Here is a 288,358-nt window from a genome sequence, read left to right as displayed (position 1 = left end):
TTGCTCAGGTTTCCAGATTTTTGGGGAAAGGTGGGGGCAGCGCCTTAGGAGTATGGGTCTCTGAGTCAATGGTGGAATGTGAGGAAAGTCCAAATTTGGCTTTTCTGTCAACAGTATACAGCTCACTCATCCTTAGAAGCTAGGAGAGTATTGGGGGAACTAGAGTGCAGTATCAGTGAAGTGGAGGTAGAGCTGGTGGGGCAAGGCAATGTAGGCCTCCAGGCTAATTCAGCTGAATTACATAGGGACCTGGGCAGTTTTTTCCAGGTTAAAGCAAAGGGAGCACTTGTAAGAGCTAGGTTCTCCATGCTCAAGGAGATGGATGCTCCCAGCTCCTCCTTCTTTATTTTGGAAAGTCAGAGCGGTGAAGCCAAGGGTATGTATTGTCTATGGCTGTCTGATGGGCGGGTGACCTCTGTGGTGGGGGAGATGTGTGATCAGACTGTAGAGTTGTATAGGGCAGAACTGTGTGATCCTATGTGTGCTCAGGTTTTGTTTGCAGAACTCCCTAAGCTATCTCTGATACAGAGGGATGAAATGGACATACCCCTGTTGCACCATGAACTAGCAGAGGCAGTAAAACAGATGTCCCCCGGCCGTGCACCTGGGGAATAATTGGACTGGACTTATTTTGCGTGTTGCGTGAGTGGTAGGAGAGTTGCTGATGAGCTGCCGTCGGGCGGCTCTGACTCTCCTGCCCAAAAAAGGGGACTTGTGTGAACTTAAGAACTGGAGGCCTGTGGCATTGCTCTGTGCAGACTACAAGATATTTGCCAAGGTCCTCGCTGACGGACTGAAGTCCCATCTGGACTTTATAGTACACAAGGACCAGACAAATTGTGTACCGGGACGCTCAATCACGGACAACTTGTTCGTAATCAGGGACATGTTGGACTTGTCGAGAGGTTCTAATGTGAACTTTGAACTGGTCTCCTAAGATGTGATGTCTGTGTTTGGATTTGGGGAAAGGTTTTTGGCTTGTGTGAAGATGTTGTATGCTGGGGCGTCATGTATGGTCAAGGTGGGAGGGGGGCTCAGTAGGCCAGTCTGGGTGGCAGTTATATACACTAGCCATTTAGAATTTTTGGGGCCTGCTACGCAGGAGACTGCAGGGAGTGTGCTGGACAGGCATGGGTGTGGTGACAGGCATTGCAGTGTCGGCGTATGCAGATGATGTTTCTGTGATGATCAGGGATGGGCAGGATATGCAGGCACTAGAGACTATTCTGAAGGTGTACAACAGAGCTTCGTCAGCTAAGGTGAACTTGGGCAAGAGCAAAGCTCTTATGTGGGGCATGGAGAGATAGCCCCCCCCCCCCTCTGCTTCCAGGGGGTTTGCAGTGGGGTTGTGAAGGGCTTAACATTTTGGGGGTGTACCTGGGCTCGGAGAGGAGGGTCAGGAAGAACTGGGAGGCACTGTCACAGGCAGTGGTGTCAAGACTGGCCAGGTGGAGGTAGCTCCTGTCCCAAGTGTCATATAGAGGGAGGGTGCTGATAATCAACAACATGGCGGCATCCTCCCTGTGGCATAAACTGTCTGTCCTCAATCCCCTGCCGGTCTGGTCGCAGACTTGCAATGCAAGCTGGTGGATTTTTTTCTCACAGGGCTATCACTAGCTGAGGACGGCCGTGTTGAAAACAATTCAGATGACGTACATTTCCGTCCACGAAGGAGGCCAGGACCTGGTTGAACTGGAGAGCAGGGTGGCTGCATTCCTACTAAAGGCGGTGCAGAGACTGCTGTACCATACTGATGACGGCTGGAGAGAACCAGCACCCGCGCTGCTGAGGAGAGCTGAGTACAGCAGGTCTGTACTTTTTACTCTGCGTTGCTGAAGGCCTGGCAGCTGCTGAGGCCCACACAAGAAGGGGTAGTGCGGAACCTGGGCTGTGGGAGAAGCCTATCTTCCACAATCCAGCCCTCCTTTTGAGATCGGTTCAATCAGCCTCCCTGCAGAAGTGACTGATGGCAGTGGGTTTACTAAGGCTGGGTGACCTGCGGCTCCTGGCACAGCAAACACAACTAACATCTCTTAGGCTACTTGAGAGATTCCTGGGGAGGTCCAGGAGGCCCTGTCTGAGCCGGTAATGGGGCTGTGTCTCTCTCTCTGTCTTTTTCTTTCTCTCTTCCTCTAGTATAGCACGTATTTACTTGTTCTCTCTTCTCAGTAAACCAGAGCACTGAGATACATTCAAATGTCAGGAACACAACACAACACACACACAGAACTAGGTCAAGCTATCTGGAGCGGCCAGGGCACCGCAGGCCTACAGCGTTAAGAGTAATGTCAAGCTTTAAAAAGCCGGTTTTCTTTTATTGAAGATAGTTACAGCAGAATTGAGAGACACACGCAAACAGAAAGAGAGAGAGAGAAAGAGACAGAGAAAGGGAGAGAAAGAGACAGAGACAGAGAAAGGGAGAAAGAGACAGAGACAGAGAAAGGGAGAGAGAGAAAGAGACAGAGACAGAGAAAGGGAGAAAGAGACAGAGACAGAGAAAGGGAGAGAGAGAAAGAGACAGAGAAAGGGAGAGAGAGAAAGAGACAGAGAAAGGGAGAGAAAGAGACAGAGACAGAGAAAGGGAGAGAAAGAGACAGAGACAGAGAAAGGGAGAGAAAGAGACAGAGACAGAGAAAGGGAGAAAGAGACAGAGACAGAGAAAGGGAGAGAGAGAAAGAGACAGAGACAGAGAAAGGACAGAGAAAGAGACAGAGACAGAGAAAGGGAGAGAGAAAAGAGACAGAGAAAGGGAGAGAGAGAAAGAGAGACAGAGAAAGGGAGAGAAAGAGACAGAGACAGAGAAAGGGAGAGAAAGAGACAGAGACAGAGAAAGGGAGAGAGAGAAAGAGACAGAGAAAGGAGAGAAAGAGACAGAGACAGAGAAAGGGAGAGAGAGAAAGAGACAGAGAAAGGGAGAGAAAGAGACAGAGACAGAGAAAGGGAGAGAGAGAAAGAGACAGAGAAAGGGAGAGAAAGAGACAGAGACAGAGAAAGGGAGAGAAAGAGACAGAGACAGAGAAAGGGAGAGAGAGAAAGAGACAGAGAAAGGGAGAGAAAGAGACAGAGACAGAGAAAGGGAGAGAGAGAAAGAGACAGAGACAGAGAAAGGGAGAGAAAGAGACAGAGACAGAGAAAGGGAGAGAGAGAAAGAGACAGAGAAAGGGAGAGAAAGAGACAGAGACAGAGAAAGGGAGAGAGAGAAAGAGACAGAGAAAGGGAGAGAAAGAGACAGAGACAGAGAAAGGGAGAGAGAGAAAGAGACAGAGAAAGGGAGAGAAAGAGACAGACAGACAGTGAGAGAAGTAAGTTGGATGACCAGGTCTTACCAGGTTGTAGTAGGTCTTGCTAATGGCCGTAGTGTCAACGCCTTTTGGGGGGCTCTTGAGGGTCCCAGATTTGGGGGACACTTGTTTGTCTCAGAGGGAGAGAGAGAAATTAGTTATTTCTCTCCATCAGACACTATCCTTTTCCTTCACGTCCTTTCTGATATTCCTGGGTTATGTGATGTCCAGTAGCAAGAATAATAAGGGATACCTACCACAGCCTTTGATCTCACGGACATAGTTGCTAGGGAACCAGCCGGTCTTGCTGTTGAAGTTCCCCTCCCACCAGCCGCCCTCCTCCTGGCGTGTCACATTGATGACATCCCCCTTGTTGAAGGACAGCTCGTCCTCATTGGTTTGTTCAAAGTTGAAGCGAGCCTTGACCAATAGCTGCGTCCCGCTGCCCTCAGACATGTCCTATAGGAGAGGTAGAGAGGTGAGGAGGGAGGTAGAGAGGGGGAGGTAGGGCAGTAGAGATGGGAAGGTAGGTAGGTAGAGAGGTAGGGAGGTAGGGCAGGTAGAGAGGGGAGGTAGAGAAGGGGAGGTAGAGAGAGGGAGGTAGGGAGGCAGAGAGAGAGGTAGGGAGGTAGAGAGAGGGAGGTAGGGAGGTAGAGAGAGGGAGGTAGGGAAGCAGAGAGAGGGGGGTAGGGAGGCAGAGAGAGGGAGGTAGGTAGAGGTAGGGAGGTAGGGGAGGTAGAGAGGGGAGGTAGAGAAGGGATGTAGAGAAGGGAGGTAGAGAGGTGAGGAGGGTGGTAGAGAGGGGGAGGTAGGTAGGTTGGTAGATAAGGGGGTGTAGGGAGGTAGAGAAAGGGAGGGAGGGAGGTAGGGAGGTAGAGAAGGGGAGGTAGAGAGGTGAGGAAGGGAGGTAGGGAGGAAGAGAAGAGGAGGAAGGGAGGTAGGGAGGTAGAGAAGGGAGGTAGAGAGGTGAGAAGGGCGTAGTAGAGAGGGGGGAGGTAGGGAGATAGAGAGGGGGAGGTAGGGAATAATAAAGGATAGAGAAGGGGAGGTAGGGTCTTGCTGTTGAGAGGCCGCCCTAGGTAGGCGTAGAGAAGGGAGAGGGGTTGGTAGAGAAGGGTCGTCCTCAGGTGGTTTGTTCAAAGTTGAGGTAGGTGAGGTAGGTAGGTAGGTGCCCTCAGGTATGTCCTAGGAGGGAGAGGGGAGGTAGGGGAGGTAGGGCAGAGAGATGGGAAGGAGGTAGGTAGAGAAGGGAGGTAGGGCAGGAGGCAGGGGAGGTAGGAAGGGGAGGTAGGTAGGGAGGTGGGTAGGGAGGCAGGAGGGTGGGAGGTAGGGAGGAGGGGTAGGTAGGGAGGTAGAGAGGGGTAGGGAGGCAGGAGGTAGAGAGGGGCAGGGAGGCAGAGAGGGGGAGGTAGGTAGGCAGGTAGGGAAGGGGGGAGGTAGAGGGGGAGGTAGGAGGTGAGAAGGAGAGGTAGGAGGTGAGGTAGGTAGGTAGGTAGGTAGGTTGGTAAGAATAGGGAGGTAGGTAGGTAGAGAAGGGAGGTAGGGAGGTAGGGAGGTAGGTAGGTAGGGGTAGGAGGTGAGGGAAGGGAGGTAGGGAGGAAGAGAGGGGAGGAAGGGAGGTAGGGAGGGGAGGAGAGAGGGTAGAGAGGGGAGGTAGGTAGGGGAGAGATAGTAGGTAGGGAGGTAGAGAAGGGGGAGGTAGGGAGGTAGAGAAGGGGGTAGGAGGAGGGGAGGTAGAGAGGGTAGGAGGGGAGGTAGGTAGGTAGGTAGGTAGAGAGGGGAGGTAGGGAGGCAGAGATGGGGAGGTAGGGAGGCAGAAGGGGAGGTAGGTAGGTAGGTAGAGAAGGGGAGGAAGGGAGGCAGAGAAGGGGAGGAAGGGGAGGTAGGGGAGGTAGGTAGAGAAGGGGAGGAAGGGAGGCAGAGAGGGGAGGAAGGAGGCAGAGGGGGGGTAGGTAGGGAGGTAGGTAGGTAGAGAAGGGGAGGAAGGGAGGCAGAGAGGGGGTAGGTAGGGAGGCAGAGGGGGGGAGGTAGAGAGGGTGAGGTAGGGTGGTAGAGAGGGGGAGGAAGGGAGGCAGAGAGGGGAGGAAGGGAGGCAGAGGGGAGGTAGGTAGGGGTAGGTAGGGAGGTAGGGGTAGAGAAGGGGGAGGAAGGGAGGCAGAGAGGGGAGGTAGGGAGGCAGAGGGGGAGGTAGGTAGAGGGTGAGGTAGGGTGAGTAGAGGGGGGAGGTAGGGAGGCAGAGAGGGGAGGTAGGGAGGCAGGTAGGGGAGGTAGGTAGGCAGGTAGGTAGGTAGGGGGGAGGTTGGGCGGTAGAGAGGGGAGGTAGGGAGGCAGAGAGGGGGAGGTAGGGAGGCAGAGAGGGGGAGGTAGGGAGGCAGAGGCAGGGGGAGGTAGGGAGGCAGAGGGTGAGGTAGGGTGGTAGAGAGGGGAGAGGTAGGCAGTGGTAGAGCAGGGGGAGGTAGGGCGGTAGAGGGGGGTAGGGTGGTAGAGAGGGGGAGGTAGGGAGGCAGAGGGGGGTAGGTAGGGAGGCAGAGGTAGGGGGAGGTAGGGAGGCAGAGAGGGGGGAGGTAGGGAGGCAGAGAGGGGGAGGTAGGGAGGCAGAGAGGGGGAGGTAGGGAGGCAGAGGGTGAGGTAGGGTGGTAGAGAAGGTGAGGTAGGGCGGTAGAGAGGGGGAGGTAGGGTGGTAGAGAGGGTGAGATAGGGAGGCAGAGGGGGGAGGTGGGGTGGTAGAGAGGGTGAGGTAGGGAGGCAGAGGTAGGGTGGTAGAGAGGGTGAGGTAGGGTGGTAGAGAGGGGAGGTAGGAGGCAGAGGTAGGGTGGTAGAGAGGGGGGTGAGGTAGGGTGGTAGAGAGAGGCAGGTAGGGGGGTAGGGGGGGTAGGGAGGCAGAGGGGAGGTAGGGAGGCAGAGGGGGAGGTAGGGAGGCAGAGGGGGGAGGTAGGGAGGCAGAGAGGGGGAGGTAGGGAGGCAGAGAGGGGGGGGAGGTAGGTAGGGAGGCAGAGGGAGGGAGGTAGGGAGGCAGAGGTAGGTTGGTATAGAGGGTGAGGTAGGGTGGTAGAGAGGGGGAGGTAGGGAGGGTGGTAGGAGGCAGGGGGGGTAGGGTGGCAGAGGTAGGGGGGGAGAGTAGGGAGGCAGAGGGGGAGGTAGGGAGGGGGGGGGGGGGAGGTAGGGAGGCAGAGGGGGAGGTAGGGAGGCAGAGAGGGGGGAGGTAGGGAGGCAGAGAGGGGGAGGTAGGGAGGCAGAGGGGGGAGGTAGGGAGGCAGAGGTAGGGGTGGTAGAGAGGGTGAGGTAGGGTGGCAGAGAGAGGGGGAGGTAGGGTGGTAGAGAGGGGGGGTAGGGTGGTAGAGAGGGGGAGGTAGAGGTAGGGAGGCAGAGGGGGCAGGGGGGGTAGGTAGGGAGGCAGGGGGAGGTAGGGAGGCAGAGAGGGGGAGGTAGGGAGGCAGAGAGGGGAGGTAGGGAGGCAGAGAGGGGAGGTAGGGAGGCAGAGGGGGGAGGTAGGGAGGCAGAGGTAGGGTGGTAGAGAGGGTGAGGTAGGGTGGTAGAGAGGGGAGGTAGGGGGGTAGAGAGGGGGGGTAGGGAGGCAGAGAGGAGGTAGGGTGGTAGAGAAGGTGAGGTAGGGCGGTAGAGCGGGGGAGGTAGAGAGGGGGAGGTAGGGTGGTAGAGAGGGGGGAGGTAGGGCGGTAGAGAGGGTGAGGTAGGGCGGTAGAGCGGGGGAGTTAGGGAGGCAGAGGGGAGGTGGGGTGGTAGAGAGGGTGAGGTAGGGCGGTAGAGCGGGGGAGGTAGGGTAATACAGAGGGGGAGGTAGAGAGGGGGAGGTAGGGCGGTAGAGAGGGGGAGGTAGGGCGGTAGATAGGGGAGGTAGGGCGGTAGAGAGGCAGGCAGAGGGGGGGAGGTAGGGCGAGGTAGAGAGGGGGGAGGTAGGGTGGTAGAGGGGGGTAGAGAGGGGGGAGGTAGGGCGGTAGAGAGGGGGAGGTAGAGAGGGGGGGTAGAGAGGGGGGAGGTAGGGCGGTAGAGAGGGGGAGGTAGAGGGGAGGTAGAGAGGGGGAGGTAGAGAGGGGGAGGTAGGGCGGTAGAGAGGGGGAGGTAGAGAGGGGGGTAGAGAGGGGGGGTAGACATAGATGCACTTGGAGATACAGACATTTCAGAAGTTGTGCTTCATCACTGAGGCTGCTTTGTGTGTATCTACGTGTTTCTCACCAGGCTGCGGAACTGGTTCTGAAGCAGCTTGGAGGATCGACCCAGTGATGACTGGGAGGCCAGAGACTCAAACGACTTGATCCGATAGGCTGACGAGTGACGGGCACAGACACTGTCACTGCCCACTCCAATGTCTACAGATAAAGAATAGAGCAGTTACATAGCATTCGGAAAGTATTCAGACCCTTTGACTTTTTCCAAAATGTTGTTATGTTCTAGCCTTATTCTAAAATTGATTAAATAAAAGGTTTTCCTAATCAATCTACACACAATACCCCATAATGACAAAGCAAAAACAGGTTTTTGGACATTTTTGCTAATTTATTACAAATAAAAACTAAAATACCTTATTTACATAAGTATTCAGACCCTTTGCTATGAGACTCTCATTTGAGTTCAGGTGCATCCTGTTTCCATTGATCATCCTTGAGATGTTTCTACAACTTGATTGGAGTACACCTGTGGTAAATTCAATTGATTGGACATGATTTGGAAAGGCACACACCTGTCTATATGAGGTCCCACAATTGACAGTGCATGTCAGAGCAAAAACCAAGTCATACAGTCGAAGGAATTGTTCATAGAGCTCAGAGACAAGATTGTGTCGAGGCACAGAAAAAATGATGCAGCATTGAAGGTCACCAAGAACACACTGGCCTCCATCATTCTTAAATGGAAGAAATTTGGAACCACCAAGACTCTTCCAAGAGCTGGCCGCCCGGCCAAACTGAGCAATCGATGGAGAAGGGCCTTGGTCAGGGAGGTGACCAACAATCCGATGATCACTCTGACAGAACTCCAGAGTTCCTCTGTGGAGATGGGAGAACCTTCCAGAAGGAAAACCATCTCTGCAGCACTCCACCAATCAAGCCTTTATGATAGAGTGGCCAGACGGAAGCCCCTCCTCAGTAAAAGGCAAATGACAGCCTGCTTTGAGTTTGCCAAAAGGCACCTAAAGGACTCAGACAATGAGAAACAAGATTTTCTGGTCTGATGAAACCAACAATGGCCTGAATGCCAAGCATCATTTCTGGAGGAAACCTGGCACCATCACTATGGTGAAGCATAGTGTTGGCAGCATCATGCTGTGGAGATGTTTTTCAGTGGCAGGAACTTGGGAGACTAGTCAGGATCGAGGGAAAGATGAACGGAAGCAAAGTACAGAGAGATACTTGATGAAAACCTGCTCCAGAGCACTGCGGACCTGAGTGAGGGTGAGGCTTTACCTTCCAACAGGACAACGACCCTGAGCACACAGCCAAGAGTGGCTTCGAGACAAGCCTCTGAATGTCCTTGAGCGGCCCAGCCAGAGCCCGGACTTGAACCCGGTCGAACATGTCTGGAGAGACCTAAAAATAGCTGTGCAGCGACACTACATATCCAACCTGACAGAGCTTGAGAGGATCTGCAGAGAAGAATGGGAGGAAACTCCCCAAATACAGGTGTGCCAAGCTTGTAGCATCATACCCAAGATGACTTGTGGCTGTAATCGCTGCCAAAGGTGCTTCAACAAAGTACTGAGTAAAGGGTCTGAATATTTATGTAGATACGATTTCATTATTATTATTTTTTTTTATTTACAAAAAATTCTAAAAAACTGTTTTTGCTTTGTCATTATGGGGTATTGTGTGTAGATTGATGGGGGGGAATAATGTAATCCATTTTAGAATAAGGCTGAAATGTAACAAAATGTGGAAAAGTCAAGGGGTCTGAATACTTTCTGAAAGCACTGTATATACACACACACAATACACTGTATATATACACACACAATACACTGTATATATACACACACAATACACTGTATATATACACACACAATACACTGTATTTATATACACACAATACACTGTATTTATACACACACAATACACTGTATTTATACACACACAATACACTGTATTTATACACACACAATACACTGTATATATACACACACAATACACTGTATATATACACACACAATACACTGTATTTATATACACACAATACACTGTATTTATACACACACAATACACTGTATTTATACACACACAATACACTGTATATATACACACACAATACACTGTATATATACACACACAATACACTGTATTTATACACACACAATACACTGTATTTATACACACACAATACACTGTATTTATATACACACACAATACACTGTATATCCACACACACACACAATACACTGTATTTATACACACAATAGAATAGTTATACTGAACACACATACTCACATGGGCTGTGCACATGCACACAAACACACACTTTCTACTAACCTGCAGTCACTTTGTTGAGAGCCACCAGACTGCTGAGTATCTTGGAGAAGTTCAGTCCTAGGAGCAGATCACTGGGCTCAAACAGCTGTGGGAGATGAGAAAAAGACGGGTCAGTGTGTGTGTGTGTGTGTGTGTGTATCAGTGGAGGCTGGTGAGAGAATCTACAGGAGGACGGGCTCATTATAATGCTGGAATGGAATTCATGGAACGGAGTCAAATATGTGGTTTCCATGTGTTTGATACCGTTCCATTTATTCCATTCCAGCTATTACATTGAGCCTGTCCTCCTATAGCTCCTCCCACCAGCCGCCACTGGTGTGTGTTTGTGTGCAAGTGTGTGTGCTTGCATGTATGCACATCATTCCTGTGTGTGACACTGTGTTAGTACCAAAACTAGAATACATGGAGACATGCCAAAAAGTCATAGGGGGAAAAAATCACTAGTCAATTGGACAGCACTGGAGCTGGGTCATCACAATGCCAGCCACTGCCAATCAATACAACTCATTTTCACTAGCACAGTAGCATACAGACAGCTTCACAAACTACTGTAAACCAAGTGGCTTGTGGAAAACATCAGATGAGCAAAAATGTCCTGTGCAGCACAAGAAGAGGTAGTTGACTGGAGTAGAGTAGATCGTTTGGAGTTAATGTGCTTGTGGGGTGAATTAATGTAGTTTCATTCTCTCCCTGTAAAATGTCTGTTAATGTACGTCACTCTCTCCATCTCCCCCCCCCTTCAATCTCTCCCTCCCCACCCTTCTATCTCTCCCTCCCCCTCTCTCCATCCATCCATCTCTCCCTCCTCCCCTCCCTCCCTCCCTCCCCATCCATCTCTCCCTCCCCATCCATCTCTCCCTCCCCCTCTCTCCCTCCCCATCCATCTCTCCCTCTCCCCATCCATCTCTCCCTCCCCACCCTCTCCATCCATCTCTCCCTCCCCACCCTTCTATCTCCATCTCTCCCTCCCTCTCTCCCTCCCCTTCTATCTCTCCCTCCCCTCCCTACATCTATCTCTCCATCTCTCCCTCCCCCTCTCTCCCCATCCATCTCTCCCTCTCTGTGCAGTGGTTATTGTCGGACCACTGAGGGGGTGACTGAGATGTGGCTCCCTTTTATCTTCCGCTCTGATTCCAGACCGTCTATGCCCTGAGAGAGAGAGAGTGTGTGTGTGTGTGTGTGTGTGTGTGTGTGTGTGTGTGTGTGTGTGTGTGTGTGCATGGCCTGCACTGTGCTATTTCCAGAGTTCCAGTCCCATAGAGGTACATATTACATACAAACATTTAATGATTGTGTGAAGGTTTTGGATGTCAAATAATATGTGCAGAAAAACGTGAAAGTGACACACCTCACAATTTGCTCCAATGTGGTTTATTGACACAATGTTTCAATCATTAGGGCTTAACCAGAGCTGAGCGTACAAGGACTGGTTTCACTGTGGCCCTTCCACCCCAGCCCTGACATGATAGATGCGGTAGGTGAAATCAGGAGTGCCGCTATATGGCTTTAACTTATCCAGAATATCAGATCAGTGGCCACTCCAATGGAGGGAGGAAGGGTGCATTTCAAAAGTAATCTAAACTGTATCGATGACTACAAGGAGTGTGGAAACTCTTAGGGTCACTTCCTGTTGTCAACAGGTCAGGGGTGAAGGGTCAGCTAACTGCTGCACAGAGTGTGTGACATGGCTCCAAACAGTCTGAAGACAACAACAAAAAACACATTTACTTGAAGAAGAGTGAAGATGCAAAGTTTGGTAATGACAGTTTGTGCTGATAGTCATTCTGTTAACAAATATTGCCTCAGCACTGTGTTCGTCATGTAAATGTGTTTTTGAAAGGGTTTCTGTGGAAAATGTTAAGTAGTCATTCTGCATAGTTGTGTGGTTTGTTTAGCAATCAGTGTTTTTTGTTTGGCATACAATTTAAAGTGACAAATCTGAGTCTCAGCATCACTGTTACTGTGGAATTGCCCATAGAATAATCCCAAGAAAACAACATAAACACGCACACATACCAAACAGTATACAATCATCTGCCAAACACACACCCATCAGAAGCAGGTCGGGGCTTAAAAAGTGCTGGCAGACCAACGTGTGGGTATGTACACACGCACACACACACACACACACACACCCCTAATCTGCTGCCCAATGCAGCTAGCTATTCTGTGAGCCAGCAGTAATTTGGGGTCTGGAGAGGGTCTATGATGTCTGGCCATGTCCTACACTGTTATAATCCAGCTCCCTGTATGTTACACAAACACACGACTCGCTGTCCTCTCCTCCCTAAAGCAGCTTATAGGGAAACAGGTTTACGGTATGAGGGGATTTCAAGGTCTGTCTATCTGCACACCTGGTAAGCTTAGTTATCCCAAAAACACCCCATGACTCGGAGAGAGGGAGACGAGCAGTCCACGTCGCAGAGATTGGAATCAGTCCAAACTCAAACATTAATTTACTACACCAGTGTTTTCCAAGCCTGGTCCTGGGGATCCAAACGGGTACACATTTGAGGTTTTGCTCCAGCTCCCAGACACCTGATTGAACTAAGCAACTCATCAAGCCTTTGATGAATAGCATCATGGTGCTAGGGCAAAAACAAAACTGTGCACCACTTTGGGTCCCCCGGGCCAGGCTGGTCGAGATGTTTAGCATCTCTATTACAATGTTATTCTGTCTCAACATAAGTGTTGTCATAATGTGTTGGTGATATGCCTATTCAAATAAAGGCTTTTTCAAATCAATAACACCTACTCAGCACTAGTAGGTACTGGTACCCTGTCTATATAGCCAAGTGATGATTAATCATTGTGTATTTATTCCTTGTGTTATTAGTTTTCTTTGTGTTATTAGTTTTCTATTTTTTTCTCTCTGCATTGTTGGGAAAGGCCCAAATGAAGAATTTAACTTTTAGTCTACACTTGTTGTTTACTAAGGATGTGACGAACAACATTTGATTTGATTTATGAAATTCTTATCCAAGAAGAGAAGGCTGTGTGTTCAACATTCAACACCAAGCACAAGTATGCCATTAACAAAACCATATTCAGACCCCTTTATTCTACAGTTCTCTCTCTCTCTCTCTGTCTCTATTTCTCTCCCATCTCCTTCTCTCCTGCAGACTCTGAGGAAAGTCAATAGTGAAGATCGAACAGTGAGCTGTATTGTCCAGACTGGGTGGGTTCAATGACTCCTCTATGCACTGACACAGTACCAAACTCTCTCTCTCTCGCTCTGTGTGTCTGTGTGTGATAGCCATTGCCCTCTAACCACAGATCTAGAATCTGACTGTTCACCCTAATCATTATTCGTATTCATTATTATTATTATTTGTAGCACGCGCTCCAGCAGGTATATCTCACTGGTCACCCCCAAAGCCAATTCCTCCTTTGGTCATCTTTCCTTCCAGTTCTCTGCTGCCCATGACTGGAACTAATTGCAAAAATCTCTGAAGCTGGAGACTCACATCTCCCTCACTAGCTTTAAGCACCAGCTGTCAGAGCATTTTACAGATCACTGCACCTCATCCCCATACTGGTATTTATTTATTTAGCTCATTTGCACCCCAGTATCTCTACCTGCACATTCATCTTCTGCCGATCTACCATTCCAGTGTTTAATTGCTATATTGTAATTACTTCGCCACCATGGCATATTTATTTCCTTAACTCCCTTATCTTACCTCATTTGCACTCACTGTATATAGACTGTTTGTTTTCTCTTGTTCTACTGTATTATTGACTGTATGCTTTGTTTATTCCATGTGTAACTCTGTGTTGTTGTATGTGTCGAATTGCTACGCTTTATCTTGGCCAGGTCGCAGTTGCAAATGAGAACTTGTTCTCAACTAGCCTACCTGGTTAAATAAAGGTGAAATAAATTAAAAATTATTGTCAAAGTCTTTGATATAACAGTTGACACAGACAGCATTGGCTGCTGCTGTATGAGAAAATACCAAAATATCCCAATAAAAAGAAGACTACACCTTCTGACAACTCTGGGTGAATTCATTGACCAAGTGTAGCCTAATTCTCGCTAGCGGTTATCTGGATAACTAGCTGGTGTTCCCAAATCTGGAATGGGGGACACAAGCGCAACGTCATGCACGTAGGCTATGGGGGCTAGCGAAGAAAGACGACGACTTACATAAAGGAAAAGCATCCGTCTGATAACCTGGGCCAGACCGGTTAACAAAGTGTATACATTAACTAGCTATCTGCACTTGGAGCCTACAAGATAATGTTACATTGTTACAGTTTTAAACGACTGCACCAAATAATTGCAGCGTGACTGTTACAATGTTGCGATTGTGGATGTGCCATTTTCAGTGCAGGCGACAAACAAGGCAGCCTCACACCCGGCGATGGGTGATTGTTCTCGGCACGGAGTCCAGCCTCCTCCCACTGCCAGTAGGCCTATCCCTCCGTCCACTTCGTGGCCCCATTGTTTATTGTGTCACATTGGAAATGTGTAAGATTTTACGTAGGTTCTTTATCTTTCTTATTAAATGTTGGATGCATGTTTGGAGTGTTTGTGGGGTTATTTTATGGAGAACTTACCTCTACGCGAAACGAAGTGCAGCCTTTGAGAAACTCCTTTATGTTGCTCAAGCACTCGCCGTCGTTCTTCGGTTCTTGGTAGATCTGGGATAACAAAAATGCCTATGAGAAACACGAATTTCGATCAAAATGATTTTTTCCCCCATAGCCTAGCTACTTGGAAGTCTTATGCGCGTTTTGATTCAGAGTAGAAGCCAGCATTCCCTCTCCTTGGCTTGCTTCTACAATACAGCCACAGATTCTCTAGCAGGGAAGTAGGCATTGGATTGAGGGAAATGACGTTGGCGAATGGGAGCTGTGAGAAACAACACGGCAGCATTGAGGGGAGGACGCTAGCAACTCCTCTGAACAGAGAGGCGGGATGGATCAAATTGATCAAAACAGAAACGATATCAAAGAACGGGTGGGAAATAAATAAATAAGTGACACTAAGCACAATGCCAATGTGAATGGGTGTAACACGGCCTCTGAATCTAGAAGGAGAGATCTGACGACACACCTTTTATTACCAGTCTATAACCACATGAACTGCCCGTGAGATATACAACAATAGATACACATTGGACGCTGGTTGAGGCTGGACATATAGATACTATACCAGAGTAATTACCAGTTAAATGGCCTGTAGCCTATCAGTCTAGCCCATGCAGTTAGAATATAATAGGATATAGAACATAATAAAATAATAACTTCATTTTTCCTAGAGGGAAGACTTGCTACGTGCTACTGTTCGGTATTTTCTTAGACTACAGAACACTGAGATATCACGCTTCCTCCTCCTTTCTACTTGTGGCCAGTAGCTCATCATCAGGTGGTCACCATGGGCAGATTTCAATAGCCTACTCTATCAGACCATAAGAACAGAATCAACGGTTGGTCAGAACCCTGGTTAGATTAGGCTATAGGTGATGTTCTCCTGTAAGGTGATGGACGTGTATCTCTCTTCCAGCACTAGGCTAGTTTGTTGTCAGAGAGGCATTTAAGATTAAGAACGCCAGGGAACGCCCAAGCTGTCTGAAACCACACAGTATTTGGGGTACACAATATATAACAAGGCTAAAGTGACTGGGGGTTTTGATGTTGACAGACATACATTACAAATACCGCACTGTTGCTTTAAATGTGGAGAGGGTCTCTCTCTCTCTTATCTGTGAGCTTTTGCGGTCAATGGCGGCCCACTCTTGTGGTGTACCCTCATACATCCCCACTAGCTGGTGATCCGGATTATGTGTCAAACAGGCTACATATAAACCATAGGCTATAGGCCTATAGATCCTGTGCATTCACGTACTACCGCGTAATGCGCTTTGGATTCCAATCTCACAACGCATCTGCATCTGCTATATGTGGCCTTTTCTGTTGCCTGTCTCCAGGAAAAACGAAAATCCATAGGCTACACAATTCCCAAACCATAGAGCTCATACATTTAAGAGTTTGTTTGACAACAACACAAAATGCGTCTCGTCGTTTGTCTTGGTTTAAGAATATACAAAGGCTGCTAATAATTGCGCACAGAATAGATCGTCGTGACTCGCATCTGCCACAGCGAACGGTCTGGTCTGTCTGTCTGTTTAAACCTATCACACGCTTGAGTGTAGGCCTACTGACATATGTGCAACCATTTGTAGCTGTTTTTAGGAACAATAACCTACGCTCTCGTGACCTACAAATTAATCTCTTAATGGGCCAGCGGGCCACGAGAAGCGAGATAAACCGCTTTATGTCACGGTTCTTGCCGCATAGACGGGCCGATGAAGCTGGCGGCAAGAGGGGAAGACAAGCGGCAGTTCTGTCCTTACTTTGTCCATGGAGCCCGGGCTCAGCCGCTCCAGCAGTCTGCACAAGACCACCCCATCTTTGAGGGAGGTCTGTAAAAATGCCTCTGGATCCGATATAGTCTTTTTCGGCGACTCCAGCACGCCGAGTGTGATCAGCCAAGTGACCGTCTGCTCCGCGGAATTCATGGCCTCAGTCTCGGAGGAAAATCCAACGAAGCGGCAGGTTTTTGCGTATTTCAATAGCTACCCCTGGTACGCAATCATCTGGGGCGTTAAAACAAAAACATTATCCTTCCATACATGCGAGCTTTGTGGGGGGACTGTAACCGCGAAAGATCCCTCCTTTCTTTTCTTTATTGTCTCTACCGGGTGGATTTGGATGATGCTCGGTTTGTGAAAATTGCAGCGGGTCTGTTCCACCGGTCGTTTACTCTCTTGTGTGTGGTGTTTTTTCTCCTGCTCCAACCTGGCAAGCTGTCAGATGCAGTTCACTGTGATGCGCTCGAGCAGCAGACTGCATATGCGCATCGCTGCCGCCAGCCCAGCCACTCATCCGACAGCAGATGACATCACAGCAACAAGGACAGAAGCTAGTCCAACCAGTTGTTGGAGGGGACATTTCTGTCTGAATAGCTCGGCATGGCATTGCATAGCAGTAGCATAATCCCTTTATCACACTGTATATGTGTTTTGGAGAGGGAAGGAGAAATCAAAGTCGATAGCTTACAATGTATGTCGCCTGCAACTTGACTGATGCTTTTAGACGGGTCTTATCGTCGGTGTCTGATGTAGGAGGACTAGTTAGGCTGGATTCATATCCCAATGGAACTAACCAGCAGTATCGAAGTTGTGACCCTTTACATGGGACCATTTTGACGATTTACAAAACAATTCCCCATGAAGACTATTAATATCGGTGAATTAAGAATGGATAAATGTATTCTGAATGTCCCTTGGTACCTGTCTACTAAACTAAAGCCATTGTCAGAATCTCCTATCCCATTAGCCTAGTTGGAGAGCAGTGGTTGGACTCTCCTTTAGTTCACATATTGTCCACACGGTGGTGCTCCTTAGCCTCTCTGCGCAATTTTTTTAATTTATTTTTTTATTTAACCTTTATTTAACTCTGTCCCTCTGTCTATCTCTCTCTAACGCTCGTGACCGATCACCTACCTGGAGGAATCTGGAATCCCTGAGGGTCTCCATGGATACCGCTGGAAGCTGTCCTAGTCTGTCGATCTCTCTGGAGCACTGTGTGTGGTTAGGAGGTTGGACTCCTGAGGCCCAGGTGTTTATCATGGTGTCTAAACAGGCATTGTTGAGGGACACACCAGAGCCTCTAAGGTCCTGTCACCACCAGCCTGTTACTGTGGAGACTGCCCCAGGTCTCTCTCTCTCTATTGACATCTCTCTAACATCCTCTCTTTCTTTCCCTCCATGTCTTCTCACTCCCTATCCTCCACTTCTGTCATTTCCTCTTTGCCTATTACATTTTCCACACTGTTTTTCCATGAGCTCTCTCTAAAAAAAACGTTTTCTAATTTTTTATTGACTTTATTTACAACATTTTTTAGTTGAATTTGAACACTGTAAGTATTCCAGTGGTATAACATGTTATTAAAGCTCCTGTATGTGGACGGGAGGGAAGGGAAACAGTCAGGTCTCATGACAGTATGTATGTGTGTGTGTGTGTGTGTGTGTGTGTGTGTGTGTGTGTGTGTGTGTGTGTGTGTGTGTGTGTGTGTGTGTGTGTGTGTGTGTGTGTGTGTGTGTGTGTGTGTGTGTGTGAGAGAGAGAGACAGTAATAAGAGTGTGTGTTCATGGCCAGTTCATAAAGGACCAGCAGAATTCACATCAGGGGAGGTCTCATTAGTACTAGGGGAAACAGAAGAGAACAGAGAGAGAGAGAGAGAGAGATAGACGAAATGAGAGCTGAGAGAAGAGCTTCAGTAACATCTGGAACACCTGCTGTGGGCAGACCAGGAGGAAAGAACAGACACTCAGCAACATAAATATGAGCTACTAAGGTGTCACACACTGAAACACCATACGGCCTGTTACTAATGATCCTGTCACGGCTCAAGTATGTGTGTGTGTGAGAGAGAGTGAAAGAGAGAGTAAATGAGAGAGAGAGAGCAATAATAGTGTGTGTTCTTTATCTCCCCTCTCTTTATCTCCCCCTCTCTTTATCGCCCCTCCTTTTATTTCCCCCTCTCTTTATCTCCACTCTCTTTATCTCACCCTCTCTTTATCTCCCCTCTCTTTATCTCCCCCTCCCTTTATCTCCCCCTCCCTTTATCTCCCCTCTCTTTATCTCCCCTCCTTTATCTCCCCCTCCTTTATCTCCCCTCTCTTTATTTCCCCTCTCTTTATCTCCCCCTCTCTTTATCTCCCCCTCTCTTTATCTCCCCTCTCTTTATCTCCCCCTCTCTTTATCTCCCCCTCTCTTTATCTCCCCCTCTCTTTATCTCGCCCTCTCTTTATCTCCCCCTCTCTTTATCTCCCCTCTCTTTATCTCCCCCTCTTTTATCTCCCCATCCCTTTATCTCCCCCTCTTTATCTCCCCCTCTCTTTATCTCCCCCTCTCTTTATCTCCCCTCTCTTTATCTCCACTCTCTTTATCTCACCCTCTTTTATCTCCCCTCTCTTTATCTCCCCATCCCTTTATCTCCCCCTCTTTATCTCCCCCTCTTTATCTCCCCCTCTTTTATCTCCCCCTCTCTTTATCTCCCCCTCTTTATCTCCCCATCTCTTTATCTCCCCCTCTCTTTATCTCCCCTCTCTTTATCTCGCCCTCTCTTTATCTCCCCCTCTCTTTATCTCGCCCTCTCTTTATCTCGCCCTCTCTTTATCTCGCCCTCTCTTTATCTCCACCTCTCTTTATCTCGCCCTCTCTTTATCTCCCCCTCTCTTTATCTCCCCCTCTTTATCTCCCCCTCTCTTTATCTCCCCCTCCCGTTATCTCGCCTCTCTGGAAGAAGAAGAATATGTAAACAGCTCTTTATTGATTACTTTTACTATTTTATAACCAACTTCCACATGATTTAACATAATGCAGACAGTTGCCTGTGCTTCATTGCTACTGTGTTGGAGAGATACTAACTTAATAACTTACAGTACGAGCCTCTGATATACACACATAATAACACACACACATGTGCATACACGCACACACACACTGCCACCTCCTCCTCTTTCCCATTGTGCTATATCTCACCCAGTGAAAGGGTCTACTTGACCTCTCTGTCATCCTGCATGTTCACAGGGAACAGAGAAGCCACACCTGGACCACAATCAGACATACGCACGCATGCACACACAGACACACACACACACATACCACACCACACACACACAAACACCAGGGCCTGCCCATGGTCTGATAACCGTAAACAGGTCACCATGGGTATATTAGCAGTGCAGTCTCTGGGGGGTTCAACCAAAACTCAACCACGTTGAACCAGGAGAGGCGAGACACATCCCGGTGAAGCTAGTGGCTTCCTCCTCATTGTAGAGCAGGAGTTTCCCTTTAACCACTGGTTATAAGCAAATAGTATATGTATTTCTATACTATGTTATACTATATTACTATACTATACTACTATACTATTATACTACACTGTACTGTACTACTATAATGTATTACTATATGACTATACTTTACCAGAAACACAAATTATATGCACATATACTATATTATACACATATGTATGTTTCTTACACATATAAACACACATGTATTATTTCTGTCAATGTTTGACGTTTTTTACCAGACTGTTCAGTTCAATTCTGTATTTTTCCTAGTGTCCTAATTTCCCCAACAATGTTGAACAATGTTGAATCCCTTTGCAATTGCAGTTCGTGACACCCTTTGTAATCCAGTGGAGGCTGGTGAGGGGAGGACGGCTCATAATAATGTCTGGAATGGAGCAAATGGAATGGTGTCAAACACATGGAAACCATCTATTTGAGTTATTTGATTCCATTCCACTTATTCCACTCCATCCACTACCATGAACCCGTCCTCCCCAATTAAGGTTTCACCAACCTCCTGTGATTCTCTCGGAGTGAACATCTGAGTGAAAATACTCAAATGAATGAGAGCCGAATAAGCAAATACAGTATCTGTGTTTCTGACATAGGTTAGTTGTTATTAGTTTATAGATGTGATCAGTGGCACCTGTCTGTCTGTCTCAATGGCTGAGCAGGACAGTTTGCCATCAAAAGCAACACTTATACTGTAGAAGGAAAATAACTCAAGGAATAATGAACCACCAATAACACAAATTGCCTTACTAATGTTGTTCATTAAATTAAATTAAATAGAAACTCTGTATAATCCCTCCCGACTCCTTTCTTATTTAGACATTTGGTCTTATCAGGGCAGGGAGGCCATATTTGTCTTCCTTCGCCCTCTCCTTTTTCTCTCACTTTTTGGTTATATTCTTCAAGTAGCCTCTTATTCCACTGTGGCATGCACTGTTGCTGTGCACCTGGAAAAGGGATAGAGTGTTATAACTCTTCAACCTCTACATTCATGATTTGGCTTAGGCTATTCTTTACCAAACCAACGATTCTGCATTATCAATTTAATTATTAACATTTTTAAAATATGCACAGCCTGACCTACCTGTGCCTCTTTTTCCTTCAGAATCTTCTTCTGGGCTATCTCCGCTTCCATGTGTCGCATCTGTTTGGCCCATCCATCTTCTCTTAAGCTCCAAACAATCTCCATCGCCTGCATCTGGTCTGATAACCTGGCCTTGTCCTTGGCCCAGTCGCTCTGCTCATTTCCCCAGGCTTTCTCGGTCTGGACAATTTTCACTACCAGTCTCTGAATGGTCTCCTGGAGTGCAGTTTTCTCTGTCTCTGCCATCTTGATCTCTGCCTCTGTTGTTTTCGAGGCACACTGGAGATCCTTGATTATCTTTTGAAAGCTCTCTGCTTCATCTATTAGAGCAGATTTCTCCCTCTTCCAAAGCTTCTCCAGTTTTGACCACTGGTCTGAAAACATGGCTTTGGCCTTGTTCCAGTCTTCCTGCTCTTTTCCCCAGGCTTCCTCTGTCCTCACCTGTTTCTTCACCAGTCTTTGAATGATCTCCTGGAGGGCAGTTTTTTCTGCCTCTGCCCTCTCATTCCCTCTGGTCATCTCCTTTAGAGCATTCTCTTTGACTGCATATTTATTCTGCTCCCACTCTACGCTCATCTCCAACTCCTGAATGTTTTTTATCAAGTGCTCATGCTCAGCTCTCCTCTCTTCTTCCATCCTTTCATTCAGACGCTCAAACCTCGACTTTTTTCCAGCCGTTGGAGTAGCATCAGAAACAGCCTGCTCTGTCCTCACCTCTGTCTTGTCCAGGGGGGCGTATTTAACCCACACAACGTTAGAGACCTGTCGAGACAGACACGGTTCAGTAGTTAATAGCTTTCTGTCCTTGGTTGCAGATACTACATGTTTTTGTTGCTGCTCTCTGGGAAAATAATATACGGCAAGTTCAGACACTGTTCTGTCTATTGTCCTAACATGGTGGCATTGTCCAAAGATCAAATACTTTGTTGAGCTATATGTAATTGCACTTATTCGCCATTCTCTCATTGAAGTGACAATCAAATGACATTTTAGTAGGCCTACACTGTCCTGGTGTTTATCAATATAGTCTACCAACAAACTATTCTACAATGCATGCTGTAGTAGTTATTACTTTTACTTTGAATGTAATGAGTCATACTTAAACTTGTTCAGACTTACAGGTGGCTGTTTAGTGTCCATCACCCTGCCCTGCAAATACCATAGGTGTAGGCTATATTACAGGAATCCCTCTCACTAATGTGTATAGTCATGGCATAGATTTGCCCATAATATACTGTATTTTACAAATTCCAATCATATTTCTAAAAGTCATTTTAACCTAGCAGGAAATGAGTGTCCAGTTGTATCATCTGATGATCTTATTGGCCTATATTATAGCCTAGCGCCTTACAGCATTGTTTAGGTTAGCCTACCTGTTCTTTCTTCCTCCGAGATTTTCGCTGCATGGCTGAAAAGCAAATCAAAATATTGTTTGCAATATGGCTATGCTGAAAAAGTTTGATAGGTGGTGCGTTACACTATCCTACTGTTTGTTTTTGTCCTGGGCGTTCGCAGGCCAGGCAGTGCGCTCTGACTGCGCAATAATGGCTTTGGAGCGTTTGCAATGTGTGTCATCACTGGGTATCAGTTCGATTGATGTATGATAAGTTGTCAACTACCGTAAATTAAATGTCATTTTTTGTGTGTGTGAAAATCCAATACAGAATGGAAACAGCATTGATTCACCCAGCTTATGTCCATGATAATGCATGTTGCCAGAATTCGAATCTCTAATATTGTACCCTATATATCCGTACACAGAGCCATGTATAGTTAGGTCTAAATACATGGCACTGGTGGTACCATCCACAAAACTAGAATGGGATTTATATTTATATGATGGTACCAACATCAGAAGCTGTCACAACCTGATCAGTTTCACCTGTCCTCGTTATTGTCTCCACCTCCTCCAGGTTATTGTCTCCACCTCCTCCAGGTTATTGTCTCCACCTCCTCCAGGTTATTGTCTCCACCTCCTCCAGGTTATTGTCTCCACCTCCTCCAGGTTATTGTCTCCACCTCCTCCAGGTTATTGTCTCCACCTCCTCCAGGTTATTGTCTCCACCTCCTCCAGGTTATTGTCTCCACCTCCTCCAGGTTATTGTCTCCACCTCCTCCAGGTTATTGTCTCCACCTCCTCCAGGTTATTGTCTCCACCTCCTCCAGGTTATTGTCTCCACCTCCTCCAGGTTATTGTCTCCACCTCCTCCAGGTTATTGTCTCCACCTCAGGTTATTGTCTCCACCTCCTCCAGGTTATTGTCTCCACCTCCTCCAGGTTATTGTCTCCACCTCCTCCAGGTTATTGTCTCCACCTCCTCCAGGTTATTGTCTCCACCTCCTCCAGGTGTGGTTTGTTTTCCCCAGTGTATTTCCCGCTGTGTTTCCTGTCTCTCTGTGTCTTGTATGTTAGTCAAGTCAACCAGCGTGTTTTTCTCCATACTCCTTTTGCTATTCTCTTTTTGATAGTCTTCCTGCCTGATTTTGACCCCCTGCCTGACTCTGGACTTCTTTTCCCGCCTGCCTGATCATCCTGCCTGGCCTGACCTTGATACTGCCTGCCCTTCGGTACCTTTTGAACTCTGAACTGCCTGACTCTGGACTTCTTTTCCCGCCTGCCTGATTATCCTGCCTGGCCTGACCTTGATGCTGCCTGCCCTTCGGTACCTTTTGAACTCTGAACTGCCTGACTCTGGACTTCTTTTCCCGCCTGCCTGATCATCCTGCCTGGCCTGACCTTGATGCTGCCTGCCCTTTTCCCTGTCCACGACCACTCTCTTCCCCTATTGGATTCATAAATATTGTAAGACTCCAACCATCTGCCTCCTGTGTCTGCATCTGGGTCTCGCCTTGAGTCGTGATAGAAACACCCAAATAAAACAACGAGGTGCTCAACTGTTGGCTGAAACCACGCAATTACAGATCCGTGCGTTTTTCTCCAGGGTCTCCTCTCGCACTAGACGGTTGGGCTCAATTACAAAAACATAGCACACGTAGACTAACTACTGTATTTCACCTTTTAAAAGTTAGTAAAGCTGCTGAGATACTCAATCGCTTGATCTGCCAGATGTTGACTGGTCTATGCCCTCCACTTCTCCTGGGAGATAAAAACTTTTTTTCTCTCTCTCCTTCCTCAGTCTCATCTCTCTCCCCCCTTTCCTTGCGGACCCCCCAATACTTTTGTGAAAAATGTTCACATTTTAAAACGTAACTATCACAAGCGAAATTACATTTTCGCATGTGAAAATCGAATTTGTACTTTCAAATCTAACTCTCACATGTGAAAAACATGTGATCACATGTGCAATTAAAGTATATTTTTTAGAAGGGTTGTTAACCCATTTCCATTTAAACCCGCTCCTCCTCTCTCTCTCTCTCTCTCGCCCGCGGCATCTGGGGCAGGAACATGAGTCATATTTCATTAGAACAACACCAACTCTACACAACACAGACCCGCTGCGTCCCAGTCCAGACCCCAGCAGAGTGCATTAGCGGTAATGATAGATCGCACAGGCATTCACTGGCAGGATGCGGAGAGGGTGAAACAATAATAATTGAACAGCAAGTGACCCCCTTCACTTTTCAGAGATTGTACACTGGGTGCATGGTGAGATTGTGCGCTGCACTGTGCTTCCATTCAGATACGCGCTGGGAGGAGTATGTGCCACATTGTTTCCGTGTGTGCGTGTGGGTCATTGATGTGAGTGTGTGCAGTGTCTAGGTAGCGGCGCTCCCCGCGGATGTTTGAACTTCGTGCCTAAACCTATAACGGATGCGTCACGTCGGCTCTGTCATGCGAATCCTCCCGTACGCCAACGCACAGCGCACGCTCGCTCCCAAGACGACACCGACTCCGTGACTCTCCATTTGAGCTGGTGACGCTGCTCGCTCTCTGGCGGTAGAACAGGATGTTTGGCATTTGTACCGATTTGTGCTCGCACGGTGCGTCTTCTGTGAGATGGACCGAGGAGAGGACCAGTGACCAAACATGCCTACAGTCCTCCGCGACAAGGGCAAACTTTCCAACGTCTCTTTGTTGCTTCGATGTGCTTTCCAGGTGAGAAGAGATACATGGCTATCTATTCAGTCAAGTTCATGTGATAGTCAAGAAATACCATTTCTTATAGTTTTTTTGCTTTCTGTGTTTTACTTGAAATGTAGAATACTCTTTTGTAATAACATTTTTTGTAGGCTATTATATTTCCGTTCTCATTTCAATTTACTGTAAAGTGAAACCAAAATTAATTATATAGAATAATGTAACAAAGCTAGTTAAAGGATGTATTGCAAATACAAAACAACAATTCACATGGTTTGAAATGTTATATTGATTTGTACAGTCTATGGTTTGAATAGTCACGATGAGATGTAAAATAAGTTGAGAAGTCTTGAGGTCAGAGACAGTTAAACCCATTTCCGTCGTTTGACAGGCCAACCCACAACCTTTCGTTTTCACTTTAGATTGAAGCATACACTGTTCTAAATATAGAAACGGTAAGAGAACTATGAAGACATTTAAATACAACTGTACTACATAGACCATCACATCGGTCTATGGGCGCTGAATAGGCAACAGATGGTTGTAGAATAGTTGGTCTGTATGCTGTTTGTTTGAAGGTGTTATGATGGGTTGAGGCTGGTTGGGCCGCAGGAGACCGTGGTGTGTGTCTGGGGGATTGCGTCACCATTACTGTACCCTGCTGATGTTTTAAGAGATGTGTGAAATGCATTATGCATATTATGCACACATTCTACAGCCACACTTTCAGCACAGTGTTCAATGACAGAGGTTCACCTCTCTCTCTTTCTCTCTCTCTCTCACACACACACACACACACACACACACACACACCTCTCCATGCCAGTGCTTGATCACGCAGTCAGACAGTGGAGTGACTCATGCACACACACACACACACACACACACACACACACACACACACACACACACACACACACACACACACACACACACACACACACACACACACACACAGCAGAGAAAATAAGAACAGTCTCAACAGCCAATTATTGCAGGATATCCAAGGATATGCAGTAACAACAACCACCAGTATTTCAGCAAGAAAGATAATGAGTGGAAAGAGGGACAGTAAAATGGGGACTAGAGATAGAGAGAAGGAAGGTAGGATGGGGGAGAGAGAGAAAGGGGAGAATATGAGCATCCCTCCCATCAACAGCTGTGATTGTTTAGATATGATTCACCAACCAACATCAACCTCCCCTCAACTGTGTGTGTGTCCATTTCATACGTGCACTCCTGACTAGTGTTTTAGATCCACTGAATCATCTCTCTCTCTCTCTCTCTCTCTCTCTCTCTCTCTCTCTCTCTCTCTCTCTCTCTCTCTCTCTCTCTCTCTCTCTCTCTTGTTTACTATTTTTCTCTATCTCACTTTCTCTTTGAGACTATATGCAACATCTGGAACAGGAAATGGTAGTGGCAGGCATGTATAGCTCACAGGTGTGTGTGTGTGTGTGTGGACGTGCAACCTGTCATTGAACACAATGCTGAAAGTGTAGCCATATTATAAGCACAGATAGAAAAAGGAGCCAGATGTTTAATCAAATGTATAAATCTGATCCATCCGGTTGGAAGTTTAATTTAGTTATTTCACAGGGAATTTGCAATGCGTAGGCCCTCTGGCTACATTTACTTCAATACAAAACCTAGGAGGCTCATGGTTCTCACCCCCTTCCATAGACTTACACAGTAATTATGACCACTTCCAGAAGACATCCTCCAACCTATTAGAGCTCTTGTAGCATGAACTGACATGTTGGCCACCCAATCAAACGATCAGAGAATGGATCTAGTACTGAAAGCATCAGCTACAATTAGCTAGCACTGCAGTGCATAACATGTGATGAGTATTACACTCAAAGAGAGAGAAAGACAATCGTTGAACAGTTTATAACAAATTATGGAGAAGCAAGCTAAGTAAGTGAAAGTGAAACATGAAAAAAATACGAAATATAGCTAGAGAGAGAGCTAGCTATATTTCGTGTTTTTTTTCATGTTTCACTTTCACTTACTTAGCTAGTAAATGCAGCTAGCTAGTCTAGCCTACTCAAACACTCAGCTTAAACAGAGAGGGATGCTATGTTAGCTAGCTGGCTATTGCTATCCAATACTGGGACTCTTCCAAGTCAAGGTAAGCTTTTGGTTTTACAAATGTATTGCCACCGGGGCCCACCATTGTAACTGCTAAACTGCTTGCTGTACACTGTTGTAGCGGGTTGTCGCGTTTTTTTCTGCCTGGTCACAAACAGCTGATGTGTTGTGCACTGAAGTCCAGAAGCAAAGGGAAAAGGTGAGAGGAGGAGAGCGCGTAGGAATTCTACAACGATTAAAGGAATCATGCTGTTTGTATGTGGCTGCTATGAAAGTGAACTGTGTTTCCGTGTGATCAGGGATGTATTCATTCCGTCGGAAAAATATTTTTGGAACGGAAGCAAGCTGAATGAAACGGCGCTAAACATATCTGTATTTGTCAAATCTAAACTCTTGTTTGCAACTGTTGGACTAATGATTACACTCTATATCAGCTAGATGCAGGCAGGAGTGTTCAAGGCGGTATTGAACGTGTCAAGTCTGTCACCTTGATTACTCAAATTTCACTTGACCTGTGTGCACCTATGTTGTAAACGTTCATTCATTGGCTAGGTTGGAGCAACCTGATGGGAATAGGGAACATTTTAGTATCATGTAGTAGTCTAAATCTATCGATGTTACCAGTGGTGGTTCTAGCTTGTATGGCTCCCTGGGCGAACCCCGCTGCACCATTCTGCACTAACTGTCATTTGTACTCAGACGTTTGGAACAACACAAATAAATAATCAGAGCATTTAAAACGATATAAATATAAAAATATATACAAAAATAAGACTCATACATATCAAAAAGAAGTAACAAAGACAAATAGAAACAAATTGTAGTATATAAATACAAATAAAAAAGAGAATCAAATTATTACACTATTACCCTATTGCTAACAAAAAACACACAAATAAATCTAAATTGCACAAATCAATACACAAATAGAATAACACACTTGTAAAGAAGAGAACCTGATTTTTATACTATTGCAATTCAAACAAGAAACACACAAACTAAATTGCACAACTAATTGCATTACTAATTGCATCAGTACTGTACAAAGTTAGAGGTGCGCTATTTGATAGATTCCCCCTTGCCGGGGGCGCCGCATGCCGCCCCCGGCAAGATGCTGCCCTGGGCGGCTGCTCATGTCGCCTATGCCTAAATCCACCACTGGATGTTACAATTAACTGAGTGAATGGAATATGAATGACAGTCATCCAATATGCTGTAATAGAAATAAGAACATGCTCGTAAATTTTTTTATTGTCCTCCCTCATCTGAAACACCCCCCCCACCGCCACTGGTAGTAACATAACACATATTTAACTTCAATACTTTTGTTCAGTTTCTCTTGCACAAGGGTAAAACTGGTTCATGTGAGCTTTGCTAAATACACTGAGCAAAAATATAAACACAAGATGCAACAATTTCAAACATTTTACTGAGTTACAGTTCATATAAGGAAATTAGTCAATTGAAATACATTAATTAAGCCTTATCTATGGATTTCACATGACTGGGAATACATATATGCATCTGTTTGTCACAGATACCTTTAAAAGAAAGACAGGAGCAGTCAGTATCTGCTGTAACCACCATTTACCTCATGCAACGCCTCATGCATCTCCTTCACATAGAGTTGATCAGGCTGTTGATTGTGGCCTTGGAATGTTGTCCTACTCCTCTTCAATAGCTGTGCAAAGTTGCTGGATATTGGCGGGAACTGGAACACGCTGTTGTATACTAAAACGTGAGTTGATGGCGGTGGATGAATGGCATGACAATGGGCCTCAGGTCACGGTATCTCTGTGGATTGAAATTGCAGTCGATAAAATGCAATTGTGTTTGTTGTCCGTAGCTTATACCTGCCCATACCATATCCCCAGCGCCACCATGTGGCACTCTGTTCACAACGTTGACATCAGCAAATCGCTCGCCCACATGACGCCATACGATCTGTCTGCCATCTGCCCAGTACAGTTGAAACCATAATTCATCCTTGAAGAGCACACTTCTCCAGCTTGCCAGAGGCCATCGAAAATTAGCATTTGCTCACTGAAGTCGGTTACAACGCCGGATTGCAGTCAGTTCAAGTTCCTGGTGAGGATGACGAGCACGCCGATAAGCTTCCCTGAGACGGTTTCTGACACTTTGAGCAGAAATTCTTCGGTTGTGTAAACCCACAGTTTCATCAGCTGTCCGGGTGGCTGGTCTCAGACGATCTCGCAGGTGAAGAAGCCGGATGTGAAAGTCCTGGGCTGGCGTTTTTACACATGGTCTGCGGTTGTAAGGCCGGTTAGACATACTGTCAAATTCTCTAAAACGACATTGGAGGCAGATTATGGTAGAGAAATTAACATTCAATTCTCTGGCAACAGCTCTGGTGGACATTCCTGCAGTCAGCATGCCAATTGCATGCACCCTCAAAACTTGATACATCTGTGGCATTGTGTTATGTGAAAAAAATGCACATTCTACAGTGGCCTTTTATTGTCCCCAGCACAAGGTGCGCCTGTGTAATTATCATGCTGTTTAATCAGCTTCTTGATATGCCACACCTGTCAGGTGGATGGATTATTTTGGCAAAGGAGAAATGTTCACTAACAGGGAGGAATGTAAACACATTTGTGCACAAAATTTGAGAGAAATAAGCTTTTTGTGAGGATGGAACATTAATGGGATCTTTTATTTCAGCTCTTGAAACATGGGACAAAGACTTTACATGTTGTGTTTATATTTCTGTTCAGTATAGGTACAACGGTAGACCTGTTTTATCAGAGTAATGGATATAGCCTCTGGTGGTAACTTGGTTTGTATGGGTATATTAGGGATGAAGTGCATGTATAGACCTAGTATATATGAATTTTGAGGCTTGAGCTTAATGCCCATGAATTGACCTTGTTTATGTAATGGGGTGTAGAGATGTACCAGGCTCCTATAGGTCATGGGTTTGAACAGACATCTATTGCCCTTTCAAATCCTTTCTGATGACACGTTTGTGGTAGAAAAACGGTGAATGAGAATGGGAAAAATGTAATATACCACTGTACTATGAGTTTATCTATGAAATGATTAGAGTATAGAGGTCAGAGGTCACAGGACTAAGATATGCAATAAACAGGGTTGGAGTGTGCAGTGGATAGCTGGATACAGGTACATGTTGATGACTTGGTGGAATACAGGTCTTGGCAAAGTGGGTAACAGGGCTGAGATAGGCAAGTAACAGGGCTGAGATAGGCAAGTAACAGGGCTGAGATAGACAAGTAACAGGGCTGAGATAGGCGAGTAACAGGACAGAGATAGGCAAGTAACAGGGCTGAGATAGGCAAGTAACAGGGCTGAGGTGTTTAGGCAAAGGAACTGGAGTCAATGGGTAATACATAAGGCTAGGTAGGATATGGGTGTATCAGGACTTGGTTGCATTAATATTAGGATATTGGCATGTGGGTGTTAGGGTTAGGTTTGTGGGTAAGTGGGCTGAGGCATATAGATATTGGGGCTGGGGTGTGGGGGTCATTGGGTTTAGGTGTGTGGGTAAGTGGGCTGATGTGTATAGATATTGGGGCTGGGGTGTGTGGGTTATTGTGTTTAGGTGTGTGGGTAAGTGGGATAAGGTATATAGATATTGGGGCTGGGGTGTGTGGGTCATTGGGTTTAGATGTGTGAGTAAGTGGGCTGAGGTGTATAGATATTGGGGCTGGGGTGTGTGGGTCATTGGGTTTAGATGTGTGGGTAAGTGGGATAAGGTATATAGATATTGGGGCTGGGGTGTGTGGGTCATTGGGTTTAGATGTGTGGGTAAGTGGGATAAGGTATATAGATATTGGGGCTGGGGTGTGTGGGTCATTGGGTTTAGATGTGTGGGTAAGTGGGATAAGGTATATAGATATTGGGGCTGGGGTGTGTGGGTCATTGGGTTTAGATGTGTGGGTAAGTGGGATAAGGTATATAGATATTGGGGCTGGGGTGTGTGGGTCATTGGGTTTAGATGTGTGGGTAAGTGGGATAAGGTATATAGATATTGGGGCTGGGGTGTGTGGGTCATTGGGTTTAGATGTGTGGGTAAGTGGGATAAGGTATATAGATATTGGGGCTGGGGTGTGTGGGTCATTGGGTTTAGATGTGTGGGTAAGTGGGATAAGGTATATAGATATTGGGGCTGGGGTGTGTGGGTCATTGGGTTTAGATGTGTGGGTAAGTGGGATAAGGTATATAGATATTGGAGCTTGGGAATAGTGGTAAATACTGTATCTCTTAATTTTATTATAGGCACAGCACAGTATGTTCCCATCGGTCGTGACAGAAAATAAAACATACCGTTTCACATACTTTTCAATATTATTTTTCAAAAAGCAAAATGGGGTTAGGGGTTACTAATTGTATAAGGTGTACATAGTCGGCATATCTGAAAGAAATGTGTGAACAAATGTGTTCACACTAGGATCCGCAGAAGGCTACAGTAATGATGGTTCAATGCCCACAGAGGATCCGCAGAAGGCTACAGTAATGATGGTTCAATGCCCACAGAGGATCCGCAGAAGGCTACAGTAATGATGGTTCAATGCCCACAGAGGATCAGCAGAAGGCTACAGTAATGATGGTTCAATGCCCACAGAGGATCCGCAGAAGGCTACAGTAATGATGGTTCAATGCCCACAGAGGATCAGCAGAAGGCTACAGTAATGATGGTTCAATGCCCACAGAGGATCAGCAGAAGGCTACAGTAATGATGGTTCAATGCCCACAGAGGATCCGCAGAAGGCTATATTAATGATGGTTCAATGCCCACAGAGGATCCGCAGAAGGCTACAGTAATGATGGTTCAATGCCCACAGAGGATAAGCAGAAGGCTACAGTAATGATGGTTCAATGCCCACAGAGGATAAGCAGAAGGCTACAGTAATGATGGTTCAATGCCCACAAACACACACCATGGAACACTGCAGATTAGCAGATTACCGAACACAACAAACAGACAAGCAAGTCTCAGTGAAGAATCTTTTTGATGTAGGCTCACAAGCCCTGGTTGGGTTTCGCAACCTATATCTGTCAAGGCATTCTCATTGGTTACTGAAAGACCACCACTGTATAGACCTCCACAACACCTGTTTTATGTTACTGTGTGGATGTTGTCTGTATGACCTTTCTCAAACTGTTTTTCTGTCCTCACTCAGGTCATAGGAAGTGAGTGTAGCAGCTGTGTCTAGGATATTCTAGGGTAAGAGATGGTTGACTTTATACTCCCACCTGGCCTACGGGACCATAACTGCTGCACTGATCTACACTGCTCTGCACTAGCTAAATCAGGTGTGTAGTGCTGGAACAAATGTGTGTGTTGGTACACGTTACACTTTCTCCTGTCCTCTTAGAGGTGGTTGCCCTGAGGCTACTAGTAACAGGCCTTTGGGGGAATCTCTGTTGCTGTTGGTAGCTGAAGCTGAACAGAGTATGTCTGACTGCATCCTGCCTACTGAAATACTGTTCCAGTGTGCTGTTCATGGTCTACCTTTCCTAGCCAAAAGACTAGCACAGGAGAGAGAAATGAAGAGAAAGGATGGGGAGAAATAGAGGGAGAGCAGACAGAGAGGAAGGCGAGAGGAGAAAGAGCAGAAGAAGAGGGAGGAAGAGAGGGAGGAGGAGAGGGAGCAGAGAGAGGGGGAAAGGGAGTGGAGAGATAGCGGCACACTGCTCACCTGGGAAAGCTTGTTGTTGTGAGAGGAGGGGAGTAAGGGATGAATCAGTGTCCTTGGTTACTGAGAGGGAGGAGAGGAGAGATAATGAAGTGAAAGGAGGAGTAGAGAGAGGGAATACTTGCCTTCTGGGGTTATGGGGAAAGGGCTGTGTTTATGAAGAAGAGAGGGGAGACGAAAAGAGTGAGAGAAGTGACAACAGGTACTAGATGTGTCTACTGCATTACATGTGTGTGTGTGTGTGTGTGTGTGTGAGCGTGTGCGTGTGCGTGCGCGTGTGCGTGCGTGTGCGTGTGTGTGTGTGTGTGCGCATGTGGGTGTGCGTGTGCGTGTGTGCGTGTGTGTGTGTGTGTGTGCGTGCGTGGGTGTGTGTGTGTGTGTGTGTGCGTGCGTGTGTGTGTGTGTGTGTGTGTGTGTGTGTGCGTGCGTGTGCGCGTGTGCGTGTGTGTGTGTGTGCGCGTGCGGGTGTGTGTGTGTGCGTGTGTGTGTGTGTGTGTGTGTGTGTGTGTGTGTGTGCGTGTGTGCGTGTGTGTGTGTGTGTGTGTGTGTGTGTGTGTGTGTGTGTGCGTGTGTGCGTGTGCGTGTGTGTGTGTGTGTGTGTGCGCGTGCGGGTGTGTGTGTGTGTGTTAGACTGAATTGAATGAAAGGAGACATGCTTCTCAGAGCAGACTCTCCTTACTGTTCAATACTGAGCACTAACAGACTCTACTGTTCTATCACACATGTCCATCGGTTTCAACTCTCTCTCAATTCAATTTCAATTGAAGGGGCTTTATTGCCATGGAAAACATATGTTTACATTGCCAAAGCAAGTGAAATAGATAATAAACAAAAGTGAAATAAACAATAAAAAATGAACATTACAGAATAAAGACATTTCAAGTGTCATATTATGTCTATATACAGTGTTGTATACATTCTGATGTGCAAATAGTTAAAGTGCAAAAGGGAAAATAAATAAACATAAATATAGGTTGTATTTACAATGGTGTTTGTTCTTCACTGGTTGCCCTTTTCTTGTGGCAACAGGTCACAAATCTTGCTGCTGTGATTGCATTGTGGTATTTCACCCAGTAGATATGAGAGTTTATAAAAATTGGATTTGTTTTCAAATTCTTTGTGGGTCTATGTAATCTGAGGGAAATATGTGTCTCTAATATGGTCATATATTTGGCAGGAGGTTAGGAAGTTCAGCTCAGTTTCCACCTCATTTTGTGGGCAGTGTGCTTTTGTCTAATTGTGTTGCTGTCCTGGGGCTCTGTGGAGTCTGTTTGTGAACAGAGCCCCAGGACCAGCTTGCTCTGTAGGTGAGGGCATTGTTATGGAAGGTTTGGGAATCACTTCCTTTTCGAATTGAACGTCTCTTTTCTGGATTTTGATAATTAGCGGGTTTCCGCCTAATTCTGCTGTGCATGCATTATTTGGTGTTTTATGTTGTACACAGAGGATATTTTTGCATAATTCTGCATGCAGTCTCAATTTGATGTTTGTCCCATTTTGTGAATTCTTGGTTGATGAGTGGACCCCAGACCTCACAACCATAAAGGGCAAAGGGCAAAGTATTTTTAGCCAGATCCTAATTGGTATGTCAAATTTTATGTTCCTTTTGATGGCATAGAAGGCCCTTCTTTCCTTCTCTCTCAGATTGTTCACAGCTTTGTGGAAGTTACATGTGGTGCTGATGTTTAGGCTGAGGTATGTATAGTTTTGTGTGTGCTCTATGGCAACATTGTCAAAATGGAATGTGTGTACATGGATTTTAGACTGTTGTATGTTTTTCCCCCAACACCACTTTCTATCACTTTCTATAGCAGACCCTCATGCCAAATTGAGTCGAACGCTTTTTTGAAATCAACAAAGCGTGAGAAGACTTTGCCTTTGTTTTGGTTTGTTTGTTTGTCAATTAGGGTGTGCAGGGTGTATCCGTGGTGAAGTCTCTCTCTCTGTCACACACATACATCCACACACACACCAGTGGTGGTCGGTGCCGTTTAAGATTAGGGAGGAATTTTGTCATTTTTTAATGAGCATGGCCTTATTTCTATTACAGCAAATTGGATGACTGTAATTCACATTCCATTCACCCAGCTCAATGTAACATCGATAGATTTAGGCTATTACACGATACACACATTTTCCCTCTACCCATCATGAGGTTTCTACAATCTAGCCTACGAATGAACGTTTTTAACGTAGGTGCACAGGTCGCAAGACAAATTGGAGTAATCAAGGTGACAGACATTGAAACATTCAGTACCACCTTGCACACTCTTGCCTATATCTAGGTGATCTAGTGTGCAATCATTAGTCCAAACGTTCCATTTTGGAAACAAAACGAGAGTTTCTATTGGGCAAATTTAGGTAGGTTGATCCATTTTTTGTTCCGTTTGCTTCCATTTAATTTTTGAAGAAATTTGTTCAAAACTGTTCAACTATTCTCTTTCTCTTTCTTTGAGTACTCTACTCACAACATTTTATGCACTGCAGTGCTAGCTAGCTGTAGCTTATGTGTTCAGTACAAGATTAATTATCTAATCCTTTGATTGAGAATTATGTCAGTTCATGTTGCAAGAGCTCTGATTGGTTGGAGGACGTCCTCCCAAAGTTGTCATAATTACTGTGTAAGTCTATGGAAGGGGGTGAGAACCAAGAGCCTCCTAGGATTTGTATTGAAATCAATGTACCCAGAGGAGGCCCGGAATCTAGCTGACCTCCCGTTACACCATGGTGCTCTCCTACAGAGTGCTGCTGAGGCTACTGTAGACCGTCATTGCAAAACAGTTTGTTTTAATCAAATTATTTGGTGATGTGAATTTAGTTGTAGTTGTATCTAAAAAATTATAACTTTTTGAATGTTTCACTATTTGTATTTTTTTTAATTCACTAAGTAGGATGGTCCTCCCCTTCCTCCTCTGAGGAGCCTCCACTGACACACATACACACACACGCACACAGCCATCAGAACAGATAAGGCCTGACCTTTTCCAGAGCCTGCTTCCTGTTCAATGGCGATACAAAAGTCAGCATGGACTAGACACACTCACACGCTCACACCATGCACCACGCACACACACACACACACACACACACACACACACACACACACACACACACACACACACACACACACACACACACACACACACACACACACACACATCCCTTTCTCTGACATGTTAATAATCCATACTAAACAACTGTATTATTCTTCTTCTAACATGGCTGTGACTTGTCTTTGTCAGTCAATCTAATCATTTGTATGCGATGAGGATTGGTGCAAAGATCTCTCTCACTCTCTCTGGCTGGCTTCCTATTCAGAGCTTGGCTCATGTACTCAGATAGAGCAGATAGCAGATAACAGATAGCAGATAGGATAGTTCACTGGGCACTGTCTCATAATCACCCTGATGATTATCACCTGGATCATCAAAACCCCTGTCCTCCCTCTGGTAGACCAGTGCTTCAGGGACATCACTTGCAAACACACACACACGCAAGCAAGTACGCACGTACTTGCACACACACACACACACACACACACACACACACACACACACACACACACACACACACACACACACACACACACACACAGACACACACACACACACACACTAACAAAAGAAAGATCACAAAGACAACTACAAATATGCACAACATACACAGAAGTTGATGTACAATATACACAAAGCGGTAGGAACAAAAGACAGGTTGTCACTCAAAACACATCACAGACACAATAGAGCAGAAACCTGTTTCACACTGTGTATACGCTGTACCTTGACACCTCTGAATTCACACCGACACACACAAACACGCAGACACACACACACATAGACATACACACAGATCATGGACAATGTATCACAACCTACATCATTCACAGACACCCTACAATCTCCATCCCCATCCCTCACCCTCATGTCTTTCACAGACCCCCTACAACCCCGATCCCCATCCCTCACCCTCATGTCTTTCAATGGCTAGAGTTAGATCTGCATGTTCTTTTATTTAGGAAGGTAGTGAAATAAAAGTTGTCAATAAAATAAATAGTAAAGTACAGATACCCCAAAAACGACTTAAGTACTACTTTAAAGTATTTTTACTTAAGTACTTTACACCACTGTAAGCAGGGAAGTAGAGAGTAATCTGAGCCACTGTTTCAGAGGGAGTCATGATAAATAGCACAGCACTCCCTCTAGTGCCATTCACCTTCTATTGGCAAAAATATCCTCATTGGGCACTTAAGCCTGTACCATGAGTCAACCCCAGAAAACTCAAATTCTTATACTGTGTGTGTGTGTGTGTGTGTGTGTGTGTGTGTGTGTGTGTGTGTGTGTGTGTGTGTGTGTGTGTGTGTGTGTGTGTGTGTGTGTGTGTGTGTGTGTGTGTGTGTGTGTGTGTGCAGATGCTTGTCAGTAATGTTAGTAAAGTCTATCCAATCTCTGTGACCTCTGACCACTAACCTTCATACCCCCAGGACATGAACCACTCCTGGCAGTCCCAGCAACCCTCAGGAGGTGGCCAGGCCCAGTGCTTACTCTACAACCCTAAAGTAGGCCTATGTGTGTGTTTGTGTGTGTGTGTGTGTGGGGGGGGGTCTTTAAACTTTATCAATCTATCTCTCTCTCTCACTCTCTAGGACACAAAGCAGCACACTACTCAGCACAAACAACGTATGTATTCACAGTCTAAGGTGTGTGTATTTGTGCGTGGGTGTCTGTGTGAGTGTGTGTGTGTGTCTGTAACCTTTCAGGCTGCTCAGGAATATGTTATAAGAATGAATATATGTTTGTCAAACATGTGTGTGTGTGTGTCCTCACTCCCTCTCTCTCTGGCAGCTCGGGGGGATGACCCACCCTCACCTGGCGCCTCACAAATCGTAAGTGGGACACGAGAAATAAATTCTACCTAAGGTCACCAAACAGTGCCGGGGCTGTATTATGTAACACACACACACACACACACACACACACACACACACACACACACACACACACACACACACACACACACACACACACACACACACACACACACACACACACACACAGAGGGGGAGTAGTACTAATCTGTTGTGCAACAAACATGACGTTTTAGTTGTGCAACAAACATGACGTAAAAACACCAGGACACCAGGCCAAAGGTGACCTGACATTTCTGTTAACTTTTCCAGTAGCAGAACAAAGAGTCTCCTAGCTTATTAACCCTTTATATCCTCTTTCTCAGTCAGAGGTGGCTTGACTCTCATTACCCCCTCAAAACTAGACATTATAGCCTTTGTATACTGTACTTCATACTTCACTTTTACTTTACTTTAGAGTACCATTACTTTACTTTGGTCTTTCTCTTGACGTATGTTTTTCAAATTTTTCCCAGCATGCTCGCTGATGACTTGAAGCTCAGCAGTGACGACGATGATGCTGATAAGGTAGGGAAGCCCAGGAACATTCTACAAACCTTTTCGAAAATGTTTACAACATTTCAGAATGTCTCTCTCTCTCTCATGACCTGAGCTAAATGTTTCCTTACTTCCATCTGCCCTTTCTCTTTCCTCCCTCCTCCCCTCCACCCTTCCTCCCCTCCACCCTTCCTCCCTCCACCCTTCCTCCCCTCCACCCTTCCTCCCTCCACCCTTCCTCCCCTCCACCCTTCCTCCCTCCACCCTTCCTCCCTCCACCCTTCCTCCCTCCACCCTTCCTCCCCTCCACCCTTCCTCCCTCCACCCTTCCTCCCTCCACCCTTCCTCCCTCCACCCTTCCTCCCCTCCACCCTTCCTCCCTCCACCCTTCCTCCCTCCACCCTTCCTCCCTCCACCCTTCCTCCCCTCCACCCTTCCTCCCTCCACCCTTCCTCCCTCCACCCTTCCTCCCTCCACCCTTCCTCCCTCCACCCTTCCTCCCTCCACCCTTCCTCCCTCCACCCTTCCTCCCCTCCACCCTTCCTCCCTCCACCCTTCCTTCCTCCACCCTTCCTCCCTCCACCCTTCCTCCCCTCCACCCTTCCTCCCCCTCCACCCTCCCTCCCCTCCACCCTTCCTCCCTCCACCCTTCCTCCCCTCCACCCTTCCTCCCTCCACCCTTCCTCCCCTCCACCCTTCCTCCCTCCACCCTTCCTCCCCTCCACCCTTCCTCCCTCCACCCTTCCTCCCTCCTCCCCTCCACCCTTCCTCCCTCCACCCTTCCTCCCCTCCACCCTTCCTCCCTCCACCCTTCCTCCCTCCTCCCCTCCACCCTTCCTCCCTCCACCCTTCCTCCCCTCCACCCTTCCTCCCCTCCACCCTTCCTCCCTCCACCCTTCCTCCCTCCACCTTTCCTCCCTCCACCCTTCCTCCCCCCCCTTCCTCCCCCACCCTTCCTCCCTCCACCCTTCCTCCCTCCACCCTTCCTCCCTCCACCCTTCCTCCCTCCACCCTTCCTCCCCCTCCACCCTCCACCCTCCTCCCCTCCACCCTTTCTCCCTCCACCCTTCCTCCCTCCACCCTTCCTCCCTCCACCATTCCTTTCTGCTCCCTCCAACCCTTCTCTATGTTCATCCTACTGTACATAAAACATAAAACATAAAAGGAAGCCAAAATATTTTTTTGGGGGGGTAACTAGTAACAGGACTTTGTAACTGAGTACGTTGGCTACATCCCTTATTTGAAGTTGTATGAACAACATAGAAAGGAGAGAAGAGAAACAGTTAGTTGGAAGGGTTGGTAGGAAGACAGGGGGGAGGAGAGTGAGAGGTGCTCCCTGCAGTGAGTGCGGTTCTGGGCCAGGGCTGGAGTGAAAATTGGAAGGAGAGGAGAAGGAGAGAGAGAGAGAGAGAGAGAGAGACTGGAGAGTTGGCAATAGTTGCTCTCTGAGGGAGCTGTCTGTGCTCTCTCTGTTAGAATGGAGATGCATTTCGCACACACACACACACACACACACGTCTAAAGTGACATCCCCTTCTTGTTTCCATTTCTCCATCTGTATTCATTTGATAGAACTGGAAGCTGAAATCGTCTGGCATGCTTTTGCCATATTGTTTTCACCTGTCCAACAGCACTTCAATATGAGCAGCACAGGAGTTCCACTGCTTGCTTATTGTTGACAGATCACTCTTGTGTTGTGGATAACTGCTCCTGCACCGTAGGAAATGCAGATGAGCTTCGTGATTTACATAAATTAGCTGAAAACCCGCACTAACACATGGTTATAGTCACAGTATAACACTATAACAGTATAACAATATAACAATATAACAGTATAACAGTATAACAGTATAACAGTATAACAGTATAACAATATAACAGTATAACAGTATAACAGTATAACAATATAACAGTATAACAGTATAACAGTATAACAATATAACAATATAACAGTATAACAGTATTGCAGTATAACAGTATTGCAGTATAACAGTATAACAGTATAACAATATAACAGTATAACAATATAACAGTATAACAGTATAACAGTATAACAGTATAACAATATAACAGTATAACAGTATAACAATATAACAGTATAACAGTATAACAATATAACAGTATAACAATATAACAGTATAATAATATAACAGTATAACAATATAACAGTATAACAGTATAACAATATAACAGTATAACAGTATTGCAGTATAACAGTATAACAGTATAACAGTATAACAATATAACAGTATAACAGTATAACAATATAACAGTATAACAGTATAACAATATAACAGTATAACAATATAACAGTATAACAATATAACAGTATAACAGTATAACAGTATAACAGTATAACAATATAACAATATAACAGTATAACAGTATAACAATATAACAATATAACAGTATAACAATATAACAGTATAACAGTATAACAATATAACAGTATAACAATATAACAGTATAACAGTATAACAGTATAACAATATAACAGTATAACAGTATAACAGTATAACAATATAACAGTATAACAATATAACAGTATAACAGTATAGCAGTATTGCAGTATAACAGTATAACAGTATAACAATATAACAGTATAACAGTATAACAATATAACAGTATAACAGTATAACAGTATAACAGTATAACAATATAACAGTATAACAGTATAACAATATAACAGTATAACAGTATAACAATATAACAGTATAACAATATAACAGTATAACAATATAACAGTATAACAGTATAACAGTATAACAGTATAACAGTATAACAGTATAACAGTATAACAGTATAACAATATAACAGTATAACAGTATAACAGTATAACAGTATAACAGTATAACAATATAACAGTATAACAATATAACAGTATAACAATATAACAGTATAACAGTATAACAGTATAACAGTATAACAGTATAACAGTATAACAATATAACAGTATAACAGTATAACAGTATAACAGTATAACAGTATAACAATATAACAGTATAACAGTATAACAGTATAACAGTATAACAATATAACAGTATAACAATATAACAGTATAACAGTATAACAGTATAACAGTATAACAATATAACAGTATAACAATATAACAGTATAACAATATAACAGTATAACAATATAACAGTATAACAGTATAACAATATAACAATATAACAGTATAACAATATAACAGTATAACAGTATAACAATATAACAGTATAACAGTATAACAGTATAACAGTATAACAGTATAACAATAAACAGTATAACAGTATAACAATATAACAATATAACAGTATAACAGTATTGCAGTATAACAGTATAACAGTATAACAATATAACAGTATAACAGTATTGCAGTATAACAGTATAACAGTATAACAGTATAACAGTATAACAGTATTGCAGTATTGCAGTATAACAATATAACAGTATAACAGTATAACAATATAACAGTATTGCAGTATAGCAGTATAGCAGTATTGCAGTATAACAGTATAACAGTATAACAATATAACAGTATAACAGTATAACAATATAACAGTATAACAGTATTGCAGTATAACAGTATAACAGTATAACAATATAACAGTATAACAGTATAACAATATAACAGTATAACAGTATAACAGTATTGCAGTATAACAGTATAACAGTATAACAATATAACAGTATAACAGTATTGCAGTATTGCAGTATAACAGTATAACAGTATAACAATATAACAGTATAACAGTATTGCAGTATTGCAGTATAACAATATAACAGTATAACAGTATAACAATATAACAGTATAACAGTATTGCAGTATTGCAGTATAACAGTATAACAGTATAACAATATAACAGTATAACAGTATTGCAGTATTGCAGTATAACAATATAACAGTATAACAGTATAACAATATAACAGTATAACAGTATAACAATATAACAATATAACAGTATAACAATATAACAGTATAACAGTATTGCAGTATAACAGTATAACAGTATAACAATATAACAGTATAACAGTATTGCAGTATTGCAGTATAACAGTATAACAGTATAACAATATAACAGTATAGCAGTATTGCAGTATTGCAGTATAACAGTATAACAGTATTGCAGTATAACAATATAACAGTATAACAATATAACAGTATAACAGTATAACAGTATAACAATATAACAGTATAACAATATAACAGTATAACAGTATAACAGTATAACAGTATTGCAGTATAACAGTATAACAGTATTGCAGTATAACAGTATAACAGTATTGCAGTATAACAGTATAACAGTATAACAATATAACAGTATAACAGTATAACAGTATAACAATATAACAGTATAACAGTATAACAGTATAACAGTATTGCAGTATAACAGTATATGTAATCTAATTTTGGCAGGCTAATAGCATAACCATCGATCAAGCAACATTATGGACTAAATGTTCAACTCCTGTTGCTTTATTTTTATTTTTTGCTCAACAATACTGGTGAAATGAAGATCATGCTGTACATAATGAATGACACCAGTCTATTTGACCTCCCTTCTCTGTCATCTCTCTACTAGGGCCCTGAACAGTCAGCCCCCTGGGTTGTTAACAACAGGTACTAGATGTGTCTACTGCATTATATGTGTGTGTGTGTGTGTGTGTGTGTGTGTGTGTGTGTGTGTGTGTGTGTGTGTGTGTGTGTGTGTGTGTGTGTGTGTGTGTGTGTGTGTGTGTGTGCGTGCGTGCGTGGAAGCAATATGAAAGGTCAGGATGTGTGAAATGTGACAGCTGGAGGATTTCTCTCTCCTGGTCACTCTTGAAAACACACCCACACCCACACATACACACACACACACACACACACACACACACACACACACACACACACACACCCACACACACACCCACACCCACACATACACACACACACTGATAGTGATATATGAAGAGGGCCTACAAGCGTGAATGCCCACATATTGTTTGTGTGTGTGTGTGAGTGTGTGTGTGTGTGTGTGTGTGTTCGTGTATCTGTGTGTTTGTGTATCTGTGTGTAATCTGACCCCTCTCTGGTGTGTGTGTTGACTGACAGTCTGTCGGAGCAGCACACACACACACATGGTGGGAGGGTGAGACATTCCAGCTCAGACTCTTCAGGCTCAGACTCCTACAGTGAATTGGAGGAGGAGAGCAGTGGCCAGCGCTCCCTTAGCCCAAGCCCAGAAACACACTCCGATCCTGGGACACCCACCGACACTCAGGCCCTTGGCTGCACCAAGGAGGTAGTACCCCCACGCTCACTTTGTGTCACACTGCTGTCTGTCTGTCTCTATACCATATCTCTCTTTAGCTGCCTCTCTTTCATGGTATTTCTCAATCTCTCTCTTTTAGAGATTTTTCTCTCACCCTTTAGGCTATTATACCCTTTAGGCTATTATACCCTTTAGCCTCTTATACCCTTTAGCCTCTTATACCCTTTAGCCTCTTATACCCTTTAGCCTCTTATACCTTTTAGCCTCTTATACCCTTTAGCCTCTTATACCCTTTAGCCTCTTATACCCTTTAGGGTATTATACCCTTTAGCCTCTTATACCCTTTAGCCTCTTATACCCTTTAGCCTCTTATACCCTTTAGCCTCTTATACCATTTAGCCTCTTATACCATTTAGCCTCTTATACCCTTTAGCCTCTTATACCATTTTACTCAATTTTTTTCTCTCTGCCTCCTCTCATTTCAGATTCTCTCTCAATTCAATTCCTTTCAAAGGGCTTTATTGGCATGGGAAACATATGTTTACATTGCCAAAGCAAGTGAAATCTATCTGGGGAGGGGGAGGGGGAGGCAGGAATTAGGAATGCACGTGAGCTAGTCTAGGGAGGGGGTGAGACCAGGGGGAGGAAGCAGGGGGAGGGGAGTTTCTGTAGGAATTAGAGTCTGGGTGTCATGTCAACAAGCCCAGTCCCAAATAGGAAAGCCCACTGGAGGTGGGAGTCCCGGAGATTCAGTTTCACGCTAACATTTCATTAACGTTAGCATGACAATCTCCCACACTAATAACCAACTGCAGACTCTCTATGCTCCGCCAGCTTACACCCAACTAAGCTAAACTAAAGGTAAGGGAAGCTTTCAAATGGAATGGGTTAGCAGTTTCATTAGCACTGAGTTACAAGCATGTAAATGCACAGGGGGGTCTGTTTAGAAAGTGGTGAGAAATAGGTCTTTATTTGAGGAGCTGGTGGGGGGGATATTGTCGAAAGAGGGGGACAGCAGTTGGGGGTTTAGGTTAGCTATGCAGAGAGAGTTGAGTAGGGGAAACCTGCTTCTACTGCCTGTATGAATAGAAGGCCCTATGTGTCTGTCTCTGACCATAGCTGGATCTATTACTGTACATGTGGTATATCAGGCCCCAATAGAGGTGGTGAGGCTGAGGCGGGGGTGGCGTAAGGGAGTATATTTATTTACTGATTTCTATTGCCTTCTTGTCAAATAGCGCCAAGGCAGAACAAACTGAGAATTGACAAACTAGGTCCTGAAAATTATGCAAAGCACACTGGGAGTTTCCTTCCTCAATTGAAATACAATCCATCTCCGAGCTGAAGAGAGATCTTATCTATGGATGATCGAATTCGAACTGGGGTTTCAACCAAGCATGTTTTGGGTGGGTGGGGAGGCGGGTAGGAAAGAGTGCTTCAGAGTTCCAGGTAGAGGGAAGGAGGGAGGGAGGCAGGAGGCAGAGAGGGTACAAGAGACGCAGTGTCTTCTCTGGAAAAGGGAATGAGGGAAGGGGGGCAGTGTTTGAGTAGAGGAGTAGAGGTTTAAATAACTCTGGTCAGCTACTGGAGAGAGGGATATAGAGGGGGAGGAGAGAAACATAAAGAAAAGAGAAAGAGCAGGAAAGCAGTGAGTATATCCTCTTCTTTTTAAAACTCTCTTCTTCCCTTTCTGGGTTACTGAGTGAATTGTTAGGCAGAATAAACAGCCAGTGTGTGAGTCATTAGATAAATGGGAGGGGGCTTTAGCCTCTGTCAGAGCAGATGTGTGTGGATTCCAGTGGTAGTAGGAAATGAAGGTGGGTTGAAGAAGTAGTCCATTTAAAGGGCACTGTTCAAAGTTTGAGCTTCTTAGACTATGGTTGAACGTGAGGCCGTTTTTACAGTGTTTTCTCAATGTACTCTACATTTACAGTGTAGTTTTGACTACGGTGGTAAGAGTGAAGCCGGGACTGGGAGTGAGTGATGTGTGTTGGTAGTGTTTGTTCTATGGGTTGTGTGTTTTGGAATAGTCCAATGTGTGTCCTGGTTTGAAGGAATCTATCGTTTACTCATCAAATCGAATCCAATTTTATTAGTCACTTGCGCTGAAAACAACCTTACAGTGAAATGCTTCCTTACAAGCCCCTAACCAACTGTGCAGTTTAAAAAAATACAGATAAGAATAAGAGTAACAAGTAATTATAGAGCAGCAGTAAAAAAAATATATATATATACAAGGGGGTGCCAGTACAGAGTCAAAATAACAATATATACAGGGGGGTGCCGGTACAGAGTCAAAATAACAATATATACAGGGGGATGCCAGTACAGAGTCAAAATAACAATATATACAGGGGGATGCCAGTACAGAGTCAAACAATATATACAGGGGGATGCCAGTACAGAGTCAAACAATATATACAGGGGGATGCCAGTACAGAGTCAAAATAACAATATATACAGGGGGATGCCAGTACAGAGTCAAACAATATATACAGGGGGATGCCAGTACAGAGTCAAAATAACAATATATACAGGGGGATGCCAGTACAGAGTCAAACAATATATACAGGGGATGCCGGTATAAACAATATATACAGGGGGATGCCAGTACAGAGTCAAAATAACAATATATACAGGGGGATGCCAGTACAGAGTCAAACAATATATACAGGGGATGCCAGTACAGAGTCAAAATAACAATATATACAGGGGGATGCCAGTACAGAGTCAAACAATATATACAGGGGGATGCCAGTACAGAGTCAAACAATATATACAGGGGGATGCCAGTACAGAGTCAAAATAACAATATATACAGGGGGGTGCCGGTACAGAGTCAAAATAACAATATATACAGGGGGATGCCAGTACAGAGTCAAAATAACAATATATACAAGGGGGTGCCGGTACAGAGTCAAAATAACAATATATACAGGGGGATGCCAGTACAGAGTCAAAATAACAATATATACAGGGGGTGCCGGTACAGAGTCAAAATAACAATATATACAGGGGGATGCCAGTACAGAGTCAAAATAACAATATATACAGGGGGTGCCAGTACAGAGTCAAACAATATATACAGGGGATGCCAGTACAGAGTCAAACAATATATACAGGGGATGCCAGTACAGAGTCAAACAATATATACAATATCAAAATAACAATATATACAGGGGGATGCCAGTACAGAGTCAAAATAACAATATATACAGGGGGATGCCAGTACAGAGTCAAAAATATATACAGGGGGATGCCAGTACAGAGTCAAAATAACAATATATACAGGGGGATGCCAGTACAGAGTCAAAATAACAATATATACAGGGGGTGCCAGTACAGAGTCAAAATAACAATATATACAAACAGAGTCAAAATAACAATATATACAGGGGGATGCCAGTACAGAGTCAAAATAACAATATATACAGGGGATGCCAGTACAGAGTCAAAATAACAATATATACAGGGGGTGCCGGTACAGAGTCAAAATAACAATATATACAGGGGGATGCCAGTACAGAGTCAAAATAACAATATATACAGGGGGATGCCAGTACAGAGTCAAAATGTATATACAGGGGCACCGGTTACAGAGTCAAAATAACAATATATACAGGGGGATGCCAGTACAGAGTCAAAATAACAATATATACAGGGGGATGCCAGTACAGAGTCAAAATAACAATATATACAGGGGGGGGATGCCAGTACAGAGTCAAAATAACAATATATACAGGGGGTGCCGGGGTCAAAATAACAATATATACAGGGGGTGCCATTACAGAGTCAAAATAACAATATATACAGGGGGGTAGATGCCAGTTAGAGAGTCAAAATAACAATATATACAGGGACCAAAATAGACAGGCGCTCAAAAATAACAATATATACAGGGGGGTGCCAGGGAGAGTCAAAATAACAATATATACAGGGGGATGCCAGTACAGAGTCAAACAATATATACAGGGGGATGCCAGTACAGAGTCAAAATAACAATATATACAGGGGGTACAGCAAAATAACAATATATACAGGGGTGCACAGAGTCAAAATAACAATATATACAGGGGATGCCAGTACAGAGTCAAAATAACAATATATACAGGGGGTGCCCCTACAGAGTCAAAATAACAATATATACAGGGGGATGCCAGTACAGAGTCAAAATAACAATATATACAAGGGGGTGCCCCTACAGAGTCAAAATAACAATATATACAGGGGGATGCCAGTACAGAGTCAAAATAACAATATATACAGGGGGATGCCAGTACAGAGTCAATGTGCAGTGGCACCGGTTAATTGAGGTTGTATGTACATGTAGGTAGAGTTAATGAAAGTGTCTATGCATAGATGACAACAGAGAGTGGCAGTGGTGTGGAGAGGGGAGGGAGGTGGGGGGGTGGGGGCAATGCAAATAGTCTGGGTAGCCATTTGACCAGATGTTCAAGAGTCTTATGACTTGGGGGTAGACGCTGTTTAGAAGCTGTTTAGAATTCTCTTGGACCTAGACTTGGCGCTCCTGTACCGCTTGCCGTGTGGTAGCAGGGAGGCACCGCCTGGTATAGAGGTCCTGGATGGCAGGAAGCTTGGCCCCAGTGATGTACTGTCATGTCACTGTCACTTGCTCTTTTCCCCTTAGTCTCTCTGTCTCTCATTCCATCACTCTATCCCTCCCTCCCCCTTAGTCTCTCTCTCTGTCTCTCATTCCATCACTCTATCCCTCCCTCCCCCTTAGTCTCTCTCTCTCTCCCTCTCTCTCTCTCTCTCTCTCTCTCTCTCTCATTCCATCACTCTATCCCTCTCTCCCCCTTAGTCTCTCTCTCTCTGTGTCTCTCATTCCATCTCTCTATCCCTCCCTCCCCCTTAGTCTCTCTCTCTGTCTCACATTCCATCACTCTATCCCTCCCTCCCCATTAGTCTCTCTCTCTCTCTCTCTCTCTCTCTCTCTCATGTTGTCACTCTATCCCTCCTTCCCCCTTAGTCTCTCTCTCTCTCTGTCTCTCATTCCATCACTCTATCCCTCCCTCCCCCTTAGTCTCTCTCTCTGTGTCTCCTATTCATCCCTCTATCCCTCCCTCCCATTAGTCTCTCTCTGTCTCTCTCTCTCATTCCATCACTCTATCCCTCCCTCCCCTCAGTCTCTCTCTGTCTCTCTCTCTCATTGCATCACTCTATCCCTCCCTCCCCCTTAGTCTCTCTCTCTCTCTGTCTCTCATTCATCACTCTATCCCTCCCTCCCCTTAGTCTCTCTCTCTCTCTCATTCATCACTCTATCCCTCCCTCCCCTTAGTCTCTCTCTCTCTCTCTCTGTCTCTCATTCCATCACTCTATCCCTCCCTCCCCCTTAGTCTCTCTCTCTGTCTCTCATTCATCCTCTATCCCTCCCTCCCCTTAGTCTCTCTCTCTCTCTCTCATTCCATCACTCTATCCCTCCCTCCCCTTAGTCTCTCTCTGTCTCTCTCTCTCATTCCATCACTCTATCCCTCCCTCCCCCTTAGTCTCTCTCTCTCTCTGTGTCTCTCATTCCATCACTCTATCCCTCCCCCCTTAGTCTCTCTCTCTGTCTCTCATTCATCCCTCTATCCCTCCCTCCCTTAGTCTCTCTCTCTGTCTCTCATTCCATCACTCTATCCCTCCCTCCCCCTTAGTCTCTCTCTCTGTCTCTCTCTCTCTCACTCACTCTCTCTCTCATGTTGTCACTCTATCCCTCCCTCCCCTTGGTCTCTCTCTCTCTCTCTCTCTCTCTCTCTCTCTCTCTCGCTCATGTTGTCACTCTATCCCCCCCTAGTCTTGCTCTCTTCACAGAACAGTGGCTCCAGGTCATCTATAATTCTCTGCTAGGTAAAGCCCCGCCTTATCTCAGCTCACTGGTCACCATAGCAGCACCCACCCGTAGCACGCGCTCCAGCAGTTATATCTCACTGGTCACCCCCAAAGCCAATTCTTCCTTTGTCCGCCTTTCCTTCCAGTTTTCTGCTGCCAATGACTGGAACAAACTTCAAAAATCACTGAAGCTGGAGACTCATATCTCCCTCACTAGCTTTAAGCACCAGCTGTCAGAGCAGCTCACAGATCACTGCACCTGTACATAGCCTATCTGTAAATAGCCCATCCAACTACCTCATCCCCATACTGTATTTATTTATTTATCTTGCTCCTTGGCACCCCAGTATCTCTACCTGCACATTCATCTTCTACACATCTACCATTCCAGTGTTTAAATGCTATATTGTAAGTACTTCGCCACCATGGCCTATTTATTGCCTTACCTCCCTTATCCTACCTCATTTGCACACACTGTATATAGACTTTTTCTACTGTATTATTGATTGTATGTTTGTTTATTCCATGTGTAACTCTGTGTTGTTGTATGTGTTAAACTGCTTTGCTTTATCTTGACCAGGTCACAGTTGTAAATGAGAACTTGTTCTCAACTAGCCTACCTGGTTAAATACCTGGTATTTTTCTCGCTGATCAGGACGATTGTTGTTTTTGGCTTAACCCCAAGACCAGGCTATCTGTTTTGATTGAATATAGTCCAAGCACTTTCTGCCAGTTAATTATAGTGCAAGTTACTGTTTAAAACCAATGTGGATGTATAAAAGTCAACCTGTATCACATGATCCCTCTCCTTTGTTGAGCCTACCTGACTGTTTCTCTCCTCATCCCTCTCTCCTTAAATCTGTCATCCGTCTCCATCCTCTCATCTTCCTCTCTCTGTTTTCTCAGATATATCACCCCTCCACCACTCAGTGGCAGCTGGATAAGTGGCTGAAAAAAGTCCCCCAAAAATCCTCTTCCTGCGACCAGGATCCCAGCAATCACGACCACGCCCAGAGAGCTACAGAGCACCAGTCGCTCTCCCCAGACCCCCACAGAGCTCCATCTCCATCCAGACCCTGGGGGATCAGAGAGGACTACAGCCCTAGCCAGAGCCCTGTTCCCAGCCCGCGCTTTAACTACAGCCCCAGGCATAGCCCTCGGCCTAGCCCTGGCTACAGCCCCTGCCCCAGCCCCAGCCCCTGTTCCAGTCCTTGTCCTAGCCCCACCCCAAGACACAGCCCCATCCCTAGCCCGGTCCTCAGTGTCTGTCCAAGCCCCTTCCCAAGCCCCAGAGCCACCTGCAGCCTTAGTTCCATTCCCCAGCACCCCCCTAGGAGTCCTAGTCCTAGCCTTACTCATTCTAGCCCCCGCCGCTATTCTCAGGTTCGGAGTCCTCATCAGGAAAGCCACAGGCCTCCCACGTGGCCTAGCCTAACAACCAGCCCGAGCCATAGACCCAAAATCAGGCCCTGGACTGCCCCTGTACCCAGCACTGAGCCCAAGAGCAAGCCAAGACACAGTCCATATCCTCAGCCTCCGCCTCAGCACAGCTCCAGGCCTAAATCCACACAGACCCAGCATGTTCCCACTCCCAAGACCACAGCCAAGGCAGCCCCTGCACTGACCACTGAGCTGAGCCACAGGCACAAACACAGACCCAGGCCTAGTCCTAACTCGAGTCCCAAGCTTCATTCTCAGCCTAGCTTGAAACACGCACGCACTCTAGACCCCAAAAGCCAACACCTATCAACCTCTGGACTAAGGCCTAAGGAGAGTAGCAGACACAGCCATAATTCCAACTTCAACCCCAGACCCAGTAATGGGCCTAGTTTGACAACCAGACTCAGTACCAGTCTCAGCCCCACACCCAGGGCCAAGACCTTACCCACCACAGACCCTAGCAGAGAGACCAGCAGCAGAGTTGGTCACTGTTCCAAATCCAGCCCAAAGCCACATTCTCTGCCTAACTCCAAACCTAGTTCTGAGCCTCACGCTAAATTCAGCCCCAGCCCTAGACCCAAAGTCAAGTCCTGGGCCCCTGCTCCCCACTCAAAGCTTCCACAGAGGAAGCCCCAATCCAGGGAGAGAGAACAGGAGGTGGACAACCGGAGAGAGACCCATGCACCAAAGAGGAAGGTAGACAGGCAGACAGAGGGAAAGGGGGAACATGAGGTAGAGAGACAGACAGAAAAAAAAGGAGAGAGGCAGGGGAAGAAACAGAAGGAAAGAAAGGGGGAGAGACAGGGAGAGAGAAGACTGGCGGAGGAGCAGTTGCTTAGACGCCCCTGGGTCCAGAGCTCAGAGGAGGAAGAGGACGTAGAGGAGAGAAAGAGGAGAAGGGAGGAGAGAGAGAAGGAGAAGTGCAAGAGGAGGAGGAAGGAGCAGCAGCAGCAGAGTGGTGAATGGCAGGCGGTCCAGCCCAAGCAGAGACCTCACACCAACAGCGAGCGCCGCCACCATCCAATCGACCCACAACGCCACGGGACCAAGAAAAAGAGGAGGAGGAAGAGTGAGGAGGAGGAAGAGAGACAGTCTCAGCCGGACCCTTCCCCTCCGCCATCACCCTCCTCCCCCACTCCTGTTGTCCCACCCACGGACTCCTCCGCCTCTTCAGAGTCCGACTCGGAGCCCGATCTGCCTCCCAACGTCACCAAAGTCCCGGCCGACTCCACATCAAGCCAGCGTCCCATCCCCAGGAGAGGGTACCAGGGCCCGGGGAGGCCCGCGGATAGCAGGCCCAGAGTGATCTACCCCAGGCGCACCACCGCATCCAACCCAGGCCAGGGGCACCAAATCCAGGGAAAGCAGAAACTCTACACCCTGGTCCCGTTTGGACGTCGTGAGCTGGCCGCAGCCTCCCATCGAGGCCTGAGAAACTTGGTGGTGCAGCTAGACCTCTCCCTGCTCAACAGAGTGCCTGATACTACGACAGGCACCCCAGCCTCTCACAAACACTCTTCCTCCTCTGCCTCTTCCAAGCAGAAAGAAGCCATGAGACACCTGTGCATCCCCGAGACAGAGAGAGGAGACAGCAAGAGGAAACGCAAGGTAACACACACACTCCTTTGTTTCTCTATAGACCTCCAGTGTATACAAGATAGTTGCACTGTAGCTAGTTTACCATGGAATACTATTGTCATCCTTTACTGAGACCTGAAGTCCCTGTTACTTCACAGCTACAACAGCCTGGTGTCCGTGGTTCTGCCATAATATGCGTGTTTCCTCCCAGTCAGAGAATGGAATCCAGCACCACAGAGAGAGTAAGAGGAGCAACTCCCAGACCAACGGCCCCTCTGCCCACACAGAGTCTACAACGCACAGACGTCTAGACCCTCACTCAGACACCAGACACAACGGGTGAGACTGGAACACACACAGTCTCATACACACGTACACACATTCTCATACACACTCTCATTGACACTTATACACACAAACACAAACACACACACACACACACACAAACACACACACACACACACAAACACACATATATACACTGAGTGGATAAAAGATTAAGGACACTTGCTCTTTCCATGACATAGACTGACCAGGTGAATCCAGGTGAAAGCGACAGTATATATACACACGCTGATACATACATAAACACTGTAAGAAGTACTGACTGTGTATTTCCTGGGGTTGTATGTGTGAGCAGGTTCTTGGAGGACTATCTGGACAGTACCCCTCTCTCTGACACCCTCGACCCCACCAAGCCCCCCATCAAAACACAGAACCCAGAGCCTAAGATGGAGGTTGAGTGTTGTGTTGGGGTGTCAGGGCAGTCTCAGCCCGAGTGTGAACCATGGGGACCTCCTTTACAACGGGCAGGGGGACAGAGAGGAACCGTAACCAACCATGAACCGTGAGTGCCTGACTGAAAAATAAGGCCACTGTCAGTCTTAATGACCACATTCTACAGACCAACCTAGACCGTCAGAAGCAGTCAGTAGCTACCACATAATAATATATATGTCTGCTCTTTCCTATTGACTTCCTCCCCCTAGCCCACATCATGCTGAGTACTACATGCATGAAGCCAAGAGGATGAAGCACCGTGCAGATGCCATGGTGAGACTGGTTCAGGACTGGGTTAGGACCGGAAGGACTGTTCTAACACTGAGTTAGGGATGTTAAAAATCGCTCCGTCATTTTCTGGTTGCTAAAACTCTGATAGTTTGCCTAATTTCAGTTTATGTGATAAAATAAGCTAGTACAGTGTAAGAGAATCATTGACCATCTAATCCGCTGTGAAATAGATCTTTTTCATAAGCAAAAATATTGTTGTTTCAGGTGTTTGAAGCTGGTGTAATAAAACCGAAAGTGAAAGAAGCAAAAACAAAACTTAAGACCAGGAAGTATAGAAATAGCGCACATAGAACAGATCTACCTCTTCTTAGACTTGCTTTCAATGAGAATGATAGATCTATAACTCACATTTCTATGTGAATTTGGTCGATTTGACCACAAAGTTACATATTGCCACTTTAAGACTGTTTCAAAGACATCAGTAACATTTTTAAGATAAGTTGGCTAAAATGATAAGGACCCTTTTACAGGATTAAGTGGCTAGTGAGCTCTTCCAACTTCATTCATTTCCTATCTCTCTTACCCAGTATCTCTCTCTCTCTCTCTGTCTCAGGTGGATAAGCTGGGGAAGGCAGTGAACTATGTGGATGCTGCTCTCTCCTTCATGGAGTGTGGAAAAGCTATGGAGGAGGGACCACTGGAGGCCAAGTCTCCCTATACCATGTACGCAGAGACAGTAGAGCTTATCAGGTGAGACAAACACACACTCACACGCACACACAAACACAGACAGACACACACACACACTGTAACAGTGATCCTCTGTGGTTGTCAGGTACGCCATGAAGCTGAAGAACCACTCTGGCCCAGGGGCTAGACAGGAAGACCAACAGTTGGCCGTACTGTGGTATGTCACTAGCAACGATTGTCCAAATTGTTGAAAGGTCAAAAATAAAGTTCTGATCAATGTAAGAGCTGCATAATGGGGTAAGATAGTCAACGCGTTCTGAATTTTAAAAACCCAAGAAACATTGACTGAACCTTTGTTTTATGAGATCCATAAAATCTATGGAATCCAGACAGTTTAGGTGGCAATTTCAATTTAATGTTAAATATCAAATGTTTTCTACTTTGAATCAACCATGCGAAAAAAAAATTAAAACCACATATGGCCTATTTATGCATTTTGTGATTACATTGATGGAGTAAACTTCTGGAAATACCAACTAATTTGGGCATAATTAAAAATAATAGCATAAAATTAGGCCTACTCTCTATACAATCAGCATATTTCTATGGTAGGCCTACCAAGCCCTCACAATCTCCCAGCTTTCACCATGGTTTTCATTCATAATCATGATTGTTTTTGTCAAATCCTCAGGCATATTCAACATTAGTTTGAGAAAAGGATAGTCACCTAACCTAAATGTCCTGCTCTAGAATTTTCAAGCACAGAAATAGTTGATGTTGGTTGTTCAATTTTGGGAACGGCTTCCTTTGTGGCTGAGTTAGGCTACTTTGTAAACATTAAATCTCAACTTTTTCAAACTCTACAAAAATGAACACCCACATGTGCAACAATCCCTTTCTTGTCTTTCTTGTGATATAAATATTGTTTGTGCTTTCAATCCCTGTCAAATCAAATCAAATATTATTTGTCACATGCTTCTTAAACAACAGGTGTACACTAACAGAGAAACGTACCTTCCAAACAATGTAGAGAAAAAGAAAATAGAGAAATAATAAAAAAGTTAAGCACAATAATAAAATGTATAATAAATACATCATGAGTAACGGTAACTTGGCAATATACAGGGGGTACCAATACTGAGTTGATGTGCAGGTGTACGAGGTAAATAAGGAACATATGTACATATAACTAGGAATAAAGTGACAAATAATAAACAGTAGAAGCAGCGTATGTGATGTGTCCCAAAAGTTATTGCAAAAAGGGTCAATGCAGATAGTCCGGGTAGTTATTTGGTTAACTATTTAACTAGTTAAATGCTGTTCAGGGTCCTGTTGGTTCCAGACTTGGTGCATCGGTACTGCTTGCCGTGCGGTAGCAGAGCGAACAGTCTATGGCCTTCCTCTGACCCCACCTGATATAAATGTCCTGGATGACAGGGAACTCGGCCCCAGTGATGCCAAGCAGTTGCCATACCAGGCGGTGATGCAGCCAGTCAAGATGCTCTCAACAGTGCAGCTGTAGATGTTTTGGAGGATCTGAGGACCCATGCCAAATCTTTTCAGCCTCCTGAGTGGGAAGAGGCGTTGTCATGCCCTCTTCACCACTGTGTTGGTGTGTTTGGACCATTATCGATCCTTAGTGATGTGGACACCGAGGGATTTGAAGCTCTCTACCCGCTCCACTACAGCTCCGTCGATGTGAATGGGGGCTTACTTGGCCCTGCATTTCCTATAGTCCACAATCAGCTATTTTGTCTTGCTGACGTTGAGGGAGAGGATGTTGTCCTGGCATCACACTGCCATGTCTCGAACCTGCTCCCTGTAGGCTGTCTCATTGTTGTCTGTGATCAGGCCTACCACCGTTGTGTCGCCTGAAAACTTAATGACGGTTTTGGAGTCGTGCGAGGCCACGCAGTCATGGGTGAACAGGGAGTATAGGAGGGGACTAAGTATACACTCCTGAGGTGCCCCGTGTTGAGGGTCAGTGTGATGAATGTGTTGTTGCCTACCCTCACCACCTGGGGAGGCCCGTCAGGAGAGGGAGGTGTTCAGTCCCAGGAACCTTAGCTTAGTGATGAGCTTTGAGGGCACTATGGTATTGAATGCTGAGCTGTAGTCAATTAACAGCATTCTCACATAAGTGTTCCTTTTGTCCAAGTGGGAAAGGGTGATGTGGAGAGCAATAAGGGTTGCGTCATCTGTGGATCTGTTGGGGCAGTATGCAAATTGGAGTGGGTCCAGGGTGTTTGGGATGATGGTGTTGATGTGAGCCATTACCAGCCTTTCAAAGAATTTCATGGCTACAGATGTGAGTGCTATGGGGCGATAGTAATTTAGACAGGTTAGCTAGGTGTTCTTGGGAACAGGGACTATGGTGGTCTGCTTGAACATGTAGGTATTACAGACTGGGTCAGGGAGAGGTTAAAAATATCAGTGAATACACTTTCCAGCAGGTCTGCGCATGTTCTGAGTATGCGTCCTTTTAATCTGTCTGGCCCTGCGGCCTTGTGAATGTTAACCTGTTTAAACATCTTACTCACATTGGCTACGGAGAGCGTGATAACACAGTTGTCCTGAACAGCTGGTGCTCTCACACATGGTTCAGTGTTGCTTGCCTCAAAGTGAGCCTACAAGGCATTTAGCTCGTATCACTGGGCAGCTCGTGGCTGAGTTTCCCTTTGTAATCCGTGATAGTTTGCAAGCCTTGCCACATCCGACAACCATCAGAGCCGGTGTAGTAGGATTCGATAATAGTCCTGTATTGATGCTTTGCCTGTTTGATGGTTCCTCAGAGGGCGTCCAAGCGTCAGCGTTGAATAGATTCAGACAAAAAACCGACTATGTGCCATTGTTGACATTTTGAAGGGGTCTTGCTGGTTTGAGCCAGCATAATGCATGTTTGCACAATCATAACATCAACAGGGAAATGCTTTTTGTACAAAAGGGAAATGCTTTTAGTTTTTTTCTATTGTGTTATTGACTGTACGTTTGTTTATTCCATGTGTAACTCTGTGTTGTTTGTGTTGCACTGCTTTGCTTTATCTTGGCCAAGTCGCAGTTGTAAATGAGAACTTGTTCTCAACTGCCTACCTGGTTAAATAAAGGTGAAAAAACAAAAAAACAAGCTTTTCTTTTTAAATAAATCGGTCCAGCAACTAATCGGTCCAGAAAATAATCACCTATAGGATGTGGATTATGTATTTATTTACTGGGCATTTCTCTCTCTCTTTCTGTGTGTGTGTGTGTTCCCTAGTTTCCGGTGCCTTGCTCTCCTATACTGGCAGATGTTTCGTCTAAAGAAGGATCACGCCCTGAAGTATTCCAAGGCTCTATTGGACTACTTTAAGGTACAGACCTCACCAGCAGCTATTTTAACTGCTGGATTTAGTGTGATGCAATTAAAAGCAGACATGTTAGATTAGATTGGCTAGATTGTAAATGTGTTTTATCTGTCATCCCAGAGTTCTCCAAAAGTGCCTACTACTCCCCCAATCTGGAGCGACTCGGGAAAGTAAGAAAGACTCCCTCTCTGTCTCTCTTATCCCCTCTCCCCCTCGCTCTCTTTCTCCATCACTCCAATGTATTTGTGAACGTAGTACTATGTTGATTTGACTCTCCTTAGCGAAGTATCATTGTGTTTTTCTCATTGACAGGGGCACAGGGGGACCTCCCTCGTCCCTCTCCCCCAGCCCCTCAGCCCTCACCCTGGGCTCTCACACTGGCAGCTCCCCCTCCTCCCTCATCAGCATTCCCCAACGTATCCACCAGATGGCAGCAAACCACCTCAACATCACCAACAGTGTCCTCTACAGCTATGAGTACTGGGAGGTAGCAGATAGCCTTGCCAGAGACAACAAGGGTAGGAGAGGCTACCTCTTTATTAGCAAATGAATAACTGGACTGAAATTACCTCTTTGGTTTTTTTTAGAGAGAGAGAGAGAGAGTGAGAGAGTGAGAGAGAGATCAGTTTGTTGAGACTAGGTTTCAGTGTTTTATTAGATGTGATCTAACCCCCCACTTTCTCTCTCTCTCTCTCTCTCTCTCTTTCCAGAGTTTTTTAACTACTTGAACACCCTGTCGGGGCCGTTGACTCTCCACAGTAGTATTGCTCATGCAGTCCAGTACACCAGACAGGCTCTACAGTGGATACGCATCAGTGCCAATGTGGGTTAGTGGAGGGAGGGGCGAGACCATAGAGAATGATAGAGAAAGCATCCCTATATAGTTCCCATTATGGGGTCTGTGAGCGCACCGGCAGCGCCATCTCCATTTTTAAGTAGTCAATTTTATTCTTCACAATTGGCTGATCCCTCCTGATGAGCTGGTTGGACATGACTCCAACAGGAAGTTGACTGTCACCCAGTTGACCGCATTAAAATGGTGGAAGCCCTAAATGCTGCTCCCATGCTAACATGGCCTTTTGGCCACTGGAGGCCTCTGTCATTCTTTATGGGTGAGACCCAACAACCTGGCTTTTAAGGGAAGGGGGGAGAGAGAGAGAGAGAGAGAGACAAGTGATTAGAAATGGACGATTCCCCATGTATTCTACGTTTTAAGGATTAGTACTTCAATTAATACTTCAATTCTCAGCATGTATCATAAATTATGGATTGGATGTATACACAGTAGCGCCTTTCCTGGTGCTCAAAGAGCTTCACTTCGTATGGGGGGAAGGTGTTGTTAATCCTACACACAGGCAAAGGAACTGTTTTAGTATATCTTTTACTCTTCCTCTTGGGATTCACTGTGCAGATCTTTAAAGTTCCACATGGATTCAATGCCTTCAAACTCGCTGCTTTACCAAACGTGCCACATATGTAATCACAAAACACACACAGAAACTGTCTTAAAAAGGAAACGGAAGAGAAACATCATACAGTGCACCTGTGAGGACTTTGATTTCTCTACCGTACAAAAGGACAACAGACATATGACCTGGACTACATCTCCCATGGGCCTTACCAGGACAAATGGTTTCATTAGGGGAAAGGTGAAGTTGGGATTTTGAGTTTTATTTTGGACTGTCAGACCCCTCATCCTAAAATGTAGACCAAGTTACTGCTAGCTTTTCTGTATGACCACACTGTGAGATGGCTCTTTTAAGAACATTTAGAGATGCCTTTCACTTTTTGATGTCTTTTTATGTGCAATAGGTGTGTCAGATTATTTGTTTTGAACAAAAATACCAAAACAATGGGATTTGGTTTTGTTGCCAAGTGGATGGGCCAGCATTCATGTTCCTGTCTATGCAAAATGATTATTTATAATATGGTGTAATGTAATTATCAAAAGTTCCATACCGAATTGTATTTCATAAATGTCTTTGATATTGCAATTTGTATGCATCTCCATGTTTGTTGAAGCAAAGTTGGTATATGACCTCCTGAAGTCTAACAAGGATTTATCCCCAAATAGAACATGTTTAATGACACCTAGTAATCGCTCAGATATTTCCTAAATTCTATTAGTGTCCCCACTCAACTTTCAATATTTAGATGAATGTGTGTGTCTGTGTGAGTGTGTGTGTGTGTATTCCAGTTAAATGTATTTGTGATCAGACTGTGCTTCTCTCCTTCATCTCTCCGTCTGACTGACTCCCTACCCACTGGGCACACACTGGTTGAATCAACATTGTTTCCATGTCATTTCTACGAAATGACTTTGAACCAACATGGAATAGATGTTAAACTGACGTTTGTGCCCAGTGGGTAGCCTCTCTTTCTTTCTGCTCCCTCCCTCTCCCCCATCTTTCTGTCTTTCTTTCTCTGAGTAGGTTGTCTGATAGAGCTAGTTCTTTTTTCGACATCACTTATTACCCTGATGCCCTTTGCACCAATAGGAAGACTGTTATGGCAAGCCTCAGCATCCGCTGTCTGGAACCATAGCAACAACTCGGAATAGCCAATGAGACTGGGGAGGATGTAGCCTAGCCTACATCTGTCCGCGTGACAGGTGCAACGCAATGAGACCCTGAGAGGGATTTTTTAAAAGCATCAGACAGTCTATATTTAGATTTGGCTGATGAAACATGACAGTGGAACAAACCTGAAATATCACATGTGCTTTGACTTCATGCATCGGATTTCCCGGACTGCGCTTCTGTGGGGTTAACGGGTTTATACATTAAATAACGAATGGGCATTGCACCCGATGACGTGCGTGGGATCAAATTGCCATCCATTCAGTGAGATCACTGGAGCAGAGATTGTTAATTGAACTTATTTTGAGATGTTTAGATGTTGCTGTTGACATCTGCATAATATTGGATATACTAAAATATTAAGGCCAATCATCATAGGCCCACTAATGTTCAGCGGCTGATAACATATATTGCTACACGGTTACAACAGAGACTTTCGAGATAACGGTTTACCCGGTATCAGTAGGCCTACACTGGACTGAACTGAAGTAGCAATAGCTCCACCGCGTTTCGGTATTCTCCGCATGTATGTCGCCCGTGCGTCATTTTGTGAAGTCTGTGCGCGTGCTGGAATAATAGCGCCATCTGCTGCCCGTTTGGCTAGGGTTTCTGAGGACACTGGCTGGTGGCCAGTCTGCATCAAAGCACGAGACAAAAGATTTAAAAGTATTCTTTCTCTGTCGCACTATCTGTCACACACTCGGCCTAGTCTACACGCAGCCCTATATTTCGACTCTGTGACTCTAGTCCTCTTCTTGGCTGCCTGCATGGATTTTTTTTGCCCGAGAGCCATGGCTACCATATATTATATGCAGATTGTGTATTGCGTTTTTCAGTTTTCAAATCAAATTGTATTTGTCACATGCGCCGAATACAACAGGTGTAGGTAGACCTTACAGTGAAATACTTACTTACAAGCCCTTAACCATTGTCCACTGTCATAACCAACAACGCAGTTCAGTAAATATAATTAATAAAATCTTAACTAAATAAATGAAAGTAAAAAAAATACAATAAAAAGTAACACAATAAAATAACAAAAACGAGGCTATATACAGGGGGTACCGAGTCAATGTGCGAGGGTACAGGTTAGTCGAGGTAATTTGTGTTTGTTTAGGGGGCCAGTATGCTGGATGCAGTAACAGTCAAAAGACCAGTCAGAGATCTGTATATAATGACGAGTGCTCGTGTCTCCGCCTTAACAATGGGAGTCGGTGTCCCAAAGGCGGGAAAGCAGGCAGGTCCAAAATAAACCCATACAAACGCATTAGGCTTATTTCTGTCATGTTTGACACTTCGTCTCTGGCCAAGTCAATGAGGACGTGCCATATACATTAAAACCAGGGACGTGCGTGCGTGAGATAGTAGCCCACAACATACCTTCGTCCCTAATCTCTTTGACCCAATTCCATTTCAATTTTCAGACCCTTCTCCAGTTTAAGTGGCGCAATAACTACTTCTTTATGCGGCGGAGGCCGATGAGGTTTTAAAGGCTAGGGAAAATTGGCAATGAAATGGAACGTGGCCTTTCATAGCGCTGCGTCAAGTGTAGTGTTGTTGACTCGCCACGGGGTGGCACGATAACCACAGTCAGCGGCAATGGGAGCTGTCACTAACCCGACAGGGAGGACGGTTTAAGGCGCTAAACAGTGAGGGGAGGAGCCAGGGAGTTGAGAGAGGGAGAGAAGGGAGGCAGAGAGAAAAAGCAGACGGGCTGCTGAAAATGGAGAGCACACGGAGAAAGGTGATCGGAGATTATTCAAGAGCATGTCAAAATAGGAAGACCACAACAGTTACACTAAACTCAAAATAGGGAATAACTCCACCGCATAGACCCTTTTAGAAGAAGGATCCAGCCTGCGAGAGCAACATTTAGCTGTTTGATTTCAGCACAAGATCAAGTCAGTAGAAGAGAAGGTGAGTATAGCAAAGCGACTTCCGCTTGTACAATGGGAACAGTACAGTGTGGACACACTCGTGCACCTACTGTGTATTCATTGTTGCACAATTATGTAACATCATTTCGACATAAGCAACGTGTCCTCCCTCACTGCACACAGAATCTGTGCACAGTCTGAAATTATACTCTGTAGCGCTGCGACACGATTCATTCGGTTACATTTGTTATTTACCAGCTAACTCTGCAGCTGGCTTGATTTGCATAATATCTGTCTTTCAGCTTGCCTTTTTTGACAGTCTTCATTCGAGAGTAACGTGGCTAGTTGAGCTTTTTTAGGTCTGTGGTAGTCAAAATCACATGGGACCACACTAGCTGACAGACATGACGAAGCAAGCAATACATTTCCCACACAGAATCAGGCGTGGATCTAGCTAACAAGCTTAGCTACACACATAGTGGACGTGATTGGGGTCAGCTGTCTTTTTCATTTAGGAAATCGTCAACGCTAGTCCGTATGCATAGCTATAACTAGCTTAAAGTAAAAAATCAATCTTAAAGTAAAATCATGCCCATTCGCGTGTCCAGGCAGTGCTCGCCATGCAGGTCGACCACAAATCTTTGTTTGTGTTCTGCTCGAGGAGGGAGGGAGCAGGGAGGGGGGCTAGCTAGACCTGTAGCCAACTCCAGCAAGCATGACTCCTGCAACCTGCTTACATTAGAATGTTCAGTCCAGTAAGTAGTCAGCGAGGAGAGCAGTGGTGGCACTGTACGAAGCATGCTCCAAAACAGCCCTCGTACAAAAAGAGGCTGCAGTTAGACTGGTGTCTGCTGCTCTGCTCTTTGTACTCATTTTAATGGTCTTTGTAATGGAAATCAGTAATAATTGCTTTACATTGTCTGTCCCCTCCCACTCCAGCATCTCTCTCATATCTAACTGTCTATGCCTCTGATGAATTCTTGGTACCAGCCCTTGAAGTTGACTTAAGATGGACTCCTTCTTGGCGGCAGGAACCAATTTGGCCCTTTTGTACCACAATACTTTGGAGCCAGGTTACACAGTGACACCTGCAGTCCACCAGCTGTGGGCCATTTGTGTTTCTGTGGGGACTCATTTGAGCGTGGCACAGCAGGACAGACGGTCTGGCAGGTGTCCAGCCCATAGAGAATGATAGAGCCCTCTAGTGGTCAAAAGGCTGTATTAGCATGGGCAGCACCATTATTGTAATGTAGTCAACTGGGTGGGACTTACAACTTTATTAGCTGATCCCTCCTGGTGACCCTGTTGGAGTCATGTCATTAGGCACGATCAGACAATCTTGAAGAAGAAAATGTACTACTTCAAAATGGAACTTCCATGGCACTGTCCAAGCCATCACAAACACTATAATGGCACAGATACAGAGATGAGTCCTCTATCTATGTCTATGGTCCAGCCATCCCCGCTGCTTATATGCTGCTGCAGAGTTAATACAGCGGGAGGCCTTTTAGAACTGTTCTGGAGACAGGTGTATTTTTAGCTCATAATGTTAAAGGTCATAACAGCGCCAGATAAAGCTGATCTTAACCCAGCAAATATTGTAGGGCTGGAATAAAAAGACAGACAGGCGTAGGATAGTCAATCTTTCTCAGATGCTTTGTCTGATTGATTACCTGTCCATGGATGGGATGTAGGCTTAGACTTAACCCCATATCTCCACCTCTTCCTTACTGCTTTCTTCTCCGTATAGGTTATCTGCCGATGTCATTTTCTGTCCCCCCCCTCCGTCATCCTTTTTTATGTGCCTTTGTCCATAACATTTCTACCCAAGGCTACATCCATCCTTTTTTCCCCATTCGGCTTCCTTCATTTTCTCTTTCTTGGGAGAATTTCAATTGCATACTCCTTGCGTCCTCTCGCCTCCTTCTCAAAAAACCCATTGGAGGAGAAGGGCAAAGGGTTGGGACCTCTGGGTTTTCTCATCCAGTGGCTTTTGAGAAGGTGAGGATGCGAGGAGTATGCAATTGAGATTCTCCCGATGTTTGATGTCACCTCCCTTTGAACTGACCTGAGTGTGTTCTTCCTGCTCATGCTCATTTGCATGATTGGAGCACCTGGCCCTGGCAGGATATAAGTCAGACGCTGCAATCATGGCAGCCAGCTACAGGTGATGAGCAGATTGGGAACACAGACAATCAGTGTCAAACCTGACTGTGTCTGCCTATTCATTCAACAGATGTGCCTTTCTCTGCTTTTGGGTTTCTTAATGGCGGGCGTTCAGGCTCCCTTTCTCAGGGCCTATATTAGGACTAATAAGCTTACTGGGCCACTCCCTCCGGTTGAGACATGGATCACAGACTGAGGCTAGGGTCCGTGCTAAAGGGAGAGTACACTCCAAAATCTGAAGTTGTTGATCTCTCCTTGAGCTAGGAAACACCCTCCTCATGTCAAGTTGGACAACGGTCTGATGGATTGAGCTCAGAAAGCCCAATAGGAGGGGGTTTGAAGATAAATCTGTTTTCAGATGAGCACTACAATGCTCAAGGCCAGAATTGAAAGGTCCAGACGGATAATTAAAATAATGTAATAAAAAATAGAGGATGAGGATGGTTTCATCATAATCACACCATCTGAGATGGAGGCACCCACAGGATATAGGGTGGGAGAACTCAAGTGTGAGAAAAATAAAATGTTCTAGAGTGTTTTGAGGGACAAAATGACAGACCAAGGAAGGTCAAATTTATATGGTAAGTAAGCATTGGTCAATGTAGAAGAAAAAGAAACGCACACCTATTTAGGAGAGGTGCTGGCTAGCGGAGTAGAATACGTGAAAATAAAGGAGAGCCGCACACTAAGAGCTCAGATGCAAAAATGTAATATCCAACGTTTCAATCAAAGTAAGCATTGGTCACCACACTTTCCCACACACACTGTTGTACTGTTCTTCTAGGGTGGGGCCTGATGTAAATCTCCCTGTATCGATCACTAATTGCAATACAAGCCTAATTAGTGTACTGAAGTTGGCTGGTCGATCACCTAAACACCTGATAACAAAGAGTGTGTGTGGGTTCTCTTACACGGACTGACTCACCGTCATAGATATGGCTACCTAAAACAGACTATTTTTCCCTGTCTCATCCTCTCCCAGGTGTTTCTCAGTATGAGTCGAGATGGGCGGAGGAAGAGGGACAGGGATGACAACGGTTGGGCCTCCAGGGTGAGTAACTTCCTGTTTCCGTTGCCATGGAGACCCATGAGCGTGGCATTATCCGTTACATTGGCTCACTTTAGCTCAGTGGGATAATATGGTACTGCTAGTGCATAATGAATCGTGCAAACAACTTAGGTTGATTACCTGTGTGATTATGTATACTTATGACTGCTGATGAGAAAGGAGAGGCTAAGAATTTTGTAGTAATGCTCTGTATATGTCATGCATGATAAGCCGACCCAGGTTTTCCTCCTTAATTTGGCACTTCATTGACTTCGCCTGGAGCCCTATTGCATGTGTGACTATCAGACTGCAGTGAGAATATCAGGGTTTCTTGTTAGAACAAATTCTAAAATGTGTGTGTGTACCGGCAGCATGTAGCCTAGCGGTTAAGAGCGTTGGGCTAGCAACCGACCAGGTGAAAAATCTGTCTGTGCCCTTGAGCAAGGCACTTCACCTTAATTGTTCCTGTAAGTTGCTCTAGATATGAGCATCTGCTAAATGACTTTAAATGTAAAATGTGTGTGTAGGGTGGCTACATGGCTGCTAAGGTGTCCAAGCTGGATGAGCAGTTTAAGATGGACGCCCCCAGAGAGAAACAGAAAGATGGAGTCTGCTCTAGCATCTTCACTGGGGTGGCCATATATGTCAACGGGTACACAGGTGAGACACATGGCCATTAAGGCATCAGCATGGTCTGGCTAGGTGACCCGAACGAGTGCGCTCGCATACTCCCTTAAAAGACCTTTGCTTGACAAATGAGACAAAGCGGCAAAAGTACTGTTTGTCCATCTTGAGATGCTGTAGCAAGCATACACTTCCTCAAAAGAGTCCAAATTAATCTAAGATAAATCAAGAAATCTGTAATTTATTTTGATGTTTTTGCAGAGCTCTTAGTCACACAATTTTACATCTAACGAAGATGTTTGGTGCAGTATTTCTCAAGTGGAAAAATAGGCCTCGTTTTCATGCACATCTTATTGATTGACAACAAACACTGAATTGAAGAATCCCTTCGGTTGACCAATCGCCGTCAAAGGGGCGTAGACTTGGCTACCGACTTCAGCTTGCCTCGATCATCTTCTGTGTGCACCAACTGCTGGAAAAAAAACCTTCCCGAAGATCAAATTGAACAAAAACGTCACAAAATGCCATCCTAATATATACCCGAACTGTTCCTAACTGTCTGGGATGTTCCCATGCCCTCGCCTTTACACCATACCCACCCTTCTCCCATTGATTCTATCCTTATCCCTTCTATGGATACTAAATACTGTCCTTAATGCTTTAATGGAGCTCGTAACCCATTTATACTTTCTAAGCAATTTGACTTTGATTGCAATTATTTCTCTAGAAAGACTGGGCGGGTGTGTAACTGCAATGTATGGACTTTGTGCGCGTGGACCGTACAATAGACAGGGGTTCAGTTGTTAGGTAAGCCATAGAAGGCTTTGTTGGGATTGCTGTGCGGTCGACACGTTCTACCTCTTTATTCTACTTTCCCACACTGCCTCCCTTCTCTCCTTCTATCTCTATCTTTCATTTATTTTCTCTTTCCCCCTCTTATCTCCACTTTTCCATTTTTACCCCATTTCTTCTCTCATTCCTCTTTCCACCTTTCACTCTTTCCCCTCATTTAGCTTTTGTATTTGTCTTCTATCTCCTCTTTCTTTTCACCTACAGGAAATCTAAATTGGATATGTAAATGATTTCTAAGAATATCACAGGGGAGTACATGGAAATAATCTCCTCTCTCTACCTACTCATTCAAGGGTTTCTCTTTATTTTGACTATTTTCTACATGGTAGAGTAATAGAGAAGACATCAAAACTATGTAATCATGTAGTAACCCAAACAGTTGTGTGATTGTGGAAGCCAGGTCATCTGATGCAACACTCCATCACTCTCCTTGGTCAAATAGCCCTTACACAGCCTGAAGGTCTGTTGGGTCATTGTCCTGTTGAAAAACAAATGATAGTCTCACTAAGTGCAAACCAGATGGGATGGCGTATCACTGCAGAATGCTGTGGTAGTCATCCTTATTAAGTGTGCCTTGAATTCTAAATAAATCACTGACAGTGTCACCATCAAAGCACCATCACACAATCTCCCTCCATGCTTCACGGTTGGAACCACACATGCGGAGATCATCTGTTCACCTACTCTGCGTCTCACAAAGACACGGTGGTTGGAACCAAAAATCTCAAACTTGGACTCATCAGACCAAAGGACAGATTTCCACTGGTCTAATGTCCATTGCTCGTGTTTATAAGCCCAAGCAAGTCTCTTCTTATTGGTGTCCTTTAGTAGTGTTTTCTTTGCAGCAATTTGACCATGAAGGCCTGATTCACGTAGTATGTCGATGTGTCTGTTACTTGAACTCAGTGAAGCATTTATTTGGGCTGCAATTTCTGAGGCTGGTAACATCTCTTTCAAATCTTATTGGTCACATACACGTGTTTAGCAGATGTTATTGCGGGTGTAGCGAAATCCAACAGTGCAGTAATATCTAACAATTTCACAACAATGCACACAGCTAAGTAAAGGAATGGAATTAATAATATATGGACGAGCGATGTCAGAGGGGCATAGACTAAGATACAGTAGAATAGAATACAGTATATACATGACATGAGTAATATTAAAGTGACTAGTGTTCCATTAATAAAGTGGCCAGTGATTTCAAGTCTATGTCTATAGGGCAGCGTCAGGATGTCCAGGGTCCAGTTACACAAGGCAGGATTCAGACCCAGGGCCTCAAGCTTAATGATGAGCTTGGAGGGTACTATGTTGTTGAATGCTGAGCTATAGTCCATGAACAGCATTCTTATGTAGGTATTCCTCTTGTCCAGATGGGACAGGGCAGTGTGCTATGTGATGGCGATTGCATCGTCTGTGGATCTATTAGGACGATAAGCAAATTGAAATGGGTCTAGGTTGACAAGTAAGGTGGAGGTGACATGATCCTTGACTAGTCTCGCAAAGCACTTCATGATGACAGAAGTGAGTTCTATGGGGCGATAGTCATTTAGTTCAGTTATCTTTGCCTTCTTAGGTGCAGGAACAATGGTGGCCATCTTGAAGCATGTGGGGACAGCAGACTGCAGCAGAGAACTCTGGGTCTTCCTTTCCTGTGGCGGTCCTCATGAGGGCCAGTTTCATGATATAGCGCTAGGTGGTTTTTGCGACTGCACTTGAAGAAACTTTGAAAGTTCTTGAAATTTTGATGATTGACTGACCTTAAAGTAATGATAGACTATCTTTTCTCTTTGCTTATTTAAGCTGTTCTTGCCATAATATGGACTTATCCCTATTTGGTAAAAGACCATCTTCTGATTGGCTCAAACGCATTAAGAAGGAAAGAAATTCAACAAATGTACTTTAGGCAAGGCACACCTGTTAATTGAAATGCATTCCAGGTGACTACCTCGAAGCTGGTTGAGAGAATGCCAAGAGTGTGCAAAGCTGTCATCAAGGCAAAGGGTGGCTACTTTGAAGAATCTCAAATACAAAATATATTTTTATTTAACTTTTTTTTGGGGGGGGGGTGAATACATAATTCCATATGTGTTATTTGTAGTTTTGATGTCTTCACTATTATTCTACAATGTAGAAAATGGTACAAATAAAGAAAAACCCTTGAATGAGTAGGTATTTCCAAACTTTTGACTGGTACTGTGTGTGTGTGTGCTTTACCCTGATCTTTGATGTCTGTTCCTGCTTTTCCTCTCTGGCTTTTGTCTGTGTGTGTGAGCATAGGATTATGAAGAGTAGAATGTGGATATCAGCGCCAGTCCAATTCTTCTATGTATTATTTCTATACCTAGACCCCAGTGCGGACGAGCTGCGCAGGCTGATGATGCTGCATGGGGGTCAGTTTCACATGTACTACTCCCGCTCCAAGACAACCCACATAATCACCACCAACCTGCCCAACAGCAAGATACAGGAGCTGAGGGACCAGAAGGTGGTCCGGCCGGAGTGGATCACTGACAGGTGGGTGTAGAGTTGTGTGTTGTGTAAATAATCTTAAGTATAGTGTTTAAACCTTCCTCTTTCCCACCTTCAGTATCAAGGCTGGCCATCTCCTGTCCTACCTGCAGTACCAGCTCTATGCCAAGCAGAAAGGCCTGAGCTTCCCCAGTGTGTGTGTTCGCCAGGGCCAGGAGGCTGCAGGACTCAGCCACGGGCAAACCCAACCCAGCCACAGCCTCCCTGTACCCAGCCTCAATAACCTCATACCTGTCCTCAGCAACCCATCCCCCAGCCTTGGGAAGCCCCTATCCAGCCACAGTCATCTACACATAGACAATCTCCTACCCCAGCCCAACCAGTGTAACCCGCTAGCTGGTGACCTCAACCCCCAGCCCAGCCACTCGCTCCCCCTCCCCAGTCACCTTAACCCCCAGCCCAGACACTTTAGCCCAGGACACTGCTTTCTCAGCCCCTACTCCTCCAATCATCTCTACTCTGACCCAGGACACATCCCCCACCACCCACCCAGCCAAGGGCAGGCCAAGCCAGGCTGCATCCAGCCTCTTGCTCCAGCCGACACCCACTTACAGACCCCCGGTCCCATCCCAGCTCACCCCAGCCATGAGCACTCTAAACCTGGGCACGCACAACCTCAGTCCAGTCTCTCCTTCTCCAACCACCTCCAGCACAGCTACCGGGATCTGGACTTCAGACTGTGAGTGTGTTTTGTGTGTGTTGATATATGTATATTGGTGCTGGCATAATAACATACAAAACTAGGGTGCACATAAAGAACATTGGTTCCAAGTTGTGATTCTAAATTCCCACTTCTCTCTCTGTCCTATAGAAATGGATCATTACTGGCCTATGACAAAATGAGGACCGCCCAAATAAACTGGGTGCAAGAGGGGGGCGGTGAGGACCCCTGTCCTGTCAGACCCACCAGAGGGGCAACGGACCCCCCTCTGACCAATGGTCACACCCACCCTGTGAATGGTGCCTTAAAGCCTCTGGATCTCTCCCCCAAGCCCACACTACCCACAGACACACCCCTGAACCCTGACAGGAAGTCCACGGGGGGGTCTGTGTCCCTGCATCCTGCCAGCCCCCTATCCAACTCCCCTTTGAAATCTGACCCCCAAACTTCTCCACAGCCCCCCAGGAACCCAACTCCTCCCCCTGTGTCTCACCACAGACACCACGAACAACTGGCCAATGAACAGCGACCCAAACCTCCGCCGCCCACCTATCAGGAGGCGACGGCTGCCTTGGCGTCCCGCCCCCTTGTTCTCCCACCGCCGAAGCCCCGTCAATCAGATTCCCCTCCTGAGAAACCCCTCCCCCTTGATAACCCAAACCTCTCCACTTCCCCTGTCCGTCTGAATGGCAGTCACCACAATGCCTTTACACCTAACCCCGCCCCTCTTGAAACCAACAACTTATCAGCTATTCCCTCAAATCCCGCCCCTCCAGACAGTGACCACCAATCAGTACTGGCGAAGACCGGGGGGATCATCTCAGAGTTCTACTCCCACTCTCGTCTACATCACATCTCCACGTGGAGGAGTGAGTTCTCTGAGTATGTCAACACGCTGCAGAGCAGGAGGAGGGCCACAGGGGGCGCCACATTCCCCGGGAGAGACAGGCTCAAACGCCAGAGGAGAGAGGGTAAGGAAGAGGAGTGTGTGTGATTGGATTAGGTGGTCTCTGTCTGATGGCATGTGAATTCTAATTACTCAGTCCAGTCATGTCTCTCTCTCAAATGTCAGTGGAAACATTCTGCATGTTGTTAATGTCGTCAGGGTTTAATGGAAGGGTGAGTCTGAGTGTGACGTGTTTTTTGGACCTTATTACAGGAGTAGCTGTGTGTACATTTACTTCTGTCGGTAAATGTGTGTGTGTGTTTCTTATTCTGTGTATGTTACAAGTCTGTCTCTCTTCTGATTTGTCTGTCTGTGTGTTTGTTGTTCAGGTTCGTCAGCTGCTCCTGGCCCTCAGTCCTGTATCCTGCATGTGGACATGGACTGTTTCTTTGTCTCTGTGGGGATCAGATACAGGCCCGACCTCAAAGGCATGCACGCTCTCACACACACACACACACACACACACACACACAGGGCCGTGACGGTCATGGAATTTTGGGTGACAGTTATTGGTCAGCCAAATGACCACAGTCACCGCAATAACTGTTTGAACAGCACAAAACATACATACATACAGTTTAAGTCCGAAGTTTACATACACTTAGGTTGGAGTCATTAAAACTCATTTTTCAACCATAGTTTTGGCAAGTCGGTTAGGACATCTACTTTGTGCATGACACAAGTAATTTTTCCAACAATTGTTTACAGACAGATTCTTTCACTTATAATTCACTGTATCACAATTCCAGTGGGTCAGAAGTTTACATACACTAAGTTGACTGTGCCTTTAAACAGCTTGGAAAATTCCAGAAAATGATGTCATAGCCTATCAGAAGCTTCTAAAGCTAATTGACATCATTTGAGTCCATTGGAGGTGTACCTGTGGATGTATTTCAAGGCCTACCTTCAAACTCAGTGCCTCTTTGCTTGACATCATGGGAAAATCAAAAGAAATCAGCCAAGACTTCAGAAAAAAAGTTGTAGACTGGTCTGTAGATAAGTCTGGTTCATCCTTAGGAGCAATTTCCAAATGCCTGAAGGTACCACGTTCCTCTGTACAAACAATAGTATGCAGGTATAAACACCATGGGACCACGCAGCCGTCATACCGCTCAGGAAGGAGACGCGTTCTGTCTCCTAGAGATGAACGTACTTTGGTGCGAAAAGTGCAAATCAATCCCAGAACAGCAGCAAAGGACCTTGTGAAGATGCTGGAGGAAACGGGTACAAAAGTATCCATATAGTCCTATATCGACATAACCTGAAAGGCCGCTCAGCAAGGAAGAAGCCACTGCTCCAAAACTGCCATAATAAAGCCAGGCTACGGTTTGCAACTGCACATGGGGACAAAGATCATACTTATTGGAGGAATGTCCTCTGGTCTGATGAACCAAATAGAACTGTTTGGCCATATTGACCATCATTATGTTTGGAGGAAAAAGGGGGAGGCTTGCAAGCCGAAGAACACCATCCCAACCGTGAAGCACGGGGGTGGCAGCATCATGCTGTGGGGGTGCTTTTCTGCAGGAGGGACTGGTGCACTTCACAAAATAAATGGCATCATGAGGGTGGAAAATTATGTGGATATATTGAAGCAACATCTCAAGACATCAGTCAGGAAGTTAAAGCTTGGTCGCAAATGGGTCTTCCAAATGGACAATGACCCCGAGCAAACTTCCAAAGTTGTGGCAAAATGGCTTAAGGACAACAAAGTCAAGGTATTGGAGTGGCCAACTCAATCCCATAGAAAATGTGTGGGCGAGCAAGGAGGCCTACAAACCTGACTTAGTTACATCAGCTCTGTCAGGAGGAATGGGCCAAGTTCACCCAACTTTTTGTGGGAAGCTTGTGGAAGGCTACCCAAAACGTTTGACCCAAGTTAAACAATTTAAAGGCAATGTTACCAAATACTAATTGAGTGTATGTAAACTTCTGACCCACTGGGAATGTGATGAAAAAAACAAGTGGTGATCCTAACTGACCTAAAACAGGGAATTCTTACTAGGATTAAATGTCAGGAATTGTGAAAGCTGAGTTGTTAAATGTATTTGGCTATGGTGTATGTAAACTGTGTGTATTTATATAAATCACACACATACACTACCGTTCAAAGGTTTGGCGTCACTTAGACATGTTTTTGTTTTCTATGAAAACATACATGAAATGAGTTGCAAAATGATTAGGAAATATAGTCAAGACGTTGACAAGGTTATAAATCATTTTTAATTGAAATAATAATTGTCCTTCAAACTTTGCTTTCATCAAAGAATCCTCCATTTGCAGCAATTACAGCCTTGCAGACCTTTGGCATTCTAGTTGTCAAGGTAATCTGAAGAGATTTCACCCCATGCTTCCTGAAGCACCTCCCACAAGTTGCATTGGCTTGATGGGCACTTCTTACGTACCATACGGTCAAGCTGCTCCCACAACAGCTCAATAGGGTTGTGATCCGGTGACTGTGCTGTCCACTCCATCATAGACAGAATACCAGCTGACTGCTTCTTCCCTAAATAGTTCTTGCATAGTTTGGAGCTGTGCTTTGGGTCATTTTCCTGTTGTAGGAGGAAATTGGCTCCAATTAAGCGCCGTCCACAGGGTAGGGCATTGCAAAATGGAGTGATAGCCTTCCTTCTTCAAGATCCCTTCTACCCTGTACACATCTCAAAATTTACCACCACCAAAGCACCCCCAGAACATCACATTGCCTCCACCATGCTTGACATTGGTGTCAAACACTCCTTCAGCATCTTTTCATTTGATCTGCATCTCACAAATGTTCTTCTTTGTGATCCGAACACCTCAAACTTAGATTTGTCCATAACACTGTTTTCCAATCTTCCTCTGTCCAGTGTTTTTTTTTTTGTTGCCAGTCTGAGATTACTATTTAATGAAGCTGGTAGTTGAGGACTTGTGAGGCGTCTGTTTCTCAAGCTAAACACTCTAATGTACTCTTGCTCAGTTGTGCACCGGGGCCTCCCACTATTTATATTCTGGTTAGAGCTAGTTAGCACCGTTCTGTGAAGAGAGTAGTACACCGCAGTGTATGAGATCTCCAGTTTCTTGGCAATTTCTCACATGGAATAGCCTCAATTTCTCAGAACAATAATAGACTGACGAGTTTCAGAAGAAAGGCCTTTGTTTCTGGTCATTTTGAGCCTGTAATCGAACCCACAAATGCTGATGCTTTTCTAATGATCAATTAGCCTTTTAAAATGATAAACTTGGATTAGATAACCATATGTACATACTACCTCAATCAGCCTGACTAAACGGTGTCTGTATGTAGCCTCGCTACTTTTATAGCCCTGCTACTGTATATAGCCTGTCTTTTTACTGTTGTTTTATTTCTTTACTTACCTATTGTTCACCTAATACCTTTTTAGCACTATTGGTTAGAGCCTGTAGGCATTTCACTGTGAGGTCTACCTACACCTGTTGTATTCGGTGCACGTGACATAAACTTTGATTTGATAGCTAATACAACGTGCCATTGGAACACAGGAGTGATAGTTGCTGATAATGGGCCTCTGTACGCCTATGTAGCTATTCCATAAAAAAATCTGCCATTTCCAGCTACAATAGTCATTTACAACATTAACAATGTCTATGCTGTATTTATGATCAATTTGTCATTTTAAATGGCTAAAAATGTGTTTTTCTTTCAAAAACAAGGACATTTCTAAGTGACTCCAAACTTTTGAATGGTGGTGTTTTCACCCAACAGACTGCTTTCCCGCATCTCTGGCGCCATTTATATTAAGCGAGCCTACCTGAAGATAGATCTATCCGACACACCTCATTCCAGGGTTTTTCTTTATTTTTACTGTTTTCTACATTGTAGAATAATAGTGAAGACATCTAAAACTATGAAATAATACATGGAATCATGTAGTAACCAAAAAAGTGCCTTGATGACAGCTTTGCACACTTTTAGCAAAGGGTGGATACTGAAGAATCTAAAAAATCAAATATGCTTAACTTTTTTTTTTGGTTACTACATGATTCCATATGTTTTGATGAAGAGAAAAAAAGTATTCAGACCCTTTGACCCATTTTTTTCTTAAGGGTTATGACAGTTGTGTTATTTTCATGATGACCTTCATGCATAACCGTCAGTTATACAGTAAATGTACCAGTCCCACACCTACAGGCGCACACACATTCTCATGTATTTGTATGCCTCAAATCTAGTCCTTAACTGGCCAGTGCCCACTAACCGCCCACCTCCTCTCCTCCCCCCTCAGGGAAGCCAGTAGCTGTGACCAGTAACCGTGGTCCAGGCAGAGTGGCCCAGAGGCCTGGTGTTGACCGCCAGCTAGAGCTGCAGTACTATCAGAGGAAATACTCCCATGCAGGTGTCTCGGAGAGGAAGGATGGGGACCTGGAGGAAATGACCTCGGCCGAGAGTCACGTCTCCCACGGCAATGGTGTGGACCCGGACACAACTTGCCTCTCTATGGCTGAGATTGCCTCCTGTAGCTACGAGGCCAGGTAACTCTCTATCTCTCTACATACTCACTCAGGGTTGGGCTCAAATGCCTCGTTGAATTTGAATTGGCGTAGTAAACATGATACACCATTGTTTGAATTAAAGGAAATATAATTTAATTCTGTGAAATTCAAATTCTTCTATATTAGGTGTAGTCTATACGAATGAACATCTTGTACATAAAACATCAATCATGTAATTATATACATGCATGTAAAATAATGTTGAAACAATTGATTTTCAGGACAAACTTTTTTTTAAATGAATGATCAAGGAAAAAACCTGTGCTAATATTCTACATTTATATGAAATTATTTTAATTTAGTTCAATATGGGGAAAATGCTACATTTCCCAGAATGCATTAGTTTAACCCTCAAATGGACCCTTAACCCTCAAATTGTCAAAAAGAAGCCTAACAAATGAAATGGTTGGTGGAAATATAATTGGCTGTTCTAAGCACTAAGTTTAAAATAGTATATTAACATTGTTTCCAGAGAAAAGGGATATTTTCTTTGGTATCTGGAAGTGTGCCTATCTTATGTCCTCTGTGCATTCTTGATGGGTCAGAAGTGCTTTCCAACGAGGCTAGGTTCCATACATACCCTCTACCCTTTAGTAATCTGGTCTCCTTTTTTATTTTCTTTCTGTCAGGCAGGCAGGAGTGAGGAATGGGATGTTTTTTGGCCAGGCCAAACAGCTGTGTCCTTCCCTGCAGTCTGTCCCTTATGACTTCCAGGCTTACAAGGAGGTGGCACTGGCTATGTACGAGACCCTCGCCAGGTACGGATGTAGGGAGGATCTGTAAATCCCATCTAATTTTCTCTCTCACCTCCCACTGTTAGTCATGACCTCTGACCATTCTGATTTCCCCCCCCGTAGTTATACTCACAACATTGAAGCTCTGAGTTGTGACGAGGCGTTGGTGGATTGCTCTGCCCTGCTGGCTGAGTTGGGTGCTACACCTGAAGAGCTGGCCAGCGCCATCCGGACAGATGTCAGGGAGAGGACTGGGTGCACTGCCTCTGTGGGCATGGGTGAGTGGTGCCACGCCTTCCTCTACCACCCCTTGGTAATGTTCTGTAGGCACAACGGGAGGAAACATTTTCAAACGGAGCGGGCACTACTACCTAGGTTGTTTATTATGCACCAAATGGCAGAAAACAGACTGAAATAGTCCCTCACTGTTATCTGGGCTTGTCCAATAACAAATGCTCCTTTTCATTTTCCACTTTAAAATGTTTTGCTACAGTGTGCTTGTGCTCTACTGAACGTGACCCTGAACTTCTAGGGGAGCAAGGGGAGTTGACTGCCATTGTTAAGCATAGTTTCCCTCCCACTCAGTCACACTTGTGACCTGTCACCTCTGACTTCTCCAGGGTCCAACATCCTGCTGGCGAGGATGGCGACCCGGAAGGCCAAGCCGGACGGACAGTACCTCCTGAGGTCAGAGGAAGTGGACGACTTCATCAGGGACCACAGGGTCACTAGCCTGCCAGGTGAGGACACTACAGCACCACCTGGTGGACACTGCAACTGATCATCTTTCTGGTGGTGCGTTTCACCACCTCTACCCATCCCTCTTCCCCTCACCAATCTCAGGTGTGGGCCGTTCTATGGGCGCAAAGCTGGCGTCTCTGGGTGTGAGGTCGTGTGGGGACCTGCAGCAGGTGTCTCTACAGCAACTGCAGAAGGAGTTTGGCCCTCGCACCGGGCAGACCCTCTTCAGGTTCTGCCGAGGTCTCGACGACCGGCCCGTACGCAGCGAGAAGGAAAGGAAGTCTGTCTCGGCCGAGATGAACTACAACATCCGCTTCACACAGGTAAGGACCAGATTTGGTTTAAAGTGGTTAGAGCTTGTTTGATTTGGTCCGCTCTACACAGGTCATAACTGGTTTATGCTGGTCAGAACCAAGGCTTATTCAAGGAGGCAGAACACTCGTTCAGAATGGAATATTTTGTGTAGAACCGATGTTCATCAACAGCTCAAGGTGCTTTTCTGTTACTCCATTCTGTCGTTCTCTGAATTCTCCATATTCTCTCTCACCAGGTGGACGAGGCGGAGTCGTTCCTGACCAACCTGTCCATGGAGGTACAGAAGCGTCTTCAGGGGGCGGGGCTCAGGGGTCGCAGACTGACCCTAAAGGTCATGGTGCGTAAGGTGGGGGCCCCGGTGGAGCCATCCAAATATGGTGGTCACGGCATCTGTGACAATCTGGCCAGGTGAGAGAGCAATGGACAGGGTTACACACTGAGGGGACATAATTCACTCTGCTCTTTCCTTATCCATTTCTGTCCTTCTCTCTCCCTCTGTCCCCTCTCTCAGGTCAGTGACCCTGGCCCAGTCGACAGACAGTGGTCAGCTGATAGCCAGTGAGGTCATCAAGCTGTTCCACTCAATGAGGCTGGAGGTGCAGGACCTGAGGGGGGTGGGCCTTCAGGTGCAGCTCCTTGATGGGGCTCACTCAGCCCCCTATGACCCCTCCGGCCCTAAAACACGCTCCATCAGAGACATGCTTTTGGCCCAGCGGCCCCCCGCCCAACACAACCACACAGGTGTGTGTGTGTGTGTGAGATCTTGTTAGTGATTATCTCAAGAAGCCATACATCAACCTCTGCTCTCTCTCTTCAGATTTGCTTGCTGATGCTCCTGTTGCTGACTCAACCACCAATCAGGGGAAGAGTTCCTCTGCCAGAGTCCCACCCCCCTTCTCCACTCTCCGCCCTCCTTCGCCTGCTGATCCAATCCCAGGGACAAGTAAAGAAGAGCCGCTGCCCTCTACACGCACACCTAACCATGTTCGGACACGCCTCAACCTCAGCATCGAGGTCCCCTCTCCTTCACAGGTTCTCCACCCCTAGTTCACCAGTACATTGCTGTCATTGAAAATCCATTGGGTTGACTATGTTTTTGATGCATCGTTTTCGGCAGTTTGAAAGCGCCCTTACGTGTGTGTGTCTGTGTGTCAGGTGGACAGGTCAGTGTTGGACGCCTTGCCTGCAGAATTGAGAGAACAGGTGGAGCGCTCCTGGACCCACAGAGAGAAAGAGAGATCCCACAACGGGTCACACCACCGCCCCTCTAGCCCTCACCCCTCATCCCTTCTTTCTTCCCCCTCCTCTCCTCCTACCCCCGCTGCCCTTCCTGTAGGAACACTGGTGCTTCAGATCCCCAACCAGCCTGGACAGCCTGGCTCCACGGGCATCATACTGGAACTGCCTGACTTTTCCCAGGTACACACACAAACATTCTCATAAATGCCAATAGCCCCATTACACACACACACACACACACACACACACAAATATTCTGTCTCTCTGTAGGTTGACCCGGAGGTGTTTGCAGCGCTACCCAGAGAGCTCCAGGAGGAACTGCGTTCAGCGTACAGCCGCAGAGAGACCGCCCAGGCCCAAGGGATCATCATGGGTAAGACCAGAGATGTAGAGCAGAATACAGTATGTTCATACAATACACTGGAAAGAACCGTAGACGTTCCACTAATGATCAAATTCAACCCTCTTTGCATTACCCCCTTATTTCTCCATCTCCTTTCCTTGCCTCCTTTGTTCTCCCTCCTCTCTCTCAACCCCTCTTTCTCTGTAGCAGAGCAGAGGAACCCCCTGTTGCAGCTGAAGCAGGTTGGAGTGGGTCGGGTGAAGAGGCGCTACAAGAAGAAGAACACCAACTCCAGCCCCATTAAGAAAGGCCCCTCCCCTCTAAAGAAGCCCCACCCACCAGGAAACAGCCCTGCCAAAGCCCTACAGCACCCGCTCAGACCGAGGGACCTATCCAACGGCCTCAAGGTGAGCCCCTAGACACTTATCCAAGGTCAGTTAGAATTTTTTTCTGAATGGATTTGTACTGATGCTTTATGATTTGCCTGAACTGACCCCCAACCAGCTGGAGAATGGACCTTCCACATCCTCCCTAAAGCAGGATGTCCCAGAGACTCTGTCTAAGTTCACCCCTCGCCCTGAACCAACCCTGGCTGGAGCCTGTGATTTCACGGACATCCGAACACTACTCAGAGAATGGGTCACTACCATATCAGGTACAGAAGGGGGAGTGGGTCGGTCAGTATCATCTCAGGTACAGAAGGGGGAGTGGGTCGGTCAGTACCCTCTCTGGGAATAATGGGACGTTTGCTGTCATACAGTAGTAGTTGTGCTTTTGACTGTTTGTTAATGATGTGGTTGTGTGAAAATCCAGGTCTTTGTCCTTTCCCCCCGTCCTCAGAACCCATGGAGGAGGACATTCTGCAGGTGGTCAAGTACTGCACTGATCTGATCGAGGACAAAGACCTGGAGAAACTTGACCTGGTCATCAAGTACATGAAGAGGTACGGTCCACTCATGGTTTAACTCTCCCCTCTACTCAGTTTGACAGTCACGGACCACTGGGCCAAGGCTGGTACTTTTCAGTTTTCTCCTCTGTTCCCATTAATTTATTTTCACGTATCCTATGTAATTGCAGGTTGATGCAGCAGTCTGTGGAGTCTGTGTGGAGCATGGCCTTTGACTTCATCCTGGACAACGTGCAGGTGGTGGTACAGCAGACCTACGGCAGCACTCTGAAGATCACATAGGAGAGGACACGGCAGGCTCTAGCCAAGTCTCAAATCACACCTTATTCCCCACATAGTGCACTGGTCAAAAGTAGTGCACTAGTAATGTGGGGGATAGGATGCCATTTGAGATCCAGTTTTGCTCCTCCACACACTCTGCATCAGTGTTCTGTTTGTTGTACCACTGTTACATCATCAAACTATTACATCATAATCCTGACGGGAGGAGCTGTGTTCTCTTCTTGTGACATCACAGTGAAAGTTCTGTGACATCAGCTCAGCAAGCCCCATAGAATGAGTAATGATAGGATCTATATGACAAGCTCTCTTTCACTGACCTGCGTTCTATTTCGACTTCATTATGACACGCGTCAGCAGAACACAGCACAGGAATCGGCTGCACTACACTTCAGCAGCCTGAATATCAACTTGGCCCGACACGCACAGTCCAACCTTCCATGAGCCGGGGGGGGCAGGAACACTCCTCCTGTAGCCCATGTTGGTCAGGACCCACTGAATCTCATGAGTGATGGCTGACTCTGCCATTAGGTGTGTGAATATGCCAAATATCACAGTCTGATGGTGGCCATGGAATCTCCTTGCCTTCTCGACGGTCTACTCTGCCCCCCCCTATTCTGTGACATCCAGGGTTTGGAGGCAGAAAGAAGGGAACCATAGACATCTACTTTTCCTGGCTCTGTTTCTTTTCTCTCTGCTTATCACCAGTCGTTCTGTTACTCTAAGCTCTGCCACCATAGCCTCAGAAGTATCTGCAAACTGACATGGTAGCAAAAAGATGCAAAAACATCCTGTTTGGGAGATTGTTTTTAAAAAGCAAGCAATTTTTTTTTGTACCTTTCCTCTGCAAAAAAAAAGTGCCAAAACTTGTTATGGCATGTAAATTGTGTTTTCAACACCTCTTGTTAAGTTTCAAAAGAAAAAAACTTTCTATATAGACATTCTTATGTTTTCTCTTGTATTGGTTACAAGTAGTGTGTTATTAACTGTTGTTAGTTCTCTCCTTTTGCTCTTTCATTGTGTGTGTTTGTGACGGGATGGAAACCAACATTTGGCCGAAGCACTTATGTAACTTTTTTTATGCAACCTCTATAGGTTGACACAGAATTGCAATGGTGTGAAGTGGCTTCCTCTCCTTCAACTACACTGATGAGAAAATCTAGGAGAAGGCAATACTATATCGCTTTGGATAGCTACTATGTGACGTGAGGAGGGGAAGCCATTTTAGGCTGTTGTGAGGCACCCACTCTCCTTATGAGCTGCCAATACTCTGTGACATCAAATGAAATAATACTTGCTTATGCCCTCACAACAATGTCACACCTTTTTGTGACGTTGCAGAATTAAATGTTCTCTTATTGTGACATCGCGGGATACAAATGTTCAAGAGAGCACACATTTGTTGCAAAAAAAGAACTGACAGTTTTCTCTCATTGTGACATCAGCAGAGTGGATGACATGGTGGTTTTGAAATGGTTTCTACTGTACCTGATCCATGATCATATAACGGTGAGTATGCTGGGGAAATGAATGTAGTTCTAAACACAGGAGACAGACAGACAACCCTTTGATTCTGAGTTTATTTCCTTAGAATGTGTATGCTGTGGTCTGAGTGACTGTATAATGCTCACTTTTCCTCTCATCTGCCCTAACTCTACAAAAGGGAAGGGCCAGAAGGAATTATCTCATTGGTCAGTGTACCTGTCTATCACGACTGACCCGTGCCTGAAGACCTGAAGCTGTGACATCATTTGTATGTTTTCTAAGAACTTGATAATAAACTTGGAACTTGTAAAATTCTTGATTTTAATTTGGTGTGTGTTTTGGAGTTGGTGTTATGATCCTTCTGAAAAGGATGATGAAACAAGCTAAAAGTAAATGTGTCGTCCCCAGAAATGATGCAGCGCTCCCCTTGGGCCAATCAGTGTAATTTTGTAAATGACAGTTCTATGGCAAGACTCATTCAACCAAGTTTTGTCAAAATCTGGTCAGTGGTGTCTGAGATTGCGTGGGTTATCCAGACTCCTATCCCTGAGCATGTGTGCCAAATTTCATCACTCGAGTCAAACCGATCAAGAGATATAAATGTGCACGTTATAGCGCCACCATGAGGTTGATATGAATGTCCTTGCAAATGTTGAGTCTTGACAATGTTTGCTACATGTGTACCAAGTTTTGTTACAATATGGATATCCTTGACTAATTTATATGCATTACACATGGCTATCAGTGGAGCCTTGTCTGGCAGTGAAACAGTTAATTCAGCCTCATTTACTGCCTTTAAAAAAAAAAGCTGATATGGCTGACTTGCTTAATTTCTATTGACAATTGAGATGTACAAACTATGGCATAAGTGAATGACGAGCGGATAAGAGGCAATCCGTATTTTCGATTAAGACAATGAACGAGCTCGGATGGACATAGTCTAACTATTTGTTCAGCACTTTTGAAATGTACAGCGACAGAATTCAGAACATGGCCAGTTCTTCCAGTATTCTCCCTGTACACCAAGTCGGAACCGTAGGATAAATGAGGAATATAAGCAGAAAATGAAGCTCTTACAATATTCGATGATGACATTTTTCTAAAACAGGTGTATCTTTGGCTATGCCGGATTAACTGATATGACATGCTATTATATAAAATCATTTCTCTTTAATTCATATTACCTGATTCATCTAATCAGGTGAATGTAATTAACTAGAAAGTCGGGGCACCACGAAATAATGTTTATAGAGCTGTTATCTTCTAAAAAAACTCTTAAAGACCTAGTAATCTTTCACATCAATAGCAGTCCATATTTAATCATCACCTTGTTTAGTCTCAACCAAGAATTTACAACTTTCAGATATCTTCACGAACCCTGGCTAACAAGTTGAATCGGCAATACAAATTTGGTTTAATTTATTTACTAAATACCTGAATAATCACACAGAATTACATATACATAATTTGTAATCAATATATGATAAATTCTATGTCATAAAGGAAAACGTCCTTAGCGGACGGAACAGATATGACAGCTCGTTACACAAAGAAATGGGGTGGGGTTTTGAATGAAAGAGCGGGAAGACTGAGGAACAAAGGGAGAAACTATGTATCTATTGGGCTGTAGGCAGCTACTCTATCGTAAATACAGAATCTTATGCATTCTAAATAACCGCCCATTTGGAAAAGGAAAATGCAACCCTGCCCCCCCAAATGGTTGTCCTTTGAAGAATGTCTGGAGGTAGAATGGATACTTGGTAGTACCGTCGCCGTGTGGCAGAATAGATACTCAGTCCGCCCTCTCATAGCCCATGTCTATAGTTGCTGCGCTAACGCGACGGCTAGGAGGTATCACTTCTTTAGTGTATAAGAGTTCAAAGTGTTTTTATTTTTTTACCCCTAATTTCATAGTATCCAATTGTTAGTAGCTACTATCTTGTCTCTTCGCTACAACTCCCGTACGGGCTCGGGAGAGACGAAGGTTGAAAGTCATGCGTCCTCCGATACACAACCCAACCAAGCCACACTGCTTCTTAACACAGCACGCATCCAACCCAGAAGCCAGCCGCACCAATGTGTCGGAGGAAACACCTGGCAACCTTGGTTAGCGCACACTGCGCCCGGCCTGCCACAGGAGTCGCTTGTGCGCGATGAGACAAGGATACCAGCCAAACCCTCCCTAACCCGGACTACGCTAATTGTGCGTCGCCCCACAGACCTCCCGGTTACGACAGAGCCTGGGCGCGAACCCAGAGTCTCTGGTGACACAGCTGGCGCTGCAGTACAGTGCCCTTAACCACTGCGCCACCCGGGAGGCCCTAAGAGTTCAAAGTTGCCATACTTTGCAATATTCTGACTGGTATAGTCAAAATTCATTCTTCCGGCGTGTATCCTTTCGTCACCTTCACATTGAAATTCAATGCCAATTTCGTTAGGTTCTTGATGAGGTTGGCTTAGTTCTGTAGGTGGTCTTTGTCCTTTCAACGTCGGGATGGTAAGTCCTCACGTCCTTGGAACAGAAAGTTACATTTTCATAAATGGGTTTATATAGTGGTGAAAGAAGGGAGTGTTTCATAGTTTTACAACCCATGTCTGTTCACTTGGGCGGGGCCTCTGGGTGAGCAGAGTGGTGTTCTGACAAACCGTTCTCTCTAAAAATGTAATATTTAAACATTTAAGTTGCACAACAATTCCATGTGAATCTGATAACTAGAATGTGTAAATTTTCCAAGATACCGTTTATGTCGTCCTATCATCAGTAATCATGTCTCAGACGCCAACTGAACTGACATCATATTCATTAAGTCCCAACTCATATTTTAAACTGGTTGGATTACCGAAATATGGTTCCGATTCCCATCTTTTGATGTCACCAGACTCTCTCTCAATGTTAACAAAGGAATGTTCAATAGTCACATCAGTAGAGTAGAGAGAGGGAAAAAGGGGAAAGTTATTTATGGGGGTCATAAACCTCCCCCCTCAGGCCAACGTCATGACACAGTCTATAGGCTACATGTGCACCAACAAGTGCAGATGTTCCGTCTGCTGTCCGTGACCGTTTATTAGGGTGAGGAACATGGGCTACTAACAGCTTACTACACAACATACACTTAGTTTTACTTTCTTAGCTACAGTATACAGTCGTGCAAAAAAGTATTTAGTCAGCCACGAATTGTGCAAGTTCTCTCACTTAAAAAGATGAGGCCTGTAATTTTCATCATAGCTACACTTCAACTATGACAGACAAAATGAGGAAAGAAAATCCAGAAAATCACATTGTAGGATTTTTAATTCATTAATTTGCAAATTATGGTGGAAAATAAGTATTTGGTCACCTACAAACAAGAAAGATTTCTGGCTCTCACAGACCTGTAACTTCTTCTTTAAGAGGCTCCTCTGTCCTCCACTCGTTACCTCTTCTCATTTTGTCTGTCATCATTGAAGTGTACCTATGATGAAAATTACAGGCCTCTCATCTTTTTAAGTGGGAGAACTTGCACAATTCGTGGCTGACTAAATACTTTTTTGCCCCACTGTACATATCTCCCTGGTGTATAACATAATTTATGCAGCAGCATACAATACATTATTGAATCGCCTTGTTGTGCTGTACTCACTGCAGTGGTCGGCTGAGGCGGACAGGGCTTTTGGTCACCTGAAGGCTCTGTTTACGTCGGCTTCCGTGCTGCCTCATCTGGATCCCTCTTTGATGTTCATAGTGGAGGTGGACGCGTAAGAGGCTGGGATAGGAGCCGTGCTCTCTGGTTTTACTCTGTCCCACAGACCAGGTTCCCAGAACGCTAAGGCAGACGCACTATCCCGGATGTATGACACAGAGGAGCGGTCCATGGATCACACTTCCATACTTCCGGCCTCTTGCCTGGTGGCAAAGGTGGTGTGGGATCTGGACAAGGACATCGAGCGGGCGTTACGCACAGAGCCCACTCTCCCCCAGTGTCCAGCTGGGCGCCTGTACTTCCAGTCTGCTGTCCGCGACCGTTTGATCTATTGGGCCCACACGTCACCCCCCTCTGGTCAACCTGGCATCGGTCAGACGGTGCGTTGCCTTAGTGGGAAGTACTGGTGGTCCACCTTGGCAAAGGACGTGAGGATTTATGTTTCCTCCTGCTTGGTGTGCGCCCAGTGCAAGGCTCCCAGGCACCTGCCCAGAGGGAAGTTACAACCCCTACCCGTTCCACAATGGCCGTGGTCACACCTGTCGGTGGACTTCCTGACGGATCTTCCTCCCTCACAGGGCAACACCACGATCCTGGTCGTTGTGGATTGGTTTTCTAAGTCCTGCCGTCTCCTCCCTTTGCCCGGTCTCCCTACGGCCCTACAGACTGCGGAGGCCCTGTTCACTCACGTCTTCCGGCACTACGGGGTGCCTGAGGACATAATCTCTGATCTGGGTCCCCAGTTCACGTCCAGGGTCTGGAGAGTGTTCATGGAACGTCTGTGGGTCTCGGTCAGCCTCACCTCAGGTTTTCATCCCGAGAGTAATGGGTAGGTGAAGAGAGTAAACCAGGATGTGGGTAGGTTTCTATTCACTACACTCTGCTCTCCTGCACCTGACTTCGCCTCCCATACACACCTTTGACAGATAAGGAACCGAGATCTGCACCATTTAAGTCAACTTAAAGTGAAAATAGGTTATACCATAAACTCTGAGCTAGTTGTTATCCGGCTTTTGAAATTCAACAGAAAATTCTGTTCAAGACCAAAACAAGGATTCTTGTAGTAACAGAGACTAAAGAAAACCTTTAGTGTAATCAGGAACTATTCTGAGAAATAAAATACAAAATAATAATTTTAATAAAAGGATACCTACTATTTTAAGTGAATATGAAATCTGAAAAATGTTTTACATATACATGTTCCTAAGACCTTTTTCACTTGGAAATAAGTATGAATAACTAAATAGAACAATACTGGTGTAAAGTCAGAGCAGACCTGTATGCCCTTTAAAACAGTATCTTAGTTCGCAAGTTTGTTAACAAAATAGGCCTTCTGGTCTGGTCATACATAAACAAACTATTGAGGTACCTGAGTATTCTGAAAAATTGTCACCTGATGCTTGTTAGGTAATGTTAATCAATACAAGGAAAATGAGAATACCATGGCCGAAACCATAAAATCTGTTCCTTCTGGTGAGATTCTAGGGAGGAATATGGATTACCGAACCGTTGATGAAGCCTCGTCCTCTGACAAAGTAAGCAGCCTTTTCCTCATTTTGTGCTGTCTTGATTTTTGGCCACAACTTGTTCCTTCTTTGTATGTCCTCCGGGCTGAGATGCTCAGCGAAATGCAGACCATGGCTCTGAAGGAAGGCGTTCTTCCTAGCAGCTTTCCAGACAGCATCGCTGTAGAGTCTGGCAGTGAAGAGGATGATAATACCCCTTGGTCTTGAATCGTTTTGCTGTTACTTCTTGCCGAGGCGATGCACAATGTCGATGGTATCACCAACTTTGTTCTTCTCTGCAGGCATAACTTCTTGGCAGATGCAGATAGCCTCTCCTCGCACATCTTCATTCTCCACCTCTGGCAAGCCGTAGAGTCTCAGGTTCCATCTTGTGTATTGTTCCAGATCAGTGAGACGTCTATGGTAGACATTGTTATTCTTTTCCACACCTTTCGCAACTTCTGCCACTCTCATTTTCACATCCTTGATTTCACCACATGCAAACTCCACAGTATTTTTCAAGCCTTCGATAACCATGGTGTTCGCTCCTACCATTTTCTCAATGGCGTCAGACCTGGTGTTGATGAGTAAAGAGAGGGTAGCCACGATGTCAGAGTGCGCGGAGTAACCGGTAAAGAGGGGAATTCGTCATCTTCAACAGCATTCGAAAGCATGATATTATCCATAGGCCAAGCATAGTTATGGCAGTTATGGGGATATCTTTGTGGGCTATACTCAGCCTTGTCTCAGGATGGTAAGTTGGTGGTTGAAGATATCCCTCTAGTGGTGTGGGGGCTGTGCTTTGGCAAAGTGGGTGGGGTTATATCCTGCCTGTTTGGCCCTGTCCGTGAGTATTGTTGGACGGGGCCAGTGTCTCCCGACCCCTCCTGCCTCAGCCTCCAGTATGCTGCAATACTTTGTGCTGGGGGGCTACGGTCAGTCTGTTATATCTGGAGTATTTATCCTGTCTTATCCGGTGTCCTGTGTGAATTTAAGTATGCTCTCTAATTCTCTCTTTTCTCTCGCTTTCTTTCTGTCGTGGAAATTTCCTCTATTTACCAAATCATGGGAGCAAACCACAACACAAGTCAGAGTTAGTTATCAAAGTCCATCTTTAATTATATGAGCTCTATCACAACCCTGTGACTCTCAGATCAATTCAGTGTCTATCAATGAATTCTCTGAGAGCCCCACTACATTGCAACGGAGATCCTTTAATGGCAAAGAACACACATAGTCAGACAGCATAGACATAATAAATCCTTCAGCTTTGTCTTCTTACTCAAACCCAGAACCATAAACCAATCCTCCATATCAACAGGCATATATCAAATTGTCATTTAGATACAACCAATTCTAAATACAACCAATCCTGGACAAGCTCACAGGGAGCATAGAATGATTCCAGACACTGCCATCCTCCTCTCCCCGATGGGAAAAGTAGGGAGTGACTGGCACACAGACACAGTGGAGCAAAAGATATGTTTACACATGATGACACCTTGACCTCTCCCCTCTCTGCGGCCCATGCAACTTAGTCTTGACATAGAACAGATAACTGCCAATGGCCACCACTATAGTACAACAAAATACATTCTTATGAGAAATAACTGATGAATATAATATGATGAATATAAAACATCTTATCTATGTTACCCACCAATTCTGATTATTCCCCAACATTTCTCTCTGCCTCAGGACTATCTGGCATGATGACATCTCGCTGCCCCCACTCCACCTGGCCGTGCTGTTGCTCCTCCAGTTTCAACTGTTCTGCCTGCGGCTATGGAACCCTGACCTGTTCACCGGACGTGCTACCTGTCCCAGACCTGCTGTTTTCAACTCTCTAGAGACAGCAGGAGCGGTAGAGATACTCTGAATGATCGGCTATGAAAAGCCAACTGACATTTACTCCTGACCTGTTGCACCCTCTACAATCCCTGTGATTATTATTATTTGACCTGCTGGTCATCTATGAACATTTGAACATCTTGGCCATGTTCTGTTATAATCTCCACCCGGCACAGCCAGAAGGGGACTGGCCACCCCTCAGAGCCTGGTTCCTCTCTAGGTTTCTTCCTAGGGAGTTTTTCCTAGCCACCGTGCTTCTACACCTGCATTGCTTGCTGTTTGGGGTTTTAGGCTGTGTTTCTCTACAGCACTTTGTGACATCAGCTGATGTAAGGGCTTTATAAATAAATTTGATTGATTGATTGACAAGGAGCAAATTGATTGCACATGCCCATTAGGCCAGTTATGCCATCCTACTGAAAGGCCTATGGCTGCATTGGTGATGCATGACATTATGATAAACTGCAAAATGGGCTCACATGGCAGATATGCTGAGAGAGTGACAATCAAATAAAACAGATTGGCGAGTTCACAAATAGACAAAAATTCATTTTCATTTGAGAAAACAACACAGAAACATTAGAGACAGATCCTCTTCACACCTTTTTAAAATATATTTATTTTAGTACTTTTCTCCCTTTTCTCCCCAATTTTGTAATATCCAATTGGGAGTTACAGTCTTGTCCCATCGCTGCAACTCTGGTAATGACTCAGGAAAGGCGAAGGTTGAGAGCCATGAGTCCTCCGAAACATGACTCTGCAAGCTGAACTGCTTCTTGACACACTGCTCGCTTAACCCAGAAGCCAGCCACACCAATGTGTCAGAGGAAACACTACAAATGGCGACCGAAGTCAGCTTGCAGGTGCCAGGTCCGCCACAAGGAGTCGAGTTGAGGTTAAAGAACTGCTCTCACACTTTAGGGAAAGGGCTTGTGAAGAAAAATCTTATTGCAAGAACTGGGAGCTCTTTAAATTTGAGGTGTCCAAATACCTTAGAAAATATGGTAGTAATCTTGCTAAGACCAGAAGGGCTGAAAAGGAAAAGCTGATCATTAAGATAACTTGCCTTTCTCAGAGGTCCCTAGCCGGCCTCTCGGGGGAGGAGAAGATGGAACTGAAAGAGTTACAAAATAAACTGGATAAGATTAATAAGATTAATATAGATTAATAGCAGAAGGAGCCTTTATTAGATCTAGGAAAAAAATGGATTGAGGAGGGAGAACAGAATTCATCCTATTTCTTTAGACTTGAAAAATTTCACTCTAAAAATAACACTATCCATAAGTTAAACATTGATGGTGTTATTACAGATGACCAAAAATGAATTACGAAATACTGTAGCACATTTGACAGAAGATTATATAGCTCTACGTACTGTCAGGAATCCACAGATAGTTAAAAAACAAGTAGCTCCCTTCCTATTTGAAGTATTTTTAGAGAGTATTAAAAACAATGTTCCCCCTCCCACAATGAGTCAGGGGTTAATAACACTGATACCTACGCCTAAAAAATAAGTGCTGCTCATCAATAACTGGCATCCAATTTGTCTTCTTAATGACTATAAGATATTAGCCAATATTACTACTTGCAAGTCCTGGATGCAATCATTGATGAAATACAGTCTGGCTTTATGAGGAACAGACATATTTATAACAATATCAGACTAGTATTAGACATACTTGACTACTCAGGCCTAATAACTGAGGATAGCTTCAAATTTTTTAAAGATTTTTATAAAGCATTTGACACAGTAGAGCATCAGTTTCTCTTCCACTCCCTTGAGAGACTTGGCTTTGGGAATTTTTTCTGTAAGGCTATTAAGACTCTCTATGCAAATGGTAACAGCTCTATCAAATTGAAATATGGCACCTCACCTAGATTTGAGTTAAAGAGAGGAATTAGGCAAGGTTGTCCTATCTCTCCGTACCTGTTTTTATTAATCACCAAACGTCTTGCAAATTCTTTAAATAATAGTCCTGTACAAGGTATTTCCATAGCTGGTAAAGAAATTATTATAAGCCAGCTGGCTGACGATACTACACTTTTTCTGAAAGACGCTAACCAAATTTGCATATCGATCAATGTGATACAATCCTTTTCCAAAGCGTCTGGTCTATATCTTAACATTAATAAATGTGAACTCATGGCTGTCAAAGATTGTGTGACACCTTCATATTATGGTATTCCAGTAAAAGAAGATCATACATATTTATGCATAACCATTACAAAGGATCAGAAGTCTAGAGGCTTACTAAATATTAACCTTCATATTAAAAAAACCCAGAAGAAGCTAAATCAATGGCTACAGAGGGACTTATCTTTAAAAAGGTAGAGTCCTAATAACCAAGGCTGAAGGTATCTCTAGACTAACCATATGGCGCCTTATCTTTATATCTTGACAGTAAAATAAGCAAGGAGATAGACCAGATGCTTTTCAACTTTCTCTGGAGAAACCATACCCATTACATTAGGAAAACTGTTGTAATGAACACTTATGAGAATAGTGGGCTGAATTTTCTGGACTTTACTACCTTAAATAATACTTTTAAGATCAATTGGATAAAACAATTCCTAAGAAGATCCACTTCTATTTGGAATTTTATTATTCATCATGTCTTCTCTACTTTTGGTGGCCTTAACTTCATATTGTTTTGCAATTATAATATTGACAAAGTTCCAGTGAAACTTTCTGCTTTTCATCGGCAGGTTCTTGTCATGGTCCTTAATTTATAAACACAATTTTTCTCCACACAGATATTATATACGGAATAATCAGGATATATTGTATAAAAATAGTTATTTGTTTTTAGAATATTGGTTCTGAAATAATATCCTATTGGTGAGCCAACTGGTAAATGCAGAGGGTATTTTACTCAGTTATAAGGAATTCTTACCACTTTACAAGGTACCTGTAACTAGAGGTCGACCGATTAATCGGAATGGCCGATTAATTGGGGTGGACTTCAAGTTTTCATAATAATCGGAAATCGGTATTATTGGGCACCGATTTGCCCCCCAATTTTTTTTACACCTTTATTTAATCTTTATTTAACTAGGTAAGTCACTTAAGAACACATTCTTATTTTCAATGACGGCCTAGGAACCGTGGGTTAACTGCCTTATTCAGGGGCAGAACGACAGATTTTCACCTTGTCAGCTCGGGGAACCAATCTTGCAACCTTACAGTTAACTAGTCCAACGCAATAACGACCTGCCTCTCTCTCGTTGCACTCCACAAGGAGACTGACTGCCTGTTACGTGAATGCAGCAAGTCAAGGTAAATTGCTAGCTAGCATTAAACTTATCTTATAAAAAACAATCAATCAATCATAATCACTAGTTAACTACACATGGTTGATGATATTACTAGATATTACAACTATCTGACTGAGAAGTGGTAGGCAGAAGTAGGCGCATAAACATTAATTCAAACAGCACTTTCGTGCGTTTTGCCAGCAGCTCTTAGTGTGCTTCAAGCATTGCGCTGTTTATGACTTCAAGCCTATCAACTCCGGAGATGAGGCTCGTGTAACCGAAGTGAAATGGCTAGCTAGTTAGCGCGCGCTAATTGTCGTTTTGTTGCTGGTTCGAGCCCAGGGAGGAGCGAGGAGAGGGACGGAAGCTATACTGTTACACTGGCAATACTAAAGTGCCTATAAGAACATCCAATAGTCAAAGGTTAATGAAATACAAATGGTATAGAGGGAAATAGTCCTATAATTCCTATAATAACTACAACCTAAAACCTCTTACCTTGGAATATTGAGGACTCATGTTAAAAGGAACCACCAGCTTTCATATGTTCTCATGTTCTGAGCAAGGAACTTAAACGTTAGCTTTTTTACATGGCACATATTGCACTTTTTCTTTCTTCTCCAACACTTTGTTTTTGCATTATTTAAACCAAATTGAACATGTTTCATTATTTACTTGAGGCTAAATTGATTTTATTGATGTACTATATTAAGTTAAAATAAGTGTTCATTCAGTATTGTTGTAATTGTCATTATTACAAATTAATGAATTAATCGTCAGATTAATCGGATATCAAATAATCAGTATCGGTATAGGCGTTGAAAAATCATAATCGGTCGACCTCTACCTGTAACACCTAAAGATTTTGCAATTGTTTTAGATGCCATTCCCTCAGGTGTTGTTCTATTATTCAGGAACTGTGTCAAGACCAGACCCTCAGAGCCTACCTTCCATTAACCCTGTTGACCCATCAGTAAGGAAAGATTTGTTTCTCTTTTGGTCCATTCAACAACAGAGCGATACGAACCTTGTTTCATCAGGATGTTGTATCTACTATACCTTATTGCCTTATTGGAATGGATTTATTGATAATATCTGTTGGAAAAAAGGTTGGATGTTGCCACACACATACCTACTTGTTAACAAAATTAAGGAAGATTCCTTTAAAATTATTCATAAATATTATTCTGCCCACCACTATATGAAGAAGTTTAAGGAAAACATAAACTCAAATTCCTCCTTTTGTAATGTCCACCCAGAAACAGTGTTGCATCTTTTTTGGCATTGTATTCATGTAAGCAAACTGTGGCAAGACATCAGTAGATTTATAATTGAACACTTTTATGAAGGTCTTACACCTTTGTGGAGAGATGAACTGCTTGGATTCTTTACCTACGATAGAAATAAGCTGAAACATTTTTATGTAATTCATTTCATTATTCTTTTGGCCAAATTTCACATTCACAAATGAAATTTACAAACAAAAAAACAATTTTCTTTGTAAATAAATGTAACTGTATTTTAAGACAATTAAATATTCTACTAACAAAAAAGCTGTTAGAATTATAAGTGTATTCATGTCCCTTAAGGTCTTTGTGTAATGTGATATTGTACCCCCTAGCTCAATTGTCCATTGTATAGAATCTATACTTGTGTTCCCTCATGTACTCTCTGTATTAATTTGTTGTAAATTTAAAAAATGTTTTTAAAAAGTTCTCACCTCTGGTGGTGTTATGCATGGCTTCAAAAGAGAGCAATTCCTCCCTGTGTGAAACTCCGCGGTAATCCCACACACAAAAATGGCCGTATTTGTTGTCAGTTGCTTAATAATCACATGCCAAAGAGAAAAACTATACATTTCTTGCGGAGTCCTTCAATTTCTTTCGATATCTTGTGCCATGCCAGTTATCCGCTCTGTGACGATTCTTCGAGACAAACTGACACTTTGGAACAATTGAACTTTGTCTGGTGTTAGCAACTATTTTACAAATTTTCCCCATCCAAACTAAGTTTCGTAAATGCGGCTTGTTGGTCACCCAAACCCCGCTGAATAGCAATTACTTTATCCACACGAAGTTATCCTTGCAACTCATTCAGTTTAGCATGTTTCGAGCTGTAATGACTCTCCAAATTGGTCTTTCTCATTACTGCATGTGCATCCCCACAAACTAGGAATACACTTCGACGGATCTACGTTTCTTTCATTTACTGTAGCAATTTTTCTGACGTACAGGCAGGTGCTCGGTGAAGACGAGCTGTCTAGCGCTACCAAACATTTTATTTTTCTTGGAAAAATTACGTCTAATAGCTTTTTTTTAATATATAAAAAAAATGTATTCATGAATTGGCTCGGGGGCCTGATCAAACGGTATTGTAGGTCGGACCTCCCCACCCCTGGCCTACACACAGTGGCCTGCTGTTGCTAGCCAGCTAACCAATAATACATCGTTTTTTCACATTTTGAAAATGTATTTAATTACTAGAATAGGTTCACGCCTACGCCAACGAAGCGGCCAACCTGTAGGGAAGAGTTGTCAAGCTTCTGCTGGTCGAAACGTATGGTTACTTTCCCTTTCTTGGGCCCAGGGATGATAGTGGACATCTTATAGCGAGCACTTTCTTATAATAACCAAAACTGTTTGGTCTTTACACAATAAAATACAATAAAATAAGGAATGCGACTAAGGTACTACTTATCAATGATGTTTAAAGTGCAACGAGCCTTTATTTATTTACCTGTGACGTAAAGCCACGGTAATACTGCGTAGTCTTTGCGCGCGCTGCAGTCTCTGCAGAAAGTGGATCCTGCCTTTTTGTACGGACCGCTTTTGGTAAGTAGGCTTGCCAGTTTGTTAGTGTGGTAATATTGATAAAGTCATGTGCAAATAATACATTCAGTAGGCCCTATTAAAATAATATTAATATAAGAGGTTTTGATCTTATCATGGGACGTATGGGTGAAGTCTTGGTCGTTTTTGACAGCTCGCTAGCTAATTTAGCGTTCTCTGACTGGCCGCGCAGTTGTTAGTCTAGTTTCGATTACAACCAAGAATGTTTTTAAGAGTCCAGCACAATGAAAAAACTATCTTGGTTGCATCGAAGCTATTGTTAGCCTAGCAGCTCTACCTGCGGCAGGTCAGGCTTGATGGCGCCAGCTAGGCTAAAACGACGCCAGTGATTGTACCTTTGTTCATTGTAGGACACTTTCTATTTCTCAACTTTGTCTGAAATATGATGCGATTAATAGTATGCTACAGTAATTTAGCTAGTTAACAAACATAACGTTAGCTAGCTAGCTGACATAGCTTGAACTAGGACTTTAACTTAAGTAACGTTAACTAACCACTATAGCGAGAAAGCTAACAGACAATGGTAATTTGTTAGTGGTGGGTCAGTAATCAAATGACAACTTTCTAAATATTTTTAAGACTAGCTAGTTAGCTAACTTTTTAAATGGGAAAACTTTAGCTGGTTAGCTAGCTATTTTCATCTATTGAAAACATCCAGGCACAAATATCTTTGATCAAGGTGTTTCGTTACCATGGTCACCAGCAAAGATTTGTTTAACTAAACCAAGATATGATATGACAGATATGTCGTTTCCAATGGGAACAAATGAGTCATAGTGGGCAGAGCCAAGCACGAACTAAGGAAGTCCTATTGGCCTGTTCAAGCATAGGTCTTCGAATTTCAGTTAGCCTACACTGTGAAGTGCGCGTGTGCATTAACTAATTTCGTCTTTGCACTCCTTGTAAATAAAGCGATTTTGGCAAAACAGTCTACAAAACTTAGTATAATCTGTTTATAACAGGTTCTAGTTTTGGAAACAAACGTTTAATAAAGAGAAAATTAATCTCCTCCGACTGCCCGGCCATTGGGCTTCCTCTCGCTACCATATTTGGTAGTGTTTGGAAACGCCAAGTGGATGCTTCACATTTATACATCAGGTGAAATATCTGTCTCATTGTTCTATCTGTGGTATTAGTTTGCCATAATCGTTGGGCCAACCATATAAATTAAATCTCTGAAATGCAATCATTCTCATTCTAGTCTTCCCCATCCCTTCAGGAATATAGAGTGAGTGTCAGAAGTTTCATAAGGCTCTTCATCATGGCGAGTCAGTCGATGGAGATCATGGCCAAGGCGCTGGAGCAGCAGGTGCTGCAGTCAGCCAGGATGGTGGAGGAGCAGCTGGATGCAGAGCTGGGGAAGCTGGAGCGCATGGATGACGATGAGATGGAAAAGCTGAAGGAGAGGAGGATGGAGGCCCTCAAGAAATCCCAGAAACAAAAGCAGGTAGGAGGGAAAGACAGAGTGGTCACATTGGCTGAGCCATATGGTGGATGCCAAACAAGCATTTTATTTAGTCCATCCAGTTATTTCATACCAGTAACACTCATCATGGCATGTTTGTTCTCTGTCCCCTCAGGAGTGGCTGGGTAAAGGTCACGGGGAGTACAAGGAGATTCCCAGTGAGAAAGACTTCTTCCCTGAGGTGAAGGAGAGCAATCGAGTGGTCTGCCATTTCTACAGAGACTCCACCTTCAGGTTTGCAACACAGCAATGTTTTCTTCTCTACCTGTTTTTCTCCTGCCATTACAGGCCTAAAACCTACTGCTGTTTTATTGCTGCAAATTAATTGAGATCCAGGGTGAGCTTGTCCTCCTAAATCCTAAGAAAAGGATTAGAAAGAGGTTTATTGCCCAAGAAATCTTTATTGCAGCTTCTACCAGGAGCTAACCCTGCTGTCTCCTCTCCCCTGCATTCTAAAGATGCAAGATCCTGGATAAGCACCTTAGCGTCCTGGCCAAGAAGCACCTGGAGACCAAGTTCATCAAGCTGAATGTGGACAAGGCTCCATTCCTGACAGATAGGCTGCGGATCAAGGTGATTCCCACGCTGGCGCTGGTAAAGGATGGGAAGACCAAGGACTACATAGTGGGTTTCACAGACCTAGGAAACACAGACGAGTTCCCCACAGAGGTGCTGGAGTGGAGACTGGGCTGCTCTGACATCATCAACTACAGGTACACAGACAGGAGTGATTTCCTGAAGATAATCACACCTCTAGATAGAAAGATGATCTGTCTAGGTATTTCCTGTTAGGCATTTGAGGCCATTGGTTCATTTGCAAAAGGAATAAAAAAGCCTTACTAGTTCATGCACAAACACAGGCTGATTAGACATTAAGTTCTACTTAGTTCAGATCAAGTCTCGTAACACCCCTCCCTACATTTTGTCTTCTCCCCAGTGGTAACCTCATGGAGCCCCCCACCCTGACACAGAAATCTGGTTCGAAGTTCATCAAAGTGGAGAAGAAGACCATCAGGGGAGAGGACACAACTCAGACTCTGAAGACGACTAGAAGACCCTGTCAGCCATCAACTTCCGTCTCTCTCGCTGGGCTACTAACCGGCAGAACCATCTCTTCCTGTTTTGTTCCTTTCCCATGTTTATCATTTTCCTATTTATCCCAGTCTTCCATGGTTTGTTTTGTGTGTGTGTGTGGACTTAATCATATGAGTTCATATTTAATTACATTCAAGTGCTTTTTGGTTGTCTATTTCCAACCTGCAAAGAAAAGGATACCTATCTGAGCCAGTGAACTTTCTGCCCTGACTGACTCATTGATTCCAAATGAAGTCTAGAACTGGAAACCCTCAGACCTGATGCTGTTACCATTTAACATTATAAAGAATCATCCTTGCTAACACTATGGCTAGCTAAATTAACATCGATCCATGTCATTTGTCGACACGATTTGTGGGGGAAAATTTCAATCCAGCTTTTCATGAGCAACAGCCAAGGTCAGGTGCATTCCACAGCCACCTCCTTAGTGTCATCAATGTGATTGGTAGCACAGGTTTGAGTTTTTCTATAAAAATGGGCTTGATCTTAAAATAAGCTGATCATCACTGGCACATTATTTTCCTCTGACTTCCTCGATTGCATGGATGTATTTTATACACATTAACATGTTAATGTTATGTTTTTATTTGAAATATAATACAAAGGGGTGAGCTAAAGAAGTGTTTCTCAGTCCAGGTCTAGAATGAACACAGGTACAGGGATTTCACTAATATAGTAATTTGAATCAGAGCTGATTTCTGGTAGGCCAGACTGTAAAACCATTCATTTGTGTTCTATACAGATTGGATAGGTGAAAGCATGGGATCCACTGCACAGCCAATCCAGTCATGTCAGTGATTACTTTGAGGAAGGGAGAATGCATTTTCAGTATTCAAACAGAACCAATGACAAAATGGCTTGGGTATAGAGTAGTGCTGGCTATGACTCGATGGCTTTGGACTCTACAGGTTTGAGGAGGCGTCGTACGATCAGCTCTCCTTTGCTGTTCAGGTAGGTGTCGGCCATGTCTTCCTCAGCAGGGAGACCATGGGGAAGCTTCAGTGGCTGGATCCTGAACAGAGAGAAAGATGGAGAGATGAGATGGAAAAGTGGTCAAAGTTCATCTGTATTGAATTACAGCAGATTTCAGTGGTCAGTTGTCCGGATCAACTAACCATGCACTCAATTGATAAACAGTAGCATACACTTGACAGGAATATAGCCCTGCGCTAACAAAGTAATAACAGGTCTTGCAAACCTGAGCAGCCTTACCTCACAAGATGCTTGATGAATTTCAGCTGGTTGTTGACTGAAGGGATGTTCTTGTGAATTACAGGTACATACGCCTGAGGAGAGGAGCAAAGAACAATTACAGTGCAACCAAGTTAGCAATTAGAATCATTATTATAACTTTATATTACTGCAAGAGCAAGCACAACACACAACTGAACTCAATACAAATACGCTCTGCTAGAGGAAAGGCTAGGGGTGGGCAACTTTCAATTAGTCGAATCAGGTGTGTTACAGTTTGGCTGGAGCAAAATCTTGCGCCTACACCCACGCAGGGTAAGATTGCCACACACTAGGCTATCCCTCGGATGTGAGGTTATTAATCCAAGCTGATAGGAGCCCCACCTTCTGCAAGCAGAGTCCTTCCACTAGCTTCTTCTCCCAGTAGGGCCGGCGCATGGTGCTCTTGACCCGCGTCACCACGTGCAGCTTATGGGGCTGCTCCTGGTTTCCACCATACTTCTCATGCTCTTGAGACCGCTCATCCAGAATCTGTAGACATAGAAAGACAGATTAACTACAGATTCAAAGGTTGGTTTAAAAATGTAATTTCCATGATCATTGCCATTAGGATATAACACAAGTGTTATAATATAATAAATGGGTGCTTAGAGGTCAACCGATTCAGATTTTACATCGCAGATACCGATTATTGGAGGACCCCCCCCAAAAAACGATGCCGAGTTTTATACACTGCTCAAAAAAAATAAAGGGAACACTTAAACAACACAATGTAACTCCAAGTCAATCGCACTTCTGTGAAATCAAACTGTCCACTTAGGAAGCAACACTGATTGACAATAAATTTCACATGCTGTTGTGCAAATGGAATAGACAACAGGTGGAAATTATAGGCAATTAGCAAGACACCCCCAATAAAGGAGTGGTTCTGCAGGTGGTGACCACAGACCAATTCTCAGTTCCTATGCTTCCTGGCTGATGTTTTGGTCACTTTTGAATGCTGGCGGTGCTTTCACTCTAGTGGTAGCATGAGACGGAGTCTACAACCCACACAAGTGGCTCGGGTAGTGCAGCTCATCCAGGATGGAACATCAATGCGAGCTATGGCAAGAAGGTTTGCTGTGTCTGTCAGCGTAGTGTCCAGAGCATGGAGGCGCTACCAGGAGACAGGCCAGTACATCAGGAGACGTGGAGGAGGGCAACAACCCAGCGGCAGGACCGCTACCTCCGCCTTTGTGCAAGGAGGAGCACTGCCAGAGCCCTGCAAAATGACCTCCAGCAGTCCACAAATGTGCATGTGTCTGCTCAAACGGTCAGAAACAGACTCCATGAGGGTGGTATGAGGGCCCAACGTTCACAGGTGGGGGTTGTGCTTACAGCCCAGCACCGTGCAGGATGTTTGGCATTTGCCAGAGAACACCAAGATTGGCAAATTCGCCACTGGCGCCCTGTGCTCTTCACAGATGAAAGCAGGTTCACACTGAGCACATGTGACAGAGTCTGGAGACGCCATGGAGAACGTTCTGCTGCCTGCAACATCCTCCAGCATGACCGGTTTGGCGGTGAGTCAGTCATGGTGTGGGGTGGCATTTCTTTGGGGGCCGCACAGCCTTCCATGTGCCTGCCAGAGGTAGCCTGACTGCCATTAGGTACAGAGATGAGATCCTCAGATCCCTTGTGAGACCATATGCTGGTGCGGTTGGCCCTGGGTTCCTCCTAATGCAAGACAATGCTAGACCTCATGTGGCTGGAGTGTGTCAGCAGTTCCTGAAAGAGGAAGGCATTGATGCTATGGACTGGCCCGCCAGTTCCCCAGACCTGAATCCAATTGAGCACATCTGGGACATCATGTCTCGTTCCATCCACCAACGCCACGTTGCACCACAGACTGTCCAGGAGTTGGCGGATGCTTTAGTCCAGGTCTGGGAGGAGATCCCTCAGGAGACCATCCGCCACCTCATCAGGAGCATGCCCAGGCATTGTAGGGAGATCATACAGGCACAGAGGCCACACACACTACTGAGCCTCATTTTGACTTGTTTTAAGGACATTACATCAAAGTTGGATCAGCCGGTAGAGTGGTTTTCCACTTTAATTTTGAGTGTGACTCCAAATCCAGACCTCCATGGGTTGATAAATTTGATTTCCATTGATAATTTGTGTGTGATTTTGTTGTCAGCACATTCAACTATGTAAAGAAAAAAGTATTTAATAAGAATATTTCATTCACTCAGATCTAGGATGTGTTATTTTAGTTTTCCCTTTATTTCTTTGAGCAGTGTGTGTGTGTGTGTGTGTGTGTGTATATATGTATGTATATATATATATATGTATATATATATTTGTAATAATGACAATTACAAAAATAATGAATTAACACTTTAATTTGAACTTAATACATAAATAAAAATCTATTTAGTCTCAAATAATGACATGTTCAATTTGGTTTAAATAATGCAAAAACAAAGTGTTGGAGAAGAAAGTAAAAGTGCAATATTTACCATGTAAAAAAGCTAACGTTTCAGTTCCTTGCTCAGAACATGAGAACATATGAAATCTGGTGGTTCCTTTTAACATGAGTCTTCCATATTCCCAGGTAAGAAGATTTACGTTGTAGTTATTATAGGCATGATAGGACTATTTCTCTCTATACCATTTGTATTTCATATACCTTTGACTATTGGATGTTCTTATAGGCATTATAGTGTTGCCAGCCTAATATCGGGAGTTGATAGCCTTGAAGTCATAAACAGCGCAATGCTTGAAGCACAGCGAAAAGCTGCTGGCAAATGCAGGAAGTGCCGTTTGAATGAATGCTTACGAGCCTGCTGCTGCCTACCAAATCTCAGACTGCTCTATCAAATATCAAATCATAGACTTAATATAATAACACACAGAAATATGAGCCTTTGGTCATTAATATGGTCGAATCCGGAAACTATCCTCTCGAAAACAAAACATTTATTCTTTCAGTGAAATATGGAACCGTTCCGTATTTTATCTAAAGGGTGGCATCCCTAGGTCTAAATACTGCTGTTAGATTGCACAACCTTCAATGTTATGTCATAATTATGTACAATTCTGTCAAATTATTTACTCTATTTACTCTGCTGGCACAGAATGCAAGAGAAGTGACACAATCACTCTAGTTAAAATAAATTAATGTTAGCAGGCAATATTAACTAAATATGCAGGTTTAAAAATATATACTTGTGTATTGATTTTATTAAGAAAGGCATTGATGTTTATAGTTAGGTACACATTGGTGCAACAGTGCTTTTTTCGCAAATGCACTTGTTAAATCATCACCCATTTAGTGAAGTAGGCTGTGATTCAATGATAAATTAACAGGCACCGCATCGATTATATGCAACGCAGGACAAGCTAGATAAACTAGTAATATCATCAACCATGTGTAGTTAACTAGTGATTATGTTAAGATTGTTTGTTTGTTTTTTATAAGATAAGATTTAATGCTAGCTAGCAACTTACGCGAGTGAAGCAAGGAGCCAAGGTAACAGGCAGTCAGCCTGCCACGCAATCTCCTCGTTGAGTGCAATGTAATCGGCTTAATCGGTGTCCAAAAATGCCGATTACCAATTGTTTTGAAATCTTGAAATCGGCCCTAATTAATCAGCCATTCCGATTAATTGGTCGACCTCTAGTGCTTATATTTGTCCTGTTTCACACATGCACACGTGTGTAACCTTAGTATAAAGTGTGTGGTGTGAAATGGACATGCATATCACTCCCCCTGAAACACCCTCGGAGAGTGGGATAATGGCCAGGGATCAGCCATTGACGATGACACTGGAGCAATTAGGGTTAAGGACATATGTAAGAAACTTTTGAGTTGAGGTATTCATTGCATTTAGATTGTATGGGCCTGCCCTTGATGAAAGTCTGCAGCACCCTACCTCTTGTGGGATCCGTGCTTTGGTGAACTTGCTTCGGAATGAAATTAACCAAGGCAGGGGCGTAGTTTCTGTTAAAGCCTGCAAGAATGCACAGACACATAATCAAATATGCAAGGCGTGAAGAGAATAAGAAAAACCAAAAACAATGTAATGTTATTCTAACTATGGAGGAACACACAGTCGGATGATCCTACAAAATGTGTTGTTCTAACAACCAGTTATCTGACTGATAGCTTAAATTTGAGTTACAACTGTCTGTCAGGAAGATAGTCTGCCTTTAATAATTTAGACTCCTTACCTGAATTGGGGAAGGTATGTGAAGACCACGACATAGCATAGCCATATTTACTTGTTGGTTGACAAGTCTGTAGCAAGGAAGTCAAGGTTATAATGCAAAAACCGTCAAATGCGAATTCGACAAGGAAATTGTGATTTTACCGAGATATAAAGTGTCGTTACTATAAGGTCAATATATATATTTTAATTATATTTTCAACAAACATCAAAATACAGCTGAATAAACGCAAACTGAATTGCTAGACTGTTTCAGCACTTACGACACTCACCGGAAGCCGTCAGTATAGCAGTCACTTACTAACGTTGCCGTGCTACTTCAAAACTTGGTCATTTCGTTCCTGCATGGCTTTTAATTTGTTTCAATTAACTTTGTGAAAAACGTAGATTTTTTTAACAATGTGATATTGTATGATTAACTATATGGTTTGACAACATTTTTTACATGTGTATTTCAGAATTAATTCATTTATATTTAATTTAGGCATTTTCACTTCCGTGGATATGTTGCTCAGGGGAATTATTATTCATGCGTACCTTTATATAGGCCAGCAAACAAACAAACATCAGGAAGTTAGTGGCATGAGAGGATGATTTTGATCAGATTGACGTTTGAATTAATGGAATAAAATCTCGTCATCCGATGTATATATAATCTAAGCATGAGGAGTTTAAGAAGGGTCTACTGATGCATTGTATTGCCTCTGAAGATGTGCCAAAGAAGACTTGATACCTCAAGCTGACTCAGACGAATTTAATATTCCTGTCGCTGAGCTGTGAACGGACGAAGCATGTGCATACTCCTTTGCCGTCTATGGCATACTCTAACCAGGTGAATTACAAATATCCACAACTTGACACATTGAACTCAAAATCTCAGTCCATTTTTACCAGATAGTGAACCATGACGCAAGTCCCTGGTATGGAGACCTCTGCCATCTCCGTCCTGAAACGAGCCGTGGAACTGGACCAGAGCTCGCGCTTCCAGGAGTCGCTCGTGTGCTACCAGGAGGGGATCCAGCTACTGATGGACGTGCTGAAAGGTAACACACACACACTGTCACAGTCACAGGGGTATGAGGGTGACATCTGTTTTACTGATCTACTCATCTGTTCACAGCTGTAAAAGATGACTCGAAGAAAGTCCACTACAGACAGAAGATAAAGAGCTACATGGACCGAGCAGAACAGATCAAAGTCCATGTCAACCAACTAAAAGAAGGTAATGGATCTCAGAGAACGGATGTCACTTTCCCAAAGGAATCATTCCTGCACCTTACTGCTGCCTTCCTCTTATTCCTCCTTCCAGGGATGAGCATTAATTACAAACTAGACTAAAGACCAATGTATTAAAATACATGTATTTTGTAGTTGAAAATACAAAAATAAATTTGCAAGTAGCCAGCTGAACATCAACAACATTCTCAGTAACGGTGACACAAACGTCTTACTTGCTATGACTGTGATATGTTGTTGTTTATTTACCTTAGTTGGATGCACTGTCACTGGATAAGAGTGTGCTAAATTACCAAAATGTATGTGAAAGTGAACAACTGCAAAGCACACTGGGTATTGTCATTGACCATTTTACGGAGCCTAGCTCATTAGAGTAATACTGAGCATGCTTTGCAATTGTTCATTTTTACATGTACATTTAGTTTATTTAGCAGACAATCGTATCACACCATAGTGCCATCAGACTTTTTGTTTCCAATGTAGGGTGAAAGGGGGCCACAAAATTGTGAACCGCTGTAAAGAAATGGTGTAGAAAAGTGTTTTGTTATTTTGAAAATACAAATTGCAGCTTTTGAAAGGATCTTGTTACAAAATGCATTGGAGTGTAGTTTAGCATACAAAATACTCAGAAGCAATTCATATACTTGGCAAAAATCTAAACGCAACCTTGCAACAATTTCAAAGATTTTACTGAGTTACAGTTCATATAAGGAAATCAGTCAATTAAAATAAATTCATTAGGTCATAAATCTACGTTTTTCACGTGACTGGTAATACAGATATGCATCTGTTGTTCACATATACCTTAAAAGAAAAGGTGGGGCATGTATCAGAAAACCAGTCAGTATCTGGTGTGACTACCTTTTGCCTCATGCAGCCCGACATCTCCTTCGCATAGAGTTGATCAGGCTGTTGATTGTGTCCTGTGGAATGTTGTCCCACTCCTCTTCAATGGCTGTGCAAAGTTGTCGGATATTGGCGGGAACTGGAACACGCTTATCGATCCAGAGCATCCCAAACATTCTCAATGGGTGACATGTCTGATGAATATGCAGGCCATGGAAGGAAGAACATGGACATTTTCAACTTCCAGGAATGGTGTACAGATCCTTGCGACATGGGGCCCGGCATTATCATGCGAGGTGAATGGTGGGAAAGATGAGTGGCACGACAATGGGCCTCAAGATGTCGTCACGGTATCTCTCTGCATTCAAGCTGCCATCGATAAAATGCATTTGTGTTTGTTATCCATAGCTTATGCATGTCCATACCATGAACCCACTGCCACCATGGGGCACTCAGCAAACCACTCACACACACACACAACGCCATACACGTGGGCTGCGGTTGTGAGGCCGATTGGATGTACTACCAAACTCTCTAAAATGACATTGGAGGCAGCTTATGGTAGAGAAATGAACATTCAATTATTTGGCAATAGCTCTGGTGGATATTCCTGCAGTCAGCATGCTAATTGCACGCTGCCTCAAACTTGAGACATTTTTGGGATTGTGTTGTGTTGCAAAACTGCACATTTTAGAGTGGCTTTTTATTGTCCCAGCACAGGGTGCACCCATGTAATGATCATACTGTTTAATCAGCTTCTTGAAATGCCACACCTGTTCAGGTGATGTATTATCTTGGCAAAAGAGAAATGCTCACTAACAGGGATGTAAACAAATTTGTGCACACAATTTGAGAGTGAATGGAACATTTCAGAGGTCTTATTTCAGGTCATGAAACATGGGACTAACACTTAAAATGTTGCATTTATATTTTTGTTCAGTGTATTTCAAATGCATGTAACATAAATACTGCCTATCTCTGCCTCTTTCCCTCCTTATCCCTCCCTCTCTCAACTCCTCTCCCACTCAGAGGGGAAGTACCATGAGCAGATCAGGATAGCAGATGATGCTACAGGCTATAGTTACGAGGTTCTGTTCAGGCCTTACGTCACCGAGGGGGTGACTGAGGTCTGGGTGGAGGACCCTTACATCCGACATATTCACCAGGTAATTTACCCGTACACTATCAAACACATTCACCAAATGATATACTGCAGAAAGGTACTATTACCTCTGGGTGTTCTGCTCCCTCAAAAGCTGGTTTGTCTATTAGTATGATAGTGGAATCTGCCTTGGATGCCATTGCCATGCTGGTTTAGTCATGAGATCTTGACTTTGACCCTTCTGCCCTCTTAGCTGTATAACTTCCTGAGGTTCTGTGAGATGCTACTGAAGGCCAGCTGTAAGGTGAAGAGGATTCACCTCCTGACCTCTCAGGAAGAGGTAACTAACTGTAGGCTAGTGGCAAGGCCCACAAAATGTTGAGATACCCCTACCTGAGGTGTAACAAAACACAGCCATGTTTTTCTATATCTCTCAGGTGTTCCATATATGAAATGGATGTTTGTATAAAAATATGTTCCTTGCAAAAGTGGTTAAATTAATAGATATTGTGACAAACCCCCTTAACTCAAACAGTGCAGAATAATGCCTGGCTGGAGGGGGAGTGGGCCACAAGCTCCTGTACCCCAATATTGCAAGTTCTGATGTTGCTCAAATTTGGAATACAAATTGTCAATTGTATCCCCTACATACAGAAACCCACAACATTAGGATATCTTAAAGCATTTTGAAAATGTAGATCTGTAAACACACATGCGATAGGCAGAAATATTAACTATGAATATTTATGATGAACACTTTTTGGTCTCTGTTCAATAGACAACTTTCCAAGCCAAATAAATGTGCACTCATTCAGTGCTGTATGGTCCTGCCTGATGAAAATGCACACAGTTACACGTTTAATTGATGTTGTGGCTATTGTAATTGGCTCTAAGGAAAACATGTGGACACAGACATTGAAATATATATATATATTTATTCTCCAAGGTTTCTTAAAGGTTTTTAAAAAAATCTTTTGCCCCTATTCTTGCAACTAAGTCAGGGGGCCATCACAGATTATCTTTATATTTTGTAAATTAGACATTTTTTCAGAATTGTGTACAACACTCATGTCTATAAAGATGGTTGTGAATCAATTTGATGCTGAATCCAATATGGCCAACATGATTACACTCAATCACCTTTGCCTGCATACAAGTAGCCCTTGTTCATTTTGTACTGTGTTATTCTGTCTTTTAAAATGGTTTCATAAGGCTCTTGGTATATCTAGGACTATGAGTGTCACTGCCATGCCTCTGTTGATTTGAATAGCCAAAGCCAACTCATTTTTAAACGTGTTCATGTTTTAATCTCATTCAAACACTTACAACATATCAACATTGGGCAATTCCACAAAAACAATAACAAGCCTTTTACGACACAAGCACACCGTAGCGTTACAGGAACGCAACCATAATACAACAGTCAGCTACTCTAGTATTGTATATGTACAACCCTCTTTCCCCAACTAAAACTAAGTGTGCAATGTTGATTCAGTCATTGAGGTGACCAGGATGTGAGTGTCCTTACAGGGTGAGGAGACAAAGTAGCCAGTGGTGGTTGTTGTTTTGGGGTCTGACCAGCTTGCACAGCTAACTGGTCATTCTAGACATGCTGCAGCGACAAGGCCAGTATCCTTCCTGTATGACTGGCGTGGTATTGGAGCTGTGGGGTGATCAGTTTCCATTTCTACAGTTCGGTATAGGCAGTCTGCAGATGCAGCTTGCATACCAAAGAGACCCATTGACTAATTGGAATGTTATCCCAGCCTGAATGCTGCTGGGGTAACTCCAGTAGTGGAATGATTGGTTGTCTGGTTGTGAAGGGGAGTCTGTGAAAGGGCTGTCACAAACAGACTTGCCTTTAGACCTTTCCAACACATAATTGACCTGTGGGCAGAGTTGTTTATGTTGAATGTGCTAAAAAGTCATTCAGGTCACGTCCTACATATTTTTTATATATTAATTTGGAAGTCAGTTAGGATGATAATTTGGCTAACATCAACTGTTGGTGGTTGGCATTGATTATGGACTGGGGCAAGCACCAGCAGGAGAGGTGGAGAGTGACCTCAGGTTATGGTAGAGGTTATTTAGTATAGCGAGGTCATAGACTATAACTAAGAAGTGTTCGTTGTGAGGGACGTAGCACAGATCCACACACGCATGCATTTGAAGATGATCCCTGGGCTTTGATGGACAGTAAACGGGTTGCAGAGGAGGTGGAGCAGATCAAGCATGGAGCACAAAGCCACTATTTCACAGTCAATCCCCAGCCACCATAAACGATCACATACAGCAAGTTTTACCATTCTAAGGTGCCTTTTGTTTGGCATATGTTCATTGCCCACTGGCTCCAGATCATCTATAAGTCTTTCCTAGGTAAAGCCCTTCCTTATCTCAGCTCACTGGTCACTATAGCAGCACCCACCCGTAGCACGCGCTTCAGTAGGTATATTTCACTGGTCATCCCCAAAGCCAATTCTTCCTTTGGCTGCCTTTCCTTCCAGTTCTCTGCTGCCAATGACTGGAACTAATTGCAAAAATCACTGAAGCTGGAGACCCGATCTCCCTCACTAACTTTAAGCACCAGCTGTTAAAGCAGGTCACAGATCACTGCATCTGCTCATCTAAATAGCCGATCCAACTACCTCATCCCCATACTGTTATTTATTTTTTTGCTCCTTTGCACCCCAGTATCTCTACTTGCACATTCATCTTCTGCACATCTATCACTTCAGTGTTTAATTGCTAAATTGTAATTATTTTGCGACCATGGCCTATTTATTGCCTTTACTTCCCTTATCTTACCTAATTTGCACACTGTATATATATACTTTTTTTCTCTATTGTGTTATTGACTGTTTATTCCATGTGTAACTCTGTGTTGTTGTTTGTCGCACTGCTTTGCTTTATCTTGGCCAGGTCACAGTTGTAAATGAGAACTTGTTCTCAGCTAGCCTACCTGGTTAAATAAAGGTGAAATTAAATAAATAAATAAAATTGCCAAACATTACTTCACCGTTTCCCAGACCAGTGCATGAGTCACCCCAGCATGAAAGCTCATTCTTTACATGCAAGTCCAGTTCAGGTGTCACATGGTTGGCAGCAAAATAGTTACATATGAAGGCATTGCACACCAGCCATTTCCAGGTGGCATTTTGGCTGTTGAATGGCCTCCTGACAGTCCAGTTCCATGGTGTCTCTGTCTCTAGTAACTGCCTGAGGGGAGGACTGATGGTGGAGTAGGCTTATCCAGGAGAGTTCTAGGAGATTCAGGTTGGCATTGATATTGGAGAGGTGCAATTCATATGACATGTGAAGGCCCACTAAGTTGATGGCATTTCTAGTCATTGAGTGTCAGGCTGTTGGTTCATGGTGGTGAACAGCTTATCTTATGCTCTTGTCATGTGTGGTTTCATCCTCCCCGTACACCATAAATGTCACCAAGTCCAAGTAACTCCAGGGCAGACAGCCATGATGGTGGACATGATTTTCTGGAAGAAGCAATGTGGCAGCTCAACCCGAACAGGATAAGAGTGCACCGGAGCATCCCAATTTGCATCACAAATGCAGTGAGCCGGTGGACGGTCATGTTGGTTGGATGCAGGCGGAAATATTGGACTAGCAATGAATCAAAGCTCACTTCTAAATGATAAGGAGATGACTTAAGAGCCCAACCCTGGAAGGGCAAGTTCTACCACAGCGGTGGCAAATTGTAGAGCATGGCAGAAGGTGTCAGAATCCAACCCTGGACTCTATTTCCTTTATTTGGAGCCTCCCAGTTCCCTCATTGATCCTCAAAGAGGCGTGTGACTTGGAATACTTGGTGTTGCCATGCCAAGCAGTCTGTTGACTTTTTTATATACCCAGACAAAGGTGTTTGAGTGTATATGGTGGGCATATTGGATTCCTAACATAGTTGAAGTACACAAAAATAGTCAGGTCAAATCTGAAAAATGTCTAATTTAAAAGTTTGTTCAGGTCCATCGATGTGTCTGCTTGGGGGGGAATATATACGGCTGTGATTATAATCAAAGATAATTCCCTTGGTAGATAATGAGGTCCACATTTGATTGTGAGGAATTCTAAGTCATGTGAACAGAAGGACTTGAGTTCCTGTATGTTGTTGTGATCACACCACATCTCGTTAATCATAAGGCATACGCCCCCGCATATGGTGGTTTAATCACCTGCCCTGTGCAACTGGGTACTGGACTTCCTGACGGGCCACCCCCAGATGGTGAGGGTAGGTAACAACATCTCCACCCCGCTGATCCTCAACACTGTGTTCTGAGCCCTCTCCTGTACTCCCTGTTCACCCACGACTGCGTGGCCATGCACGCCTCCAACTCAATCATCAAGTTTGCGGACGACACTACAGTGGTAGGCTTGACTACCAACAACTACGAGATGGCCTACAGGGAGGAGGTGAGGGCCCTCGGAGTGTAGTGTCAGGAAAATAACCTCACACTCAATGTCAACAAAAAAAAGGAGATGATTGTGGACTTCAGGAAACAGCAGAGGGAGCACATCGATGGGACAGTAGTGGAGAGGGTAGTAAGTTTTAAGTTCCTTGGCGTACACATCACGGACAAACTGAATTGGTCCACCCACACAGACAGTGTCGTGAAGAAGGCGCAGCAGTGCATCTTCAACCTCAGGAGGCTGAAGAAATTCGGCTTGGCACCAAAAGCACTCACAAACTTCTACAGATGCACAATCGAGAGCATCCTGTTGGGCTGTACCACCGCCTGGTACGGCAACAGCTCCGCCCACAACCGTAAGGCTCTCTAGAGGGTAGTGAGGTCTGCACAACGCACCACCGGGGGCAAACTACCTGCCCTCCAGGACACCTACACCAGCCGATGTCACAGGAAGGCCATAAAGATCATCAAGGACAACAACCACCCGAGCCACTGCCTGTTCACCCCGCTATCATCCAGAAGGCGAGGTCAGTACAGGTGCATCAAAGCAGGTGAAAAACAGCTTCATCTCAAGGCCATCAGACTGTTAAACAGCCACCACTAACATTGAGTGGCTGCTGCCGATACTGACACAACTCCAGACACTTTAATAATGGGAATTGATGGAAATTGATGTAAAATATATCACTAGCCACTTTAAACAATGCTACTTAATATAATGTTTACATACCCTACATTACTCATCTCATATGTATATGTATATAATGTACTCTATATCATCTACTGCATCTTTATGTAATACATGTATCACTAGCCACTTTAAACTATGCCACTTTGTTTACATGCCCTACATTACTCATCTCATATGTATATACTGTACTCGATACCATCTACTGCATCTTGCCTATGCCGTTCTGTACCATCACTCATTCATATATCTTTATGTACATATTCTTTATCCCTTTACACTTGTGTGTGTGTGTATAAGGTAGTAGTTTTGGATTTGTTAGGTTAGATTACTCGTTGGTTATTACTGCATTGTCGGAACTAGAAGCACAAGCATTTCGCTACACTCGCATTAACATCTGCTAACCATGTGTATGTGACAAATAAATTAGATTTGATTTGATTTAATGGTAATGTTGCAGTCATGTTGGATTTTGAGTCAAATCTAGAGCCCCCCCTAACATAATTGCAGGAATAGGAGCTAAACATATCAAATCCATAGAGAAACACATTTTTTTGCAATATCAGCACTTGCAATATTGGGGTACAGGAGCTTATGTGGCCCACTCCCCCTCCAGCCAGGCATTATTCTGCACTGTTTGAGTTAAGAGGGTGTGTCACAATATCTATGAATTTAACCACTTTTTCAGTCAAATATTTTTATAAAACCATCCAAAAACATGGTTGTACTTTGTTATACAGTACCTCAGGTTGGGGTATGTCAAAAACAGAATCCCTTTTAGAGGATTGGCCACTAGTCTACTAACTAAGTCTTCTCTGTTCCACCCCTCTAAAACATTTAGAATACATTTCAAAGAAAGAGATGAGCTGAGAATGAATCAAGGAATCTAAGATTTTCTCTAGGCAAGAAGGTTTAGAAATAGGCCAATCATTTATTTAGGTCACAAGGGTCACCACTTTTGTGAAGGGGGAGTACATGGGCCGCCTTCCAAACCTTGGGGATAGTAACAGCTATAATCGTCAGGTTAAAAATATGGGTTCATGATTCAGCAATCGGGGGTCAGAGAGCTGCAGCAAAAATGGATCAAGCAAATCAGCTCCAGATTTATTTATTTTTTTACATTAATTTTAAGCAAGGCATCTAGCACATCACAGATAGTAAAATGTTGAAATGAAAACAAAGATTCACTAGAAGTTGATGGGTTAACCGTCAAGTCAGCTAATGGCTGGCAGAGGGAAGAGCAGGCAATTGACAGACCAGGGTCAAATACACCACCGTTTCTCTCAAATAAAAAGCACCTGAATGAGCTCAGATAACGCAGAAGATCGAATCCTTGCTTTTCTATCTTTTGACTCTGAATTGTTTAAAAGGGACATGTTTATCTGCCAGAGGAATAAATATGGAATATACATTTTCTAGAGCCAACTCCGGGTCAGGAATACAGGAGACGGCTGCTAAATCAGAGTGGAACACGTCATGTAGAAACCCTTGAGCAGAACTTTTAAAAATGTATCTTCTTAATTAAACAAGGATTACTATTGTTTTGCTGTTTCGTATCTCTAATACATACTATGGGACAATGATCACTGAGATCGTATGCAAGTACTCCACTAGACCAATATTTATGGGGGTTATTAGTAAGAATTAAATACATCAATGAAGAGTTAAAAGGGTTTTTCACATTTTATCCGTGTGGGTTTTGAGATCAACTGTGTCAGGTTCAAATCAATGCATATACTCTTAAATTGATCTGAGGCCGGGGATAGACAATCCAGATTAAAATCCCTTAAAATGACCAACTCTGAGGACAGAAAATATGTTAAACACTCAGATATAGTACCAATAACATCGATATCATTATCAATCAATGCCACAACTGAGTATTTGTATTGCAGAAGTTTGAACTCGTAGTAAGAGGTCTATAGCTTAGTTGCTCCATTTATTGTACAGTTATAAACCTACTCAAAATGCCAAGCTACTTACTGTATCTCGTGTGTTGTTTCCCTAATCCACCTGTCTGTGTGTGTTGCAGGGGGACAATTCTTCTCAGCAGGCCAGTGCTCTGTCAGAGCTCAAACAGAGTCTACAGAGCCAGGATGTGTGTCTGGACCTCCAGTACTCCACTTTTCACGACAGGGAGATCAGGTACACCATCAATTTCAATCAATCCATTTCCACACCCAGAATGCATCAGTGGCATCAGCTAGCATCAGTGGCTTAGGTTAAATGAGGTCTTTAATGCACCATATGGCGCATGCACATTAGAGTCTTTGATTTATGTAGGTTTTATAAGCATGATGATGATGATGATCCCCTAAGGTTTGACAACGGCTGGATCATCAAGATAGGAAGAGGACTGGATTACTTCAAGAAACCAAAGGCAAGACTTATTATATTTCTCCCCTCTATGTTCAGTCTTAACTTTATATTGTCAAAAATATAGAACCAACAGAATAATAATCCGGTAGTATTTATTCAATGTTTTTTCTCTCCCCCAGGGTCGTTTCTCCATCGGCTACTGTGACTATGACCTGAGGCAGTGCCAGGAGACCACAGTGGATGTCTTTCACAGCAAACACACTAAGACATTATAACACCTTTGGAACTGGAGTCTATGGCTACACCAATATGCACAGTAGTATACCACTTAGAACGCATGTCCAATACTTGCTCTATTGTAAGTTAAAAACAAGTGTGGATAGGCCTATTGGAACAGAGGGGCTCTCAATCTAAATGTCTCCCCCTCTGTCCAGTGTGTGTGTGTGTGTACCTGTATAATACATACCAAGTGCCTTTTTTAAGTCTACATGATCTATCATGTAGTTTGGTCTGACTGGGTTGTTTTTTGGGGGGCTCCTAATTCTTATTATGTGTATCTGAGGACATTGGATCTGAATGATTGTTTGGTCGTTTCTGAATCTTTTCTTGACCTGTTTTTTTTAATTAAACTTGCATATTCATTAAAAGTGTACATAACATTTATAATTCTCAGAATGTCTGGAAACTGATTTTCATTTCATTTTGTGAAAGTAAAGTACCAGTCAAAAGTTTGGACACAGCGTGAAGGAAAAGCAGCCAACAGGTGCTCAGCATGTGTGCAAACTCCTTCAAGACTGTTTGAAAAGCATTCCAGGTGAAGCTGGTTGAAGGAATGCCAAGAGTGTGCAAGGCTGTCATCAAGGCAAAGGGTGGCAACTTTGTAGAATCTCAAATGTAAAATATATTTTGATTTGTTTAACACTTTCTTTGGTTACTGCATGATGATTCCATATGTGTTATTTCATATTTTTGATGTCTTCACTATTATTTTACAATGGAGAAAATAGTTACAAGGAAAACCTCTGAATGAATACCTGTGTCCAAACTTTTGACTGGTACTGTACATGGCGCCATCTAGTGGACATTGAAGTTCGTCCACCTTACAATAACCCTAGAATTGTAAAAAATATTATAACGATATGACATTTTAGACTAGAGGGAAGCCAAAATATAATCCCTGGGTGTTAACCTATGATAACGTAATATAATTAATTATTTATCATTTTTCCTGTGCTTAGACTGGTGGATTTGACGAGTTTATAATTTTTTGGTCGATCTGATTTGACGTTGTTTGCAGTAGACTAAGGGTTAGTCCTGTTAGGATTGGAGAATAGTAAACGTTGGACGGAGGACAGCAGTGGTCGCTCGCAAGCAGTACTAGTATGCTATTATGCTATAGCCTCGAAGTGTAGGTCGTGAACTGACAGTGACACAGCTGTGAGCCCCCATCCAGGCACCACTAATAGTATGACATTTGGGTTAATTCATCTTCAACACCAGCCACGTCCGTACAGTAAGTATGATAACAACTTTTTGGTTGCCATAATATATAAATGCAAATAGGTTTTAAAAAAAACATACTGTATATCACAAACTGAATTACTTTATCCCATTCAAATAGGGTACCGAGTAGTCCTCTACGGATAAATTACCTTCTCGTGTTTCCTGAGCTTGATATTACCTACCATATGGCCAACATTCATCAAGGTGAACTGAACTGACGGAACAGTCTAGACATTGGTCTCCATTTCCAAATGCTCTATTTAAAATGTGAAGGTATAATGAGCAATGACAATAATTTGAGTTCTAGTACAAATAAACTACATGGATCATTACTAAATGTAATACATTTCATATGTACAGTGAATAAGGAAAGTATTCAGGCCCCTTGACTTTTTCCACATTTTGTTACATTTCAGCCTTATTCTTAAATTGATTAAAATGTCCCCCCCCTCATAAATCTACACACTATCCCAAAATGAAGCAAAAACAACTTTTTAGACATTTTTGTGTATTAGAATGTATTCAAATAAAAAAACGGAAATATCTTATTTACATGCCGTACCAGTCAAAAGTTGGGACACACCTACTCATTCAAGAGTTTTTCTTTATGACAAGGCGGTTGGAACCAACACTCTCAAATTTGGACTCATCAGACCAAAGGACAGATTTCCACCAGTCTAATGTCCATTGCTCGTGTTTCTTGGCCCAAGCAAGTCTCTTCTTCTTATTGGTGTCCTTTAGTAGTGGTTTCTTTGCAGCAATTCGACCATGAAGGCCTGATTCACGCAGTCTCCTCTGAACAGTTGATATGTGTCGAGATGTGTCTGTTACTTGAACTCTGAAGCATTTATTTGGGCTGCAATTTCTGAGGCTGTTAACTAATGAACGTATCCTCTGCAGCAGAGGTAACTATGGGTCTTCCTTTTCTGTGGCGGTCCTCACGAGAGCCAGTTTCATCGTAGTGCTTGAGGGTTTTTTCGACTGCAGTGGACGAAACTTTCAAAGTTCTTGAAATTTTCCTAATTGATTGACCTTCACGTCTTAAAGATTTGCCTCTTTAAAAAATGTTTTGCATAAAATGACATACCCATGGAACAGGACAGCATCTGGAGATGAAAACATAACAATGCTGACACGTTAATGCTCCGTTCATCTTTCCCTCGAACCTGACTAGTCTCCTGCTGCAGTGATGGTTGTCCTTCTGGAAGGTTATCCCATCTCCATAGAGGAACTCGGGAGCTCTGTCAGAGTGACCATCACCTCCCTGAGTAAGGCCCTTCTCCCCCGACACAATCCTGTCTCGGGGCTCTACAGACAATTCCTTCGAACTCATGGTTTGGTTTTTGCTCTGACATGCACTGTCAACTGTGGGACCTTATATAGACAGATGTGCGCCTTTCCAAATCATGTCCAGTCATTTGAATTTACCACAGGTGCACTCTAGTCAAGTTGTAGAAACGTCTCAAGGATGATCAATGGAAACAGGATCCATCTGAGCTCAGTTTCGAGTCTCATAGCAGGGTCTGAATACCTAAATTAACACGTTATATTAAAACATTTTATACACTGCCTTTCAAAAGTTTGGGGTCACCTAGAATTTTCCTTGTTTTTGAAAGAAAAGCCTATTTTTTGTCCATTAAAGTAACATCAAATTGATCTGAAATACAGTGTAGACATTGTTAATGTTGTAAATGACTATTGTAGTTGGAAACAGATGCTTTTTAATGTAATATCTACACAGGCATACAGAGGCCCATTATCAGAAACTGTCACTCCTGTGTTTCAATGGCACGTTGTTGTAGCTCATCCAAGTTTATCATTTTAAAAGGCTAATTGAATATTTAAAAAACCCTTTGCAATTATGTTAGCACAGCTGAAAACTGTTGTGCTAATTAAAGAAAAAGAAGCAATAAAATTGGCCTCCTTCATACTAGTTGACTATATGGAGCATCAGCATTTGTGGGTTCGAAATGGCTAGAAACAAAGTCCTTTCTTCTGAAACTCGTCAGTCTATTCTTGTCCTGAGAAATTAAGGCTATTCTCAACGTCAACAGTGAAGAGGCGACTCCGGGATGCTGGCTTTCTAGGCGGAGTTGCAAAGTAAAAGCCATATCTCAGACTGGCCAATAAAAAGAAAAGATTAAGTACACAGCGTTGTACGAGATCTTCAGTTTCTTGGCAATTTCTCGCATGGAATAGCCTTCATTTCTCAGAACAAGAATAGACTGACGAGTTTCAGAAGAAAGTTATTTGTTTCTGGCCATTTTGAGCCTGTAATCAAACCTACAAATGCTGATGCTCCAGATACTCAACTAGTCTCAAGAAGGCCAGTTTTATTGCTTCTTTAATCAAACAACAGTTTTCAGCTGTGCTAACATAATTGCAAAAGGTTTTTTAAATATTCAATTAGCCTTTTAAAATGATAAACTTGGATTAGCTAACACAACATGCCATTGGAACACAGGAGTGATGGTTGCTGATTATGGGCCTCTGTACACCTATTTAGATATTCCATAAAAAAATCTGCCGTTTCCAGCTACAGTAGTCATTTACAACATTAACAATGTCTACACTGTATTTCTGATCAATTTGATGTTATTTTAATGGACAATTTTTTTTTCTTTTCTTTCAAAAACAAGGACATTTCAAGGTGACCCCAAACTTTTGAATGACAGTATGGGGTATTGTGTAGATTGATGAGGATTTTTTTTTACTTAATCTAATTTAGAATAAGGCTGTAACGTAACAAAATGTTGAAAAATGGGAAGGGTCTGAATACTTTCTGAATGCACTGACTGAGTAGTTTCACAGCTGATGTTTAATTTGAAAATATTTGTTTCAATGAAACATTCGCATGAGTTCCTGCAGAAAATGGATTAAAATCTATAACCAACCTTAATCTCGATATGCGTGGTACTCATCAAGGTTCTGCAATGAAGGAAAATATAATCCCATGGAAAACACCACAAATCTTTGAGTGACAGATGAGATTCGTCTTTGACTCTGATGGGGGCAGAGTTGGGATGTAGTGAACTACATGTAGTTCAACTAGTTTAACTACATTTTGCAGTCATTTGGTGTTAGTTGAACTACACTGAACAAAAATATAAACGCAACCTGCAACAATTTCAAAGATTTACAGTTCATATAAGGAAATCAGTTAATAGAAATAAATTAATTGGGCCCTAGTCTATGAATTTCACATGACTGGAAATACAGATATGCATTTGTTTGTCACAGATACCTTTAAAAGAAAATGTATGGGCGTGGATCAGAAAACCTGTCAGTATCTGGTGTAACCACCATTTGCCTCATGCAGCACAACATCTCCTTCGCAGTTCATCAGGCTGTTGATTTATGTCCTGTGGAATGTTGTCCCACTCCTCTTCAATGGCTGTGTGAAGTTGCTGGATATTGGCGGGAACTGGAAGACAATGTTGTACAATTAGATCCAGAGCATCCCAAACATGCTCAATAGGTGACATTTCTGATGAGTATACAGGCCATGGAAGAACTGGGACATTTTCAGCTTCCAGGAATTGTGTGCAGATCCTGGCCATGCAGACTGTCTTCCATCTGCCCGGTACAGTTGAATGCCGGATTCATCCATGAAGAGCACACTTCTCCAGGGTGCCAGTGGCCATCAAAGGTGAGCACTTGCTCACCTATGTCGGTTACAACGCCAAACGGCAGTCAGGTCAAGACCCTGGTGAGGATGACGAGCACGCAGATGAACTTCCCTGAGATGGTTTCTGACAGTTTGTGCAGACATTATTTGGTTGTGCAAACCCACAGTTTCTCAGCTGTCCGGATGGCTCATCTCAGATCATCCCACAGGTGAAGAAGCCGGATGTGGAGGTCCTGGGCTGGCTTGGTTACACTTGGTCTGCTGTTGTGAGGCCGGTTGGACGTACTACCAAATTCTCTAAAACAACGTTATGGTAGAGAAATTAACATTCAATTATCTGGCAACAGCTCTGGTGGACATTCCTGCAGTCAGCATGCCAATTACATACTCCCTCAAACTTGAGACAACTGTGGCATTGTGTTGTTTGACAAAACTGAGTGCCATATAATTGTCCCCAGCACAAGGTGCACCTGTGTAATGATCAGGCTGTTTAATCATCTTCTTGACATGTCACACCTGTCAGGTGGATGGATTATACTGGCAAAGGAGAACTGCTCATTAACAGGGATGTACGCAAATTGGTGCACAAAATTTGAGAGAAATAAGCTTTTTGTGTGTATGGAAAAATTATTTTATTTCAGCTCATGAAACATGGGACCTGTTCTATTCTGGAAAGAGCCAAGATCTTAAGAGGAACGTACATCTTTCTCAACGACACGATCCTGAATCTGTGCGCCATAAGAGGAAAGAACTTATCCCAGCCATGAAAGCTTGATGACATTTGTTACATCTGCTATGACTGGCTCATTGTATATACTACACATTCTATCCACAAATGTCAATACATCCCATCACACACGCACATACAGTACCAGTCAAATGCTTGGACACACCTACTCATTCCAGGGTTTTTCTTTATTTTTGACTATTTACTACATTGTAGAATAATAGCGAAGACATCAACACTGTGAAATAACACATTTGGCATCATGTAGTAACCAAAACAGTGTTAAACAAATCTAAATATGTTTATATTTGATATTCTTCAAAGTAGCCACCCTTTGCCTTGATGACAGCTTTGCATTCTCTCAACCAGCTTCAAGAGGTGTTCACCTGGAATGCATTTCAATTAACAGGTGTGCCTTGTTAAAATGTCATTTGTGGAATTTCTTTCCTTCATAATGTGTTTGAGCCAATCATTTGTGTTGTGACAAGGTAGGGTTGGTATACAGAAGATAGCCCTATTTGGTAAAAGACCAAGTCCATATTATGGCAAGAACAACTCAAATAAGCAAAGGGAAATGACAGTCCATCATTACTTTAAGACATGAAGGTCAGTCAATCCGGAGAATTTCAAGAACATTGAAAGTTACTTCAAGTGCAGTCGCAAAAACCATCAAGCGCTATGATGGAACTGGCTCTCATGAGGACCGCCACAGGAAAAGAAGACCCATAGTTACCTCTGCTGTAGAGGATAAATTCATGAGAGTTATTTGGGTTGCACCTCAGATTGCAGGCCAAATAAATGCTTTACAGAGTTCAAGTAACTCACACATCTCAACATCAACTGTTCAGAGGAGACTGCGTGAATCAGGCCTTCGTGGTCTAATTGCTGTAAAGAAACCACAACTAAAGGACACCAATAATAAGAAGAGACTTGCTTGGGCCAAGAAACACAAGCAATGAACATTAGACCAGTGGAAATCTGTCCTTTGGTCTGATGAGTCCAAATTTGAGATTTTAGGGTTCCAACCATGTCTTTGTGAGACGCAGAGTAGGTGAATGAATGATCTCCGCATGTGCGGTTCCCACCATGAAACAAGGAGGAGGTGTGATGGTGTGGAAGTGCTTTGCTGGTGACACTGTCTGTAATTTATTTAGAGTTCAAGGCACACTTAACCAGCATGGCAACCACAGCATTCTGCAGCAATACGCCATCCCATTTGGTTTGCCTTTAGTGGGACTATCATTTGTTTTTCAACAGGACAATGACACAACACACCTCCAGGCTGTGTAAGGGCTATTTGACCAAAAAGGAGAGTGATGGAGTGCTGCATTAGATGACCTGGCCTCCACAATCACCCAACCTCAACCCAATTGAGATTGTTTGGGATGAGTTGGACCGCAGAGTGAAGGAAAAGTAGCCAGCAAGTGCTCAGCATATATGGGAACTCCTTCAAGACTGTTGGAAAAGCATTACTCATGAAGCTGGTTGAGAGAAAGCCAAGAGTGTGCAAATCTGTCATCAAGGCAAAGAGTGGATACTTTGAAAGAATCTCAAATATAGAATATATTTTGATTTGTTGAACACTTTTTTGGTTGCTACATGATTCCATATGTGTTATTTCATAGTTTAGTTGTCTTCACTATTATTCTACAATGTAGAAAATAGTCAAATAAAGAAAAACCCTTGAATGAGTAGGTGTGTCTTTTGACTGGTATTGTATATATACTCTCCGGACTCTGACATTGCTCATCGTAATACATTTATATTTTTCTTAATTCCATTCTTTTACTTTTAGATTTGTGTGAATTGTGCATTGTTAGCTACAGTTGAAGTCGGAAGTTTACACACACTTAGGTTGGAGTCATTAAAACTAGTTTTTCAACCACTCCACAAATTTCTTGTTAACAAACTGTAGTTTTGGCAAGTCAGTAAGGACATCTACTTTGTGCATGACACAAGTCATTTTTACAACAATTGTTTACAGACAGATTATTTCACGTATAATACATTGTATCACAATTCCAGTGGGTCAGAAGTTTACAGACACTAAGTTGACTGTGCCTTTAAACAGCTTGGAAAATTCCAGAAAATGATGTCATGGCGTTAGAAGCTTCTGACAGGCAATTTATTATATATATTTTTTAACCTTTATTTAACTAGGCAAGTCAGTTAATAACAAATTCTTATTTTCAATGACAGCCTATGTATAAACAATAGTACACAAGTATAAACACCATGTGACCACACGGCCGCTCAGGAAGGAGACACGTTCTGTCTCCTAGAGATGAATGTACTTTGGTGCGAAAAGTGCAAATCAATCCCAGAACAACAGCAAAGGTCCTGGTGAAGATGCTGGAGGAAACAGGTACAAAAGTATCTATATCTGTCACGCCCTGACCTTAGAGAGCCTTTTTTATGTCTCTTTTTGGTTTGGTCAGGGTGTGATTTGGTTGGGCATTCTATGTCCTTTATTTCTATGATTATGATGTGTTTCTATGTGTTGGCTGGGTATGGTTCTCAATCAGGGACAGCTGTCTATCATTGTCTCTGATTGGGAATCATACTTAGGTAGCCCTTTTCCCCTACTTTTAGTGTGAGTAGTTAACTTTGTTTGTGGCACTTAGCCCTGTAAGCTTCACGGTTGTTTCTTTAGTTTGTTGTTAAGTTGGTGACATTTTAAAATAAAAAACTAAAATGTACGCTCACCACGCTGCACTTTGGTCCACTTATTCCTTCCAGGAAGATGGCCGTGACAGAACTACCCACCACCAAAAGATCAAGCAGCGTGCGCCAACCCGGGAGGACGAGCTGGACCGGGGAGGAGAGAATGGCAGGGGACAAGACCCTGTCACGGAAGCCCGAGACGCAGCTCCCAAAATGTTTTTTGGGGGGGCACACGGGGAGATTGGCGGAGTTGGAGTTTAGACCTGAGCCAACTCCCCGTGTTTACCGTGGGGAGCATGTGACTGGTCAGGCACCGTGTTATGGGGTGATGCGTAGGGTGTTTCGAGTGAGCATTCACAGGCCGGTGTGCTCTGTGCCAGGATCCCGCATTTGCCAGGTGGAAGTGGGCATCCAGCCAGAACGGGTTGTGCAGGCTCTGCGCTCGAGATCTCCAGTGCGCCTTCACGGCCCAGTGTATCCGATGCCCGCCCCATGCACCAGGCCTCCTGTATGTCTTCCCAGCCTGGTGAGTCCTGTGCCTGCTCCCAGAGCCAGGCCTCCTGTGTGTTTCTCCAGTCCAGTCATGATCCATGGCAAGAAGCCTTCACTGATGATCCATGGCAAGAAGCCTTCACTGATGATCCATGGCACGAAGCCTCCAGCGACGGCCTCCAGTCTGGAGCCTCCAGCGACGGCCTCCAGTCCGGAGCCTCCAGCGATGGCCTCCAGTCGGGAGCTTCCAACGGGGGTGCCCAGTCCGAGGTCCGCAGCGAGGGTCCCCAGTTCGGGGCCCGCAGAGAGGGTCCCCAGTCCGGCTGTGACAATATCCACAGTAAACCAAGTCCGACATAACATACATATGTTATATGCTATACCGACATAACATGAAAGGCCACTCAGCAAGGAAGAAGAACCACCATAAAATAGCCAGACCAAGGTTTGCAACTGCACGTGGGGGCAAAGATTGTACTTTTTGGAGAAATGTCCTCTGGTCTGATGAAACAAAAATAGAACTGTTTGGCCATAATGACCATCGTTATGTTTGGAGGAGAAAGGGGGAGGCTTGCAAGCCGAAGACCATCCCAACCGTGAAGCATGGGGGTGGCAGCATCATGTTGTGGGGGTGCTTTGCTTCATCAGGGACTGGTGCACTTCACAAAATAGATGGCATCAAGCTTGGTTGCAAATGGCTCTTCCAAATGGACAATGACCCCGAGCATACTTCCAAAGTGGTGGCAAAATGGCTTAAGGACAACAAAGTCAAGGTATTGGAGTGGCCATCACAAAGCCCTGACCTCAATCCTATAGAAAATGTGTGGGCAGAACTGAAAAAGCGTGTGCGAGCAAGGAGGCCTACAAACCAGATTCAGTTACACCAGCTCTGTCAGGAGGAATGGGCCAAAATTCACCCAACTTATTGTGGGAAGCTTGTGGAAGGCTACCCGTAACGTTTGACCCAAGTGAAACAATTTAAAGGCAATGCTACTGAATACTAATTGAGTATATGTAAACTTCTGACCCACTGGGAAAGTGATGAAAGAAATTAAATCTGAAATAAATTATTCTCTCTACTATTATTCTGACATTTCGCATTCTTAAAATAAAGTGGTGATCCTAACTGACCTAAGACAGGGAATGTTTACTAGGATTAAATGTCAGGAATTGTGATAAACTGAGTATAAATGTATTTGGCTAAGGTGTATGTAAACTTCCGACTAGGAACTAGGAACACAAACATTTTCGCTACACCCGCAATAACATCTGGTAAATATGTTTATGCTAATATTTTGGGGGATTTGATTTTGATTGGATTGATGTGCTATCAGGTGAATGCATAACATGTTTATCTCGCAATACCATAAGCAAGTGAAGATTAGTCTAGTGCTGTAGGTTGGTTATCTCTGAATGCAGTAGGTAATCATTGTCATGTCCGTCAGTTCAGTTCAGTTTTCATGGCCCTGGTGTGATATGGTGCTATCTAGTTGTGTTGCGTGGCCGACTTTGAATCATTCTCAAATTCATTAGAGAATATTTTTTTGATTCTGAAAACCAAATCTGGAGTCAATCTGGTTAACGGTTCTTGAAGAGAAGATTTTAAAGTATTTTTATCGTTAGCATATGTGCTAAAGTGCATCTATAGGTACAGTGCGGACATATTTGAATGCAGCAACTATTTATTCTCAAAACCATTAAAGAATGCTGAAATGAGTCTAAATACAAAATCTGTAGTGAATCTGACGTATGGTTCATGAGGAGAAGATTATTTCAGATGATTATGAGCAGTAGCATTACATATGCAAAGAATAAGTTGCTAATAGCTTGTTTTTTGAGATATCAATACCAAATTCAGTGTGGTTAATCTTATGGACATCCATGATAGTGTTGACAAGTGCCAAGTTGATAGGCCACTGTAGAGTGGATTTACAGTGGTATAAATAGACAGGTAGAATTAGATTTTTGATTTGTCAATAACTCAGCCAACTGACCAATCCCTTATATTGTCTTAAACTAAATTAAGACATGTGCCCACATTCCAAATTTGTTACACTGTTATTTTCTCAAACTCTTTAGAGACTATTGTGATGTGTCCAAACTTGGAGTGAATCGGACTTTTTAGTCCATGAGAAGAAGTTTGTTATGATCATTTTAAGCGTCAGCTTTACATATTCAAAATAGTGAATGCTTAACAGTTTCCTTATTTTTTAAGATATCAATGCCAAACGTAACATGGTTCATCGTGGTAATGTCGTTGATGGCCCTAACATGTTTCAAGTTGATAAGCCATTGTGGAGAGGATTTACAAAGGATTTCAATGTACACGTAAATTAAACTAAGTTAAGAGATGTACCATGGGACTACTGTACATACTGAATTTTATCGTTAGCATATGAGTTTAAATGTATTTGGCTAAGGTGTATGTAAACTTCCGACTTCAACTGTACATACAACGTTTCAAGTCTCAAGGTCAAACAGTGTGTCGGATATGAGGGTTTAAGTGAGACACCTTGTAACAGTGCCACCTATATGCCAATTGGTGCCATTATCTTTTACTACATTTTTTACTCATGGCCTCAAGTTTCTGTGTGCCAAATTAGAAAAACATAGGGCTGAGGGACCATAGGACTGAGGGAACATAGGGCTGAGGGACCATAGGGCTGAGGGACCATAGGGCTGAGGGACCATAGGGCTGAGGGAACATAGGGCTAAGGGAACATGGGGCTGAGGGAACATAGGGCTGAGGGTACATAGGTTGGGAAACATAGGGCTGAGCCCCTCTTCTCTCCTCCCAACACAGTGGCTTGGCCACAACACTGATATGGACTGTGCTTACACTAACTGTAAATAACTAAACTGTTTTATCACGTCTGAAAGATCATGCATGCAAAAGCTCTGAGCGATTGACGCGTGGACATGCAAATCCCCAGCGCCTCTATGTATTGTCCTAGCTATGACAACAGTTCCAGTAGGTTAAATCTCCTACAGTCTCAATTGGAGTTCATTTTAAATTGACGCACCTGTAGAAGTTAAGTCAATAACCCTTGGCAAATGAAGTGGAAAAATATGGGCTCCAGGTGTTGATGACGCTAGCCCAAGGAGGGAACTTTAAACTCAGCTGAAAGCTTCTCATTGTTAACTGTTAACAGCGCAGGGCTTCCCCTGAAGCCTTCAACAACACACTTGTTGTTTACATTTGTAAATACACACACACACACACTCTATCTTTCTTCAAATCACACCCCTGTGTCTGTCTATGGTTGGCCCAGCCCACCCCAGTGCATTGTGGTCTTGTGGTGGTAATGTGTAAATGTACTATTTCCAACTGCAGCTTTATTTTTTTCTCTCTCTCCTCATTTCTGGGCCTAAAATCAGGTTAGTGTTTCATAAGGAGCTTAGCGCAGTGGGCCACAGTGTGCTACTAATGTAATAGTCTCTGGCTTCTCTCTTGCTCTCTCGGTCTCTCTCTCTCTCTCTCCTTCATTCTCTCTCTCTCATTCTCTCTCTCTCCGCTCTGCCCTCTTGTCTCCCTGTCTGCATATGCTGCCCCTGGCATAGCTTGACCTTCTCTGTCCCTGCCTTTCTCTCTGTCCTTATTCTCTCTCTGTCTCTCTCTCTCTTTTACTTGCTCTCTCCTTTCACTCCATCCTTATTCTCACTCTCCCTCCCTCTATCTGCAGGTGTGGAGGACCGCAGCCTGAGGCTTTAAAAAAGGACAAAGCCTCTGCTGAGAGTGAGAACACAACGCTGTTGGAGAGAGTAGAGGAGAGAAGGAAGAGGAGGAGAGAGGGAGGGATAGCTACAGTGCAGTAAGGGAGTCTGGTAGAACTGGGTAAGTAAACACAGGAATGTTAGTCCCTGGGGAGATTTGGTTTAACAATGTAGCATTCTTTCAAGGATAAGTACTTTTAGATAGAGATGCATTATTAAATGCACTTATATTTGAGAATGGGCTTATGCTGCCCCAGCAAATTGACTTTGGCTTACCGTGTCTAATTGCCAAGGTACAGCATGTGTACAGTGTACAGTATGTAGTACATGATGTACATCACGTGTTCAAATATTAGCCTATATTCTTGTGTGGGTGTGTGTACGACTGTGCGTGAGTCTCTGTGTGCTTGTATGATCAATGCATCTCAGCTAAGTTTTGTGTCGCTGGGTCTGGGACGTTGAAAGTTGGTGATTCGTCTACTGTTGTGGAATTGTGGGGCTGTGAAATCCTAGTGATCTCTATGCAATGTCAATAATCCTGCAGATTATCTTTATTTTCTGGTGCTGCTTTCCTTGGGCTCATTAGACGGCTCTCTGAGGATCTGTATGGTTTCTTTTGACCGTATTCCTCAGGGGCCTTGTGGTATAGCGAGTTGTTCCACTTTTGAATCAAACTCCATTTTACACAGTGCATGCAGGCAGCAGCTGTTACATTGGCGGTCTGTGAAAATATTGAATATCAACCTATTCTCTAAAGCATATGAAGTGTTATCTTTGGGACATAGCCTCCCCTATAGCCTCTCCTTTGACTATGAAACAGTAGTGTTTTTCAACTCGACCCATAGATCCACTGAGCTCATGAAGACTCCCTGAGTCTCAATGGGGACTCAGCAGCAGTTTGAACTTTGCATGTCGCACCATAGCTTCATGCTGTCTGTCTTATCAGCCTCTGGCCATCAACCAGCAGCTCACACTGTGTAGACTTCAGTACTTCACTAGAGAGCCAGGTTATAGGCCTCTAATACCAACAGAGAGGGTGTGTTACCTGGGTCATCACAGAGTGTACTGCACTGACACATGTGTGTCTGTCTGCGTGTGTGTGTGTGTGTGTGCACCTGTGTGTGTTAACTTAATAGATTTTTCCATTCCCGTCTATTAGAGTTCCATTAACCATGTGTCCATCTGCTATACGTTATAAACAGTGATTCATCCAGGTTTGGAGAAGTAGAGTGTGTTCTCTCTCACCCCACCTTCCTGACTAGCTGAAGGTAAAGTCTAAGTGCCAATAAACCTTTGCGCTCAGGTGGAGTGAGAGATAGTGTCCTGTTTGGGTGTGTTTTATCAGACTCATACATGTGCAGCATAGAAGCGTGTTCGCAGAGACCATGGCCAGAGAGTACCGAGTCTGAGAATTCACTTCATGGTAGAAAGGACATTCTGTATGTCACAACATCTCTGTGTCGCTCTTTCTTCTCTGACTGCTGGCTTCTCTGGCTATCTCTGCTTCCATTTGTTGGTCTGTCTGTCTCTCTGTTTCCTTGTTGTCTCTATTGATCCCTGTCTCTCTCTCTATATATATTCCTCCTGCAGTTGTTGAAAGGAAAGAGCGATGGAGTCTTTTGCAGGAGATGCGGAGGGCAGCGCTAATGAGCTTACAGGAGGTGAGGCACTGGAAAACAAAAATCAAATCAAATTTTATTTGTCACATACACATGGTTAGCAGATGTTAATGCGAGTGTAGCGAAATGCTTGTTCTTCTAGTTCCGACAATGCAGTAATAACCAACAAGTAATCTAGCTAACAATTCCAAAACTACTACCTTATAGACACAAGTGTAAGGGGATAAAGAATATGTACATAAAGATATATGAGTGAGTGATGGTACAGAGCGGCATAGGCAAGATACAGTAGATGGTATCGAGTGCAGTATATACATATGAGATGAGTATGTAAACAAAGTGGCATAGTTAAAGTGGCTAGTGATACATGTATTACATAAAGATGCAGTAGATGATATAGAGTACAGTATATACGTATACATATGAGATGAATAATGTAGGGTATGTAAACATTATATTAGGTAGCATTGTTTAAAGTGGCTAGTGATATATTTTACATCATTTCCCATCAATTCCCATTATTAAAGTGGCTGGAGTTGAGTCAGTGTGTTGGCAGCAGCCACTCAATGTTAGTGGTGGCTGTTTAACAGTCTGATGGCCTTGAGATAGAAGCTGTTTTTCAGTCTCTCGGTCCCCGCTTTGATGCACCTGTACTGACCTCGCCTTCTGGATGATAGCGGGGTGAACAGGCAGTGGCTCGGGTGGGTGTTGTCCTTGATGATCTTTATGGCCTTCCTGTGACATCAGGTGGTGTAGGTGTCCTGGAGGGCAGGTAGTTTGCCCCCGGTGATGTGTTGTGCAGACCTCACTACCCTCTGGAGAGCCTTACGGTTGTGGGCGGAGCAGTTGCCATACCAGGCGGTGATACAGCCCGACAGGATGCTCTCGATTGTGCATCTGTAGTTTGTGACTGCTTTTGGTGCCAAGACGAATTTCTTCAGCCTCCTGAGGTTGAAGAGGCACTGCTGCGCCTTCTTCACGACGCTGTCTGTGTGGGTGGACCAATTCAGTTTGTCCGCGATGTGTACGCCAAGGAACTTAAAACTTACTACCCTCTCCACTACTGTCCCATCGATGTGCTCCCTCTGCTGTTTCCTGAAGTCCACAATCAGCTCATTTGTTTTGTTGACATTGAGTGTGAGGTTATTTTCCTGACACCACACTCCGAGGGCCCTCACCTCCTCCCTGTAGGCCGTCTCGTCGTTGTTGGTAATCAAGTAGTCCGCAAACTTGATGATTGAGTTGGAGGCGTGCGTGGCCACGCAGTCGTGGGTGAACAGGGAGTACAGGAGAGGGCTCAGAACGCACCCTTGTGGGGCCCCAGTGTTGAGGATCAGTGGGGTGGAAATGTTGTTGCCTACCCTCACCACCTGGGGGCGGCCCGTCAGGAAGACCAGTACCCAGTTGCACAGGGCGGGGTCGAGACCCAGGGTCTCGAGCTTGATGACGAGCTTGGAGGGCACTATGGTGTTAAATGCCGAGCTGTAGTCGATGAACAGCATTCTCACATAGGTATTCCTCTTGTCCAGATGGGTTAGGGCAGTGTGCAGTGTGGTTGAGATTGCATCGTCTGTGGACCTATTTGGGCGGTAAGCAAATTGGAGTGGGTCTAGGGTGTCAGGTAGGGTGGAGGTGATATGGTCCTTGACTAGTCTCTCAAAGCACTTCATGATGACAGAAGTGAGTGCTACGGGGCGGTAGTCGTTTAGCTCAGTTACCTTAGCTTTCTTGGGAACAGGAACAATGGTGGCCCTCTTGAAGCATGTGGGAACAACAGACTGGGATAGCGATTGATTGAATATGTCCGTAAACACACCAGCCAGCTGGTCTGCGCATGCTCTGAGGGCGCGGCTGGGGATGCCGTCTGGGCCTGCAGCCTTGCGAGGGTTGACACGTTTAAATGTTTTCCTCACGTCGGCTGCAGTGAAGGAGAGTCCGCATGTTTTAGTTGCGGGCCGTGTCAGTGGCACTGTATTGTCCTCAAAGCGGGCAAAAAAGTTATTTAGTCTGCCTGGGAGCAAGACATCCTGGTCCGTGACTGGGATAATGTTCAGAAAGCATGTAAAAGCTCAGTTAGTGTACATGTGTATCTATCTCTGTTATAAACATAAATTAGAGTGGGTTAGACTGAGTATGTGTGTAGGAGTGTGAGTAGAGTGTGTCTAACTAGGCACATGTTAGTGTGTGTGAGAGTGTGTCTGTATCTGTTACGTTATCTGTATTGGAGTGGGCGAGTCAGAGTGTGTGTCTGCATGAGTGTAGACAGTGTGTCTGTATCTGTAGCGGTTAAAGCATGGATGAGTATCAATAAGAATGCATTTGTATGCGTGCATCATGACCAAGGCCTGTATCCTCCAGGAAAGAGGAAGTCCAAGCTGAAGACCCTGAAGACACGTCTGTTTGGGAGATCCAAGAGAGAGACCCAACTTAGCCAGTCTGCTGGTGATGTCACTGAGGCGGAGGGGCTGGGCTCAGCTGAGCATCTGTAAGTGTGTGGGTGTGTGTGTGTGTGTGTGTGTGTGTGTGTGTGTGTGTGTGTGTGTGTGTGCGTGTGTGTGTGTGTGTGTGTGTGTGTGTGTGTGTGTGTGTGTGTGTGTGTGTGTGTGTGTGTGTGTGTGTGTGTGTGTGCGTGTGTGCGTGCGTATGTGTGTGTATATTTACAAATGTATGATTGGTTCCATGACATTCATATTCCCTCCTCCCTCTGTCCTCTACCAGGTGTTCAGGCGTGTTGGGATCACGGGCGTTGTCACATGACAGTATCTTCTTGGCCGACCAGGATCTGTCTAGTCCGGAGCAGCCCAGGGTTCTATCCCAGGATAACGTCCAAGGCAGGATCAAAGAACTCCAGGTGAGTCTTCATTCCGTGGTGTACTCTGGATCTAGAAACATGCATGTGCATTCAAAGGCCCAACCCCCATTCAAAAGGAATCCCACACCTCATGAACCCTCGTCTTTCTGTGTAAATCAGGAATTGACATCAATGGGTTACCAAGCAGATCTCAAGGTAGGTTTCTATATTATTTCTGATTGGCCAGATGAAGCTCCAGCAGCAGAACATGCGTCTAGGCCCGTCCCCAATAGTCCTGCCAATCAAACGTCCAGAGGACCTGGGGGGCAGCTCAGAGGACGATGGTCTGCCCCACAGCCCTCCCGAAATCTCCATGGGCGACCACAGACACCCCCGGGGGGCATCTTACAAGGTGAGACTTTGTGCACCGCATCCTCAGGTCCTGTCTCCATACTCTCTCCAACCTCCACCCTCAACCTCCTCCTCCATAAAACCTCCATTTTCTCTCAATGAGTCGGTATGTAACTGTATGTTTGCATTCCAGCAGTGCCAATAGTTGAACTTTGCATTCCTCATCAGCCATTGTGTGTCAAACAAACCCTTCCCCATTCCTCCACAGTTCCCTGCCCCTCCCAGGCACCATAGCTCTCTGAGTTTAGCAGGAACAGGAAGTGAGGAGGAAGAGCAGGTAATACCGATTCCTGTTTGCGGGTCAGTCACTATATCACTTGATATCAACTATGAGTCGTTATAAATCCAAATCTTTATTCTGTTTTCTTTGTTCATAGGCCACCTCCCAACCCTTGTCCCATCCCCTCTCTCCCATGCTCAAACCTCCTCTTACCAGCTTCGTGCACCCCACCCCATCTGCCCCCCTCTCTGCCTTCCCCCTGCCTCTCCTGCCTTGGATTTCAGCACCCCAGCCCAGTTCACCCCCTCCCTGGATAACTCTGCCGCCCGCCACCGTATGTCCATCAAGCCCAGGAACCAGAGGGCCAGTGCCAAGAACAAAAGGCTGACCATGGTGAGTTCTGCCTGGGCATACCAACTACACATGGGGCCCTTGCCTCTGGAACTCACACAGAGGAAGGCTTAGGAAAGATCAAAATACTGGATACACTATTGCTCGATGATCTGTCTGTCTCTCTGTCTTGCTCGTTCTCTCTCTCTCTCTCTCTCTCTCTCTCTCTTTCAGACTGAATCGAGACCACGCTCAGAGAGTCTTAACAACTTTGACCGGCCCTTGACAGAGGAGGAAGAAGAGGGGCCTGCTATTACTGGGGGTAAAACACGTTTACGTTCTCACTCTACCCAGATCCAAAAGTTGGAGCAAGGGGGGTTGACCACCCCCACTGCACCCCCAGAGCTGACACCCCTTAAGTCTGGTCCCACAGAGGCTGAGGGGTGCCCAAAAACCTCCACCTCCACCCCAACCCTCCCCTGCAAGCCCTCTCCACAAGACCAGCCGCATTCTGGGGTTGCTCTGAGACCAGTGGAAATTGTGCCAGGCAAACAGCCACAGTCCTCCTCTGTGACCACAGTACAGGACCTGAGATACACTCCACAACAGCAGACCCTGAAACTGTCCCTGGGAGACCCCAAGCCCTCAGCCCCATCCCAAACCAAGAGGGACATCCGGAGCAAGAGTGGTGTGAAAGATTCAACCCCCAGCACCGAGGTTAGCACCAAAGAAAACCCAGTCCCGGCCGCCCAGCCTGCAGTTAGCCTGGCCTCAGTGGTGGATCTCAGAACATCCTCTCTGAGGTGGAAGCCAGAGGCTGTGGCTGCTGGTCAGAGTACCACAGAGCCACCTGCTGGGCCGGAGAACGCAGGTCAGGCAGAGCCAAGGCCAGTCTCTGGATCCTTCCGCTTCTCCATCAACTCTGCCAGGGAGCGGGAGAGACCCAGGATGGGAAGTGGTGGTTTCTTGGGAGTGGTGGAGCAGGCTGGGGCTGGGGTGAAGAGGGAGGGGAGGGAGAAGGGGACAGAGGTGAAGTTGATCTCCTCAAATGCCAGCCAGAGGGGGCAGGAGCAGCATGGGGGCAGGCAAGAGGGAGCCAAGCCCAAAGAAGAGGAGTTGACTGCCTGCGATATCGGGGAGAAAGTCTTGGAAGGGGAGGAGGTGGAGGAGGTGGAGGAGGAGAGCAGGGAGGGAGTGGAGGAGGCAGTGGAAGCAAAGGAGGAGGCACAGGAAGAGGAGGAAGAGGGGAAATTGGCATTTGGCGTTAAGCTTCGCTCCACCTATCTCTCTCTGAAGGTCCAGGCAGAGTCAGCCACCAGCCAATCAGATCTCAAGATTAACCGTCAAAGTCAGGAGGTGGGTGCTCTCCCTCTTACCCCTTACACCCTTTACTCAAAACCCACCGGGCTTGAGGGACTACAGGACACCCCGCCAACCAACTCAATGCCCAAAAAGCTCCATACAAACACCTGGGATGCCCCAACAACACTGTCTTCACCCAGGGGGAGAGCCGGCTCCCTCAGAGAAGCAGGTGAGACTCCCTCTCTGAAAAGGTGGAATATTCAGCCATGTGGGTAAATAATGAACATAATATACAATATTATTATCATGCATTTACTGGATAGGGATGTCAGTGCTGGACTTTGTCCCCAAGCTACACTTCTACAGAATATATAATCTCTATGTTATCAAGGGAGTTAACCAATGAAGGAGATATGCTACACTAGAATAAAAATGGCAGGTTACACCAGAATGATAAAGACTTATTCCTCTGAGGGAACATTGTGCTTGTTGTAACACCATGACAGTACTATGTGTCATCATGTGAATGTGTCTAACCCCATGTCTACAGTAACCTCAGCCCAGCCTACCCCCTCACCTCTCACTAAAGAGGCCCAAACCACCTCAGCTATCCATAAGGTGATCCAAACCACCCCTGTCCCAGCCATGGAAGCCCACACTACCTCCTCAGCCACTCAGGACCCCACGACTGGCCCCCAGGCGCCCCCCAAGGCTACCGTATCCTGGATGAGCATGGCATGGGGGAAGACCAGGGGCCTCCAGCAGCTCTTCACCAGCAGTCTACCCAGAGAGTTCACTGGCATGCAGTCCCCAACTCAACCGCAATGTCAGACCACAACACAACCACAGACGTCGTCACTGGCTCAGATCATGACACAAACTCAGAGACAGAATTCAACACAACCACAGACACAGACGACGATGCCACTACAGGCTCAGACCGCAGCACAACCACAATCACAGACCCCAATGCAACCCCTGACTGCTAAACTACTGCAGTCACATAATTCAGCACAACAACCACAGACAGCAGCACAAACACCCACACAGACCACAAAACAACAGCAGACTGACAAAACACCACAGACACAGAACACAACACAACCACAGACAGTGACTCAACCATCAACACAGATCACAAAACCATCAACACATGTGTCAAACCAAACCAACACTTGGGCAGCACAACCAACCACCGCCTCTCAACCGCTAGCACAATCTACCCTAAGTTCTGTGTCTCGGGTGACCTCACCGTCCAACCTACGAGCAACCCAGCACACCCTGCGCTCCACTCCACAGACCCAAGCCACACTACGATCTGCCCCAATAGGTGCCACTTCCACTCAGCCCCTGGCCTCGTCTTCCCTCTCTTCAAGCCCAAGCTCCACACCCAGCCAGTCCCCCTGGATCACACGAGGTCACAACCCTACCCCTCAGCCCAAACCAGCCTTAGCCCCAACAACAAACCCAGCCCCAGTCCAAGCTACAGTCCCAGCACTAGGGAGAGGTGACAGGACCCTTGTCCTCCAGGGGAAGAGTGAGGAGGCGGCTGTGCCAACAGAGAAGTGGGTGGACCGGGACAGGCCAGGGACTGTGGGAGGGAGGGCAGCCTTTCTGGAGAAACGGGCGGAGTGGACCCCTCCTGCTGGGAGCAAGGTAACCACTTCATTCACACATCATCTGAGAACAGAGGTGTCAATCAAACAGTTTAATTTCACTCTCACTCTCCTCCCCCATACAGGTGGAGCTCAGGAGAACGAGGACCCCACCTGAGTCTCAGCCCACAGCTGAATCTGCTGCTCCTTCCAAAACGCCACCCACTCACAGAAACACTAAAGTTGCTAAACTTGATGGGAGGCCAGGTACAGAGATGTTAATTAAATATGACAGGTTGAAAAAACTACTGAATTATATGTTATAGTTATAACATTTTTATAAATGTTGCTACGGTTGTGCATAGTTAAGATCTTATTAATTTCTATTGTCATTACCGTCTCTATGTCTTCCTCTCTCAGAATCAAGCCCAACCAAAGTGGCAGGCAGGCATGCAGACAGAGAGCACAAATGGCTGAGAAAGAACATGGCAACGTCGTCATCTCCTTCATCATCACCTTCGTCATCATCATCCCCCCTGCAGACCATCTCTGACAGTGGGGGGCAGCCATCTTGGATGGAACTGGCCAAGAGGAAGTCAATGGCCTGGAATGACAAGACCATGGACTGATAGAATGAGAAAGAAAGAAAGAAAGATACAGAGAGAGATAGGGGGAGTTCCTTATTTAAATGCACTTATTGTTAGTTGCTATAGGCAAGAGTGTCTGCTAAAATGGCTCAATTGCAAGTTGTGAGAGTGGTAGAGACAGAGCAAGACAGAGGGAGAGAAACAGCAACAACAGTAGTGATGGGAATGTAGCGCGAGTGAAGGACAAAGTGAGATGTTGAGTTCATTGAAGTGGAATTGAATTGACCTTGGAAGCAAAAGCTATAGGTAAGCTGTAAAATCGGCTTCCCTTGAATGTACAGGCTTGCTTTGTTTGTGACATTTTTTTGTATTGTATGTTTGCGTATGGGATGACTATGATGTAGAATGGTTCACTATCTCTGAATTCTTTTTCTGTCTCTCTTGGTTTTGATCCAAACATATTTTTGTCCCAAACTCTGGGCTTATGTTAGAGATGGGGAAAATATTATTGATATATTGTTAGAATAATATTTGAATTTTATCTCAGAAATAAATAATGTATAAGATATTTATGAAAGTAATACATGCTTATGTATTTGACTATGATGCCCCAGTGTTGTTCTAACTATTTATCTCTAATTGTTTTGGATGAATAATAAAAATACAAATGTTTTCTGTCATTTTATTTTTGCTGACCACACTAACAGAGCAGTTAAAGTATTTCATTTCAAAACTATTTGGGGTATATTCAAAGCAAATATACATCTTTAGAAAGCACCACTGAAATATTAATGCACAGAAATATAAAAATTGCCAAAACAAATTTAAAGCAGCATGTATGACTCTTGTTCAATGTCTATTGCAAAATACCATAGAGGAGTAGGAAAGTAATAGTTCTGGCCTGAGAACATTTCTCAATATAGAAAGGAGGGCAACGTTCACCCTATAATTCCTTGGCGTACCAGAGGGTGGCGCTGTGGCAATTCTCGTCTACCAATTGTGTAACTTGTGGCTCCGCCCAATCCTCGCCTTATGTTATGAAAACACCACAGATACACGTGAGTCAGTAAACACACACATAGACAGAAGGACGAACTCAAGGAAAGTAGATATCCAGCAGTTTGATGAAGTCACATCATCTTTCCCTGGCATTATTTGCCGCGCTGCTGTGCCTTTGTGAGAGCTACACTCTCAGAAACTCAGTATCTTGGGCTGTCGCCTCCAACGATGTCGTGGTGGAGGGAGAGCTGGACGCCGTTTCCGAGGAGGAGGTCGTCCCCGCTTTGCTAGTGGACAACAGCGGGCTTTGGAAACCGGCATACCCGCCCTCTGTGTTACGAAATGGTGCGGAGAAGCCCAAAGAAACCGTCAAATCGAAAAAGGAGGATGCAGCGCCCGTGTCATCTGCGTCCAGGGTGTTCTCCTATCGGATGGAGGAGGTGAAAGCGCCCGCCAGTGCCCCCTCACCTCCCCCACATCAGGAGACGGCGAGAACCGCCAGATACATGGCCCACTACAGCGACTGGGGACATCTCGCCACCATTTCCACTCAAGACAAGGTACAGTAAAGCTTTTAGACTTACTTAAGGTGCCCTCTCCTCAGCATTGCAATTGCTCTGTGAAGCACATTAGCACTCAATGTACTATTAAGCCTTGTTTTCAGACCAGAGCCAGGTAGTCTGAAGCCTGTATGTATGTACCTGTATATAACAACTTTATTTTGTATCCTCAGATTAAGGGCCTTCCTTTCGGGAATATTTTCTCGGTCAGTGATGGCCCAATGGACAACAGTACAGGAGTTGTCTACTTCTACGTCACTCTGATGGACAACTCTGTAGCAGACCTGAGAAGCTACCCATTTGCCTCTCTCACCTTTTCAGAGGCAGAGGGAGACTTTTGCAGGTAGGACTGCGTGTCACCCACCTCCCCACCCAGTGCTCGGTTGAAGTGGCATATTTCAAGTCTTGCTGTGTGTGACGGTTCCCACATTGTGCTCTGTTCCCACAGGCAGCAGGTGTATGATCCTGAAGACCCACGCTGTGCCAGACTGACCCTGACAGGCAAGATGGTGGAAGTGGGCCCAGAGGAGGTGGAGTTTGCCCAGGAGGCCATGTTCTCTAGGTGTGTGTGCATGTTTATCACTCGTCCTCCCTGAACATGTTCTGTGTGTGTTTGGCTGTCCAAATGTCTCTCACCAGTAATGAAGTCAGGGACTACACATAGCCTGCTTGTTTAGTGTGTGTATAATGCTGTCTTTTGTCCTCTCCCTCCAGACACCCTGTGATGCGGAAATGGCCAGTGGGACACAACTGGTTCTTTATGAAGCTAGAGCTCAAACAGGTCTGGCTCCAGGATTGGGTTGGAGGGGTGTCACTCATCCCCCTGGAAGACTACTACAAAGCCACACCCTACTGAGAGGAACTTCATCCACATTTTATATTAATTTACTGCACAGTGCCAAATATGACACACGTGTACCAATACAAGACGGTGTGTTAGCATCTCTAGGTGCCACAACAGCTGTCCTCAGACCATATTCATCACCACTCAAACACATAACAGAATGGGAGGATCTAAAAGCTCTAGTTCTGGAATATTTTTGAAGAGAAATGGGGAGTGGGGATTTTCAGTTCTAGATCTTCTCTAGGCTGAGTGTGAGTGGTCTAACCATGGTGCATGTAGAGGTAACAACTACATTTAAGATGTCCCCCATATCAACCAGTTTGCACTAACTGATTAAAGTGCTTCCACAGTTCAAGGGAAAGCTTCTACAGAATGTGAATATAAAGACAAGTAGATATAGATTGTTCCTATTTATGTAAAGATGTTGTTGAATGTACAGAATGGTTTATTTGCTTTGAAAATGTTTTTCCAATGCTACCACCAAGCTTTTTCACAATCTTCTGTTCAACAGCTAGAAAATGACAAATCAACAATCCACTTAAAGTAGACTCCTCTGGTGGACAATAGATCTTGACGTTGATATTGAATGTTGTTGAGTGCCGCATACTGTCAAGTCACATTTCTATTTTGTGCTGAGTTTGAAGAAAACATCTTTTAAAATGTACATGTCAATGACATTGTGCATGATCTAAAGCAGAAGTTTAATGATACATTGTTATAGATTGTAAAACTGTACATGCAATGTTGGGATCATTAATACAAATGATTTGGTCAAATAATTGAAATGTCCTCCCAATCTTTCACTCGCTGTATCTTTGAAGCATTATGTGTATTGGTGCTTGTGTTTTCTACCAGTAAAGCTGACAGTGTTCTATTTTTTAAAAATCATTAGGTCACTTAATTTAGGTATGCTCTGCATAATTATGCAATGCTTAAGATGCATATTTCTCTAGCAGCTGTAGAATGATCGTATGAACGCACGGTGGCGTTCTTTAGACATAAACAAAAATGATAGGCCGCAAAATAAATGCTCGACCCATCAGTCCTAAAGTAGTGCTTCATATATTTAGTTATAAAAAAAGGTAGCAGATTTTTTGACAAACGGTATATTTTCTAATTTTGATGCTGAAGAGAGGCGTGTGTTTTACTCGCGCATCCCATAAATGCTGCGCAAGTTCGCGGTGTGTTGATGCTCGGCAACAACCGGCGTCTTGAGTGGGCGGCGCCTCGTGCCTTGGCAGACCGCTGGCGTTGCCTGACAGAATGGTTTGCAGATAAAGGAGTTTTCCCCCCAATCAATGATTATTCGTGACAAAACACGAATTTGGTCAACTTCGAGAATACACATATTTCAGACTGTAACTGTGTACCACAGGGTAAGTGTAGCAAACGTCGTTTTTAATTGTTATACTGCCATTTAGCTATCTATCACGTAGCTAACGCTAGGTAATCATTTCATGTTCAAGAAGCGTCAATAGTGTAACCAGCGTCTTATCAGACAGGTACCGTAGTTAGCTATGTATTAGCCTGCCAGCCGCTATTGTAGGTGTAACTAAGTCAGTGTCTTAATGAATCTATTTAACCTTATCTTGGATAAGAGCTCCTTCTAAATGACTCAAATGTAAATACGATACTAGTTAAGGTCTGTAGAGAAGCACAGCCACCACATATTGGTCTGGTTCCTAGAAAAGACTGGCCTTAACTCTTACCCTCTAGCTTCTAAATGTGCCAGCTACAGTAACGCGATAGTTATGTTTTTTTTCTCCAGTGTTTGCTGCTTAACTTTAAGTAGAAAATAACGATATCTAGATTAATGCAGATGTTCTCTTCGTGTCAAACCAGTTGATTCTGCTTACTCTTGCCATCCCCAGAATCATCAGAGTGCAGAAGTTCAAGGAGGCGTACCGTCAACACTAAGGTTCAGGATCTTTAATCTTCCGTTTCTCCATCATTTTGTGCAGTGACTGCCACTGAGTGGAGGTGAATAAGCATACCGCCCGACCATGCTCACATCACGGGGAGATTCAGATTGTAGAACGCGCAGAAGCCTCGGTGTAGGAAGGGTTGCCTCGTGACTGGCCACCCTCGAGCGAGAGGGAAAGAGATCGACAAGTCACTGCGACAGACCGGGAACGATTAGGAAAGACAAAATCCACCTTTAAAGCCAGCCCAATTTCTCAAAGCAAAGTTCCTTTCCTACCCGAGGCGAGTTACTGTATGTACGCACCTCTGCCTGGATTGAAAACCCTGAAGGCAGTGAGTGAGGCACGCCGGCCCCGGGGTCCCCGCGCTTCATTGAGAGAATCGCTGAAATGAGATGAGGCTCAGAAATGGAACGGTTGCCACTGCTATCATTTTCTTCACGTCGTTTCTCAGCCTGTCTTGGTACACAGCCTGGCAGAATGGCAAAGGTAAGCAAGCGAACCCTGTTGTGTTAACTAGCCACTAGCTGTTACCACTGGATTACTGTAAATCAATAACTGACAGCTGACTAACCTAGCTAGCTAACGTTTTTGACAGCTGTTTGACTGGTAGATGGAAAGCAGGCTGGCTAGCTACCAACACATTTTATAACCGAACTTACTGTAGTGACGGATAGATAGACGAACAGACAGGCACTTCATATGAGGTTCTTGTTGGCTGTATAATACTTTAGCATCTTCAAAACTAGGGCTGGGCGATATGGCCAGCATATCACGGTATTTAAAAAATAAAAATAAAACATTTTTAGATGGTTTGAGGATATTTTATGTTTTTGAATAATTATTTATACATTTACAAATAGTGCGTGATTTGGTCATGTACAGTATGTGGACACATGCTTGTGGAACATCTCATTCCAAGATCACAAGCATTTAATATGGACTTTGTCCCCCCCTTTGCTGCTATAACAGCATCCACTCTTCTGGGAATGTTTTTCACTCAATTTTTATGTATTTAAAAAAAAATATTTCACCTTTCATTAAACCTGGTAGGCCAATTGAGAACAGGTTCTCATTTAAACCTGCGACCTGGCCAAGAGAAAGCAAAGCAGTGAGACAAAAACAACAGTTACACATGGAATAAACAAACCTACAGTCAATAACACAATAGAAAAAAATCTATGTACAGTGTGTGCAAATGTAGTACGATTAGGAAGGCAATAAATAGGCCATAGAGGTGAAATAATTACAACATAACATTAACACTGGAGTGATGTGCAAAAGAGCATAAGATAACATGGGGATGAGGTAGTTGGGTGTGCTATTTACAGATTGTCTGTGTACAGTGATCGGTAAGCTGCTCGGACAGCTGATGCTTAAAGTTAGAGAGGGAGTCATAAGGCTTCAGTGATCATTTTTTTTGCAATTCTTTCCAGTCATTGGCAGCAGAGGAAAGGAAGGAAAGGCGGCCAAAGTAGGTGTTGGCTTTGGGGATGACCAGTGAAATATACCTGCTGGAGCGCTTTCTACGGGTGGGTGTTGTTATGGTGACCAGTGAGCTAAGGCGGGGCTTTACCTAGCAGAGACTTGTAGATGACCTAGATCCAGTGGGTTTGGCGACGAATATGTTGTGAGGGCCAGCCAACGAGAGCATACAGGTTGCAGTGGTGTATAGTATATGGGGCTATGGTGACAAAAAAGATGGCACTGTGATAGACTACATCCAATTTGCTGAGTAGAGTGTTGGAGGCTATTTTGTAAATTACATCACCGAAGTCAAGGATCGGTAGGATGAGTGAAGGAGGCTTTGTTGTGAAATGTTGTTGTGAAATAGGAATAGGAAGCCGATTTTAGATTTAATTTAGGATTGGAGATGCTTATTGTGAGTCTGGAAGGAGAGTTTACAGTCTAACCAGACACCTAGGTATTTGTAGTTATCCACATATTCTAATTCCAAACCGTCCAGGGTAGCGATGCTTGTCGGGCAGGCAGGTGCGGGCAGCAATCGGTTGAAGAACATGCGTTTAGTTTTACTAGCGTTTAAAAGCAGTTGGAGGCAACGGAAGGAGTATTGTATGGCATTGAAGCTTGTTTGGAGGTTTGTTAAGTGTCCAAAGAAGGGCTAGATGTATACAGAATGGTGTTGTCTGCGTAGAGGTGGATCAGAATCTCCAGCAGCAAGAGCGACGACACTGAGGTTGGACAACGATGTTGGGCGATCAGGAAAGCTTATGTGGCCTACTGCTAAGCCATTGCTGCTTTAGATGTTGCCACTTTACAATAACAGTTCTTACAGTTGGCAGGATAGAAATTTGACAGACTTATTGGAAAGGTGGCATCCTATGACTGCGCCAAGTCATTGAGCTCTTCAGTAAGGCCTTTCTACTGCCAGTGTTTGTCTATGGAGATTGCGTGGCTGTGTGCTCGATATATATTTTTCAACTTTATTTGTATATGTGTATAATATATATCACACACACAGTGGGGCAAAAAAGTATTTAGTCAGCCACCAATTGTGCATGTTCTCCCACTTAAAAAGATGAGAGGCCTGTAATGTTCATCATAGGTACACTTCAACTATGACCTATGACCGACAAAATGAGAAAAAAAAATCCAGAAAATCACGTAGGATTTTTAATGAATTTATTTGCAAATTATAGTGGAAAATAAGTATTTGGTCAATAACAAAAGTTTATCTCAATACTTTGTTATATACCCTTTGTTGGCAATGACAGAGGTCAAATGTTTTCACAAGGTTTTCACACACTGTTGCTGGTATTTTGGCCCATTCCTCCATGCAGATCTCCTCTAGAGCAGTGATGTTTTGGGACTGTTGCTGGGCAACATGGACTTTCAACTCCCTCCAAAGAGTTTCTATGGGGTTGAGATCTGGAGACTGGCTAGGCCACTCCAGGACCTTGAAATGCTTCTTACGAAGCCACTCCTTCATTGCCCGGGCGGTGTGTTTGGGATCATTGTCATGCTGAAAGACCCAGCCACGTTTCATCTTCAATGCCCTTGCTGATATAAGCAGGTTTTCACTCAAAATCTCACGATACATGGCCCCATTCATTCTTTCCTTTACACGGATCAGTCGTCCTGGTCCCTTTGCAGAAAAACAGCCCCAAAGCATGACGTTTCCACCCCCATGCTTCACAGTAGGTATGGTGTTCTTTGGATGCAACTCAGCATTCTTTGTCCTCCTAACACAACGAGTTGAGTTTTTACCAAAAAGTTATATTTTGGTTTCATCTGACCATATGACATTCTCCCAATCTTCTTCTGGATCATCCAAATGCTCTCTAGCAAACTTCAGACGGGCCTGGACATGTACTGGCTTAAGCAGGGGGACACGTCTGGCATTGCAGGATTTGAGTCCCTGGCGGCGTAGTGTGTTACTGATGGTAGGCTTTGTTACTTTGGTCCCAGCTCTCTGCAGGTCATTCACTAGGTCCCCCCGTGTGGTTCTGAGATTTTTGCTCACTGTTCTTGTGATCATTTTGACCCCACGGGGTAATCTTGCGTGGAGCCGCAGATCGAGGGAGATTATCAGTGGTCTTGTATGTCTTCCATTTCCTAATAATTGCTCCCACAGTTTATTTCTTCAAACCAAGCTGCTTACCTATTGCAGATTCAGTCTTCCCAGCCTGGTGCAGGTCTACAATTTTGTTTCTGGTGTCCTTTGACAGCTCTTTGGTCTTGGCCATAGTGGAGTTTGGAGTGTGACTGTTTGAGGTTGTGGACAGGTGTCTTTTATACTGATAACAAGTTCAAACAGGTGCCATTACAGGTAACGAGTGGAGGACAGAGGAGCCTCTTAAAGAAGTTACAGGTCTGTGAGAGCCAGAAACCTTGCTTGTTTGTAGGTGACCAAATACTTATTTTCCGCCATAATTTGCAAATCAATTCATTAAGAATCCTTCAATGTGATTTTCTGGATTTGTTTTCTCATTTTGTCTGTCATAGTTGAAGTGTACCTATGATGAAAATTACAGGCCTCTGTCATCTTTTTAAGCAGGAGAACTTGCACAATTGGTGGCTGACTAAATACTTTTTTGCCTCACTGTGTGTATATACACTGCTCAAAAAAATAAAGGGAACACTAAAATAACCATCCTAGATCTGAATGAAATATTCTTATTAAATACTTCTTTCTTTACATAGTTGAATGTGCTGACAACAATCACACAAATTATCAATGGAAATCAAATTTTTCAACCCATGGAGGTCTGGATTTGGAGTCACACACAAAATTAAAGTGGAAAACCACTCTACAGGCTGATCCAACTTTGATGTAATGTCCTTAAAACAAGTCAAAATGAGGCTCCGTAGTGTGTGTGGCCTCCACGTGCCTGTATGACCTCCCTACAACGCCTGGGCATGCTCCTGATGAGGTGGCGGATGGTCTCCTGAGGGATCTCCTCCCAGACCTGGACTAAAGCATCCGCCAACTCCTGGACTGTCTGTGGTGTAACGTGGCGTTGGTGGATGGAGCGAGACGTGCTCAATTGGATTCAGGTCTGGGGAACGGGCGGGCCAGTCCATAGCATCAATGCCTTCCTCTTGCAGGAACTGCTGACACACTCCAGCCACATGAGGTCTTGCATTAGGAGGAACCCAGGGCCAACCACACAAGCATATGGTCTGAGGATCTCATCTCGGTACCTAATGGCAGTCAGGCTACCTCTGGCGAGCACATGGATTGCTGTGCGGCCCCCCCAAAGAAATTCCACACCATGACTGACCCACCGCCAAACCGGTCATGCTGGAGGATGTTGCAGGCAGCCGAACGTTCTCCACGGCGTCTCCAGACTCTGTCACGTCTGTCACAGGTGCTCAGTGTGAACCTGCTTTCATCTGTGAAGAGCACAGGGCGCCAGTGGCGAATTTGCCAATCTTGGTGTTCTCTGGCAAATGCCAAACATCCTGCACGGTGCTGGGCTGTAAGCACAACCCCCACCTGTGGACGTCGGGCCCTCATACCACCCTCATGGAGTCCGTTTCTGACCGTTTGAGCAGACACATGCACATTTGTGGCCTGCTGGAGGTCATTTTGCAGGGCTCTGGCAGTGCTCCTCGTGCTCCTCCTTGCACAAAGGCGGCGGTAGCGGTCCTGCTGCTGGGTTGTTGCCCTTCTACGGCCTCCTCCACGTCTCCTGATGTACTGGCCTGTCTCCTGGTAGCGCCTCCATGCTCTGGACACTACGCTGACACACAGCAAACCTTCTTGCCATATCTCGCATTGATGAGCTGCAGTACCCGAGCCACTTGTGTGGGTTGTAGACTCCGTCTCATGCTACCACTAGAGTGAAAGCACCGCCAGCATTCAAAAGTGACCAAAACATCAGCCAGGAAGCATAGGAACGCCTATTTCCACCTGTTGTCTATTCCATTTGCACAACAGCATGTGAAATGTGTTGTCAATCAGTGTTGCTTCTTAAGTGGACAGTTTGATTTCACAGAAGTGTGATTGACTTTGAGTTACATTGTTGTTTAAGTGTTCCCTTTTATTTTTTTGAGCAGTGTATTTGTAATAATGACAATTACAACAATACTGAATGAACAATGAACACTTTATTTTAACTTAATATAATACATCAGTAAAATCAATTTAGGTTCAAATAATGAAACGTGTTCAATTTGGTTTAAATAATGCAAAAACAGTGTTGGAGAAAGTAAAAGTGCAATATTTGCCATGTAAAAAAGCAAACATTTAAGTTCCTTGCTCAGAACATGAGAGCATGTTAGTTCGCAACGACTCAGGCGGCCCAAACTGTTGCATATACCCTGGCTCTGCATGCAATGAACGCAAGAGAAATGACACAATTTCCCTAGTGTAATATTGCCTGCTAACATGAATTTCTTAACTAAATATGCAGGTTTAAAAAATATATACATCTGTGTATTGATTTTAAGAAAGGCATTGATATTTATGGTTAGGTACATTCGTGCAACGATTGTTTTTTCTCTCACAAATGCCCTTTTGTTAAATCATCCCCCGTTTGGCGAAGTTGGTTGTCTTTGTTAGGAAGAAATGTTCATCTGAGTTCGCAACGAGCCAGGTGGCCCAAACTGCTGCATATACCCTGACTCTGTTGCACAGAACGCAAGAGAAGTGACACAATTTCCCTAGTTAAAAGAAATTAATGTTAGCAGGAAATAAACTAAATATTCAGGTTTAAAAAATATATACTTGTGTATTGATTTTAAGACAGGTGTTTATGGTTAGGTACACATTGGTGCACCGACAGTGTTTTTTTTTTTGTGAATGCGCTTGTTTAATCACCCGTTTTGCGAAGTAGGCTGTGATTCGATGATAAATTAACAGGCACCGCATCGATTATATGCAACGCAGGACACGCTAGATAAACTAGTAATATCAACCATGTGTAGTTAACTAGTGATTATGTGAAGATTGTTTTTTACAAGATAAGTTTAATGCTAGCTAGAAACTTACCTTGCTCCTTGCTGCACTCTTGTAACAGGTAGTCAGCCTGCCACGCAGTCTCCTCGTGGAGTGCAATGTAATCGGTGTCCAAAAATGCTGATTACCGATTTATGAAAACTTGAAATCAGCCCTAATTAATCTGTCGACCTCTAATAGTGGGTGTTTTACATTACAATTAATAAATTATGTCAGGAAAGTGTTATTGTGTCAGGGTAGAAACTGAAGTGTTCTCTAGGGGACTCTATAATCTTTGGCTACATTTACTGTTTTTGTTCTTTGCTACTTCATGTAGCTAACACATTCATGCTTCCCGTATTCTGTTGCATAAACATGCTGATTTCGGTCTACAACATCACTGGTTTTATCAGGCTTTATAGCTAGTTACATTTGCGCTGACTCAGTAAATTCCATTAGCTACTTAGCTAGCTAGCTAACTAGCAATTAGCTTTGGCGTCTAACAAGATTTAGGCCCAATATGCTAAGAGAAGACAAACTAGCCATTTTTTGCAGATGTAAGAAACAAACTAGTGTAATTTATAGAAAGCTAGTGGATTTATATTAAGAAGTAAATTGGGCATAATTGTCTTCATTGTTTGTGCTGCATTGACCATATAGACTGAGCACAAGTGTCTCATTGTCAAGCAACAGCGGTCCTTGAGTGACGGGACGGGGCTACGTCTGTGTGGAAAGCGGCATGGAGAGAGCGAGAGAGGGATGACTAACGTAGCGGAGTGAACAATAAAAATTGACGTTACACACGGCATATCACATTTAACAAATCGAACTTTAAAATACCATTTTAAAGAAGGTAAAGTGAAACCGGTCCTTGCACCAATACCGGTATATTGTACAATACGGTATACCACCCAGCCCTATTCAAAACTGGATATTGACACAGATGGCTATGTAACAGGTTCCTCTTTGTGGAAGGGCTATAGATAGTATCGGGATGGTTGCCATCACAGGGGGACATGGCTATCCATAAAAATGATCGCATCTGGCTGGCTGTGTGAGAATAGCAGGTTATTCAAGCCAGATACAGCAAAGCTATGAAAATCCACAGCCATTGAGGTTTGCATGCAAGCTAGCATGCTGAGGACAAGATCAATGCTCATGCATTTTGACAGATCATCATTCAGCAGTCAATTATTTCCTGGTTTGACTCGTCTATTTATTGATTTAGAAGCAATTTTACATGCTCCGCCATGACTGCTTGCTGTTCATTAAAAGTCCTAGTATGTTAAGATGCCAGCTACGTCTTCTGTTTCCCCCCTCCTTTCTCTTTTGCTTCACTCTCTTTTCGCAAATAACGAAAGCAATGTGATTCATAGGTGTGTTCCTTCCAACTAAATGCTTCTGTGGTTACTCTTCACAAAACTGTTACAGAAGCACACGCACGCCAAGGCCTCAGTGATTTAGGTTTTTTATAAGCTCAATGGTATCATAGCTACCAGCTCTCGAGGGAATCAAGTGCCTTTACTGCCTTAGCTAGGTTAGGCCAGCATAGTGTTTCATCGCTTGGATCAAAATGAAGGACAAATTGGGTGTGTAGTGTACCAACGCAAGGATGTAGGCTAGTACATAAGAATCCTTTAGTATAAGTTAGGATTGTACATCATAAAGCATCACTCCTCTTTTCATGCTTCTGTTGGTACCACCCAAACTGTTTGAGTTAAGCTTGTATGGAGAGGGCAGGCTTTTCCAAATCACGTGTATGAGAGGTGTGGCTCATTGTGAAACCAAATACTGTTTGTTTTGGAAATGGGTTGTTCCATTTGATTTCAATCACCTTTTGACTGTACCCCTTTTTAGATTTGAACAATTTTAAAGCTTTCAAACAGTTAAACTATTTGATAATTTATTGAAGAAACTACATTTTCACACTACATGACCGAAAGTATGTGGACACCTGCTCGTCAACCATCTCATTCCAAAATCATGGGGATTATTTTGGAGTGCCCCCCCCTTAACAGCCTCCACTACAGCCTCCATCCTTCTGGGATGGCTTTTCACTAGATGTTGAAACATTGCTTTGGGGACTTGGGTGATTAGGCCTGGCTCGCAGTCAGGGTTCCAATTCATCCCAAAGGTGTTCGATGGGGTTGAGGTCATGGCTCTGTGCAGGCCAGTCAAGTTCTTCCACGCCCTGATCTCAACAAAACATGTATTTCTGTATGGACCTCGCTTTGCGCATGGAGGCATTGTCATACTGAAACGGGGAAGGGCCTTCCCCAAACTGTTGCCACAAAGTTGGAAGCACAGAATCACCTACAATGTCATTTATATGCTGTAGCTGGAAATAAGGGGCCAAACCATGAAAAAAAAATCCCCAGACCATTATTACTTGTCCACCAGACTTTACAGTTGGCACTAAGCATTGGGGCAGATAGCTTCTTCCTTGCATCTGGTAAACCCAGATTTGTCCGTTGGCCTGCCAGATGGTGAAGCGTGATTCATCGCTCCAGAGTGCAATGGCGGCAAGCTTCACACCACTCCAGCCGACGCTTGGCATTGCGCATGGTGATCTTAGGCTTGTGTGCTGCTGCTCAGTCATGGAAACCCATTTCAGACGAACAGTTCTTGTGCTGACGTTGCTTCCAGAGGCACTTTTCCAGAGAAAAGAAAATGTAGCTTTTTTTAAAGCAAACATTCCCGCAATTCTACAGATTTTGCATGGGGCAGAGATTTTTTTTGTTGCTGTTTAAAGCCAATTTCCTGCAATTCTATGCCTTCCATGTCGTGTGTTTATGATACCAGGTGTCGAAGCCCGAAACATGTACAAAAAATATATATTACACACATGGTACCAGTCAAAATTTGACACCTACTCAGAAACTATGAAATCAAACACAATCATTTAGTAACCAAAACCGTGTTAAACAAATCAAAATAGTTACCCTTTGTCTTGACAGCTTTGCACACTCTTGGCATTCTCTCAACCAGCTTCACCTGGAATGCTTTTCCAACAGTCTTAAAGGAGTTTCCACATTTTGTGGGGTTACTACATGATTCCATATGTGTTTTAGATATCTTCACTATTATTCTAGTGTGTGTGTGCGCATAAATGTTTTTTTTTTTTCTGGGACCTGCGCTCTGTATTGATCCTGTTCTGGGTACAGATCTGGTCCATGGTCCTTCAGTTGACTATGGAGAATCTAAAGTGTTTGTTGTGTCCGCCATCAGTTGACACTGCATACTCTTGAATACAGGGTGGGTGTCTTTTCAATCATAGAAATAGAATTAGACCACTGCAATTTAGCTGGTACCAGGGTTGGGCGGTATCCAGATTTTCATATGGTCATACCGTCCCTCTCTCAACCCCTGATTTACAGTATTACGGGCTTAGCACGTAAGGTGGTGCCAAAACATGCAAAAAAAACACCCTTTGGGCTTCTATTACCAGTATGCTAACAAAATAAGCACACGTAATAGCCGCCATGGAAATTTGCTAACGATTGCAAACCGTTTTATTTTTAGCAAAGAAAGGCAGTACATTTCATAAAGTTGTGCGTGTAGACACTACTGTTCAAACGTTTGGGGTCACTTAGAAATGTCCTTGTTTTTGAATGGAAAGCACTTTTTTTGTCTTATTTTTTTAAAATAACATCAAATTGATCAAATGCAGTGTGGACAATATTGTAGTTGGAAATGGCAGATATATAAAAAAAAAAAAAAGGAATATCTACATAGGTGTCCAGAGGCCCATTATCAGCAACCATCACTCCTGTGTTCCAATGGCACGTTGTGTTAGCTAATCCAAGTTCATAATTTTAAGACTAATTGATCATTAGAAAACTCTTTTGAAATTATGCTAGCACAGCTGAAAACTTTTGTGCTTTTTCCCCGAACAAGAAGAGACTGCCGAGTTTCAGAAGAAAGTTCTTCATTTCTCTCCATTTTGAGCCAGTAATCAAACCCACAAATGCTGATTCTCCAGATACTCAACCAGTCTAAAGGCCAGTTTTATTGCTGCTTTAATCAGAACAGTTTTCAGCTGTGCTAACATAATTGCAAAAGGGTTTTCTAATGATTAATTAGCTAATCCTAGTTTATCATTTTAAAAGGATAACACAACATGCCATTGGAACACAGGAGTGATGGTTGCTGATAATGGGCCTCTGGACGCCTATGTAGATATTCCATTAAAAATCAGCCGTTTCCAGCTACAATAGTCATTTACAACATTGACAATGTCTACTCTGTATTTCTGATCAATTGGATATTTTAATGGGAAAAAAACAGCTTTTCAAAAACAAGGACATTTCCAAGTGTCCCCAAACTCTTAAGGTAGTGTGTGTATATAGGTAGGAGCTACCAAATGTCATTTTTGGTGAGTTTGAACATGTATAACGTGACCCCTGTCAATAAACAGTTGGACTCACCTATTCCTGCTTTCTCCAGTTGTGCTCTTTACATACACGTGACTGGCTCATCTGTTCTGGGGAACTACGGTAAGCTTCATAATGTGACCGGTGAATTAAAAAAAAAATATATTTTTTATTTTTTTACCTTTTTATTTAACCAGGTAGGCAAGTTGAGAACAAGTTCTCATTTACAATTGCGACCTGGCCAAGATAAAGCAAAGCAGTTCGACAGATACAACGACAGAGTTACACATGGAGTAAAACAAACATACAGTCAATAATACAGTATAAACAAGTCTATATACAATGTGAGCAAATGAGGTGAGAAGGGAGGTAAAGGCAAAAAAAGGCCATGGTGGCAAAGTAAATACAATATAGCAAGTAAAACACTGGAATGGTATAGTTTTGCAATGGAAGAATGTGCAAAGTAGAAATAAAAATAATGGGGTGCAAAGGAGCTAAATAAAAATTAAATACAGTTGGGAAAGAGGTAGTTGTTTGGGCTAAATTATAGGTGGGCTATGTACAGGTGCAGTAATCTGTGAGCTGCTCTGACAGTTGGTGCTTAAAGCTAGTGAGGGAGATAAGTGTTTCCAGTTTCAGAGATTTTTGTAGTTCGTTCCAGTCATTGGCAGCAGAGAACTGGAAGGAGAGGCGGCCAAAGAAAGAATTGGTTTTGGGGGTGACTAGAGAGATATACCTGCTGGAGCGTGTGCTACAGGTGGGTGTTGCTAGGTGACCAGTGAGCTGAGATAAGGGGAGACTTTACCTAGCAAAGACTTATAGATGACATGGAGCCAGTGGGTTTGGCAACGAGTATGAAGCGAGGGCCAGCCAACGAGAGCGTACAGGTCGCAATGGTGGGTAGTATATGGGGCTTTGGTGATAAAACGGATTGCACTGTGATAGACTGCATCCAATTTGTTGAGTAGGGTATTGGAGGCTATTTTGTAAATGACATCGCCAAAGTCGAGGACTGGTAGGATGGTCAGTTTTACAAGGGTATGTTTGGCAGCATGAGTGAAGGATGCTTTGTTGCGAAATAGGAAGCCAATTCTAGATTTAACTTTGGATTGGAGATGTTTGATATGGGTCTGGAAGGAGAGTTTACAGTCTAACCAGACACCTAAGTATTTGTAGTTGTCCACGTATTCTAAGTCAGAGCCGTCCAGAGTAGTGATGTTGGACAGGCGGTTAGGTGCAGGTAGCGATCGGTTGAAGAGCATGCATTTAGTTGTACTTGTATTTAAGAGCAATTGGAGGCCACGGAAGGAGAGTTGAATTGAAGAACACAGTCTGCTTTATCTTAACATATTGCACCAGTTGACTGCAGGTATTTACTTAGAAAGGAGCTGCACAATATAATAGTTATGACGGTATTGGCTAAACCATTCGATGGCTATTTCCAAATACCCCGGTATACCGCCGAAGCCCAGCTGGTATGTCACTGAAATGTTCAATTGCATTGAAATGAACTTCCAATTATTACCACCACGATGGCTGCTGGTTTACCCACTTTCAAATTTCTATTTAAGTAGGAATATCTATAATTTTATATTTCAATAGGTTTCAAATACTGTCAAACCTCTAATTTAAAACAGATATTCACATTCAATTCAACATTGTGTGGACTCAACCATCTTTGATACCATTTGAAAGTTTACAATTATCCAAAACGAGACACCCAGCCTGTATTCAAGAGTATGCGGTGTCTCAACCAATAGCGGGCATAACACAAACACATCAAATTATGTCAAATAGGGTCTAAGCTACAATATATTTGAAAATAAAAAAAAGCTTGCGTTTACGCGGCAGGGTGGGGGAATGCAAACAGCAGGTCTGGAACAAGGTAGCACGTCCGGTGAACAGGTCAGGGTTCTATAGCCGCAGGCAGAACAGCAGAAACTGGATTAGCAGCATGACCAGGTGGACTGGGACATACACGCGTTATCAGGCCAGATAGTCCTGGGGCATGGTCTTAAGGCTCAGATCGCCTGGGAGAGAGAGATGGGAAAATTTAGAGGTCGCCTACCTAAGATCACATAGGACACCAGATAAGACAGGCGAATTACACCAACTAGGACAGGCTGATCCTAGTCCCACGGCACATGGGCTATTGCAGCATAGATACTGGAGACTGAGACGGGTGGTTTCGGGTAACACTCTGGTCCTGTCCAAAGTTACTCCCGGACAGGGCCAACCAATCAGGATATAGCCCTACCCACTTTTCCAAAGCACAGGCCCCACACTACCAAAGGGATAAAGACTACGAACTTACTACCCAGAGACGAGGCCAAGTATAGTCCATGAATATATCCACCACTGTACAAGCCTGAGGAGGTGCAAAACCGGACAGACGGGAAGATAACATCATTGACTCAACACACTCAAGTCATGTATATTGGGGGGGGAAAGCCTGCTACACATGGGAGAGTGTGAGCAAGCCCATGACTAAGCCCCTGTAATGGGATCAGAGGCAGAGAATCCCAGTGGGGAGAGGGGAGCATGTTGCAACCATTGTCATGGTAACCTGACAGCTGCATGTTCTAAATTCCTCAATTTTAAAGGGTAGGGAGCATGTTTTTATTCCAAGTAACAACAGTGTGGTCAAAAAGACTTAGGTAACCAGATCGTTACTGAAACTACAAACACTGATGTTTTTAAACATATTTATTCATTCATTTCCAGGTATCTTCCGAACTATCCACTATTTCTACTTTATGCTACTGCGTTTGTATGCTAGCTCAAGCTGTCTAACATTAGCCACACCTCATGCTCCTCAGACTTTGTGCCTATGTTATCTAGTGTGAATCCTGGGATGCTCTGTGGCCTTCTTGCTGTGTGCTCAAAATAAAATTATACCACCTTGCTCTAATTGTGTAACGGTGGTCCCTCATTTGCTCCTTTTTGTTTTGTCAACTTTTCGGATTGTTCTCTGAAGTAGGCTTGGAGTTTTGTAACTTTACCCACCTTGACTTCCACCTATAATGACAAAGCGAAAACTAAACATTTTTAGCTAGTGTGTGTGTGTGTGCAAATATTTTTTTAAATAAAATGTAAGTATTCAGACCCTTTGCTATGAGACTTGAAATTGAGCTCAGGTGCATCCTGTTTCCCATTGATCATCCTTGATGTTTCTACAACTTAATTTGAATCCACCTGTGGTAAATATATTGCTTTGGAAAGGCACATCTGTCTATATAAGGTCCCACAGTTGACAGTGCATGTTTGAGCAAAAACCAAGCCGAGCTATGGAATTGTCCGTAGAGCTCCGAGACAGAAGTGTGTCAAGGTACAGATCTGGGGAAGGGTACCAAAAAAGATCTGCATCATTGAAGGTCCCCAAGAATACAGTGGCCTCCATAAATCTTAAATGGATTAAGTTTGGAACCACCAAGACTCTTCCTAGAGCTGGCTGCCCGGCCAAACTGAGAAATTGGGGGAGAAGCGCCTTGGTCAAGGAGGTGACCAAGAACCAGATGGTCACTCTGACAGAGTTCCTCTGTGGAGATGGGAGGAACTTCCAGAACAATCCTCTTTGCAGATTGGCCAGACTAAAGCCACTCCTCAAAAGGCACACGACAGCCCACTTGGAGTTTGCCGAAAGGCACCTAAAGGACTCTGACCATGAGAAACAAGATTCTCTGGTCCGATTGAATTCTTTGGCCTGAATGCCAAGCGTCACGTCTACCGGAAACCTGGCACCATCCCTACGGTGAAGCATGGTGGTGGCAGCATCATGCTGTGGGGATGTTTTTCAGGGATTGGGAGACTAGTCAAGATCGAGGAAAAGATGAACAGAGCAAAGTATAGAGATCCTTGACGAAAACCTTCTCAGAACCTCGGACTGGGAAGGTGAACCTTCACCCCAATAGGACAACAACCCTAAGCAGACAACCAAGACGACACAGGAGTCCCTGAATATTCTTGAGTGAATCAGCCAGAGCCCGGACTTGAACCCGATTTGAACGTCTTTGGAGAGACCTGAAAATAGCTGTGCAGCAACGCTCCCCATCCAACCTGACAGAGCTTGAGGATCTGCAGAGAAGAATGGGACAAACTCTCCAAAAATCGGGATCATACCCAAGAAGACTGCTAAAGGTGTTTCAACAAAGTACTTAGTAAAGGGTCTCGAATACGTAAATGTGATTTATTTAAAATAAAAAAACAATTTGTAATACATTTTATAGAAACCTGTTTTTTGCTTTGTATTTATGGGGTATTGTGTGAGGTTGAGGGGGGGAAACTATTTTAATACATTTTAGAATAAGGCCGTAACCCAGCAAAGTGGAAAAAGTCAAGTGATCTGAATACTTCCCGAAGGCACTGTAGCTATTGGATTTTTCCATTACTTATCCCCGATTTTGGTTTAATTTGAAGTTATTTCTGTTGCATTTTACAATTTCGGGAATAGGCTGGCTTGTCGGGTGCTCCATTTTATTACACCACCCCATTTTCCCACATGAATTCAGCGTTCTGATCAGGAACAAAAACAATTGAAAAGTGAGGTGTGACTTTGCATTGGGACTTGATGCGTATGCTAATCCATATCTTACCTTAATGCCTACCAGACCTTCCACTGCTTTAATTTCTTCACATTCACAACAGGAAGTTAGCAGCTTGCCATAGCCTACTTGTAAATTATGTTTTTTCCTTTTACTGTGAATAAAAAGTTTGCTTCTCAAAACATTGTCAGATATGTTCTGGTAATTATGAGCTGACTAGACAAATCCATTATTTGTTTTATATAGGTACTAAGAAACATTTTAAGACTAATCAAATGTATATTAAGAAAAAAATATTAAATGGCAGTGTGCTACACTGCATTCCCCCAGGCTAAATGCCAAAACATTTGTGATGATGGACAAGAACAGCTCAAGAACAGAACTACATACATTTTAAATAGTGAGAATAAATGTAGCTCATTTCTGTGAAGCTTTGTGATTGCCAAGGACAAGTTTGATGTCAGACAACAATAGAATGTAAATGAAAGACATTAAGGTGAAAGGCACCGTTTATACTGAGGGGTTGGCAGGACTTCTAAATGCATTACCACAATCATGACTAGGTCGGTTGGCAGGACTTCTAAATGCATTACCACAATCATGACTAGGTCGGTTGGCAGGACTTCTAAATGCATTACCACAATCATGACTAGGTCGGTTGGCAGGACTTCTAAATGCATTACCACAATCATGACTAGGTCGGTTGGCAGGACTTCTAAATGCATTACCACAATCATGACTAGGTCGGTTGGCAGGACTTCTAAATGCATTACCACAATCATGACTAGGTTGGTTGGTTGGTTGGACTTCTAAATACATTACCACAATCATGACTAGGTCGGTTGGACTTCTAAATACATTACCACAATCATGACTAGGTTGGTTGGTTGGACTTCTAAATACATTACCACAATCATGGCTAGGTTGGTTGGTTGGACTTCTAAATACATTACCACAATCATGACTAGGTTGGTTGGTTGGACTTCTAAATACATTACCACAATCATGACTAGGTTGGTTGGTTGGACTTCTAAATACATTACCACAATCATGGCTAGGTTGGTTGGTGGGACTTCTAAATACATTACCACAATCATGGCTAGGTTGGTTGGTGGAAATAAAAGTACAAGGCTTTGTTGCCAGCATTACCGTTCAAATATTAAGAAAAGGCAGGAAAGTTGGCGGCATGGTAAAATGCCATGGTATTAAAGTTATAATTTACTTTCTTACCATTTCTACCATAGGCAAATAGGTCTAAAAGGTTTTTTTTTTAAATCAAAAGGTGTGCCAAAAAGTGAAAATGTCCTAATGTCAACGTGCTGTGCTCACATTATGAGAATATACAACCCACACATGATGTGCTGTAGCTTATGTTATGACGTGTCACTAAATATAGACATTTTCTAACAGCAGGAAATTAATTTAACACGGTCTGTCTGACTTATCGTGATCACAGTGAGTTGGTGTCTGAGGTATTACGAATTGTGTAGGTGTTTTGTTGGTATGATACATAGAAGTAGAATGAGACTAGTGTGTGGTATGCTAGTGTGTTTCCTTTTTCTGGAATGTTTTCAGTCCTACAAGAGAAAGTCTCTACCGGGCATTGATTCAGTGGGTTAAGAGCAGAGAACGGGCAAACGTTGATTTCCATGTAAAATGCCATCTTTGAGGAAGAGGTTTGTGAATTGACTTGACTAGAGGGCAACCAATTCTTAATTGTAATGGCCGATTTTTAATTAGGGCCAATTTTCATAACAATCGGTATTTTTGGACACTGATTTGCCTTTTTTTAAATTTTATATCTATCTATCTAAACACCTTTTTTTATTTAACTATGCAAGGCAGTTAAGAACACATTCTTATTTTCAATGACAACCCAATGTTTGTAGGCAAACTGCCTTGTTCAGGGGCAGAACTACAGATTTTTACCTTGTCAGCTCGGGATTCGTTTTTGCAACCTTCCGCTTACAAGTCCAACGCTCTAACCACCTGCCTTACATTGCACTCCACGAGGAGCCTGCATGGCAGGCTTGACTACCTGTTACGCGAGGGTAGCAAGAAGGTAAGTTGCTAGCTAGCATTAAACTTTGTTTTTTATAAAGATAAATCTTAACATAATCACTAGTTAACTACACATGTTTGATATTACTAGTTTATCTAGCGTGTCCTGCGTTGCATATAATCGATGTGGTGCCTGTTAATTTCTCATCGAATCACAGCCTACTTTGACAAACAGGTGATTTAACAAGCGCATTTGCGAAAAAAGCACTCGTTGCACCAATGTGTACCTAACCATAAACATCAATGCCTTTCTTTAAAATCAATACACAAGGATATATTTTTTAAACCTGCATATTTAGTTAATATTGCCTGCTAACATTAATTTCTTATAACTAGGGAAATTGTGTCACTTCTCTTGTGTTCCGTGCAAGGAGTCAAGGTAAATGGGGCAGTTTGGGCCGCCTGGCTCATTGCGAACTGTGAAGGCCGTAATTAATTTGCCAGAATTGTACATCATTATAACATTGAAGGTTGTGCAATGTAACATCAATATTTAGACTTAGGGATGCCACCCGTTAGATAAAATACGGAACGGTTCTGTATTTCACTGAAAGAATAAATGTTTTATTTTCAAAATGATAGTTTCCCGGATTTGACCATCTTAATGACCCAAGGCTTGTATTTCTGTGTATTTTATTATATTGTAATTAAGTCTGATTTCATAGAGCAGTCTGACTGAGCGATGGTAGGCAGCAGCAGGCTCGTAAGCATTTATTCAAACAGCGCTTTCGTGCGTTTTGCCAGCAGCTCTTCGTAATTCTTCAAGCATTGCACTGTTAGGCTTGAAGTCAATCAACTCCCGCGATTAGGCTGGTGTAACCGATGTGAAATGGTTAGCGGGGTGCACGCTAATAGCGTTTCAAACGTCACTCGCTCTGAGACTTGGAGTGGTTGTTCCCCTTGCTCTGCATGGGTAACGCTGCTTCGAGGGTGGCTGTTGTCGTTGTGTTCCTTGTTCGAGCCCAGGTAGGAGCGAGGAGAGGGACGGAAGCTATACTGTTACTGGCAATACTAAAGTGCCTATAAGAACATCCAATAGTCAAAGGTGTATATGAAATACAAATGGTATAGAGAGAGAGAGTCCTATAACTACAACCTAAAACCTCTTACCTTGGAATATTGAAGACTCATGTTAAGGAACCACCAGCTTTCATATGTTCTCATGTTCTGAGCAAGGAACTTAAACGTTAGCTTTTTTACATGGCACATATTGCACTTTTTTTTTTTCTTCAACACTTTGTTTTTGCATTATTTAAACCAAATTGAACATGTTTCATTATTATTTGAGGCTAAATTGATTTCATTGGTGTATTATATTAAGTTAAAATAAGTGTTCATTCAGTATTGTTGTAATTGTCATTATTAAAATTTTTTAAAAATAGCCGAATTAAAAAAAATCTATCTGCTTTTTTTTTGGTCCTCCAATAATCCGTCTCGGCGTTAGTCATAATCGGTCGACTTCTACTGTTGACACAAGCTCTGGGGTTCAGACCCTCCCTTCAGTAGAAACTTCACTGTTGTTCAGTCTTTACTCTGTAATGTTACACGGTGCTGTTCTGAAATATTGAAGGGATTCCACACAAATATACTGAAATAAGAAATCCTCACAAATGTTTAGACATCCTGGAACAGGCCTCAATCAGGCACTGCATTTTTTATTTAAGTATTTGGTTGTCGTCGTAGTTAATGAGGAATGATTATAAAACTGCATTACTGCACGCATTCTAGCACTCATGCACCGAACCTCATGCTTGGGTTTACTGTTTGTCTGCTTTTCAGAAGGAGGAACACAGACGTGCATAAACGTCTCCCCAAATGTCAGCCAGCGGGACGTTGAAGAGCAGCGTTGTGGCACAAAGCTTTGCATTCATAAACACTCGCTGGCTGCTCCCGCTGGCCCAACAGTCAGAATCCATAGCTAAGCTGTGCTGTGCTTTGGATCAGTGTGTCTTGTGTATCTCACATTCAGACCAGTGAGGGCAGTTGCTTTGATACTACAGTAGTGTTCCTCATCCTGCCCAGCACCACTCCCTGGAATTTTATTTATTTTACCTTTTATTTAACTAGGCAAGTCAGTTAAGAACTAAATCTTATTTTCAATGATGGCCTAGGAACAGTGGGTTAACTGCCTTGTTTAGGGGAAGAACGACAGATTTTCACCTTATCAGCTCGGGGATTCGATCTGGCAACCTTTCGGTTACTAGTCCAATGCTCTAACTACTAGGCTACCTGCCGCCCCAATGTTGCTGACCTGTACCTGAGATGGGTCACTGACATCATTTAGTTTCAAGTTATTTTCAAATGCTAGATTTAATGGAAGTGGAAAGTCCTCCAAGGTGGAAGAACCATAGCGTGGCTGTCCCTGGTATGCGTAAGGTTAGCAGACCTAAAATGAACTCCTGCCAAATGCGGGTAGGATGTCTATTTCACCAGCCATGTTGGCAGGTGGCAGGGCTCCACAGTGTGACAATTTCACTCGTGTTGTGAATAATGGTTACATATGATCACATTTATAGTAAAATAAATGCTGCAGTAAATATTTTCAAAGTATTTCTGCCGTTTTTGTTTCATAGCTGGTAAATTAATTTCACAGTCAAAGAACTACAAATCCCATATTACCCTATTCCACTTGCGCTGCAACACTGCCTGGCTGGAGGTTGTGAGCTCATGAAGCGCTGCGCACAGACAAACTTGGTCTAATTTACTTGAAATGAGACTTTGTCCTTGTGTTGATTGGCTCTATACTAAACGGAACATGTAAAGTTTCAGTACCATGTTTGATGAGCTGAAATAAAAGATCCCAGAAATGTTCCATAAGCACAAAAAAACGTATTTCTCGCAAATGTTGTGCACAAATTTGTTTACATCCTTGTTAGTGAGCTTTTCTCCTTTGCCAAGATAATCCATCCACCTGACAGGTATGGCATATCAAGAAGCTGATTTAAACAGCACGATAATTACACAGGTGCACCTTGTGCTGTGGACAATAAAAGGCAACTCCTAATTGGTGTATTTTAACACCAATATACCCATCCATTAAAAAAATGATTTTAATATGTCAATCTAGCAAACCAGGCAACTAAAACCAGGCAACTAAAACCAACTTTATAAATGACTAGGTTCAAAGATAGGTAACATTAGACTATAACTGACTATGCAAATGGCACTGAGATACATATTACATTAGTACACAGATCATACACTTAACGCTAGCTAGCTAACAGTACGCTTTAACTTGGATGAGCGCTTCTCTCCCTCTGTCATTGTTGCCCTTGGTTTTAAGATGTAATCCGGAGACAGGTGTTTTATACAACAGCCTTCTGTGTTCTCTTTTCGACTCACTCATATTTGCAATCAAACGCCAGCATTTTCTCCTTATCCTTAGCTATCATATACTCTGCTTCCACCAGGCATTCCACTGATTTCAAGACTCGGTCCTCCAGAAAGTGGAGAGCAAGAATTGTGGAGTTCATGATATCTTTAAGAAAGAGCAGCATTAGAAATGATTACCTACACATACTGAGCAGCTCATGTTAGACAGAAGCATGCTACATGGCAGACCAATCTGAACTCATCTCTCGGCATGTCTAGCCCATCCATTATCTCAGCCAATCATGGCTAGCGGGAAGGTTCCTGTATTTTTCCGTTTTTCTAAACCAACTAGACTCATACTTTTTATTTTATTTTACCCCCCTTTTTCTCCCCAATTTCGTGGTATCCAATTGTTGTAGTAGTAGCTACTATCTTGTCTCATCGCTACAACTCCCGTACGGGCTCGGGAGAGACGAAGGTTGAAAGTCATGCGTCCTCCGATACACAACCCAACCAAGCCACACTGCTTCTTAACACAGCGCCATCCAACCCGGAAGCCAGCCGCACCAATGTGTTGCGGAAACACCGTGCACCTGGCAACCTTGGTTAGCGCGCACTGCGCCCGGCCCGCCACGGGAGTGGCTGGTGCGCGATGAGACAAGGATTTCCTTACCGGCCAAACCCTCCCTAACCCGGACGACGCTAGGCCAATTGTGCGTCGCCCCACGGACCTCCCGGTCGCGCCCGGTTACGACAGAGCCTGGGCGCGAACCCAGAGCCTAGACTCATACTTTTTAACAATTGTATTCGTATTTGCAGGTGGCATACAAGTTTGTTATTAAGGCACATGAAAGTTCACATTCCAGAAGGCATTTCTGCCCCCAAAAATTGGATTGAATTTTGTTTACGTTCAAATTCCTCTCCTGCGACGAAGTGATGTATGACACATGCTTAGTTTCTTGAAACGAGTCACATTTTATGGCGTAAAGGGTAGATACACGGAGTATCCAAGTAAGCCTAAAGAGCTTGTTTTACGATGCATCCCTTCTCCTTTTACTCCCACACCCTTTCCTGTCTTTGAACACAAGGTTTATAGAGACTATCTTTTTTCTCTGCTGAATCTTGGCCTCTTTTGCTAGTCTTTGACTCCATCCCCCTCAAGGTCTGTTTCCATCGCTCTATCTTCATCTCAAGGCCTCCTATCTAGTGTCTTTCATCCCCCCCCCCCTCTCTCTCACTCAGGGTCCTACTTTCTGTAATTTCCGTTTCAGTGTGGGTGTTCAGTCAGCCACAGGCAATGAGTCACTCTGAAAGTGAAGTGTTTGAATGGTCAGTGTTAGTGCATGCAGAGAACACTGTGGGAATGGTGTGGATAGACCTCGACGATAACTGTCGGTATGCGTGGCTTTAGGCCTATGTTTCTTGGATTTTTTTGGGGGGGGACTGTTTTGTGTGTAAGCATTTTGGCGACTGATTTTGTGTGTCGGTAATTGCAATGAGAATTGGCTGTCTAAGTAGTCAAGCAGCCTACTGGATGACCCTCAAGAATGTGCACTTCTCAGTGCAAGATCTCTGAATGTAGGACTGTAAGATCTCTGACAGAAGGACTTCTCAGCAGTTTGCTGCTCTATTGATTGGTCTCTTATTGTGTAGGAAGAGACCTTGACAATGGTGGTCAGTACAGAACTGAGTGCAGGTCTGAGTGCTGATATCTGGGGACTGTGCTTAATTGGCTGGGAGACAGGAGGCTGTTGTGAAGACCTTTGTCCTTCAGTAAAAGTGCCAGGAAGGGAAATGTCACTATTAGGCTAATCAACACATTTGAGGATAAAAAGGAATCTGGTTGAAATAAATCCCCTCCCTCCTCCCGCTCTGCTTTTCTACCTCCATTCTCTCTTCTTCCTGGTCTCTCTCTCGCCGTCTGTGGGCATGTTTCTCTTAGCAGCGCTGCTCTGCCGTTTTTTTTCGTCAGTTCATTGCAAACACAATGGTCCCAAAATAGCTGGAGAAAGGCGTGGTTATGGCAAACGAATGCTACTGACTCAGGAGATGGTGGGGGGAGCCAGGAATTGTGCTGCCCGTACCCTTGGAAAGAGGCAGAGACAGAATGAGAGAGAGCCTGTGTATCTCTCTTTGTACTTTTGTGGTCTGTTTGGGTTTGTGTGTGTGTGGTGTATTTTCTGACTGAGGGAGAGGGACTCTTGCCAGAAACTTCTAAGGTGGACCAAATGGAGAGGAAGCAGGAGAGCGAGACAGTGAGGAGAAGGGCCCAGATTTAAGGAGAGAGAGGGAGAGAAGCATTGCGAGTGGGAAGAGTGCTGACCGGAACCTTGGCCCTGAGACACTGAAGTGTTTTGCCTTGCTCTTTAGGATGAGTGTACACACACACCAGGTTCTTTCTGGATCAATAAGAGGCTTAAGTGGTGGGCCGGCCCATCGGTGCAGCTTGATACATTTTTGGGGGCATCATTTTAGAGGTGTGGATTTTTTTTTTTGGGGGGGATATTTAAGTAAATTTCCTGCAATTCTACAAATTTCTCCATGGAGCTGAGAGAAAATGTTGCAGTTTTAAAACAAATTTCCTGCAGTTCTTTGCATTTTGCCATGGCTGACACAATGTTATTTTGCTTAAACATAATAACAATCAATACTGCTAAATTCATTTTCAATTCTCCCTGATTAGGGCCAGCACAACCATTTCTTTAGCTCTAGGCAAGATCAACATATGCTGCCCCTTTGTCATGCATAGCATGGCAGAGCAGAACGTGCGTGACAGTTAATAAAGATTTGGAATGGATTGATAGACTAGAATGTCTATCATAAGCAATTGGTGCATTTCAGTTGAACTTACTTATTCAGTAGCACCTGGGTTGGCAACTAGTCACATCGGAGAGTTACAATGTTACAACCGCTATGCAGCCAACTGCCTATAGTAAGAAACAGTTGTAACTAATTATAAGCCACGTATAGCCACAACACCACGATTGTTCAAGTGTCAATAATCCGATTTGATTGACATAATTTAATATTCCAGTAGAACTGTAAAAAGAGTGCGATATCATCAGCTGACAATAGGGGAAAGTCCTTGTGGCGGCACGGAGAGACGACTGACAGGAGGGAATAGACCCCACTGGGACAGTCATGGGGTAGCTTCCCATTTCTGTAGTTTTCCATGCTTCGCAGTAAGTTGGAAACACCCGCTTTAGCTACAGAAAGTCAACATACGAGAATACCCTAGAGTCTGCGAGAGCGGGGGCGGAAGATGACTCATCGGCTGACAACATGGTAACGACTGGACCGGAAACGACTACGAGTAATGAGAGCACAGCACAAGAGAACACCACAGCAACTGTAACAAGTTCTGCTGCAACAGCGGGCCACAAACCGATGCAGGTATGCGTCTGTGGTTGGAGGAAAGTTGCATCACACCATGGGTTGAGGATCCACCAGGGGAAGAAGGGGTGTTTGGGTAAAGAGAGACAGAGGCCTCGCATTAATTACTTTCTGCGAAAGCGATCAAATCAGTCGAATGAAGCACAGCAACTGGACGCAAACCATAGTTTGCAGTGCATCAGTACCACTGTCATGGAGGACGTAAACTCAAGCACCGAAGTAACAACTGAGGTGGAACCAACAACAGGAGTGGAACTCACCGAGCCTCCCAGACCTGCAGTCGAGAGGAGACTACCAGGGCACAGACCGTATGTGAAGTGGCCTGGCGCCAGTGACAAGAAGTTGTGGGAAACAGTGAATACTGACATTACCTTGACCCTCGAAACTTTGAGGCACAGTGGAGAAGAAATTGGAGAGGATGGGGGACATTATCTATGAGTACGGGACAGAAAGATTTGGAGTGGAAGAGGCAAAAGGCGGGAGAAAGGTTCCAACCCCACCAGTTTCCAGGAGGCAACAAGAAATCAAGCGCCTCGTTCAAAAAGGCGACAGCTTAAGAAAGTGGAAGAAGGCCTCGGAAGTGGAAAAGGAGGACATAGAGGCCCTTCAGGCTGATATCAAAACCCAGTTGGCATCCCTCCGTAGAGCAGAGAACCTACGGAAACGCAGAAGGAAGAAAGAACAAACTAGAACTCGATTCTATATAGATCCCTTCAAGTTCCTTAAGTCTCTTCACGAAGGAAAAAAGTGGAGCTCTAAAAACAACAAAGACCTAGAGGAGCACCTGAGAACAACAAACTTTGACTCAAAGCGACATGAACATCTGGCCATCCCATCAGATATCCCACCCATTGAACCCCCGGATCATCATATTGAGACCAGCCCTCTGACATGGAAAGAGGTGGAAAACACAGTTCGACGGGCAAGAACAGCATCAGCCCCGGGGCCAAATGGAGTCCCGTACAAAGTGTATAAGAACGCACCAGACGTCCCGAGGTTCCTCTGGAGGCTTATGAGAACAGCTTGTCAAAATAAGAGAATACCCAAAGTGTGGCGTAGGGCAGGCGGGGTCCTGATCCCTAAGGAGAAGGATGCAGTGAACATCAGCCAATTCCGCCCAATCTCCTTACTGAATGTCGAGGGTAAAATCTTCTTTAGGGTCATTGCCCAGAGGATGGCCGAGTACCTGCAAAGGAATGCGTACGTCGATACATCTGTACAGAAGGCAGGAATATCAGGGTTCTCTGGCTGCTTGGAACATTCCAGCATGATCTGGCACCAGATCCAAATGGCCAAGGTGGGAGAAAAGGGACCTCCATGTAGTCTTTCTCGACCTCGCCAATGCATTTGGCTCTGTGCCCCATGAACTCCTGTGGTCTGCCTTCAGATTTTTGCACATACCGGACACCATCACAACCCTGGTGAAGTCGTACTTCCAAGATCTGCAGTTCTGCTTCACCACCTCATGGCAGTGCCTGAATGTAGGTATAATGGCGGGATGTACCATTTCTCCGTTGGCATTCATAATGGCAATGGAGGTTATCATTAGATCCTCAAAATGGGTTGCTGGTGGACAGCGAGTCGATTCTGGTTTCCGCCTCCCTCCCACTCAGAGCCTACATGGACGACATTACAACATTGACCACCACTGTCCCATGCACCAGGAGACTGCTCAGAAAACTTGAGGAGAACATCAGCTGGGCCCGTATGAAGATTAAACCATCCAAGTCACGCAGCATCTCGATTGTGAAGGGAGTACTCTCTGACCTGAAATTCTTCATCGGAGATGACCAAATCCCAACAGTGTCTGAGCAGCCGGTAAAAAGCCTTGGAAGGTGGTATGATGCAAGCCTGAAGGACAAAGACCAGGTGCAACAGCTGCGCAAAGACATCAGTAGTAGCCTACAGTACATCGACAACACCCAGCTACCTGGAAAGTTAAAGGCCTGGTGTCTGCAGTTTGGTCTCCTACCCCGGGTGTTGTGGCCCTTAGCAGTGTATGAGGTTCCAATCTCAACAGTGGAGAAGATGGAAAGAGGACTCACAGGCTACTTAAAGAAGTGGCTCGGAGTTCCACGATGCCTTACCACCATAGGCCTCTATGGAGATGGTGTCCTCAAGCTGCCCCTCACCAGTCTAACAGAGGAATTCAAGTGTTCAAAAACCAGGCTCCAGATGACACTGAATGAATCTCGAGACCCAGTGGTGAGCAACAACGCGCCGACCTTGGCAACTGGGTGCAAATGGAGGCCAAGAAAAGCAGTCCAGGAGGCAACAGCAGCCCTCAGACATGCTGACATTGTGGGTCATGTTCAGCAAGGGAGAGGAGGCCTTGGGCTAACTAGCCGTGCTGCTTGGAGTAAGGCCACTGCACCAGAGCGGCGGAAGATGGTAGTGCAGGAAGTACGCCATCAGGAGGAGGCTGCAAGGTGGGCCAAGGCAGTCTCTCTTTCCAAACAGGGACAGTGGACTCGATGGGACAGTGTGGAGAAAAGGAAGATCAGCTGGAAGGATCTGTGGGCCATGGAAGCGAGGCGGTTGAGCTTTTCCATCAGAGCAACATATGACGTCCTTCCAACTCCAGTTAATCTTCAATGGTATGGTGAAGATCCGGACTGTGCCCTCTGTTCCATGCCAGCCAACCTCAAGCACATTCTCACAGGGTGTAAAACAAGCCTCACCTAAGGACGCTACACTTGGCATCACAACCAAGTCCTTAAAAACCTTGCGTCCGCCCTGGAGGACAAGCGAGCTGCCACCAACTCCCTACCACCCCCAGCAGCATCACACCCCTTACAGACAAACTTTGTCCGCGAAGGGGCTAAACCACCGAAGAGCGGCTCGACACCATTAGAGCGAGACCAGCTGCGCTTGGCCCACGACTGGAAAATGCTAGCTGACATTGGCCGGCAACTTGTGTTTCCTCCGGAGATCGCAACCACCACCCTAAGACCTGACATGGTGCTCTGGTCCCGTTCGCTCAAGAAGGTCTTCATCATTGAGCTCACAGTACCCTGGGTGGACTCAGTAGATGAGGCTTATGAGCGAAAGCATCTGCGCTATGCCGATCTAGCTGCCAAAGCACGGCATCATGGCTGGAACACAGAAGTCCGACCAGTGGAGGTGGGCTGCAGAGGTTTTGTGGCAACATCTACAACCAGACTGCTTAGAGACCTTGGAATTAAGGGCCAGAGCCAGCGTTCGGCAATCAAATCTGTATCGGAGGCGGCAGAAGGCAGCAGTCAGTGGCTCTGGATGAAGAGGAAAGACCCCAGCTGGGCCCCGAAGTGAGAGGGCCAGGAGGTATGCGGTCAACAATGCTTGACTCAGGGAGGAGGACGCCCCTGCCATGCATAGTCCCATGGGATGTTGGCTATCATCAACAAGGCAACTCCTATGACTAATTGGGAATGGGACGCAAGCGTAGGATTGATCACCCTGTCGCTGGCCGCCTTTGGGGAGGGTGTATAGTGTGAAAGGCCGAAACACCCTAGGAACCAAAGGTACACTACTGACGATGCGCTCCCCAAATTTCACCAGGCTCACTGTTCATTAACTCTTGGAAGTGCTTGCACAAAGGATAGTAACATCTCATCCTGTGTTCTTGGAATCTGAGCTTTGGAAACGTGTTTTGAAAAATGCATGGCGGGCCTCGTTTTGCTGGAGGATTGTAAAAGAAGCTTAGGCCCTATTCCTGCTACGAGATAGGAAGTAGAGTCTGAGGAGCGGGGTGGTGAAAAATTCTACTTTTCAATTCACTTTAGGTCCTTGCCTTACCTTTCGCTGTGGCTGACAACATGGCATTCTTGATCAGCAGTAAGCACAAACTGTTCAATGACAAACCTTCTGAAACATATGACACTATTGAATAACGCAACCAAACCATATTACTCTTGAATAATGCAACAAATCACATGCATGTATGTGCAGACAATTAAAGGGTTTATTTTCTGTCTATGCTCATTACATTTTAGCTTCAAGACAAAAGCACAGTTTGTTGCTATAACAGCATAGCTGTGTTCGAATACCCAAACTAACATACTACGTAGTGTATATACTATTAGGTCATTTTAGTGTATTGTAAACAACACAGTTGAGCGTGTCTACTGGAAGTTGATGTTGACGCTATGTGTTCCCTTTAATTTTTTTGAGCTGTGTGTGTGTATGTATATATGTGTGTATGTATATATGTGTGTATGTATATATGTGTGTGTGTATATATATATGTGTGTGTGTATATATGTATGTATATATGTGTATATATGTGTATATATATATATACATATGTGTATATATATATATATATATGTGTATATATATGTATATATGTGTATATATATGTATATATATGTATATATATGTATATATATGTATATATATATATATATGTATATATATGTGTGTGTGTGTGTGTGTGTGTATATACAGTGCCTTGCGAAAGTATTCGGCCCCCTTGAACTTTGCGACCTTTTGTCACATTTCAGGCTTCAAACATAAAGATATAAAACTGTATTTTTTTTGTGAAGAATCAACAACAAGTGGGACACAATCATGAAGTGGAACGACATTTATTGGATATTTCAAACTTTTTTAACAAATCAAAAACTGAAAAATTGGGCGTGCAAAATTATTCAGCCCCCTTAAGTTAATACTTTGTCCCACCTGACCAACATCCAGTGAAAGCGAATTGTAAATATAATTGTAAATATTTAACATTCTTGAAAATACACATGCAATATGTCAAAATAAAGCTTAACTTCTTGCTAATCCAGCCACGGTCAGATTTCAAAAGGCTTTATGGCGAAAGCAAACCATGTGATTATCTGGGGACAGCGCCCCATCAAACAAACACAGACAATCATATTTCATCCCGCGACACAACTCAGAAATAACGATATAATTCATGCCTGACCTTTGAAGAGCTTCTTCTGTTGGCACTCATATGTCCCATAAACATCACAAATGGTCCTTTTTGTTAGATTAATTCTGTCGTTATCTCCAAAATGTACATTTATTTGGCGCGTTTGATCCAGAAAAACACCAGTTCCAACTCTCGCAACATGAATTCAAAATATCTAATAAGTTACCTATAATCTTTGTCCAAACATTTCAAACAACTTTAGGTATTTTTTTACATCAATAACCGATCAAATTTAAGACAGGATAAACAAAGTGGAGCGAACTTTCAGGTCGTGCGCCCCAACCACAACAGTACACTCAACCCTCATTCTGAACAGCCCTACTTCAAAACATCAACCAATTTCTAAAGACTGTTGACATCCAGTGGAAGCGATAGGAACTGCAAGCCAAGTGCCTTAGAAATCTAGATCCACATAGAAAACCCATTGTAAAGTGACCTCAAAAAAACAAACAAAAACAAAAAATCCTGGACTTTGGGGTTTGTCCTCGGGGTTTCACCTGCCAAATAAGTTCTGTTATACTCAGACCTCAATTGAAACAGTTTTAGAAACTTCAGTGTCTTCTATCCAAATCTACTAATTTGCATTTCCTAACTTCTGGGCCTGAGGAGAAGGCAGTATACTTTGGACACACTTTTCATCCGGATGTGAAAATAACGCCCCCTAGCCTAGATGGTACTTTAAAAATTTTTTTTTTTTAACCATATGACCTGATTCTTTTTCATAATCTATTCCCATCATAGCCCATATGAAACATTTTTTGCTGATTTATTACTATGTCATAGGCTACAACTATGTTCTGGAGTTAAGTTAGCCTACTACCAGATAAAGAGAAACTCTATGCCCCAGGAACAATTTCTCTCCCCCCCCCCGCTTCGTAGTTTTAGGAGGCTCAGTGCAGCCGGCAGCTACTGCGACAATTTAAGAATGTAATTTCAGAATGTCTTAGACATTTTAGCAAATCTCTATAGATTACTTTTAGCTGGGTCCACTAGCTAACCAAACCTTTTTTAACCTACTTCCTACAAAAAAACTAAAGCTGGAATTGGGGGCTGTATATACCCCACCAGGTGCTGTAGCAGAGAGAACAGTCTGACTAGGGCTGCTGGAGTCTTTGACAATTTTTAGGGCCTTCCTCTGACACCGCCTGGTATGGATGGCAGGAAGCTTGGCCCCGGTGATGTACTGGGCATGCGCACTACCCTCTGTAGTGCCTTGCGGTCGGAGGCCGAGCAGTTGCCATACCAGGCAGTGATGCAACCAGTCATGCTCTCGATGGTGCAGCTGTAGAAATCTTTGAGGACCCATGCCAAATCTTTTCAGTCTCCTGAGTGGGAATAGGCTTTGTTGTGCCTTCATGACTGACTTGATGTGTATTGGACCATTATAGTTTGTTGTTGATGTGGACACCAAGGAACTTGAAGCTTTCAACCTGCTCCTCTACAGCCCTGTCGATGAGAATGGGGGCGTGCTCGACCCTCCTTTTCCTGTAGTCCACAATAATCTCCTTAGTCTTGGTTACGTTGAGGGATAGGTTGTCATTCTGGCACCACACTGCCAGGTCTCTGACCTCATCCCTATAGGTTGTCTCATCGTCGTTGTTGGTGATAAGTTTGCCGATGACAAGTGGAAGGCCTCAATGATGGCGTTGGAGTCGTGCCTGGCTATGCAGTCATGAGTGAACAGGGTTGTCGGGAACAGCTGATGCTCTCATAAATGCTTCAGCGTTGCTTGTCTCAAAGCGAGCATAGAAGTAATTTAGCTCGTTGGGGTATGTACGTACAGTCACTGTGGGGACGAAGCCAGTGACTGATGTGGTGTACTCCTCAATGCCATCGGAAGAATCCCGGAACATATTCCAGTCTCTGCTAGAAAAACATTCCTGTAGCTTAGCATCGTGTCATCTGACCACTTTATTGGCTGAGTCACTGGTGCTTCCTGCTTTAATGTTAGCTTGTCGACGTACCAACCTGAAGATCATTGACGTCATGATTTTTCAGTTGACTTGAAAGCACCATAAGTCAGTCAAGTGAACTATCCCTTGTTATAACATCTTTGGTCTGACAGAAGCTGAAGTGACAACCAGAATGCATTGTATGATATCAGCAAACATGGTGCCACACACAGCTGTTAAATAGCTTGGCATTAGCTCATCATAATCATTACAACACTCAGTGTTTTGCACACGTGTCCTGTGTCCACTGCAATCTATGCAAGAATCAGAATGCATGTTTTGTCACCAGTACTTGAAAAGGTGAATAAAACCAGTAAATACATTATGATCCACACATACGTGTGTGCTACAGCAGAAACGACTACACTATATACAGAAAATAAGCCACTTACTTTTGAAAGGAATGCACATGTGTTCAAGTCCAATTTGTAAGGAAAACAACCCTGAAGGCAATGCGGGCGCCAGGCAGAAAATGTGCTGGGGGGAAACTTTTGTGCACGGCCTGTTCTGCCTAGAGATGCGCAATGTCTTCACACTTGATCTGGGGAAACACTGGGGAAGTGCTTAGGCTCTCATTGAAGAGAAGTTTTCCATCTCCAGTAAAGCCTCAAACGTAAATTGTCTGCAACGGTGAAATGGGCAACTTATGTGAATTTAACGAGAAGGTGGAACACACCTCAATTCAAACTGTTAGAAAATATTTTGAAATTGAGAAGTTTAAAACAGCCTATAGATAATTAGCAGGCAGTGTGCCTTGGTTTGAGGGCAGCACAGGTAACTATCCTGTTGCATAACAATCATATTTTGGAAAAGTGAGAGCATCCTGACATCACGTGCATGAGAACTCACACAGGGGTGACGGTTAGAGATATTTTTGGAACTTGTGCATGAAAAGGTTAATCAAGGTGAACAGTATTATTGCACACAGTCCATACAACTTATTATTTGACTTGTTAAGCAAGTTTTTACTCCTGAACTTATTTAGGCTTGCCATAACGAAGGGGTTGAATACATATTGACTGAAGACATTTCAGCATTTCAGCTTTTTTTTAAATATATAATTCCATTTTGACGTGTGTGTGTGTAGACCAGTGACACTTTCTATTCAATCCATTATGAAATTCATGCTGTAACACAACAAAATGTAGAGAAAGTCAAGGGGTGTGAATACTTTCTGAAGGCACTGTACTTTATATCTGGTTTAAGTCATTTTAAGTTTAGACAGTGTTTTTCCATCCCAAATGTGTTCATTTTTATACACACTGGTCTCAACTCTTGATAAACAAGAACAAGTGTCCACAGTCCCTCAGCCTCACTAACGCTCCATTTTCTCATGATCTTCCTCTTCCCAGGTCATCTGCTCTTCATTCATCCCTCCCGTTCCCGTTTGCCTCTGCATTCCTCACTAACGGGACAATTGTCAGTTTTAGGCTTTTTCTTGTCTCCTATTGACTACATGGGCAGCATTGGACACACACACACCACCACTTTCCTTTAATGCAGCTGCCTGACTGAACAGTGGACATGTTTCCTACTGCTCTCTTTCTGTGTCTTTATTTAGCCTGTCTCTGATCTTACACAATCAGCAATATGGAACTACCATGCTTCACAGTGATGCAGTAATTTCCTCTCACTCATGGTCATGCCTGGGTGATGTTCATTTTATAGTACACAAGTCCATTGGCTGGTGTAGCATTTGTTTGTGGATGAAGGGAGATGTAAGATGGTGACAGAGAGCAGGGTGAGAAGTGTAGAAGGAGCAGGGACAGATGGCGGGATACTGAGTGTTTGTGTGTGCGCCAGCCTTGAAAGGGCAAAGGATTTTGGCATGGTGACACGAGAGGGCATTACTGGCACACGCCAACCATGTCACATCTGTGGGGGGGGATTAGAGTGAGAGATGGAGTGAGTGCGAAGTAGAGCTGGGACAATATACCGAAAAATGCCTAAATAACGGTTCCGCAGATGTCTTTGTTCGAAAACCATTATTCTGTCAACAGTAATAGCCTATGCATTATGTTGATTCCTGCTATAAAATGATCTGCTTGTCTTCATCTCGCTGTTGGCTGCTGTGTGAGCGAGCGAGCCACTCACTTACTCTTCCCACTGTGTGCACGGAGGAGGGGGAGAGATTCTGAGAAGCGTAACCATTTGACCTTTGCTTAATGTTTTCAAAACAACTACTGCAAAAGATGGGCATGTGAGAGTAGGGCTCACAATATGGGCAAAATGTGTCAGTATTTTTTTTGTTGTTGACTATTTTATGTTTTTGAATAATGGTTCTGAATTTGCTTTGAGTAGTGCGTGATTGTTTAAACTGTTCAATTCAACCCAAACATTTTTTTCTGAATATTCTGCACTCATTTGAGATCATTTCTACACTGCCACATAAATTCACTCTGGCTATCTACTCTGATTTCAGAGCACTCTTGTCTGAGTGTACCAGAGCGCACAACCTGGTTGGATATGACCGGTGTCAGTAAACGTCGGTAAAAAAACATAATTAAATTATAACATCACAGTTAGTCACCAATGCTCTATATAACAGTTCCTATTTAAGGGGAAAACCGGAGGGACGTGGTAAGCAGTTGGAGTACGTGGTAAGTAAAATGGTTTGTGAGTTCTCTCATTTGTCTGGAAGTAGCTAGCCAACGTTAGCCAGTTAGCTTGGATGCTTGACTGCCCTTGTTAGGTCAGAACACTCAGATCAACCCTACTCCTCGGCCAGAGCGTCCAGTGTGTGTTCTGAACACTCAGATCAACCCTACTCCTCGGCCAGAGCGTCCAGTGTGTGTTCTGAACACTCAGATCAACCCTACTCCTCGGCCAGAGCGTCCAGTGTGTGCTCTAAACGCTCAGATCAACCCTACTCCTCGGCCAGAGCGTCCAGTGTGTGCTCTAAACGCTCAGATCAACCCTACTCCTCGTCCAGTGTGTGCTCTAAACGCTCCGAGAGCAGAATGCTTCGAATTTACGCACTCCAGAGTGACTACAAACACATCCTTGGGTGAACTATTGTCATGGAAATAGAATGTTAATTCTACACTTAGAATATAAATATATAGTGGGCACTTAACTTCTTGGTGCACCCATCCCGTTAGCGGGATCATTTTCATCAACATCCGCTGAATTGAAGAGCGCCAAATTCAAATTAAATTACTAAAAATATTTAATTTTCATGAAATCATAAGTGCAATATAGCAAAACACAGCTTAGCTTGTTGTTAACCCACCTGACGTGTCAGGTTTCAAAAAAGCTTTTCGGCGAAAGCATACCAAGCGTTCATGTAAGGACATCTCTCTCAGCAGACAAAACATTACAAACAGTTAGCAACAAAGTAGATTGGTCACGAAAGTCAGAAAAGCAATAAAATTAATCGCTTACCTTTGATGATCTTCGGATGTTTGCACTCACGAGACTCCCAGTTACACAATAAATGTTCCCTTCGTTCCATAAAGATTATTTTTATATCCAAAATACCTCCATTTGGTTGGCGCGTTATGTTCAGGAATACACAGGCTTGAGTGGTCACGACGGGGCAGATGAAAATTCCAAATAGTATCCGTAAAGTTCGTAGAAACATTTCAAACGTTTTTTTATAATCAATCCTCAGGTTGTTTTTACAATATATAATCGATAATATTTCAACCGGACAGTAGCTTCTTCAATAGGAGAGGGAGAGAAAATGTCTACTCCACTCTGTTGGCGCATGCAAAACGCTGCTGGCCCCCAGCCATCCACTGACGCGATCTGATCTTTCTTGCTCATTTTTCAGAATAAAGGCCTGAAACTATTTCTAAAGACTGTTCACACCATGTGGAAGCCATAGGAAAAGGAATCTGGTTGATATCCCTTTAAATGGAGGTAAGGCATGCAATAGAACAGGGAGCTTTCAAAATGGAAGCCACTTCCGGGTTGGATTTTCCTCAGGTTTTTGCCTACAATATCAATTCTGTTATACTCACAGACAATATTTTGACAGTTTTGGAAACTTTAGAGTGTTTTCTATCCTAATCTGACAATTATATGCATATTCTGGGCCTGAGAAATAGGCAGTTTCAATTGGGTACATTTTTCATCCAAACATCAAAATACTGCCCCCTACACTCAACAAGTTAAGTGTTCAACATTTTTATTTTATTTCACCTGACATGACAACAAATCAAAATGCAAGGGAGAAGTTATTGTGACGGGTTAGGAACCAAAGTAAGGGTGTGTTTTCTAGGGGACCCTATAATCTTTAGCTACGTTAAATTTATCTTCAAGTAGCCAACATATTCATGCTTTGCCTATTCCTATTTTGATTTAGAAGATAGCATGTTTGTGGAAAGATGATTTAGGCCGACACCAGCACTGGTTTCAGGCTGTATTAGCTAGATAAGTTTGCTCTGACTCAGTACATCTATTAGATAGCAAGTTTTAGCGAAATCATGTTAAGAAAATACAAAATAGCTAGTGTAAATATAGTCGCTAGTGGATTTATATTAAGAAGCGAAGTGGAAACAGCATCGTAGTCATCAACATTGCTGCTTGTGCTGCATTGACCATGTAGACTGAACACAAGTCCCTCGTGTTAAAGCAACAATTTGCGGTCCTTGAGTGACGGGACGGGGCTACGTCTGTGTGGAAAGCGGCATGGAGAGAGCGAGAGAGGGATGACTAACGTAGCGGAGTGAACAATAAAAATTGACGTTACACACGGCATATCACATTTAACAAATCGAACATTAAAATACCGGTAAGGGTAAAGTAGAAACCCAAATCGGTCCATGCATCAATACCGGTAGATTGTAAAATACGGTATTACCATCCAGTCCAAGGTGAGAGAGATTTAGGGCTGTGGTTTAAGCTCTGTCAGGAGTCTTGTTCTTGGAGGCTGAAACAGTAGAAGTGTGTGTGGTGGGGAGGTGGTTTCTCTTCGGCAGCGTGTATAGGCTGTATCCCTTATAGCGTCACCAGATCAGCCCGCACTGGATCGACACACCACTACACTCGGGAACACGATCAGAGATCAATAACCACAACTACTGCAGTGTGTGTGACCTGTGTCTTCTGCAATGGCAACCTGTTCATGCTGTGTGTTTTAACCTCAGAGGGATTGACTCGTGCTGTCGGTCAGTTGATTTAGCTTTCACCTCCACATCAGATGAGATGGAGACATTCCATTGTATTAACCTGGGAATAAGTGGCTTTGACACTATGATTTGACTGCTCTTCTCTGTTCTGTGTTCAGCATTCTCTCTCTAGATTTCTGTCTCTCCCTCTTGGAACGGCTGACCTACTTTAAGAAAGTAGCTTAGAAACGTGTTGCCGTGCTCCAGGCAGAAAGATCACAGCCGCAAGGCATTGTGGCATGGCAAGGAGGTTGTAGGTGCACCTCCAACTGGGAGACAGTCACTCAGACGCACGCCACGTCAACTGCTTTCCACTTCACACATTCTCCATTTTTACTCTATAATGGGTATGAGCCACCAAACAAAGCACTAATGGATGTCTTGATTGATTTTTTTTTTATTTCTCAACATGTTGTATGGGAACTCCTATCCATATACAGGGTGTTGCTGTGAAATGGTTTGAGAAAATCAATTGACCTGATGAACTTTGGTGAGATGCCTGGTTCTCAAGATGAAGGACACTTAGAGAGAGAGGTAGTGAGAACAGTTCAGCGTCAAGTTAACTCAGCCACCCACATAAATACTGTCACACACACGAAAACTGCACAAGTACCTCATCAGCACTCATGAACACACCGTCAGCAGCATGAATCAGTGAGGGGTATGGAGGTCTGACACACACACACACACACACACGAGGTCAGTGTCACAGTAGGAAGTAGGTGCGGACAAAGTCATCAACGGCATTTTAGGAGTGTGTGGTTCATGTTGCTAGTAGCCTATGTGTGGTAGTGATTTTGACTGCACATCATAAAGCCTGTTTTATTTGGGGAGTTTTCTTCACTGTCAACAGAGGTGTAGGGGTGTGTTATTGATCCTATCAGAGACTGAATAACTCCAGGAGACTGAGTGACTTGATCCTGTGTTAGAGTGGTGTGTTCTCTCATTGTGTGCTCCTTCTCAGAACCGGCAGTTTCTTCAGCATTTCCTCCTTAGTGATGCCACTTACTGTTGATCCTGGGTGTTCCCCTGCACATGCTTCCTCTCTGGGGTTAAAGGGGGACAACCGGGGAAGGAGGGAGAACGAGGGTTGGGGAGTGAGTTTGGGTTTGAGACACATCAAACGGCACTTTTGCACTTTCACACGCATACATATGTGACCTGTTTCAGGAAACTAGGCGTATGTCGCAAGACTTCACAGGAGACGTTTTGAACATAAGCATTTAAAAAATTAAAAAATAAGAGTTTTGTGGCAGAAATGCTTTCTTGACATGTGAACTTTCGTGTGCCTTAATAACAAACTATATAAATGCACACTTGTGTATGCACGCAAACAAAGACCGTGTGTAACAGGCTGGTTTCTCAGTAAAACCCAGGCATGAGCACTGCATCACTAACCTCAAACAGCAGAGGTTAATTTCAGTAAAATTACCCCCCCTCAATTTCCTCCTTTCTGACCACAACCTCTCCTCAATCTTCTCATTCCTCGCACCAGTCCAGATAACAATACCAAGAACAGGGTTTCTCATAACACTCAGTATTTCCTAGATATGACACCACTGTCTACTACCACAGCACTAAGGGGGACGTATACTGCCCCCACAGTTTGTAAAGATTCTTACAACACTTAATGCTCTATTTTGTATTCGAAGTTGTTGCATGACTATTAGCCTACGCTGGGACACAGTGAGATTAATGTTGGAATAAAGAGCAGGATAACTAATCCTTCCCCCCTCTATCTCCCCCCCCTCTCTGTCCCTATAGAGAAGTTGGTAGCGTACCAGAGGGAGTTCCATGCCCTGAAAGAGCGCCTCCGTGTGGCCGAGCACCGGACCCTGCAGCGCTCCTCAGAGCTCAACAACATCCTGGAGCAGTTCAGACGGGCCATCGCTGAGACCAACGGCAGCAAGGACGCTCTCATCAACTTCTCAGGTACACACACACACACACCCAATATATTTTACTATCGTTGTGGGGATCTAAAATTGATTTCCATTAGGAATCCTATTTTCCCTAACCCTAAACCTAACCCCTAAGCTTAAAATAGCCTTTGTCCTCGTGGGGATGGGAATTTTCCTTGTTTTAGTATCCTTGTGGGGACTTGGGATTTCCGATTCCCACAAAGATAGTAATACAAGCACACAATACACACAGGATGGATCTCCATTCACTAGTTTCAGGTCACTGATCACAATATACTCCCACATAAAGAAACATGCAAGCTGAATCTCCCCCCTTTTCCTAATTGGGAACTCAGGTTGAGTAGACTGGATCATTCAGTTCTCCTCTTTCCCCTCACTCTGGCTGTGGTCCATCTCCATCCTACCCAGCCCTTTAGTAATGCTGGACTAGAAGTAAAATGACCATGAAGCTCTAACTCCCCCCACCACCACCACCACCAACTGTTCTACCAGTTGTAACTTTATGATTCTCAACCATTCTACCAACTCTGATTCCTTCTTGTATTGTTATGGCAGATGAGACACAGAAGTTGCTGAAGGAGCTGGCCAGTAGGAAGCCCCTTCAGGTGCCGAACATCTACCACCATATGCCTCACCTGCTCAACAATGAGGGCAGTCTGCACCCCGCTGTCCAGGTGGGCATGGGCCGCACTGGAGGTGAGACATACACACACATACATTTGCTCGCTCACATACAGTACCAGTCAAAAGTTTGGAGACCTACTCATTCAAGAGTTTTTCTTTATTTTTACTATTTTTCTACATTGTTGAATAATAGTGAAGACATCAAAACTATGAAATAACACATGGAATCATGTAGTAACCAAAAAAGTGTTAAACAAATCAAAAATATATTTTAGATTTTTCAAAGTAGCCACCCTTTGCCTTGATGACAGCTTTGCATTCTGTCAACCAGCTTCATGGGGTAGTCACCTGGAATGCTTTTCCAACAGTCTTGAAGGAGTTCCCACATATGCTGGACACTTGTTGGCTGCTTTTCCTTCACTCTGCGTTCCAACTCATACCAAGCCATCTCAATTGTGTTGAGGTCGGTGTGATTGTGGAAGCCAGGTCATCTGATGCAGCAGTCCATCACTCTCCTTCTTGGTCAAATAGCCCTTACACAGCCTGGAGGTGTGTTGGGTTATTGTCCTGTTGAAAGACAAATGATAAGCCATCCCATCTGCTTAGTAGGACAATCGCTGCAGAATGCTCTGGTTGCCATGCTGGTTAAGAGTGCCTTGAATTCTAAATAAATCAGTGTCACCAGAAAAGCACCATCACACCACCACCTCCATGCTTCATGGTGGGAACCAAAAATAAAAAATTTGGACTCATCAGAGAGGACAGATTTCCACTGGTCTAATGTCCATTGCTCGTGTTTCTTGTCCCAAGCAAGTCTCTTCTTATTATTGGTGTCCTTTAGTTGTGGTTTCTTTGCAGCAATTCGACCATGAAGGCCTGATTCACGCAGTCTCCTCTGAACAGTTGATGTTGATGTGTCTTCCTTTCCTGTGGCGGTCCTCATGAGAGCCGGTTTCATCATAGCACTTTTTTTTTTGCGACTGCACATGAACTTTAAAAGTTCTTGACATTTTCCTGATCAAATGACCATGTCTTAAAGTATTGATGGACTGTCGTTTCTCTTAGCTTATTTGAGCGTTTCTTGCAATAATATGTACTTAGCTCGATTTGGACAAATACAATTATCTTCGCCTCAAGTCCTCAACTGGCAGCTTCATTGAATACTCCACGCAAAACACCAGTCTCGACGTCAACAGTGAATAGGCGACTCTTGGATGCTGGCCTTCTGGCAGAGTTGCAAAGAAAAAGCCATATCTCAGACTGGCCAATAAAAATTAAGATGGGCAAAAGAACAAACACTGGCCAGAAGAACTCTGCCTAGACAGCCAGCATCCCGGAGTCGTCTCTTCACTGTTGACGTTGAGACTGGTGTTTTTTTGTGTGGGTACTATTTAAAGAAGCTGCCAGTTGAGGACTTGTGAGGCATCTGTTTTTCAAACTAGACACACTAATGTACTTGTCCTCTTGCTCGGTTGTGCACCGGGGCCTCCCACTCTTTCTATTCTGGCTAGAGCCAGTTTGCGCTGTTCTGTGAAGGGAGTAGTACACAGCGTTGTATTAGATCTTAAGTTTCTTAGCAAATTCTCACATGGAATAGCCTTTATTTCTCCGAACAAGAATAGACTGACGAGGAGTTTCAGAATAATTTTATTTGTTTCTGTTCATTTTGAGCCTGTAATCAAACCCGCAAATGCTGATGCTCCAGATACTCAAATAGTCTCAAGAAGGCCAGTTTTATTGCTTCTTTATTAGGAACAACAGTTTTCAGCTGTGCTAACATAATTGCAAAAGGGTTTTCTAATGATCAATTAGCCATTTTAAAGGATAAACTTAGATTAGCTAACACAACATGCCATGTCATACTGTATGGAAACTTGTTGCTCTGCTGCTCTCCTGACAAATCAAGTTTCATTGGTCACATGCACGTATTTAGCAGATGTTGTTGCGGGTGTAGTGAAATGCTTGTCTTCCTAGCTCCGACAGTGCAGTAGTATCTAACAATTCAGTTAGTATCTACCAAGTGAACAATAACTTGGTTTCGGGTCAAGAGCGCCCTACCTGCCCTCCTCTCTCAATCTCCCCCCTCTCAGTAAGTCTATTTAATTTTCTATCCTCCCTCACTTTCTGTTTTCTTCCTCAATTTCTCTCTTTGTGAGGGTGTGGGACATTAAGGTTATTTATAGCAGTGCAAATTGGGACATCAGAATGCAGAGAGTGAAATGGAGAGAGGAATTAAATGACGAAGATCTGAGAATGGGAGTAGGAGTGATTCTCTCCAGCCTGTCTTTTAGGCATGACTCATAGGGAACATCTATTCATATGTGTTCAGGTGTTATTTAGGTAAATTTGTCTATTGTTTTGTATAATTGTGTGGGAATGAGTGATTGCCATGTAGCGGCCCGCGGGTGGTTTTATTTTGTCACCGAAGTTTTCTTAGCTCCGAAAATTACATTTTTCAGGCCCCCTGACCATCCGCTTAAGAAAAAAATTATCCCACGGCTGAATCTAGTTGATGACCCCTTGTCTAGGATCTAAACTCAAACGCATCACTCCTCTATGTCTACCAGGCCTTACTATACACCCATGGACACACTGGACCCCCCTCCCCCATATTCTGTCTCAGTGCAGATGTCAGCTCACCAATCACCATTTACTTCTGTCAGAGGAGGCCCAGATGGATGTGATGATCAGGGTTCTGTTCTGAGAGATAATGGGGGGGGTTTTTGAGTGATGGCATGAGAAGTAAAGAAAGAACTGGAGGGATGGTTTGTTCCCCCCTCATTGTCCCTTTAGCTTCCCTTTACACTTGTTCACCATCTTCTCTCGTTCTCCCTCCTTTTCTCTCGCTCTCTCTGCCTCGCGTTCTTTTCTTGGTCTCTTTTCCTCTCCCTCCCACTCTCTCTCCTTTCATACTCAACCTACTTTCCTGGTCCAGTTTGTGTCTGTGCTGTTCTCTGCTGTGTGGGGCGACAAAGCAAAACGTGGATTGATTCGCTGCACAGATCAGTCCACCACTCTTTCATCTCCGTCTCTCTGTGTATTGTCTTCCCCAACCGTTCCCCCTTATTTTCCTGTTTGTCCTAGAGCTGCTTTCCATATTAGCCCCATAGTAGAGATGAAACACCCACACACTGTAGGCACGTGAGGCTTTGTACCATAGTGCTACAGTCACTCTTTGTGTTACTCCCGGTTCTCATTCTCACTCCTGGTGCAAATGGGTAGTGTTTTGGGGAGAAAGAATGTTTTCCTTTTTTTCTGACCCACAATTTGAATATTTGGAAGGCGAACATCCCACGCTCTCCAGTCTAAAATAAGAAAGTGGGAGCGAGGGAGGGAGTACATTTTATGTGGTCCTCAGTGAGAATGAAGAGCGGCGTGCTATCGAGTACAACACACACACACACACACACACACACACACACACACACACACACACACCCCTGTTTCCCAGCGAAGGGATCCCTGGGCCTATTGTGTCTGTGTGATACAAATGGAGTAATATGTCTGTAATACAGTCTTCCATTCCAGTATGGTTTTCAGTGAATCTCCCCATCTAAGGTACAGAACCGTCTCTTCCCCATTTAGGACACATACAATAGGACTGATAGCCAGGAGAATAACAATCTGCTGTCTCACCCATCTCCCTTGCCCTCTCTATTTCCTTAGTTGAACTTCTGCCCTCCATGAACTGAAAATGATTGTTTTCTTGTAATACAATGTGACTTAGGCGTTACCACATTTAACACGTCCTGTTCTCTGCCTGTGTTTCTTCCTCTATGGTCTGACCCTGTTCTTACCCTGGGCCTCTCATCTCTGCCTAGTCTCCATGGTGATGGGTATTCCTACCGTAAAGCGGAAAGTGAAGTCGTACCTGGCCGAGACTCTGCACTCGCTCATCGACAAGCTATCACCTGAGGAGAAACTCGACTGTGTCATCATCGTCTTCGTTGGAGAGGTGTGGGGAAACGCATTCTCACACTCGCAACTCACTATATATATATATATATATATATATATATATATTACTGCTCAAAAAAATTAAGGGAACACTAAAATAACACATCCTAGATCTGAATGAAATTCTTATTAAATACTTTTTTCTTTACATAGTTGAATGTGTTGACAACAAAATCACACAAATGATCAATGGAAATCAAATGTATCAACCCATGGAGGTCTGGATTTGGAATCACACTCAAAATTAAAGTGGAAAACCACACTACAGGCTGATCCAACTTTGATGTAATGTCCTTAAAACAAGTCAAAATGAGGCTCAGTAGTGTGTGTGTGTGGCCTCCACGTGTCTGTATGACCTCCCTACAACGCCTGGGCATGCTCCTGATGAGGTGGTGGATGGTCTCCTGAGGGATCTCCTCCCAGACCTGGACTAAAGCATCCGCCAACTCCTGGACAGTCTGTGGTGCAACGTGGCGTTGGTGGATGGAGCGAGACATGATGTGTTCAATTGGATTCAGGTCTGGAGAACGGGCGGGCCAGTCCATAGCATCAATGCCTTCCTCTTGCAGGAACTGCTGACACACTCCAGCCACATGGGGTCTAGCATTGTCTTGCATTAGGAGGAACCCAGGGCCAACTGCACCAGCATATGGTCTCACAAGGGGTCTGAGGATCTCATCTCGGTACCTAATGGCAGTCAGGCTACCTCTGGCGAGCACATGGAGGGCTGTGCGGCCCCCCAAAGAAATGCTGACCCACCTCCAAACCAGTCATGCTGGAGGATGTTGCAGGCAGCAGAACGTTCTCCACGGCGTCTCCATACTGTCACGTCTGTCACATGCTCAGTGTGAACTTGCTTTCATTTTGTGAAGAGCACAGGGCGCCAGTGGCGAATTTGCCAATCTTGGTGTTCTCTGGCAAATGCCAAACATCCTGCACGGTGTTGGGTTGTAAGCACAACCCCCACCTGTGGACATCGGGCCCTCATACCACCCTCATGGAGTCTGTTTCTGACCGTTTGAGCAGACACATGCACATTTGTGGCCTGCTGGAGGTCATTTTGCAGGGCTCTGGCAGTGCTCCTCCTTGCACAAAGGCGGAGGTAGCGGTCCTGCTGCTGGGTTGTTGCCCTCCACGTCTCCTGATTTACTGGCCTGTCTCCTGGTAGCGCCTCCATGCTCTGGACACTACGCTGACAGACACAGCAAACCTTCTTGCTACAGCTCGCATTGATGTCCCATCCTGGATGAGCTGCAGTACCCGAGCCACTTGTGTGGGTTGTAGACTCCGTCTCATGCTACCACTAGAGTGAAAGCACCGCCAGCATTCAAAAGTGACCAAAACATCAGCCAGGAAGCATAGGAACTGAGAAGTGGTGTGTGTGTGGTCCCCACCTGCAGAACCACTCCTTTATTGGGGGTGTCTTGCTAATTGCCTATAATTTCCACCCATTGTCTATTTCATTTGCACAACCGCATGTGAAATGTATTGTCAATCAGTGTTGCTTCCTAAGTGGACAGTTTGATTTCACAGAAGTGTGATTGACTTGGAGTTACATTGTGTTTAAGTGTTCCCTTTATTTTTTTGAGCTGTGTGTGTGTGTGTGTGTGTGTGTGTGTGTGTGTGTGTGTGTATTATATTATTATTATTAGTCCATGACATGTAATTTTTCCAACAATTGTTTACAGACAGATTATATCACTTATAATTCACTGTATATATACACTAAGTTGACTGCCTATATACAGCTTGGAAAATTCCCGAAAATGTTGTCATGGCTTTAGAAGATTCTGGTAGGCTAATTGACAGAATTTGAGTCAATTGGAGGTATACCTGTGGATGTATCAGTGCCTCTTTGCTTGACATCATGGTAAAATCTAAATAAATCAGCCCAGACCTCCAGAAAATAAATTGTAGACCTCCACAAGTCTGGTTCATCCTTGGGAGCAATTTCCAAATGTCTTAAGGTACCACGTTCATCTGTACAAACAATAGTACATAAGTATAAACACCATGGGATCACGCAGCCTTCATACCGCTCAGGAAGGAGACACGTTCTGTCTCCCAGAGATGAATGTACTTTGATGCAAAAAGTGCAACTCAATCCCAGAACAGCATCAAAAGGACATTGTGAAGATGCTGGAGGAAACTGGTACAAAAGTATAAATATCCACAGTAAAACGAGTCCTATATCGACATAACCTGAAAGGCAGCTCAGCAAGGAAGAAGCCACTGCTCCAAAACCGCCATTAAAAAAGCCAGACTATGGTTTAAAACTACACATGGGGACAAAGATCATACTTTTTCTGAGAGATGTCCACTGGTCTGATGAAACAAAAATAGAATGTTTTGGCCATAATGACCATTGTTATGTTTGGAGGAAAAAAGGGGGAGGCTTGCAAGCCAAAGAATACCATCCCAACCGCGAAGCACAGGGGTGGCAGCATCATGTTGTGGGGGTGCTTTGCTGCAGGAGGGACTTGTGCACTTCACAAAATAGATGGCATCATGAGGATGGAAAATTATGTGAATATATTGAAGCAACATCTCAAGACTTCAGTCATAACGTTAAAGCTTGGTTGCAAATGGGTCTTCTAAATGGACAATGACCCCAAGCATACTTCCAAAGTTGTGGCAAAATGGCTTAAGGACAACAAAGTCAAGGTATTAGAGTGGCCATCGCAAAGCCCTGACCTCAATCCTATAGAAATTTGTGGGCAGAACTGAAAAAGTGTGTGTGAGCAAAGAGGCCTACAAATCTGACTCGGTTACACAAGCTCTGTCAGGAGGAATGGGCCAAAATTCACCCAACTTATTGTGGGAAGCTTGTGGAAGGCTACCTGCAACGTTTGACCCAAGTTAAACAATTTTAAAGGCAATGCTATCAAATACACTCAGTATGTTATAACTTCTGACCCATTGGGAATGTGATTAAAGAAATCTCAAATTAATCATTCTCTCTTCTATTATTCTGACATTTCACATTCTTAAAATAAAGTGGTGATCCTAACTGACCTAAGACAGGGAATTTTTACTATGATTAAAATGTCAGGAATTGTGATAAACTCAGTTTAAATGTATGTTAACTTTTGACTTCAACTGTGTGTGTGTGTGTATAGAAACACGCACTGTGATATGCAAATTAATATTATATTCGGTCTTTGCAGATGGACACGGAATACGTCCATAGCGTGGTTACTGGACTGGAGAAAGAGTGAGTGACATCACTTCCTGTCCTTAAGCTTCCTGTCTTTGTGATGTTTCCTGTCTGATAAACCCCCTGGCGGTTTAGCGAGAACAGAAGTAGAATGACAACATGTGCATGTGTCTATCCCAGGTTTTCTACAGAGTTCAGTTCAGGTCTGTTGGAGCTGATCTCTCCTCCTGCCAGCTACTACCCAGATCTCAAAGAACTCAAGGAGACTTTTGGAGACTCCAGAGAGCGGGTCAGGTAAGAAAACACACAAAGTAAAACTATCAACATTTGATTCTGTAAAGAATCCAAGGAAGTTAATCTTCAATTGGTGACAAACGTTGGCAAACGGTCAAATAACAGCCACACACCGTCACGCCTGGACCTCTCCAGCCGATCTCCACTGCTCACACCCCAAAATTGATTTGTTCTGGGTATTTGTCGTTGATGTGTCACATCCGGTGGGCATTACCATTGACAATACGGTGAGAAGGAGAGAGGAGAGTGGGAGGAGCTGTAAGGGGTGGGCCAGGTGCTCAGTATTCCACAGGCATCTCTCAAAGTGAGCTCAAGGTCAACTGCACCCCTCTTATCTCCTTCCCTTCCCCCCACCCTCTTACATTGACTGTGCTGTGGAAACCTCTTGTCTCCATCTCTCTCTTGTCGCTCTCTCTGCCGCGCGGCTCCCTCTCGCATGTGTGGGGGTTGATGGAGAGCTGATGTTTGAGGGTAAACCACGTTTGAAATTGGTCTGATGTGTGCTTGTTGTGTGCTGCCCTTTGTTAGCTCTTGATTATATTTTTGCTGGCTCATTGAATATTTCTGAGAAGCTCACTGGAATCCCTGCTGCTGAGGTGGAATGAAGAACAATGCAACTCATTAGCGTGTGTGGGTGAGTGCTCGCCCACGTGTGTGTTTATATGCGCTTATGCTGGTCCCAACACCGTTCGTCGGGCAGTGATGTGCACACCTGCTCCCTCCAGCCACCAGTTATTTAGTAACCGGGTATGAGGAAATGATTCATCATTGTGTGTTTGTGTTGTAGATGGCGGACCAAGCAGAATCTGGACTATTCCTTCCTCATGATGTATGCTGTGAGCAAAGGAGTCTACTATGTCCAGGTGTGTACGTCCTTGGAACAGACACACATTCTGCCCCTACTAAACCTGCGTTCCCATGGCAACCTGTTGGAATGTGCCCGGCAGGAGCGGTATTTGTCTGGGGCAGAGCTGTAGTACACCTTGTACCAACATACTTCAGCATCATAGGGTTTGTTACCACGGAAACACTGGTAAGCCGGTAGTTTGGAACAAGGTGTGCCCAATTTGGACGTGTTCTTTACATTACACGAGGCCATTTGCTAGTCTGTGTTGGTATAAGATGAACATACTGTGTCTGAGAGTTGGGCAGCCCTTTTCTCCTCTGAGTGAATATAAAGATCAGACATACTGTACAGGTTGTTGTACATCTTCTATCATACCACCTGCTACTCCCTTTGACATACATACATACACTGAGTGTACAAAACATGAACAGCATCTTTCTAATATTTTGCCCTCAGAACAGCCTCAATTCGTCGGGGCATGGACTCTACAAGCTGTCGAAGCGTTCCACAGGTATGCTGGCCCAGGTTGACTCCAATGCTGTCCACATTTGCGTCAAGTTGGCTGGATGTCCTTTGGGAGGTGGACCATTCTTGATAGAAACAGGAAACTGTTGAGTGGGAAAAAGCCAGCAGTGTTGCAGTTCTTGATACACTCGAACTGGTGCGCCTGGCACCTACTACCATACCCCATTGGAAAGGCACTTAAATATTTTGTCTTGCCCATTCACCCTCGGAATGGCACACAGACCATCCATGTCTCAAGAGTTAAAAATCGTTCTTTAACTCGTCTCCTCCCCTTCATCTACACTGATTTGAAGTGGATTTAACAAGTGACATCAATAAGGGATCATAGTATTCACCTGGTCAGTCTGTCATGGAAAGGTGTTCCTAATGTTTTGTACACTCAGTGTATAATGAATTAACACATTGGATCGCATCCTCTATTAACCCCTTCTGTCGTTCTTTCTGTCCTTCTGTTTTGGTTGTTTTCATCTTCCGTCCTGTGTTCACCACTCGGGAGGAGTGGGCAGAGGTACTGAATGCTGTCATTGACAGTGTAGTTCAGTCTATTGTAGGCCGTAGACATCATACAGTGCCTATAGAAAGTAGCTTAGTGAGAGACTTGTGGTGTTCCGTGTTTGTGATTAGTAGATGACGAGATGTGATGGCCAAACCCCTGCTCACCAGTCCCCCCTTCTCTCTCCCTCCAGTTGGAGGATGACATTGTGGCCAAGCCCAACTACTTTGCCACCATGAAGAACTTTGCCTTGCAGCTCTCCTCCGAGGACTGGATGATCCTCGAGTTCTCCCAGCTCGGCTTCATCGGTAACGCACGCGCGCACACACAAACTCTGGGCATTTAGCAACCCTCTAACAAGCTATTAGTCAGCAATTAATGGTCCTTAACTAATGGTCACCGGGGCTTAACGAGGAATCCTTGACCCTTAACGAACAATGACTGTCAGATAAAATGAAAGAAAGTCAACAAACATCAGGAGACTTTTGGAGTATAAAAAAACAGAGCATGGTTTGAATAGCCAGCCCACTGGTTTTCCTTCTCTCTCCCTCCCCTCTTTTTCACCTTCCTTTCCCTTGATCCTCATTCCCCATACCCCCCTCTCCTTGTTTCACTCTCTCCTCTTTCCACTCTCCCTCCCCATCTACCTCTCCTTCTCTCAGGTAAGATGTTCCAGGCTCCAGATCTCAATCTGATCGTAGAGTTTATCTTCATGTTCTATAAGGAGAAGCCCATTGATTGGCTACTGGACCACATCCTCTGGGTCAAAGTGTGTAACCCGGAGAAAGACTCAGTACGTACACACCCTGTTTGGTTGTTTGTGTGTGTGTGTGTGGGATCTTCATCAACTCTCTTGACTCTCTCCATCTACCCTTTCTCCCTACAGAAGCACTGTGAGCGGCAGAAGTCGAGTCTGCGTGTGCGGTTCAGGCCTTCTCTCTTTCAACATGTGGGGCTACACTCCTCTCTGGCTGGAAAGATCCAGAAACTCACTGTGGGTCATAAACCTTTATCACCCTCCCTCTAGATCACTCACCCTGCATAAGTCTTTGATCAAATTTCCTGTACCATATTTCCTAAATACCCCCAATCACTACCTTGATATGTCCTAAGCCGACCAACTCACGGCCATTATACTAGGCCATGCTGACTCTTTCTCCCCCCACCCCCCGGTATGACCACTTCCTGTCGTCCCTGCTGGTGTCTCACTTCCTCTTCCTGTTTAGGATAAGGACTTCCTGAAACCCTTGCTCCATAAAATCCACGTGAACCCGCCTGCTGAGGTGTCCACGTCTCTCAAGGTACATCACCTTTAAAACACAACTTTCTATCTTGGCCTTATGAGTTGAAAGATGTATATTGTTCTTTTTTTACGCATGTTTTCATTATTGGCTTTTTATTTCAATAAGGTAGTATGCCCGGTATTGAGTGTTTTGAAATGCGTTTTAAAAGTTTGCTTTGTATAATTATTTGAGAAGTTTACTGAAAGGTTTTGAGTGCATTTAGCTAATGTTGTGCTGTGTAGGTGTACCAGGGCCACACGCTGGACAAGACCTACCTAGGAGAAGACTTCTTCTGGGCCATCAACCCTACTGCTGGAGACTACGTCCTCTTCAAGTTCGACAGGCCCGTCAGCATAGAGAGGTGAGTAAGGGAGTTTGTGTGCACGCACGCTTTGTGTGTGTGCACACACAAGAGGGAAAAGGGAGGTCGTGTCACACACTCTTCCACAAGCTTTAGCGTGCCTGTCTCTCTGGGGCTCAGTGTGCTAATGAGTGTTCTAAAATAAGAATTCCCAGGACTGCCTCCTAGGAGAGGGAGAGAGATTCACGGAAAGAAAGAGCGGAATGGTTTGGGGGGGGAGAAAGGAAGGGCTAAGAAAGGGATGTGGAAGAAGGGGCTATAGGTGAGGGGATGTGGAAGAAGGGGCTATAGGTGAGGGGATGGGGAAGAAGGGGCTATAGGTGAGGGATGGGGAAGAAGGGGCTATAGGTGAGGGGATGGGAAGAAGGGGCTATAGGTGAGGGGATGGGGAAGAAGGGGCTAGGTGAGGGGATGGGGAAGAAGGGGCTAGGTGAGGGGATGGGGAAGAAGGGGCTAGGTGAGGGGATGGGGAAGAAGGGGCTAGGTGAGAAGAGGCTATAGAGGTGTTAGAAGTCAGGGAGCTTCAGAGGGACAGGAGGAGAGACCACTCATCAGTTTCATGTGCAGTGTTTCTGTTCATAGCAGTCGGTGACCTCTCTCCAGTGTTGGGGTCTGGGCTTGATTTGCACCTGTTAGCCATGTGATGTGTGACAAGATTCATTAACAGCTTAAGTGGAGGGTGGGTGAATGTGCTCGTGTGCCATTGCTGCCTCAGGCTTAGTTTAGACTTGTCAGATGTCGTTCTAAAAGCACAGCACATTGTGTTACAGGACAGTGCTGCGTGTAAGGAAGGTGTGGGTATGCGTATTCATGAGTGTGCCATGGGACGTGAATATGCATTAATAGGTGTTGTGTGATTGGCAGGTTCCTGTTCCGCAGTGGGAACCAGGAACACCCTGGGGACAGGATAGAGAACACCACCGTAGAGATACTGCCCTTCTTGGTAAGTCGACAACATTCAGATGACAGTATGCAATGATGTGTAAACAGAGGCAGGGCACTTGTCTGATTTGGTTTATTGACCGATCACTCAATGTGTATTGATTTGGTTATTGACACGGTCATGAGCATTGCCTGCTCCAATCGATATCAGTGCAGGAGGCGGGAGATGAGCACAGTGTGTAGTTTTCTGTATGTTAGCGTTAACAAGGCTCTCTACTTAGTGTATGCAGAACCTTACACAAATAATCCCAAAATGTCTGTCTGAAGGAAACTGGACCAAAGACCAAAGAGAAGTACAAGCGAACTGAAGACCGCTACTACAAAATCGGTGAGTGGACCTGCACCAACCCTCCTGTCCTGTTATCTTTCTCTACTCAGAACGCACCCTGATCACATTACCCACTCGCATTCTTCCTGCCACAGACTGATCAACAATGTACAAACTCAATCCCAGCTCTTATTCTCTCTCTCTCTCGCGCACTCTCTCTCGCGCTCTCTAGGTCAGTTTGAGAAGGGTGTGGCAGAGGGGGCTGTAGACGCCTCCTTCAACCCGGTGGTGGCGCTGCGTCTCTCTGTCATCAAAGACTCTGCTGTCTGGGCCATCCTCAGCGAGGTCAGCCAATCACACAGCGTCATCTGTCTTTTAATCTTTTATCAAATGTATCTATTGTTCTATGTACCCAGGTGTGTGACATGTCTGTGTTCCTGTGTCTCTTTGTAGATCCACATAAAAAAGCTACCAGGCTGACATAAGGCAGGGGGCCACAATCCAGGCCCCCGGCCCCGGGGTGCTCGCAGACGCGCCTAACACTTGCTGACCAGGGGCCCTCTGGCAACCAGCAGTGACATCCTCAGAGCTCACCAGAGCCACTTCTCTCAGGGCTTCTGTCTGAGGACACTCTCATTCAATCTGTCTCTTGCTCACTTGCTCTCTCTCACTTGCTCTCACTCTTGCTCTCCTTCTCTATCTTTTTGCGTAAATGTGAATACTACTGTACAAAAGAGACATTTAAAGTATCAGAAGGAATTGGGTGTGTCCTGCAGAATTCCGTTCCCAGCTCTGACAGTTGAGGTAACTGTGTGTTACACAGAGGGCTTGTGACTCGGAGAGACTGACCTGAGGGGCTGATGTCACCCAAACACTGGTGCAAAGAAGGTGCTCACTGCTCCATGTGCTCTCAACCAACTCTGGTCTGGTCAGCTGGGGAATTGCACTCACTGGAGCCACAGAGCCCCCTGCTGGTGACTGAAGGAAGTGTATTAGCCTCATGGACCTGTTGCTTTTTGTTGTGTTCTTGCTAAACAGCAAGTAATAGACCAAGTAAGGTGTCAGTCATCTTATGGTGGTGGATAACTGCCTTTATCCCTTTCTCCTCAGCTCTTCTTTTGAGGGAATGATGGCAAACAAAGCGGAAAACAAAATGTGGTTCCCGTATCTTTAAAGTGATAGGTCTGCCAGACTATCTCTTGATGAAGAATGCTCTGGGTAAAAGTAACCTGTAGGTGCAGATCTAGGGTCAACCTACCTGTCCCGGTCCCAACCCTAGTCATTCTAGGGCAAAAACCTACATTACCTAAGAGCTGTGTCTGGGACAGTTTATTCCTATTCATTATTAAATTAATAATCTTGGTGACTGAAGGAAACCATATTTATCGTTCTACTTCGTTTGACAGGAAGCCAGGCTAAAAGATGTCCTTTTAGTGGTAAACCAATCAGACTTTGGCCTTGACTTCGCTTACCTGAAGGGATATTTCTATATTGATGATATTATTACTACTATGACAATGATCTATGAAGGTGAATTAATTTATTTGAAATAAATCCTTAATTTGTACAAGAGGTTAAAAGTCAGAATTTGTATTTTTTATTCTGTGAAGAGTTTATACTATGGTAGTTGATATGTGCCTGCACCTGCTCTTTTTGTTCCGAAAATGAATCATTGTTTTCACAGTGCAGATTGGTGTTCCATGTTCTCTTGTCTGCTGGTTGGTTCAGATAGAGGTTGGCTCCAACTGCTGGTCCAGAGTCTGTTTTTGGATGACCTTTCCTAGACAGTCAAAGTTAAAATGAGAGATGTCAGAACAGTCCTTGAAGCTAGAACCCTTAATTGAAACATTATGTTGAACCTGCTTCTGTTTTGGTAAAAAATAATAAGAATAAAAGGCAGAGATTGGCCTGAAGAAATGTAACCACTCTCAAATTCACAGTGGACTGACCATCCAATATATCAAAATGATAGATTTAACCAAGGCTATACAGTGTTTGTTTACTAACATTGGAGTAAAACCAGCTTATTTGGGTTCTGAGGGGGTACAACTGTTGAACCAAGTTCATGAGGTTATATTATTCACGAATCAATGGGTGTGTATTTATAATTCCAAAAATGGATGTAGCAAGTTTAAGCCAGAGATGCTGACCGAGGCTTGTGCTAGATCAGACCCAAGTGCCTTTAAAATCCTGCTCATCTGAGATGAAGCAGAACTTCCTGAATGGCTCTGTTCCAAACCCTTCACCCTACATAGGGGGGTGTTGACTCGCCCTTGGAGGTTTGAAATGATATAGGTCCTTACAAGAATACATGATACTTGCTTGACAGATGGCTACACAGGGGTAGTGGTTCCACCATTTATTTTATTTTTTACCTTTTATTTAACTAGTTAAGAACAAATTCTTATTTTTAATGACGGCCTAAGAACAGTGGGTTAACTGCCTTGTTCAGGGGCAGAATGACAGATTTGTACCTTGTCAGCTCGGGGATTTGAACTTGCAACCTTTCGGTTACTAGTCCAACACTCTAACCACTAGGCTACGCTGCCGCCCTGCACCATAAATCACCACCAATTGTACAGTGTGCCCCATGTTTACCGTCAGCAATGGGGAATATATTTTTGGGGACATTATTACATTTTATTTTCTGTAAATTGGGAAGGAATCTCTGTAAACTGACGATCAAATGCTATTTAGAAAGTTGCACTGAATTTGTTTAATGTTCTATCCTTTTCTTTTGGTGTGCTCTCATTTACCATCTCCAATGGATGTCATTTCACACTTCTGACATCCTAACCCATTAGAACCCAGTTCTAACCCATGTGATGCCTGAATCTGTCCAATCTGAGACTGCTGGTAGTTAGTTGTTGGACAGGATGTCGACTGCTGTACTTTTTCTGTGCCGTCTTGTTGCAGAGGGCTGCATGCAGACAGCCAGGCTCCACTTGGAGTGGTGCCTTATTCACTCTGTAGATATACAGAAAAGCAACTTGCATTGTCTAAATGCCCTACATGCTCTTTGCTTCATTTCAGGATAGGTCAAAACTGGTTTCCATGAGATGTTTATATAGTAAGATTTTATGAAGGATTTTTTTTACCAGAAATCCATCCACGTTTGAGAAGATAGTGATCGGTTTATTTGGGGGTGCTATTTTACATTTCAGATGTGCATGCACACACGCGTGCAATTCTAAATAGCCCCCTAGCCCCAACCCCTCAGCACTTAATGTTGATCTAGAAGGGTTGGACAGCTATAAGGAACAAATCCCATCTACACTATAAGAGAGCAGGGTGGTGCTATTGCTAATTCCTACCAATCATTTTTTTTGTGTCCTTGCTAGGATACAGACTAGGGGTCGATAGAGCCCCACAGTGGAGGTGTCATACTACCCATAAAACCTAGCTGTCAAACAGGGAAATAGTTCCAATCGTTTTCCCACCTTAATTCTCCCCATAGGGGATTCTAGAAACACTTAAAGGGTTGTGTTTCGTGGAGGCTTACCCTGGTGTGACATTTTGATAGCCATGTAAATTCCTCTCGTCCAATGTGATTTCTTTTTTTCAATGTATTTAGGCTCGATTTACTTTGAAATTTGAAAATAATAATTATCGTCAAAACAGACATCACACAAAACTACAAATCCCTGCAAGCTCCTGCATGTCATCTCTAGCTGATACCCTTTGCTAAGAGGTGTTGTGTAAATGTAAAACTTGCACAAGACTGTTCAGAGTTGTCCATTTAAAGAAATTAATCAAATTTATTCATTACTACATTTAGCTAACATTAGTTAATCCAGAGAGCCTTACCTTTTGACTCGAGTCTCTTCCAGATCATGGCATTTGTAACTCTTTATGTTGGCCACATTAGCAGCTAATTAGCGTTTCAATTTTGGGGGTAAACATACAAGCAAATATATTGATATGTCACCTTGTCCTAGAGATATTTACACTGTTATCAACATGTAATGTCAGGGTAAGCCTACACCAAACACAGCCCTTAGTGTTTCTAAAATCTCCTATGGGGAAAAATGATTGGAGCAATTACCATGTTTGACCGCTAGGTTTTATGGCTATTATGACTCATACTGTGGTACTCTATTGGGATTTGGGCAAAACTTTCAAAAGCTGGACACCTTGTGCCAGGTTTGCTTGTTTGTAAATGTTTGTTATTGATGGTGTGTGTGATTTGATTGGTCAACCAACCCCCTTTGCATGGAGCTGGCCCTTCCCCTGAGCCCCCTGGTCAAACCAGATCCTTGCTCACACCTGGGGCTCATGTAAAGAGTGCAACATTCTAAAACCTTCAGATATAAATGTATTATTTAGATCTGATACTCTAGAACTGCGAATCGTGCCAGATCTATACATTACTTTGCCAGAGCTTTGCAGATAAATGTATTTGCGACTTCCTGTATAAACTCGTGCCATTCATGTGGAGGATGGCTGGGGCAGAGGGGAAAGCAAACTGTGGGTGTGCCTCAGTTTAAATTGGGTTCCTTTCATCTTTGTATTTTGCCCTTCATCCACGCTTATTGAAGACTGTATATAAAAGCAATATGGAGGATGCCTGCCTAGACCCTAGGAGTGGATGAAGGATAGACTATTGAGACAGCCAGGCTCTCCCACCCCTGCCTGTCTCCACCTACCCCCCCATCAGTCCATGTGCCTTCATGTACATTAGTATGTCTGCCTCTGCTTTTGACATGGATGTACATTCTCATCGTTTTAAATAAATCAAATTTGTTGAAACAATTCATGCCCATCTGTTTTCTGCCTTGGTTTCATTTTTTTCAAGTAACATAGGAGAATGACTCATCACCATCAGCCACACATCCATGTGGAACTAACCAACCAGCCAGTATCGAATCAGATTGCATCATGTTGGAGACTCAAAGTTGCTATATTTGAGTTCTCCTTGCATTCGTACTCATTTTGATGTTTTGTGAGCCTTAAGTGGCCCCTAGCAGTAGACTTGAAAAAGTACATTACAATCGCTAACTTTTTTTTATACAGGAACTAAACACTCCCAGCATGCATATAGTTCACTTCCGCATTCCCAGGATACTTTGCGAATCAAAGATGGTGGCTTGCATAACAACGATCGTGTCAAATTGTATTTTCTTATACATTTCTTGCGTAATTGATCCAAAAGCTGTCTTAAACGCATGTCTCCAACACGACTGCGTTATAAAGGTAACGTTACCGTTAGGCTTTCCTAACTGAGGACCTGGCTGCTGGGTAATGTTGACAGTTTAATTTGTATACCATCCTTTATTTTAACGCGTAGGCCTACCATTAATTGTGTTGGTTGGCTAAGCCACACTTCCATTGCAAAGTGCACAGCTTTCTGCACCAGCCTGAATAATTCTAGTTATGTAGGGTGTCAAATCCGATCCAAAAGTCGAACGAGCACTAGATGGGGCGCGCGAGCTAGATTAAATATTGCTCGAGAAGAAATGTGGTCGAGCGAGCAGAGGACGGGTTCAGGGAGCGTAGACCGGTGTGGTGCGCACATATTACAGTTGAGAGTTTACGAGTGAGTGAGCAGAACTTCATTCCCGTACGTATTAAATTAAATCGAGTTTTTTTTTTTTGATAACCTGAAGAAATATTTTCTACATATCGAGATTCAGAAATTACTGCACTCACAAATACGGGGGACTACCAACTAATTTTATGCCTTAATTAAACAACTCTGCACATATGTATCGCTCCACCTTCCTCAATCTCCATTGTCATACTTTTGTTTACCTTTTTACCAATGTCTATGGATTGTACAAGGATTTTAATTTGGGAGTTAATGGTATGGCACCACACTCAAGTCATGTATGCTTAAACATACTTGTATGCTCATTTATTTGTTTCTTAAAGTGACAATCAGCAGTTAAAACAAAGCGTTCTTGCACCTGTTTAGTAAAAAGCTGAGGGATGGGGCTGGGGACATGTAACCGCTCTCAAATTCATAGACCGTGTTATGGATGCAAGGACTGACCATCCGCCGCCTCCTTAAACCCCCATAAGAGATGACCCAAAGTTCCTTGCCTAAGACCTCCAATGAGTTTTGAAAAGGAAGTGAAGAGTTGAGCAAAGATACATTGGGACAGGGCTTATGTCAAATGATACAGTAAGTGCAAACAGAATAAATGTAAATCTTTGTTCTACTTTGTGCTCTTTCCTCAGATTGCTCTGGCTTGCTGATAACATCTGCTCTGATGAGACTCCCTGTGCAATTTGACTCTATTACTGACTATTCAATAAAACGTCCATTGTCAACTATAAATAATTTTAGATTCTGTAATTGATCGATAATAGTAGTTCTCAATCAGACAATTACTATTTTAAATCTGTTTTCCTCAGTGCAATGTTTGGAGAATGCATGGTGTTTTTGTTCTCAGCCCTCCTTTGAATGCTGTGTGTACAGATTCTGTTCTAAATGACCGAGTCCATCCTCACCACCTCCATCACTGCAACGGATTGTCTGGTCTGCTGAGAGGGTCATTGGTTGTCCTGCACGAATCGAAGGCAAAGAAGTATGCTGGGAAGTTCATTGCCGACCCCTTTCACCCCCTCTTCCAAATATTCCCCTCTGGCAAAACCTCCTGCCACAGAACAGTTTCTTCCCCTTTGTCATTGGCCCTCACCAACCTTCCACCTGGTCCTCTCATCCATGGACTTTGCACCTTACACTCCTATTATATGCATCATTTAGCATATGTTTACATTTTAGCCATTTAGCTGACACTCACATCCAGAGCGACATACAGGTAGCAAATAGGGTAAAGTGCCTCGCCAAAGTGCACATCGACAGATTTTTCACAGTCTGCTCGAGATTTGAACCAGCGACCTGGAAGAACAGCCCAATGCTCTTAACCTGTAGGCTACCTGCAGTTTAAAGTGTACATACTGTATGTGGATATTTTCTTTTTGTTTGTATATTCTGTTTGTGGCAGCACCATTTCAGTAAAGTTCCTGAACATGCAAATGTATTTGTTGAATAAAGCTGATTCAGTTTACATTGTATTATTTGTGATTGGTTATGCTCTGGATGAGAGGTAGAAGATTCCCCTTTTGTATTTTCAAATACTTTAAAAAAAAAATAAGAATGTGCTGTGCGTGTCCTTTGTTAGGCTTAATACCCCAAATATTGGCTCCTGCCTGCAATTAGTCGACTCGTTTCATGGTGTCAGAAGAGCTGACCGCTTTTCGTTTTGCTGGCTAATAAGTAATTAGCCAGCAATAATAAGCAATAATAAGTTTAGCAAGTACATTCCACTCAACGTGGAATGAGTGAGTGAATGGTGGGGAGGTTTTGAGGGGTGTGTCCGTTGATAGAGCAAGGTATAGTGTACCTATTATTTCCCAATTAATTTGGTTATCAAGCTGCTGGGTATTCGGGTTGAGCACTAAGTGCCGAACTACAGTATCTAGCTAAACAGACGGATTTGCAGTGTATCGCAAACAGAAGGCTCGTAATAGCCAATCACAACGCTGGACTGGCCAATGGTAGGAATTTGTTACTTCGTCCATCACACCAGTGAAAGTGGCCAATCTAAAGTGTCTAGACTGTAAGCCCGCCCAACTATTAGACTGAAATCCAAACCAAAGGTCAGGGTTGCGCGTTCGCGGTTTTCCTGAGAACTGGGTTACTTTGAATACGATGCCGCGGGTGAAAATTTATTGCTGGAGGTTTTTTGTGCTACTTTTAAATTGCACCGCGCCGCCATTCCATTTCTCTTTGAAAACAAATCTATATATTTCACTGTTACCTGCTGCTGCTGCTGACTATCAGGCAGTGAGCAGGCTGTGACTGAGTGAGTGAATGAATGGTGGAGAGGGCTTGACGGGTGTGTGCGTGTTGAGAGAGTGCTGCAGCAAGGTATAGTGTACCTATTATAATTTATTTCCTAATTAATTTGATTATCAAGCTGCTGGGTTCCTCAAGTCGTTCGGCACTTATTACTCAACCCGGCTATCTAGCTAAACAGAAGGCTCGTAATAGCCAATCACAACACAATGGCAGAAATGTAGCTAGTTCGTCCATCACGTCAATGAAAGTGGCCAATCTAGGGTTTCTAGACACGCACCCGCCTATAAACCCGCCCTTGCCATGTTCGTAGTTTTCTTGTGAATTGGGATACTTTGAAAAATGTATTGGTTGCGGGTGCAGGTTTTTGGGCTACTTTTAAATTGCACCGCGGCCGCAATGGCATTCTCTTTAAAAACACATATATTTCAGATACCTGCTGCTGCTAACTACCAGGCAGTGAGCAGGCTGTTACTGAGTGAGTGAATGAATGGTGAGTTGAGAGACAACTGCAGATATCATGGAAACAGAGCAGCGCGCACGTCGTGATTACGTTTTACCAGTTGAAAGTAGGCTATTTAGATTGGTCATTATGGAGACACCCTTTTTCCATAAAGCATGGCCAATATACCACTGCTAAGGGCTATGTCCTAAGACAGCCCTTAGCCTTATTGTTTCATCATAGCAGTCAAAACAAGTCAAATTATCTGGAGTGTTTAATAAGGGCGATTTATCTTTTCTCTTGTGACATATTCTTAAACTCGCAAGAATTATAATTTTGATGGAAACCAGAATGTTGCTTCTTAGCCTATGCTGTTAAAAAGTACGTTGATATTCCTTAATTCGCCCGATAAAATTCTCGGGGGAAAAAATATTGGATTGATGTGGCAACCCTGCTCTTGCTGCGAAAAAAAAAAACATTTTTGAGTGAGTTTTGTCATTGGGTTATACATTTCTGCCAGACATGGCAACCCTGCCAAAGGTGACAAGACTTGAGAGATAACAATTTGATCAATTGAGAGCGAAAACTTGACAATGACAAGTGGCTATTTCTGGTTTTAAAATGTTAGGCCCCCCCACCCAAAATATACTCGTTTAATTCACGTTTATTTTCTTATAGTTCAATATTGTTTGTTGTTGATATGTGACAATGATGTTCTGCTTACTTAAAGTCTCAAGTTTAATTTGCACTCTTGACAGTCCTGTGCACTCGCGGTACCCGTCCTCTGCTGGCTTGACCATTTTCTTCTCTCTCGACTCAAGTGTTTGCTCATGCAATGACGCTACATCTTGCACGCCCGCGCCATTTAGTGCTCGTTCGTCTTTTGGATCGATTTTGACGCCATAGTTATGCCACGTTTAAGACAACTGGAAACTCGGAAATCTCCGACTTACGAGTGTTCAAAACAACTGGGAACTTGTGAAAAATCGATTTGAACAGACATTCAACTCGGAATTTTAACTGGGAACTCGGGTCTCTTTCTGGAGCACTGACTTTCCGACCTGGAGATCACTGATGTCATGATTTGACGTCGTATTTTTGAGTTCCCAGTTGTTTTGAACGTGTCATTAGTAGTAGTAGTGGGTAGGCTTTATGTATTCATGCATATATGTTGTGTGGTCAATGTAAACGGTGAGAATGATCAAAAACACAACACCAGTCTTGGTAAAAAAAAAATAAGTATTTAGCTAACCCTGTGTTGTCTGTTTCTGCAGGGGGGAGATGTCAGTGTCTGAAGGAGGGCCACTGTTGTGCATTGCAGACTTCTTTCTTGAAGTGCAAGAGATCTGTGGTGAGATCATCAGTGACAGCAATGACATTAATTCAACACTTAATCCTTATGTATCGAACTGACTAGTTTCTGATCTACCTCGATTTTTTACTTAACACTTATTTTTCTTAAAACTGTATTGTTGGTTAAGGGCTTGTAAGTAAGCATTTCACCATAAGGTCTACAGCTGTTGTATTCGGCGCATGTGACAAATACGATTTCATTTGAGATAACAGGTCTAGATTCCGGGGCAGGAAAGGCTATTAATGGACCAACGTTGGAAATCTCTGGAACAATGACAGCACTGAAATTATTAATTGTAAATAGTAGCTTAACTAACTTAAAAGGGTCAGTATGGGGATTGTAATTTATTATGCTAACTTCACCTGAGAACGTGATTGAGGTTGTTCTGTAGAGAAGATAGTCACTGGTGTAAAGTACTTAAGTAAAAATACTTTAAAATACTACTTGTTGTTTTTTGGGGGTATCTGTACTTTACTTTTGATATTTTTGGCAACTTTTACTCTGCTACATTCCTAATGAAAAGAATATACTTTTTACACCATACATTTTCCCTGACACCCAAAGTACTTGTTACATTTTGACAGGAAAATTGTCAAATTCACACTTATCAAGAGAACATCCCTACTGCCTCTGATCTGGTGGACTCACTAAACAGAAATGCTTTGTTTATAAATTGTCTGAGTGTGCCTCTGGCTATCAGTCAATACAAAATAAAATACAAACCATGCCTAGTTAAATAAAGGTAAAATGATTCATATTTGTTACTTTTGATACTTAAGTACATTTTTTTTTTTTACTTCCATTTACTTTTGTACTTAAGTATATTTAAAACCAAATAGACTTTTGCTCAAGTAGTATTTTACTGAGTCACTTTCACTTTTACTTGAGTCATTTTCTATTGAGGTATCTTTACTTTTACTCAAGTATGACATTTGAGTACTTTTCCACCACTGGATATAGTGATCAAAGAATATTTAGTAGACTTTTGTCCTCCTGCCATGATGGGTAGAAACTAAAGTGTTGCTGTGAATAGGCCTACCACAATTACAACTAAAGACATTTGCATATGTGCGGGAGAACTCTATGCTGGGCTGTACTTCTGCTTCCATGTTCTGCAATGAGCAAATTTCAAGAAACTCTATAAAGCAGAGGTGTATTCATTACGGAAAATGTTTACCGTTTAAGAACCAAATGGAAACAACGAAACGGGGAGGGACCTACCTGCATTTGTCTAATTGAAACTCTCCTAAACGGTTTCTGTTGTGAAATGTTTTGCAATAGAATTGGCGTAATCATTATACCCAGGACTGTCCATCCCCTTGACTGCTCTGAAGATAGATTTCTAAATTGTGCATCTGTTTTGAACAACTGGGTGTAATAAATGTATCAATAAAACGGATTAAGTGTTGCGAATGTGCTTGTGACATAATGGAGTGTTTAATGCACACGACTGCTGGTATGAGTTGTAATTCAATCGATTTATTTAAAAATGTTTATATAAATGACAAGGCATGATTATTGACATCAGCGTGAGCTGACAATACAGTAAAAGGGAAAAGAGTTGCACAACTGAATGCATTTAACTGAAATGTGTCTTCCACATCTAACCCAACCCCTCAATCAGAGAGGTGTTGAGGGCTGCCTTGACGTCCACGGTCTTGGGGTGACTGGATGAGGTTGGAGTTGTCACTTTTCCCTGGTTACGGTCCCATAGAGCGTTCTCGTAGTTGTTTGTTTACTTCTACAGTCTAGTGGTTAGCTGTAGCAGACCTAGAGATTACTTCAGAGCGTCCATCATCATCTGCTCAAACCTCACCATGTTCACCTTCTTCATGACGAAGGCCTTGTGAGTCTTCTTCAGCATGCCCAGTGTGTCCAGGATCATCATGCCACGCGTGTGTGTGCCCGTCAGCTCCACGCTCACCGCCATGTGGTCGCTCTCGGTGACAAAGGTGTTGTCGATGGCTGCCGCCATGGCGAAGGAGTCACATGACACAAAGCCCATGCCGTCAACCATCTCCGCCTGGAAGCGCTCGCTGTTCGACTCTTCCATACTGTGGCGGAAGATCCGGGCCATAAAGCGAGCCTTCTCTGACTCCTGGGCCAGCCAGGCATCACACCACGACTGTCAGGTGGAACCAGAATAGGAAAACAACATCAATCATAATGTGGAAGGTAGTGTTTTATCATTTATTGATTACATGAAATGAATGTTACCCAGGGCAGCTTGCTGTAGCAGGTGAACTCCCAGCTGGCTATGTAAGTGGGACACAGGAAGTCATTCAGTACGATGTAAGCTGCTTCCGGGTCAGCAGCGAAGTTAAACTCTGCACACACTGTGGTGTTTCCTCTGGCTGAAGACAGGTACCACATTATTAAAACCTATGGCAATCGACCCATTTATCTATTTACCATTAGTATACTAGATAAGTTGATCTTCTGAAGCAAATAAATCATAGCCCTTACACTCTGTGTTGCCTCCCATGATGTAAAGGCCTTTAAGTTTGCTGGGGAAGGATGGCTCCATTCTTACAGCCAGAGCTAGGTTGGTGAGGGGAGCTGTGGCCACCAGAGATACCTGGGAGAAACAGCTGCATTTACAACAGGGACACACACACATATTGAGTAGCCTGCGTCTACTGCTCTCTCACCTCTCCAGGGTTTTCATTGACTATCCGGATCAGTGCAGATACCGCTCCTTCCATCTGCAGCATGTCCAGCCCCGGAGCGTTTGGGTCTGGAGCATCCCCCAGCCCGTCCTGGCCATGGAAGTTTCCCGCACTGATCACATTCCCCAGGATAGGCTTGGCAGCACCACGGAATACCGGGATCTAGAACACAGAACAGAGGTCAGAACCCTGAATGCAATAGTTTCAAATTGCAACATTTATAGTATTCCCTCTACACTTTCACTTGCTATGAATTCAAGAGCCCAGCTTATGTAAGTGGGCATCCCAAAACACGGAGTCAAAAACTAGTCTGGGTGCCAATCTGTTTCTTAAACCAACTACTTTGCTTATGCCATGGCAACGTTTGATGTAAACTCCAGCCTCTCCACAATGATGCTCTGTCTATGTGCTACTGCTGTAAACAGAACATTATGTCAAATCAGATCTCAGTTTCCAGAGCTCTAGAATTGGGTAGAGCTCCACAGTCATGTGTCTGAGACAGAGGTCAACAGACTATCATCGCATCCTTCCCCATCATGTGATCTCTTCCCCTCTGTGTAAGGGTATCCATACATTAGTCTATACACCGAATGTACAGAACATTAGGAACACCTTCCTACATTTGAGTTTGCCCCCAGAACAGCCTCATTTCATAGGGGCATGGACTCTACAAGGTGTGGAAAGCATTCCACAGGGATGCTGGCCCATGTTGACTCCAATGCTTCCCACAGTTGTGTCAAGTTAGCTGGATGTCCTTAGGGTGGTGGATCTTTCTTGATACACACAGCAAACTGTTGAGCGTGAAAAACCCAGCAACATTGTAGTTCTTGACACAAACCGGTGCGCCTGGCATCTACTACCATACCCCGTTCAAAGGCACTTAAATGTTTTGTTTTGCCCATTCACCCTCTGAACGACACACATAGACAATTCATGTCTCAATTGTATCAAGTCTTAAAAGTATTTTTTTTAACTCGTCTCCTCTCCTTCATCTACACTGATTGAAGTGAATTTAACAAGTGACATCAATAAGGGATCATAGCTTTCACCTGGATTCACATGGTCAGTCTCATGGAAAGAGCAGATGTTCCTATTTACCGTTAAATGCACTTTCTATATTTCGTGACAATATAAGCACATTCCCTGTATCCCACTGGGTGCTTGTTTACTTCAACAAATATGTCAAGACAATTTTAGCTAAATAAACGATATAATCTAATTGAAAGGGACTAACATTGTCTACCAAAGATTAACAGCACTATACCTCCAGTCTGTTGCAGACTTGGAGCACCCGCAGCGTGTTCTTGCACACGTTCTCCACATTGGTGTTGCCATGGACACAGGTGATGCCCAGGACATCTACATAAGGGGTGGACAGTGCCATCATGATAGCCTGAGCATCATCCACCCCACAGTCCACATCCACCAGCAGCTTCTTACTACTCATACTGGAGCCTGAGACACAGAACACAAGGAAAGATCAAATAACCTAGCCACTATGATACATTAACACAGAGACAGATCAAAAATTATAACCTAACCACTATGATACATTAACACAGGAACAGAAATATTGGATTCAATCTTAGAATTGGTACACAGAAAACTTCTAAACTAAAACACCCATTAATATTCAATTTGCAGTCTGATCCAAGCTTTCAATAACTAGCCTAGTCATGTTTTTTTTTTTTTTTTTTTTTTTTACTAAAAAGGTAACTGAGGTACTGTCATCCATACACTGATTTATTTATTCTTTCAAGTTGAACAACCTCTCACCCAATGAGATACCAGAGTCAGACCATGCACGTGATAATGGAACAAACACAAATGTTCCTTATTACATGCATGGTCTGACTCTGCTGTCTCGGTGTGTTCTGATCAGGCTGTGTTCTAGGCTCCAGTATGAGTCCATTAACCTCTATGAGCTTTTTGCCTGTCTCACAAGCAGGTTAGCACTGCAGAGTGGTCACTAGCTGGCACAGCCACAGTCTAACTTTAACAACACTGCTAACCCTGACCTTAAATTAAGACCAAAAAGCACATTTTTGTTTTCATTCATTTTTACTTTACAGCTGGCTTATCTATGGGGAAATCGCTCAGTTCTGCCTCCAGGACAAGACTCATGGCAATAAAAGCAAACCTGCATCTCACAATCTCTCTCAGCAGTGTCTCAATATGTTCACACCTGTCCAGGTATTGTGAGATCTGATCATCTGCAGTTATTGTTGCACAATTGCAATAAAGAGACCATCGACCGTACCTATATTGTTCAGTGGCCTGGGATTTAGAATTACAATGAAGTCGGACAGCATATTCACACAGGACCCACCGACATGACATGTAGTACATGTCATCTTAGAATAGAGGTACAGCCTACCTGTAGTTGAATAGAATAGGACTGGGCTGTGTCGGTGTGGACAGGCTGCTACTCCTCTTGGCCTGGCTAACAAGTGACCGTCACATGCAACTGGGAACCTTTGAGCGGCCAGGAGGGTTGTGAAAGAGAGGGAGGAGTGAAGTCAGTGACTATAAACTAGAGGAGAACTTGTCTAATAAATCAGACTGAGATACCAATTGTTGGTATACAGTTAAACAAGCCACTGCAAAAACTTGGAAAGTTTCCTTACAGGACAGAATGTTTAATGAAATTACATTTCAACTTACTCTACCGGTTGTCTGAGCGCTCGGTCCTTCAGTGGGATGAATTTTCAGACAAAATATCCCCAGGATAAAAATTATGTAACCACTGGTAGTGTATCACCTGGCACATGGGCAAAACCATGTAAACACCTGCAAGACTTCGGCATGCATCGGAAGCATGCGCTTCTGTCTTGTGCAAGTGCCTTAGGTCATGAGCAAACAAATCTTGATTGCTACAGACAGAGACTTGTGTTTTGAAGTCGGTTTATTAATACTTTCTGGTGGATATTTTGTCTAAAGTTTTGACCCACTGAAGGATCAACTCCACGGACAATCTTCAGTTCAAATATAATTGTATTCAACATTCCTTGACAGACAAGGGATGTTTATATATTTTTTCTGTGTAAATCGAATGTGTTGCCACAATCGGGACTGAAGAAGAACAAGACTGAATGAATGATCATGCAGATGAATGGCTTAAATTCCTGTATGATTAGCAGTCTGCTACAGTATAGAGTTTTGTGTAAACACATCAATATTATTTAAAGCTGCAATATGTAACTTTTTAGGCAACTGAACAAATTCACATAGAAATGATAGTTATAGGTATGTCATTCTCATCGGAAGCAAGTCTAAGAAGCGGTAAAACTGTTCTGAGCTATTTTCAATGCTTGGCTTTAAAAAGCAACAAATCCCTTTGAAAACGCCCTGCGATATTGATAGGAGTCAGTTATTCTAGTGTCAAAATTGACTATAAAGTGTCAATTGGATAATTTTGGTAATAAAGTCTGTCTGTCTAAAACGGAGTTTGGAACTTCACTGCGTCACAAAGGGTAAATGCAGGTTGGGTTTTGATTTGTCCATTTTCCCACCAACATGGGGTGAACAGCTGTGGTGATTTCTCTATCCAATAGCATAGCGAGACGGCTGTTACACAAGCACTTTTTTTTAAACTTGAGAATCGGCCAGGAAACACCTCCAAGGCTGACATCTCATTTTTCAAATGAGCAACAGAAAAACACATATGCCAAACGCGTGTTCAGTGGTCTTGAAGTTTTTGCGTCTTTTCAGTTTTGTTTTGTACACCAGCTTCAAACAGCGGAAAATACAATATTTTGATTTATTTGTCACATAAACGGAAATTAGGCAAACTCTTAGAATTTTAGCAACTAGGGAATAGTGGTGCGACTTCTGTATATGCACCTTGAAAGAGAGCACACGGTGTAACCTTATAACAACAGTGGTGCTATCGAACCTGTCAAAGGCAATACAACTCCGCACATGGCAGCGAGTCTGAATGCACAAATCTTTCGCTGAATGTAAACAGACTCTGAATTTGGGGAATATTTATGGAACCATTTGGGTCTTTGCATGTCAAAAAAAATACACGATTTGACGTGTCAAATAACACTATTTCACGTGTCAAATAAGCATGTTGACTATGCGTTCCATAGTTGACCAATCAGGACCTGAATATGACTCCGTCATAATAATTTAACGCGTTTATAAAAAAAATTACGTAGTTATTACACATTGATTACACTATCACTAGTATTTCATATGTAAAACGATTCATTGATACGCATGCAATGATGCTGGTAAAGTTGTCTCGCGCACTTTCAGTGCTGGTCATAAAAGAAAGCTAGCTCATGGATGCAAACAATGTTCTTCCCCAAAACAGAGCAAAACGACAATCTGTTTAAGTAATTATAGTTAACTAACTATACAGCTACAGTGGGTAGAACAAGTATTTGATACACTGCCGATTTTGCAGGTTTTCCTACTTACAAAGCATGTAGAGGTCTGTAATTTTTTATTATAGGTACACTTCAACTGTGAGAGACGGAATCTAAAACAAAAATCCATAAAATCACATTGTATGATTTTTAAGTAATTAATTTGCATTTTATTGTATGACATAAGTATTTAACACATCAGAAAAGCAGAACTTAATATTTGGTACAGAAACCTTTGTTTGCAATTACAGAGATCATATGTTTCCTGTAGTTCTTGACTAGGTTTGCACACACTGCAGCAGGGATTTTGGCCCACTCCTCCATACAGACCTTCTCCAGATCCTTCAGGTTTCAGGGCTGTCGCTGGGCAATACAGACTTTCAGCTCCTTCCAAAGATGTTCTATTGGGTTCAGGTCTGGGGACTGGCTAGGCCACTCCAGGACCTTGAGATGCTTCTTACGGAGCCACTTCTTAGTTGCCCTGGCTGTGTGTTTTGGGCCGTTGTCATGCTGGAAGACCCAGCCACGACTCATCTTCAATGCTCTTACTGAGGGAAGGAGGTTGTTAGCCAAGATCTCGTGATACATGGCCCCATCCATCCTCCCCTCAATACGGTGCAGTCGTCCTGTCCCCTTTGCAGAAAAGCATCCCCAAAGAATGATGTGTCCACCTCCATGCTTCACGGTTGGGATGGTGTTCTTGAGGTTGTACTCATCCTTCTTCTTCCTCCAAACACGGCGAGTGGAGTTTAGACCAAAAAGCTCTATTTTTGTCTCATCAGACCACATAACCTTCTCCCATTCCTCCTCTGGATCATCCAGATGGTCATTGGCAAACTTCAGACGGGCCTGGACATGCGCTGGCTTGAGCAGGGGGACCTTGCGTGCGCTGCAGGATTTTAATCCATGACGGCGTAGTGTGTTACTAATGGTTTTCTTTGAGACAGTGGTCCCAGCTCTCTTCAGGTCATTGACCAGGTCCTGCCGTGTAGTTCTGGGCTGATCCCTCACCGTCCTCATGATCATTGATGCCCCACAAGGTGAGATTTGCATGGAGCCCCAGACCGAGGGTGATTGACCGTCATCTTGAACTTCTTCCATTTTCTAATAATTGCGCCAACAGTTGTTGCCTTCTGACCAAGCTGCTTGCCTATTGTCCTGTAGCCCATCCCAGCCTTGTGCAGGTCTACCAGTTTATCGCTGATGTCCTTACACAGCTCTCTGGTCTTGGCCATTGTGGAGAGGTTGGAGTCTGTTTGATTGAGTGTGTGGACATGTGTCTTTTATACAGGTAACGAGTTCAAACAGGTGCAGTTAATACAGGTAATGAGTGGAGAACAGGAGGACTTCTTAAAGAAAAACTAACAGGTCTGTGAGAGCCGGAATTCTTACTGGTTGGTAGGTGATCAAATACTTATGTCATGCAATAAAATGCAAATTAATTACTTAAAAATCATACAATGTGATTTTCTGGATTTTTGTTTTAGATTCCGTCTCACACAGTTGAAGTGTACCAATGATAAAAATTACAGACCTCTACATGCTTTGTAAGTAGGAAAACCTGCAAAATCGACAGTGTATCAAATACTTGTTCTCCCCACTGTATGTGTCATCATCTAAAATAACCCTCATTTATAAAACAGTTCTCATTTGATTAATGGTTGTCGGACCCATTTATGTGGAGCTAGCCACAATAGTGAACTTTGCAGTTAGCCTTCAAAATAAAAGTATGTGACAGCAATACAAATTAATACAAATAGAATTATGCCATAACTGAATAGATCATGCTAAACGAGGTTGAAATGTTGTTATATAAAATCAACAAAATACAATCATTTGTTCATTTGACACAAAGCTGTTGAAATCAAACTGGATGTATTGGACTTTAGAATTGCATTGGGGGCATACTTATTTCACTGTACAGCCTTACCTATGGATTGCGGATCAATGACATAGGGTATCAGTCTACTCAGTGACACCCAGAGAAACATCTGAAACAACTGTGAATTGAGCCACATTTATTATCAACCCATGTGTATTGAACACCATTCAAGAGGATAAACAATACTGCGTGGATGTTTTGGAGTCTGATAACTGAGGAGGATGTTGGGAAAACTATATTGGGTATTGAGTAGACTGATACCCCATTTCATTGAACCCCAATCCTTAGGTAAAGCTGTACAGTGCAATATGAATGTCAATGCACACAATAGGCTGACTGGAGAGGTGAATTCAGTCAGTTCTGCGATAAGAGCTACAACACTAACATTTGCATAAACTCTTCACAGTTGTGTTCTGAGGGTGTCACCGAGTAGAATGGTAACCCATTTCATTGCTTCACATTCCAACCTTGTTTAACATCATCTAGTCTAAATATGGCATAATTCCACCAATTATAACCTGCGTCACTTTCAAAAAGGTAATTTTAATTTGAAGGCAAACTGCAAATTCCACTGTAGTGCCAAATCCTTATTGTGGCTAGCTTCACAACACATAACCCAGTGCGGTCGAGCCTCACTAGCCAGATGAGGCTAGCTGGCTGCTAAAAACGTTAGCTTTGGGCAACAGGGTTAAGTAGCTGGCTAGCTAATTATTTTAATGAACTGAATTTCAATAGGCGAACAACAAGTGGCTACCTAGTTAATACTTACTCACAAGGATTCCTAAATCATTGTTAAGGATAATTAAAATGACTGCAGTTTCTACTGGTCATTGTTTTCAGGCTGGTTGTATTGGTACTAGCTAGGTACCAAGCTAAAACTAGCTACCCCAGAAGTTGCGGTCGAAAAAATAATGCCTCATTACCATCGCGTTATTGTAAACACATCGGTTGTGGCCAGTGTGTGCTTGAAACAGACTTTTAGGTACAGCTTTGACAGTGCTACTGATTGATAGTGGTGGCGCTTGGTTTATACGTGCAAATTCATCACGCACAGCATTCTAATAGAATTGTGTTATTTGACGTGTCAAATTAAAAGTTTATTTTGACACGTAAAGACCCAAACGGCGTTCCATACATATTAGCTACGGGAACACAACATTTGGGAGTCTGTGTATTGGTTGAACGAATAAAGTCTCACGATGTTGTGTCCCAAAGTTATGGCATAAGCTCTATCCATAGGCCTCGCTTTAAATTAATATTCGCAATGTTTTAATTTTAAAAAATGTATATGCACCTGCTTTCCGCTAACCTCCGTGTATGTCTACGGTAAAGATGAACAACCTCCAATGCGCTTTCAACATTGAATCTCGATAATCTTGCCGCAGTCATAGACCTTTCTCTCGTTTCCGGGTTGGGCCATCCGTGCGCTGCATCCCAATATGGCGGCTGGAGCGGTATTGCCAACTATTTTTTATTTTTTATATTTTTTATTATTAACAACAAATCAATACATAGAGTACATGAGGGGACACACGTATAGATTATATACAATGGAAATTGAGCTAGGGGGTACAATATCACATTACACAAAGACCTTAAGGGACATGAATACACTTATAATTCTAACAGCTTTTTTGTTAGTAGAATATTTAATTGTCTTAAAAATCCAGTTCAATTTCTTTTTGTAGGGTAAGAAAATTTGTTTTTTTTGTTTGTAAATTTACATTTGTGAATGTGAAATTTGGCCAAAAGAATAATGAAATGAATTACATAAAAATGTTTCAGCTTATTTCTATCGTAGGTAAAGAATCCAAGCAGTTCATCTCTCCACAATAGTGTAAGACCTTCATAAAAGTGTTCAATTATAAATCTACTGATGTCTTGCCACAGTTTTCTTACATGAATACAATGCCAAAAAAAGATGCAACACTGTTTCTGGGTGGTCATTACAAAAGGAGCAATTTGAGTTGATGTTTTCCTTAAACTTCTTCATATAGTGGTTGGCAGGATAATATTTATGAATCATTTTAAAGGAAACTACCTTAATTTTGTTAACAAGTTGGTATGTGTGTTGCAACCTCCAAACTTTCTTCCAACAGATATTATCAATAAATCCATTCCAATAAGGCAATAAGGTATAGTAGATACAACATCCTGATGAAACAAGGTTCGTATCGCTCTGTTGTTGAATGGACCAAAAGAGAAACAAATCTTTCCTACTGATGGGTCAACAGGGTTAATGGAAGGTAGGCTCTGAGGGTCTGGTCTTGACACAGTTCCTGAATAATAGAGCAACACCTGAGGGAATGGCATCTAAAACATTTGCAAAATCTTTAGGTGTTACAGAGACCTTGTAAAGTGATAAGAATTCCTTATAACTGAGTAAAAGACCCTCTGCATTTACCAGTTGGCTCACCAATAGGATATTATTTCAGAACCAATATTCTAAAAACAAATAAGTATTTTTATACAATATATCCCGATTATTCCATATATAATATTTGTGTGGAGAAAAATTGTGTTTATAAATTAAGGACCATGACAAGAAAACCTGCCGATGAAAAGCAGAAAGTTTCACTGGAACTTTGTCAATATTATAATTGCAAAACAACATGAAGTAAAGGCCACCAAAAGTAGAGAAGACACGATGAGTTGTCTCCAGTTAATCTTAAAAGTATTATTTAAGGTAGTAAAATCCAGAAAACTCAGCCCACCATTCTCATAAGTGTTCATTACAACAGTTTTCCTAATGTAATGGGTACAGTTTCATCACAGAAAGTTGAAAAGCATCTGGTCTATCTCCTTGCTTATTTTACTGTCAAGATATAAAGATAGAGCGCCATATGTTAGTCTAGAGATACCTTCGGACTTGGTTATTAGGACTCTACCTTTTAAAGATAAGTCCCTCTGTAGCCATTGATTTAGCTTCTTCTGGGGTTTTTTAATAAGAGGGTGCACATTTAGTAAGCCTCTAGACTTCTGATCCTTTGTAATGGTTATGCATAAATATGTAAGTTCTTCTTTTACTGGAATACCATAATATGAAGGTGTCACACAATCTTTGACAGCCATGAGTTCACATTTATTAATGTTAAGATATAGACCAGACGCTTTGGAAAATAATTGTATCACATTGATCGATATGGGAATTTGGTTAGCGTCTTTCAGAAAAAGTGTAGTATCATCAGCCAGCTGGCTTGTAATAATTTCTTTACCAGCTATGGAGATGCCTTGTACAGGACTATTATTTAAAGAATTTGCAAGAAGTTGGGTGATTAGTAAAAACAGGTACGGAGAGATAGGACAACCTTGCCTAATTCCTCTCTTTAACTCAAATCTAGGTGATAGTAATGACTGTAAACTTGTTTTTTTTCACAATCTTTCTGAAGTTTGGTACGGAGCTCGGTAAAAAAGCGTCTGTTCAAGCCGCCACCTTGGCACATCTTGCCAACTAATTTTCAGGGTAAGTTGCTAGAGGCAGGTTGAATTTTTGCTAAAAGTTGCTAAATGACATTGTGATGTCATTGCGTGATAACGTAAAACTGCGTCATTACGTAGAATACACATTAACGTTACTCAAATTGACTGGCCATCTCAGCAAAAATATGATTTGACATTTGTTCTGGTACAGACTCCCACTCTTTTCTGTTCTTCTGGCTGTACAATTTTGATTGAGACATGTTGATTGATGTTGTAAGTTCTGTTCAAGATCAAACATTCGTGACCAACTATATTCATTGGGTTTGGCTCGTTTTACCCCTACTCCTGCTGCTGCAGTCAGCCAACAATGATTTGCCAACAATGATTTGCAATTTACTGAAATTGCTGCTGGCCTGCTGCTGCCTGTGCACGAGCTGAGCACCTGCTGCTGATGTTACTCACAACGCATTTTTGCAGCCAGGCACGTGTGTCGTGACTGAGTGTGTGAAAGAGAAAATCTTTTGTTTGTGTCATTTAGAGGAAAAATGCGTGCATTTTAGCATTTGAGTCACCTTTCAAAAGTTGCTAAAAGTTCCAAATACATTTTTAAAAGTAGCCAAATTTGTTGCTAGGTGCTCTCTGAAAAGTTGTTCAATCTAGCAACACAATTGCTAAATTGGCATCACTGGACTGGAGTATGGGCGAGTGGGTTTGTGGAACGGAGTAGGTGTGTCGAAAGGAAATGTGTGTGTGTGAAAGTGCTCTACTATAGTTTAGCCGATTTTGTCTTGAAAGGATGGTCTGGGGGCTGGAACATGATTACAAATCATTTGCATGCTGCAAATTGCCCGAACAGATATAATGTTTGACTAAAACAATCATTTCAAACCTGGCTTACATTTGTATATGATCACACGTGTCTCTCTATCATGCGTGGGAATACTTTTACACAAATAATAGTACATTTTCAGTTATAAAACTGACAATTGTTTATTTTTTTAATTAAAAGTATTGCTGATGGGTGTACAGTTGCTTCATGCATTGTGTGCATATGTTTACTGTGAATGTCACCCTAATATTGGCTACTAGGTATCCCCACATACTGAACATACTGTATCAAGGTGACATCTAGATGGTTATCAATATTAGTTATTTCTGGTGTTTTCTCATGATAGTGAAAAAAATGGCAGGCACATAGATATAAGACCAGTGCACTGGTTGACTTGTCATGCAGCCCAATCAGCCATGCAAAAACCCTTTGGGTGAATGGTTGAGCATTCTTGAGTGTGTGATGTCATACAGATGCTCTAGAGAGCCATCTAAAGAGCCATCTGTGTTCTTATGCTGCATTCAAAACAACTGGGAACTCGGAAATTGCAAACTTCAGTGCGTTCACGAGAACTAGGAAAACAAGCTCCGACTGAGATTTTTTGGGGGAAACCCAGCTTCAGCTTGATCCCCAAATGAATTGGGAAATAAACGAAAGCACCAGCTAGCTACGAATCTATTTTAGTTTCACTATCCGATCATTCAAAAAATGAGCCCACTAATTGTTATATTTACCTTTCCACAAACGATCTGGTACGTGTTGCTTGATATGAGCAAGTTAACCCAAATGTATCAAAGAATATGTCATGAGTCCATGAGTAGTTAATGGCTGCTGCCTGGCCAGTGAACTAGCTAGCTACATTTCAGTAATTAGCTATCCTCCTAAACGCAGTGATCAGTGGACAAACTGTAATTGAAGAGTTGAATATATTTGTCTGAAAATGAACTAGTCGCCAGTTGTTGTTGCCCATGGTGTAATGTCTAACCAGTTGGCTAATGTAGCTTGTGTGCTCCAGCAAGAAAAACCCAAATTCTCACTCAAACAGAAGGTAGAACTAACAAAGTGTCACACCCTGATCTGTTTCACCTGTCCTTGTGATTGTCTCCACCCCCTCCAGGTGTCGCTTGCTTCCCCAGTGTATTTATCCCTGTGTTTCCTGTCTCTCTGCGCCAGTTTTGTCTTTTATGTCCAAGTCAACCAGCATGTATTTCCCATGCGCCTGCCTTTTCTATTTGCTAGTCCTCCTGGTTTGTAAAAGTCACCCACCAGGAGCACCAACTACATTTGTCCAAGAAGAGGCAAACAAAATAAAATCCACACCAAACTTAAAGACAGGAAGCAAACTAAAATGAAAACAGGTGAGACCAGATAAATGATTCTTATTTAATTAAAAAATAAATCAAACCGAGAGAGTCAACTAAAGGTGTTTTCCCTCCATCTCTCAAGCCAACTGGAGCACTGGGCCAGCCAATATCACCTGGGCCAGCACAAGTGAAACAAAGTAACTTCAATCTCACAACATGATCAATTTAACTGTGTCGCCCAGTTGCGGCCCACTATTTGGAAGCGAACCACTCTATTTCGTCCCTATGTTATATCGGCATCAAACATGTCACCCTCCCTAGGAGAGGGGGTGACCGTGACAATTTATTGTTAAAACAAGAGCCTGTCTGGATCTTTAGATGAAAGACCCTTGCTCCTTTCAGTCTCAAAGTAGACTTTGATCTGAAGCCATTCTTGTGATTATTGTGATTTTGCTGCTCATTGTAAATGTTTGTAGGCCTATGTAGCCAAATTGTATCTATGAATGTATGTTATCCATTCATGTTTTTTATATGTTCTATTTATATCTGTAAATTAACCAATGATATCAAGCCACACCCGAGTGGCGCAGCGGTCTAAGGCACTGCATCTCAGTGCTAGAGGCGTCACTACAGACCCTGATTCAATTCCAGGCTGTATCACAACCTGCCGTGATTGGCAGTCCCATAGGGCGGCTCACAATTGGCCCAGTGTCGTCCGGGTTAGGGTTTGGCTGGGGTAGGCCGTCATTGTAAATAAGAATTTGTTTTTAACTGACTTGCCTAGTTAAATAAATGAAACACCGGGCCATGATTACAGACACCTGTGTGTTCTTATAAACTAGTGACCCCCAGTGTTTGTCATTATACCCTGATGAAGACAGCTTGTCTGTTGAAACGTTGGTTATTAAATTATTGCATCCGAGCTCCCAGAGTGTGCGGCTCTCCTTTTCCTTTCCAAGTGTTCTACTCCGCTAGCCAACACTTCAGCTAAACAAGTGTGCGTGTCTTTCGCGTCCAGTCTACTGGGTCTCAACATTTAAATACAAGACAGAACAGACACCTTTTTTTGGTAAATATACAGTACTAATTCCAGGGTTTATCTTTATTTTTCCCTATCTTCTACCCCTGTAGTATAATAATGAAGACATCAAAACTATGAAATAACACATATAGAATCATGTAGTAACCAAAACAGTGTTGAACAAATCAAAATATATTTTATATTTTTGTGATTCTTCAAAGTAGCCACTCTTTACCTTGATGACAGCTTTGTACACTCTTAGCATTCTCTCAATCAGCTTCATGAGGTAGTACCTGGAATGCATTTCAATTAACAGGTGTTCCTTTGTTAATTTGTGGAATTTAATTTAATTTAACTTAATGCGTTTGAGCCAATCAGTTGTGTTGTGACAAGGTAGGGTTGTATACAGAAGATAGCCCTATTTGGAAAAATACTGTCAGTGATTTATTTAGAATTCAAGGCACACTTGACCAGCATGGCTACCACAGCCTTCTGCAGTGATACACCATCCCGTCTGGTTTGTGCTTAGTGGGACTATCATTCATTTTTCAACAGGACAATGACCCAACACACCTCCAGGCTGTGTAAGGGCTATTTGACCAAGAAAGGGGGTGATGGAGTGCTGCATCAGATGACCTGGCCTCCACAATCACCCAACCTAAATCCAATTGAGATGGTTTGGGATGAGTTGGAAGGAAAAGCAGGCAACAAGTGCTCAGCATATGTGGGAACTCCTTCAAGACTGTTGGAAAAGCATTCCCTGGAATGAGTAGGTGTGTCCAAACGTTTGACCGGTACTGTATATATGGAAGGAAATTTAACCTCCAGCGAGAGCCAGCATGCTAGCAAGCCAGTTACATTTCCAGCAGTAGCTATCCTTCTAAATGCGATGGTCACCGGATAAACTTTGATGTGAACATTTTTGGCTGAAAACGAATTAGTAGCCAGATGTTGTTGCCCATTGTGGAATCATATCTAATACTCTGGTTCATGAAGGCTATGTCCCCATGAGCTCCCGAGTCTAGCTAACGTTAGCTAGCATCGCAAATTATAATTTTTATAGCTAGCTGAGTTGTTTTATAAGAAAATGGCTGATATGAATCAAACACTGTAGCTAGCTAGCAAGGCCTCCTGGGTGACAATGCCACTGCTAGACCCGGGAGCTTTATTAGGGATAGTTTCCCTAGGACATTTTGCAAATGCATTTGTGGTACAATTTCCATTTAGCATTTCTGGCACAAATCCCATTCAAGTCATGGGACCACTATAAGACATTTTCCCCCATAATCGTCAAAACACCTATAAGTGACTTATTGGAGCTTCACAATCAATTTTAGATTGTTTCAGATTATTTGGACATGATACGCGAATAATGCTAATATCGGTCTCATGACTTGAATGGCATATATGCGACAAATGCTAAAACGTTAGCATGTGGAAACAGTGCCAGGTAAACTAACCAAATCATCGATTGCTGTCATACCTTGTCCATAGACTGCTTACAGGGTAAGGAAACCAATGTGTCATTTTGTAATTTGGGTTAACTATCCCTTTAAAGAGGCCTTTTCAAGACAGTTTAGAACTGTGTGTGCGTGTGCATGCGTGCAGACAGACAGACATAGACAGACAGACGATAGAGACCCGAGGGATACTTTACAAGTGTCACACAGGAATTGGTGAAACAGTTTAATGCTCTCATTTTAACAGCTCAAGTTACTGAGGAGAGTTTATGAAAGCACATTTTACAGCAAAGCCTGTACCTATACAGATGCTCCTACTTGAAAGTGTGTGGTTCAATAACATTCATTACATACAAAGACAAAAAAAAAAGTAAAATTAAATGAGTAAAATTCTGGCAGCATTTTGGCTACTTTTTTCAGCAATTGTCAGTGCTTCAGCATCAAGGATATTTAGCGAAATAACGTTTAAACAAATGTTTTGAATGTCTCTGTAATGGAGAATAAAATCTATAGGTAGACATGGAAACAGAAGCCAGTGAAAGGTTCACAGTACAATTTTAACACAAAACACTGTCCATTTTAAACAGGCTTCTATGCAGTGTACAAGTCCCTTATTTCCAAAAGTACAATAATAACGTGATGATTCTCTATCTACATGCATTCAGACACCTCCTTTTCGCTCCGTTGGTTGTAACATGAACAAGCCGGAGTTGTGTTTTGGTCCTGTCGTGAAGTCAACCAGGAGCTCTTCTAATAAGAGACAAAATGAACTCACAGAGAACAGCTGCAGACATACAATAGAGCAGGAACTTTCTTTATGTCTTGATTTGGACAATATATTCCTTTTCAGTTTAATAAAATCTACACGCATGTGAGCACAGAATTTAGTTGTGTTGTTTTTGGATTAAGTTTGCTGTGTGTAAAATCTATCCATGCTTGCATCTTATATGGTGGAGCATTGTACCATGCACTCAATGACAAAATAATATAATAATATATAATAATATATACTTTAAGCAAACATGTAGTGGCAAGTGAAAGATGAACCTTGACCATTGTAACTGTATATGCCTCTCAGTGGACTACCAAGCCTTGCATACACAATATCTTTGCTGTAAAACTAAAACACAGGATACTGGCCCTCTACTTTACACGAACCCTGTCCATTAGATGTATTACCAAATAGAAAAGGGATAATAAAATAACATTAGATGGAATAGTCTTCATACATCAGAGATACAAGTATGTCTTTGTCTGATCTCTGTATATCATCAGTTCCCTGTGCTTGTTGTAGGAGTGGAGTGTGAGAGCAAGTAAGGTCTTGATGCACTGCATACAAAGGTTTTGTTCTTTTTAAATGTACTTGAGTTGAATTTTCTCTTTAAAGTTCCATGAGAGACAGTGGTTAGAACACAGGCCTTATGATAAGAGCTCACATTTTGGTTGAATGCATTCAGTTGTGCAACTGACGAGGTATCCCCTTCCACTTTTCCTTTCTAAATAAAAACTAAAACAATTTGAAAAGCTGTTCTTAAGTTGTTGTTGTATGTGTAGTGGTTGTCATGACATAACGGAGTGAGTCTAATCGCAAAAGAGAGTGAATTGCTATCAAACAATCTACCATAGATAACATTAAATCATCAACAGGGATGCAGCACTATATATAGGGGGTAGTTGCTTTTGTGATGTTGTTTTGCTTTTATGTTGTTGTTGATTTTATTTAGTCCATTTCCCCTTCTATTGGCTACTTTAAGAGATGGGCAGCTAGTCTGTCCAATCAGGTCTCTACTTTTCCATAGGTGCCCTCAGGTGGGCGGTACTGTTTTGGAAAGGCCTTCAGCTGGAGGGAGTTGAAGGCGTATTTACGACATCCTACATTCTTCATGGTGTTCTCTCGTCTGCAGCCCTCACTATTGGGAGGAGGAGATGAGAAGAGAGAGGAAGGGAGGGTAAAGTAGAGGAGAGAGAAGGAAAGGAGAGAAGGAAAGGGGAAGAGGAGGAGAGAGGAGGGGAGGGGAGGGGAGGAGAGAAGAGAAAAGGAGAGTAGAAAAGAGGGAGTGATTGGTTAAAAGGTAAAAGGAGATGAGTTAGAGGGTATATGAAAATATTAAGTTATTATAAACATTGACATAATTCTTCCTTTCCTCAAATTTGACATGATAAACGCTACATCTTGTCTCGTTTTGTTCAGGCAGTTGTGTGGCCAGCTGACCTGCGCATGCAGTCGAGGGCCTGGGAAAAGACCTGTGGGGCCAGTCCGTGCTCCTGCTGGAGGATGAGACACTGCTCCAGGGTTAGAGACATGGCTGTACGGTCTTTAGCACTCTTACAGCTGGTAAAACGCACTCCGTTCAGACGCCGACAAGCCTGGGGAGGGAGAGACAGGGAGAGAGAGAGAGAGAGAGAGAAAGAAGAGGGGGGCAGAGGAAAACGGGTGAGGAGAGGAACATAGAGAGTAGAGGAAGGAATGGGGAAGTATAGAGTGTCAGGCAGACGCGATAGAAGTGTATTGTGGAGAGAGAGAAAGAGAAGAAGGAGAGAATGTCTCTACCTCCGCTGCCTGCCACAGGATCTCTACGTTCTTGCTCTTCCTGGCGTTGATGTTCTGACTCAGCAGCTTTAGCAGCTCAGGCAGGCTGGTCTGACTACGGATACAAGGGAGGCCTGGAGAGAGAGAGGAGAGAGGAGTATCATTGCACTGAAGTACATTTTAAGAACCAGGTTGTTTACCATTTTATTAGGGGTTGAGGTTAAGATGAGGCTGTGTGACTCACAGTCCTCAGGTAGGACCTCTTTAAACTGGTCATAGTATGAGCTGAGTCGAGCCATATTCTCCATGTTAATCCCCTCCTGGAGAGACGTGTCTCCAAACCTATAGACATATAGATGGACAGACAGACAGATTGGATTTTTTTTCAGGGGGAATTGTACTGCTCATTAAGCAAAGCTACAACACATCAGAATTTCTTACAGTCTATAGGGAGTAGACCTAATGTTCTCACAGTCTCCATCATTGGCATCGTTGAGGACCATAGCCATAGGACCATTACCATAGCGTTTTTTACAATCAGTTTGTAGTGGCAAATCTAATAAACACACTTCGAAAACACACAATAACCAGATGCTCGTGATTATTCGAGGTAACCATCATCACTTATATGGTATTACCACAAATGTCAGCTGGCTGCTGTTGCCATGGTAACACACCTCCTGACTACCCTCTCTCTTCCATTGCGCTGCTGTCCTCTCCTACCTCCATCTCTCCTCTTATCCCGTATCTCCTTCAATCCACTTATAACCTCTCCCACTCTTCTTTCCTCCGCTTTCCTCATCTCTCCTCTTCTCTCCTCTCTCGTTTACTCACTTCTCGGCTAGCGTCTGTTGTTCATTGATTCCCACATTGAAGAGAACAGGCTGAACCCTCAGCAGCATTCCATTCTGGATTTCCCGCGGCAACGCATCAAACATCGCTGCTGGTAACGGAACCCTGACGTTGAAGCCGTCCCGGTTCCCGGTGATGACAGGCAACATATCTGGGCCGAAGACCGAGGTTGCCTGGGTAACCTTAAAAGTGACGTTTCGCAGGTCCATCACACCAACACTCATGTCCTCCAACATGGCCAGCTCCTCCCCTTTAAGATTGCAGAGAGTAACGGGTAAGAGTAGGTTTCAGTTGTCTATTTGAAAATCTAAATAAAGTATAGAAAATGAGTAGGTTTCAAATCAACATATTTGTGTGTGTATTCTAAGACATAAACACAAGAATACACACACACACACACAGTCAGCAGGTTACCGTAGGTGCTAAGCAGGCCCTCATACTGGACTAGCAGGCCGATGATGTGGAGCTGCCTGAGGAAGCCATCGTCATGGAGACAGTTCCTCAGCTTGATGATGAAACCACAGATCAGAGCTGACAGCTACAAAAGGGGAAACACCATTACAACTATTCATCATCTATATAATCACCAATACAACTACTCATCATCTATATAATCACCAATACAACTACTCATCATCTATATAATCACCAATACAACTATTCATCATCTATATAATCACCAATACAACTATTCATCATCAATACAACTATTCATCATCAATACAACTATTCATCATCTATATAATCATCAATACAACTATTCATCATCTATATAATCACCAATACAACTATTCATCATCAATACAACTATTAATGTCCGATGTAGAACATCATTCATACTAATATAATTGTGTGTGTGTGTGCACACGTATCTCTGTACATGTGTGTGAACGCATCTTTGTGTGCATCTGTGTGTGTGTGTGTGTGTGTGTGTGTGTGTGTGTGCACACGTATCTGTGTACATGTGTGTGAACGTGTGTGTCTTTGTGTGCATTTGTGTGCATCTGTGTGTGTGTGTGTGTGTGTGTGTGTGTGTGTGTGTGTGTGTGTGTGTGTGTGTGTGTGTGTGTGTGTCTGTGTGTGTGTAAACCCACCGTCTGGCAGAAGACCACATCTCTCCTGTACTGTAGCGTGAGGTTCATGGCAATGGTGGGAGCACTGTCCTGCATTAGGAGGAACACCATGGACTTCTTAGCCTTGTCACTCATCAGAGACACACACTCTGACAGGGTGGTCAGGAGGGGGTACAAGGCCTCACTCCATTCACCTGGTAGAGAAAGGAGAGAGGTTATACAGTATATCTATACACACGCACAAACACACACACACACACACATTATTGTTCTTACCTGGGGAGGGCTTTTCCTTTTCTACATCTGGGCTGCTGTCTGAAGGGGAGATAATAATAACATATTTATTTTAAAGACAGAGTGATGTGTGCATTTGTGAATGCATGTCTGCTAGTTAAAGAATAATACAGAACAATATTACAATATGGAGGAGTCAAACTGGACATGAACCTACAGTGCTGTTGTCTTTCATGGTTTGACTGACATGTGATGGTCAGATTAGGGAATGATGACAATGAGGATGATGATGATTGAGGAAGAGAAGAAGGAGATGAAGATGATGATTCTGGGTGTATCCAGAAGGCTTCTCTGTTTCCATGGATACCTCAAGGGATTCACACACATTCCCTTTTATCCCCTGACCCAATCAACCAATCAACCAATTAAATAATACATTAATCAACCACTCAACCAGTCAACCAATTAAACAATACATTAATCAACCAATCAATCAATCAATTGATCAATCAATCAACCAACTAAACAATACATTAATCAACCAATCAACCAACTAAACAATACATTCATCAACCAGTCAATAAATTAAACACTACATTAATCAACCAATCAACCAGTCAATCAATTAAACAATACATTTAAAAAAAACAATTAACCAATCAATCAGTTTACCTATTTTACTTTAACAGCTGCCTCATTTAATTTCAGTGCTTGCGTGTTTACCTTTCTTAGTAGTGGCATTGGTCTGCTGCTGAACGTCCAGGAACACATCCTCACTGCTGCTGTCACTCTGCATCCTGTCTTTGGCCAGCAGTCTATCCACCCTCTGGATCACACAGTCCAGACTCTTATCCACATTCAACCATACCTTCTCCTGAAGGGGGGTTGAGAGCGACAGAAAGCGAGAAGGATGAAAGATTAAATATGAAATACACTTTCTATATAAATTCTATACAATATTGTTGTTATTCTCAATTCTTAAACAAAATATATCAATGTCATCCTACCCAGTTCTCCTCGTGCCAGTCAGCCTGTAGGGAGGAGCGCTTGTCTCTCCCCCCCTCTCCTTCCTGGTATACGGAGTGGCGAGGGGAGATGGAGTGGCGAGAGGGGGAGGTAGAGTGGCGAGAGGGGGAGGTAGAGTGGTGAGAGGGGGAGGTAGTGTGGCGAGAGGGAGAGCGGGATGGAGAGGGTGAAGGAGTGAGGGATGAGGGGGAGGGGGTGCCCTTCTGGGAAATGCATTCTGGACGGGCAGCAGAGAGGGCCAGGATGGCAGAGGACAGCAGCTTAGAGTCACAAACTGTCACCAACTGACAAGTCTGGAGAGGGGGAGAGAGATGGAGGAGAGACAGGGAGAGGATGAGAGAGATGGAAGAGTGACAGGGAGAGGGGAGAGATTGAAGAGAGACAGGGAGAGGAGGAGACAAGGGATATATAATAGTGTGTATTAATACAGTGAAATACATATTGATTGTATAGATAGATACATGTTTCAATGCTTCTCTCCCCTCTGTCTCCCCTCTCCCTCCTTCTCCCTCCCTGCCTGCCTCCCTCTCTACCCCTCTCATACCTTCTCAGAGAGGATGGCGAGGGTTCTCTCCAGAGCGTTTGCTGAGCGTTCCTTGGCAGCGCGGGACAAACGTTCGGTGTAGTAGCACACCTGGGTCTTCAAGGTGTTGATCTGACCAATCAGCTCCTTTGCTCTTACCACATCCTGAGGCAGGTAGGTCACCGGCTTAGAGCCAGACCCAGCACTGCTGGTAGGTGTGTGTTTATATGTGTGTGTGTGTGTGTGAGAGAGGGAGAGGGAGAGAAAGAAAGAGAGAGAGAGATAGAGAGAATGAGAGAGAGAGATCAGGGTGAAAATGTGCTGGTTTAAAACGATGTAATACAGAACACAAACAAACACATCCATTGATACTGCACACATAAACGGAGCAGGTGACAGATCTCACCATTCCTCCTCATATGCGCTGATCAGAAAGCAAGCAAAAAGGAGACATTTCAATCAAGGTTAGAAATCTAAATGAATGATAACAATTAAATCATGAACTGATGTATCTATAGCAGGGTTTCCCAATTGACAGCCCCAATTGATTTTATTTGTCTTCCCAAGTTTTCTAAGCAAATTAATATTAATACACATTTTCGGTGTTGGACATAAAAGACTGTAAAATCACAAGAAAATCAGCTCAGTTATTTTAATTTAGGAAATCTCTTCCCAAATATTCCCATGCATAAATAAAGAGTCATATGTGATCATATTTAAAAAATGTTTTTGTCAAATACTATATTTGTTTGAGCTTTTTGTGGTGAATTTGCAGTGTATAAATGATTCAAAATGCTGTTCCGGTCCCCCAACCATATGCTCAAGAAAATATGGTCTCACTGTTTTCTAGCCTCCTCAAACTTGTGGATGAGTTTCCGAAGACCACAGTGCTTAAAGCCTTGGTGGTGGGCTGCTGGGGCACCTATAGTCACTACGTCATAGGTCCTGTCTGGGAGAGGAGAGGAAGGGAGATGGAGAGGGAGATGGAGGGAGGAAGAGGGAGGAGGGAGAGGAGAGATGGGAGAGAGGGGGGAGGAGGGAGAGGAGAGGAAGTTGAAGGGGTAGAGAGCACTTTTAGACAGATATAAACATGCTTGCTGTGGAGAATTACATTGAACCAGATGGATATAATGATGGATATAAAGGACATAGAGACTGACAGATATATGACTGGCCACTCCCTCATAGCCTGGTTCCTCTCTAGGTTTCTTCCTAGGTTTAGGCCTTTCTAGGGAGTTTTTCCTAGCCACCGTGCTTCTACACCTGCATTGCTTGCTGTTTGGGGTTTTAGGCTGGGTTTCTGTACAGCACTTTGAGATATCAGCTGATGTATGAAGGGCTATGTAAATACATTTGATTTTAAATTTGATTTGATATAAGGTTCCCTACCATAGAGACTGATAGATATATAAGGTTCCCCACCATAGAGATTTATAGATATAACAGGTCCCCTACCATAGAGTCTGATAGATATGACAGGTCCCCTACCATAGAGACTGATAGATATGACAGGTCCCCTACCATAGAGTCTGATAGATATAACAGGTCCCTACCATAGAGACTGATAGATATAACAGGTCCCCTACCATAGCCAGACTCTCCTTGTACTCTCATCCTCTGGACGTGCAGGTTAGTGGGGATGAACTCCAGCTTCTTCTCTGCTTTTAGAGTACTGGACTTAAAGGAGGGACCTGGAAGAGGAGTAGGATGGATATGTTATGATGATGCTAACTATTGTACTTTTGCATGTTGCTGATGGTCTCTTTCTGTATGTTTCTGACGCATTAGTGATATTAAATATTATATTATAGTGCTAACAGTGCTAATGTAGCAGGTTTCTGATATATCTGTAGTGACATGTTGTAGCATGTCATTGCATAGCCCTATAAATTGTACCCGAAATTCATTATATTTTAAATAAACTTTAGCATTTGGACATTGTCTTTTTTATTTATGTTATGAATATGTTAGATGACCAAATGTAAAAGTTCATATAAAATACTATGAATTTGGCATGCCATTTATAGGGCTAATCATTGCAGTCAGTGGCGACCCGTCATTCAGGGCAGGTTGGGCAAAGGCAGCTCCAAAATGCAGGTGTTTCAGCCTATCTCAGTGCTTTCTGTAGTGGTGGGGCAAGCCAGCAGAAAATACGGAGTGTTGCACCGTGATTGGCTCAGTTTTCTGTCACTCATGGGGAAACTACATCACCGCCAAGTCAAGGGGAGAGCTAGAATATTCTAGCCCCTTGGGTGATGCCATAGAGTTACATTAGAAGTGCCTATCCAAGAAGGCATAGGGTCAATGGCCACAGATAAAATGACGTCAAATCACTTCATATATACAATAGCTTTGATTGGGCTGATCATGTTAACATCATACTTTCAGAATCTTAGCTAGCAGTCATCATCATGAATCAAGTCAATCTGCTGGCAAATCCTTTTTAATCCTTGTCATATGAAGATAAATAATGAAGATAAAATGTATCAGTGCTCATCGGCCATTGGACATAAACATTACACAACAAGTTGGAAATCGCAAATTCAACAATGAGTGGTTTGGAAGGAATCAGTGACAGTGGCTAACTGCAAAAATTGCAAAGCAATCACTAGCCTGCTATTCAGTGGAGTGGCTGTGTGGTCCCAAATCTGGGATTAAGGGTCTCTTTTCCAAGTGTAAAATGATAAACATTCAACATTGGCCATGCTGTCAATGAAGCATGATTTGTGCTGCGCTCAAAACAACTGTTATCTCGTACTGCGAAAATGTGACTTCAGTGAGTTCAAGACAACTGGGAAGTTGGAAATAAACAAGCTCTGACTGAGAAAATACATTTTAAATTCGGAATTGTAAATCCGGCCTCTTTCTAGAGCTATGACCTGAAGATCAATGACGTCATCATGTTTTTTTTTTCAACCTTGTTTTTTTTCTCCAGTTCCCAGTTGTTTTGAAAGCACCATAAATCCAGAGAATGCCAGACTTTGATGACAACATTTTCCCACGAAGGACCTCTGCACCACCTTCCTGTTCAAGTGAGCACATCACAAGGTGAGTCCAAAAATGTATTGTACTGTATTCTACTGCATAAATTATGTAATATACCAGGGAGATATGTATACTGTAGCTAATAAAGTAATACAAAGTGTATGTTGTGTAGTAAACTGTTAGTAGCCCATGTGCCTCACCCTAATAATTTCCTATATTTACGCCTCTTAATTTCACCTACTGTTCTGACTTGGTGGTGCATATGCAGCCTATAACCTGTTTTAGAGAAATGTAATCATCGAATATTGTAAGAGCTTTCATTGTCTGCTAAAATGCCCCCTTTATTTATCCTACAGTTCTGACTTGTTGTACAGGGAGAATAATGTAAGAACAGCCCATGTTTTGAATTCTGTTGGTGTACATTTCAAAAGTGCTGAACAAATAGTTATATTGACTACGTCCGTCCTATCTCGCTCATTAATGTCTTAATCGAAATAAGGGATTGCCTCTTATCCGCTTGTGCTATAATTTGTACATCTTAATTGTCATTAAAAACCACATTTGTCAGCCATATCAGCTATGTTTTTTAAAAGGCAGTAAATGAGGCTAAATTAACTGTTTCACTGAGACAAGGCTACCCCCAAGATTTACATGCTAAAATCGCCACTGATTGCGGTGTTGTTAACACTTATACTAACAACACTGATATTAGTAATATGTTTTAAAATGTTTAGGTGCAGTCTAGCAGGATTGGTATGTATTCTGGTATGTTGGTGTAATGTTCTATAAAGTATGGCGCTAACCTTTATATTCGTGTAGGTCGCCGATGGTCTCCTGGTAGGTGAGGATGATGGTCTGGTACTGAGCAATAATCTCCCTCCTCAGGTTTTCCCAACATGGAGACAGCTCCCCCAACTCCTCCAGTTCACACACCCTACACACACACACACACACACACACATACAAAGTAGTACACTGCAAAAGTAAAAAGACTCAAAACACCATTATTGTGTAATGAAACCATATAAAGTAGTGCACCTAACCTGAGATCTGGTGTTTGGAGGGTGTTTGAATGTAGACCCAATGTAAGTGTTCTGATACACAGAAATAGTTTTAAAACAATATTGTCACGCCCTGACCTTAGTATTCTTTGTTTTCTTTATTATTTTGGTTAGGTCAGGGTGTGACAAGGGTGATTTATGTGTTTTCCTCTTGTCTAGGGGTTTTGTATGTTTATGGGGGTGTTCACTAGTCTCGATGTTATGTATGTCTATGGTTGCCTAGATTGGTTCTCAATTAGAGGCAGCTGTTTATCGTTGTCTCTGATTGGAAACCATATTTAGGCAGCCATATTCCTTAAGTGTGGGTTATTGTCTATGCCTAGTTGCCTGTGTCTGCACTATTATATTATAGTGTCGCGTTCGTTTTGTTGTTTTTGTAAGTTTGTTTAGTGTTTTCTTCATAAAATAAGTATGTACACACATGCGCCTTGGTCTCCTCCATATAACGAACGTGACAAATATAAGTACAGTCGTGACCAAAAGTTTTGAGAATGACACAAATATACATTTTCACAAAGTCTGCTGCCTCAGTGTCTTTAGATATTTTTGTCAGATGTGACTATGGAATACTGAAATATAATTACAAGCATTTCATAAGTGTCAAAGGCTTTTATTGACAATTGCATTAAGTTGATGCAAAGAGTCAATATTTGCAGTATTGACCCTTCTTTTTCAAGACCTCTGCAATCCGCCCTGGCATGCTGTCAATTAACTTCTGGGCCACAGCCTGACTGATGGCAGCCCATTATTGCATAATCGATGCTTGGAGTTTGTCAGAATTTGTGGGTTTTTGTTTGTCCACCCGCCTCTTGAGGATTCACCACAAGTTCTCAATGGGATTAAGGTCTGAAGAGTTTCCTGGCCATGGACCTAAAATATTGATGTTTTGTTCCCCAAGCCACTCAGTTATAACTTTTGCCCTATGGCAAGGTGCTCCATCATGCTAGAAAAGGCATTGTTTGTCACCAAACTGTTCCTGGATGGTTGGGAATTGCTCTCGGAGGATGTGTTGGTACCATTCGTTATTCATGGCTGTGTTCTCAGGCAAAATTGTGAGTGAGCCCACTCCCCTGGCTAAGAAGCAACCCCACACATGAATGGTCTCAGGATGCTTTACTTTTGGCATGACACAGGACTGACTGATGGTAGCGCTCACCTTGTCTTCTCTGGACAAGCTTTTTCCGGATGCCCCAAACAATCGGAAAGTTGGATTCATCAGAGGAAATAACTTTACCCCAGTCCTCATTAGTCCAATCCCTGTACCTTTTGCAAAATATCAGTCTGTCACTTATGTTTTTCCTGGAGAGAAGTGGCTTCTTTGCTGCCCTTCTTGACACCAGGCCATCCTACAAAAGTCTTTGCCTCACTGTGCGTGCAGCTGCACTCACACCTGCCTGCTGCCATTCCTGAGCAAGCTCTGTACTGGTGGTGCCCCGATCCCGCAGCTGAATCAACTTTAGGAGACGGTCTTGGCGCTTGCTGGACTTTCTTGGGCGCCCTGAAGCCTTCTTCACAACAATTGAACCGATCTCCTTGAAGTTCTTGTGGATCTGATAAATGGTTGATTTAGGTGCAATCTTACTGGCAGCAATATCCTTGCCTGTGAAGCCCTTTTTGTGCAAAGCAATGATGGCGGCACGTGTTTTCCTGCAGGTAACCATGGTAGACAGAGGAAGAACAATGATTCCAAGCACCACCTCCTTTTGAAGCTTCCAGTCTGTTAGTCTATTCTAACTCAATCAGCATGACAGAGTGATCTCCAGCCTTGTCCACGTCAACACTCACACCTGTGTTAACGAGAGAATCACTGACATGATGTCAGCTGGTCCTTTTGTGGCAGGGCTGAAATGCAGTGGAAATGTTTTGGGGGGAATCAGTTAATTTGCATGGCAAAGAGGGACTTTGCAAATAATTGCAATTCTTCTGATCACTCTTCATAACATTCTGGAGTATATGCAAATTGCCATCATACAAACTGAGGCAGCAGACTTTGTGAAATTTTACATTTGTTTCATTCTCAAAGCTTTTAGCCATGACTGTCCTCTCAAAAACCCAAAGTGGTTCTTCAATCTGAATATTGGTGTTTTTAAGAGAATGTTGTGAAAACCCTTTTTGGGGTTTCAGTGCATGTCAAAGGGAGCATCAAAACACTAAATGAACATGTACAGTACCAGTCAAATGTTTCAACACACCTACTGATTCAAGGGTTTTTCTTTATTTTACTATTTTCTATATTGTATAATAATAGTGAAGACATCAAAACTATGACATAACACACATGTAATATCCCAAAAAAGTGTTAAACAAATCAAAATATATTTTATATTTGAGATTCTTCAAAGTAGCCACCCGTTGCCTTGATGACAGCTTTGCACACTCTTGGCATTCTCTCAACCAGCTTCATGAGGTAGTCACACGGAATGCATTTCAATTAACAGGTGTGCCTTGTTAAAAGTTAATTTGTGGAATTTCTTTCCTTTTTAATGAATGTGAGCCAATCAGTTGTGCTGTGATAAGGTAGGAGTGGTATACAGAATATTGCCCTGATTGGTAAAAGACAGAGTCCATATTATGGCAAGAACAGCTCAAACAAGCAAAGAGAAATGACAGCACATCATTACTTTAAGCCATGAAGGTCAGTCAATATGGAACATTTCAAGAACTTTGTTTCTTCAAGTGCAGTAGCAAAAACCATGAAGCGCTATGATGAAACTGGCTCTCATGAGGACCGCCACAGGAAAGGAAGACGCAGAGTTACCGCTGCTGCAGAGGGTAAGTTCATTAGTTAACTGCACCTCAGATTGCAGCCCAAATAAATGCTTCACAGAGTTCAAGTAAGAGATTTCACATCTCAACATCAACTGATCAGAGAAGACTAAAGGACACCAATAAGAAGAAGAGACTTGTTTGGGCCAAGAAACAACAGTGGAAATCTGTATTTTGGTCTGATGAGTCCAAATTTTTGGTTCCAACCGCTGTGTCTTTGTGAGACTTAGTGTAGATGAACGGATGATCTCTGCATGTGTGGTTCCCACCGTGAAGCATGGAGGAGGAAGTGTTATGGTGTAGGGTTGCTTTGCTGGTGATACTGTCAGTGATTTATTTAGAATTCAAGGGACACTTAACCAGCATGGCTACCACAGCATTCTGCAGCGATACACCATCCCATCTGGTTTGCGCTTGTTTTTCATTTGTTTTCCAAGAGGACAATGACCCAAAACACACCTCCAGCCTGTGTAAGGGCTATTTGACCAAGGAGAGTGACGGAGTGCTGCATTGGATGACCTGGCCTCCACAATCATCCGACCTCAACTCAATTGAGATGGTTTGGGATGAGTGGGATGGCAGAGTGAAGGAAAAGCCGCCAAAAAGTGCTCAGCATATGTGGGAACTCCTTCAAAACTGTTGGAAAAGCCTTCCTCATGAAACTGGTTGAGAGAATGCCAAGAGTGTGCAAAGCTGTCAACAATGCAAAGGGGGGCTAATTTGAAGAATCTCAAATCTCCAATATATTTTGATTTGTTGATTTGTTTTGGGTTACTACATGATTCCATATGTGTTATTCCATAGTTTTTACAATGTAGAAAATAGTAAAAATAAAGAAAAACCCTTGAATGAGTAGGTGTGTCCAAACTTTTGACTGGTACTCTATATGCTCCCAGTCCCTGGTAAGGTGTTGTTAAACGCTTTATTAAGTGGTGTAATAATAATGTAAAAATGGAGCTGGAGGGGATGGCTGCAGTTTTACGGGCTCCTAACTACTTTGCTATTTTGTTTGTTTTTCCGCATTGTTTGTAACTTATTTTGTACATATAGTTGCTGCTACCGTCTGTTATGACCGAAAAGAGCTTCTGGACATCAGAACAGCAATTACTCACCATCCAACTGGAGGAAGATTTTTTCTTTAATGAGTCAGACGGAAAGAATATACTGCTTTCCGGAGAACAGGCCCAAATCCCCGTTATTAGCGTGAAGGAAAGGCAGAGATACCAAGGAAAAGGGTCGGGGTGCCTTGTTAGGATTCGTAGGCGAGTGAGTAATTCGCCATTACCATCTGTTCTATTGGCCAACCTGCAATCACTGGAAAACAAACTCGATGATCTACGGTCGAGACTATCCTACCAACGGGACATTAAACAGTGTAATATCTTGTGTTTCACAGAGTCGTGGCTGAACAATGACATGATAATATAGAGCTGGCTGAGTTTTCCGCGCATTGGGAGAACAGAGAAGCTACATCTGGTAAGACGAGGGGCTGTGGTGTGTATTTGTCAATAACTACTAGTGGGCGATGTCTAATATTAAAGAAGTCTCTAGGTATTGCTTGTCTGCGGTAGAGTACCTCATGATAAGCTGTAGACCACACTATCTACCAAGAGAGTCTCATCTATATTATTCGTAGCCATCATTTACCACCACAAACCGATGCTGGCACTGAGACCACACTCAACGAGCTATATAAGGCCATATGCAAACAAGAACATTCTCATCCAGCAGCGGCGCTCCTAGTGGCCGGGGACTGGAATACTGGAAACTTAAATCCATTTTACCACATTTCTACCAGCATGTCACATGTGCAAACAGAGGGGAAAAAAACCTCGTCCCCACAGTGACCATATGTACATATCCCAACCAGAAGCCATGGATTACAGGCAACATCTGCACCAAGCTAAAGGCATATTCCAGGCATTATCTTTCAGGAGCGGGACACTAATCCGGACGCTTATATGAAATCCCGCTATGCCCTCAATCGAACCATCAAACAGGCAAAGCTCCAATACAGGACTAAGATTGAATCCTACTACACCGGCTCTGACGCTCGTCGGATGTGGCAGAGCTTGCAAACTATTACGGATTACAAAGGGAAACACAGCCGCAAGCTGCCCAGTTCACGCAAGCCTACCAGACGAGCTAAATGCCTTCTATGCTCGCTTCGAGGCAAGCAACACTGAAGCACGCATGAGAGCACCAGCTGTTCCAGACAACTGTGTGATCACGCCTTACATAGCCGATGTGAGCAAGAACTTTAAACTGGTCAACATTCATAAATCCAGAGCATGCGCAGACCCACTCAGAGCATGTGCAGACCCACTGGCAAGTGTTTTCACCGACATTTTCAACCTCTCTCTGACCGAGTCTGTAATACCTACATGTTTCAAGCAGACCACCATAGTCCCTGTGCCCAAGAATTTGAAGGTAATCTGCCTAAATGACTACCGCCCAGGAGCACTCACGTTGGTAGCCATGAAGTTATTTGAAAGTTCATATAGGTTCATGGCTCACATCAACACCATCATCCAAGAAATCTTAGACCCGCTCCAATTTGCATACCGCCCCAACATATCCACAGTTGACGCAATCTCAGTCACACTCTACACTGCCCTTTCCCACCTGGACAAAAGGAACTCCTATGTTAGAATGCTGTTCATTGACTACAGCTCAGCATTCAACACCATAGTGCCCACAAAGCTCATCACTAAGCTAAGGACCTGGGACTAAACACCTCCCTCTACAACTGGATCCTGGACTTCCTGATGGGCCATCCAGGTGATGAGGGTAGGTAACAACACACCTGCCACGCTGATCCTCAACACAGGGGCCCCTCAGGTGTGCATGCTTAGTCCCCTCCTGTACTCCCTGTTCACCCACGACTCCAACACCATCATTAATTCAGTTTGCTGATGACACAACAGTGGTAGGCCTGATCACCGACAATGATGAGACACCCTATAGGGAGGAGGTCAGAGACCTGGCAGTGTTGTGCCAGGACAAAAACCTCTCCCAAAATGTGAGCAAGACAAAGGAGCTGATCGTGGACAACAGGGAAAGGAGGGCCGAACACACCCCAATTCACATCGAGGGGGCTGTAGTGGAGCGGGTAAAGAGTTTCAAGTTCCTTGGTGTCCACATCACCAACAAAATATCCTGGTCCAAACTCACCAGGACAGTCGTGAAGAGGGCATGACAACAGCTTTTCCCCCTCAGGAAACTGAAACGATTTGGCATGGGTCCTCAGATCCTCAAAAGGTTATACAGCTGCACCATCGAGAGCATCCTGACCGTTTGCGTCCCATCTGGTTTCACCATCTGGCTCGCCATCCGACCGTAAGGCGCTACAGAGGGTAGTGTGTATGGCCCAATACATCACTGGGGCCAAGCTTCCTGCCATCCAGGACCTATATACTAGGTGGTGTCAGAGGAAGCCCCAAAAAATTGTCAAAGAATCCAGTCACCTAAGTCATAGACAGTTCTCTCCCCTTCTTTTTACACTGCTGCTACTCGCTGTTTATTATCTATGCATAGTCACTTTACAAATTACCTCGACTAACCTGTACCCCCACACATTGGCTCGGTTCGGTAATCCCTGTATATAGCCTTGTTATTGTTATGTAATTTTATTGTGTTACTTTTTATTTTATTTTGGACTTTAGTTTATTTTGTAAATTCTATTTATTGAACTGCATTGTTGGTTAGGGGCTTGTAAGTAAGCATTTAAGGTTCTATTCTGTTCTATTTGGCGCAAGTGACAAATAACATTTAATTTGATTTGATTTGTTACACACGTCATGTAATGCTTAAAAACCTCTCAGGATGATATGTTTCAATAATCCAGCAGAGTTAATGTTTCGTCTCCTTCACCTTGGTGGCAGCTCAGTTGCAATTAGTTTTAGTGTTACAAAGCACTTCATTTTAACAGTGTATAGCAGCGTACCTGACAGCGTCCTCCTCCAGCAGTAGTTTGACAAACTGCCGAGGGATGTGTAGAGAGAGGACAGTCTCAGCCATCTGCTCCAGGATACGTAGGTGGTTCCCATCCGTGGTGGGGAAACGGTACATACGAGACATGGTGCCCCCAAACACTGACAACACAGCAAAACACTAGTCAATACATCAATTAATCATTCAAATCATAATTTATTAAATGCATTTATTTGATTTAACCCTTATTTTACCAGGTAAATTGACTGAGAACACATTCCCATTTACAGCAACAACTTGGGGAATAGTTACAGGGGAGAGGAATGAGCCAATTGGAAGCTGGGGATTAGGTGGCCATGATGGTATGAGGGCCAGATTGGGAATATAGCCAGGACACCAGGGTTAACACCCCTACTCTTACAATAAGTGCCATGGGATCTTTAGTGACCACAGAGAGTCAGGACACCCATTTAACATCCCATCCGAAAGACAGTACCTTACACAGGGCAATGTCCCCAATCACTGCCCTGGAACATTGGGATCTTTTTTTTTAGATCAGAGGAAAGAGTGCCTCCTACTGGCCCTCCAATACCACTTCCAGCAGCATTTGATCTACCATCCAGTGACCGACCAGGACCAACCCTGCTTAACTTCAAATGCAAGCCAGCAGTGGGATACAGTGTGTCAGTCAGTCATAATTCCTAAATCTGTAAACTCTCTGTATTGTTAGATTCTGGGTTAAACTTGGAACATTGTTATACTAGAGACATGATACATCAGAAGTAATACTATAGTATCTGATGAGTGATAGAGACTGGTTTTGACATCAGAAGTTAAATGGTTATCTGTAGGAGCCAGATGGCTTTGGAATGTGCTGGGTAGAGGGGAGGCAGTTAAGGAAGTGCTATAGGTGATATGGGTGGAGAACTTTGGATTAGGCATCAAGGGGGTTGAGGTCAGGTCAGGTCACCTTAAGGGAGAAGGAATGGTTTATTACCCCATCACTTCATCTTCCTGTCGAACCATAACAGATGTAAGGGTTGGAGAGTAGGAGGAGTGCATCTAAATTGGAGTATATATACTTGTGTTGGTGGAAACATGTTTTGTCTGAATGCAGCTGTATTGATCTTCTGGGAAGAATTAAACTTGGTTAAGCTTTCATAATGTCCGTAGAGTTATTTACTCTGAGAATTAGAACCTAAGAGTATGCTATGAATAGAGAAGGACATACATGCTATCTCATTTAAACACACACTTAAAGGGTAATTTCAACACTTTCATCCAAATGTTCATTATCTCCAGCACAATACCAGTGTCTACATATGTGAAACAGCACATTTCTATGTTTTATAGAATATAAATAGTTAAAAAGTTCTACCCGATGACATCATCAAAAGTTAAAACATTTGAAAAACAATCATTTTTAACACTGAGAATCATGGTGACGTGGGAATCAACTCAAATCAAATTTGATTTGTTACACGTACTGAATACAACTGGTGTAGACTTTAATGTGAAATGCTTGCTTACAAGCCCTTCACAACGATGCAGAGTCTTAAAATATAAATAAAATAGTAACACAGAGAAATAAAATAAAATACACAAGAATGGCACTACATACAGGAAGTATCAGTACCAGATCAATGTGCAGAGGTACAAGGTATTTGAGATAGATATGTAAATGAAAGCAAGCTAAAGTTACTAGGCATCAGGATATATAATAATAATAATAGTAAAATAAAGAACAGTAGCAGCAGCAAATGAGTGTAAATGTGTGTGTGTGTGAGTGTAATGTGTATGTACAGTGTCGTGAAAAAGTATTTGCCCCTTTCTAATTTGTTCTATTTTTGCATATTTAGGATACTGAATGTTATCAGATCTTCAACCGAAACCTAATATTAGATAAAGGGAACCTGAATGAAAAGATACACAACAATTACATACTTATTTAATTTACTTCATTAACAAAGTTATATAACATCCAATGCCCCTGTGTGAAAAAGTAATTGCCCCCCGCCAGTGATGTGCTGGACCCTCTGAACCACCCTCTGTAGAGCTTTGAGATCAACGGCGGTGCATTTGCCATGCCAAGCGGTGATGCAGCCAGTCAAATCAAATCAAACCAAATCCAATCAAATTTTATTTGTCACATACACATGGTTAGCAGATGTTAATGCGAGTGTAGCGAAATGCTTGTGCTTCTAGTTCCGACAATGCAGTAATAACCAACAAGTAATCTAGCTAACAATTCCAAAACTACTACCTTATAGACACAAGTGTAAGGGGATAAAGAATATGTACATAAAGATATATGAATGAGTGACGGTACAGAGCGGCATAGGCAAGATACAGTAGATGGTATTGAGTGCAGTATATACATATGAGATGAGTATGTAAACAAAGTGGCATAGTTAAAGTGGCTAGTGATACATGTATTACATAAAGATGCAGTAGATGATATAGAGTACAGTATATACATATGAGATGAATAATGTAGGGTATGTAAACATTATATTAGGTAGCATTGTTTAAAGTGGCTAGTGATATATTTTACATCATTTCCCATCAATTCCCATTATTAAAGTGGCTGGAGTTGAGTCAGTGTGTTGGCAGCAGCCACTCAATGTTAGTGGTGGCTGTTTAACAGTCTGATGGCCTTGAGATAGAAGCTGTTTTTCAGTCTCTCGGTCCCAGCATTGATGCACCTGTATGACCTCGCCTTCTGGATGATAGCGGGGTGAACAGGCAGTGGCTCGCAGTCAAGATGCTCTTGATGGTGCAGCTGTAGGACTTTTTAAGGATCTGAGGGCTCATGCCCAATCTTTTCAGCCTCCTGAGGGGGAAGAGGTGCTGCCGTGCCCGCTTCACGGCTGTGGGGGGTGTATGTGGACCATGTTAAGTCCTTAGTGATGTGGACGCCAAGGAAAGCTCTCGACACACTCCACAACAGCCCCGTTGATGTGGATGGCGATGTGCTCTCCCCTCTTTCTCCTATAGTCCACGATCAGTTCCTTGGTCTTACTGACGTTGAGGGAGAGGTTGTTGTCCTGGCACCACACTGCTAAGTCTCTGACCTCCTCCCTGTAGGCTGACTCATCGTTGTCGGTGATCAGGCCTACCACCGCCATATCGGCAGCAAACTTGATGATGGTGTTGTAGTCAGGCGTGGCCACGCAGTCGTGGGTGAACAGGGAGTACGGGATGGGACTGAGCACACACACCTGAGGGGCCCTGTGTTGAAGGCTGGGCTCGTGGTCAGGAAGTCCAGGATCTAGTTGCAGTCCCTAGTTTTGTGATGAGCTTGGAGGGGACTATGGTGTTGAAAGCTGAGCTGTAGTTCATTAACAGTATTCTCACATAGTTATTTCCCCTCTTGTCCAGGTGGGAGAGGGCAGTGTGAAGTGCAATAGAGCCTGCATCATCTGTGGTTCTGTTGGAGCGGTATGCAAATTGGAGTGGGTCTAGGGTTTCTGGGATGATGGTGTTGATGTGTATCATGACCAGCCTTTCAAAGCGCTTCATAATTACAGATGTGAGTGCTAAACGGCAATAGTCATTTAGACAGGTTATCTTGGAGCTCTTGGGAACAGGGACAATGGTGATCAGTTTAAAATATGTTGGGATTACAGACTGGCATGAGGATAGATTGAACACGTCTGTGAAAATGTCTCAATCAAGAAAATACCCTCCCTCTGGCTAGAAACTCCTTCCCCGATTTGAAAATTGCATTTTTTTAATTACATTTTTAAATTTGAATCCTACCCTGTGATGTCACAGAGAAGCATTTTTTTAGGACCTTTTTAACCACAGATTATAGAAATGTGCTGTTTTCACATACACTGTTTTGGTGCTGGAGATAATTCATATGAGGTTGAAAAGTGGCGGAATTGCCCTTTCAGACCAACACACACTTGCCAATAGAGAAACACACGCTGACACACACTGGAACACACACTCACCAGCCTTCAGCAGTGTGTCTTTGCACAGAGACGCAGACTTGGCCCTGATGTTCACGGACTCAGTCAGGCTATCATCCACTGGAAGAACCATCTGAGAAACACAAAAGGAACAGACATCTTCATTGTATGATTCATCCTGGATGCCCTTCACTTGAACAGTAACCTGAACCGACTGGCTGAATTTCTACCATGTGGATTTAATCTTTCTCCTTGTCCTTCTTGGTCACTGACCAAACAAGTGAAAGCAGTTTGGTTGTCCCTAGCTTGCCCCGGGCAGTGATCTGAACACAGACAGGTAAGCCAGGAAAGGGGGAAAAGTGCAAAAAATAATCCTACAAACATTTAACAAAGTAGGTCTACAATACATACTCTGTGGTCCATCTTCAAACAAATCAGATAATATGGGTATTACTAAGTTTTGACCTTACGGTCTTCCTTCCTCAGTAAGATCCAGACCAGGCCACTCACCCTGCCATTGATGGTGTCCTGCCGGGCGACAGGGGCTCTCTGCTCCCTCCTCTCCTCTATCTGCCAGGCGATGATGGTGATGTTGCCCATGCGCTCGTTCTCCGCTGACCTGGGGACAGACAGTAATAGGTGTCTCTACAGTACTTAGGCTCTTATGCCCATACCCGGCCCTACTATTTAACAATAGCTGAGGATGTATGTGGAGGTTGTGTGAGTGTATATGTGTGTGTGTTACCTGAGGGTTAGGTGGAGTCTGTGGTGTTTGTCCTGCAGCAGCTCCTTCACCGGGAACATGGCTGACCCCAACAGGTACATCTGGGAGTGGAGTGTTTGATTAGTTTGGGGTTGAAGAGTTAGGAAGGTTGTGAGGTTTTGGGCAGTTGACTCTAGTGGGGGAGTTGGAGTAGTTTTTGAGGGTGAAATTTCGTACCGTGCCCTGGGAGCGGTCCTTGACGTCGTACACAGATAGCTTAACCTGGGTCTGCTGAGTGATCAGAGAGTCCTGGAAGAATGCTATACTGCTCAGATAGATAGGATTACTAGTACCCTAGAGAGAGAGAGAGAGAGAGAGAGAGAGAGAGAGAGAGAGAGAGAGAGAGAGAGAGAGAGAGAGAGAGAGAGAGAGAGAGAGAGAGAGAGAGAGAGAGAGAGAGAGAGAGAGAGAGAGAGAGAGAGAGAGAGAGAGAGAGAGAGAGAGAGAGAGAGAGAGAGAGAGAGAGAGAGAGAGAGAGAGAGAGAGAGAGAGAGAGAGAGAGAGAGAGAGAGAGAGAGAGAGAGAGAGAGAGAGAGAGAGAGAGAGAGAGAGAGAGAGAGAGTAAGACCAGCAAGACCACTCCTTCACTAAAGCATCATTATCAGTAAAAAAAAGATTGTACTTTCAATGACTGTGATATGTGGTTGTTTATCCACCTTAGTTGAATTCACTGACTGTAAGTCACTCTGGATAAGAGTCTGCTTAATGACCAAAATGTCAATGTAAAAATTAACAATTGCAAAGCACACTGGGAATTATCATTGGCCTTTTTGGGGGGGCAGAGCTCATTATAATAATATCCAGCATGCTTTACAAGTGTTCATTTTACATTTACATTTACATACAGGTCATTTAGCCAGCACTCTTATCACACCTTAGTGCCATCAGCCTTCTGATACCAATGCATGGTTAAAGGGGGCCACAAAATTGTGAACCACTATAAAGAATGGTATAGAAAAGTTACACAATACATTAGAATGTAGTTCATAAGTAATTCAATACTGCCCATCTGTGGGTGTGGTTCTACCTCTATGATCTCTGTCTGAGCATGTTTGGTCCAGAAGGCCTGGGGAGGAGTGGTACAGCTGACCGCCACAAAGCTGGTCGGTTTACGGTCCAATGCTGGGGTGATCAGCTCACTGCACGCTGGGGGTACAACAGGGAAGTGAACATTAAAGGAAAAATCTGTCATCTCAATCCTGGCCCTAAAATAGGGATGGGGCTGGGGAAATGTAATTGGTTACCTTTCTCAAATTCATAGTCAGAGTAATACAAGTAATTTTTTTGTGTTATTATAAGTAAGACTGTTGTAATAAACTAATAAGGCATTTATAAGCTTTATTCTTCAAGAATCAATGGGTACTGTTTAGGGTTTCCATTTGACCGGCAACATTTTAATTGACCGGACATTTAAAACATTTACCGGATCCATATGCATTGGGTGCGTAACCTGATTAGGGCGTCCTCCCACAGTGCTCAGAATGACATAAATCAAATTTAGAATATGGTAATTCATATTAACCGAACATGCAAGTTGAGGATGCAACGATGTGCGGCCCTTCTTACCGAATTCTTATGTGCACTTTGAAAATGTTAGACTAAAATCAAATCAAACTTTATTTGTCACATGCGCCGAATACAACAAGTGTAGGCCTTACCATGAAATGCTTACTTACAAGCCCTTAACCAATAGTGCAGTTCAAGAAGAGTTAAGAAAATATTTCCCAAATAGACTAAAGTAAAAAATAATAATAATAAAAAGTAACAAAAATTAGTAACAATAATGAGGCTATATATAGCGGGTACCAGTACTGAGTCAGTGTGCGGGGTACAGGTTAGTAATTTGTACATGTAGGCAGGGGTGAAGTGACTTTGTATAGATAATAAACAGTCAGTAGCAGCAGTGTAAAAAGGGAGGGGGGGTCAAAGTAAATAGTCCGGTGGCGATTTTATTAATTGTTCAGCAGTCTTATGGCTTGGGGGTAGAAGCTGTTGGTCCTAGACTTGGCGTTCCGGTACCGCTTGCCGTGCGGTAGCAGAGAAAACAGTCTAAAACTTGGGTGACTGGAGTCTCTGACAAAATGATGGGCTTTCCTCTGACACCACCTATTATTTTGGTCCTGGATGGCAGTAAACTTGGCCCCAGTGATGTACTGGGCCGTACGCACTACCCTCTGAAGTTGCCATACCAGGTGGTGATGCAACCGGTCAGGATGCTGTCGATGGTGCAGCTGTAGAACCTTTTGAGGACCTGGGGACCAATGCCAAATCTATTCAGTCTCCTGAGGGGGAAAAGGTTTTGTTGTGCCCTCTTCACAACTGATTGGTATGTTTGGACCATGATAGTTCATTGGTGATGAACCACAGTCCACAATCAGCTCCTTTGTCTTGATCACATTAAAATACACCTCTGCTGTCTTCAACCAGGATCTCAACGATCACTGCCTCATTGCCTGCGTGCGTAATAAGTCCACGGTCAAACGACCATCCCTCATCAATATCACGCTCCCTACAACATTTCAATGAGCAAGCCTTTCTAATCGACCTGGCCCGGGTATCCTGAAAGGATATTGACCTCATCCCATCAGTAGAGGATGCCTGGCTGCTCTTTAAAAATGATTTCCTCGCCATCTTAAATAAGCATGCCCCGTTCAACAAATGTAGAACTAAGAACAGATATAGCCCTTGGTTCACCCCAGACTTGACTGCCCTTGACCAGCACAAAAACATCCTGTGGCGTTCTGCATTACCATCGAATACCATCGAATAACTTTTCAAAGTCCATGGAGAAAAGAGCACCTCCTCCCAGCTGCCCACTGCACTGAGGCTAGGAAACACTGTCACCACCGATAAATCTACGATAATTGATCATTTCAATAAGCATTTTTCTACGGCTGGCCAGGCTACCCAGACCTTGTCCTACAGCTCAGCACCCCCTGAAGCAACTTGCTCCCCCACTTCTCCTTCACCCAAATCCAGACAGCTGATGTTCTGAAAGAGCTGCAAAATCTAGATCCCTACAAATCAGCTGGGCTAGACAGTCTAGACCCTCTCTTTCTAAAATGATCAGCCTAAATGATTGCAACCCCTATTACTAGCCTGTTCAACCTCTCTTCTGTATGGTCTGAGATCCCCAAAGATTGGAAAGCTGCTGCGGTCATCCCCCTCTTCAAAGGGGGAGACACTCTAGAACCAAACTGTTATAGACCTACAGTATATCCATCCCGCCCTGCCTTTCTAAAATCTTCGAAAGCCAAGTTAACAAACAGATCAACGACCATTTCAAATCCCACCGTACCTTCTCCACTATGCTATCTGGTTTCCGAGCTGGTCATGGGTGCACCTCAGCCACGCTCACGGTCCTAAACGATATAATAACTGCCATCGATAAAAGACAGTACTGTGCAGCCGTCCTCATCGACCTGGCCAAGGCTTTTGACTCTGTCAATCACTGCATTCTTATCGGCAGACTCAATAGCCTTGGTTTCTGAAAAGACTGCCTCGCCTGGTTCACCAACTAATTCTCAGATACAGTTCAGTGTGTCAAATCGGAGGGCCTGTTGTCCGAACCTCTGGCATTTACTATGGGGGTGCCACAAGGTTCAATTCTCGGACCGACTCTTTCTCTGTATACATCAATGATGTCGCTCTTGCTGCTTGTGATTCTCTGATCCACCTCTACGCAGACGACACCATTCTGTATACATCTGGCCCTTCTTTGGACATTGTGTTAACAAACCTCCAAACAAACTTCAATGCCATACAACACTTCCGTGGCCTCCAACTGCTCTTAAATTCTAGTAAAACTAAATACATGCTCTTCAACCAATTGCTGCCCGCACCCGCCCGCCCGACTAGCATTACTACTCTGAATGGTTCTGACTTAGAATATGTGGACAACTACAAATACCTAGGTGTCTGGTTAGACTGTAAACTCTCCTTCCAGACTCACATTAAGCTTCTAGAATCCAAAATTATATCTAGAATCGCAAAATTTCGCAACAAAGCCTCCTTCACTCATGCTGCCAAACATACCCACGTAAAACTAACTATCCTACCAATCATTGACTTTGGCGATGTCATTTACAAAATAGCCTCCAACACTCCACTCACAATCTTAATCGTACGTCATTAATTTTACTTTCTAGTGATTGCACGTTAGCAAGAAGAACGAATGGCAGTGGAAGTTTACTCGCTCTCCTACAGATTCTCAGAAGGCAGCCCGATCTGAGGCCCCTTTTCCTGCGTCATTTCTTCAAGCAAAAAAATAAGTTACACAAAACTCAAAAAACTAACAAAATAGCACAATTGGTTGGGAGAATGTAAAACCTCAGCCATGTTCTTCGGCGCCACACTTACTTTCCCTCAGGCAACAACACGTGTGACGATCAGCAAAATCACTAGCCTTTGTCAATCTACTATAGTAGAAACGTTTAGGCTACTTATTCTATTGATCAGCTTGTCGAGAAATATATTGTTTATTCCAAACTCTGGGACAGATCCAAAATTCATACAACCAGTTGGCCTAGCAAAAGTCTGATGTAACAGATGAGAACGTTTAGCTTAAAATGTTGATAAACTATTCTTTTTTCACAATATAATAATATTTCACAGCAATGCGCACAAGGCAGTAGGCTACGTGCGGGTGTTCGTTCCATAATGCAATTAGCAGCCAAACACTGTTGTCAAAAGGGCACTGCACATTCGAGAGGTTTCATGTGACAGAGCTGCAAATATCAGTTACAAATTTAGAAAGAGAGGAGATCTAAATGGCTACTTTGAAGAAAGTTAAGACATGCCTCGTAATATGTATTAAAACATTCAGGCCTCTTTCTAGAGCGCCGACTTTCCTACCTGAAGATCACTGACATCACGATTTGACCTTGTATTTTTCAGACTTTACAGTTGTCTTGAAAGCACCAGAAGATGTTGCAGCAGCATTTCTTGCGCTGTCTGACAGTGTGTGATAAATAAGATAGCCTACATAACAAATATACTGTACACGCGGCAATTTAATTCCATTAAATCATGCAAATGAACCTATAGTCCGATAAGCATGACCAGTCAAATGTATTTCTGTCGACTGGTATTTCCATCAATGAATAGGCTAAAAAGCATAATTTCGTAATGGGACGCTGACAATTGACCAGCAGCAATTTTATTGATGGACTTTTCAATATTTTTAACTGGACAAAAAGCCGGCTATTAACTGCTAACAGAAACCCTGGTACTGTTATAAATATCAAAGACAATTGAACCAGAGTGAGAAGGACTTCAGCAACATCACTCACCCAGGCTGAACTCCAGTACTGGCTCATCTGGGTCCTGACTGTTACCTACAAGAACACAACATATTATTATATATTTTTTACAACTACAGCGACAAACAAGGCAAGTTTATACACATACTTATGTTCAGTGGGCAAACATACAGGAATACTGTTACTACGGTAACTATGGTAACATGGCCCTTACCTGCCAGAGTCAGCCCCATTATCTCAGCTGAGAGGTCAAAGGTGTTAGCCCGGTACACGGACCATGGCCGGTGACGCGGGCTAGCCTTCCCCTTCCCCGACATCATGGCTGGGGGTTAAGGGTCAGGGGGTAAGGGAGGTTGGAGAACGGGATTTTGGGTAAAGAGTAGAGGGGTGGAGGGGGTTAAGAACAAATACCACACGTCCTTCTCACACACACACACTCTCTGCAGATCAGATCCCTATGTGTGTTTTGGAAGGATCCTTTCCTGTGGGATTATCTCTTCAGTCTCTGGACTCTTAGTGTGGAGCTGGAGGGAGAGAGAGAGAGAATGACAACAAAGGTATTAGCCACGTCAACATAGAAAGTGAATAGATGGAGTGGACACACACTTCACCTGATCTTTATTTGACATCTACATTACCCTTCTCAGTTGAATTAAGCAGGTATTGTTATGCTGGTGATGCACATACACTGTAGCTAAGGAGTGTCATGAATAGAACAATGGCAATGAAACCCAGCTGCATCTCCTATGTGCAATTCTAGTCAATTCTACATCTACATATGTCAGGTCCATAATTGTTGGCACTCTTGATAAAGATTAACAAAAAAGACAGTATAAAATAAGCTATGTTGCATGCTCCAAAATGGGTTTATTATATTATTTTATACTAACAAAATTGCTCAGAGAACAAGTAATTAAAAAAACATCTAGGGCTCCAGGACCAGTGGAAGAAAAATAGCCCATAACATAAAATATCCACAACCATATTTTACTGTAGGTATGAGGTACTTTTCTACATACAGTTGAAGTCGGAAATGTACATACATTTAGGTTGGAGTCATTAAAACTCGTTTTTCAACTACAACCATACATTTCTTGTTAATTAAAAACTTCTTATGGCTGCAGGGGCAGTATTGAGTAGCTTGGATGAAAGGTGCCCAGAGGTGCCCAGAGTAAACTGCCTGCTCCTCAGTTCCAGTTGCTAATATATGCATATTATTATTGGATAGAAAACACTCTGAACTTTCTAAAACTGTTTGAATGATGTCTGTGAGTATAACAGAACACATTTGGCAGTCAAAAACCTGAGAAGAAATCCAAACAGGAAGTGGGAAATCTGAGGTTAGTCGATTTTCAAAACAGCCCATATTGAATACACAATTGGATATTGGTTATGTTGCACTTCCTAAGGCTTCCATTAGATGTCAACCGTCTTTAGAAACTTGTTTGGGGATTCTACTGTGAAGTGGGACCGAATGAGAGAGGAATGAGTCAGAGGTCTGCCAGCAGTCACGCGCTGGTCACACGCATTTCACATGAGAGGTAGCTGCGTTCCTTTGCTTTTCTGAAGACAAAGGAATTCTCTGGTTGGAATATTATTGAAGTTTTATGTTAAAAACATCCTAAAGATTGATTCCATACATCGTTTGACAGGGAGTGACTGGTGCACTTCACAAAATAGAGGAAAATTATGTGGATATATTGAAGCAACATCTCAAGACATCAGTCAGGAAGTTAAAGCTTGGTCCCAAATGGACAATGACCCCAAGCATACTTCCAAAGATGTGGCAAAATGGCTTAAGGACAACAAAGTCAAGGTATTGCAGTGGCTCTCACAAAGCCCTGACCTCAATCCCATAGAACATTTGTGGGCAGAACTGAAAAAGCATGTGCGAGCAAGGAGGCCTACAAACCTGACGCAGTTACACCAGCTCTGTCAGGAAGAATGGGACAAAATTCACCCAACTTATTGTGGAAAGCTTGTGGAAGGCTACATGCAACGTTTGACCCAAGTTAAACAATTTAAAGGCAATGCTACCAAATACTAATTGAGTGTATGTAAACTTCTGACCCACTGGGAATGTGATGAAAGAAATAAAAGCTGAATTAAATCATTCTCTCTACTATTATTCTGACATTTCACATTCTTAAAATAAAGTAGTGATCCTAACTGACAAAAGACATAGCATTTTTACTAGGATTAAATGACAGGAATTGTGAAAAACTGAGTTTAAATGTATTTGGCTAAGGTGTATGTAAACTTCCAACTTCAACTGTATGCTTCCGTTTTTCAACGCCAAACTCACCATTGGTGTGCGTGGCCAAAGAGCTATATTTTCATGACATCTGACCATAGTGTTGGTTCCAATCCAAGTGCCAATGCCGTTTATCAAACTCCACACATACCAGTGGTGGATTTAGCATTGAAAAACGGAAGCATATGCAGAAAAATATCTCAAAGCTACGATAAAATATGGTGGTGCATCTTTGATGTTATGGGGCTATTTTGCTTCCACTGGTCCTGTTGCCCTTGTTAAGGTAAACAGCATCATTTCAACTTCACTCAGTATGAGGACATTTTAGCCAAAAACCTGGTTGCCTCTGCCAGGAGGCTGACACTTGGCCGCAAGTGGATCTTTCAGCAAGACAATAACCCCACGCATTAATCAAAATCCACAAATAAATGCTTAATTGTCTACAAAATGGCATTTTGCAATGGCATTTCAGTCACAGGACTTGAACCCCATTGAAAACCTGTGGTTTGAATTGAAGGGGAAACCATAAGAGCAGACAAAGGATATCAAGGATCTGGGAAGATTCTGTACGGAGGTAAAGTATAAGATCCCTCACGTCATGTTTTCCAATCTCATAAAATATTTTAGAAAAAGGCTGTGTCATTATCCTCAGAAGGTGACGGTGCTAGAGTATTGAAAACTGGGGTGCTAATCATTTTGACCCTTATCTTTTTTATTACTTGTTTAACACAATCTTGTTCTCTGAGCAATTGTATTAGTATAAAATAATATCATATCCCAATTTTTTGAGCATACAATATAGCTCACTATTTGTATAATTTATTTATACAAATACTGAGTTATACGCTGAGTGTACAAAACATTAGGAACACCTGCTCTTTCCATGACATAGACTGACCAGGTGAATCCAGGTGAAAGCTATGATCCCTTATTGACGTCACTTATTAAATCCACTTCAATCAGTGTAGATAAAGGGGAGGAGACAGGTTAAAGAAAGATCTTCAAGCCTTGAGACATGGATTGTGTATGTGTGACATTCAGAGGGTAAATGGGCAAGACAAAACCTTTAAGAGCATTTGAACGGGGTATGGTAGTACTGTAGGTGCCAGGCGCACTGGTTTGAGTGTGTCAAGTGTCGCAACACTGCTGGGTTTTTCACGCCCAACAGTTTACCGTGTTTGTCAAGAATAGTCCACCACCCAAAGGACATCCAGCCAACTTGACACAACTGTGGGAAGCACTGGAGTCAACATTGGACAGCATCCCTATGGAACGCTTTCGACATCTTGTAAAGTTCATGCCCGACGAATTGAGGCTGTTCTGAGGGCTATAAAAAGTATTTTTTGCTAATCTTTATCAATGGTGCCAATAATTATGGACCTGACTGTACTTGCCTTTATGTAGTCTTACATTTATACTTTAAAGTTGACTTTCCATTCCAGTCTCAGTTGGTGCTCCTCTATAATTCTTGATTCCTAACAACACATTGAAATATTCAACAGCTCGGAGACAGGGATGAAAACCAAGAAAACTTCCCCTTTCATGAACTGATGGGAGAGTTGAGTGTGATCCAGAAAACTCCAAACTCCAGAGCCTGGGGGGACAGCGAATGTGTGTGAAGTGCTAGGAATCTTTCGATATTCCAAAAGGAAAGCATTTGACAACAGTGAGTGAAAGGTAGAAGTGATGGATAATCTGTGCACAGTGGCGACTGATTTCTATTCAAATCAAAGGGCTTTATTGGCATGGGAAACATGTTAACATTAAAAAGCAAGTGGAATAAATAATAAACAAGTAATAAATAATCCGAAAATAACAGTAATCATTACTCACATTTTTTTTTTTGATATTTCAAATGTTATTTTACGGCTATGTAAGGTGTTGTAACAATGTGAAAATTGTTGTAGTACAAAAGGGAAAATAAATAGACAGATAAATATAGTTTATATTCACAATGGTGTTTGTGCTTCACTGGTTGCCCATTTCTTGAAGCAACAGGTCACAAATATTGCTGCTGTGATGGCACACTGTGGTATTTCACCCAGTAGATATGGGAGTTGATCAAAATGTGATTTGTTTTAGATTTCTTTATGGATCTGTGTAATCTGAGGGAAATATGTGTCTCTAATATGGTCATACATTTCGAAGGAGGTTAGGAAGTGTAGCTCAGTTTCCACCTCATTTTGTGGGCAATGTGCACATATCCTGTCTTCTCTTGAGAGCCAGGTCTGCACATAGTCAAAGCTTTCCTTAATATTGGGTCAGTCACAGTGGTCAGGTATTCTGCCACTGTGTACTCTCTGTTTAGGGCCAAGTCACATTCCAGTTTGCTTTGTTTTTGGTTAATTCTTTCCAATGTGTCAAGTAATGATCTTTTTGTTTTCTCATGATTTGGTTGGGTCTAATTGCGTTGCTGTCAGGGGCTCTGTAGGGTCTGTTTGTGTTTGTGCACAGAGCCCCAGGACCAGCTTCCCGAGTCGATTATTCTCTAGGTTCATCTCTCTGTAGGTGATTGCTTTGTTATGGAAGGTTTGGGAATCACTTCCTTTTAAGTGTTTGAAGAATTTAACAGCTCTTTTCTGAATAATTAGTGGGTATTGTCCTAATTTTGCTCTGCGTGCATTATTTGGTGTTTGGTATTATTCTGTTATTTCTGTACTGTTTTAGTGTTTCACCATAGTGAAGGCTCAGGTTTTCTTGGTTGGATGGGTTTCTCAATTCTCTTTCCTAGGTTTTTGCTTTCTTCATCAAACCAAGTTGTCTAAAATGGATTTAATTTGTTGTTGCAAATTGTTTTTTGGAAGGTTTCTACACCACCCTGCTTCCATCTACAGCATTTTTTAATAGTGGGCAGCTATTTCGGCTTTGCATGATTCAGTATTGCACTGTTCAGTAGACTGAGATTTTGCTGGGATCTGATAGGGGTGTCAGTGTGCTGACTGAGAATGCTCTGAGAGACTCTGGGTTGAGGTCATTGATAAAGTAATCTACAGTGTTACTGCCAAGGGATGAGCTGTAGGTGTACCTACCGTAGTAGTCCCCTCGAAGCCTACCATTGACTATGTACAGACACAGTGTGCGACTGTCTGCAAAAAGTGCTAACATATGTAGTGGGGAGAGGCTGAGTTAGGGGGAAAGCAAATCAACACTTCATCTTTTGTGTCAAAGAACTACTGGTGCTTGTCTAATTCTCATTATTTTGCCCAGCAATAGTTTACAGACAAAGATAGCACACACGACGCACAACTGCATGCATGCACGAACGCTCACACACACTTTTCGCCCAAATCAGCCTCTCCCCACAGCATATGTTAGTATTTTTTTGTGGGATCTCCACTGAATAAGATAAATCTGCCTTCAGTTTTGGAATAACCTAAAGAACTCCCTGCGTCTTGATTCCATTGTGCCGCTGGGCTGTACAAATGTATTGTGATGGGGGGGGGGGTGTTCATGTTGAATTTGGCATCCTTGAAAATGAGACCCTGGTCTCAATGGGCTCCCACGATGAAATAAAAGTCAAATAAAATAAATAACACACACATCCCAGTTTGCATGGTCCTAGCCAGGGAGAACACCTGCTACACACAGCATGAAAAGCAGGCCAAGCACCCAGAATCCTTTGCTTCATTGCTCCTTCCTCCCTCTTGGCATTAGCCCTGTTTCAAAAATAGGATGGTTCCTGGAGGTAATAACAGATCATCTGACCCGGATAGATGAAAGAAAGTGGACACTGCTTTCACTTCTTGTTAACCATCAGATCAGTGAGTACTTCAAGGAAGGAAGGTGTCTTTTTTAAGTATCGGAAGAATGAAATCCCTACCAGAAATACAACACTTATGTCTATACTGAGTTGAGCTTGCCAGTTCCTTATTCTACACTTACATGGTATCTATAAGGAGCTCTGTTTTTATGTATAAATATGTGTATTAATGACCGTTCTCTCACCTCTAATCAAGTGTGCATATTTGCATCCAATATGAATTTTGTCACAGAGATGCTTACTGCTGCAGCAGCTACACCTAGACAACTGAATGAAAACAGGAAACAGGAAACTCACTCTGTCGCCTTGCCTAAGTGTCAAAAACAAACGTACAACCATGTCCTCCTGGTCACAGACCAGGGGGGGGGGAACTGTGACACACTCTCTCTCTCTCTCCCCCTTTGTTGTTTTCAGGGCAGAAGAGCCCTCACAAGGCCTTCATTTAATTTGCTCATTGCATAACCCTGTACAATCACATCAGTTTAAAAACAACTCTGTTTCCTTCTCTCTGCTCTCTCTCGATCCCTTTCTTACAAAATGATCTCCCACACTCTCACCTCTCTTCTCTGCAGTATTGTTAACAGCTGATCAATGCGGTTCTGTTACACAACACACACACCACTTCTGATTTCAGCAAGACAGAAGAGGCAGAACGGAGTGGTGGAGGAATAGGAACCATAAACTGACAAGTAGAAGATTTTTACAGACAGGGGGAAGGCATTTTGATGACAACACTGAGTGACAACTGTCACTTGAGTCAGAATCACGGAGCACAGCCACGGAGGTGCTGTCTTGCTTAGCCATGAGGTTTTAAAGTATGGTGACACAAGCAATATGACTAACCTGGTCTACTTCTTATTGATATGCAGAGACACAGCAACACATCAAGGATGTGATATATTTTAGGTAGAGGGTAAATTCCAAAATCCACTGCTCAACAACTTTATTTTTATTTTTATTTAACTAGGCAAGTCAGTTAAGAGCAAATTCTTATTTACAGGAACAGTGGGTTATCTGCCTTGTTCAAAGACAGAATGACAGATTTTTACTTTGTCAGCTCGGGGATTCAATCTTGCAACCTTTCGGTTACTAGTCCAATGCTCTAACCATTAGGCCACCTGCCACCCCAACTTAACAGCTTTTCTTTTTCTAGAATAGAGGCAGCAGATGATAAAATAATGAAAAGATAATATAACATAATAAAAGAAGTGAACATGAAAAAGATGAGATGAGAGACAGAGAGTGAAGATAAAAAGAGAAAGGAAAGAGTAGAAAAGAGAAAGTAGTGAGAAGTACTTCTGAGAACTAATCTAACCTGAAAGGATTTTGAGCTCGCCTTGAGAGCAAACGTTTTCCGTTCCTGTGGCATGTCTGACATGCTTGACATTTCCTCTTACAGAAACTCCCGCACGCACACACACACACACGCACACACACACACACACACACACACACAGGTGAGCACACACACACACACACACACACACACACACACACACACACACACACACACACACACACACACACACACACACACACACACACACACACACACACACACACACACACACACACACACACACACACACACACACACACACACACGTTCCTTCCCATCTGTCTTCCGGATCTGTTTATTGTCGGGTAAATAATTTTTCAGTACTGGGACAAAAGGGCACAGGAACTCAAGCTGAGCCTTTGTGTGTAAGGGTAGGTGGATGGGTATGTGTGTGTGTGCACATGCAGCTATTTGTTTGTGACTGTGTATGATACTTGAATAGAGACCCTCATGTGTGTGCCTGTGCATCCATCCAGAGGGCTTCTGTGTATGCAAGTCTATTTAGCATACACACACACATTCCTATTCATGAAAACATAGGCAGTCACAGAGAAGCGCACATTCACCATCATACAGACATAAAGACTACTACCCTCCCAGAAAGGCTGCTCGTTTACCCATTCAATCACTGCCAGGGTAATCTGGCAACTCCGTAAGAAACCAGACAGTGGGCAATTAGCACCACTAGAAGTCTGGTAATGGGCACTGGTATCATTAGGCTATATGAGTCATTGTCAGTGGGAACAGGCTTTAACACATTGTAATCCTCATAGCCTGGGCCCCTGGGGCTCTGGGAGAAGGACTGTGTGATGCCCCGTCTTTCTGGATCTGAGGCACAGCCATGGGGAGCCAATCAGACATCAGACATCCATCACAAATCATGATGATGGTGATGACTTGTAGTTCATTATCAGTGGATGTGGCCCAGCAGGATGGATCAAACCCCACAACACTGGTGTTGCATCAAGCACCCTGCTCCAGGAGACGGAAACATCAGAACCGTGGATATCTGACCCAACGCATCACTGGGGGCACACTGCATTCCTTCCAGGACATCTACAGCACCAGGTGTCACAGGACCACCAAGAAGATCATCAAGGAACTCAGCCACCCGAGGCACGGCTTGTTCACCCCGCTACCATCTAGAAAGTGGAGACATCACAGGTGCTTTAAAGCTGGAACTGAGAGACTGATAGAAGCTGTTTATCTCCAGGCCATCAGACTGTTAAACAGTCATTACTAGCCAGCCTCCACCCAGTACCCTGCCCTGAACCTTAGACACTGTCACTAGCCTGCCGGTACTCTACCCTGCACCTTAGAGACTGCTGCCATATGTACATAGAGTCATTGAGCATTAGTCACTGTAGACCCCTTTCCTGCAGTCAAATGACCTAGTGGCCTAATGGGTGGAATGTTATTAATATTTTTCATAATTTCATAATTAATTAATAAACATTATTTGAAAAAAATCGCTGAAAATCCGGTGTTTCTATGTCAAACGATTTTGTTATATTTCAGTCTCCTATGACGTATATAAAGTGTAAATATTGGGATGCAAACTCAAAATGTAATACATTTCAACGTAAATTTGATCGGACATGGTACAGGTGTCTTGTTTTTTTAAAGCCCATAACCATGCGTGTGAGGTGTATACTTTTGTTTCAAAGTAGATTTGTTTAAGACGACCAAGAAACACCTTGTGTGACCCTGATTTAGCCCACTGTAGTAAAAGGTTAATAATGTTTACATAATGTTTTACCCACTTTATATGTACAGTATATACTGTATTCTAGTCATGACTCATCCTATATAACAAACTATAGTTTTGGCAAGTCAGTTAGGACATCTACTTTGTGCATGACACAAGTAATTTTTCTAACAATTGTTTACAGACAGATTATTTCACTTATCATTCACTGTATCACAATTCCAGTGGGTTAGAAATGTACATACACTAAGTTGACTGTGCCTTTAAACAGCTTGGAAAATTCCAGAAAATTATGTTGTGGCTTTAGAAGCTTCTGATAGGCTAATTGACATAATTTGAGTCAATTGGAGGTTTACCTGTGGATGTATTTCAAGGCCTACCTTCAAACTCAGTGCCTCTTTGCTTGACATCATGGGAAAATCAAAAGAAATCAGCCAAGACCTCAGAAAAAAAAGTTGTAGACCTCCACAAGTCTGGTTCAAAAGCCTGAAGGTACAATGTTGGGAGCAATTTCCAAATGCCTGAAGGTACCATGTTCATCTGGACAAACAATAGTATGCAAGTATAAACACCATGGGACCATGCAGCCGTCATACTGCTCAGGAAGGAGACGCGTTCTGTCTCCTAGAGTGTAGCTCCCTCCAGTAACCATGAGCACAACCGTTCCTTGATTTTAACTGGCGGTTTTATTCTGTAGTTTTAGTCAGAATGATCACCTTCCGTGAGAACTATAAAGTAAATGAAAATACAGTTAAGCACACTCTTACAACCTTCTTGTCTTACGAGTGACTTATTAGCTTGGTATAACTCTGAAGTGCTTACATACATAAACAGTTTAGCCGGAGCTGTAACAGTGCCAGATTAAACACATGAATAAAGGAAAAATACCTCATTGGCTGCTTATTACAGAAGGGAGGAAATCAAACCTCACACTTATTATTCCTGACATGAATTCACACTTCATCCTTAATTATTATAGCGTTACCATCCTAAGATACACACTTCATCCTTAATTATTATAACGTTACCATCCTAACATACACACTTCATCTTTAATTATTATAACGTTACCATCCTAACATACACACTTCATCCTTAATTATTATAACGTTACCATCCTAACATACACACTTCATCTTTAATTAATATAACGTTACCATCCTAACATACACACTTCATCTTTAATTATTATAACGTTACCATCCTAACATACACACTTCATCTTTAATTATTATAACGTTACCATCCTAACATACACACTTCATCCTTAATTATTATAATGTTACCATCCTAACATACACACTTCATCCTTAATTATTATAACGTTACCATCCTAACATACACACTTCATCTTTAATTATTATAACGTTACCATCCTAACATACACACTTCATCCTTAATTATTATAACGTTACCATCCTAACATACACACTTCATCCTTAGTTATTATAACGTTACCATCCTAACATACACACCTCAACCTTTACGAACTACACCCGATGACATGAAAACTTAGCTAACACAGCGCGGGATTGTCTTCACTCCAAAGGTGTGTTGCTACGATAATGATCCCCGTTACAACAGTTATTAGCCACGTACTTCCGCTTGTCTTATCATTTCCCCCGCATAGCGAACACGTAAACAATTTTTTTTTAAACAACGACATAGACTTACAGGTTAATTGTCAGTTACATAGAGATGAACGTACTTTGGTGCGAAAAGTGCAAATCAATCCCAGAACAACAGCAAAGGACCTTGTGAAGATGCTGGAGGAAACAGGTACAAAAGTATCTATTTCCACAGTAAAATGAGTCCTATATCGACATAACCTGAAAGGCCACACAGCAAGGAAGAAGCTACGGCTCCAAAACCGCCATTAAAAAGCCAGACGACGGTTTGAAACTGCACATGGGGACAAAGATCGTACTTTTTGGAGAAATGTCCTCTGGTCTGATGAAACAAAGAACGGTTTGGCCATAATGACCATCAATATGTTTGGTGGGAAAAGGATGAGGCTTGCAAGCCGAAGAACACCATCCCAACCGTGAAGCATGGGGGTGGCAGCATCATGTTGTGGGGGTGCTTTGCTGCAGGAGCGACTGGTGCACTTCTCAAACTAGATGGCATCACGAGGGAGGGAAAATTATGTGGATATATTGAAGCAACATCTCAAGACATCAGTCAGGAAGTTAAATCTTGGTCGCAAATGGGTCTTCCAAATGGACAATGACCAAAAGCATACTTCCAAAGTTGTGGCAAAATGGCAACAAAGTCAAGGTATTGGAATGGCCATCACAAAGCCCTGACCTCAATCCCATAGAAAATTTGGGCAGAACTGAAAAAACGTGTGCAAGCAAGGAGGCCTACAAACCTGACTCAGATACACCAGCTCTGTCAGGAGGAATGGGCCAAAATTCACCCAACTTATTGTGGGAAGCTTGTGGAAGGCTACATGCAACATTTGACCCAAGTTAAACAATTTAAAGGCAACGCTACCAAATACTAATAGAGTGTATGCAAACCTCTGACCCACTGGGAATGTGATGAAAGAAATAAAAGCTGAAATCATTCTTTCTACTATTATTCTGACATTTCACATTCTTAAAATAAAGTGGTGATCCTAACTGACCTAAGACAGGATATTTTTACTAGGATTAAATGTCAGGAATGGTGAAAAAATGTATTTGGCTAAGGTGTATGTAAACGTCCGACTTCAACTATATATGGTTATATTCCAGATTCTGGACCGGATGCTAATTTCCTGCAATTCTATCCATTTTGCCATACGGTTTTGCACTGCGTATTTATATACTGGATTTTTGACATAGCCCACTCAAATGCATTGACTGTTGTACATATCATTCTTAGTATATCTTGTGTAAATGAATCTGGTGTTTATACATATAGATTGCATTTGAATTACTGCCACAGTGCTATTTGGTTGTTAATTGTATTAGACATTTCTTGATTCATTTTATTTTGTATTTTATTTTTGCGTACTGTTTGACATTTACTGCATTGTTAGGAGCTAGTAACATAAATCTGCTAAACTGTGTACGCGACCAATAAAGTTTGATTTGAACTTTGATTTTGATCTTCCAGAGATCCATCACAGATCAGACATCCACAGTCTGCGGGGTCCTGTCAAGAGAAGGGATAGCTTTATGGGCTTGAGGATGGGGGAATTTGGTAGATGAGTGGTTTTGGGAGTTTGAAGGGGAGGCTCCTCCTTCTTGGGCAGGGAGGATGAGAGAGGGGATTTTGCATTGTAATGAAAGGTGGTGTGGGGAAAGGTATCCTGTTTTTTGCAGAGAGAAAGTGGTAAGAGAAATTGGTCTTGCCTGTCATAAGGTGAGTGGGGTGGGGGTTGAGAGAGAGGTAAGTAGCTGGTCCTATGGGGTTTGGGGTACTTCAATTCTGTGATGGAGAGGCTGAAAGAAGGGGTCAGGGTTGAGAGGAGGCCAGCTCAAAGTCAGCTGCTCAGACAGCTCAGACACCCCTCTCCAGGGATGCATGGAAGGTGAGGACAGTGACCCAGTTAGGAGGACCTGGCTCTGGCTGTGTGGTACACCAGACATCCTGCAGAGACTGTCAGTACTGTCTGGACTGGAGCATCTCTCATCCTCATCTATTCCCCTTCCTTCTTCCTTCTTTCCTCTCCACCTCCACTTTTCCTCTCCCCCTTCCTCTCCCCTGCCTACCATTGTCCATCTCTTCTGTGGTTTTCTCTCTCTCTGTCTCACTCTATTCTCTGCTCCCCAGTCTATTTTTCTCTCATCTCATCCTCTCTCCCCTCTTTATTGCTCTATTTCCATATCCTCTTGTCTCGTCCTTTCACCTCTCTTCTGTTGCTCTCTCCTTCCATACAGGATCTATTGATCCAATCAGAATATGGGTTTAGCTGACCTTGCTCTGCACTGTTAGGAGCATAGAAATAAGAATGAAGGTCCAACCCTGGCAAATGACTGGTTAACTCATTGGTACACTCGCAATGGTTGCCTGGTATTGGGATGCAATCATTTCCATGGTGTTTTGGAATGTTCTATCAACTGATGATGGATTGCCATGGTAATGCAGAATGTTCATTCAAATGACGCTAACTGCTGTGGCTCATGGAATGGAATGTATTTTTTGTAATGTCAGTTGAGTTTACTCAACAAATCATTACACAGATTGAAGGGTACACTTCCTGATTTTACTTCCTGGCATGGGTACACTCAAAATGGCTTCATGCCACCACTGACTTGAATGGAGATGCCCTTTCTATTCATTCTTATTTCTAAGACTCTGGATCTGTCTGAAAGTACACACTATTACCTATTCAGTAGTACACTACCAGAGCCCTAAGTGTCTGACCGATGTGGTTGTAGTGAGCAGAATGGAAATATATCATTTGACATGTGGAATCTCTAGCTGGCACACATGTAGGAGCATAGATACAGAATCCTGACAGAACTGATATATTGTCTATGTGTTGGAGAATGTACTGTAGGTGGTGGTAACTCTAATCGCATCGCGCCGACAGAAACAAACATCTTTCTGGTAAGAAGAGGGGCGGGGGCGTATGCCTTATGACTAACGTGACATGGTGTGATGAAAGAAACATACAGGAACTCAAATCCTTCTGTTCACCTGATTTAGAATTCCTCACAATCAAATGTAGACCGCATTATCTACCAAGAGAATTCTCTTCGATTATAATCACAGCCGTATATATCCCCCCCCAAGCAGACACATCGATGGCTCTGAACAAACTTTATTTAACTCTCTGCAAACTGGAAACGATTTATCCGGAGGCTGCATTCATTGTAGCTGGGGATTTTAACAAGGCTAATCTGAAAACAAGACTCCCTAAATTTTATCAGCATATCGATTGCGCAACCAGGGATGGAAAGACCTTGGATCATTGTTACTCTAACTTCCGCGACGCATATAAGGCCCTGCCCCGCACCCCCTTTCGGAAAAGCTGACCACGACTCCATTTTGTTGATCCCTGCCTACAGACAGAAACTAAAACAAGAGGCTCCCACGCTGAGGTCTGTCCAACGCTGGTCCGACCAAGCTGACTCCACACTCCAAGACTGCTTCCATCACGTGGACTGGGACATGTTTCGTATTGCGTCAGATAACAATATTGACGAATACGCTGATTCGGTGTGCGAGTTCATTAGAACGTGCGTTGAAGATGTCGTTCCCATAGCAACGATTAAAACATTCCCTAACCAGAAACCGTGGATTGATGGCAGCATTCGTGTGAAACTGAAAGCGCGAACCACTGCTTTTAATCAGGGCAAGGTGTCTGGTAACATGACTGAATACAAACAGTGCAGCTATTCCCTCCGCAAGGCTATCAAACAAGCTAAGCGTCAGTACAGAGACAAAGTAGAATCTCAATTCAACGGCTCAGACACAAGAGGCATGTGGCAGGGTCTACAGTCAATCACGGACTACAGGAAGAAATCCAGCCCAGTCACGGACCAGGATGTCTTGCTCCCAGGCAGACTAAATAACTTTTTTGCCCGCTTTGAGGACAATACAGTGCCACTGACACGGCCTGCAATGAAAACATGCGGTCTCTCCTTCACTGCAGCCGAGGTGAGTAAGACATTTAAACGTGTTAACCCTCGCAAGGCTGCAGGCCCAGACGGCATCCCCAGCCGCGCCCTCAGAGCATGCGCAGACCAGCTAGCCGGTGTGTTTACGGACATATTCAATCAATCCCTATACCAGTCTGCTGTTCCCACATGCTTCAAGAGGGCCACCATTGTTCCTGTTCCCAAGAAAGCTAAGGTAACTGAGCTAAACGACTACCGCCCGTAGCACTCACATCCGTCATCATGAAGTGCTTTGAGAGACTAGTCAAGGACCATATCACCTCCACCCTACCTGACATCCTAGACCCACTCCAATTTGCTTACCGCGCAAATAGGTCCACAGACGATGCAATCTCAACCACACTGCACACTGCCCTAACCCATCTGGACAAGAGGAATACCTATGTGAGAATGCTGTTCATCGACTACAGCTCGGCATTCAACACCATAGTACCCTCCAAGCTCGTCATCAAGCTCGAGACCCTGGGTCTCGACCCCGCCCTGTGCAACTGGGTACTGGACTTGAGGGTAGGCAACAACATCTCCTCCCCGCTGATCCTCAACACTGGGGCCCCACAAGGGTGCGTTCTGAGCCCTCTCCTGTACTCCCTGTTCACCCACGACTGCGTGGCCACGCACGCCTCCAACTCAATCATCAAGTTTGCGGACGACACAACAGTGGTAGGCTTGATTACCAACAACGACGAGACGGCCTACAGGGAGGAGGTGAGGGCCCTCGGAGTGTGGTGTCAGGAAAATAACCTCACATTCAACGTCAACAAAACTAAGGAGATGATTGTGGACTTCAGGAAACAGCAGAGGGAACACCCCCCTATCCACATCGATGGAACAGTAGTGGAGAGGGTAGCAAGTTTTAAGTTCCTCGGCATACACATCACAGACAAACTGAATTGGTCCACTCACACAGACAGCATCGTGATGAAGGAGCAGCAGCGCCTCTTCAACCTCAGGAGGCTGAAGAAATTCGGCTTGTCACCAAAAGCACTCACAAACTTCTAGATGCACAATCGAGAGCATCCTGTCGGGCTGTATCACCGCCTGGTACGGCAACTGCTCCGCCCTCAACCGTAAGGCTCTCCAGAGGGTAGTGAGGTCTGCACAACGCATCACCGGGGGCAAACTACCTGCCCTCCAGGACACCTACACCACCCGATGTTACAGGAAGGCCATAAAGATCATCAAGGACATCAACCACCCGAGCCACTGCCTGTTCACCCCGCTATCATCCAGAAGGCGAGGTCAGTACAGGTGCATCAAAGCTGGGACCGAGAGACTGAAAAACAGCTTCTATCTCAAGGCCATCAGACTGTTAAACAGCCACCACTAACATTGAGTGGCTGCTGCCAACACACTGACAATGACACTGACTCAACTCCAGCCACTTTAATAATGGGAATTGATGGGAAATGATGTAAATATATAAACAATGCTACCTTATATAATGTTACTTCCCTACATTATTCATCTCATATGCATACGTATATACTGTACTCTATATCATCGACTGCATCCTTATGTAATACATGTATCACTAGCCACTTTAACTATGCCACTTTGTTTACATACTCATCTCATATGTATATACTGTACTCGATATCAGCTACTGTATCTTGCCTATGCTGCTCTGTACCATCACTCATTCATATATCCTTATGTACATATTCTTTATCCCCTTACACTGTGTATAAGACAGTAGTTTTGGAATTGTTAGTTAGATTACTTGTTGGTTATTACTGCATTGTCGGAACTAGAAGCACAAGCATTTCGCTACACTCGCATTAACATCTGCTAACCATGTGTATGTGACAAATAAAATTTGATTGGATTTGATTTGATTTGATCTGACTCTGATCTCCCAGGCCTAACCAATCAATCCCTCTCATTGATCAGGTAAAAGCTGAGGTTTAATATCAAACAACCCAGTACATCCTTTAGCCATAGAGGAGATAAATCTTTGTGTAAATCCCAATCTAAACAGATGACTCTCCTATCCTTTCCTTCATCTGCACTGTGAAGGTGTCTGCACTGTGAAGGTGTTCTTAAATCAGTGTTGATAAAGACAGAGATATTAAGAGAGGAGGTCACTTGAGACCATTGAGATACACCCCTGATGGCGGCTTTGAGACGCAGAGCACACTCAGGGGACTCAGTCTCAGAGGTAAACCAGACACATAATGAGGAAGGAACCCAGGACAAAGAAGCTCTTGTTACACCTGGACAACAAGGTTGTTCTTCCACACTGTCAGACAGCATGAGAAAGTGACCTTTATTAATATTAATGAGGAGGAGGAAGATGAAGAAGCAAGACCTTGATCTTCATAATTATGCTGTTCTGAGTCAGACTCTCTCTCGAACGTGCACACACACACACACACACACACACACACACACACACACACACACACACACACACACACACACACACACACACACACACACACACACACACACACACACACACACACACACACACACACACACACACACACACACTACTGGTCATGGAGCTTTTAATCATGTTGAAGCTATACATTCTTGCTTCATGGACTGCTTTACTGACACTTGAGGGTCTATGATAAAGACTTGAGAGAGATAGCCTTGCTATCAATGGTTTTAATCAGTCTGCGTTCATCACACACATGCACACACATAGCTGTCTTGTCATAATAAATAAACTGCTAATGATTAAACAGATCAAAGCTAATCCTCTCCAGAACATAATGATTTTGAACATCTCGTTCATGCAGTCACTTAGCCCACAGTTAAATACAACCACACGCAATACCACTCACTGCCTTTGCTGTAGACCTAAGTGATGCTGCTCTTTGTAAGACTGATCCGGGCGTCAACAAACCACCCGCAGTTTGTCTAGGACTGTACTATAGGCTGTATGATGCAGACATAAAGAAATTAGGCTACATACACCATTGGATAAGTATAGTACCTGAATCAATCATACTGTTATGTGTATTCTATTGCACTAGGCCTACACCAGTCTCAATGAGTGTTATTTCCTCTGATGCTCCGACAATAACAAATATTGTGTCATGGTGAAATCTGCTATTCTGAAGCTCATTCAAAGGTAACTCGTTGTTGGTAGTGCTTATTGAATGAGCAGTTCCGTTATTCAGAAATATGCAGCAACCGGATGGTCATGTCATGCAAACAGACCTTTTTTATTTGACATCACAGAATAGCGATTGTGGGCTGTCAATATATAGCCTAATACATTTCAGCGATAAACGCATACGTATTTAAATATACTTACTTTATGAGGCGGGTAACGGGTAACCATCCCTGTATTGAAACGGTAAGTGTGCAGTTTATCTGATAGCCTAGTGATGCTCATCTCGGTTCCTCCTTGAGTCGACCGAGTCTGCAGTGGTACAGGATTTGCCCTACCCCATGCTCCGAGTGACACATTTTTACGTAATAACCCTGCTGCGAGGCCCGCCCATCCATTCTAGTGGGGCTTTTGCGCGCTCCATCTGCAGTCTCGTGCTACATAAATTGTGGCGATGTTGAACTGAAATAGTAATTGTGATTCCACATTTGTGCCACATTTGCTTTAGGCCTGAATTATATTAAATATTGTGCTTATTCGTTTATATTGTATTGTTCTTCAGGCAATATAATGTTTGTGTCATCATCCCAAATCAACTGCATTATACTTAAAAACATGTCCAACTTCAACCAGTAAAATGGCTCTTTGGCTAGCTTTTCCTACAGCCTATATCAATGAGCGATAGCATTCCAGCTAACAACTGCTGCATCTAAAATAGTTATGTTGCAAAGATCACAACCAAATATAATCTTAGCGAATGTTCAAGCAAGAACCAACACACCATTGCAAGTAAACGAGAACCCCCAAAAGTTATTTTGTTTAGAAGTAATAAAAAGGTACATCTAGGCAGATGGGTGCAGATGGCGTTTGGCTTTCTTATGCCTTGATCACACTGATAGTTTTATTACGCAAAATGGCACACAGGACCATCTGGATGTGGGCAACAAAGGTTCAACATTCACCTGATGCTACCATTTCTGTCAAGTCGTCTACACATAAAGTTTGATGCATACGTTCGATAAATCCAAGGTATGCACCACACCGAACGCACTGCAACTGCCTCTGCAACGCAATGCTGCAAAGCAAACGCAGCGTTCCATTGGAAATACATGTAGTTCTGGTGTACCAAAACGCAAAAACAATATAGGTGTGATCGAGGCGTTACTACCACCAAGAGTCGTGCCAGTGTGTCTCCTAACTTCATGTATACAAGGCTTCCTCCAAAAAATTACCAATAATGTATGTTCATTTCTGTGTTTCATAAATTCCTTCAATTTGCAAGAGGCTGAATGTATCTAAAGTGAGAATCTATCTGATGCTGTTTGGTCAAATAGAGTATGACATTGTTGCCGCCCATAGCATTGAATGTAAGGAAAGCCAGAGAGCATTTGGCCTCCCTTAATATTTTTTAATTTTTTATAGCCAATCAGTGTTGAGCTCAACTGAGTGAGCACAACTGTGAATGGTCCTGGCACATCAAAAGGAAGTGTCAAGGGAAGCCAGTTTGGATTTGGCTTCACACCAATCACACATCAAAAGCTAAATGTAATTTGCAAAAAAAACTTGACTTGTTCCATCTCGTTGTGTTGTCCTCCGGTTGCTAGCTAGCCATGAATGGAGATAGAGATTTAGACTTGTGGTTTTACTTAATTATCCATATTGGTCAATGATTATAACGGTGATTCTGATCCAACTATAAATGTATACATTGTGCCCCTGGCCTGAGAGCATGGAAGCTCAGTGTAGCTAATTAGATGTAATAGGCTCGTGTTAACTAGCTGGCCTGGTGCATCGTTGCCCATGACAGGAAGTTATCTTAGCTAGCAAGCATTTTAGTAGGGTGAGTCAACATGTTTTTCTACTTATACACAACAACCACACACATCAGTACCATGGACAGCCACATCATATTTAGCTTACATTGATTGGACTAAATAGTTATGGGTATATTTTAGTTGTCACTGTTTTAGACTAATCATAGGTGATTTGAACATGTTAAAATGCTGTTGGAATATTGGAGGCAGCTCCTGTTTTCTTTTTGACTTGCAGTAACTCCCCGTGGTTCTAAATTAAAAGGTTGTTAGTCTGAAAATGTCAGAAACATTAACTTGCTTGACCATGCTGTAGGTCATTTGTTACATGCAATGTGCTTTGTGGACTTCACCAGACAGGTGTTGCTCTCCGGGTTTGTGATGAAACCAAGGTGTGTCGTCTTATTGTCTCGGCCTTAGACCCATATATCATGGTGGTGTTGGTAGAGATGGAACAGTGTTCATAGTCTTATGCTGCGTTCATGACAAGTGGGAATTCGAAAAATACTAATTATAAACCGGGAGCAACAAGTTGAGTGCATTCAGTTGCTTTAACCTCATTAAGAATGCAGATCAGCTAATGGCAAACAAGCAGTGTCAACTACAAACTAAAAGTACAGCTATTATGCTTGTAATCAAGTTTGTGTTAAAAAAAACTAATAAATAATGTGTTCTTGTTGTATTTAACTGCTGAAAACGCTGTTATCAAGGTAATTTCCTTAGTAGGATATGTCAGAGTTCAACATGTGGGAGCACAGGGATGATAGACGAGTTTCTCACTAGTAATTACAAGTTGGAGGGGCGTTCGTGTTGATTTTCCTCAGTCGTATCGAGATGCCAATAGTAACAGAGCTAAAACCACCTTGTAGGAGAAAGAAATCTCACATAAACTTGAACATTCAGTCATCCATCATCAAATAAAACATTTAGTAAAACTGAAGTTATGGAACTGTCGTTGGCATTCACCGAGCACATTCACAAGTTTAGATATACTAGAATTGGATTTATCTATCATTCAATAAAATAATTTTGTCTTCATAACATTCATTAGCATTTGGGTCATTGTAATGGCAACCCCATTCAAAATAAGAGGAAAACATCATATCAAAATAATAATTCAAATGTTTTATTTGATTGATAATTAAGCCCACTTTCTGATAAATCAATTCATCTGAATAAAATCAATATGGACTATGGGGTTTAAAATTAAAAGCAAAAAATATATACAAACGTCCATTGAAAATGTCCTGATACCTTAGTTCGACAGGATCCTGTTGAAAAGCAGTGCAATGAGGGTAAACAGTGGTTAAAAAAGAAGTAGGCTGAAGTTACCAACAGACACTTTTTGAAAAATAATTGTATTCCCCCCCACATGGGTTAGAATTTAGGAAATGTAAGCTTATCCTAGATTTGTGGCTGTGGACTACCCTTACTCAAGCTCAATTCAGTGCTTGACCCTTTTCCCCAAAGTGTGTACTCATTCACTCCCCCACAATGGATTTAAAGGTATTGGATTGGTATGGACATTTTCACACCAATCTAATTATTTTCAACCCTCAAGGGAGGGTGAATGAGTACACACTGCAGTGAGAAGGGAAAGAAAATGGAATTCGGCTCCAGAGAGGTAAGAGAAGGTTCTTCACCTGCAGCCCACACTCATAGGGTAGGTCAGAAACAGAGCATTTTGGGAAATGAAGTGCATTTTCAGGACAAAGAAACCTCAAGGCATTCCTAGACTATTTGTAGTGGTTATAAAGGAAGAGCAGGAGTACATTATATTTATATTTTGTGTTTTTTAATGTTATTATTGTCTCTCACAAGAGACATATAAAAATGTGACTATTCCTAGGCTTTATTAACACGGCTGTATGTGCCATTGACATGATGACCTATGCTAGTCTATTTGAGCATTGACCCCCTCACTCCTTTTACAGAGGGCTGCTGGCCTAGGTGTTTGTTCACGGTTAAACCTGTTTGGTGTACTGAAGGACGGGAACAGCAATGCTGATGATGACCCGGTTCCTTTCAGGGTGCTGTGATGTCATCACTTTGAGACCAAACCAACAGAACGGCAGAGCGGAGATGTGGCTCCGTTGTCAACAGCTACAAAACAAACAACGAAACACCCCGCTGACATGTCAACAACAAACCCCAACAGTTCTGTATCAGTTCTCTCTCCAGTGCTGTCTTTAGACCAGACATCTCCTGAGGATGGTAGTTTTGCATCGGTGCTCTTTCTCTCTCTCTCATTCATTCACTCTCACTCTCTGTGTGTTTTATCAAGTTTGGCCTCTTTCCTCTTGCATCTCCCGTCCCATTTGGGAACTCTTACCAGCAGCAGGGCGACGGCCGCTAACGCCAGCCCCACCCCCAGACTCGGTGGCCCGCAGGGACTAAACTCCTGGGCCAGCCCCGAAAGCAGGGGGGCGAGCACCCGACCCACCGCAGTCACCGACTGCCCTGCCCCGATTAGTGTGCCACTGGCGTGAGCTCCCCCTTTCTGCAACTCAAGGTCTGTGATGCAGGTGCGTCCGATGGTCGTGGAGATGGCGAAGAAAGTGGAACTTAAAAACACGTGCCAGACACTCGGCGCCATGGCATAGAGCAGGATCAGGCAACACGTGAGGACCGTAGAGTGTAGCAACAGTGCCGGCATGTCGTTACCGTACAGTTTGGTGACGGGCCCCACCAAGCAGCCGGCCAAGGCCCCCAGGGTAGAGCTGTAGCTAATTAGATAACCTGTGGCTTTGGGCTTCAGCATGAAGCGCTCCTCCATGGCCAGAGAGAAGTTGCTGTAGTAAAGCATAATGGCGATGGCCATGAGCAGACGCACCAGGAACAGGTCCCACATGTCTGAGGAGGCCACCGTGCGGATCTTGGAGCCCACTGAGGAGAGCTGACGCCAGGCAGGTTGGAGCAGTGACACCTCCCCCCAGTCTAGGTCCCAGCTCCAGACCCTCTGGTTTGTTTCTGGAGCCCCCGATCCTGTGACTACTGGCCCCGACGCTGTAGTGTGGTTGTTGCTGTTGCCATGGGATGAGTTTTGCTGTGTCGAGGTGACGTGGTTGTCGTTGACGTGGCAGCTGGCTTTACTAGCGCTGCTGTTGTAGTTAGCATTGGCCCGTGGGGTTAGTGCATCGCTCCAGGGAAGCAGCCAAACCAGACCTGGATGGAACACGATAAACACAAGGTTAGAAAGCACATAGACTGGCTACGCATTTGCTGTATGATAATATATGGGGGGGCAGAGACACTACAGACGCATCAAAGCTGGGACTGAGAGACTGAAAAACAGCTTCTATCTCCAGGCCATCAGACTATTGAACAGCCAGTTGGTGCGCACACACAAAACACACACACAAGCTATCACACACCTCATGCACATGAGTTCTCCTGCACTCACATACACTCACTAACACACACACTCCCATACTAACAACACACGCACAATCACACACAGCCAACACTGCTGTCCCACACTGCTGTCCCACAGCCAACACTGCTGTCCCACAGCCAACACTGCTGTCCCACAGTGCTGTCCCACAGCCAACACTGCTGTCCCACAGCCAACACTGCTGTCCCACAGCCAACACTGCTGTCCCACAGCCAACACTGCTGTCCCACAGCCAACACTGCTGTCCCACAGCCAACACTGTCCCACAGCCAACACTGCTGTCCCACAGCCAACACTGCTGTCCCACAGCCAACACTGCTGTCCCACAGCCAACACTGCTGTCCCACAGCCAACATTGCTGTCCCATGTTATAGAGACATTAAACACTGGACACTTCCCGTTTCTTTTATACAGTTTTACACACAAGCTCATTCTAATGCAAAAATCACTGAAGCTGGAGACTTATATCTCCCTCTCTAACTTTAAGCATCAGCGGTCAGAGCAGCTTACCGGTCACTGTACCTGTACACAGCCAATCTGTAAATAGCCCACCCAACTACCTCATCCCCACATTGCTATTTATCCTCGTGCTCTTTTGCACCCCAGTATCTCTACCCCAGTATCTCTATATCATCTGCATATTTATCACTCCAGTGTTAGTGCTAAATTGTAATCATTTCGCCTCTATGGCCTATTTATTGCCTTACCTCCCAATTCTCTACTTTTACACACACTGTACATAGATTTTTTTCTATTGTGTTATTGACTGTATGTTTGTTTATGTGTAACTCTGTGTTGTTGTTTTTGTCGCACTGCTTTGCTTTATCTTTGCCAGGTCGCAGTTGTAAATGAGAACTTGTTCTCAACTGGCCTACCTTGTGAAATATAAATATATATATATATATATATTTTTTTTTAACATCTACTACTCTACATTGCATTTTAGTTAACCTGTTTGTACACACCATATTTATTTATTTATATACTGGATTCTTGACATAGCTCATTCTAATATATCTACTGCAGTACATATCATTCTTAGTATATCTTGTGTAAATTAATCCGATGTATATACGTATAGATTGCATTTGGATTACCGATACAGTGCTATTTTGGTTGTTAATTGGATTCGTTACGATATTTCTTGTTTTATTTTTTTTAACTTGTGTACTTGTTTGACATTTTACTGCATTGTTAGGAGGTAGTAACACAAGCATTCAGCTGCACTCACTATAACATCTGCTAAACTGTGCACGTGACCAATAAACTTTGATTTTATTTTCACTATATTGCTTGCACCTATCCCATTCTTTCACATTCACAAAGTGCTTAGAATTAAGGTGTGATGTAGAATTGGTGGGAATTTGTGAAAACCAACATAATTGCCTTACACCCCCTTTGCCTGCTCTCCTGCTCATCCCCTTTCTCCTTGCCCCTCCCTCCCTACATCTCCCCTCTCCCCATCCACCTGTGTTGAGGAGGAAGATTGCGGCACAGGTGAAGGAGGAGGTGTAGAAGCCCCCCTCGTGCTCTGTAAGGTATCCCCCCACCACGGGTCCCAAGATGAAGCCCACGCTGGAGGCAGCATTGAAGTGTCCCATCACCAGGGGGCGCTCTGCCTCAGACACAAGGTCAGACAGCAGGGCCCGGCAGATAGACAGGGAGTGCTTGAACAGCCCTGGAGGACAGAGAGAGAGGGAAAGGACACGACGCAGATAAAAAAATACTGAACAAAAATATAAACGCAACATGTAAAGTGTGGGATCCCAGAAATGTCCCATATACACAAAATTCTTATTTCTCTCAAATTGTGTGTACAAATTTGTTTACTTCCCTGTTAGTGAGCATTTCTCGTTTGCCAATTTAATCTATCCACCTGACAGGTGTGGCATCAAGAAACTGATTAAACAGCACGGTCATTACACAAATGAACCTTGTGCTGGTGACAATAAATGGCCACTCTAAAATGTGCCGTTTTGTCACACAACACAATGCCACAGATGTCTCCAAGTTTTGAGGGAGTGTACAATTGGCATGCTGACTACAGGAATGTCTACCAGAGCTGTTGCCAGATAATTTTATGTTAATTTCTCTACCATAAGCTGCCTCCAACATTGTTTTAAGAGAATTTGGCAGTACGTCCAACCGGCCACACAACCGCAGACCACATGTTAACACGCCATCTCAGGAATTCCACATCCAGCTTCTTTAACAGCGGGATCGTATAAGACCAGCCACCTGGACAGCTGTTGAAACTGTGGGTTTGCACAACCAAATAATGTATTGCACAAACTGTCAGAAACCGTCTCAGGGAATAGTTTATCCCTGAGATAGCTCTTCTGCTTTCTTGTCGTCCTCACCAGGGTCTTGACCAGACTGCAGTTTGGCGTCGTAGCCGACTTCAGTGGGGAAATTCTCACCTTTAATGGCCACAGGCACACTGGAGAAGTGTGCTCTTCACGGATGAATCTGGGTTGCAACTGTACCGGGCAGATGGTAGACAGTGAGTAGTATGGTGTTGTGTGGGCGAGTTGTTTGCGGATGTCAACGTTGTGAACAGAGTGGCAGTGGTGGCAGTGGGGTTTTGATATGCGTAGGTATTAGCTACATACAATGAACACAATTGCATTTTATCGATGGCAATTTGAATGCACAGAGATACGGTGACGAGATCCTGAGGCCCATTGTTGTGCCTTTTCATCTGCCACCATCCCCTTGTGTTTCAGCATGATGATGCACGGCCCCATGTCATAAGGATCTGTACACAATTCCTGGAAGCTGAAACTGCCCCAGTTCTTCCATGTCCTGCATACTCACCAGACACATCAACCATTGAGGATGTTTGGGATGCTCTGGACCTACGTGTACAACAGCGTGTTTCCGCCAATATCCAGTAACTTCGCATAGCCATTGAAGAGGAGTGGGACAACATTCCACAGGACACAATCAACAGCCTGATCAACTCTATGCGAATGAGATGTGTCGCGCTGCATGAGGCAAATGGTGGTCACACCAGATACTGACTGGTTTTCTGATACAAGCCCCACCTTTTTTTAAAGGTATCTGTGAACAACAGATGCATATCTGTATTCCCAGTCATGTAAAATCAATAGATTAAGGCCAAATTTATTTATTTCAATTTACTGATTTCCTTATATGAACTGTACCTCAGTAAAATCTTTGAAATTGTTGCAGGTTGCATTTCTATTCTTGTTATATTTGTGTGTAACAGAATGTTACTGATTAATTATGTCTTTAATGTATGTATTTATGTACGTAGTGGACATCACGGTGCAAATTGACCCTTTGTGGAACATCAATGTATTTTCTTGTTTTAACATTACATGTGATTAAGATTCACATAAAAGGTAGAGCTCTTTCAAGGCCCAAGCCTCTGAAGCAGGACGTTTCCCCCCTAGACAGACTCACCCACAGGGATCCTAGCCAGGACAAACAGGCCGATGCTGGTGGACATCCCCAGCAGGCCGTAGCCCAGAGCACTCAGCAGCAGACACGTCAGCATAGAGTACCGCCTCCCCACCACGTCACTCCAGCTGCCCTGTCAATCACAACCGCCATCATCACATCACGGGAAGTGGCATATAGGAAAGAGTAGTATTTTCTCACATAATAACACAAGGCATTAAACATCTCCACAATGTTGCTGGATACAGTGTTCATCTCAATGGTTAGCACTGGCTTTCTTTCCTTCAAAGCCCCAGGTAGACGAGGAAAGGAATCCACTTAAAACTATTGAGATGCAGCCTGGCTGCCCAACAAACACCATATGTATGAGATAATGAGAGCCCGCCCCTCTCTCTGAGGTCGTAACACGAGGACATGAGTGTGAGAGGTCAGGTGACCCCAAACAGAGGAATTCCACAGCCTGGTCCTCTTGGCCAAGCAACCCAGGCGCCTCCACTCAGTCTCTCACTACACTGATATATGAATGACACACACACACACACTTCTATGCACAGCTAGAAATACACACACACGTAGGTGGGCCTACACATGCAAACACATAACACAAAACTTGACTAGATAGTGTGCCTGTAGAAATGGACACACGCACACAATGACACTATAATGAAATCAGGGTAAATTGAATTTGCTGTGCTCTGGATATGGCCTGTGAGGATTACCATAGAGACCTTGCTGTTCCCTCTTCCCCCCATCACACTACCCCTCCCTGCCTGTCTGTTCACTGGGACCACAAATGACTCCTTCTCCTCCTTTAATTTGTCTCATGACCCCTGAGATTTAAACCAATTTCAGGAGACCATGGGGGAGGAGGAGTGCCTTATACAACTCAACTATGAGAATCTCGATCTCTCTTCAGAGAAGGCCTCACTCAGTGTACAGTAACAAGTCAACCTTGTTAAGAGACATGGATTCAGAGGAATGTGTGGATGTTAATTGAGTGTTAATGGTTAGGGCATGGTGGAGCATCCAGCTCCAGTCCACTGCTGGCGTACCATCAGAACCTCAGATGTTGACAAATGACACAAACACCATGTCGGGAGAGGTCTTATGGTAGGGTTGTGTGTGTGTGTTTGTGTGTGTGTGTGTGCAAGCATTACACTGGTATAGCACAAGGCATGCAGTACTACAACACAAATACTTGTCTTCAGAACACCAAGAGAATACTTACTACTATAGTGCTAGAGAAGAGTTGTAAGATCCCATATGTGGAGCCTGAAACATTAATCAATGCATTAGGTACAGATTATGGCACATGAAGGACATTTATGATTACAGCTAGTCTACAAATGCATGCCGCGTTGCAGAAACTATCAGACCCTGTGACCTCAATCAGCGCCCACAGCGATATGAAGTTATGAAATTAGACACATGATTAAGCATATCAGCTGGTGATTTCAAACAGTTACGCTACACGCCATTCCTTAATCTGTCGTCCTTCGATGCCTGATGTCCTCAGAGGTCTTCTTCATTTTGTTCCATACAATATTTGGCAATATTTAATGAATTAAAATTAATTTTACAATGTATTGGTTTGCCTGCTCCTGCTAAATTATACCACCACGTCTGATGTACTGTATGAAAACATCTTACAAACTTTGGCGCTGATGTGAACTCTTCCATATTTAATGTATTACATCATCATCATCATCATCCCACCTACCTACTAAGCCTGCCACGGTGGGGCTGGCCCCCAGCGCCTTGACATGGTGACTCAGCAGGGGAATGATCATGCTCACCCCAAACAGGTCCTGGTGAGGAGAGAGAGAAGAAGAAAAAAATTATTATGAATGACACCAAAGACTTGAGTGACTGCAGTAGGTGTACATTCAGTTTAAACCCTGTTGAGCTACAGTAACTGCTTTGTCATAGACAATAAATAGACACGTAACCAAACAATGACCAAAAACAAAAATCCAGGAAGCAGTTGAATGATGTGTATCATGATCAGAGGTTGACCTATCAATAGCCAATGAAAACACAGTCACATTAAGGGTTAATGTGACCGGTCTGACAAATCACCCTTTCTAATATTCAGCATGCATCAACGTTAGTGCATGTGTGTGTGCCCTTGCTTTAAAATGTTCTAACTGTTTATAAAGGGTGGGGTTCACAAACGCTGCAACTTATATTCAGCAGGGTAATGAGGAATTAGAGATTCAGTTGTTTTGTCTGTGGAACTGATTTATTCAAAAGGACAATGACTGAATCAAACATAGTGAAGCAACTGCATGACAAACCCCCAGTGTTGTTGGAGATAGTTTCTTCTCTGTGGATGGGCTGGTATCTCCACGGCTGCTCTGTGGCTGGAGTTAGAGAGATCAGCTAGAGACCTAGGGTATACCAGTTTTTTCTAGCCTGATGTTTAGTGAGTGTGCAACAGAGAGAGAGTTCAGGGCCTGAGGAGAGAAATAGACACTCTCCGAACCTGTTTATCTGCATTTATGAGGCCATCTCCAGAGAGGCTCTTGCCAGAGACTTGATTGAAGTCACACTGTAGCTCCTGCTGTCTCACAGCCCCACCCATTAAACTAACTGTTTGATTCTCCTCAGTTCAACTCTACTTCTGTATTCAAACTGGGCACAAACATACGGTGTGTGTGCGTGTGTGCCCTTGAGCAAGGCACTTAACCCTAATTGCTCTGGATAAGAGCATCTGCTAGATGACTAAAATGTTAAATAAATAAATAGTGTGAGAGAGAGAGCGTTCACAGGGGAATATTCTTTGGGTGAGAATGTTCATGAGATGTTCTGCAGCATTCACTTCCATTCCTTTTATCTGGATAGCATTACACACAGAAAACGTTTAGCATTCCCCAATAGAATGTCTTCAAAATGATCTGTGTCACTCCAGTTCTGTGAGTTTACATTATGCTAAGTGTGTGTCCAGTCCAAAATCCACATCAGATTAAATAAACATTACAATCAATCTAATCCTGTACAACAGGATATTTATGTTTATCCTACTGAGTTTTACAGAGTCAGTGTGATGTTCTTGTGAACATCCTGAGCATCTCAGAATAACAAGTCCTTCTGAGGCGAACTCAGATTTCCAAGGACTGGATTCTGCTGGACAGGTTGTTTTGACAGTGCTATGATAGGGCTCAACCCGCCTCTTCTAAATAGCTGGATCAGCATTTGAGTGACTGGAGAACGATCGAGTAGGCTGTTTGATACATCTGATGTATTTTGTGGTAGCCTGCAGGTCAGGTTCTCAAATGTCATGATGGAGCAAGGAGCCGCCTAAACCAGAATACTATTTTACATAGTCTAAAGCCCCTAATGTCATGATGTAGCCTCTGTACAATTGACTACAGCCAACAGATCAATAAACTGATGTCATCGCCAATCATTTGCCTCAACCGTAAGGTTGTGTCCAAAGTGACTGCTGTTCTATAACCTTTTAGGAAAGAAATGAAAGAATGACAGCAATACAAAACGTTCTCAAATGTAGCCACATGTTCATCAAAGGTTATGTTGCACTTACCATGAACCCCACCACATAGACACATTGTATAATCCGCTTTCGTCTCCTTGGTATCTGATTTAATATGCTACATTTCGCGTTATTCATTCTCCCGCAATGACAGCTCACCGATTGTCAATGCGGAAGCGCTCACTGGCTGTTACAATGCCGATCAACCATAACGAAGACAGTACAGTATGAAGATAGGCTACAACTGCTTCTCCAATAGAAATCCATGATCACAATTGTAGGCGATGTCATGGTGACGTTGGCTACCTAAACTCATGCGTAGAAACACGTCATCGGGTCTAACGGTCGTCTCCTGCAGAACTGCGCATGTGCACGCCATCAAAAAAACGGCACCTCTTCGATATAAAGTAGTTTTTGAAGACATTTAAAAGCTATACGTTTGTCACTTTCACGAGATTGAAGTCATAACATATTAAACTACTTAATATATTGCCTTGAATCTAGGTTGTGCAATTAGAATTCGAGAAGATGAACAACTAAGGAATATGTTTTCACTTCTCTCATTGACTTCTCAACCCCAAACCTCGGCGTAGTCTGTTTGGTCTGTTCCGCAAGAGTTCCTGGAAGTCTCGCGATGATGCGCCTATGGGTGTAGAAACTCTGTGGCCATAACAAAGAACACCCCCCGGCCCGTGCGATAATCGCTCTCTTCAGGGATGTTCTTGTTCGATTCAACTTCCCGAGAACCTCAAGTCATTCTGTTGATGAATTGCCAATATTTTCATATTCGACAGAAAATAGCCTACATTTAATCAATGTGGATTAAAAAAATGTTTGAGCTGCTGAGGTCTCATCTCTTCCCATTTGGCGCAACGAGAGCTCTACCAGATGGTATCGACCTGACGTCAGACAAGGCCAAGCGCTGTATTTTAATATAGTTGTCAGTCACAAGGGCACCATACAGCTCTGATGGGAACAAGACACTCAGCCTAGAATATAATATAAAATCATATATACAATATAATAGAAAGTATCTATTGTTATATTCTGGACTCTTTGTTATTCTGCATACATTCAGTCTCACTTGGTATCACTGCACAAACCTGCTTGCAATGATTAAGTCTTACTTAAATAGGTAGTGTGATAAATAAAGTTATGTGCCTGACAGCCAAGGGACATGGCATGTACTGGACAGCAATCTTCCAGGTGAAGCCAGGTGTTTTACTTACAGCATGGTGGTCACTGTCTTGCAGTCAACTTGAATATATACAAATAGATCCAGAATACTAAGAAAAGGCTGGAATAAACATGTCTATCAAATATTATTTTCAGTGTACTACAGGAATTTACCATTGAGTTGCACTTGCTGAGAATGACATGTTCTGACTGTGCAATGTTGGCACAAAGCCACATTGTCACAGGTAGAAAGATTGTTCTTAAAATGCAATAACACTGTAGCATACAATAAAGGCATGTCTGTGATTGGGTAAGTGGTAAAAGTAGGAACATTTTACGGTTGCTATTACTCCACCTACTGGACTCGGCTGGAACATTAAATGCTGCCCCTTCTTACTATGCATTCCACTTTTCTAGCATCTGTTTCATCGAAGATATGGACTTACAGACTTATCACTGGCCTATTTCACACTGTCATAGCAGGTAGATGAAGGCATTCTCATCCTCATTCTCATCTTCATTCAGGCCCAGGGACCCAGAGGTTGAGTTCTCCAGGGGAGAATCTTAGTTGCATTTCCTTGATTCCCCGCATCCTCTGACTCCTCTTTCCTCGCCTCCTCAATACCCATTGGATGAAAAGGTCCGAGGGATTTTGAAAAGGAGACGAGATGACGCACAAATCAAGGAAATGCAATGGAGATTTTCCCAAGGTATCAGGTTAGCTGATCTGATCTGATCTGATCACACACACACACACACACACACGCACACACACACGGTGCCCTGTGGGAAAGCTAAGTCAGCCTCTGTTTATAGACAGTATGTCTAGTGGAATTTTGTTTACCCATGGTGTGTAGCAGGACTGAAGGGGTGTGGAGTGTGGATATCAGGTTGCTCCTGTGTACACTGTGTTGAACAGCTGAGACACTGATAGTTCCCAAATAACTACACACACACACACACTAAACATGCAGAGGAGACACACAGCAGACTATCTAATGTATGGTGCATACACAAATACAAGCTCTGTACAAACTATCAGTCTCAGTCGGCTTACATGATGGGAAGTGCTTTAAAGACCAACATAAATGTAATCTGTTGCCTGAGATCGCCAATGCGCTCTCTGTCTGTGTTTAATAAAGTAATAGTATGATACAATAAACTAACAGTATGATGTAATAAAGTAACAGTATGATGTAATAAAGTAACAATATGATGTATAGTGCTGGCAATTAACTGAAATCTCAGTTATTGTTTGGTTTTTAAACAACTAATTGACCAACATCGGTTCAATTATTTGAATTCCATTTCATTCGTTTATTTCTGTGAGCTCAATGCGCTCATTTCACAGTTTCTTTAGAGCTAGATCAGATCCAGCCATAACTTTGCTATGTAGTAGGGAGTTGTAGTTTCCAACAGGCCAATATTCTGCATTGTTTAGCGCATAAAATGTTGTAATTAACTACAATGACCATAACCCATTGTGCATCTACTTGTCTGGTCTGTATTTCTTTTTCGTCTGCCAAACCGTCAGCGTCATTGCGCAAAAAATAGTATGCAATATCATCTGGATATGTATGCACAAAGTTCCTCATCCTTTTGCTACCTTCTGCTACCATTTCTGTCAAGCCGTCTACGTTTGACGCATACGTTCGATAAATCCATCATATGTACCACACCGAACGTACTGCAACTGCCTCTGCAACGCAATGCTGCAAGGCAAACGCAGCATTTCATTGGAAATTAATGTAATTCTTGTGTACCAAAATGCAAACAGCTGTTGGTGTGTTTGAAGTGATATGTGTTGAGCAGAATGCGTGATGTAAGGGGATATAGAGCAGCTGTTGCTTCGCAAGGTATCTCTACCTGAAAATACATGATCTTAGTGATTGATAGTCGGCATTCAGTGGCAGGTAGCCTAGTGGTTATTTAAGAGCGTTGGACCAGTAACCAAAAAGTTGTTTGTTCCCGAGATGACTAGGTGAAAAATCAGTTTATGTGCCCTTGAGCAAGACACTAAACCCTAGTCACTCTGGACAAGTGTGTCTGCTAAATGACTTAACATGTAATTAATTACAAGTGTGCCTTATTTATTTTGAAGAACTAACAAATAGTGATTTTGTCAGACAGCATAGGCAGTAGCGCTATAAAGATGAGATGATGACTCGGAATTAAATAATCAAGTAATCAAATAATACAGTATTCAATTTAAATAATCGTAACCCGTGATTATTTTTTAATAATGGAACCAAAACCGAATCCCGACATCAAAAAGCACTAGTCACTTAGCACTAATGATGTAAAAAGTAACAGTATGATGTGCTGTTATCTCCATCTCTCTGGAGAGTGACTGTTAATGGAATTTATATGTTTAAATTAATGATTAGAATATTCCACCCAGAAACCATATAATTGTATGAAATTGATTAGAATAATAAAATTATGATTAATGATGTGTGTAGTTTTAGTCAGTAAAAGTATCATTAATGATGTGTGTAGTTTTGTCAGAATTTGGGTAAAACAATATATCTGTACAATATGTCTTTATAGTATCTTAAACACAGATTATATGAGCAAAATTCGCTGCCGACCTTGGCTAGGGGCCACTGAGAGATATGGGAGAGGGCAGGGAGTACTTCTCACGGCCTCCCTAATCTTTCTGGAGGACATGGAGTGCTTCTCACGGTCTCCATAATCTTTGTCGACTGGGTAATGATACAGTATGTGTTTAGGATACCTACTGTTCGTGTGTATGTATGTGCGTATGATATCTACTGTTCGTGTGTATGTATGTGCGTATGATATCTACTGTTCGTGTGTATGTATGTGCGTATGATATCTACTGTTCTGTGTATGTATGTGCGTATGATATCTACTGTTCGTGTGTATGTATGTGCGTATGATATCTACTGTTCGTGTGTATGTATGTGCGTATGATATCTACTGTTCGTGTGTATGTATGTGCGTATGATATCTACTGTTCGTGTGTATGTATGTGCGTATGATATCTACTGTTCGTGTGTATGTATGTGCGTATGATATCTACTGTTTGCGGAAGTATGTTCGCCGCAATAAAATGGACGTCTTTGTAATTGTGGACTTCAGAACGTTCTCGTGAATAAACTGCACTAACCTTTTGCATAAGCTGAGTCTTTGACTAATTATTATTAAACCCATGGTGTTACAAACCTCGGGATTGGTCAAAGCTATTGATTGATTGTTATTTTCATTGGGATTGAAAATTCTCCTGACAGTGACACAGAGGGATCAAAGAGACCCACTGGAAATCTCTCAGCTTATTAGACCATGGCTCTCACAATAACAAACAACGTTAGGCTTGCTTGCTTTATTCCTTTTGTGCTTCTGTGCAAAGTGCTTATTTGTTATTTGTCTGCCCCTGAACTATGTGTTTTTCAGCCAGGTCACCTGTGATACAAGTTAGTATTTTTTTTAACATTTAACATTTTTTTATTAACAAATATCAACAAACAAAAGAGGAATAGAGGAATAGAGGAATAGTCACATGCAAGCATACATACAAACTATGTACATTGCCAGAAATCCTAAACAAACAAATCATATTCATTAATAATACAAGTTTTAATTGCCTTTTTGTTTTTCATTTTGTTAAAGTAGTGCCATAAAGTGTAAATTCATTTATAGAGTGAAAAAAGTCAGTTTTTGAATGGGATCATTAGCATTTGTGAATATTACATTTACCTAGTATTATTAGCAGTTTAATTAAATATACTTAATCTATGTCAGAATTTCTGAAATAAATCATTATATCAAAACCATTTAATAGTACATCCGGTCATATTTTTTTAGTAACAAAATTCTGTATGTCAATCACAAAATATTCTACTATAAATCCAGGCAAAAAACAAATGCAAAATGGTCTCCTTCTCCATTCCACAGAAATCACATTTATAGTCAATATTCAGCTTGAATCTTTCCAAAACATGTTTCACAGGATAAATTCTATGTAACATTTTAAATGAAACTTCCTTTACCTTGTTACTGATATAATATTTGTTAGCAATTTTCCATGCTTTCCCCCATTGTATATCACCATAGATATTTGGCCAAAATAATCTTGCTGAGGGAATTGTAGTATCACAAACAATATTCCTAATCTGTTTATTACTACATTTATATTTGACGTTAATATTGCCAATTAATATATTTTCATGTAAATCTATGTTACTTACATCAACCACAGAGGAATTTAAAAGAGATACAACACCCCTTGGAATCGCATCAAAACAATTGCATATTCTTTTGGGGTTATTGGAATTTTAAATTTATCAAGAAATTCCCCATATGAGAGTAGATATCCATCCTCATTCAGTAACTGACCAACCAAAATAATTGTATTCTCAAACCAGTTACTAAAAAAAAGAGACTTATTTTTAAATCGTCTATTTTGTTGTTCCATGGAAAGTATCTGTGAGGAGAAAAATTGTGTTAATATGCTAACATCCAAGCTAAAATTGCCTGCTTATGGAATTTGGCCAATTTTACTGGGATTTTATCAACATCAAAATTATATCGAAGCAAAAATTCGAAACCACCAACAGAGTCAAATATATACTTAGGGAATACATTCCAAATACTGTTCTGGTTCTTAATATACTTCAGAATCCAATTTATTTCAAAAGTATTATTTAGAGTATTGAAATCTAAAACCTCAAGACCTGCTTGTTCTTGGGTATTAGTGAGAATATCTTTCCGTAGATTGTGAGGCTTATATCTCAGCAACCAGAGGTTCAATTTATTCTTTGTTTTCTCAATAATGGGGTTAAAGTTTAATTCACTCCTTTGTTTTTCATCCATGCATATAACAATCCCAAGATAAGTAACCTTATCTTTAACTGGGATACCACATACTTCCTGTAAAACACAGTCCTTGAGTGGAAATAAGACTGACTTATTGATATTCATTTTTAAACCCGAAACTAAGGAAAAGTCTTCAATACAGTCGGGAATGACATCGAAACCGGCCACTAGGGGCAACAGTGAGCGCTGTTACCTTTTTAAGTAGGTTTCACTTTAGCTAGGACACTGTGGACACGGATGGTGGATGGCTGTAAGTATGTAAGCATGTACTTCTGATTTCAAAGGTTGCAATTTCAAATCCAGTAATATAGCTTTTTTTCCCATAAATATATTTTATACCTATACCTTATGCATTAACTCTGAATGGTTATGGTAAGGGTTAAGTAACCCTTACCATAACCATTCAGAGTTAATGCATAAGCTTAATAATTTGTAGTTAATGCCTGAACTTAACCCTAACCTTTAAACTTTGGAATTAATTCCTGAACTTAACCTGTAAAAACTTCGACATTTGAAACTACTTTGAAATTTGACGTTTGAGAAACATGGATGAACGTCTAATTCTGACATGAGACTGAGAGAGCTAGTTGGTGGTTTTTCCCCCAATTACTCTCAAAGGGGTAATGGGGGATAAAAATATTTGTTTATAGATGTAGGATCTTCATTTGAGCCAGTTTCATACAGCAGGAAAATATTCCGGCAGCAACAAGAAATGTGAATTATTATGTGAATTATAATTCATGGACCTTGTTTGTAGGGATTGATACATTTTTCATTAGGGCAAATCAAGTCTGACATTTTAAAGTGGAAATTACAAACTTTAGAAGCCTTTTAAAACCTAGAATATGCTACAAGTTTGCATTTCCTGCTGTGCAGGAAAACTCTCAGCAACAAGAGTGATTACAGTTTTTTCCAACTGCTTACACAAGTTTTAAAAATGTCTCCTTTTTTTCAAATCTCTACACACAATTCCCAAAACTGCACACACAAAATGCAAAATGCCTCACATTTCCTTCAAATTGTAACACGGCATTCAAAATGACATAAACACATGTCAGAATGAAGCATTTGCATCAAATGGCCAATACTGCTTTCATAATAGTACATTTTTGGATATACCATGTAAACACTGTTGTTCTAAATCTAAAGCTCTTTGGTCTTTCATAGGCTTATATCTACATTTCAATACAATGTTCTACAGTGAAAGTAATCTGCTGAGAGGGGTAACAAGTACACTGTAAACACCAATGCAATGTAGAAACAGAAAATATTTATTAGGCCAAACATTACTATTGTATACAGTAGCATACAACAAAACCATAAACATATGTAAACCAAAAGTATATTCTTTAGAATATGAAGCCAACCTCATCCACATAAAATAAATTCATGGCGAATTACATGGGCATCCAGCTCCAATACTCTCTGCAACAGACAAAATGATATACAGATGAGTAAATATGGTATGTCTGAAGTACTGGAAGTAGTGTTGCATACATACCTCTACAAAGTCATGTCGCATATTCTTGACTCTGTCAGAGTTTCTCTCAAATGGCACCTTGTAAAGTTGTTTCGTCACTCGGTGCCGTTGGAGGATGCGTTGTATGGTCGACAGGCTTACAGCATTGATTTAGTTAAATATGGTGTCATTATTCAAGATATGCCCTCTTATCTCTCGAATCCTAATTGCATTGTTGGCCAAAACAATATTTATAATTGCAGTCTCTTGTACATCTGTAAACAAGTGTCCTCGTCCTCCATGATGTCTTTGCCTTTCCACTCTGTACAGAATTCAAACACAGTATGTGTTCAGCATAGGAGCTGTAAACAATGTACAAAAAAAAAATGTAGACCAGCATGATAACCAACCTCATTCAATGCAGTGCAGTAAATGGATGGCTTAGAGTTACAAATGTTTATGCAATACTATGCAGTCATACGTATTTTACAGTACATTACTGTAATGCTAAAATAGTCATTAGATTGTTGCATACCTGTTCACATTTCTGAAGGTTTGAATTATGGACGCCACTGTAAATCGACTCAAATTGGGCTGGACTCTCAGTCCAGCCTATCTCATGGTCAAACCGTGGTTGATCACATGATCAACAAGTGTTGCCCTAATCTCATCAGAGATGGCTCTCATCCTTCTTTGCCTTTGCCTTTGCCCTCGTCCTCTTCCTCTTCTTCCTCTTCCTCTCCCTCCTACTCCTCTTGCTCTCTGTCCATTGTTGGCATCCATTGTTCAAAACAGGTAATCTGACCTTTGACCTATTTATAGGCCTATACTACAGTAAAGCAGTGATTGGTTAGTGATCAGTTAAGCTATTAGTGTTTGTACATGTGAGGAGTGTGTGTGTGTGACCTGGTGAATAAGTGTAGCATTTTGATTGGTTGTGTTTGGAAAAGGAAAGCAAGTCACTTCCTGTTAGATTTTTGTGTTTTAGGTAGAGAATTGTGTGTAGTGTTTTGAAAAATGTGTTTTATGCAATTGACAACTGAGTCAAAGGCTGAGAAATAGCTTATGGTTTTGGATATTTGGTGTGTAGTTTAGCACTTTGAGTGAGAGGTTTAAAAAATCATGTGACATGAAAAGATTTTGTGTGTAAGCAGTTGGAAAAAACTGTAAATTAAGATCCCACATCTGCATTCCGATCTCAGAGGAGAGGAGATAAAAGTGGAAAGTAAAGAGAAGCGGAGAAAAGCCCATAGTTTGCTTCCTGTGTCCTCAGTGTCAGCACTGTGCTAATTAGGCTGTGTGCCTCTATTGTCGATGTGCTAAATATCCCTGTGTGTGTGTGTGTGTGTGTGTATGACAGTGTGTTTCTATGGGCAATGTGCTAAATATCCCTGTTACACGCTAATGAGCAGCCAGCTAAGCTCAGTTCCACTCACACTCAGCCAGGCCCATTGGCTACAAACTGGTTGGAAAATAGCTTGGTGTTATTGTTTATAGAGTAATACTGCTCTTTATTTATACAGCGATTTTACAAGTTCTCAAATCGCTTTAAAGTGTATACTGGTACTTGCTCAGTCCACTACCAATATGTTGCACCATCCTACTCTCAGAGTGCTCAGTACTTTGTTTATTTCCAATCAGAAGGGTCACTCACTGCTATAACTGTGCTAAAGTATTATGTGTGATATTAAATTACAGTAGGCTATGCTGCCAAGCCATTTAAACTGTACAGATGCCAGTGGAGTAATAAAACGTTGGAGGCCCTTGCCGTTCTATCAGCCAGATCTCAGAGAAGATAAGAGAGTTTGGCGTCACATCATCTCTGTCTCTGCTGTCATGGAGTCAGATGACAACTGTGGATCCCATGGAAGTGACGCATCCTGTTTTCAATACCCACCACCTACTATCGCCACATCCCACCATGGGGCAGTGGCTTGGGGTTATGAGTGTGTGTGTGTGTGTGTGTGTGGAGGTCCCACCATGGGGCGGTGGCTTGGGGTTATGAGTGTGTGTGTGTGTGTGTGGTGGTCCCACCATGGGGCGGTGGCTTGGGGTTGTGAGTGTGTGTGTGTGTGGTGGTCCCACCATGGGGCGGTGGCTTGGGGTTATGAGTGTGTGTGTGTGTGGTGGTCCCACCATGGGGCGGTGGCTTGGGGTTGTGAGTGTGTGTCTGTGTGTGTGTGTGTGATGGGCTTTAACTTGGGGGAGGCAACGTTTCAGTCTCACTGCTTACCCCCTCCCTCTATGATTTTCTTGTGCATGTGGGGGTGTCCAGTTGCTGGTAGATATTTCTGTGTTGGACCCCCCCCCACCTAACCCCAGACCACTCCCGTGACAGTCGGGAGAGTGTGGGCAGCAGGCACCTTCAATCAGCCCCCCAAAATAGCACAGGGAGAGGGATCCACGCCCCTATGAGTTCCCTGACTATCTCCTCCTGCCCAGTCCAGTCCAGCCCAGCCCATTCCCGTTCTCAGCAACCCACAAAGAGACAAACAGAGAAGAGCCAGGATAAGCCCAAAACACAGCATAGTGACATTCCATCTTGGAGAATCTCAGCTTGGAATATATTGGGACACTGGGAATATACACACATAGCTATAGAAGTGTGTTAGTGGACCCAGCATTGACAGACACACTCCGACTGCGGGAAAAGAGTGTGCTTGACTTCTCAGAGGAACACACAAGCACATACAGGGCTAGCTGATTGGGCCAAGGTTCTCCATACAGTGGCACTGTGTGTCTGGCCAGTCCTGCACCATGAAGCTGAGTGTGGCTCTGTTCTTCGCGGGGCTGTTCGGTGCTCTGGCAGCCATGTTTGTCCTCCTCTCCTTCGGGACAGATTACTGGCTCCTGGCCTCTGAGACATGCAACGAAGAAACTAACAGAACCATAGGACCTGGAGGCATTGCCATAGAGGTAAGGAACATGGAGCTTCCTGATTACCGTCATGAGATTTGCTGTTGTTATACTTCAAATATTTTAGTCCAATATTTACCTACTATATACTATAGTCCACTAATTATTACCTATGTAATAATCATGTAATAATGACAAAGTAATAACTTTTCATTGAAACAACCAGCACTACAGCAGGTGAAAGTAAGAAAAGGTTTGGTGTAGCCTCTCTGGGATGTTCCTTTTCCTGGTCCTCTTTTCTCTTTATATCAGTGGTCATAAAATACAAACAAAGGAGACGAAAAAGGTAGTCATTGGTGTTAGATTGGGGGTAACATTGGCTAAGACTGTTGTTTTGTCTCTATTTGCTGAATTGAGGGTTAGGGGTTGGAGGTTAGGGTTATGGTGGGTTTGGGTAGTCTGGGAGGATCAGCTGATCAGAGACTGATTATAGAGCATAGAAGTCAAGGAAAGTTGTTCCTTTTCTGGTTGGAGTCTCCTTAGAGGAAGTGGTGTCGGGGTCAAGGTCAAACCTGATTCCACTAATCAAAGCCTTGATGTTTATATAATTAGTTGCATCAGCTGTGTTGGTGCTGGGCTAGAACAAAAATGTGTGTGTGGGAGGGGGGGGCAGACCTTTACAATATGAGCAAGAGGTGGGGGGGCAGACCTTTACAATGCTGAAGTAGCCTACAGTCAATTCCTCTGAAAAGCATTTCCTGTATTATATTACTGCCCTATTAAGACATATTTGTTTAAAAAAGTAATAACATGGACCACCACACTAAAAATATATATGTTTTTTAGGGCACTTGGGGGTATCCGAAACTAATGTGTAAAAATGATTTGATGATACTTTTTAAATCTGTCCTTAGAAATAACAATAAGATATGTCAAATCAGGTAATGCCAAATTTAAGTCTAAATGAGAATGCTTGAATGATTGAAATGCATCAGAGAGGTATTGACAGGTTCAGGAAAGCAGAAGGAAGATCACCAGCATCATTGTGCATTTCATCTTTCTTAGAGCAGGAGATCAATTCATTTCCCCCAGTCATTATGTGTGGTTTTGTCACTGTTCAAACCGCTCAAATACTAGAGCCAAATTCATAGGAAGAAAACTAATTCAACATGCTTCATTGGCTTTAGAAAACCATTGGTTGCCTGGTCAAATAGCCTCGATTACACCGACAGCGTCATTGCTTTTTGGTACACCGGAAGTATATTCATTTCCCATGGAACACTGCATTTGCCTTGCAGCATTGTGTTGCAGAGGAAGTTGCAGTGTGTTCTGTGTTCTGTGTTCTGTGTGATGCACACGTTGGATATATCCAATGTGTGCATCAAATTGTTTGAGTAGACTTGGCAGAAATAGTAGCAAGAGGTGAATGTGAACTTTTGTTGCTCACAATTTTCGATTACATAATGAAAAGTTTGACTGCAGAATTTATTATGCAGCATTGATGCAATGACGCTATCAGTCTGCTCAAGGCGTCAGAGGCCTAAAGCACACAGTCGCGGTTTAAAAAACAACAACAATTATGATAAAACTGGGGGGGACAAAAATGCAATTTCAGAATGTGTCGGGGACATGTCCACCCCGTCCCTATAGCAAAAGTCGCACCCCACTACAGTATACATACCTCCCTAGGGGCTGCTAGTGAAACCAGACACTGTTTAATGCAGTTGCTCTGCAACCATCCAGCAAATGAGACACGTTGGATTCCTGAGTGATAGACATACAACACCACAGTGATATGTAGTTGAATATCAAATATCACTCACTACAGCAGATCCAGCTTCTCACAATGAGCAATGACAAAGGAATGTCTGCATGATATCCATACGATCAAAAAAAGCTAAAGGTGCTCCCTCAGCGTGACCCTTGACCTTACAGTCAGCAGTTGTAGCACTAGCACCATATACTGTGACAACATTTATGTGAACCAGTTGGCAAGGTACGACATAATACATGACATTATGGCTAATGCTAGAAAAGAAAATACCAGGCAAAATGTGAAGACGACTAAGACTTTTTATGACATGTTATTATGTCATTGTTACGGCTGTAATATGAAGGACTTATGATGGAGTGTTCTACTAATGTGTTGTTACTATTATTATCATCCCTCAGCGTGGTGACATGATTCTGGTGGAACCCGGTATGGGGTTCCCCCCAGACACCACCTTCTACCACGAGGGCTTCTTCTGGAGGTGCTCCTTCGGGGGAAACCTGGACGATGACACCCTCTTGAAGTTCTGGATCAGTAAGTCAGATAACATATTCTGCAAATTCTGTTAAATTTAACACTGAGCAAGTGTCTGTATGGGTCCATACTTTTAAAATATTAAATTAACACTGTGCTTAGTGCTGACGCTGTCACACTTCAACAGTGTGAATTAACACTTTCAAGAGTGTGAATTACACTTTCAATGTGATGCAATAACACCTCATATGCTATTTTTAATACTAGGAAGTGTATATAATTTACACTAATTGTGAAAGCAATAACACCTCATATAGTATTTTTTACCATTACACCAAGAAGTCTATATCTCTTGATGAGGTCACTCAGTGTTGGGTTAAGGACATTACAATAATATTAACATGTTTTGATTGCTACATGTGCTTATGTAACCATTTCAAAAGAATACATTGCTGTAAACAGACACACTCAAACTTTAATTAACATAACCATAGACCACTAAAACTGATACAACACTTCCACTTACGGTTGGCCAAAAATAACTAATTGAAAGCCACGTCGCCCACTAAGCCATGCCTCCAATATAATTTCCCAGTGTGCCTTACCTTTTAAAGGGAATTGTAGTTACCACGCATGACTACATTTGTTTGTAACAGAGACATGGTTATTGAATTCATTCATCTTCAGTCCTTTGGACTTCACGGAGTGCGTTTTGACTGTAGGTGAATGTTATCACTAATTAAACTGTTTTTGAAAATGCATTACATATATTACAAGGCCTTACTTTGATGATCAAGTTTTACCATATCACAGTGATGTTAGGAACCTCATGGTTTACAGGCCTCATGCGGTCTGCAAGTCAAATTATGCTGGCATGTAATTCATATTGGAATTCAGCCAGAACAACCAACAGTTGGTATTTTTATTCCCCCGCAAGCTGCATGCAGAATGACTGTCAGGGTTAGGAACATTAATAAAAGAGACTACCAACACCATTTTAAACTGGAACAACCATTTTTGTAACGGGTGCAATAAATGTAACTAACTGATTAGATTAGTTTAGAAAAATGTATGTTATTTATCTTTATGTGACAAGATTAATCAATCAATTAATGTACACAAACACAGATATTAAAAACAATCCTAAAAATCTAGCTGCAGTAGAGCAAGCGGGAAATATGATAATGGGCGTGGTTTTGACGGGAACGTTTTACTCTCCGCAGAGTAAATTGACACAATCACACTCTCCCATTCAACACTGGTTATTCACTCTTAGAGTGAATCAACAGTAGAACTGTTACACAGAAAAATCAACACTAGGTAACAACGACCAATTTCCTGTGTACTTGTATTAAGTATAACACTGGGGTTTTGGCCATACACAATATGCTGGTTTGTATACTCGGACAAAGTGTGTAGCAGCCCCAGTGCTTTTTAGTAGGCATGTATGTGTTTATATGCATGTTTGGATATTTGGATATTGGGAAATACATATGACTGAAGCTTTAGACCCTACCTCTCCATTCTCTACTCTCACTCTCTTTCACTCTATCCCATTACTTTCTTTCATCTACATTTGGGCCAGTACAGGGACAGTAGAACAATGCAAACAGTTCATGAAAGTCATGAAGGTAAATCACTTGTTTATCGAATGTGACTTCTGATGCTTTGACGTAGTATGAGACTCCTATCATGAGATGTTATGTCATGTGACTCTATGGAAAGGCTGTATCATGTGATGTTATTCAAGTCCTTTTCCATCTGATGAAATGTGTTGAAAATCTCTAATAGGGAACATCCAGGGAGGGTCATTGTCACAAACACCCTAAAGCTCAGGGAACGACCTTGCGAGGGTCTGCTGAATTCCACAGGGCAGAGGAGAGAGGGAGAGGAGGAAGATAAATAGATCAAAATAAAGTATTAAGAGTACAAATTAGATTAGATTTAATTCAATTATCAAATTTAATGCATTCGATAAAACCTGAAGACAATGCCAGCTTAGTCTCTGTATTGATCCTACTAGTATATGCTGTCGTTGTAATATAAGGGCCCTTGATGGGGAGAGGATATTTGCTAATGCCAGTGCCACAACCTATTGCTTTTTTTATTGGTTCTATAATGTGATATGATTTAATGTATCTAACAATGGGCCTGTTTGTCTCTCCCTAGCCAATCAGCCCCACTCTAAAGTCTGCACACACGCCTACCTCTTCCCCTTTCCTGTGTCTCAACAGACTCACAACGCCACCGCATATGACTCCGCAATCAGTGAGTGCTTTTCTCTCTCTCTTTCTCTCTCTCTGTGTGTATATATTTTTTATATGCCATTGCCATGTACCATACTTTGAGATTGTGAGTGAGTATTCAAATTAAAGTATAATTCTGTTGCTCACTGGTTGCCATGGATCTAACAATGATTGACATTTCTATTGTCCAGTCTACAGAGGCTTCTGGAGTATCTTCATGCTAATTGGGGTGGCTGCCGTCGTTTTAGGTGGGTTCTTCATCATCTGCGCCGCCCCATTTGCCAGTCACCGTCTATATAAGGCTGGGGGTGTGCTCTTCCTGACATCTGGTGAGTTATTGGCCAATATCATCATCATTTTTAGGATACAACATTTAAGATAAACTGTTGTGCTCAAGCCTATCTCTGTTGAAGAGATGTACAAAGATGAAGAGCTCATCAATACCATCACTAATACAAATATCTGCTGCAGCCAATCTGATACAGTCTACCGCTGTCTCTCTCTCTCTCACCCTTCCTGCTCCCCACAGCTCTGTTCCTTCTTGTTGTGGTGGTGATGTATGTGCTGTGGGTGGAGGTGCTGGATGTGGTACAGGTCTACGTGGACCACCAGCGCTCCTCTATTTGTCCCACCTTTGACCTCACCATCCACTACGGCCTGTCCTTCTTCTTCGCCCCCGTCGGCATCTCCTTCTGCCTGCTGGCAGGACTCCTTTTCCTCCTCATTGGCCGGTCCGTACGGATGCAGTACCACTGATTGTTGTCGCTGTGGCAAGAGTGTGATGATGCCCATGGTAGAAGGCGGGGCGCTGAGACTTCCGGAACGCTACAACGGTTGGGGCCATTTCCATTTAAATTTGTTTAATTGAAGAAGTAAAATGAAATTCCAATTTTAAAAATGTCTCATAGCTAAGCATTGCGGTAA

General features: G+C 43.3%; 13 protein-coding genes and 1 long non-coding RNA gene across 32 annotated transcripts in view; 9 read left to right on the top strand and 5 right to left on the bottom strand.

Annotated features, from left to right (window-relative positions):
* Positions 1-16,603, bottom strand: part of arhgef7a (Rho guanine nucleotide exchange factor (GEF) 7a) — a 38,636-nt gene extending 22,033 nt beyond the window's left edge. For 2 of the 3 annotated variants that reach the window (XM_042306431.1, XM_042306430.1), the window contains exons 1-6: positions 16,114-16,603; positions 14,315-14,398; positions 9,755-9,839; positions 7,473-7,606; positions 3,539-3,740; positions 3,327-3,415 (exon numbers count right to left, since the gene is read on the bottom strand). In XM_042306431.1, the coding sequence (XP_042162365.1) occupies positions 3,327-3,415; positions 3,539-3,740; positions 7,473-7,606; positions 9,755-9,839; positions 14,315-14,398; positions 16,114-16,278 (759 nt within the window). In that variant the 5' untranslated portion in view covers positions 16,279-16,603. The remainder of the gene's footprint in view (positions 1-3,326; positions 3,416-3,538; positions 3,741-7,472; positions 7,607-9,754; positions 9,840-14,314; positions 14,399-16,113) is intronic. The other variant, XM_042306428.1, reaches the window with a different exon arrangement.
* Positions 16,604-24,265: 7,662 nt separating this feature from the next.
* On the top strand, positions 24,266-59,057 carry aff3 (AF4/FMR2 family, member 3). 4 transcript variants are annotated; one of them, XM_042306453.1, is made up of 18 exons: positions 24,274-24,778; positions 32,014-32,146; positions 37,010-37,084; positions 37,172-37,225; positions 37,371-37,411; positions 37,909-37,960; positions 42,496-42,533; positions 43,008-43,197; positions 49,906-52,047; positions 52,229-52,356; positions 52,658-52,864; positions 53,007-53,070; positions 53,642-53,778; positions 53,864-53,935; positions 56,972-57,065; positions 57,180-57,229; positions 57,372-57,577; positions 57,770-59,057. In XM_042306453.1, exons 3-18 carry the CDS (start codon positions 37,013-37,015, stop codon positions 57,889-57,891), a joined length of 3,669 nt encoding a protein of 1,222 aa, XP_042162387.1. In that variant the 5' UTR covers positions 24,274-24,778; positions 32,014-32,146; positions 37,010-37,012; the 3' UTR covers positions 57,892-59,057. The 4 variants fall into 4 exon arrangements, with proteins under 4 accessions (XP_042162389.1, XP_042162387.1, XP_042162386.1 ...); XM_042306452.1 differs by lacking the exon at positions 32,014-32,146; XM_042306454.1 differs by lacking the exon at positions 32,014-32,146 and having other exon boundaries at positions 24,756-24,778; positions 37,172-37,205.
* A 2,231-nt stretch (positions 59,058-61,288) lies between these two features.
* On the top strand, positions 61,289-81,213 carry rev1 (REV1 DNA directed polymerase). Of its 6 annotated transcripts, XR_006080082.1 has the most exons (23): positions 61,290-61,555; positions 64,664-64,732; positions 65,257-65,389; positions 68,554-68,722; positions 68,796-69,416; positions 69,549-70,369; positions 70,674-70,772; positions 74,589-74,835; positions 75,486-75,614; positions 75,714-75,868; positions 76,211-76,330; positions 76,434-76,654; positions 76,882-77,054; positions 77,158-77,387; positions 77,464-77,678; positions 77,802-78,065; positions 78,156-78,258; positions 78,436-78,635; positions 78,733-78,883; positions 79,069-79,171; positions 79,306-79,372; positions 80,860-80,923; positions 81,078-81,213. XR_006080082.1 is itself a non-coding variant. In XM_042306979.1 (22 exons), the coding sequence occupies exons 2-22, from the start codon at positions 64,676-64,678 to the stop codon at positions 80,869-80,871; spliced, it is 4,290 nt and encodes a 1,429-aa protein (XP_042162913.1). In that variant the 5' UTR covers positions 61,289-61,555; positions 64,664-64,675; the 3' UTR covers positions 80,872-81,213. The 6 variants fall into 6 exon arrangements, 4 of the variants coding, with proteins under 4 accessions (XP_042162913.1, XP_042162912.1, XP_042162911.1 ...); XM_042306979.1 differs by having other exon boundaries at positions 61,289-61,555; positions 80,860-81,213; XR_006080081.1 differs by having other exon boundaries at positions 79,306-80,923.
* Positions 81,214-91,189: 9,976 nt separating this feature from the next.
* LOC112225367 (thioredoxin domain-containing protein 9) lies at positions 91,190-96,705 on the top strand. Its single transcript, XM_042306981.1, is given in 6 exon segments — positions 91,190-91,212; positions 95,259-95,486; positions 95,620-95,738; positions 95,963-96,217; positions 96,442-96,524; positions 96,527-96,705. Coding segments are annotated over 6 exon segments (729 nt in total). The 5' UTR covers positions 91,190-91,197; the 3' UTR covers positions 96,556-96,705.
* Positions 96,706-97,160: 455 nt separating this feature from the next.
* On the bottom strand, positions 97,161-102,320 carry mrpl30 (mitochondrial ribosomal protein L30). 2 transcript variants are annotated; one of them, XM_024389283.2, is made up of 6 exons: positions 102,274-102,320; positions 102,006-102,072; positions 101,708-101,785; positions 98,175-98,321; positions 97,812-97,885; positions 97,161-97,611 (listed from the first exon to the last, which is right to left on the bottom strand). In XM_024389283.2, the coding sequence occupies exons 2-6, from the start codon at positions 102,048-102,050 to the stop codon at positions 97,479-97,481; spliced, it is 477 nt and encodes a 158-aa protein (XP_024245051.1). In that variant the 5' UTR covers positions 102,051-102,072; positions 102,274-102,320; the 3' UTR covers positions 97,161-97,478. The 2 variants fall into 2 exon arrangements, with proteins under 2 accessions (XP_024245051.1, XP_024245050.1); XM_024389282.2 differs by having other exon boundaries at positions 102,265-102,307.
* Positions 102,321-102,526: 206 nt separating this feature from the next.
* On the top strand, positions 102,527-113,285 carry mitd1 (MIT, microtubule interacting and transport, domain containing 1). The gene is made up of 7 exons (XM_024389278.2): positions 102,527-103,044; positions 103,122-103,223; positions 105,113-105,249; positions 105,439-105,525; positions 112,327-112,439; positions 112,614-112,674; positions 112,793-113,285. Exons 1-7 carry the CDS (start codon positions 102,906-102,908, stop codon positions 112,886-112,888), a joined length of 735 nt encoding a protein of 244 aa, XP_024245046.1. The 5' UTR covers positions 102,527-102,905; the 3' UTR covers positions 112,889-113,285.
* A 16,434-nt stretch (positions 113,286-129,719) lies between these two features.
* On the top strand, positions 129,720-134,876 carry LOC112225364 (mucin-17-like). Its single transcript, XM_042306959.1, has 7 exons — positions 129,720-129,811; positions 129,932-130,439; positions 130,540-130,775; positions 130,947-132,243; positions 132,565-133,670; positions 133,756-133,876; positions 134,030-134,876. Exons 3-7 carry the CDS (start codon positions 130,719-130,721, stop codon positions 134,236-134,238), a joined length of 2,790 nt encoding a protein of 929 aa, XP_042162893.1. The 5' UTR covers positions 129,720-129,811; positions 129,932-130,439; positions 130,540-130,718; the 3' UTR covers positions 134,239-134,876.
* A 338-nt stretch (positions 134,877-135,214) lies between these two features.
* creg2 (cellular repressor of E1A-stimulated genes 2) lies at positions 135,215-137,378 on the top strand. Its single transcript, XM_024388527.2, has 4 exons — positions 135,215-135,755; positions 135,929-136,098; positions 136,204-136,317; positions 136,470-137,378. Exons 1-4 carry the CDS (start codon positions 135,321-135,323, stop codon positions 136,609-136,611), a joined length of 861 nt encoding a protein of 286 aa, XP_024244295.1. The 5' UTR covers positions 135,215-135,320; the 3' UTR covers positions 136,612-137,378.
* Positions 137,379-137,785: 407 nt separating this feature from the next.
* LOC112225363 (alpha-1,3-mannosyl-glycoprotein 4-beta-N-acetylglucosaminyltransferase A) lies at positions 137,786-190,836 on the top strand. Of its 2 annotated transcripts, none has more exons than XM_042306349.1 (17): positions 137,786-137,975; positions 138,561-139,010; positions 176,356-176,523; positions 177,069-177,209; positions 180,959-181,092; positions 184,262-184,308; positions 184,432-184,545; positions 185,333-185,408; positions 186,604-186,718; positions 187,073-187,203; positions 187,297-187,404; positions 187,637-187,711; positions 187,936-188,054; positions 188,919-188,997; positions 189,264-189,324; positions 189,497-189,609; positions 189,718-190,836. In XM_042306349.1, exons 2-17 carry the CDS (start codon positions 138,917-138,919, stop codon positions 189,742-189,744), a joined length of 1,602 nt encoding a protein of 533 aa, XP_042162283.1. In that variant the 5' UTR covers positions 137,786-137,975; positions 138,561-138,916; the 3' UTR covers positions 189,745-190,836. The 2 variants fall into 2 exon arrangements, with proteins under 2 accessions (XP_042162283.1, XP_024245040.2); XM_024389272.2 differs by having other exon boundaries at positions 138,471-139,010.
* A 3,489-nt stretch (positions 190,837-194,325) lies between these two features.
* On the top strand, positions 194,326-196,277 carry LOC112224929. Its single transcript, XR_002949508.1, has 2 exons — positions 194,326-195,388; positions 195,686-196,277. It is a non-coding gene; the product is annotated as an uncharacterized LOC112224929 (long non-coding RNA).
* Positions 196,278-200,323: 4,046 nt separating this feature from the next.
* On the bottom strand, positions 200,324-209,238 carry si:dkey-4e7.3 (inosine-uridine preferring nucleoside hydrolase). Its single transcript, XM_024389271.1, has 7 exons — positions 209,086-209,238; positions 203,911-204,008; positions 202,798-202,988; positions 201,516-201,695; positions 201,331-201,442; positions 201,082-201,218; positions 200,324-200,989 (listed from the first exon to the last, which is right to left on the bottom strand). The coding sequence occupies exons 1-7, from the start codon at positions 209,178-209,180 to the stop codon at positions 200,642-200,644; spliced, it is 1,161 nt and encodes a 386-aa protein (XP_024245039.1). The 5' UTR covers positions 209,181-209,238; the 3' UTR covers positions 200,324-200,641.
* Positions 209,239-215,994: 6,756 nt separating this feature from the next.
* On the bottom strand, positions 215,995-260,832 carry LOC112225360 (inositol polyphosphate-4-phosphatase type I A-like). Of its 6 annotated transcripts, none has more exons than XM_042306541.1 (25): positions 260,694-260,832; positions 242,964-243,273; positions 242,780-242,824; positions 238,516-238,634; positions 237,666-237,782; positions 237,471-237,550; positions 237,236-237,344; positions 236,768-236,858; positions 232,822-232,969; positions 225,852-225,982; positions 223,650-223,754; positions 222,904-223,012; positions 222,470-222,487; positions 222,085-222,271; positions 221,522-221,833; positions 221,238-221,388; positions 220,732-220,881; positions 220,557-220,595; positions 220,302-220,474; positions 219,622-219,745; positions 219,190-219,457; positions 218,600-218,697; positions 218,377-218,489; positions 218,038-218,192; positions 215,995-217,735 (listed from the first exon to the last, which is right to left on the bottom strand). In XM_042306541.1, the coding sequence occupies exons 2-25, from the start codon at positions 243,067-243,069 to the stop codon at positions 217,603-217,605; spliced, it is 3,081 nt and encodes a 1,026-aa protein (XP_042162475.1). In that variant the 5' UTR covers positions 243,070-243,273; positions 260,694-260,832; the 3' UTR covers positions 215,995-217,602. The 6 variants fall into 6 exon arrangements, with proteins under 6 accessions (XP_042162475.1, XP_042162477.1, XP_042162476.1 ...); XM_042306543.1 differs by having other exon boundaries at positions 222,085-222,268; XM_042306542.1 differs by having other exon boundaries at positions 242,964-243,071.
* A 2,578-nt stretch (positions 260,833-263,410) lies between these two features.
* On the bottom strand, positions 263,411-273,228 carry LOC112225359 (major facilitator superfamily domain-containing protein 9). 2 transcript variants are annotated; one of them, XM_024389269.2, is made up of 6 exons: positions 272,665-273,223; positions 270,841-270,928; positions 270,349-270,392; positions 269,124-269,253; positions 267,163-267,372; positions 263,411-265,465 (listed from the first exon to the last, which is right to left on the bottom strand). In XM_024389269.2, the coding sequence occupies exons 1-6, from the start codon at positions 272,749-272,751 to the stop codon at positions 264,561-264,563; spliced, it is 1,464 nt and encodes a 487-aa protein (XP_024245037.1). In that variant the 5' UTR covers positions 272,752-273,223; the 3' UTR covers positions 263,411-264,560. The 2 variants fall into 2 exon arrangements, with proteins under 2 accessions (XP_024245037.1, XP_024245038.1); XM_024389270.2 differs by lacking the exon at positions 267,163-267,372 and having other exon boundaries at positions 272,665-273,228.
* Positions 273,229-282,496: 9,268 nt separating this feature from the next.
* Positions 282,497-288,358, top strand: part of tmem182a (transmembrane protein 182a) — a 6,824-nt gene continuing 962 nt past the window's right edge. Inside the window, exons 1-5 of the mRNA XM_024389268.2 lie at positions 282,497-283,003; positions 285,116-285,248; positions 287,358-287,456; positions 287,626-287,763; positions 287,964-288,358. The exon at positions 287,964-288,358 is cut by the window's right edge and continues 962 nt beyond it. Of these exons, the coding sequence (XP_024245036.1) occupies positions 282,845-283,003; positions 285,116-285,248; positions 287,358-287,456; positions 287,626-287,763; positions 287,964-288,190 (756 nt within the window). The 5' untranslated portion in view covers positions 282,497-282,844 and the 3' untranslated portion in view covers positions 288,191-288,358. The remainder of the gene's footprint in view (positions 283,004-285,115; positions 285,249-287,357; positions 287,457-287,625; positions 287,764-287,963) is intronic.

The sequence above is a fragment of the Oncorhynchus tshawytscha genome, linkage group LG26 (assembly GCF_018296145.1).
Source record: "Oncorhynchus tshawytscha isolate Ot180627B linkage group LG26, Otsh_v2.0, whole genome shotgun sequence".
Taxonomy (NCBI): Eukaryota; Metazoa; Chordata; class Actinopteri; order Salmoniformes; family Salmonidae; genus Oncorhynchus; species Oncorhynchus tshawytscha.
Note: the sequence above shows the minus strand (reverse complement) of the source record. Positions and strands in the feature narration are given on the sequence as shown.

Excerpts from the sequence above, each read along its gene's own strand:
- aff3 (XM_042306452.1), top strand. The coding sequence starts at position 24,710 with ATGCCTACAGTCCTCCGCGACAAGGGCAAACTTTCCAACGTCTCTTTG. Across the intron at positions 37,226-37,370 it reads GTATGTATTCACAGTCTAAG|CTCGGGGGGATGACCCACCC; the intron begins GTGTGTGTATTT and ends TCTCTCTGGCAG. Across the intron at positions 57,230-57,371 it reads ATCTGGAGCGACTCGGGAAA|GGGCACAGGGGGACCTCCCT; the intron begins GTAAGAAAGACT and ends TCTCATTGACAG.
- rev1 (XM_042306977.1), top strand. The coding sequence starts at position 64,676 with ATGAGTCGAGATGGGCGGAGGAAGAGGGACAGGGATGACAACGGTTGG. Across the intron at positions 70,773-74,588 it reads ATACAGGCCCGACCTCAAAG|GGAAGCCAGTAGCTGTGACC; the intron begins GCATGCACGCTC and ends CTCCCCCCTCAG. Across the intron at positions 77,055-77,157 it reads ATCTGTGACAATCTGGCCAG|GTCAGTGACCCTGGCCCAGT; the intron begins GTGAGAGAGCAA and ends CCCCTCTCTCAG.
- mrpl30 (XM_024389283.2), bottom strand. The coding sequence starts at position 102,050 with ATGGCTATGCTATGTCGTGGTCTTCACATACCTTCCCCAATTCAG. Across the intron at positions 101,786-102,005 it reads ACATACCTTCCCCAATTCAG|GCTTTAACAGAAACTACGCC; the intron begins GTAAGGAGTCTA and ends GCATTCTTGCAG. Across the intron at positions 97,886-98,174 it reads AAGGACTCTGCTTGCAGAAG|GCGTATGTACCTGTAATTCA; the intron begins GTGGGGCTCCTA and ends TCCTCTCCTCAG.
- mitd1 (XM_024389278.2), top strand. The coding sequence starts at position 102,906 with ATGACGCAAGTCCCTGGTATGGAGACCTCTGCCATCTCCGTCCTGAAA. Across the intron at positions 103,045-103,121 it reads ACTGATGGACGTGCTGAAAG|CTGTAAAAGATGACTCGAAG; the intron begins GTAACACACACA and ends ATCTGTTCACAG. Across the intron at positions 105,526-112,326 it reads TCCTGACCTCTCAGGAAGAG|GGGGACAATTCTTCTCAGCA; the intron begins GTAACTAACTGT and ends TGTGTGTTGCAG.
- LOC112225364 (XM_042306959.1), top strand. The coding sequence starts at position 130,719 with ATGTCCATCAAGCCCAGGAACCAGAGGGCCAGTGCCAAGAACAAAAGG. Across the intron at positions 132,244-132,564 it reads CGGCTCCCTCAGAGAAGCAG|TAACCTCAGCCCAGCCTACC; the intron begins GTGAGACTCCCT and ends CCATGTCTACAG. Across the intron at positions 133,877-134,029 it reads TAAACTTGATGGGAGGCCAG|AATCAAGCCCAACCAAAGTG; the intron begins GTACAGAGATGT and ends TTCCTCTCTCAG.
- creg2 (XM_024388527.2), top strand. The coding sequence starts at position 135,321 with ATGAAGTCACATCATCTTTCCCTGGCATTATTTGCCGCGCTGCTGTGC. Across the intron at positions 135,756-135,928 it reads CCATTTCCACTCAAGACAAG|ATTAAGGGCCTTCCTTTCGG; the intron begins GTACAGTAAAGC and ends TTGTATCCTCAG. Across the intron at positions 136,318-136,469 it reads CAGGAGGCCATGTTCTCTAG|ACACCCTGTGATGCGGAAAT; the intron begins GTGTGTGTGCAT and ends CTCTCCCTCCAG.
- LOC112225363 (XM_042306349.1), top strand. The coding sequence starts at position 138,917 with ATGAGGCTCAGAAATGGAACGGTTGCCACTGCTATCATTTTCTTCACG. Across the intron at positions 185,409-186,603 it reads AAGGAGTCTACTATGTCCAG|TTGGAGGATGACATTGTGGC; the intron begins GTGTGTACGTCC and ends CTCTCCCTCCAG. Across the intron at positions 187,405-187,636 it reads GAAAGATCCAGAAACTCACT|GATAAGGACTTCCTGAAACC; the intron begins GTGGGTCATAAA and ends CTTCCTGTTTAG.
- si:dkey-4e7.3 (XM_024389271.1), bottom strand. The coding sequence starts at position 209,180 with ATGACTGCGGCAAGATTATCGAGATTCAATGTTGAAAGCGCATTGGAG. Across the intron at positions 204,009-209,085 it reads CGGAGGTTAGCGGAAAGCAG|GTTCCCAGTTGCATGTGACG; the intron begins GTGCATATACAT and ends GGCCGCTCAAAG. Across the intron at positions 201,219-201,330 it reads CATGGGAGGCAACACAGAGT|CCAGAGGAAACACCACAGTG; the intron begins GTAAGGGCTATG and ends ACCTGTCTTCAG.
- LOC112225360 (XM_042306541.1), bottom strand. The coding sequence starts at position 243,069 with ATGATGTCGGGGAAGGGGAAGGCTAGCCCGCGTCACCGGCCATGGTCC. Across the intron at positions 220,882-221,237 it reads CAATGCCACTACTAAGAAAG|GTATCCATGGAAACAGAGAA; the intron begins GTAAACACGCAA and ends GAATCCCTTGAG. Across the intron at positions 220,475-220,556 it reads AAAGGAAAAGCCCTCCCCAG|GTGAATGGAGTGAGGCCTTG; the intron begins GTAAGAACAATA and ends TTTCTCTACCAG.
- LOC112225359 (XM_024389269.2), bottom strand. The coding sequence starts at position 272,751 with ATGAATAACGCGAAATGTAGCATATTAAATCAGATACCAAGGAGACGA. Across the intron at positions 270,929-272,664 it reads TCTATGTGGTGGGGTTCATG|GACCTGTTTGGGGTGAGCAT; the intron begins GTAAGTGCAACA and ends TCTCCTCACCAG. Across the intron at positions 270,393-270,840 it reads CACCGTGGCAGGCTTAGTAG|GCTCCACATATGGGATCTTA; the intron begins GTAGGTGGGATG and ends TTAATGTTTCAG.